Source organism: Peromyscus californicus, unplaced genomic scaffold (assembly GCF_007827085.1).
Source record: "Peromyscus californicus insignis strain IS unplaced genomic scaffold, ASM782708v3 Scaffold_18__1_contigs__length_77618521, whole genome shotgun sequence".
Taxonomy (NCBI): domain Eukaryota; kingdom Metazoa; phylum Chordata; class Mammalia; order Rodentia; family Cricetidae; genus Peromyscus; species Peromyscus californicus.
In genome coordinates, this window is record NW_026294480.1 from 57,459,090 (window position 1) to 57,698,857 (window position 239,768).

The window sequence follows — 239,768 nt, forward strand, 5'->3', positions numbered from 1 at the left end:
GCAATAGAGGGTAGGGGATGGAGGGTGAGAACATAAGGGGACGGGATGTTAAAGCTGGGGGAGGGACAGAGTGGGAGAGCAATGAAAGAGATACCATGATAGAGGGAGACATCATGGGGATAGGGAGAAACCTGGTGCTAGGGAAGTTCTCAGGAATCCACAAGGATGACCCCAGCCTACACTACTAGCAATAGTGGTGAGGGTGCCTGAACTGGCCTACCTTGGTAATCAGATTGGTGAATATCCTGTCATCACAGAGCCTTCATCCAGTAACTGATGGAAGCAGATGCAGAGATCCACAACCAGGCTAAACTCCAGGAGTCCAGTTAAAGGGAAGGAAGAGGGATTATATGAGCAGGGGTGTAGGGATCAAGATCATGATGAGGAAATCTACAGAGACAACTGAACCAGGCTCATGGGAACTCATGAACTTTAGACAGATAGCTGTGGAGCCTGCATGGGACTGGACCAGACCTTATACACATGGGAGACAGTTGTGTAGCTGGGTCTGTCTGAGGGGCCCCTGACAGTGTGATCAGGATCTATCCCTGGTGCATGAGCTGGCTTTCTGGATCCCATTATCTATGGCTGGACATTTTGCCCACCCTTGATGCAAGGGTGGTGGTGGCTTGGTCCTGCCTCAACTGAATGTACCAGGCTTTGCTGTCCCTCTATGGGAGGACTTACCCTTTTGGAGGAGTGGATGGGGGTGGGGGGGAGGATGAGAGTGGGGGAAATGGGAGGAGGGATGAGAGGGGGATCTGTGGTTGGTATGTAAAATGAATAAAAAATTTTGAATAAAGAACTATATGAATAAATTTTTATTTAATTATTTTTAAAAAAGAATGGGTGTCAAACACACGGGAGAAAGCAGCGCTTAGTGTTCCAGGCAGTGTACATCATATAAGTGTAGATAAGGAAGGCAGATAAACTTAGTGTGTCTTTGGGTTATGAAAACAGTCCAGAATGTCTAAGGCAGAAAATTCAGACTGGAAATGCTGGGGTGAAGAACTGGAGAGGCTGTCTGGAGCCAGATAACAGATGGCTTTGCTTGGCTGGTGGGTTAGTGTCAGTTTAGGATTTGGGTACACAGTTCACTGGAGAACTACAGACAACAGGAGAGATGTGGGGAAAGAGAAGAAAATCACACGATGGATTTGTAACAGTGACTGCTGTAGGCAATTGAGTCCTAGCCCACTGGCAACTCTCTGAGAACAGTCTTCAAAACTATTTCTCCACAGATGAGAACACCAAAGTCCTTATTCCCATTGTTTGAAGGTTAATGAGCTTTTGAGCATCCCCGGGTGACTGAGGTCATAGATAGATCAACCTGCCGTGAGCTACTCGTTCGGTACTTTGGCTGTGGCAATGGCTGTTTGGCTTGAAGGAATCTGCTCTTTCCTCAGAGCTGGTTCCCGTTCAGTCACTGAGAAGTTTGGGGCAGTCAATTCACCCACTCACACTGGTGCTTCTGGTTGTCTCCAACCAATTCTAAGTCGTTGCAATGCTTTGTGGGGAGGCTCTGGCTTTGTCTGCCCAATCAGATGTCAGGATCCTCTTCCTCCATCTTCCCCCTCAGCTTAGGAGTTCCCGCATGCTGAACATGTTTCCAATGACAAATTTGACCTTATTCTAGACATGCAGATAAATGGGGACAATCTACATGAAGAACAACTGTGTCCCCACAAACACACAGCCAGGGTACAGCCCTGAACAGCTGTGAGTGCTCCAAAATTCACCTTTCCTCTTCTCTGTAAGAGTTTTCCACATATCAAATTCTTCTCCTTTGTACTGAAGAACATCTCTTGGGAGCTGTTTCGCTACCTCATTTCCACTCCAGCAAGAGTACTAAGTGACATGCGGCGTTCCCCTCTGAGCTACCCAATTGGCTAGAGGCCTCTTAGATTTCCCTGAATCTATCTAGGGAAGCTTTTCTTCTTGTCCATTTGAGCAGAAAGATTCTCCTAGAACTTGAATGTTCACTGAGCCAATTTTTCTCATTTCCAGCCTTCCATCTGGGCTTCTAAAATTTCCCTTATGCTTGCTAAGATCCTGAGGCCATGTTGGCTTTAAGCTGTTATTTCCAAATGCTTTCTATAATCCAGGAACTGTGCTAGATGCTTGGGATATGACAGATGGACATGTCTTTCTTGTTTTCTCAACAGAAATGAACTCTGCATACAGTTAGTAGACACTTGCAGTCTGTACTATGTACTAGGTACTTTTATTTGGGATATATGGGGAGTATAAGCATAAGAGCGCTTTCAGTTAGGAACAAACAACTCTAACTTAAGATAGATTCTTTGAAAATAAAACAATGCATGGCCCCACAATGGAAGGAAGGCTGTTCTGGCTGCAAGACAGCAGGTTATAACTGTATTCTTTGAAATTCACTTGGCTTTTGCTTCTTTTGTGTGTTTTATAATTAGACTGATTCTCTTCTATGATTACTGAGCATTTGCGAAGGGTCTCCAGGCCATGTCCTATATGTAGATGCTCTGTGTCTAGAAATGTAGACACCTTAGTGTCACCTATAAGGCACAATATCTAAAAGTATAAAGGGGACTTTTTTCTCCATTTAAATTTTTAAAGCTGAAGAAACATTCCTTCCAAGCTCTCTAGAAGTTCTCCATTGATATGCCATTGGCCAGACTCATGTAACCAGCTCACACCCAAATCAGCCACCGGGAAAGAGAAAGAATTGCATGACTGAGTTGGACCAGGCAAGAAATAATGCCATGGGGCACAAGACACATACCTGCAATCCAGAACATGAAAGCCTTAGGACTGAAAGTTCTAGGTCATCGTGGACTATGTAGGAAATATCAAGCTAGCTTGGGCTACATAGGTAAGATCCAGTGTCAGAGAGAGAGAGAGAGAGAGAGAGAGAGAGAGAGAGAGAGAGACAGAGAGACAGAGAGACAGAGAGACAGAGACAGAGAGAAAGAGAGAATCAGAGAGACAGAAAGAGACAGAGAGCGAGATACACATATAAGGAGTCCATTCCCTAAAGCACATAGCCAGAGTAGATCTTAGTTTGCTGTGGGAATCCCAGTCTGGGCCAGTATTTCTAGAATCATATACTAGGAGGAATATGGCAGCAGAGTCTGGTGTTACACTGGGGGGAGTCAAGAAAGAACAAGAGAAGCCATCTGCCAAGTACACAGCAGATTTGTGGTCTGGTGCTACGAGGGCACCATCACAGGACTTTTCCCCTGGTCTAGCGAGCAGCCTATCTGTACCTGAATCTGTGAAACTCTGAAAGAAAAGATCAGTTTAGCCAGGAAGTCTATGTAGAAGCTTGTGTATTGTATGACTATTTCTGCCTAATTGAAACACTCTCTCCTAGGGGAAGGTGAGAGGCTTGTAAGGCTCAGGAAGCTACTGGAATTTAAGAGTCACAGGAAGCGCATATGGTTCTAAGTTTCACAAGACTCCACCCTGAAATTACATAAACTGTAATGATGTCTGGAGCCAAAGGAGTTTTTGCTTATAGAGCTGCCCGAGAGGTGTGCAGGGAACTCTAGGAATGCAGCTTTCTTTAGTCATACACATGCTGAGGTGGGCTTTTCATGATACAGCTGCCTCGAATCATCCTTACTCCTCTAAGGGAAACCCAGAAACTCACTGGCTCACTAAACCAGACCAGTGAAACCATTTCTTGGTTGTATCATTGGTGCTCTGTCTGGGGTGGATAGATATTCACATCTCCCCTGGAAAGTCACAGAACAATATGTTTTAGTTTTGTAGGGTTTTGGTGTTGTTTTATTTTGTTATAAACTTTAAAGAAGCTTGCTATTGAGCAAAAATGATGAGTAGACCCATGTCTGGCAGAAAAGGATGGTTGCTGACCTACAGTCACAGAAGTTCCAAATCCTGTGGACATATTAATCACCCTTCCAAGTCAAGACGTTGTCTCTTTTGGGTACACACATTAAATTGTATTTATTAGTCTTCACTTATTTTTAATCAGTTATATAAAATAATGTACACATTCTTTCCCCCTTTATTTCCACCATTGAACCACTAAATTCTAAAATGAACAGTTCTGTCTATTTGGAAGTCATGCTCAGTAGTGCCGTGTTTCTGAATGCTCATATATCCATGATGTTTCAAGCTCTTTGGGGAAATAGAAAGAAAAATGACTTTAGCATTCTGCATAAAGCTATTTTGTCAAATAAAGGAGACCACATTTTTAAAGGATGGAGAATCCCTCAACACAACCAGGAAAGTGGAGGGTGTGTTTATATGTGTGGAAACTCGGATGGGTGTTGGGAGGACAAACGGTAGAGGCTGACAGAGGTCGCATGTCTCTTCAAATGCGATTGATCATTCCTAACAGTTTCCTATTCCCTGTAAGTGCTTTTAACCATTTTTTTTTCTTCAGGTAATGGAAGATGTGTGACCAGTGTCCTCAATGTCTTCTAGATTATAGATTCTTCTTTTCTGTAACTAGTGCTAGTAGCTAGTAACTAGTCTGGTATCGTGTGTTCATTGTTATCTTTTATTAAAAACTTACTTGTGGGTAATTTTTGGTTTCTAGAACATAAGAGGATGCCTCCAGAAAGGATTTCTATCCGTTACTACCAAAGAATGCAATGTACATGCCTACTAGCCATATATTAAACTGGTGTCATAGTTTTGCATTTATTTTAATCAGTTACGCAAAATAACAGAGTTTGGGGATACACATATCTACATCGTGTATTCACCTAAGATTTCTTAAATAAGTGTGTTTTATCCCCACTCTGTGTCTACATTCTCTTGACTTACTCAACTTAAAGCAACATGTTCAGCAGTCCTCTGCAATGGATGGTAGTGAGAGTTATCTCTGCTTTCCCTTGTACTCATAGCATAAGCCTTTGGCGAGTCCCATTGTTTGGAATTTGCATGTCTCTCAAAGGCCCACATGTTAAAGGATTGTTCTAGAGGGCAGTACTATTGGAAGGTGATGGCATCTGTAAAAGATGGACCGAGTGAGAAGTCACCGGGTGGCGGAGAATGGACGGAAGGGCCCTGGACTCTGCCTTGTTCACTCTGCTCCCTGGGTCAAGTGAGGTAAGTGCCTTTACTCCACCTCCCGCTTCCACTGTGGTGTGTTGCCTTGCTACGGGCCCAAAGCCAGGGCAGCTGGAACCTCCAAAGCTGTGAGGCAAATCAATGTTTTCTCTTCAGCAGGTGATGGTCCTGAGCATTTTGTTATAGTGACCGAAAGCTGAGTTGTTTATGGTGAGAGGTGGGCAGTGCTTCCTCTGTCAGATTCGATTGTTTGTTCAAGTCCTGGATTTTGCCTTCTATCCCTCTAACTCTCGAAAATGTGACCAACCATATTGCTTTCCCGGTTTTTGTTTATTTTTGACACAGAGTCTCACTATGTAGACCTAGTAGGGCTTGAACTTGCTCTGTAGACCAGGCTGGCCTCTAAATCACAGACAGCCACCTGCCTCTGCCTCCCAAGTGCTGAGATTAAAGGTGTGCACCACCATATCCAACACTCAAGCATATCTTAAAAGAAGAGGAGGATAGGTGTTTGAGAAATGATCATTAGAATATTATTATTTAACAAAACTCAAAGAAATAGTGTAATGACAGCAGTAATTACCAATAACCATTTTTTTAAAAACATGCAATAAGATACATAGAAATAGTACATGCCTCTATGTATTAGTTTTGTCAAAAAAAAATGTAAGTGCTGTGAAATAATCCTCCTGTACACTGTAAATATTTGTCATTCAAATTGGCTTAGTAAAATGCTGATTGGCCAGTAGCCAGCAGGAAGTATAGGCGGGGCCACCAAACTAAGGATGATGAGAAGGAGAAGGGTGGAGTCAGGAGATGCTAGCCAGACACAGAGGGAGCAGGAGATGAGTGTGCCATGCCAACAAAGGTACTGCCACGTGGCAGAGCATAAATAAGGAATATGGGTTAACTTAAAATGTAAGAGCTAGTTAATAACAAGCCTGAACTATTGGCTGAGCATTTATAATTCATATAAGCCTCTGTGCATTTATTTGGGACTGGGTGGTGGGGTCAGGAAACATCTGATTACAAATAAGCTTTTAGATCTATGTTGTGGAGAATAGGAAATCCCAGAGCAGATGTAATAAGCACACGATCGGGCTACCAAAACAAAAACAAAACAAAAACACAGGACAGATGCTTTCTCCAACACAAGTAAATCGCAAGTGAAAAAATGAAATAAAAGAAAACCGAGATTTGGAGACTTTCAATCAGATGCAGTGTATGGGGTCTTGTTTGAGTCTTGGTTCAAACAGAGTTTTTGAAACATTATAATCTAATAAGAGGAGAGTGGGAAATATCATTAGAATGATAAGGGAAGAGTAGATTGTTTCAGCCATTTATAGTTAGAAGGCACAGCCAAAGGGCTTCAGGGGCTGGATAGGGAGGAAGGGACAGAGGGTGGGGGTCAGAATGTAGATGCTAATTGCACTTGTGATTCTGGGGCTGTTTGTGGTAATGGATATGAATGGCCATTAAGGGTTTGATGACACAGGCATTGGTAAGCAACTTGGGAAAGAGTGCTGAGCAGGAAGAGGATTTGTCTGTAGCTAGATATATGAGGCTATATATCTGATGGCAGAGAAAAAGAACTGGAGAGGTGTGGAACTTGTGGTTCAAAAGTAAGAGGTTCTCTCTAGATCCCTGTCATGGAAGCTGGATGCTATTCTGAGCTTTCAGGAAGCATCATATAGGAGCCTTTGGGAAATTTTCCCCTATTTAAAAAAATATGAATAATCCTTGTTCTGTGGCCATTGTATGCTAGGCACTGTGGTTCTTGTGTGTACTTAAAACAAAACAAAACTACAGCACCTGTATTTTCTTTTTCTTTCTTTTTTTCTTTTTCTTTTTTTTTTCTTTTTTTTTTTTTTGAAGTGAAACAGTTTGCAGATGCAAGGACTGATCCTTCATGCTCCTTGGGAAGGCGTGCTTTTTAACATCACAAAAAGACACTATGTTGAAGAATGAGATTTCCCATTTGGCAGGAAGGTAGTGACTTCGAGAAGCACTGAGGTTTTGTGGATACAGGGAAGATAAAGATATACATCCTTACCTGCATCCGCTCCTACGAGACAAATGTTTTTAGAAGAAAGAAAATGTGGATGATACTAACATGTGAGAGCGTTGGCCCCAAGTGGTGTGCCAGGCAGGACCAATCAGAGCTGCTTTCCCAGGGGAGGTTCATCATCACATAGAAAATCCTTCCCTGCGTTTCAAAGACACAACCTTTAAATGCCATTTATAGCTCAGCTCTGTGTAGGGTAGGGACTGCAGGAGCTGTTATCTTCGAGTGCAGCAAGACATGAAAATCTAGAGCTGGAAAGCCTATTCACCCTGACAGATCCATGGACCACACAGGCATTGATTTAAGTAAGAGAGAGCACAACAGGAAGCATGTTGACCATTTTTCTAAGGGTCACTTCACAGTTTTCTATTCTTCTTTCACTTGGAGAAATAATGAATTACTCTGCAACAAGAACTAGGGGCAAGTCCTCAAAGAGGTATCCATTAGGGCACCGAATGAATGAATGAACAGTTCATTTTGCAGTGACACATACAGGCTCCAGATAAGATTAACATTTTTAAAATTTCACATTCCTTTCCACACTGATGCTGGGGCACTCCTGTAGGGGCATATATATCCTTACACAAACATTTTAGCTCAAACCGTTATTTAATTTATTAAGTAAGAATGCACAGGAAAGGATGTCCAAGTGAGTACGTGAATGTTTATGCGATCCATTCATCTCCACGGTAAGCGGTGGCAAACAGCAAAGCATTTAACCAAAACAAGAGCCAGACACGTTTTTCAAAGACCACCCAAAAAAGTGTAGGCTAGACGGGGACTGCGCACCCCAAGTCTCAGAATGCCAGAGCTGTAAGGAGAGTCAGCCAGAAGGTGAGGGCTGGCTACATTGTCCCCTCTTCATTGCATCCTGAATAGTGGCACACATGTAGCTCAGCAAACTGGAGTTACTTCACTGTCACTGGCGGGCCACGTGGTCGCCGCCAGCTTTCCATGGCTCTCCGCAAAGCTTGACTGCTCTTCGTCTCCAGCACATTTACGTGCAATGTTTACATATGTATCTGCACGGCCAAGCCTTTACCCACCCATTGAAACGCGCAGGCTATTTACTCGCATGGAGCACATTGCGGGAGAGAGCGTGCATGTGAGTTCCACCCATTGCAGCCTCCACTGGCGCTTTGTCTCGCTCCATTACAAGTCACCATTACAAGAGTAATGATTTCGCGGTGAGCACCAGCCTGTGGGGCCCTTCCAAACCACAGGAGTTCCATGTGAGCGCAGAGACGACAGGGTTTACTACATGCGGATGCCCCCCGCCCCCCCCCCCCCCCGCTTCCCACTGCGTCCCATCCGGTGGTCGGTTGGGTGACAGGAGGGCGACACCCTGCCCTGCCAAGTGCTTGGGTGTGGCCTCTCAGGGTGAATTTCAGTTGGTAGTCCAGCCCAAGAGCTTAGGTGAGGCTGAGGTTGAGGTTTCTCATCCTCTACAGGAAAAGGCGTTCCTGGGAACACAGCAATATTCTCACGGCTTTCTTTTTCTTTCTTTTTAAAATGTTAAGCAGTGCCCCTAGTCCCGCCTGCCGCCTGGCCCTCTCTGATTTGGGGACACACACACACACACACACACACACACACACGTACGCACACGCACACCACCACACACACACACACACACACACACACACACACACACACACACACACACACCGCGCGTGAAGTTGCTTCCACTGTGCCCCAAGTTTTCTCTAGACTTGTGTGCCAGCATGGGGATTGAGATATGGAAATGATCAGCTACTCCTGCCTACTGACTTACCCAAAGCCAAGTCAAAATTAACCAGTTCCAGGCCCGGAAACCGACCAAAAGCCTCCATCCCTGGGCATTGGCCTCCAGCAATCAACAATTTCTTTGTGCCTTGCGGACCCGGCCCAAAGGGCGGCCAAGTGCGCAAGGCACAGTCACACCCGGTGACTAATTCAGCACTGGCGCTTTTCTCTTTTCCTGGGCTACAAACTGAGACCTGACTTCTCCAAAAGTACCTGCCCCTTGGAGCCAGCCCTACCAACGCACCCCCTTCCCGGGACCCGCACCTCAGCGGCGCTTTTGCATCACCCCGGGAGCTCGCCCAGCCTTGCACAGCGCCCTCCTCCCCCGCGCGCAGTAACTCCCTCCCTGCTCATCGCTTGTACTCTCGCCACGCCGCCGCCCGCCACTGCAGCACCAAGGGGAGGAGGAGGCGGAGGAGGACCGCAGCGTGGCAGCCCGGAGCCACTTTCCCGCCCCTCCTCTCGCCGCCGACTCACTCAAAGGAGTCACCACTGCGCGCGCTGCAGGAGAGAGTGGCAGACCGAGGCGGCCCCGGGCAGCAAGAGGAGGGGTGCCCGCGCGGCGACGGCTGCAGTGCAGACACCGCTCAGGGCAGGGGGTCCCCGACGGCTGGAACGGTGAGTAAGGAGTCCCCCGCAACACTGGCGAGAGATCTCTCTCCGCTAGAATCCCCTTCTGGACCGGGAGAGCGAGCGTTGCAGCCAGGGAACTTTTTGCAGCCTCGCAGAAGAGCAACTAGCGCAACTTTGCCCGCTCTGGCCCGGGGAAAGCGGCTGCGGGTGTGGAGGGCTGCCTACTGAGCCCCTGTGTTGGAATGGTAAGGGGGAAATCTCACGGAGGCAATGGAATGACCCCAGTTTACTGGGCTGGGGCAAGTCAAAGGTGCGGCGGCGCGCTATGTTCGGGATTCCGGGGCAGGTGGGTGGGCAGCCTCAGGCGTTCAGGGTTGCTCCTGCAGGCGTCTCCAGGCTTCTTTACTTGGGGGCAGGGGGCGGGGGCTTCAGGATGGCCAGGGGAGACTATTCAAAACAGGCAGCCAGGAGCACCCGCCATCACTATGCCATCCCTGCAACCTCTGGTTCAACTTTTCTGCGGGGATCCCTCTGCAGATGTGCGGGTGGTGGGAAAGCATGAGCAGCCGCAGTCGACTCTACGGGAGGCTAATAGAAACCCCGTGAATTTTCAAACTCTTCCGCAAAACCCTCCCCAGACCTGCGAGTAGCTAGCGTCTGTGCGCCCGCATCAAAAGGCTGAGAGCAGGGGAGCGTGCGGGCTGTAGCTCTTTGTAAGAATCCACACTTTTCTTACACGGCACCTCCATTCAGCAAAACCCTATAGAGCTTTCCCTCTGCGCCTGGAGCAGCGAAGCGCATCTGAGAGTGTGGGGTTCTTGGGAGAGGGGCCTTCCCCAGCAAAAATGATGATGATGATGATGATGATGATGATGACGACGACGACAGCAACAACTACTTCTACCGAGGTCTATAATTTAAGGCCAAGAGGAAATGGGACGACAGCCCACCATCTTCTTCTCTTTTCCCCCTCTGAACCGGCTCTAGAATTGGGAATACTTTCTCCCCCATGGCTGGGACTCCTCTGACCAGCCCGGGAAGATTATAGAATACCGGGATGAACTTGGCTGGGGCAGCTAGCACCCCACCGCAGATGCAAGGAACATCTCTGTGGGCGTGCGGGAACCTCAGGCGCCACGCGCGGGGGCGGAGAGGGAGGAGCTGAGTCACCAGCTCTGGAGGTACCGCCTGGACCACGAGAGCGGGGGTTGGGGGGCGGTCGCGTCACCCTCTACGTGTGGGCGTGATGTAAATGCTGCCCCGCGATGGGGCGGGCATGGCGGGAGGGAGGGCTAGGAGACCCAGCCTGTCTGGGAGCGCGCGCGTGTGCGTCAAAGGCTCCCGGGTGATGGATGCCCCGCGGCGCGCCCTGTGCAGACAGCAGCAGCAGACTGGAGGGACTGGGGTGGGCGGATAGACTGCGGCAGGGGCGGCAGGGAAAGCCAGGCAGGACAGAGGCTGCTGGCAGGCGATGGGCTCCGCAGTGCGCCGCAGTGGCAGCTCTGGGAAGGCGTCGCAGAGACCAGGGCTCCCCTGGGTACCCAGAGATGAGGCATCTTTTAAGTCTCCGAGGGAATCCCTTATATTCCTTTCTCCTGCCGGACTCCCTTCCTTCCTGCTTAGCTGACTGACTACGGAAAAAAAAAAAATTAAAACGTCTTTTCAGCTTAGTTCTTGTTCTTAGCTTTGGTGAGAGACGATAGTACTCTCAGAGCCTACTCATTTTGTCTTAGCAAGCTTCAAAAGGCCTAGTGCTCACCACAAGTTTTCAAGCGAAAGCTTTCATGGTTGAGTTCATCAGGTTCTCCAATGCCAATCCATCCCTTGGGGCTTTACGCAGAGGCCTGGTGTCTAAGTGGGATTTGAGAATGGCTTAGAAAACAACGTGGCGCTTTTTTTTTTTAAGCCATGAAAATGCGTGTTAAAAGCACTGCTGATTTTGCGCTCTCTAATAGAAAATTAAAAATCTAATCCATCTCTTTTTTTAAGACCACATTCTGGGAAGCCACTAGCAAAGTCTTAACTGAATGAGCCCAAATCTGTATAGTGTGTGCGACAAAAGAAATAAAGGGAATGTCAGACTAGCAAGGAAGAAAGGAGAGAGGGAGAAAAGTAGTTAGCAAGAAACCTAGACAAAGATCTGGCTTCCCTTGTCTCCAGAGAAGGTACTTGACCGCCTGGTACCTGGATGCGGCCATCCTTCCTCCACAGCAAAGAACGGTGAAAACCAGCTCCTGGCAGACCTCGGTTCCTCACAGAGTTGTGTTCAGACAGCCTTGGAAGCACAAACTATATATGAACAGAAAATAGAAAATAAACCCCCTCCGGAAAAAAGAAAACAGTTTCCTTAAAAAAAAATAAATCATGGAGACTTTCCCAGCATTGTTCGTTAATGAAATTTGGTGTTTGGTGTCAACACACGCAGACAACCGTCTTTTTCCCGACACTCAACTAAAAGCAAATGTCATTAGCCGCTGCCTGGAGAAGGCAGGAGCAGAAGGAAGGGTCGGAGGCCATCTGGCTTCTTTGAGTGATGTAGTGGGAAATAAATTTACTTGTCATGGGTCCATGGCAGGGAAAGTCACTTCTCTGGCCTGACCAATAGATTAACCTAAGATCTTTTAGGTAAAAATTGTGTTTATTCTGTCAAGTTCCTTAAATGTGAATGATGCCTCCTAGAGCAAGATGCAGGTCCCAGCCTCAGGGAGATTACCGGAAAGATGTCATAATGTGCCGCCTGTCACGTGGTCATCGGAAAACCCATTTTCTTATGATTAGGAATGTGAGCTCTTAGTCTGAAATTAATTTGTTGATGACATGTTTTATGAATAAAAGTATATGATTTGTCAGTGTCACCTTGGCCAGCTCACTCTTGCTGTTCGTCTTACCCCGCCTAAGGGTAGATTTCTCGGGATGGTGAAGGTGAAAATGCTCTTTAGAGTCTGTGCAGTTGTGTTAGGGGAGAAGCCACAATGCACCAATGTGCAGTTGTGTTAGGGGAGAAGCCACAATGCACCAATGTGTTGTACTGGTTCCTGATTGCTGGGGTTTCTATCTGACACCGATTCACAGAGCACATGTCTGTTTAAACTCATCCTTTAGTTCAAGTCTGTTTGCTAGCATATGAGAGGCAGGTCTCTACTGCCGTCACTCCCCAACTACATACAGTTTCCATACATCACTACATTGTTTTTGTATTTCCTTTGCTTTTTAAAAATCCCTTTACAATTGAGAATCCAATGTAAAATTTTGCAGCCGACTGAGGGTCTTTCTTGAGACAGCTAAGGATAACAGCAGGATGAGGCTACCATTTTAACTCTTGATAGAATATCTTAATGGTATAAGAAGATGCCATTTGTTGCTTTTTTTTAATCACAAACACTCCCTCCACCGTGAGGGCCAGTTATTAATCATTGCATATCATGGCTGCTTGCCCTCTTGAGCAAGTAGAACAATAGGAAGTAAATAAATAGATTGGGTGAACTGGGTAGTTTGGTCTTTTTTAGTCCTAAAATCTTTCATACTAGGAAATAGAAAAATATATGATGAGTTCTATTTTAAATTTAATCTTGTTAACAAGTAGACTATATAACATTTTTATTAGCTCATAGAATTTTCCGTGGAGCTCTGTTTTTCTAGAGAAAATGGTCCATTCAATTCTGTGTTGTGCCCTTCAGAGTATGTGTAGCCTAATTTCTAATGAAGCAATTTTTAAAGCTTAAATTTTTTGCATCATTTTGTTATATTTCCTTTATTTATTCTGTTATTTTGACAATTAAGATGGGATAAATATTTCACTTTTTAGCTTTTAGTTTTACAGATTTCTTATGAAGTACTACTTACATGATATCATGTGGGGTTTTCCCCAGTTTTAAAGGCTGTGGTGATACATACATACATATATATATATATATATATATATATATATATATATATGTACATATACATCATAATGTAGTATTACTACCATCTTAGAGTTAAAGTTTAGTGACATTAAGTGTATTGATACTCTTGTGCTACCATAAGCACCAGCATTCAGAAGTTCTCTTTCATCTCCCAAAACTCAAACCCTCCACGCCTTGAATGATAACTCTCCATTCTCTCCCCTAGCTGCTAACACCCACCATACCACCTTGTGTCTCTATGATTGTGACTACTCTAAGTATTTCAAATAAATGGAATTGTGTATTATTTGCCTTTTTGTGATTGCCTTATTTCTCTTGGCATAATTTCCAGAAGTTTCCTCCATGTTTTAATATGTCTTAGAATTTCCTCCCATTGTGTGCATAGATCACATTCTGTTGATCTATTCAGCTATGGACACTTAGGGTACTTCTATATTTTAACTATTATGAATTCTGATTTCCCAACTTGGTATATAAATGTCCTTTTGAGACCCATGCTTCCCATTCTTTGGAGCATATATCCATAAATATAACTGCTGTATCATGTGTTCATTACATTTTTATTTTTTGAGGAACTGGTTATACTATCTTCCACGGTGATTATAACATTTACATTTCCCTCTGAAACAGTGGTTCTCAACCATAAAATTATTTCTCTTGCTACTTTATAACTGTAATTTTTCTACTGTTATGAATCGTAATGCAAATATCTGTGTTTTCTGATGCTCTTAGGCAACTCCTTTAAATGGGTCATTTGACACCCCCCCAAAGGAGTCACGAACCCCAGGTTGAGAACAGCTGCTCTACAATGAACAAGGGTAGCAATTTTTTTTCCTCTATAACCAGTATTATTTATTTTCTTGTTTTATTTTTTTGTGCATACTTATAGGTGTACGTATATGTATGCATGCACATTCACATAGAGGCCAAAGGTCAGTGTTAGGTGTCTTTTCGATTATGCCTACCTACCTACATCTTACTTTGGGGACAGGGTCACTCACTAACCCTGGAGCTCCCTGTCTCCATGGATCTTGCTGTCTCCACCTACCCAGTTCTGGAATTATATGTCCATGCCACTGCACCCAGACTTTTATATGGGTTTAAGGCCCAGGATCAAGGAGCCACCACACCCTGAGCATACGGAGTCATATTTGTCACAGAAGTGCTCACGTGAAAGACGGGACAAGACAGCTCCTCCCACCTCTTTCTATAAAACACTAAATCCCACTCACTATGGCAGCACCCTCACGTGTTTGTCACTTCCCTGAAGACCCAAATTGTTAACACTATCATTCTGGAAATCAAGTTCCAGATATGCATTGGGAGACAACACCACCTGGCCACAGCAGGTGTGTTTATACTAAAATAGTGTTTGTTGTTTACATGAAATTTGAATTTATCTTGGCATCCTGTATTTTTATTTGCTAAATCGAGGCGTTCTTATGTTTAAAGTTCATTAATTTCACTATTAAAAAAATGAAGTGAGAGGGCGGAGTTGGGGGTTTAGTTAGCAACAGTGCTTGATGTGCACGCGTGGGAACCTGAGTCTGGATCCTTGTAAAAGGCATGGTGTGGTGGTTTGCATTGGTAAACCCAGCACCAGGAAGCTGAGGCAGGGGGATCCCTAGAGTTCACTGAAGTCGTGAGATTCAGGTTCAGTAAGAGACTGTGTCAAAAAGTAAGGTGCAAAGTGATTGAGGAAGATACATAATGTTGACCACTAACACCCTCTCTGTCTCTCTCTCTGTCTCTGTATCTCTCTGTGTGTCTCTCTCTTTCTTTCTCTGTCTCTGTATCTCTCGGTCTCTCTCTCTGTCTCCCTGTCTCTGTCTCTCTCTGTCTCTCTCTCTCTCTCTCTCACACACACACACACACACACTCACACACACACACACACACACACACACACACACACACACACACACGCACACACTCCACACAAAATGCACACACACAAAAGAGAGAGAGAGAGAGAGAGAGAGAGAGAGAGAGAGAGAGAGAGAGAGAGAGAGAAAGGAAAGCATTAAATTTAATTATTTGAATACTAGTTTCTCTTAACTAAACTTTAGGAGGTTGAAGACAAGATTAGGGAGAGGCCATTGCTTTATTTTGTAACCTGAGTTCAAGAAACACTGTCAAATGATTAAATTATGAAACAAGAGAAAAATAGTGTAATCATGACCAGTTTCTTAACTTTGCTGATCTTTCTTGTTTCCTGCTGTGAAAAATGATTTTTAGCTTTTAGAGTTGTGTGTGATGATATATGAAATGCTACTAGCGTGCTATTCATAGGCAGGCTCTGTAATTTTAAAGATATCTTTTCTACTTTGCATTCTGACTTTTTTTTAAAAAAAGCTCCCTTTTCTTATGTAATATTTGTAGAAGGAAGGAAGAACTTTTAATGAATGAATCTCCTTCTCTCTTCATTAAAATTGCACTTCCAGAAACAACCAATATTTTCTGAGAGTCTAAAGGCTTTAGCTGTGTAGTTACAACCACTTATTCTCAGAGTCCATTCCTGGAATAGTCACACCTTGGGCCTGCGTCATGAACTATCCACATAGGCATACACAGCACCTCACATTAGAAGGGGTCCTGTCCTGTTGCCTCTTGAAATTCTGTGAGCACGGGGCTCCATGCTTTTTTGGTTCTGTGCCTTTCTAATTATTCTGTGCATATATCTATACAGAGCATGACCACAGACCAGAATGCACAGGCATATTTAGTTTTTATTATGAGCCAGGCCTCTTATTGCTCAGAGACCTTGTGATTTTCCCCAGACTGAAGCAGCTCAGCAGACACCTAATTCCAGTGTTCATCCTCTGCACTGTGCCTGCCTTCACCTGGCTCTTAAGCACCCAGTGTGCCAGAGCTGGATGAGCACTGGGAGCTTGTAGAGTGCTGTCCCAAAATCTCCTTAGGAGACACCAGTGGATCTCACTTCCTGTCATTGTTCCTGTGACTGGGGAGGAAGTGGGGGTTCGGGTGCTGGGGATACCTTTACAGGGACGCAGTAGCATGTTTCTAAGATTCCGTCTTCTCTGCTACTCAGGTTTGAACATCTACAAACAAGTGGTCTTGGAGGGTTGACCTCTTCCTAAGAAAGGCATCCGAGATATCTTGTACTTCGTTTTAAATTGGTCAGCAGGCTCATGTGCCATGAGAGCCTCTGCAGCAGGGAACAGTTCATAGACAGGGTGACCTAGTTTGTGACTTCAAGCTCTCTGTCTAGCCTCCTTAAATGCATTCTTTTTTCCCCCCTCCGCACTGAGAATTGAACTTACGGCCTCATGCATGGGAGGCAAGCACTCTGTCACTGAGCTGACTCCCAATCCCCAAGTTATTCTTTTTAATCATTCTAAGCATGCCGTTATGCTAGTTATATTTTTCTTTACCTCTGAATGTGTGCCCTTAAGAGATGTTCTGGTGACTCTGGTATTCTTCTCTTGAGTTTTCAGCACATGACTACATGCTCTAGTTAGTGCACATTAAACACATTACTGGCTGCACTGAATACTGAGATAATTTAAGCATAAAGATGACTAACTTTCAAATAGTCAGTTTTAATGTGCAACTTGGGTTCCCTGTTGGCCGCAGCAGGGGGAGGAAAAGTGGAGACCTACAATAGTATCCAGAGTCATTTCTCGGCTTCTGTTCCAACTTCACTTGCAGAGTATCCGCCTCTGCAAAGACTCCTCACACTTCTTGGAATCCTCAGCCTTGGCTCCCTGTACTTGTTCCCTGCTCAGTTCCCTGTAGTCACAATGATGTATTACCTCCCAGCCTGCCTTCCCTGCCTAGAATGTCTTGGCCTCTGTGTGGTATTAATAGAACCTGCTGATGTTACCGTGAGCTGTTACTGTCCTTGGGGAGACTGGAGAAGGAGTGAGAGCTTGGGGGCTGGTAAGAGGACACTTGAAGGGACACAGTGTTCTGGACTTGCCATCAATTGTCTCCTCTGATGCAGCCCTGTTATCTTAGGATCGTAGAGAGTGTGACACAAGTTTCCTTTCCATTGGAAGAGCTGCTTTCTGGGAGACCTCTTCATCTCCCCCTTCTAGACATGCTCAGAGTTATCAGAGAACCAAGATGAATCATTAGCAGTCAATTATTTGTGGTAGTGAAAAATTATAAATGGCATAAATGTCCATCAGAGGCTGATCAGGTCAATTGGGTCATCTAAATCATGAAGTGCTGTACAGCCATTGAAATGAATGAAGAGCAGTACTTAACAGGAAGCACTTTGGATACATGTTAACATTAAAAATTTACCAAGTTTTGACCGGAAGATATGGTATGCTTTTATTTAAGAGAGACTAAGATACATTTACAAGTATGGAAGAATAAAGTCCAAACTGGCATCTTTGAGGAGTAAGTTGGAAAACAGCATGTGCTGGGGGGATTTATTTTTACCCTGCTTTGAGCTGACCTGAAAATCAGGGTTGTCCAAGAGACTCCCAAAGCATTATAGGCTACTGCCTTTATTTTCCACCTGAGAGGTAGGAGGATAAGTTTCTAAGACACCATGCAGGTCAGACACAGGACTTAGGGGACCTGAGCTGGACCCAAATGACCCCTCCCTGAAGACTCATGGTGCCAGAAGGCTCCATTCAAGCTTCCAAAGGAGGGAAGCCACTGATAGTCTAACCCAGCGATGAGCCTATGAACCACAACAATGACCCTAAGGGTGCAGTAGTGGCACTCATACCTTGGCAGTAACCAACAGCTCTCCAAATAGGCTTAAGACGTGCTCAACAAGAGGGAAATCGTGCCTAGTACTGGAAACCTAGCCAACCGCTCAAAACTAGTGAGGTCACGGGTCTTGGAGGAGAACCTGCGGCTGCCACTTTACTAAACCATCGTAATCCCCAATAACTACATTCCAAATATTTATCCTTAGACCCACATAAAAGTGTAGTCCTCACCCCTCATCAAGGAAACGTCTCTACAACGGATCGAGACCATTACAGAAAACCACAACTTATCAAAATGTAGAGTCGTAGACTGCACCAGCTGCCGCCCAGAGCCTCAGCCTGCTTATCCCGTATGTCAGGATATGGAAGCTGGCTTATTGTGGGTTTATTTATGGTATGCAAGGTGAACAAGGAGCAGGTTTGGCCAGTCTCAGGAGGAGGTCTCTGTAGGGGGCAGTCTGGGGTGCAGTTTTAGTTGACAGTTTCTGCAAACACTGTCAACACTCATACTCTGGCCAGAAGAAGGCTTTTCTGTGCCTCTGAATCACCTGGGGGAGGTTTGTTGTTGGTTTTTTTTTTCTGTTTTGTTTGGTTTTTGGCGCTCTCATGGGTCTGAGGAATTGGGGTTCCTCACACACTACACCGTCACTCAGGCTTCCTCCACTCTCACAGTGGTGTCTCGCTGCTCTGTTAATTTACCGATTTCCTGATGGCACAGGAGACCGAGCAGATTTTCATACTCTTATTTGTTGTCTGTAGATCTTCTGGTTTGGTGTCTGTTCAGAGCTTCTGACAATTTATCAATTGAATTTTTTCCTCACTGTTTTTCCTCACTTTCGGGGCTTTTGGTTATTTTTGGATAGCAGTCCTTTATCAGTTGTTATAGTAACTTTTTGTTCTCTCAGCTGCCTGTTGCAAAGCACAAAGCATTTTCTTTAGAATAACAAACAAGCTCTTGCTAAAACCTTGGGCTTCATAAAAGTTCCCAGATAAGTTGTGTGAAATGGTCACAAGCTGTTTTGAAGCAGACGAACCTACACTTGATGGTAAAGGCACAAACGCTGTTTGTGAGGGCTGTGATGTTTGTTTAATGCTCCATTTTCAAATAGCGGAGCTTGTCTGTCTAAGCTCTTCTAAGCCTCTAAGTTGGAGCCTTTTCTAAAGAACCAGCCAACTGCTTTAATAAATGCAGTTAGAACACCAGAAAAACGGGAAAGGGGCCCTTAAAATTTAAGATAAAACTACTTCCTCTCGAAAAATAAAATGAAATTGGCAACTGTCTTCATTCACAGAGCTTTTTACTTAAGCCATGCTGGGTGGGGGAAATGAATAAAAGCAAAGAGATTTTTCAATATTTTTCAAGAGCCTTTAAACCTTTCTCTCCAATTCAAATCCTTCTAGCCTCTCCCTGCTCTTTGTCCATGCGCCAGGAGAAGGCTTACATTTCTAATGTGCGCTTAATCACCAAAGATCTGCCAATGCCTGGGATTTTCTTCTGCATTCAATACAAAAATAAATAAATAAAAAGGAAGAAGTCTTGAAAGACCAGGACAGATCACATGATCATCAGAGTAGCTGTTGTTCATGGTACCTAGCATAGCTCAGGCTCCAGCTGTGTCCAGGGCTTGGGATTTGTTGGTCTCAGCTACTGTGTTACATCAGTTGCAAATGCATCATCTGGGTTAGAAGCCCTTAAAGGTCCCACCAACAAAGCAGATCTGCAGTGCTGTGTGACCTCTGATATTCGGACATTTCCCAGCATCCTCTTCCAAGCTCCATTGCATTAGGGCGATAAATCCTGGTAATTAAATGTACTTTAGGTGATGCTACTGGGTTATCTTCTGGAAGAAATCTTTGAAGCATAAAAGTTCCTCCTTCAAAGAGGAAATCCTATCCTGGGGAGAGTAATAGCCACATGAGGTTAGCAGGTGTTTTATATGGTTCTGCTTTGATGCTGGAGACTGTTTCAGCTGGGGAGTACTGGGTTTCCTTGAGGATCCTGTGGGCAGGCAGCCTTGTCAGATCCCATGCCCAGCCTCCCTTCTCCACTCAGCCTCTGTTCACCTCACATGACTAAGTCACAAACAAGAGCATTTTCAATCATTTATTTTCTTTTTTTAGACTTAGTCATTTAATTGTATGTATATGAGTGTTTTGCCTGCATATACGTGTACCACGTGTGTACCTGGTCCCTCTTGAGGTCAGAATAGGGTGTCAGGTCCCCTGGAACTGGAGTTGCAGATGATTGCGACCTACCATGTGAGCAATGGGAACCAAACCTGGGTCGTCTACAAGAGCAACAAGTGCTCTTAATCCCTGAGCCATCTCTCCAGCTCCAAGCATTTTCAATTTTAATGAAGTCCAACCTGTCACTTTGCTTTTGTGGATCATGCTTCTACTGTTGTGTCTAAAAAGTTATTGCCAAACTCAAGGCCAACTAGGTTTCATCCTGTGCTGCTCTGAGAACTTTTGTAGCTTTGTGTTTATGTTTATGTCTGTGATCCATTTTGGTCAATTTTTGTTTAAAAAAAAGTCTGTATCTAGGTTTCTTTCTTTCTTTCTTTTGCAAGATGTTGTCTAATTGTCTAGTATCACTGACTAAAAGGACTATCTTGGGGACTCTCCTGCTCATTCTCTCAATCTAAGTATTCAGATCTTTTTCTGACACTCTACTGTCCTGATTATCGTAGGTTTTTATAGTAAGTCTTGAAGTCAAGTAGAAGGTACTCTCTGACTTTGCCCTTTTTACAAATTCTTTCTTTTATTTTTTGAGATTATACTATAGCTATATTAATTCTCCCTTTGCTTTATACCCTCCAACCTTCTCATACACTCCCCTGTGTTCCCGTTCAAATGCATGGCCTCTGGGCTCAGGGATCATTGCTGAAGATGGAGCAGAAAGACTGTGAGAGCTGGGGGCTCAGGGAGTTTGCTGTGAGATTGTGTCTCCTAAAAATATCAGCAGCTACATCTGTGAAGTCTCACCAACATGGCTGCCCAGACCTGAGCTGAACAAGAACAACAATAGACATGAGTTTGTTCTTTGATGCTGGATGGTGACGTTTGGCTTCCTATACGACTTTAGAACCAGTTTGTTGATGTCTACAGAATAGTTGGTGTTGTAGTGACTGGGTCACATTGACCATATGAGGTTAGAAAGAACTGATACCTGAGACTACTGAATCTTCTCATTTATGAAAAAGACTAGTAATATTTTAAACTCTATTTTCTACTTTTTGTTATTGGTATAAAAAACAGCGAAATCTCCTATTGGCCTTGTGTTCTGCAGTACTTATAAATTCATTTATTAGTTCTGATAGGTCCTCCCTCATAGATTCCTCAGTGTTTGTGTACAGTAATAATTACTTGCAGTTAGAGTTAATTGGTTTCTTTTTCAATCTGCATGATTTTCATTTCCTTTTCTCATCTTATTTTATAGTCTAGGGTCTTCAGTATAATGTTGACTAGAAATGAGAAGAGAAAATATTCTTTTGTTGCTTTTGATCTTAGGGGAGTACATTCACTATTCATATTGAATATGATATGAACCACGGGGATGTATGTGGCTTTAGTGTTATCAGAGTTGATAAGCCTCCTTTGTTTTCTAAGTTGTGGAAAATTTTTTTATTATTAATTTTTAAAATTTATTTTACATACCCACCAGTTTCCCCTCCCTCCTCTCCTCCTGTTCGCTCCCACCACCTCCTTTCTATACCCCCATTCACTCCTCAGAAAGGGTAAGACTTCCCATGGGAGTCAACAATGCATGATACATCAAGTTGAGGCAGGACTAAGAGCCTCTCCCCTGCTTCAAGGTTGAGGGAGGCATCATTTAGGGAACAGGTTCCAAAAAGCCAGCTCATGCGCCAGGGACAGATCCTGGTCCCACTGCTAGGGGCCCTACAAACAAACCAAGCTACACAGAAAATTTTTAATGAATGTGTGTATAATTTATCACTTTCAGCCTCTTTTATTGGCATACCAATATCCTTAGAGATACAAACATTTCAGTTTTTAGTTTCTTCTCACTTAGCTTTGGTGTGTGACATTTTAAAAAAGAAATCTGTCAGTGTTATCCAGATGTTTGCTTGACTTCCTGAGCAGTCATTTGCCATTACAGTTCTTTATTTGTTTGTTTTAAGACTTCCTGGTTCTTATGTTTAATTGTATCTCCTTTATTGCACTTATATTCAGGTAGATTTTTATAGAGATTCTGGAAACTTTGTTAAGTCAAGTGAAATTATCCTGAGACCTTAAAAAAATGCAAAACTTATCTAGCAACTATTCTTGTTTCGTTAGACTATGAGCCAGGTGCCCGTCGTCACACACAAGTCTTTCAAAACTGGTCCTTGCTTCTCATTGTCAACTGAATAAAATCCCGACAAATAATCAGAACATTTGTGACCAGGCAGGATGACAGATATGTCTAATTAATTTTTAAACCTGCTGAGTTTATAGAAATTAATTGCATTGCAAACAAAAATGCTGATGAAAACAAATTACTCATAGGTTAGTTTATCTTCCCATATTATTAAACACTGTATGTCTTTATAATCAAAAGATAAACACATTGTTATTTGCCGTTTGAGGGCAACTGTCTTATTTTTTCAAACTCATGGGCTTTGTTCAGTCTTTGTTACATATTTGTTTCTCTTACATTAATTTTCCAGAATATGGGAAACTTAGCCTACTTGAGTTCTCAGCATGATTTTGGTTAGGGAAGTAGTTTCATGACACAAACATTGGTAGAGTTTGCTGAAGGGCTTTTCTAATACCCAGAACTTCATAGACCTGGAATTAAGCACTGTGTGTTTATAGAGAACTGGGCAACTTCTGTTCCCTGGATTATACCTAGTGTTTCCTTTTCCTAATTACCAATCTCTCCCTTTCTAGCATGATGCATTTCAGCTTGACTTTTAATATTCTTCTTTGAACTGTGTCTGCCTTTCTTACTCTGGAAAAAGAAAGCAATCCCTTTGGATAGGACAGACACTGGTGTCCATCATACCTTCTACACAACCATTCTGCAACTCGGTCATGGAAAGCTTCAGTGATTTGCTTTCACCCATACTAATCTGTGGATTGGCAGGGGCTAGCTGTTCTGTTCTAGAATAAGCTTGTCTGGATTTTCCCCCAAGGTGAAGGCTGGGGTCTTTCATCCTTCTCATAATAATAGACACCCAGACACCCAGGTAATGATTTGGTCCCTCCCATGTGCACATAGGTCATAACCATGTGAAAGTAGGCAGAATCACATAATGCTTTGTGATGTTAACTTTGTGTGAAAACTTAACAAGGTCTTGGGATGCTAAGATATTTGGTTAAACATTATTTGGGGGTGTGTCTTTAAGATATTTCTATATTCAGTCACCATTTGAACCCACAGATTAAAAAAAGCAGACTGTACTCCCTAATGAGGAGAGCCCGTATTTAACAAATTGGGTAAAATGCTGAAGAAGAAACATTTTTATGTGTGACATAGTGTGTTCACTATGGTGAAGCCACTGATCTTCTGCCTTTGGATTGGACTTGGATTAGAATTAGAACATTCTATATCATGAGTGGTCTTGATTTCTCAGCCTCCATAGTTGTGTGAACCAGTTAATTACACTAAATCACCTTCATATTCATATCCATATCTGCTTATCTCCTATTAGTTCTGTTTCTCTGGCCAATACTTAGTTCTTGAGCATAGGATCAGAACTGGCACCTGCCACTCAGCCAGCAGTCCTATAAGACCTATAATGCACATGACAATTCTGCATAAATTATTGTGCAGCTTTTCAGTTTTCTGTCACACATCTATTCATTCAAAAAATTAGTTTCTAGTGGTTTGAGCTTAGAACTGAGACATATTTCATATATGAATGTCTTCTTGATATATAGTGTTTTCTAGAAGTGAAATTACTTTTAAACAAAAAGAAGACTACATTAGTTTTGAAAGTCCACATCGCCAATGGAGGCAGTCTTTATATATGTTAACCTGGGATGTTAAAATGCTAAGAAGAAATCCATCTTTGTTTAGTTGGCATTTGTTGAATTTGTGATCTTCTACAGTTACATACAGACGTCTCAGAACTCAATTTGTCTTAAAGGACTTTTACAGTGCAGTATTTACATATTTGAAAACAAAGTTTGGAGCCAGGCTTGGTGGCACGTCACTGCAACTCCAGTATTTTAGAGGCTGAGGCAGGATCATCTGTTTGAGGCCAGCCTGGGCTAATACATGGATGACAATACCCTGTCCCAGTGAGTCAAGGGAGGTGGGGAGGGTGGAGCAGAAGGAGAAAGGAGAAAGGAAAGGAGATTAAAAGATGTAGTTCAGTGGTAAAGCACGTTCTCAACCATGTGCAAAGCTCTGGTCTCCATTCCCCCTTCATCCAAAAAGTTATTATTATTAAAATAGTATCTCACTATTTAAACTTACATGTGTAGGTAGATTATTTTATCTATGAATATTATTCAGTAAGGCAGCATAAAACGTATTCTATTCCTATGGAATTTTGGACAGTTTTTAACTTTGTGTTTTGGTGTCATGTAGTAAGATGATGCATACAGTTGGGAATGGGGAAGGAATGGCTTTTTCCTCAGGGAGCTTTTCCACATCAGCACTGAGTCTAAATGGAGCAGATTCCCCCATGAAGAGTGTCTCCTTAGCCTCTCTCCACAGTGCTTGTGACACTGTGGTGTGGGATCTGGGCCTGCCTGGGGAAAGTGTTTGCAGAGAATGGGCAAGCCTTTGCCACGACTCTAGCTTGAGCCCCACCCTGAAATTGAAGGTGGAGGCATTAGCTTTCCAGCATGTCTCTGATTATTTCTAAGCACTTAAGGAAGAGTGGCTAAGTTTGAAGGAGAGAAAAAAAATGAAATGTTTAAGATAATAATCTATTCTGGACTCACACTTCTTACATACCCAAAGCCAGCCTTGAATTCCTGGTCCTCCTGCCTCTCCCTCCCAAGTGCTGGGATTACAGACACACACTATGACACTCAACTTTTACTTTTATGCCTATTTTAAATATAATCAAATTAGAGTCCCAGCCTATGGATACCTCCATGTTTATCCTAGATCTACCAATAACTACTAGCTACAAGAACTCGAGCACATTTTCCTCCAAACCTCAAATTTGTCATCTGTGAATTGGGGGTGGATGGGGAGGTAGAAACTTACAAACTTTCCACTGGGGAAAGGCATTGATGACTGTACTCAAGGGCTCTCTGGTAGGACCAAACATTGCCAACAGGTTTTGTCCTTTGCCCTTCCTTCTCTCTGCCTTGCTAAAAACCATTAGATTAATTTCCTACAGCTAGCCCCAAGGTCCATTCCCTTAGTTGACCACCAACTCATTCCTGAGACAAAACACCAAAGTCCAACAATCAAAGTTCATTATTTGACTAACATGTCCAATCAGGACTTACCAACTCACCCTAGCACAGACTCCCCCTTTTTCTCCTTAAAAACTCACTCCTGGAAAAAAAAAAATCCCTGCTTGCTCACTGCTCACTGTCTGCCTTTGTCCAATCCAGAGGCAGCGAGGTAGCACCTAAACCCCTGACCCCGCCCCTTAAAGCAAGAAATCCACAGAGTCTGCTTAGTGGGTAAAAGGAATTTACTAAGGAAAAAAAATCATGAAACAGAATAGGAGAATCGTTGCAGGGTTCTGGAAGGCTGAGGTACAGTCCCATGCTGGTCTGCCTCCTCAGTCAATCAGCACCTTCCAGGCTCATGAGAGAAGAGCCTGGCATACATGAGTCTCAGATTTCAAGGGTAGCCCCAAGGTCACACCCCAGGGGTAGGTACTTCAGGATTATAGATAGAACAATGTTGTCTAAATAAGAAAGTTCTAACCTAATACAAGACTATCTACAATAGGAACAATTATTACGTACTGTTGTCCAGGAGAGGGGAAAGATAGTAACATAAACAAAACAGAAATACAACCAACAAGAACGACATCAAGCAAGAAACACACACTAAGTGTTCAGAAATGTCCAGACCATAGGTAAATGGCATGTTACAGAGATTACTCCAATAGCTGTCCTATCCTAAAGATTCTAACTTTAGTATCTAAAAGGTTCTTAGCTAAGATATGAGAGGATTATAACTGTAACTATCTAGTCTTCAACCCCGTCAAAGACCAGAGAAGGAAAATAATATTACCTGAGAAAACAGGAAGTGAGAGCAAGCAATTTCTGAAAAATTGTGAAAATAGACAGAGACAGCTGGCAGCCTGGACAGTCACCTCAAGTTTCTCAGCACTGTTGGGGCATCCATTTCTTGATACAGGCCTAGAAAAACTGACAGACCATTTTCAGAAGCAGGAATTTTGAAAGACCATCTTACCCTGTCTTGGCAAGGTTCAGTAGTCACTTTTCCTTGTGTCCTGCTTGTCCGGAAAGGACAGCATGCATACTGTCAGCAGCCAAGGCAAGGGCAGCTCTTTGCCCTGCAGGCCATTTTGTGCCAAGAAGAAAACAAACTTCCAGAGGAAAACAAACTTCCATACGGAGTGCCTTAGAAGTCCAACATTCTCTTGGGAGTAGATCGGTACTGCCAGGAGCAATCATGTCTCACGTCAACATAATTCTAAGTTATCAAAACACTTAAATGCCATATTCTCTAGGTCTTTGAAGTGTTTGAAGATTATCTATCCATCTGACATATGTTTCTGTAAATCTGGAAAACCTAGCTAACATAACTGTAGATATGACAAGCATGGGTGACTATTAATCTATAAGTCTTATCTACCTAAATAACCTAAAGACTAAGGCTTCATATGTCAAGTCTATAAACAGATGTACAGTAGAAGGACAATGACCTCAAAATTATGACAATATATAAAATATCCTAAACAAAGGTAGAACATAGAGACAGTATGACAAACATAATTTTACATTTGTATCAATATACAAAATATTTCAAATAGGAGTAGGAACATATGTACAATATAACAATTACAGTTTTGAATTTGTATCAATATACAAATTATTGCCCCTTCCAGGTAATAAATCTCCTTTGTGTTGAGAATTTTGTGTCTGGGTGTGTTCTATATAATTCCGAGGAGCTGCCAACCCCTTACATGCACTTTACTTTGAAATGCATAAAAAATAAGATAGACTAATAAATGAAAAAAAGAGATTTATTATACATAATAAAATTTTTATTATACATAAAAAAAGATGGCTGCTGAGACACTTGATGGAGTCCGGTGGCTTCTTCCTAACATGGTCTTTTATATTCTCCTGTTCTTAGAGATAATTGTCCATCAGTGTTTCCCATGGGATTCCCTGCCTAGGTTTTCTGGGAATGGTGGGGGGTGGGGAGGAAGGATTCTGAATTGATTCCAGAAGAGACTCTTGTGCAGTGGTTCTCAACCTTTCTAACACTGCGACCCCTTAATATAGTTAGTTCCTCATGTTGTGGTGATCCCCAACCATAAAATTACTTTTCTTGCTACTTCATAACTGTAGTTTTGCTACTGTTATGAATAGTAATGTAAATACCTGAGATGACCCCTGTGAAAGGGTCAGTAGACCCTTAAAGTGGCCATAACTCGCAGGTTGAGAACCGTTGCTCTAAGGATGAAAGCTTAGTTAACTACCGTGATCCAGGACTTTGAGGATATGATTGTTTTTCTATCAACTGAAACTGATTTATGGATAATTCAGAAGCCTTTGAGAGAATAGTGTGGGACTGAGCAGCTGATGCCTTCCCGTGGGCCTTTTTATCTACATGTGGAGGGTTGATAAGAACTGTCCAGTCTTTATCTATGAACGCAGGCAGTGTTACTGCTGGGGCAGAGTCCTCCTATTTTATTGATAAATTCATTACAGCTAATTGTGTTCCTAAACATTCATTATTGTGAATCATAAGACATAATGATGGTGCAGCCTTTGGGGTATGGATGTCTGTGCAGAAGAAGCTTAGCTTGTATTCAGAGACCATAACTGAAAAAACTAAATCAAACAAACAAACGAAGCCATATAAAGGTTAGTATCAGCTTCCCAGCAGGCCCAGGGAGGAAAGCTTATGATTCATATAATTAAATGTGAGACTCGGCTATCTAAGCCAAGATTAAAGGAATGGTTTACAATGGGTAAGTAATTTATTTGATCCTAATTTTTGGTTGGGGAGACATTCTGTACCTTCCTGTTATTACCATATACATTATACATTATTATCTTATTATTACTTCATTGATTGGTTGATCATTGTGTCCGACATTTGGTGTAACATAAAATCTGTTTAATGCAACTCCCAAATAAGATGGAAAATCACAGTTCATATCATACCTCATCTGATGCATTAGAAAAAAATAAGTTACTACATGATTTTGAAATTAGATATCATGAAGTTTATCAATCTAAGCATAAAATTATCTATGTCTAAAATTAAAGTTTGTTGGCATGCCTGAGTTACTGAGAATCTTGGAGATGTTTTTGAGTTATTTCCACTGTGTTTGTAGCTTACTGTAAAAGTGTGTGTGTGTGTGTGTGTGTGTGTGTGTGTGTGTGTGTGTGTGTGTGTGTGTGGTCTTTATTTTTTCTTGCCATTTGTTGATGAGTTATAACATCCTCACTCAGAAAGCCATAACATAGCTAACTGCCTTTTCCAGGGTCTCATGGTCACACTGCTTGCCTGCTTGGAAGGCTGGCTTCCTGCATTCACAGGAGAACTAACCACTGATTTTCAAATCTGGCTGACATATGACAACACAAAAGTCTCTTTATAACATTTTTCCCTGTCTCTTTGACTGACAGCATTGGGAATCGAGATGTCTGCCTCTTGAAGTGTCAGTGTCTCAGGCCAACCATTATGCTGATGTTTGACCCACAGGCCATTGGGGCTCATCATCCTGGCAGCTCAGCTTCCCCTCCAGTGATGTGAGAGGGATTTGTATCAGTTTCTAGCTGTTTGTGTTTGCCTTTTTTTATCCCAAACAAAACTTCTCATAGTGCCCCACAACATATGTGTACTCCTTAGGCAGACCGATTTCTTATGCCTGAGAAGCAATGAAATTGGGAGTTAGTGATCCATGTAGATTCCAGTGCTTATTTGAATTTTTAAATGTGCCCAAAGTCTCTAATGCACAACCTTGCCAGAAAATTGTCTAGGATATTTCATTTGGGAAATGCCCGGTGAACATTTATAATGTCACTTAACTGTAAAATTAGCAAATGTTTACCATCTCTTTCAAATATTGGGATAGCTATGAAAAGAGGAGCTTTAGATAGCTCTTGGCATTTAATTTTTAATCCTGGTTCATGTAAAGCTTCCTTGAGTCCACTGGAGATCAAGATTAGCTATTTATTCACTTATTAGCTCATATGCCACAGCTCTGCTAAGTGAAATAAATGTAGCTTCCCAGTATATAATGAACACTAGCATCAAACCTACAGTTAGTTCACTAGTTGTTGCCTTGGGAGGGCATTTGTTCTGGTGGGGTAATGAGAGGTCTGGAATTTAAGTGGAGATGGGAAGACAGTTACATGATTCAACAACTGTCTTGAAGTATTTGAAGAGTAAATACATAAAAAATCATGGCCATCTTTTTTTCTCTTCTTAACAAAATAGGATGAAATAGGTTTGAGTAGATAATTGAAATATTCTTTTAAAAATGTAAGAGACAGCCGGGCGGTGGTGGTGGTGCACGCCTTTAATCCCAGCACTCGGGAGGCAGAGGCAGGCAGATCTCTGTGAGTTCGAGGCCAGCCTGGGCTACCAAGTGAGTTCCAGGAGAGGCGCAAAGCTACACAGAGAAACCCTGTCTCGAAAAACCAAAAAAAAAAAAAAAATGTAAGAGACATTTCAACAAATTTTAAGCTGGGTGCAATGGCACATGCCTGTAATCTTAGCGCTTGGGAAGCAGAAGCAGGAGGATTAGGAGGTTGGTATCAGCCTGGTCACCATGGAAAATCTAGCCCTGCCTGAGGCACTTCTGTTTTAAAGAAGGAGGAAGGTAGGGAAGCCAGTCAACAGCCTCAGTCAACAAGCTAGCTATCTCCTTTATGCAAGGCTAGCCCATCGTTAGGAAAGTGAGATGGGTATAGTGCAGCCTGTGGTCACAAGAAGCATATGGGCCATGATGAGGTGCTCAAATTGGGCATTCATCCACAGTATAATTCAGAGTGAGTCAGTACAAGTCATCCACAATTCCTTGGTGATTTGAAGGCTGCCATCGAACACTTACATAAGGCAACATTTCTCAGCCTCAATTCTGCTGACATTTGGGACCAGGTAATTCTTTGAAAGGACTGTTCTGTGCATTGTTGGATGGGTAAGAATGTCTGTAGCATGAATCTTAAAAGTTCTTATTAATAAAACAAACTCAGAGCCAAGTATTGGGGTGAACACTTGAAGATCAGAGAACCAGAACAAGCCACAGCTAACCTCACCCAGCCAATTTCTCAGTGGTCTTGTTTCCTCAGACTGGAAGCTTCTGTGTCCTCATCCCAATGGCTCTCAGCTGAACTACTGCTCGAAAGCCTGAAGCTTAACTAGTCACATGCTTAACCAGCCAAATGCTTCTAGTTTCTGGTCTCCATGCCTTATATATCTTTCTGCTTTCTGCTACCACTCCCTGGAATTAAAGGCTCGCTTTCTGGGATTAAAGGAGTGAGTCACCATGCTTGGCTGTATCCTTGAACACATGGATTTCTGCCTCTGGAATGCTAGGATTAAAGGCATGTGCTACCACTGACTGTCCTCTATGTTTAATATTGTGGCTTTTCTGTTCTCTGACCCCAGATAAGTTTATTAGGATACACAGTATTTTGGGGAACACAATACCACCACAAATGTCCCTAACTCCTACCCACGAGATGTATATCCCTCTTCCACTCGTTACAACAAAAATGTGAACAAACACTGCCACCTTTGAATTTGTGAACTCCCCTTTTGCTTAGGCTAGTGTTGATGGGTACCTGATGTCTGCCAAGCTATATTCCCCTTATTAGCTTCCCTTCTTTGCTTACCAGGGACCATCACTGGACATACTTGGCATCACAGTCTGTAGGTGGGCAGGTTCTCTCCCCCTTCTGAGATTCCTCAGATCATACATCCTCGGGTGGCTGGTGCTCAGGCTCATTAGTGTCTCCCAATGTTTTGGTCATGTATGAAGCAGCCATAGCACTGAGATCTGAAAGATGGAGGGCCCATCTTCATACTTTGAAGATCTAAGTATTAATTGGAGGAATTCACCTCACAGTGTGTGAAAGGCAGATATGTGGCTCAAGAGGTTGACCTACCCATATGTGGTCTTATCCCAAGGGCCCTTGTTCACCAGGGCCACCGGGCTCACCTTTGGAGGAGGTTTTGCTTCCTTCTACCTGCTGGAGCACAAGTCTCAGGCTCGAGACTATCAAACTCCCATGTTATTCTCAGTTGACACCAGCTCTCAGCCTCCAGGTGCAAGGCAGCCTGCACTTTCCAACTTGGCCCTGTCACTCTCTACAAGTGCCAGGGTCTTCTCTCATCCTGGGACTTTTGCATGTGAAAATTAAGCTCCCTGAACTGTGGTTGTTCTCAGCCTCCTAAGGTAGCTCAGTTTTAAACAGTTAGAAAGGTCTCCTGTCGAGATGGCGCCCGGCCACAGCCCAGGGTCACATGAACTGGTATATTCCTCTTGGTTGCTGACCTGATCTTCAGAGAAATCACTATCTCAGGCAAACCTGAGACTGTATTCAAGGCCCGTGAGGGCTGTGGTCTTATCCCAAGGGCCCTTGTTCACCAGGGCCACCGGGCTCACCTTTGGAGGAGGTTTTGCTTCCTTCTACCTGCCGGAGCACAATCCCAGGAGCTATATCCATCTTGGCTGTTCTGTTGATATTTCACTCATCTTTTCCTCAGCACTTTTTTTTTGTATTGAAACAAAATTTTAATAAATTTTTTTTTAATTCCTCACCAGTACATATGAGCTTATCTCATTCTTTTGTTTCAGAGATAGGTTTTATTATTTCTTTTATTTTTGAGTCATAATGTAATTATATATAATATATATTAAAATATAGTGTGTATCATGTATGTATATACTAACTACAACCTGCTCAGCCTGTCTAATGTTGCTTGTACATATGTTTCCAGGGCTGACCAAAGAAAGTCATTCTAGCAGGGCCTCCACGGAGTTCTGAAGCTTTTTCTCTGTCTTGAGTGGAGTCTGTTTGTCCTTGGACACACTCTTCTCCTCGGCCCAATCACATGTCTGTAGATTCTGTCCCACCATTTTACTTGGAGCCTCTGCTAAGATTAGTTATAAAACTCATTATAGTTAACGTAAACATGTTAAATCAAAATGCATTTATTTTTATTAGAAATAACATCCTTAGGTGATAAAAAAAAAAGAGGTATAATAGATTGCCTATCCCCTGTGGACATGTGAAATAATCCTTCTTTGTAATTTGCGTATTGTAGAGAGATTTTTCCGTAGAGCCACTAGGGCATTTGGAGAGTTTCTTTGTCAATACTGTAGGGCTTAAAAGAAAGGAAAGGAAAGGGATGTGACATGCTGGCTGTGCTGCTGGGCACTTGCTATTCCATTTTCTCAGAGCCTCAGGCAGGCCTCCATCCCCTCTCACTTGAATTAATACAAGTTTCTAGGCTAATACATCTGGTTAGTGTCTTTAATCCATTTCCTCACCTGAGTTATCTTGTGAAATATAAAATGCCACGTCTCTTTTGCTAAAGATCATTAATGGCCCCCATCTTCATGAGAAACTATGCTGGACTTCCCAGGTTCTGCTGGTACCATGCCCTTCTTGGGTCTTTCTTGCATTCCTGAATAAGGTCCCTTATAGCAGCTTGTGCCATGCTCTTCTTGGGTCCTTCTTGCCTTCCTGAATAAGGTCCTGCTTGCCCTTATAGCAGTTCACTTAGCTAATCCCCATTATCTTTCCTGACCAACTAAAAGGAAATTTCCCTTTCTTCCCGGGTCTGACTCAAATGCCTTCCAATGCATAACTGAGGCACTGTGTCCTCAACCTATTTACGAACGTCAATTTTTTTGCGGGGGTTCTTGAAGGTCCCCCTGTAGACACAGGAGACTATGCTGAGCCTGGCACAAGGGGTGCATATCACAGAAGTGAAGAGACGGAATCCACTGCTGACATGAGACCACAGTGCTTCAACTAGCTGGTGTGTGTCTGCTTGTTTGAAATCAGGCTCTGTCTGTAAGCCAAAGGGCTCTCTGTGTTCTGTGCTGCTCTGTCAGCACTGTAGACAGTAATTTGGCTTAGAGAGTTTGCTTGTAAGCTTACTGAGAGATGTTCAATAAATATTCTTTATTAACCAAACAGGAGACATGACCTTGACTTTATTTATGAGGTCTTCACTGGTGTGTGTCTGTGATCCTCATTGGCTTAGGGTTGTGAAGGCTTCAGTTATCCTCTGCTCATAGCCAGCAGAAGCCTTAACATTTGGAAGAGCTAGAATTCTTCCCATTAGTTTGGTTCATTAATATTCTATTAGACATTTACACGAATGCTTTTTGTTATAGCACCTGGTTTGCCTCACTGCTCCATTACCCGTTCTGTTATAATGTTGAAATCTGCAAAACCATACAGGGATGTCTGAAAAGGTAATGGCGTGTGTAATGATGCATAATTAATACTGCTAAAATATTCAGCATGTAGTGTAATAGATTTCCAAAATGACAGTGCCTTTGATCCATTATTTAATGTTCTTCATTTAGTCCTTGTGCCTTTTTCTAGCCACTGACTTGAAAGATGGACAAAGGAAAAAGGAATCTTGTTTTATTATTCATCTGCATCTGAGTTTATTCCCAGCTTCACAACTCTAGGACATGGCATTTTTCCTGAGCATACAGAAATTTAAAGAATAACTTTGAAATAATGTTTTGAGTAGTGGACTGGTGATATTCTCTAAAATATCAGTGATTCTTAACTATGTCTTAATTGGGTGAATAAATATTGTTGCAAAGAAATCTAAATTCTTTTTGTTCTGGTCTTGTTTAATCTCTGGATGCTGGCAGCATCATTACGTCAGGACAACATACATGGGTTTGCATTTCAGCCTATGGCATATAAGGCGACCCGTGGCTGCTATTAATATGCTAACTACTTATACAGGATTAGAGTAATAGGTTAGCTATAATAATGAATATATGTTGAGTGCTCACTTAATCCTCGTGATTCTTTGTGAAATGTGCGACTAAAATTTTAATGTATATTCTACTAAACACTTGGGAATAAAGTAATATCTATTTTGTGGAAGCTTTTCTAGGAATAACAGAGGAGGACTGTTCCCTGCTCATTCATGAGACCAATATTATTCTGACTTAGCACAAAACAAACACATTACAAGAAAGCAGTGCTCCAGACCCAAATCCCTTTTTGCATAGACACACATTTCCTCAAACTTGTTTTGCCATTTGAGGCAGGATCTCACTGTATGTCTTGAATTTGCTATGTAAACTAAACCTGGCCTTGAACTCTCAATGTCTCTTGCCTCTGCCTTCTGGGAACTTGGATTACAGGCATGGGGCATCACACCTAGCCAGTATTAGCAAATTGCATATTGAAATTTATGAGAAAGATTGGAGAGATAAACCAGTAAGTAAAGTCCCCACTACACGGCATAAGAACCTGAGTTTGGCAACCTAGAACCCATGAAAAAGCAGAATGTGATGGCATGAATTTGTTATCTCAGTACTAGTGAGGCAGATGCAGGTGGATCACTGGAGTTAATTGGCTAACTAGTCTTGCCCATCAGTGGTCTTTAGTTTCAGAGTGAGATCCTGTCTGAAAAATTAGAGTAGAGAGGAACTGAGAAAGACATTCAACACTGACCTTTGGCCTCTGCATACACATGCATGAACATTTGTGTATGTACACTACACACATATATACACAAAATAATAACAACAAAATAAATTAAGAAAGATAACCCATCATGTCCATATTTATTTGGTTGATTGGGCTGGAGAGATGACTCAGTGGTTAAGAACACTCACTGTTTTTGCAGAAGACCTGAGTTCCACTCCCAGCACCAATATGGTGGCTCACAACTGTCTGTAACTCCAGTTCCAAGAGACACAACGCCTTCTTCTGACTTTCGTAGACATCAGGCACACACATAGTATGCATATGTGCATGCGGGCAAAACACTCAAGTGAATTAAAAAAAGAATCTTGCCAGGTGTTGAGATGCACTCCTTTAATCTCAGCACTTGGGAGGCAGAAGCAGATTGATCTCTGTGAGTTCAAGGCCAGCCTGGTCTACAGAGTGAGTTCCAGGACAGCTAGGGCTACATAGAGAGACCCTGACTAAAAAAGAAAATCTTTAAAAATATTTTTAATTGCAATTACTTACTTAAATAAGTAAAGAACTTACTTGTATATGTGTGTGTTTGCCACAGCACACATGTGAAAGTCAGAGGACAATTTGTAGCAGTTTGTTCTCTTCTCTGCCATGTGGATCTCAGAGATCAAACTCAGGATGACGGGCTTTACCTGCTAGGCTGTTGTCAGTAATTTTAAAGAATTTTAAAATTATTTTTCTTTTTTGAATTTCAAATTAGATCCTATGTTATAACACTGCAATGACTGTTTAGAAGTATCACCAAACTGCAATGATTATTTTATACACACACACACACCACCACCACCACCACCACCACCAATGGACCAGAAATCCTTTAACTGTTTGTTTTTAGATATTTCAAGTTTTTATCAAAGTTTTGGCTTTCTATTTTGATATTTACCGGCAACTAACATTATTCAAAATAAGATAAATAATGCACATAGTTGATGCTTCCCTTGGTTTTGCTTGAGCAGATACACATCCAGTGGAATGCCCATTAGATTAATTTTCTGCTGCAAATGTGTTCAGCAAAATATAGAAGCTCCTCTGGGGGTGTTTCAGGCTCTGGGGGATGAAGCATAAATGTAAAAATGAAATTTCTGGTCTCACTGAAACTCAGCCCAGAGCAGTCAAGACTCATGGCAGAGCTTGCTTAGACTGATCAGCTCTTCTGCGTTGATTCATTGAGTGTCGTTCTCCATGTTGCTTCCTCTTTTAGGAGTTTTACAATTCTGCCTTACTGTTTATTTTGGATGCACATAACTAATTCTAAGAAGTAAGAGAAAGTCACAAATTTCAAATAATAACTAACAGTGAGGGACAATTTAGGCATTTTTCTTTTCAGTTTGACTTTCGGGATTTTAGCTTCCCATTAGCTTAGGAATGTGTTGTTGCTTTCCCATGAAAAATGAAGATGCTTTTAAAGATCACAACATAGCAATTTAGGTATTATCCTCAGCTAATTTACATAATTAAGATTCACAGGCGTACCTAATAACAAATGCCGTTATTGCAGTCTTTCTGTTTAGACTCTGTGTTCTGTGATTTTTAATATTCAAAGCATCAGCTTGCTTTATAAATTTCAATTTAAAAGCAAACAGAAAACTCAGTGAGGTCTCACACGTGTGTCTACATCTCTAAAATATGCATTGACTTTATTCCAGATTTATTGATTTTCTTTTTACTGTTTTCATTTCTTCTTCTTTTATCTCCAGAGAACCCAGTCTAAAGATTAACCACCCGTTTTTACTAATTCGTGGGCATCTTACTGGAATACAGTTATATTCATTTCCAAGGCTGCTTTAACTCACTTGCAGCTATCATATTAAAAGTCTGCAGAGGGGCAATAGGGTAAATACTATCTGCAGACAGCAGTGTGGGCATCGTAGATGGTTGCAAATTTGTGATGACCATCTACTATTTTGAGGTCTGTCAGTACGGGCTAAGGAGCTGGCCAGAGTGCTGAAATGTGCGGCCAGCTTGACTTACGAACAAACAGGACAGCATTTCCTCAGGGTGTTTATTTGGTTGTGGAACTGAAGCTAAATCCAGGGGATACTTCTCAGTACCCATCTTTCTTCTCCAGGCAGCAACTGGGCTAATTATTAAGAAATTGTCTCTAGGCTCCAAATCTACCTTTGTGTATTCTGTTTGTCACGCTGGAAATGGTGGTCACAGCCTGGATTCCTGAGATAGCTCTATGTCATGCTTGGCCAAGAGGAGATAGAGAGTCTGGATGAGGAAGAAGGGCTTCCCTTTATCATTTGCTCCCCATGGACTTCTGCTCTGTGGAGGTTCTTGGGAGTGGCATGCCTTAGAAAATCTCTAATCGCAATGGTGGCATACTTTTGCTTCAGCACAAAATTTCAGTTTCCACTTTCCAAGATGGTTGAGAAACTACTTGTGCGCATTGAACAGTGTCCCCCCATAAAATCCATGTCCTCTCAGGACCCCAGAATATGGCTTTATTTGGAAATTGGGTCTATGCAGAGAAAATAGTGAGGATGTGGCTATACTGGGGGCAGGGTAGGCCTTAAATGCAGTGACTCATGTCCTTACAAGAAGACTACGTAAAAGAGAGACAGAGATTGGAGAAAAAGATCATTATCCATGAAATGCCAAAGATCACAAGCAGCCACGAGTAATCAGGGAGGTATGGAAGAGATTTCTCCATCAGGGCTTCCAGGAGGGCATGGCCTGCTGACACCTTAACTTCTGATTCCAGCTATTCAAGGATAAGTTTGTGTTATTTTTAAGCCATGACATTTGTGGTAATTTGTACTTTGAAAATGAAAATGCAGCCTTGTATAGGCCCACCACAGTCTCAAGCAGATAGCTAGCATCCTCATGTTAGAGCAGGGATCTAAAATTCCTCTCAGTATCTCTTCTTGTTCCATCAGAGCAGTCATGAGCAACTGCTTTTTGAAAGTCTGATTTTCAGATCTGTGGGCCCTTCCTCTACACTTAGTTAAGAACTAAAATCCCTCACCTTTGTTCACCCACTTCCCCATCCTGAAATCAGGAGGTGATACAATTATTTTTCTGGCAGCTGCCACCTTCATGATACCTTAGATCTCGCTTTTCATCTTCTCTTTAGTGGTTAACTTGATCATTATTTATGTTAAATTTTCTCCTTTCCGTCTCTTGTTTAGAACCTGACAATTGGATAGCTCTTTGTTAGGTCTTCATATCAACTCCTAATGATGTCACACTCTTTGTCTTACCCCTTCTCATTTGACATTGGTGGCATATCCTCTTCCCCCTGGCTTCATAGCCTTCACAAGCAGGCTGCAATCCTCTTTTCTCCTCTAGTCTCCTTACTCCCATGGTGTTCTCTTTTCTTCTGGTGATTTCATTCCTTGTTTTGTCTTTAAAATCCAGTCATATGCATAAGCTCCCAAGTACTTACCTATGGCCCAGACTCCTGTCTGCTGGTTTTCATCTTGGTACCCATTTCTCTCTTGGCTATCTGATAGATATAAAAGCCAAACTCCCTTCTCTATACCTCACACCAGTTCCTGTTGCTTCTTTACCCTTCCTCAACTCTGTGGATGGAAAATACACACTCCACTTTCTCACTTTCTTCTCAGCCTACCTCAGGAAGTCCTTGTGCCTTTAGCTTCAAATTAGAACTGAAATCTGACCACTTCTCACCGTGTCTACTGCTGTCCCCCACCCCAACAATTGTCTAAAAGCTTGACGTACCAAAGCCACTCATCTTCGGCATCTCTGTTCCTGTCCTTGTCCTTCAAAGATCCAGTGATGTAGTTGGAGCAGTGCCTAGAATGAAGTCACATTACATCTCTCCTCTGCTCAGGACTCTGTAAAAGCCAAGTCCTTACCTGAATCACTGCCTTTGTGAGTTCACCCTCTGCTATCCCTTTTGTTACTCCATGCCAGCCTCACTATTGGAACCCTCCTGTTCCTCTGATGCCCCACGTGTACTCCTCACTTAGGGATTCTGCTCTCTCCTTTCTGCTTCAGACATTCTTGCTCCATATATCATTTCAAGTGACTCTCGTCTCCTATAATTTTCATCTCAACAAGCCCTAATTGAATTATCTGATTATAGCTACAGCCTGATCTCTCCCTCAGTCTCCTTGCTTTATTCTATTTTTTCATAGTATAGATATAAACTATATACTTTGTTTTCATGTACCTATTGTCTTTCCTTCTACTGTTAGCATGTAAACTCCATGAAGCAGGGATCTCGATCATTGTACCTGAAGTGTACATGACACAAAGCAGAAATCTATGAGAACACACCCAACACCGAAAGAATGAAGATGCTCAGAGATTAACAAGAGCTCAAGAGATACTCTGTGCCCTTGAACTAACGCAGGCTCCCCCAAATGAAGTCATAAGGGGGTTAAATGCTAACAGAAGAGACTAAATAGTTTAATGGAAAAATAAAAAACTCTAATACTTAACTTCTTTTTTAAAAAATTGGTGAGCATTTCAGAAATGAAATAACTAACAGGTTTGAAAGCTTCTTCAAGAATAAAATGGGGCTGCAAAATGTGAGAATTAGGCTTTTGCTTAATTCTGGCATTGGACAATGGTACAATCTTGTTTCCCTTGTAAATCTAAGTGTTTAATATAGTTACTTCTGTGAGTATAATGCTAACCTTTAGGCCACTAAATACAGTTTAGGAAACATCAGTGGGCTGACCCAGAGTCAGATTTTACAAAATCACAATCTAAATATAACAAGTAAATAATAGTTCTCAAATGACATGTTCATTCAGCAATGTGTTGAGTGGGGAAGAACTGATTCCATATGTGCTGTCTGGAAGCACATGTACTGTGCCTGGAATAACACAGAGAAGATTAACATGGTTCCCACTCAAGGGTGACATCAAAATTAGAGAAGCATCCCATATTTTAAAATAATTATAATTAAATAAGAAAAAAAGAATTGAGGACTGATTGGATAAGATGTATGAAGAGTACTTAAGGAGCCCTTTAACTTTTCTTGCAGAATTTATTTTCATAGTGCTCCGTTAAGATTGGTCACATTTAAATTCTTTATTCTTTTTTGTATAAAGTGTCTCATTGTGAATTCTGGCTGGCCTAGGACTCACCATGTAGAACAGACTGGCCTCAAACTTGCAGCAATCCTTCTGTCTCTGCCTCCTGAATGTTGGCATTATACCCATGTGAACTACCCATAGCTAAAATATTTTGTTTTTGAAGTCAGTAAAACATTTACAGATCCTTTTAAACTTTACAGAAAATCAAAGTATGTAAAAGTCACACCTGAAGAAAAGGTCATCCACACTTAGTTTATGCAACAAAGTAGGAAAATGTTAGAGCTATTTGTTTTTCATATGTTTTTACAAGTGTTTGGCTCTACAGAGCGCAGGAAACCTTTCTGGGGTGGGCTCTGGCCCTCTTGATTGACAGAGTCAGCAAATGATCATAAGATGAGAAAGCAACATTAGGATATTTTAAAGCAGGGTTTTTGAAATGCTTAGTTTTTTGAAATAATGACAAAGTCATATGATGAAAGTAATGCACTTTACAGTTACAGAAATGAAATGGGGATGGTGTCTTCCTCGTAAGAATAAAAGAAGAAGTGAGGCAGTGGCCAGAATATGGGAATAGAGAGATGGGGGATGGAGACAAGGCCAGATTAGACATGAGCGACATGTGCAAAAGTTGGTCTCAAGAAGTGCGTTTTAGTGTCTATGTTTATGAAACGTTTCTGGGCACAGGGGCTTTTCACATTCTGTTCCTCTCCATATTTGTGCTAGATGGTTTTACACCAACTTGACACAGGCTGGAGTCATCTGAGAAGGGGAACCTCCACTAAGGAAATGCCTCCATAAAATCGGGTTGTAAGCAAGTCTGTAAGGCATTTTCTTAATCAGTGACTGATGGGGGAAGGCCTAGCTCATGGTGGGTGATGTCATCCCTGGGCTGGTGATCCTGGGTGCTAAAATAAAGCAGGCTGAGCAAGCTATGGAGAACAAGCTAGTAAGCAGCTCCCCTCTATGGCCTCTGCATCAGCTCCTGCCTCGAGGTTCCTGCCTGCTTGAGTTCCTGTCCTGACTTTGATGATGAACAATGGTATGGAAGTATAGTCCAAATAAACCCTTTCCTCCCCAACTTACTTTTGGTCATGGTGTTACATCATAGCAAGAGAAGCCCTGAGTAGGACAATATCCTCTTCTGCAGAGTGAAATATTCATATTCTGTACAGACTAATTCAGTTTTCCTTGGGTTTCCTTGTTAGCATTTAACCCTTCATGGTAAGAAAGACTGTATTTTCTAGCTGAAGACTCACTATGCTTTGCTATTTGACCTAGGGGTCCTATGGATATACTGTCTGAGTCCAAAATTTCTCCCACAAAGAAAACGGAGATAAATTGTTAGTTTGGTTAATTGTGGTTTTTATTTTAAGTAGATTTAGTTGTTTAGCATAAAGAGGGATTGGCTGACTTTGGGCTCTCTGCTGGTGTTTTCCACTAGCTCAACATCATCCTGTTTGACCTGAGAATTAGCATGATTAGCTGAGGGTCCCTGCTAACTGGAAAGCAAGGGCTGTGAGTGAAGGCTGTCCTTCCCTTTATCCTTTTGATGGTCCTTGTGAATTTATGATTATGGTATTAACTAACATTTTGTTCTCATGAGAATATTCAAAATGACAATGTGTGTTGGAGAATTAGTTGCCAAGGTGTAACTGTTTATAGTGTTATAACAAATGACTGATACCTGAGCTTTCAGTGATTGGGCCAGTGTAAGAATGAAGTCAGGGAAAGTTCTGGGATTCTTTTCATTTGTGCTTGTAGTCGGTTCTTTCTTATTCATAAAAAAAAAGTGTGTGTGTGTGTGTGTGTGTGTGTGTGTGTGTGTGTGTGTGTGAGAGAGAGAGAGAGAGAGAGAGAGAGAGAGAGAGAGAGAGAGAGAGAGAGAGATCTGTGTTCATGTATACATAAGTCATGCATGCTCAGCTGCCTGCAGATGCCAGAAGAGAGTGACAGGATAGCTGGAGCTTGAATTACAGGTGGTTGTGAGCACTTGATGTGGGTGCTGGGAACTAAATTAATGTCCTCTGGAAGAGCAGCAAGTGTCTCTGAGGCTGGAAGGACCTGTAAGTCTCATTTTGGAGATGTGTGGGGAAGTGAGTACAGACTAAACACCAGCAACATGTATCACAAATCTGATCAAATATGAGCTTATTTCATGTACAGTCAGTTCTCTTTGAGATTGCTATGGGTTGAATTGGGTCTCCCTGACATGTGCATTGAGACCCAGATCCCAATATCTATGCAACCTTGTTTGGAAATAGGATCTTTGCGGCCATTAAGGCGGAGAACCAGCATGACTGGTAGACTTATGGGAAGAGGGGAACTTGGGCACAGGCACCCAGGGAGCAAGTCCTATGACAACTGAGGTGGAGAGTAGAACTACACAGAGACAAGAAGCACTGGGGACCTGTGAACACCCTAATACACTGGGAAACGGCAAGCTGAGGAGCTCCAAGGGTTTCGGAGGGAGCCAGGCCATACCAACACTGTGATTTCCAACCTCCCGAACTGTGAGATCATTGTCTTGTGGCTTGAACACACTTAGTGCTCTACCTGTATGAAGTAGTTATGAGGGCCAAAGGTGATGGTGTGGGTGGAGTATTTTATAAATGCTATATGTCACCCAGATGGCACCATATGTGCCTGTCCCCACACCTGCAATGGCTGACGGTTGAATTCTGGCCATAGTGCAGTATCAGTACCATGCTGCATGAGGAAACATTTTAGGAAAAGAGGTCTGCTTGGTACTACCTACCTTTAGAGAGCATTTGGGGAAATGTGGGGCGGGGGCTGTCTTTGAAGGAATCAGAAGTAAACGCATTTTCAGCAGATGAAGGCATTTCCATCCAGTAAGTGAATAGTCCACTCATTGTATCTTTGTTGTTTTGTTATGTTTTTCTAGCCAATAAGTAGGGCAACCCTCAAAACCTCCATGTCTTGAACATTCTGTTGAAGCCTAAGTCATCAATCATTTTTGTGACGTTAGATCGTCTCATGTCTGGTGACAACTATAATGTACTGTCCACTTTCTCTTCAGCATGCAGTTTCTTCTACGTGTAGCTGAAGAGGACAATGGATGGGCCTGTCCCTGCCTATGCCCCAGACCCCTGTGTGTATAGCCTACCAAGCAATGTGATGTGTATTCTGGTAAGGTGTGATGGGGGGGTTCCTACTTGAGATTAGCTGTTTAGGGCATGGGCTGTACCTTCTTCTCACTGGGCCCCTTGACCACCCTCCCCTGCCACCATTCAGCAGGGACTGCTGACCCCAGGCATCAGAGAATGTGTAACAGAGTGAATGTCACTGTGACCTGGACAGGGCAGGGCAGGGGCGGGGGAGAGCATCCATTTCTCTGACAGACTGAGTGATGAGTTCCTTCACTACTGTTGTATTAAAATCTAGACATGTCTTTCTCAGAGAGTCACACAATTTCGGTACGACTACAGCCAAGGAGGGCTCTTCAAGATGAGTGTGAAGTAGAAGCTCAGTGTGAACTGTGTGAGAGTCTGGTGGGAGATAAAGCAAGGTTCCCCTGCAGGGGGATGTGTTTTGTCCTTTCTCCTTCACACCGTACATTTCCCTGTAGGGTTGGGTGACTAGTTCCAGCTGCTGGATCTAGACACTAAAGATGGAAGCAAGTCCCTTCCTCCAGCAACACTGGCCATGAAGCTGCTTTTACCTTCCTACAGTGGGATCAAGAAAAATCCAAATCAATGTCTCCTCCTGGCATGTGTGCTGTTCTGTGGTGTGCAAATAACACTGATCACGAGAGGAAGCTTCAATCATTGTCCAGCGAGCTTTCTCCTCATTGGCAGGACCAGAATCATGTTCTATTCCTGATGTGTCTCGCCGGAGAGCTCCCCAGTGCTGATCCCAAGGATTCTTCTGGAGGATGCTTTGCTGGTGAAGAGCTCTGAGGTCTGAGTTTGGTGATGCTACATGACCTTTTTTTGGAGGCTCGTGATCCATGTTAGCATTTCGACAGTTCTGAGAAGGCTAACGAAGAGGATTTTGTTGTGCCTGAGCGTGTCCATCAGTCATCTGTTTAACCAATTGTTTTATATTCTTTTAGATGTTAGGATTTAGATGAAAATGACATGGGGTATGTCTCAGTTGTCATGGGGTGTGTCATGTGGAGTGTCAGACAATGAACAGTTAATTCATATGTACTATGTTGTCAGATGGAGATATGATCAAGGGTACTGCTCAGGGAGTGGTGATGTAGGGATGCTATGGTTCAGGGCTCTATGCAGTGCCATGTTTAGTTTGCTTATTTATTTTTGGAAAGGGAACTTAATATGTTGGTGAGGGTGACAACATTCCAGAAAGACAGGATAGAAGCACAAAGACTGAGGCAGAAAGAGGTTCTACATGTTAGAGGTCAGTATGGCTGGGTAGAGAGAAGCCGATGGTGGACAGTAAAACTAGGAGGCTTTCAGAGGGGAGCAATGTCTTTTGTCGTGTGATTAAAATGGATTTCTGTGACTGCCGTGTTGGGAAGAGACACCAAGGGGACACAGGTAGAGCCAGAGCCAGAAAGGCAGAGAGGAGGCCCTCAGAGTGTCTAGGCGGCATGTGATATCACTTGGAGCAGGCAGTCAGCATCAGATGGGTCGAAGGTAACAGAGGTGACATACTTGGCCACAACCCCTCCCTCTTCTTTATTTTTTAATTTAATTTAATTTTACAATACAATTCAGTTCTACATATCAGCCACGTATTCCCTTGTTCTCCCCCCTCCCGCCCCCCCTCCCCTTCCCCCCAGCCTACCCCCTATTCCCACCTCCTCTAGGGCAAAGCCTCCCCCCGAGGACTGAGATCAACCTGGTAGACTCAGTCCAGGCAGGTCCGAGACAAGCGACCCTGCATAGGCCCCAGGTTTCAAACAGCCAACTCACGCAATGAGCACAGGACCCGGTCCCACTGCCTGGATGCCTCCCAAACAGATCAAGCCAATCAACTATCTCAACCCATTCAGAGGGCCTGATCCAGTTGGGGGCCCCTCAGCCATTGATTCATAGTTCATGTGTTTCCATTTGTTTGGCTATTTGTCCCTGTGCTTTATCCAACCTTGGTCTCAACAATTCTCACTCATATAACCCTCCTCTTTCTCGCTAATTGGACTCCTGGAGCTCCATCCGGGTCCTAGCCGTGGATCTCTGCATCCAGTTCCCTCAATCATTGGATGGGGTTTCTAGCACGACAATTAGGGTGTTTGGCCATCCCATCACCAGAGTAGGTCAGTTCTGGCTGTCTCTCGACCATTGCCAGCAGTCTGTTGTGTGGGTATCTTTGTGGATTTCTGTGGGCCTCTCTAGCACTTTGCTTCTTCCTATTCTCATGTGGTCTTCATTTACCATAGTCTCCTAGTCCTTGTTCTCCCTCTCTGTTGTTGATCCAGCTGGGATCTCCCGCTCCCCCAAGCTCTCTTTCCCTCGACCCTCGCCCTTCATTACCCCCACTCATGTCCAGGCTGTTCATGTAGATCTCATCCATTTCTCCATCATTGGGTGATCCCGGTGTCTTTCTTGGGGTCCTGTTTTCTAGGTAGCCTCCCTGGAGTTGTGAGTAGCAGTCTAGTCATCTTTGTTTTACATCTAGTATCCTCCTATGAGTGAGTATATACCATGTTTGTCTTTCTGAGTCTGGGTTACCTCACTCAGGATGATTTTTTCTAGATCCATCCATTTGCCAGCAAACCTCATGATGTCATTGTTTTTCTCTGCTGAGTAGTATTCCATTGTGTATATGTACCACATTTTATTTATCCATTCTTCAGTTGAAGGGCATCTAGGTTGTTTCCAGGTTCTGGCTATTACAAACAATGCTGATATGAACGTAGCTGAGCAAGAGCTCTTGTGGTATGATTGAGCATTCCTTGGGTATATGCCCAAAAGTGGTATAGCTGGATCTTGGGGGAGATTGATTCCCAATTTTCTAAGAAAGCGCCATATTGATTTCCAAAGTGGTTCTTCTTTAAGGAAAACTTTTGAATTATTTCTTGTGAGGGATTTGGGGGAGCACTGTTGTATATGATCAGTTGTCTTTCTATTGGTCAGGAATGAGCTTTCCTACGGTGCCAATTTGTAGTGAGCCTGGAGCCCCCAAAGCCAACAGAACATTTTGCTTTTGGTGAACGTGGCCAAAGATGAATGACACCTGGCTCTAGAAATAGGGCCATTTGGGTAGTCCCAGAGAGCACTGGAGGTCTTTTTTATTTTACCTGCATCTAGCATGGGTGTGTGCAAAAGGCTCAGCCTATGTTTGGGTTGTGGGCTTTGTTGTTTATTTTCAACTATATTGAATTCTTATTATGTGCTTTCATTAGCCAGTGAACACCTCTACTTGTCCACCTTTGGGCTAATTAGCTCAACTTAGGACCTATCCTATTCCATAGTACCAACACAGAGATCGTATGATGTTGTAAGACAGTTGTCTTTGCATGTTCTCACGGGAATGAAAATCCCTAATTGGAGGGTACCTAGAAGCCTCTATTTGACTTCTTTGTACTTAGTTGGGTGTGGTCTACACCCACTGCACATCAGGTCACCTAGTTGCATGCAGTGAGCTTTGAGATTGCCTTGGGCTCCAAGAATCCAAGATAAGCCAAAACATGGTCCCTGGCCTTGTAGAACTTTGACTCTGTCTGTTTGGATGGATGGCTTCTGACTTTTCTTGTGACTATTGCTTTGGAGCAGATCTGTTCTTGTATTCAGTACCCAGGTAGACGGCCCTAAAACCAGAAGTCCCTCCTGTTCTCCAAAATATAACTTTCATAGCCAACCACAGAGCTTAAACATTTACAACTTAGACACTGCGTTGAATTGTACAGTTAAGAAAAAAAAAATAGCTCAGAGGGTGAAGCACTCCATCATTTATATGCTGTGAGTGAGTTGGTTTAGCAGCTCTTTTCTCCCAGGACAGTAATGACTGTACTGGAAAAACAGAAAGGAAAGCACTCTTTTCAATGGTTCCTTTAACATCTTACGTTGTGCGTGCTAGTATGCTTGTGCATGTGTGTGTATGCACACACACGCAGTTCCTTGAAGTAAAGACCTGCCTCCAAGCTTGTTTCTCAGGACACAGAGCTACTATGCACCAGCTGAACCCTGGCTGGAACACAGAGTACCCAGTACGGCGATGCTCCACTGTTCTTACTTTTTTCACGCTCTGTGGAGAACTTGTATATCAATAAACTCCCTGGTCTCAAAGCTGCTCCTCCCCAGGGCCATGGAGTACCTGTGGGGTTGTTCAAGGAGGCTCTGACACCTCCTTTCCAGAGGGAAACAACAACGTGGACATTCCGTAGGGACAGTGCCCTGGGGACTTTGTCTCCGTGCTCAGGTGGTGCCGAAGTAAACACAGGCGGCTGCTTTCATCGACACCTCCAGGAACCTGGCAAAATGAAATATTTACCAAGTAAAATTTAGACAAAGTGGAAAGGGAGCACATGTCATTTCCAGGCAGTATGGGCCGGGGGGGGGGGGGGGGGCACCCACTAGCTCTAGGTGGCTGTTTCCACATCTTGTTGGCATTCCGGGGATCATAGACTTAGCCGAGGTCTGGGGAAAAGTCTTTGCTCTAGTCAGAGTAATAGGAAGGAAGCCAATTTAATACGCTGGCTGTGCTTTAAATTGGACCAACAAATATGCTCACCACATTGCCCTGCTTCCTGCACCGGGATGGACAGACAAACAGGCATGCTTATTAGAGTTTTCCTTCGTAGGTTAAACCTTAGGGGACCTGGCCATGGTCGTCCCTGGGGAGAGTGAGTCTCATCTCCGTGGCTCCCAGCTGTGCTTTTAGGGTGGGGCGGGGCACAGCCACATTTTTCCATTCTAGAAAGGAAATTGCAGCATCACTCCCGTGAGGGATGAATTCTGGCTATAGGTTACATCCTTCCATCCTTTCATTTCAGGTAAACTAGCGGCATGCGCCGGGCAAATGTTTTAGGCTTTACAAACACACTTTACCAACAGCCCGTTCTGAGCTGTAAGGCTGGTAAGACAGTAGCAGTGCTGGGACCCACGTGTGTGTCTGGTTCATAAACTAAATCACCGTTCGTGTCTAAAACTTAAATCATTTCCATGTGTCTGAGCCACCTGCTTCCTCGAGGGACGCTGAATTCTTGCGAGGATTTGGGAGCAACTGAGCGCCGGTTGCGTTGAGGTAATAGATGGGAGGTGTGGCTAGTTTTAGTTTTCCATTTGGGTTAAAGTGATTCCTGAAATGAGTATTTGGCTGGCTCTGTAGCAGCCTTTAGACACACAGGGTAGACACGCCTAATTTATAGATGGTGCTCATTTCTTTTTCTTCTGTTTCCGCTGATAGGCAAACAAGAGGGAATAAATGACTCCAATTTTGTCGCGATACTTATGGAGCAGCTCTTAGGCACTGCCGGGGTTCTCTTCCATGGCTTTGACTTTTCATCTGACTGTTCTCCTTCCTCTAGTCTACCTCTAAGGACATTAGACACCCAGAAGTCACTGATGCATCATGAGATGGTTGTAGTCACAACAAACATGTCTACACCTGTCGAAGGGCAGAGCTAACGAGATCAAGGAACAAATATTCTGTCTCCAAAGATTGGGTGGATCAAGTCCTAAAGGAAATCCTGTATTTTTCTAGATCCTAGCACATCCCTGCTAAGGCTTAAATGTTGTGGCTTAAGAGCTTGACCCCAGAGTCAGGAAGTAGTGGAGTGTGGAAGGAATTGCGTCAATGTGGCATTACCCTCGGAGAATTGATGTCGGTCTCCTGAAGGGAGTTTGTGCTCACAAAAGCGGGTTCTCATATAAAGAGCAAGTCTGGCTCCTCCTTGGTCTCTGGCTTCCCGTCTCACCCTGGAATCTCTCCCTCCTGCGGCCATTTTCCTCCCTGCTTCTCTGCTATGCTGTGACACAGCTAAGGGGCCCTTGCCAGAGCTTGAGCAAATGGAGCCACATGATCTTGGGCTCTCAGCCTCTGCAACTCCAAGCTAAACACATTTCTTTGTTTTATTAAGTAGACAGATTATGCTATTTTGTTAGAGCAATGGAAAATGAACTAATGCATTTCCCGACCCTATGCTCAACTCGGCTCAAATACAAAGTTCTTTCCATAACCTTCAGAGCCCCTAGTGATCTGTCTCTAGTCACTTTTCTTGATTCTCTCCCCCTGACTCTGTTTAGCTACTCACCTTCTCTTCCTTTCTCCACCAAGGGCCCTTGCTCTTGCGTGCTGTTCCCTGTGCCTGATCCCCTGGGTAATAGCATGACTTATATCCTGGCCAGAGACAGCTCTTATCCAAGCTTCATCTTCCAATCAACACTCCCTGGACCACTTGTCCTAGAATACCTCCGCCACTAGGTAACGCTGCATCATCCCTCTGGACAGCCATTAGCTATGTGTGGTTGTTGTGATTCAAAGTGTTCCTTTCCTGTTTTGACAACACCAATATAAGACATCAGAATGAATTGCTCCGTGGAACTGCTCTGAGTCCCTATCCCGCCTTGTTTTTTATTTCTAGGACTCACTGCTGCGTGAAAGTATGTTCCTTTGTTTCATTGTGACGGCAGAGGAGCAAATTCTATTCAACCAGGGACTTAGTGTCTTATTCAGTCTCTGATTTTGAGCTCCTAACATAATGCCTGATATATCACAGTCTCTTAATACACATTGAGTGATTGATCTTTTAATCCCTGGGGAAATAAACAAGAGTCACGGCTACTAGTCTGCTGCTCTTCCCCACCCCATTAACATGTCTTCCAGGCCAGGCTTCCTGGAAGGAACTCAGCTCCTGGCTTTGCCCATTGAGTTTATCACATGATTCCCCAGTCCCAGTGGAAGAGGCGCATTCACAGATGGCCATTTCAAATCAGGCAGTCGCTCAATGCTGGGGAGCCATCTGTCAGAATGTCGTTGGTCAATTAATGGAAGTGAAGGAATGCCTCTCTGCTATTTAGGAGTAAGAATTTGGTTGTTTTTTGTTTTTGTTTTTGTTTTTCTTCCAGCTGAGTGTTCTTCATAATGGGGATTTTTTGGATTCTCTTGGGGCATCTAGTCTGCCAAAGGTTTATAGGAGACTAGTGATGACTTGGAGGCAAAATCTAGAAGTACTGAACTCTTTCCAGGATCAACTGAGGATGCCCTGGGTCCACTTACCACTTCCTCCCACAGAGCAGTGTCACAGAACATGGTGTCAGAGAAGGGCCCAGGAGGATCTAAGATGGGGAGCTCAGCAAAGACTCTGTTCTCAGACTCCCCTTCCTGAATTACCATCTAGTGAGTCTGACCCAGTCTTTGCAGCCCACCTCATCTGCTCCACAACGGAGTCTCTCACAGATGCCAATGAAAGGCAGGAGACACTTCTAGACCCACTGATGCCCTGACGGGAACAAGAGCCTGTGGCCAGATTATACGTCATGGTTCTGAGAAACCAATAAGCAAATAAACAAATCAATATAAATATGTTTTAAATACACATGTGTATGTATATATGTACATACTTTGTTCATTAAATAATTGGCACAATAAGGAACTATATAAAATTCTCTGAGTAGCATTAAGGAAGGCTTGGATAACATTTGCATGAGATGTCTATCATTAGACTTTTTTTAGTTCTGGAATTAATTTGTAAATTTAGTGCAATATTAATGGAAATTTCTTTGAAATAAATAGCCAAGCAACTCTAAAGTTTATTTGGAAGACATATTAAAATATTGAAAATGTATTTTTCAAGGATGAGTCATGAAGGGAACATGCATTGGTATAAAATATAATAAGGAGATAAAAATATCAAGCTAGTGAAGCTAAGAGTAGATGAGAATTTCCGAAGCAGAACAGGAGTCTGAAGAGGCGTTGACCCGTGTAAGAACCTTGTTTCTTGTCTGAGGGATGTTTTAATACTGTTTCTGAAATATTTGGTAGCTAGCCCTACCTCATACAATACACAAATAAGTCACAGAACTCAACATTAAACAATTAAACTAAAACTAATTCTACTAGAGATGCATACTTTAGAAGCTCCACGGGGCCTTAATAACAAGCAGAAAATATGAAAAAGAACCTAGTCAAGTGGATGATATAAAAATGATTTAATAGCTATTCATGGCAAAAAAAAATCACCATAGATAAGACCATCTTAGAAAACTATGTATGGCGCACACAGGAGCATCTGTTTCTCTTAAAATCCAGTAAGCAAAAGACTGCTAATGTCTTGTGTCTGCCTTCTAATTTCACAAAGTGAGTGACTTGACATTTGTCTTCTCCCTGTTAGAGAGGCCAGAATCCCAGCACGGAGGTGTGAGCAGAGCCATAGTTTCTCCGACAGTAACCCCTCCCTTGTCCTCTCAGGGTGGGTGGGTCTAGGACCCTTTGGCTTCCAGCTGTTGCTATAATCACTACGGCTTCCCTTCCGTGTCTTTTCTATCCTTTCACAAGGACAGTTGTCCCTGGATCTACAGCATAACCACATAGTCCAGGGAGGCTTCATCTCAATATTTTAACACAATTACCTATTTTTTTCCAACTAAGATACCATTTATAGATTCTGGTGGCTAAAACACGGACATGCCTTTCTGGAGGTGACCACTAAATCTACTGTCAACCCAAAACGAGAATGGCACAGGATGGACATTTTCATGAGAGATGTTCAATTTTACCAGCAGTCAGCTGCAACTTAAAATGATAAAAACATGTTTTTCATTCATCTCAACAGCCAATTCCTGGTATAGGAGAGAACACAGGACAATAGAGCCCCTTTTTAATCTTCCTGGATGACATACATTGGTTTTTAAATTGCCAAAATGAGGTTTTCCTTTTGACCTCAGGAATCCTCAGTACACATTGCTAAAATTAAAATAATAAAGACAGGGCTGGAGAGATGGCTCAGCAGTTAAAGGCTAGGCTCACAACTAAAAATATAAAATAATAAAAACAGCCTAATGGCAGGAGACAGGTCAGGTGAATTATAGCCCAGTGCAAATTAAAGTGGTAGAATAATATTTAAAAGCAAGAGAAAATTTCAATATCAAATCAGGTTATGAAAGCATCCACCCCTGGACCAGGATGATGGACTGAGTGCATTGCCAGTCCCCTCCCACCCCTATACCCTAGTCAGTGCCTTGGGTAATATTTCAAAATACCATTTAAATAATAATCCCCAAAGGGCAAAGAAATCCTCAGGGGATAGAAATGGGAAAAAAAAAGAAGAGAAGACAAAGAGCATGGGACTGAGACCGTGTTGCAAGTTATGACTCGTGTGTGGTTAGCAGGCAATCGGGGAACTGGAAATACACTATCCACCCCTACCTGGTAGAAAGGACAGCTTTAGGCATCTATAGGCAGAGGTTGGAAAATGCCACCCAGCCAAAATGGAAAGCCCAGGCCTTCCAGCATCTGTGCACAGTTGGGAATCCAGAGCTACTGAGAGCAAATGATGGGCAAACTAGTCCAGCAGTTTGTCACCCTTTCGGGGCTGTAGCAGAGCAATCACAAAGTCCTGTGAGAAAAGCAGAAAACCCATAGGAAGCTTCACAGAGCTGCGTCCTCACCTGAAAGGAATCTTAAGAGTGCTTCTGGATTATTTTTTAGACCTACTTTCACTTTTAAAACTTATTAATGATAAAGAAGATTTCATTTGTGTGATTGTATCTATTGATCAAGTATTAGGAAATAAACCTGAAAATGTTTCTCTTGAACACAAGAATCCACAAGGACACATCCCATCAGCCATCAGGGACAGCAATGTCACTACTTATCCACAAGGACACATCCCATCAGCCATCAGGGCAGCGATGTACTGCTGATCAGGCAATTCCTGCAGATGGCCACTATCCATTCATGAACTTTTGAGAATGAAGTCAAACAACAGTTTTCTGCTGTTATAGAACCTCACAGTGCCCTTGAATAATCTTAGGGATTTCCTGGAAAGCCAGCCCCAGGTGACATTCTGAGAACTACTACTGTAGAAGGTATGCTGACAGCCAAAACTTACACGTTAGGATGAACTCTTGTGTGGCTTGAGATAGTCACTGACCCATCAAGTAGGAAAATTCACAGTGGAAGAGTTGTAGATGCTAAGGAGATCTGGTCAGTGTTTCAAATACTCAAATACATGTGTTCAGTGTGATCTGACCAGCTCCATGCTCATGCCTCCGCACAGTCTGTTTAGACTGTTGGAAGTAGAATTGCTGATTGTTAAGAATGACTATCTCTGGGTTGTAGAAATACACATCTATCTATCTGTCTGTTTGTCTGTCTGTGGTTCTGAATTTCCAAATTATTTCCCCAGGACATCTGCTATGAGGTAATATCTTTTTTTTTTTCAAAAAAGGACACAAAGTGGAGGTAGATTTTGGAAGAGTTGGGGGAGGGGAGAGAATGGAGGGTGAATATGACCAAAATGCAAAGTATGAGATTCTCAAGGATTTGATAAAATATATTTAAAATCATTTTCTCTGGGGTTTTTATTGTGATAAAATAAATGTAACATAAAATTTTTCATTTAATCATCTTTAACTGTACACTCACAATATTCCCCAACCGTCATCATTGTCCTTCTTCATAGCCCTTCATTTTGTAAAAATTGAACCTTTTTATGCTTTTAATAACAGTTCTCCACTCCTCCATTCTCCCTGCCCCAGGAAACTGAGTTTTTTCATAATAAGTCCCTCTGCGCAATCCCTGCATACCAGGCATTTGCAAAAAGTCTAGATGATTCCCAGGCTACAGGGTGGTGCTGTCGTGTACCAAAGATTCATTTCCACCACAGGTTCACAGTTTCACTAAAAGGTGGTTGCTATGATGCTTCAAAGGGTAAGCTGTGGGGTAGGCCTGCGCAATTTGATATTTTTTCTCCCATGAGACAAAGGCTTTCTGTATAACCCAGTCTGGCCTGACATTCACTATGGAGAGAATAGATTGGCTGCTGTTATGGGTACCAGTATGCAGTGAGTGCATGGTGTTTTTAAGTCTATGGAAAGGCACATGTGAAAAAGATACACTGTAGAGCATCTGAAAAACATACATGTTTTAGGGAGGAAGAGCATCCCAAGAGCTGTTTATGGTCCTGATGATGAGGGAAAGTGTGAAGGGATGAGGGAAAGGGAAGGGGTTTTGTGGACAAACAGAAACTTGTATGCGTGTGAGAGTGTGTGTGTATGTGTGTGAGTCTGTGTATGTGTGTGTGCATTACATGAGTGTGTGTGTGTGTGAATGAGCTAGTATGTGTGGTAGTGGGGGGAACTTGTGTGAAGCAGCTTTAAAATACTCGGTGGCATTACTAGATATATGCTATTTTGTTAACCACCAAAAGAGAACACACACACACACACACACACACACACACACACACACACACATACCCTCACCATACACACACCACACTTCTTGTCAGAATAACTCTCATCGATATGTAGAGGTCACCCTTTCTATATTTGTGCAAAATGTGCAGGTCATTGGATATATCAGATGTCATTGATATAAAGTTATTTGTTTTAAATGTCACCTTTAAAAATATAGTATCGATCAGTTGTGGGTGCTATGGCTCAGCACGATGATTGGGGAGTTTACACAAGAATGTGAAGACTGGGGGCACTTACGCAGTGTCAGAGTGTTTGCCCAGCACATTCAGGGCCCCGAGTTTGATCTACAGTACTGGCAATAGAAGAAGGACAATGACATGCTTACTGCACTACCCACACACTCCTGAGGCTTTTTCATCGTGCTCCTTGGCTTTTTTGTGTGTCTTGTTTCTACCATCCAGCACCCTCCTCTTTTTCAGAGGACTGCCTCTGAGGTGCTGGATCTGCTTTCCCCTCTATGCAGAGAGCTGCAAGCCCTTGTGTTTCAAGGTCACCCTAGGTGCCCTTAGTTGACACTTGACGGGTGTGGAGGTGTGAACGGGTAGAACCTTGTGCTTGAGTGAAGAACAGTCCTGAGGCATTATTGCTGTGGGATGGTCTTTCTGTATGCTGTGAATATGTGTTGCTACCATTGGTTAATAAAGAAGCTGCTTTGGCCTATGGCAAGACGGGTTATAGCCAGGCAGGAAATCCAAGCAAAGATACAGGGAGAAGAAAGGTGGAGTCAGGGGAGACGCTGTGAGTTGCTGGGGGTGGGGGATGCAAGATGTAACAGAACACAGGTAAAGTCATGAGACACATGGCAATACATAGATTAATAGAAATGGATTCATTTAAGATGTAATAGCTAGCTAACAATAAGCCTGAGCCATAGACCAAACAGTTTGTAATTAATATTAAGCCTCTGAGTGATTATTTTATAAGCTGCTGTGGGGACAGGTGGGACACATTACTTCTGTCTGAAGTCCTTCTAAAAGACTGTGCTGAGGTCTTCGCTTACATTTTAGGTCTTCTGCTCAGGAGGGCCCTGTCTGACTTTTTCCACCCCCACCCCCCACTCTTTCCTAAAAGGTATGTGCCTGGCTCCCAGTGTGCGCTTCTGCTTCTGGGAATCCTGATTTCATAGATGTCAACTCTGTCCAAACACATTGTGAACTGAAAGTCACTTAACCCTCACAACAGCACGGGAGAACTGCCACCTTTATCTCACGGCAAAGGAGTCCTATTTGAGTAAGAACGAATATCATCATGTGTCTTTTGGAGACTGTGAAAGTTTTGAGGCTTTGCCTAATTTCCTGCCCTCTTGATCACTACACCTTGTTTAACATCATAATTTTATCTCTAGAAAGACAACCACCATGTTGTGATCATTTCCATGAACAAACAAGACCACACTTGGGAATCACAATCCATTTAAAGCTATCATTGATAAAAAGATATCATTAACAACTCCAACTCCTTTTATTTTAGAGCCCACAATATAATTTCGAGAAGAGGTGGTGAGACCGTTTTAGTACAGAGAGGAAAAGAATAGAAATCAGGCTGGAGCACTCACTCACACCCCAATGGGAGCACTGAATGAGGCGGATGAGGTGAGGGCACAAGCCTTAGGCTCAGATCCATCTGCTCTGACAAGCCCTGTGACCCTGGAATTGTTAACCCCTTTCTGCTTTACTGTTCTCAGCTGAAAGATGGAGAATGCAACGTTTATTTAATAGGATTGAAAGAATTTGGAAAAATATAAGGGTGTACATAAAATGCTTTATACATACCTGGTATAGTGTGCATTAAACCAAACTGAATTTGTTTTGGTTTTCTTTTTTCTTTTTCATTTCATTTGTATATTTGTAGTGTGTGTGTGTGTGTGTGTGTGTGTGTGTGTGTGTGTGTGTGTGTTCACAAGCATGTGTGCACCCATGCATGTAGGAGTTTGGGGCTAATGTTGGAAACCTTCCTTGATGAGTCTTCCACATTCATCTTTGAAGCAGGGTCTCTTAATCAAACCCAGAGCTGATCGATATGGCTCATCTGTCTAGCCAACATTATCTAGGGATTCTCTGTCCTCTACCATTGGAGAATAGAGTTACAGGAATGCTGCCACCCAGCATTTCCGTGGATTCAAGGGGTCTCACACCAGTCCTTTGCTCATGCAGAAAGTGCATTAACTGCTGAACCATCTCCCTAGCCCATTGGTTGTCAATGAATTTTGATTTTTATCAGGGCCTGGTGCACAGGATGTGTTGTACTGTCATTTGTATAGAAACAAAGGAGAACTCCCTGCAAAGCATGAATGATGTCTTAAGATGATTGTGAGCCCTGGCCATACCTGGTTAGGAAACTTCACTCTGAGAACTACTGCTTTCAATCCAAGCGTGGCTTTTGTATTAGTTAGCATTGTGTCACTACAACAAGTATCTAAGAGAATTTTAAAGGAAGGATTTCTTTTAGCTGCGTTCCCGATGTTGTAATCTGTGGTCAACTGACTCTGTTGTTTGTGAGTCTGTGATCAGGCAGAGAGAGCATCATGGCAGAAGTCTGTGGTAGAGCAGAACTGCTCACCTCATGGGGGCCGGAAGCAGATATCAAGTGGGAAAGAGAGGAACCTGGTACAAGAGTGCCCCCCAAGGAAGGAGTGACCTGCTTCCTCCAGATGGGACCTGCCTGGGAAAGAAACATCACTTCCAACGTGCCATCGAATTCTGCATCCACCAGTGTCTACACTCGAGGACAGTAGAGATAAAGCTTGGAGGGCTTTACACACAAAGCAGGTGGAGGTGTGAAGGCACATCACACCAGGCTTTTCTCTTCCTGTCCAAGTGCGGTGAGCTCTGAGAGGGAAGACCTCCACAAACAAAATATGTGTTCTAATTCCGTGGTTGTCACATAAACTTACTTGATTACCTGCCAATTTCCCACAGATGCAGGTGCTGTGGAAAGGGAGGTATTGTGCCCATTTGGAGTGCCTTGGGAGTCTTTTGTCAACAGCGTACATGGGGGGGGGGGGACACTGCAGTTTGACGGGTGGAATGGCGGCCTGAGCATTGAACAATGAGCTGTTCGGTGCAAGGAAAGAGAGACCAAGGGTTCTTCTAGTTCTCATCCTGCCGTGACGTCACTGTGTGTAGATATATGTCCGGTGAGTCTGTACCTGTCTGTGTGTCTTGCGAGTCAAGATACATCTTTACATCTTTTTTAAAAATATTTTTTTAATTCTTGAAGAATTTCCTACCATGTGTTTTGATCATAATCATTCCCCTTCTTTCAATTCTTCCCAGATCTACCCCTACCTCCATTCCCACCCAACTTGGTGCCCCCCTTTAAAAAAAAAAAAAGAAAAACTTATCCAGTCTGAGTGCAGTACTCATTGCCCAAATACTCAGGTGTAGGGGCTGTCGTCGAGCAGGGCGGTCCCACCGGAGGACATCGTCTTAAAGAAAACTGACTCTGCTTCTCCTGGCAGCTATTATTCACCAAGAGCTCCTCAGCTGGGAGTAGGACTTCCTGGCCATCTCTCCTCTCCCACCCCCATCTCATGCTGAGACTTTTTCTAGCTTGAGCTAGCCCAGGTATTATGCATGTCATCACAACTACTGTGGTTTCATGTGTATAGCTGTCCTGTTGTCGCCGGGAAAACAGTTTCCTTATAGTCCTCCAGCACCTCTGGTTCTTAAATCTTTCTACTCTCTCTTCTTTGATGATCTTTGAGTCTTGGGGGAGCCTTTTGAGACAGGATGTTTGTGTTTTAAAAGCTGTAAGGTAGTCAGCTTTGTTCTCAGTAGAATACCTCAGTAACGTTACCCTGACAACAAGAGTCTTTAAAACAAAAACTACAGTAACAACTTGGCTAGCCACTCCAGGGGTGGGATGCACTTGAACCAAGAAGTTTCACAGTGTGCTCACGTGTGTGTGCAATCGAAGCAGGAAAAGCGCATTCTGTGTCTTTCTATGACCATGTGGGGTAGTGAAAAGGACCCAAGAGCTGCGTGGTGGAAACCCTAGGGAAAGGACTAATGTGCCTCTCTCCTGCTTCTTCTTGTGCAGCTCTATTCTCAACCACAGGTGGAGGATGCTCTTCCAGCTGAGCTGCTGAACACTCCATCCGTGGACACTTCCCTACTGCGCCTTGGCCGTCAGCTGAGACAACATGGAAGACTCCTACAAGGATAGGACTTCACTGATGAAGGGTGCCAAGGACATTGCCAAAGAGGTGAAGAAGCAAACCGTGAAGAAGGTGAACCAGGCCGTGGACCGGGCCCAGGATGAATACACCCAGCGGTCCTACAGTCGGTTCCAGGATGAGGATGATGATGATGACTACTACCCACCTGGAGAAACCTACAGTGGAGAGGCCAACGATGATGAAGGCTCCAGTGAGGCCACGGAGGGTCATGATGAAGAGGATGAGATCTATGAAGGGGAGTACCAGGGCATCCCCAGCATGAACCAAGGGAAGGACAGCATAGTGTCTGTGGGACAGCCCAAAGGAGATGAGTACAAGGACCGCAGAGACCTGGAGTCAGAGAGGAGGGCTGATGAGGAGGAGCTGGCACAACAGTATGAGCTGATAATCCAGGAATGTGGCCATGGCCGTTTCCAGTGGGCCCTTTTCTTCGTCCTGGGCATGGCGCTCATGGCGGATGGTGTGGAGGTGTTTGTGGTCGGCTTCGTGTTGCCCAGTGCAGAGACTGACCTCTGCATACCGAATTCAGGATCTGGATGGCTAGGTGAGTGCTTTATGTCGGTGAGACAGTTCTGAAAAACGCTTTCTTTATGGAGCACAGAATAAACAACTCTCATCTAGAGCATTGCATTTTCCCAGCAATTTTTAATGAAAAATCTTATAAATGCAAAAAAAAATTAGAGAAATTGGGTAGTGAGCCCCTGTATAGAATCTTACCTGGGTTCTGTAGATTTTTTGCAATTCTGTAAATTTTGTGATAATTTCTTCATGTTTTCTATATTCATCAATACAACTTGTCTGTGTGTATATTAAAGTAAGTTAGAGAAATGTATTTCAACCTACTCTAGGAAAGTCATGTGCCATTTAATGAGAAGTGCATCACTAATTGATATGCAAATGTTATAAAATCTACACATACACATAGCTCTGACATCACTAGCAATACAATCTTGTAGGTTACTATTATGAATTTAGACTTCCATTAACCAACACACTAATATATTTCACATGGGTACTTGGCAGTATAGACTTGCATTGATGTTCCTCTCTCTCTCTCTCTCTCTCTCTCTCTCTCTCTCTCTCTCTCTCTCTCTCTTCTCTCTCTCTCTCTCTCTCCCTCCCTCCCTCTCTCTCTCTGAGACAGGGTTTCTCTGTGTAGTTTTGGTGCCTGTCCTGGATCTTGCTCTGTAGACCAAGTTGGCCTCGAACTCACAGAGATCCACCTGGCTCTGCTTCCTGAGTGCTGGGATTAAAGGTGTGCACCACTGCCACCCGGCAGGCAGTGTCTCCTTTTTTGAGTTCTAAGGTAGAGCTGGGGATGTAGATCAGCAGTAGAGCACTTGCCAAGCATGTGCAGAGCCCTGGTTTTGATCCCTAGTATCTTTATAGAAAACTCACTTAATGCTCTTCTAAATAGAGGTTAAATAAACTCATGAATGTTGATTCCAGATATTACATCTAATACTGTCACTTATTTTTAGAACATTGATGCTTTTCCCCCTATGATCTATGAGAATGTTTGCTCTTTTTTTCCAGTTAGCTTTATACATAGAATTTTCTGTAGGAGATTTTAAATTTGTTTTCAGGGTTTGTACCTTCATACCTAAGCTGGACAAACTTCATTCTCTAATATGATTTTAAAATCGACTTCAAATTTTATTAATAATTCAGTTCTGTGTGTTGAGATATGACTTGCGTAAGGTGTCTAGACAACAGATTCAATGTTTATATTCAGTTCACCATGCACCAAGGTTCTTATTCTTATGGAGGGGTCGTTAATATTCTTGAGGTAAGCTGGGGAAACAACACACATAGTTTAACTTGTGTGTTTGATACACTGCTTGATACTTAATACACTAAGTCAGAAGGATTTTCAAACTCCTCTTAGAAGTTCTGCCTCGGGGCTGGAGAGATGGCTCAGCAGTTAAGAGCACTGGCTGCTCTTCCAGAAGTCCTGAGTTCAATTCCCAGCAACCACATGGTGGCTCACAACTATCTCTAGTGGGATCTGGCCCTCTTCTGGCATAAAGCCATACATGCAGATTGAGCATTCATATATACATAAAATAAATAAATATTCTTAAAGAAAAGAAAGAAAAAAAGAAATGCCACCTCAAAGAACATGTTTGTGTGGCTGAAAATCTTTACACAATTCAGTCTATAAAAGAAATCAGAATACTACTGTCTATGTTTCCAGGAGACTTCTATAAACTAAGCTTGAGAAACCAAGAACATACAATTTTTTGTTTTGTAAAATAGTTTATTAAATAATGTCATAATCATTGATGCAAAGAAATTGTGCGTGGCTAGATGTTACTTCTCAGCTTTCTCTCTGGCACCACAAGAGAAAATCACGAAGGAGAGAAGGACTGACATTGTTTGATTCCTTTAAAGCGTTTTATTTTCTAAATTAGCTCCTCTCTCTCTCTCTCTGAGTATTTATTTCCTTCTGCGTAAATGAAAAAAAAAACTGGATCCATGAAAGCAGACTGTGAAGGGTCACAGGTGGGAGCTGGGAACAACTTGCATAATTTGCTGATAGACTCACGTGTATGTTCAACCATCAAAATGCAGACCTCACCAAACTTCAAGGGAGAAAGCCCAGCTAGTCATCAAATTGACTTTTTTTTAGCAGATCTCTCATATCTGACACTGTGTTTTGCTTTGCTGATTTTCTTTTCCTTTGGTAGGCAAGTGTATCAGTACAAGCCTGCTTGTCCAGGAATTTTCAAGGTTTTGCCAAGGGATGGATGTATCAGTAGAATGTTTCAAGTCCGATCCTAAGGATTGTATCCACATGGGGATGTATCATCATAGAATGTTTCAAGTCAGATCCTAAGGATTGTATCCATATGGGGATGAATCATCAGTAGAATGTTTCAAGTCAGATCCTAAGAACTGTATCCACATGGGTACTTCCTCATTGCAGGCTTAAATTTGGAAGGAAGCCCTCTTCAAGCAATGACATTAGCTTTTATATTGGAGACATTACAGGAAAGGCCAGGCCAGACTTGCCCTTTTTCCTTTATCTTCCTGGTGCAGAATGGAAGCCCAGCATTGCATAGGGTTCCCTTATCAGTCTATCACAGAAGCCTGCACCCATTGGTGAGATACATCTTCAGGTGGCATGGACAAGTATAGATAACACTACAGAAGAAGAGGCACCTGGACTGTTTCATCTGTCTATGAATGCTGCCTGCTGTAGTAAATCGAAACTGTGTCCTCAGGAGGACTCGGTTTCACTCAAGGGTGTGAGTCCCTAACAGAAGCGTTTTTATGGTTTCATGACTCTGCCTTCTAGACTTGCATTTCAATTATTTTGCCATTGTAATTTCACTCATAATTGCATTCTAACAGAGTCTCTTTAGACAAGCATTTAAATTGTTTTGCCATTTTCATTTCATCGGATAATGGCTTTGTAATATAATTACCACACTAAGTCATAGCAATGGGATCAAAATCAGAAAAGAAAGATGCATGACCCATGCTTGGTGGCATTTTGTGGATATGGATTTGCAAAATAAATTTTCATTTGCTGCTAAGCATCATGTCAATTTTCTCAAGGAAAACCAGGAACAAAATATGACCCAGTTTATGTTTTAATTATTTGTGGGGTTGATCCTCTTTTTGTGTTTGCCCAAAGATTGGCTCAGGGTAACTAGGGTGTACTGTGTGTACATTTGTCTGTGTGCACAGATAACATTGTTAATTAGACTGGAAGAAGTGAGTGTAAATATTTAATTATCTAATGAGCCATTTTTTGAAGGAGTAAATGTTGTCCTTTAAGGTAATTCGCCCCCTGTTGCTAAAGTCAATTTATTAAGCATTTATGGTATGCCAAGCATAGTGACACCATTGGGAATACAGGAGAAGAATGGAAAGACAGAGACAAGGGAGAGAGGGAGAAGGCTTGCCTACCCTCAGACACTAGAGTCTATAAAGGAGAAATGGACATGTCTGCAGATTCCCAGGACAAGGAAGCAAGTGTCAGTGGCCATAAGAGAAACAAGGCCAACTCCTTAAGGGGCAGGATCCTGAGTAAAGTAGTAAAGATAAGATGGGCGCCAGTCCAGAGGTGGTATGCAAGGATTAGCTCATTGATTCACTTGGAAGAGAGCAGTTTGTCAAACTAGGAAATGCATGCAGAGTGCAGCTTTTAGCAGGAAGGAAATTCCCACTTTACGGTCTCACTTTGGGGTCTTTAGGGAGGACTAAAGTGTCCTTGGGTTATTTCTCTGTTGTGAATGAAGTACCGAGAGCTAGGAGACGTTGTGTTTAAGGTGGCAGTGCCAGTGGCCTTCACCGGGCGACAGCGGTTCTCTAAAAACAATGCTTAGTCTTGCAGCAAAGACAGAAACCAGCCTTGGAGTCTGGAAATTAGTTTGTTGCCTGCTGCAAATGGCTTTGGACAATCACGGAGAACAAGGTTACAGATTTCTTAAGTTGACGTTTAGGGACCCGACTACAGATCTTAGATTTTCTGCCTTTGGTTACAGGGCAGGGACCTCTCAGACGTCAGTCATCCTTCTTTTCCTCTGCTGAGGCTCAGCACAAATGCTGCTGAAGGTGTCCTGTGGGACCACGACTGGCTGAGTTCCCATCCTAAGGCTAGTGAGTAAGCACATTGCATTCTAAGGCTGCAATGAGATGGGACCATTTCAGGTGCGGCCTTGCCCCAGCTCCAGCCCATGAAGACAGACTAGCACCCTGTCGGCTGCTCTCCCTTCTTCCTTCCTCACTCCATCAGTGGGGCTGGCCTCGAACTCAGACTTACTTCTTCTTACACCCTCCTAGTGGATCAGAGAACATCACATTGTTAGTTCAACTGCTCTCTTGTTTGGAGTTCCAAAAATAAGTATTTAGCAATCAAAACACCATCATGGTCAGCAGTGATTAATACAAAATTGTTGGGAAACTGAAATCAATACACTTGATAATAATATTGGATTATTTAATAATTAAGCATCCTGTGTATGCTCTTTGTCCTTTCCAAGGCAAACTGTAACTATAATTTCTGATTCTCACATGTATTCATCATTTTGAGGACATGAGTTTGAAAAAGTATAATTGGGAAAGAACCATGAAACTGGGTTAAAAAAAAAAGTAAATGGAGTTAAGGAAAATGGAAACGCCCTCTTCCCAAAGATCAGCCAACATCAGAAAAGAGGGAGAGGAAAGAATTTAAGAAATTGAAGATGGGGAAGAGTGCCATAGGATGCCACCATTCAGATGTGGCATGGCCACTGCAATCATGAACATAGAGCGGCAATGGATACCTGCACAAGGTCAGGCCTTTCATGCTTCCCTCACAGATAGAGGAGGTGCCCATGAGGCCACACCTCCTCTTGAGGCACTGTTGGCTGTTAATGGTTGCTAGAGGAGGGAGAAACCAGAAGGAAGCTGTAGCATGAATCTTAAAAGGACTTATTAATTAAAACAAATCTGGAGCCAGATATTGGGGTGAATGCTGGAAGATCAGAGAAGCAGAACAAGCCACAGCCTCCTCACCTCACCAATTCCTCAGGTGATCCTATTTCCTCAGACTGGATGCCTCTCAGCTGAACTGTGCTGCTCAAAAGCCTAAAAGCTTAACCAGCCTAGTTCCTGGTTTTCTCACCTTATATACCTTTCTGCTTTCTTCCCTCACTTCCTGGGATTAAAGGCTCACTTCCTGGGATTAAAGGTGTGAGTCACCATGCCTGGCTGTCTCCAGTGTGGCTTTAAACTCACAGAGATCCGGATGGATCTCTGCCTCCCAAGTGATAGGATTAAAGGCGTGTGTGCCACCATTTTCTGGCCTCTATATCTAGTGGCTGTTCTGTTCTCTGACCCCAGATAAGTTTATTAGGGTGCACAATATTTTGGGGAACACAATACCACCACAGGAAGCTAAAAGGAGGGTTCACAGGGAAAGAGACATAAAAGGAGACAGTGGGGGCTAATAGAACCATTGTATATTGTGTATACATATGAGACTGTCAAAAATAAAGAAAAAATTTAAGATTAAATGCATACTGTGTGTATATGGGTGGGGAGTGTGTGTGAGTGCAGTGTCCAAAGAGTCCAGAAGAGGGTCAGACTCCCTGGAGCTGGAGTTAGCAGGTGGCCGTGAGACCTCCTATGTGGGTGCTAGGAACCAAACTTGGGTCCTTTAGAAGAGCACACAGTGCTCTCAACCACTGACCCATCTCTCCAGACTAAAAACAAAAAAAGTAATTTTTAAAAACTGGGAGTAGCAAGGATTTAAATTCAACAAGCATTAATTGAGCACCAACTGTGAGCAAGGTGCGTGTCAAGTATTTGAGGAGCATTTTCTGGTCTTTGCCATTTGGGAAGTTTTTCCACGGTGTAACTTAGAATGAGATGGATTTTAGTGCAGTGCCGTCCTCTCTGACAGTGAGCACGGTGCTGTGGTCTCCCAGGGCACAGAATCCCTCGGTTTGAGGACTTGGGAAAACTCATCCAGGGTGTAACATTTAAGCAGGTATTTGGAGGATAATGAAGAGCTCACTGGACAGTTACGGAGAGTGGAACTCTGGGAGAATAGTGCAGTTGTCAAAGGGTGTGGAGTTGGTGAGGGGTTCGCCGGGAGCCGGGTTTGACTGCGATATGGTGGCAGTTTGGGAACTGACCGAGGTCAAGCTGTAGGCATATTGTGAAAGACTTTGATGTCAAGAAAGTGGGATTGATATTATCCTGAAGCAAGAACAACACTATTAGATCAGTGTTTTGGGAAGCCACTCTGGCAGCAGCGTGAGAAGTGACTTAGATAGGAGACATAAAAAGTCAGATGGACACCGGAAAATCCGCTTTATTGATGTATAATGATTCACAAGTAAGTTAAACAATTCCGTTCCTCGGTATCTATATCTTTATGTCAGAAGTAAGAATACTAGATTTGACTAGGAGTATTAAACGAGAAAAATCTATACATAATTGTTAACAAAGTACGAGATACATCATCACAAATGCTGATAAATGTTGACCATGACAGTCATTTCTGCAAGTGTGAAGGTCACTTGGGAAGTTAATGCAACAGCTTGTGCAAAACACATGACAATATGAAAAGCTGAGTTAATTAATTGTGTGAAAGACAGGTTGGACTTGGAAGAGAAATGCAAATATTTGAAGTGTGAGGTGGGAGATGGCGGGTAGAGGTGATGGAGACTGAAGACAGAGGAGGCTGAACAGCCCAGGAGGCTGTGAAGTCACTGTGAGGGTGTTGCTCTGTGACATAAGAGAGAGGCCAGGACCAGAAGGGTAGAGGGGGTTCTAAAAAGGCAGGCAGCACCAGACAGAGAGCAAAGCTAAACAGGAGGGTGAATACGACCAGTGAGGAGTGGACCACTTAACAAGAATTGGGGAGATGTATGCTCTGAAATAGACAAGAGCCAGAGGTACAGGATACTTTTGTACTTCACTGTGGTTCTTTTAAAATCATCCTCTTTCGTTCAAACCAGCAGACATTTCTAACATTTGATCTATACAATCAACTATGGTGATCTATTGTTTGTAAGAGTTAGGAACATGGAAGGTTCTGTTGACTTCTGTGTTTCTGTGGCCTGTGCTGAATACCAGCTTAGAATGTATAGAGAGCACACGTTCTCAATCCCACTGTCCCTTACAGTTCTCTAAAATTTTCACTTAAAAACCTCTTGGCTGTGTTAACCTTTGGAAGAATGAAAGACTCTCCATTCTTAACGAAGTGATCCCATCTTGGTATCTCAAGCAATAATCTATAAATTGATCTTTTGTTTGTGAACTACCACACTATCATCACACATTACATTTCAACATTTTCTCCATTTTCTAAATCTTATTTTGTATATTTATATGCATTATAGCAAAAGTTGCAAATGAGAAAGTTGGTTGTCTTGTAGAGTTAACCTGTAAAAATCAGCCCTTGGCACAAAGCCATGTTAAGGAGGCAGAGTGGCAACTATTGAAAAGAGGAGGAATGCAAGGCCTTGAACAAGACTAGGTTCGTGTATGCTGCTCCCTACAGAAGCCTCCTTGCCCTGATCAGCATTAGTTTATATGAGGATCTCAACAAATATTCATTGGGTGCATGAGTGGCCATCTCTGAGAGCTCTATCACTTTGAGACCTCTTTGGAGGCTTTGTGCATCTAAAGTAGGACTTTATTTTCTTTAACAGGAACTCTTTAGTAGAGGCAACATTCCAAAGACATAGTCACAAATGTAAATGATGGCTGTTCCCTTCCAAAGTCTGCTTCAGCAGAGGTAGCCTGATGTAAGGTTCACCATAGCTGATTTCAGGGCCATCTGTATCTCTGCTGGGGGAAACATGCAGAAGGCATTCTTACCCAAGTCTCTGATCCCTGTGGCTAGCATCTCTCATGCTAAGTCTGTGCACCAAACCAAACTGAGGATATCCAGAGCTCTAGAATTTGCCCATCAGAAATGTGTTTGTCATCAAACCATCACCGATGCTAGTTTTCTTAGCCATTTTGTTTTCCATTTTAACTGACTATTTAGCGTTGTGGATTTCTTTTCCATCTGTCTTGGTGAGGTTGGATATTGGGACCTGCTTCCTCAGCATGTTGATATGTGTAGTTTCTGAGCATTGTTGGATTGGATGAAGACTTCATTCAGAAATTAGGTCACATCCTGTGTCACAGTACGGTGTCCCCTGCATTTCCTGGATAAATATCCTACTTGAACTACATATTAATTTTTCTTTAAAACATCTATAATATTAACTAGAGTTGATTGATATATTGGCAAAAAATAGAAGTTGACCAAGAACACCAGACCAACAAAGAATCTATATTTATACGTATGAATAGAATTTTACCTGACTTCTTATTTTTATCTTTAGTTGCTTTTAAAAGTGTTTAATTCCTAACTAATTCTAGACTAAGTAAATATTTTTGCAAATTTAGTGTTTATTTAACATAGAAATGAGGCAGGGTTTTTCATTTTGCTCGACACTCTACTATCAACTATATGAAATCCAATATGCATTCCTGTATTTTTCCACTGGTGACTAGAATATTCATTCAATAGAAACATGTTGAGCATCTAGTATTCAGCAAGAATGATCAGACTCAGGAGACACAGTAGGAAATAAAACAGGAAGTGTGCCCAGGAGACCTTATGCATATCCTTCAACCACTCCAGTTTCTATAGCTTTCACTTGGATGGTGAAATGTCTCTTTCTCCCCTACTCGCCCTGCTTGCCACATGCAGGAAGGATAGTTTCCCTGGAGGCAGCTAAAGAGCTCGGGCCTGAACCCCCTACCTTAACTTCTCAGCATCCCTCCATGTGTTCCCTTATTCTATTAGTATTAATAAATATCACACGGGGGTTTAAACTGCTTTAGTGGAGATTGCCGTGTCTGATATTCTGAAAACAACCAGCTCTGAGTTTCTGAGGTTTCCTCCCATTTTTTCATTCCCCTAACTATTTTTTGCTGCTAGATTGTGAGCAGAGCACAGGAACTGTGCACTGTGCTTTGAGCCTTTGTTAGGACGTGTAACTGTTAGTACACTGTTGCTGTGTAGACTCGTGTGTGTAAGCCAAAAATAAAGAATGATGTGGGTTTTTTTTCCTCTTTTAAGTTTACTCCAATTTTTTTTTTATTATTTGGCATCTTGGGTGTGCTCTGGAATTTAAGATTGTTGATTTGTACCCTAACACTGTTCACTGTATTTGGGGATCCAGAGCTGTGTCCCCTAGGGGATGGTCTCTTTGTCCTGCATGTCTGCTTCCATGTCTTTGATGGAGTGTGGACCTGTGCTGTGAATGTGCCCTCTGGCTCTGTTTGGCCTCCTGGCTGTCACCTCAGTCTTAATTGAATTTTAAAATTATTAGCTCATGAAGTACAGCCTGTACACCTATACTAGCAAAATCGTATTTAGATTCATTATTGCCAAACAGGAAAATAAGATTAAACAATCTATCACCATTACAGTCCTGGGTCTTATGTCCTCCAGTCCTTTGCATTCTTCTAAGGAGAAATTTTAAATGTTCCTGACAAGAGAAGAGCTGGAACAAAGTAGCTTACAAAACACTCATCCATCCAGAAGGTCTAAGTAGCCATCAAAGCATCCATCCATCTGTCCAGAGGCCTGACTCATTGTCATAGCACAGGAAGGAGACAGAAGCTTCATGCCACGTTCTTGAGACATCTAGTGATGTACAGTTGATGCAAAAGTTCTAGAAAAGAGAGTGGTGATGGTCCAGCATCACTAGAGATGTCCTCCATCCCACAGTAGGTCAAGTGAGATGTCCTCCATCCCACAGTAGGTCCACTGGGATGTCCTCCATCCCACAGTAGGACAAGTGAGATGTCCTCCATCCCACAGTAGGTCCACTGGGATGTCCTCCATCCCACAGTAGGACAAGTGAGATGTCCTCCATCCCACAGTAGGTCCAGTGGAATGTCCTCCATCCCACAGTAGGTCAAGTGAGATGTCCTCTATCCCACAGTAGGTCCACTGGAATGTCTTCTGTTCCACTGTGCAACACTTGCAATATCGGCCATCTCATGGTAGGCCCACCTTCAGGTAGGTATGCTGGGCATAGTCTCTACACTTGGGAGACTGAAACAAGAGAATCTGAGTTGAAAGGCAGGCTGGGCTACATAGACTCTGTCTCAAAAACAAAAACCAAACCAACCAAACCAACAAACAAAACCCATAAACAAACAGGAGAACAGGGTAGGAATCTAGCTTACTGCAAGAGCCCACATTTAGCATTCCTGAGCAGCTGGGTTTGTGTCCCAGCACCATTCCACAAAAATTAATAAAATAAGACATTTTAGTTTCCTTAAATATTAACACATCACAAACAGAAAACGCACACACACACACACACACACACACACACACACACACACACACACACGGGGGGGGGGGGGTGGTCTTGCCTAGAGTCATCCCTTTCCTGCCTTCAAGGGGATGCTGGAATTGATGAGCAGCCCTGCACAGACAAGGATGGAGGGAGAGCCGCTTTCTCTGCCTGTTGCCAGAAGCTTCCTGGAATTCAGGGTCAGGATGAGCTCAGCTCTTAGTGACGGCTCCTCTTGCCGTGTCCCTACACAGTTTCGGGATAATTCGGGGCCCCAGTTTTGTCCTTCTGACCTCTCATAAGTACGCTGGACTGGTGGCTTCTGGTTCATCTCTCTGGGCAGCATTTGAGTATTGGGAAGGACTTGGGTGGGTGAAATATGCTTCTGAAGAGCCAGAGGGGACCAACATACGACCTCAAACATTCTGGGGTTAATTATTAGTTGACTTGGATTCAGCTAAGTAATCATAAAGTGTCATGTGCAGATGGAAGTTTTGCTAAATAAGGGTTTGTTTTTTTTTTAATAAATGAAGCTCACTTTTGTCAGTGCCAATGCTCTTTGTGCTAGAACTAAGGTTTTTTTTTTTTTTATGGAAATCAGTGGTGATTTATGAATTTCTAAATGTCTCAAAAAGCAAAAAAAAAAAAACAAATGAACAACCATAAACAAGCAGAAAACTTTTAGGGCACAGCAGAGCTTGGCAGGAGAGGTAGGAATTGCCTCCCAGCAATAATTAACATGGTCAGTTTTCGTGTCCAGAAATGTCAACACAATACCAAATCAAACCACAAATAAAGACCACGCCTGACTCATCGGCACAGCCTCTGTGATATGCTTTCCCTCCATGTCCCTTTCTCCACTGTCACCGCTACTGTTTGTCCCTAATCCGTCCCTTGATGCCCGGTGCTGGTGTCAGAAGCTCGTGCAGGCAGCTCGTGAGCACTGGCTCAGCTCTCCAACCAGGGCCCATGACATATGTCTGAGAGGCACAAAAATCAAGTCTAGACATGTAGCCAAGTGGACTAAGGACACTGGCAATTTGGCTTTTGGTCCATTACTGTAAATCCTTTTCTCTGATCTCAAATAAGACTGGTGGCTGTGTGTCAGTTAATAAGCCTCGAGTCATCAGCAGCTTCAATTTCTTGTCTATGGTCAGAACAAACGATTTAAGAGTTTGGAGTTGATACAAAGTAGATGTATGGCTTCGACATTTTAACTTCCCTGTTCACTGGGATATGGTTCCTGGCTACGGCTGTTCATTGTCCTCTGGGCTCCCCTCCTGAAGAGCCCTTGTGAGGGGAGACTCTTGCCCCTACAGCCTATTTGCCATTCCTGTTCTGATATTCCCAGGAGGCAGAGGGAAAACGCATCATATTTTGTTACATCCTGTCCGTGATTAGTCAGTATACAGGCTAGTGTGAGTTCTCAAGACTAGTCAGTACACAGGCGAGTGTGAGCTCTCAAGACTAGTCTGTATACAGGCTAGTGTGAGTTCTCAGGACTAGCCTTAAGCTGCATAAATCAGCCCACTGTCTTCCACTCTGTCTGCACTCACTACCCCTCTCCAGAAACTCCAGAATAGGGGGTAGTCAGAGTTCAAACACCCAGTTAAATTGGAAGGACAGAAATAATGGAATGATTTTTTTTTCATAAGAATGTCATGTGTGATATTTGGGACATAGTTATCCTAAAAATAATGTATCACTTATTGAACATTTGAAATTCTGATCTAACTGAGAGGCTCTACTACTAACTGTGTTGGCCACAGGAGAGTAGAGTTTGTTTTAGCCTCATTGATGTTCTTATCTCACTTTCAGGAGGTCACGGCCATTGCTTGAGCTTCAGAATTGGTTCTAGGCTAGAGCTGGGAAGCTGCATGCGTGTCTTGCTGCATCTCATTGTGTTATCCTTATTCAAAGGTGAATCTCAAGACTCCATCTCCTGCACTAGTGTTTATAAAGCATACGAGCATGCACAAGGCCTGGTGGATATTGTGGAGGTGCAGGATTGGGCACTGCAGATCTAGAGACAGCTTGTGAGCTGAGGGTACAGGCTGTGACTCCCTTTGAGTGGGACTTTGACATTCACATTAAACCCTGTTAGTCCTATCATGTGTACGTTTCCCAGACAACATCCTCAGTAGCTATGGTAAGGATATAAATGCTGTTTTGATGTTAACAGTTGCCAGGGTAAGGGCTTGGGAAGCTAGCAGTGCTGGGTGGAAAAGCTTTCCTTATTTACCAGCATACAGTAGCACCATGGACAAAGGGGACCGCAACCCAATTCAGGAAAAGTGTTGTGGTTTATTTTTCTAACAGCCAGTATCAACAGCTTTTCTGCACTAGTGAATAGTGGCTATATATTCTATGCCTTTTCCTTCACGGTGGGGGAATCTCACATCTCTAACCATATTTACGGCCACAGATCCTGGTGTGGGCTCCTTGTGTGCAGGGCGCAGTGGGACCTTGCTTTGTGGAAATAACTTCTCGGTGTCAGTGATACGATCATAACATGATTCCTTCAGATGTTGCCCTCCCTATCCAGCCACATGAAATTAAATGAATTTTCTGTGAGTAACTTCGTTTTCTTGGAAGAACATAGTTAGGCCAGAAATATGGAAGGTACAATTGTGTCAGACGAGCTGTTTGAAAGCTGAGTGAATCGAGCTTCTACAAGAACAAAGCAGTCCTGCTGTGGGTGCCAACCTGACCTACACACTCATGCCCACTGGGAGGTAGATCACACAGGTGAGAGGCCACCTCACCCGGTGCCCTCTGTCCATTTTATTATGGTCATTTTCTACTTAATAGTTGTGATATGAGAGGAGGCGGCCATGAAGTCCCACCCCCTCGCTGGGGAGCTATTGGTGATTGACAGCTTCTGGGAGACAGAGCATCCTTTTGCTTTAAGAGTGTTGGCACTCTTGGTCTACCACGCTCCAGTTGAAGGCCTCACACCCATGAATACATGGAAAGGGTATACGGTGCTGATGGCTGGCACTGGATACCACGGCGGCACTGGTTTGGTCAGCAGCGGAAGAGTCATGAGCAGAAGAGTCACGAGCCATGGTTACCAGAGTTAGAATGGGCTTCATTAGAGAGAAGAGGGGATAGGACAGAGAGAGATGCAGAGAAAGAGAGAGACAGAGAGAGACCGAGAGCAGAGAGAGAGCACATGGTGGGGGGTGCACGTCCAGCTTTTAGGCTGGGACACAGTTGCCCGCCGATGACATCATAAGGAGCCAAACAAGACCCCCAGCTACGCATATACAGAATCCTTACATACATGGTCAACACAATCTGAACTTAATGGGTAAAATAAAAAGGAGATGAGTTGGGTGGACAGGAAAGGGGCTTGTGGGTCTGGGAAGAGTTGGAGGAGGGATGGATATGGTCAAACCTCAACTCATTGTGCAAAATTCCTTAAAGAACTAATACTAAAATCTTAAAAAAGGTTGTAATATGGGTAGAAATTCGACGAGCCACGTCTGTATGGAATCTACCTTTTGACACAGTATTTCTCACACAGAAAGGACACCAGCAGGGGGCCAGTCCATCTATTCGCTACATCCTTAGGAAACCTGTGCAAGACATTACAGTCTATCACGTGACATACAAAGATCAACCGGATACGGACTCTGCACACAGGGTACTTGTTTTCCAAACAGCGCAGGAACCAGGACAGAGATCTATTCAATCTGAGGCCAGGTGTGGGTTAAAGAAGGGCCTCAGGAAAGCGTAGTGTTTGAACTTGGCTTGGCATTGTGGGTAGACTTTGGAAGACAGAAACGGGGTGAGAGACAGCAGACTAAGCAAGGGTACAAGCACATGGGTGATCCTGGGTCCCAGTTCCGCTTAGCTGAGGTGACGCATGCGCAAAGGAGAGCTATTGGAAAGGCCCGCTGTACCTGGAGAGCCTGAAATGAATCTGTTCTGATGCTAGTGGGGAGTGGTTGGTGTGTTGGCAGGGGACCAGGGTGCTGAGAATTCTTGATTGGGAGACTGCTACTTGTGAAATGGCTTGAGGAGGAGTGAACTCGGGACAGGGAATCGGCCAAAGCACCTCTGAAATGGCCCTGACAAGAGGTGACAGGGCCTGACAGTGGAACCAGAAAAAAGACGTGTTCGTCCATAGGCCTCGTCAACAGGTGCTCCAAGGCCAAGTGGAGACCTCAAGCCCGCGTGATGTGACCTCAGTAAAGATGGGTGTATTAGGACTAGCGGGAGAAGGGGGGACTCATGTGCATGAAGATATGTTCTGTTACCCTTGCTGGAAAGGCAGCAACTAAGAATATCTCCTATAGGTAACCCTTAATATATAATAGAGCCTGACTGACAAGTGTTGACCAGTAAATTTCCATTGAATTTGAGATGCCAACCAAGTTGTTCAAGAGAAACCATCCAGAAAGGCGCTGGGCCTGCTGGGGAAACTAACTCCAAAGATGGACATCGGGAAGACCTCAGGACAGAGGTAAAACTGAACCCCAAAGATGGGCATTGGGGAGACCTCAGGACAGAGGTAAAACTGAACCCACAGAAATGGATGGCATGTTGAGAGCAAGAGAGTAGAGGACGCTGTGGGCTAGGGCTGGATCTTCAGTTGGGGCTTTCAGGGAAAGAGAGAAAAGTCAACAGTAATTAATTGGATTGAAGGTAGGAAAAGTCTCAGCTGCCTGGAGATAAAGAGAGGAAGAGTAAAGGAAGAAGGATGTGGTTACAACTGCTGGGGACTTCTGGAGCAGAACTGAGAGCAGGGCCCTGGCGATGGTGACTGAGAATGCTATTCCAGAACACAGATGTCAGATTAAATGCTAAATTCCATTAGAGTGCATACCTTTTTGTTTTGAAGTTATGATATAATTACATCATTTCTCCCTTCCCTTTCCAACCTCCAAGCCCTTTCATATATCTCTCCTTGCTCTCTTTCAAATTCATGCCCTCTTTTTTTCATTAATTGTTACAAATTTTGTTACAAAAAACTTTGGTATATATTTCTTTTGGTTATCACTTCTAATACTGTAATTACACCATGGACTGGAATAGCTAAAAAAATAAATCAGTCATCTTCCTCAAAGGAAAATTCTTGTGTTTGTATTCATAATCTAGTACTTCTGTGTCATTATGTGTCAATAATCATATCTAGAATGTAAAAAGGAGATAAAGTGGCAGAACACAAGTGGCCTTGGTCATGTGCTACTCTCTTGCTTTAGTGGTTTTTCCAGGCTGGAAAAACCATGTCTGTTATAGGTAACACAGTATTTCATAAAACTGACCGCTTTGTTGAAATGTCACCATTTATGTAATCAAGTAGCAATTCTACAGTGGGACAGGATTGCCTAAGACAGGCATGTGGAGGAGGAAGTGTGATATGATTTCGTTTATAGAAAATCTTCAGGATTCCACTATGAAACTATTAAAACCAATGGACAAGTTTAGCAGCATCTTGGTTTCCTGATGTTGCTATAACAAAGTCTTACCCATTGGGCAATAAAAAGCAATGAAAATTGTTTTCTCCTAAGTGTGTGTGTGTGTGTGTGTGTGTGTGTGTGTGTGTGTGTGTGTAAATCCAACATTAAGGGATTGGCCTCTACTAGCATCTAACATCTACTGACATTTCTCGGTTTCTTGGTCTGTCCAGTCTCTGCCTCTACCCTCATGTGACCATCCTCACAGTTCATGTCCCTCTTCCTGTGACAGCAGTAAGATTCTAATAGGACCTGAGCTCATTACATCTACGATGAGACCTTCAGTATATCTTTGGAGAGATATAACCCAATCAATACAGAATCAAAATTAATTACTAAAACTAATTGCATGACCGTTACTTTAACCACCTAAAATGAATTAAATTTAAGAAAAATTAAGAAATGATTTTTATTCATAATAGCATCAAAAAGAATAAAATTTTTAGGAAAAAAGACAAATTAAAAACCAGGCACTGAAGATGGTTACTGAAATTGAAGTCATAGATGAATAGAAAAAGCATTTTATGTTCACAGACTGGAAGACAATGTTGTGACGATGACAGTCAGTAGTCCACAATTTCATCTACAGATTATAATTCAGTCTAATCATTCTGACAACTCCAGCAGGATTGCTTATAGAAAGTAATGTGCTAACTCTAAAATTCATGCAGAATTCCTATTGTTTGGAATTCTAAAATTGATATTTTGTCCTTGTTCAAGATTTCAACAAACTAATCTAACATTATTAGTCTTAAAACTATAAAAAAACCCAAGTAAAATGATCAGCAGCATTTTAAGATTTACTTTTATTTGTGTGTATGTGTGCCACATGTGTGCAGGTACCCACTGAGGCCAGAAGAGGGCTTCGGTTCCCCTGAACTGGACTTACAAGTGATTGTGAGCCCCCCAGTGTGGGTGTTGGGAGCTGAAGAGTCCTCTAGACGTGCATCAAGTGCTCTTAACTGCTGAGCCATTGCTTCTGCTCAGTTTAGTGACATTTTAATGATGGCAGAAAATCCAGAGCAGAAACAAAGTATTGGGCTCTTATCACAAGTTCTCCAACTTGAAATTCAACCTGTTTCTCTGTTCAGTTAGATACAGACTACGTTTCTTGTCTTCAGAGTTAGTGTGTTCTCTGAGTCAGTGTGTTAATATGATTATTGTAATATCAAAGATACAAAAAAAATGTTATTGCCATGGTGACAGGAGAGGACACTTTTGGAGAATGTCGTTAGAGTTGAGGTAATGTTCATACTTTAACCCTGGTATAAATTTTCCCTTCAAGTGCTTAGTAACTGCTTCCACTGCTGTGTTCTTAAATTATTATTCTAATTGTTATGTGGTGATGTCACAAGTAATTGACTTTAGTGGCTGGTAGTTGTCATTTAGCATCCCTACCAACTACTATGCAGTGTAGAATAGACAGACACTCACTTCTCTAAGTGTTTGGGCAGGAACCAGGGCCTCCACAAGGAGTGCAAGGCTGCGTGTTCACATCTGCCACATCTGCGCAGATGAGGAAGCCGAGCAAAGGAGTGCTGGTGTTCATCTGGTGTCTCTTTTTCCCCCTTTTATTCAGTCTTGGCCATCATCCTGTGGGCTAGTGCTCGCCATGTTTAGGGTGTGTCTTCCCTCTCCTACCTACCTACCTCAGGAAACGCAAGCCCGGAAGTGTGTCTCACGGATGCTTCCTGGTCCAGCTGACAAGGAAGATCCCTGTCACACTGTGCATCTCCTGTATGTGCTCTCCTTTCATCAAAGATGGGGAGAATCTGTGCCCGTTTCAGTCACCAAGTCAAAGTGAAAACCGTTTTCTTCCTTAAAGCCCTTATAAGCATTCAAGTCACAGGAGAATGACTTTTTAAAGTGTCACGTTTCCTTTAAGTAATAGTATCTAGAGGTATTAAGGGTCATTTGACTCGGATCCCTTGATTTTTTTATATAAACTCATTAAGGAATTGCCTTGTTCCTTTTCAAATCATGCTCAAGATCATGCTCCATCCAAGAGTGATGCATGGGAAAGGGGGGCTGCTGTTCAAGTGGGAAGAAGTTACCTGAATGATATGTCAAAGGGAAGCCAGACAGATCTGAGTGATGTGACATTTTAGGGTGTCATCTCTATTTTATGTTCTTTATGTTTTATGTTCCATAGTTTGTGTTCTTCCAAATATTGATATAGCAGTTTCTTTTTTTAATACCATGTCTTTTCTTTTTTGACTTCATATTCATTTCATATGGCATTCTCATTACAATGGCCATGCAAATGAGTTATCATTTTGACACGTTGTCATTTGTTGACCTTTGTGCTAAGAAAAGGACCCCAGAATTTACTATTGAGGTCACATATGGCCTAAGACTCAAAAGTATTTAGACTATTAGCACAGAGAGCCCCTGTTTCCCTGTCCAGCCACCCCAGTGCTAACACAGCACCTCATAAAATCATGGTGCGTTGCCAAAACCAGGAAATGGACATTGTTGAATTATTATTAATTCAAATATAGACCTAAATTGGATTTTGCCACCTTTGTTTTTATACCCATTGTTGCTGGAGAAGCTAGCAGCATGGAATAGTTTGCATAGACTCTGATAACTCAGATAATCGGGGTCCAGACTCTTCTAGCACACAGAGAAACATGTTCGTGTTGAAATCCTGTCCTAGCTTTCTTTAACTCTTAGTGATCATTGAACTGTTTTCACTCCGAGATGTTATAAACTGTAATCTAACGATACATGAATTAAGATTGACTCCCCACCCCTCAGTAGAATGCCCTTGAGACCCATAAGTTATGTGTATTAACTGTTTGTTCTCATTCCTCAGTAGTTGTATGGGTAATATCCACTGAATTGGGTGAAAGGATATACGCACTGGTTGTTTGGCGGAAGAGTCAAGAGCCATGGTTACCAGAGTTAGAATGGGCTGTATTAGAGAGAAGAGGGAATAGGACAGTTGAAGCCAGGCCTGGCAGAGAGGAGACAGAAAGAGAAGCGCAGTGAAAGAGGTGGGGGGGGAGGGGGAGAGGGAGAGGGAGAGGGAGAGGGAGAGGGAGAGAGAGGGAGAGAGGGAGGGAGAGAGAGAGAGAGAGAGAGAGAGAGAGAGAGAGAGAGAGAGAGAGAGAGAGAGAGAGAGAGATGGGGGAACATGGCGCCACCTTATAAAGGCCAGGTCACACCTGTGCACACAGGCCCATGTGCAGAGATCACGTGACTATGTGACCATGGGGCATGGGTCACGCAGGACTATGACCTGGAAATGACTAGGCAGAGATGGCTAAGTGTCCCCGCCAGGCATGAAGGACCATAGGGCATGGTTGGAATTCCTGTCATTGGGCCTTTTTGTCATTACTGGGTTAATACTAAAGTAAGACAGATCAATTTAGGAACTGAGTAGTTTTGGGGACTCAGACTCAGGGTAAATGTGATCATGTGGAGAAGCGACAGGCAGAGGAATACAGAGTGTGTGCCCAGATCTCGGGGACCCCCAAAAGACCACCCAGAGACCAAATCCCATATGTAAAAGCAAAGAGCCTTTATTTTCAAGCTCTGAACTTGGTCTCTCTGTCTGTCTCAGAGCAATGAAAGCAGAGAGCCCTGAGCCCAGGCAGGTTAGAGTTTTTATCATAGCAGAGATTGGGGTGAGGGGATTTCTAGGGATCAGGACCCTGATTGGCTGACATTTGTCTAGGGGTATCTGTAAAACAGAAATAGGTGTGTGCTAGACTCAGGGACATCTGGCCATCTTATCTAACCTTATCTAATAGTTGGAATGTTTGGGATGTCAGGTACTTCCCCTTAGATCTAGGCCCTCCCTGGGTTGAGTCAGCTCATGACTTTTCCTGAATCTGGGTATTGCCTGCAAGTTAGCCTGTCACAGAAGCTGTATCTGGGCCTCTAAGCCTGTCATGGCAGCTGTGTGGTCAAGCTGTTTTGGGCCCCTACACAGAGAAAGATTATGGGGTGGTGTAGAATAAACACCTTTCCACCTGTGGGGAGGGGGGAGGGGCAAAACAGCTGGACCACACAGTGGCAGCTGTAGAAAGGTGAAGTAATTGACCTTCCTACCTGAAGTGTGGCGTTGAACCTCATCCCCCGTGTGAGCAGCTAAGTATTTCTGTTTTGCTCATATGTGATTATAAAGTGGCCGAAGGAACAAGACTCACAACAAATGACAATAAAAGCCATCTTTTGTGGAGGTTCCAGAAGTTGCCTTTCTTGTTGTTGTGAACAAATAACCTGAAAAGAAGCTGCTTGCAGAAGGGAGGGTTTTTCTTGGCTCACAGTTGGAAGGGTCGGTTCATTATGGCAGGGAAGGCATGGTGGCATGTGGCTTTGTGACAGCAGGAGTCTATGACAACTGCTTGCTCACATCTCCATAGGCCAGGAAACAGATGGAACAGGAAGTAAGGCTAGACTCAGGTCTCCCTCCCTTAGGCACTCCTACTTCCTCCGACTAAGCCCCACCTCCTGAAGGTTCCACAGCTTTCCAAAACAGTGCCACCAACTACAAACCAAGTATTCAAGTTAATGAACCTATTCAGAACCATAGCAAGCTGTCCCTGGCCTCCATGAGTTTAGAGCCATCATGTAATGAAAAATAGATTCCGTCTAATTTCAAAAGCACCTGCCTGACAGCTTCAACACAGTTGAAAACCGAAGTCCACAGTCTGCTTTGAGACTGCCAGTGACTCTTAGGCTGTGAGCTCTTGTAAAATCGGAAAACTGATTGTGTACCCTTGGTGGAGAGTGGTGCAGAGTAAGCATTCCCATCCCAAAAGGAACAGGAAGAGGGCACCGGGCTCCGTGACAAACACTGGAGGTCCCCTCTACACTTGGCATGTGTAGAGCAGAATTGGAGCTCTGAAAGGATGGCGAACCAGGCCAATTTTCTCTGGGTGACATTTATGTCATGGCCGTGTCCTGCTTGCAGCCAAGCCCAGTATCATGGTAGAGTGGCCTTCTTGTGCATCACCCAGGAGGTTTCACATCGGAGCCTGCTACTGAAAAGAAGAACACTGATGATCAGCAGAAGTGATCCTGACATCACAGTCCTGTTAGCATGTGAACCCTATCTTCAGACACTGGGAAATTCACTTTTCGTGAATTGAGTTCTTGGCTCCATAATATGCTTATTTCAGAACTCTGTGGCTGTAGCAAGTTTTTCTCTTGCTACAGTGAAACACCGTAGCTGAAGGCAGACTGGGAAGGAAAGAGTTTATTTGACTTACACTTCTATATCACTGTTCATCAATGAAGGAAGTCAGGACAGGAGCTCAAGCAGAGCTGGAACCTGGAGGCAGGAGCTGATGCAGAGGCCATGGAGGGGTACTGCTTACTGGCTTGCTCAGCCTGCTTTCTGATAGAACCCAGGATCACCAGCCCAGGGACAGTGCCACCCACAGTAGGCTGGGCCCTCCCACATCATTCACTGAGAAAATGCCCTATTGGCTTGCCTACAGCCTGATCTTATGGAGGCATTTTCTCCCTCTTTTATGTCAAGTTGGCATAAAGCTATCAGCACAGCAAGTTTTAGCTTTAATTTCTTCATCTACAAAATGAGTATTTTGCCTGTCCCTTCCATCTCTGCATTTTCCTTGGCTCCGAGTCTTGATGGCCTTGGGTGTGACTGATCTGTATGTAGGTGGGGTGAGCCACCTAGCTGCCATGATTCTCTGAGTTATGTGGGTGTATTCAAAGATTTTGTGAGAGTTGAAGGTGGGCAGCACTGGCTTATCTTAACAATTGGGGAGACCTAGGCTGATAATAGCAACAAATGTTTGTCTAAGTTTTACTGTGTTCTAGATAAAGGTCAACACATATTATAGCTCATTGTTATAGCTCATTTTTCTTCTGAATAACCCTGTATTAGTTACTTTCTATTCCTGTGATAGGACACCATGACCACCGTAACTCAAAGAAGGAAGAACTTATTTGAGGCTTATGGTTGCATAGGGTTAGAGTCCGTGATCGCAAAGCAGAGGTAGTGGGCAGCAGGTGACTGGAGCAGCAGCTGAGAGCTCATATCCCAGCTAACAAGCAGGAAACGGTGCAATGGGCATGGTGTATGCTTTCTACACCTCAAAGCCTACCCCCAGTTCACACCTTCTCCAATAAGGCCATATCTCTAGTCCTTCCCACACAGTTCTACCAACTGGGGACCAAGTAAGTATTCAAATGCCTGAGACTTATGGGAGACCACATTCAAATGACCACAAACCCTAAGAAAAAGATGCTATTATAATCCTTGTTTTAAAAATCATGAGACCAGAGAAGACAGTTTGCCTGAAGTCTCATGGCTACTAAGTCCAAAGCTGGATAAAGAGCTGAGCCACGTGGGTGACAGTGAAGAACTTTCAGACCCAGGGACCAACTTGTTTTGTTTGCTTGGTTTTATGGTTCTGAGGATTGAATCCAGAGCCTTGCATGTACTAGCAAGTATTCTACCACTTAACCATACCCTGCCTTTCTCCTGTCCATTGCCTCCGTCAGACTTTGTTCTAAACTGCTTGGCTGTTTTCAAACATTCTCTGTAGCCCAAGATGGCCTTTAACTTGCAATGCCCTGCCTCAGCCTCCAGAGTAGCTCGGATTAGAAGCCTGTGCACCAAAGCTTTCTTTTTATGATGCTAACCTGGAGGAAACACATGATCCCACAGAGAAAACAAGGACTCAGTATGTGGGGCATAGAAATGGCTTCTGCCTGAGCCTGAGCTCGTGGTGGGGTCGCGTTCAGGGCACCCAAACTCTCACAGGCTGGACATATTAGGTAGTCTCTCGCTGCTTTCTCCTTGCAAAGAATACCCTTCATCTATACAGCTTGGTTAGGATATGGCAGCAGTTCCTGAGTCTCCTAAATATACAAGTGTCCTACTACTGCTGGGCTTTTTGACTCTTCTAGATAGAAGCAGAATTCAAGAGCTACTGACTCCCATCCCTGGCTGGGAAGTCATCATTGTCTTCTGTCTGATGGCTCCTCCTTCCAGTGACCCTTCTGCCCCTCTCTGGTCTTCAGGACACTAACTGTTGTGATGTAATTTGATACTCTTGAGCTTGAATTGACTCAGCCCCCGCCAGCACAATTCCAGTAACTGCCCAACCTCTCCCTACCCTATCACCCTCCTCCCAACTTGGGTATAAGTCAGACAAGGATGTGCAGAGCTTCTCTACCATACTGGCCACAAACAAAAGCAGGCTGAAGAAAGAATGTTTCCACGAAATTCTAGAAACATTCATACTGGATTCATTTAAGCGTAATTAAATGGATAATTGAATGGGAGCGGTTGTGATGAAGAGCAGTGGTCATCTTGGACCGGATGCTCGGGAGTCTCATCGGGAGGGCTGTTGAAAGAGGCAGTGAATTCAACCCCTGTGCTTTCCTCTGGCTTCCTCACCCCACTTGTTCTACTTTCATGATGATGGGAGGCCAAGGGATCTTCCTTTCTTTGTCAGTTTTTCCCTCTAGTTCCTAAATTACATTCCTATGTGATGTACTAGACAGTTCAGGGACCAAGGTTCTCCTTCAAGGTTCTCATATGCTGTAAAATAAACTCCCTGCTCTGTGAATGTGCAGGCCACAGGGAGGTCAGTAGTTCTAAAACAATGGTCCAGCAAAGCTCCTGTAACAGACTTGACCTTGATGAGAAATCCTCCCGCCCCACCCCGCCCTATCCAGCCCTGCCCTGCTCTATAAGCCTGCTTTATGAGCATCATTGATTGATTCTTCTTTTTGGCAAAGCATTGATCTTGATGTGTTCACTTGGTGCTAATGTGCGTATTGTAAGAACCTGCAGACCTCCCCCTGCTCATCACTCCTTTCTAATGAACTCCTTATAAAGTATTGCTGACCTAACTTGGTTCCTGTGTCAGGCATTTCCACTAAGAATGGAAGAAAACATAACAAAATAAAGGAGGCCTAAGTGTAATGGAAGAAATCTCTGAATGTGTACTGTAAATGAATTAGTCTAAGAGCATTAGATGGTTAGCAGTTGGGGAACACTGGCTAGTGAGCCACTTAGAAGCATCCCAATTCCCAGAATCACCATGGTGAAATGGCTGTCTTCCAGTTTTCTGATGGGACAGGATTGGCTCAGATCTGTGTGACTCGTGCACTGAGTTAGCATCTGAACATGATGTCATATGCACAAGAACCCTTTAATTGTAGGAGGGTATGGTGGTGGTGAAACCCAGGAACCAAGGGTGTTAGTAAGGTTTATAAAAGCATATTTTATCTTAGGCTTGTCAGTTAGGATTTTGTTTCTGAAGCTGAGAGAACCTCTGGATCAGAGAAGATAGAATAAAACTGATATATTCCCCCTTAGTACCATAGGATTCCACCCCCTGCACCACGCCGTTGTCAGATTAGCAAAGGCTTGGGTAAATCCCGTGTCAACCAAACATGGGTGACAATAAGCTTCTTAACTGGCTCCTGGTAGCAATTAAGGAAGCTACCAGACAAGGCTGGTGCTGCTTGGAAACTAGTCCTAGCGACAACAGCATGTAGAATTGGAAGGGTTTGAGAAAGATAAATCAGCATGCTAGGTAGTGAGATAATTTGACTTCCTATGAAAGCCATGCTGGTGATCAAAGCACGTTATATGCACACATGAAATTCTCAAACAATAAAATGAAAGAAGAGCTTCTGGTGGAATAGTAGTATTGATTATTGGAGAAACCGCAGGGTTAGTTTGAAGAGAGTAATTTTCCAAAAGAGGGCCATGGGATGTAGTCTTTGGAGCTAGGTGACACCTATAAAAAAAAATATACTGAATAAAAAGGGTATTGGGGAAAAAATATCAATAACACCGTCAAACAAACCTTTGTCTATAGAAATGCTGCTGTCACACTTAGCTGTCACCTTGACCCCGTTATGAAACCTCTTGCTTCTGGCATTGATGCTGGGAGAACAGGGGTAAAAACGGAAGAACATGATGGTTCTGCCATGCATGTGCTCTCCTCAAATCTGAAATGTGTGATGCTGATGCAGTGAACGCAAGAGGGGTGCCCCGAGTCCTCCTTGCTGTGGCCCCCGACATAGAGGTTGCTCCAGACTAGGGAATTAGGGAACTTTGCATGAAGGGCCACATAATTCAATACATATTTTAAGTTTAAAGCCACCTACAGTTCCTGACACATATTTTTATTGAGTATAGTCCTTTCTTAGAATGTAAAATGCTCCAGGGCATAACGGTTAGTGATACATGCCCTTATTTCCAGAACTTGAGAGACAGAAGTGGGCAGATCTCTGTGAGTTTAAGGCCAGCCTGGTCTACATTGGAGAGTTCTAGACTAACCAGGGTTACATAGTGAGACCCCATCTAAAAACAAAACCCCCTGAGATTTGCCCTCTGACTTTGTATCACTATACGAATAATGGTCCAGCAGGGTTCCAGTAATGGACCACAAATTATTACACTTCTCAGAGCTCATCAGAGAAATCCAGAGAATTAGCATCAGTGTTCAGCTACACATGGGACATTTATAGCATATCCCCACAAAGGCTGAGGGAAGGATTGTAAAAGCTAGACACCAGGGAGGACATGAGGAAAACGGTGTCTTCTAGACAAGACAGGACCACTGTGTTCATGAGCTTATGGCACCTGTGGCGGCCTGCATAAGACCTGCAAGATCAAGCCAGTCAGCACCTTGGTATGATTTAGGAAGATTTTATCAGCCCTCACCCCTAACTGAGACGCTATGGACAGTTGATGGCTTTGAGGAAGGTGAGAGTCTCTTTTCTTTAAGGGTTTGATCCTTGGTAGGTTGGCCATGTTCCAGTAGTTATCTACACATACAGGAGTATTATGGCAGGACCAATTAGACTTGATAGGTTATTTTTTTAAAAAGGATACGAATATGGGAGTTAAGGAGGTGGGGTGTCAATCTGGCAGAAGTTAAGGAGAGGAGTTGGAATGAATATTATCAAAATACATTGTATGAAATTCTCAAATAATAATAGTATATAATAATATTAATGTTAAAATGTAAAGCATTGCTTTTTTTTTAGCTCATGAGCTATACCTACACATAGTTTGAAGACCCCTCTACAGACTAGGTCACTCCTCTTTACTAGCTAGAATAGTTCTTCAAATTTTGACATGGTCTTCTGTCTTAATGAGCTAGAGTCCTCTTGCGCAGCTGATGTAACCCAAAGGCTGGAGGTAGACATAAATTGCCTGCTTTATTCCTTCTTGGTCAGCCCACAAAATGCTGGTATCCTGGTTACTGCTATTGCAATGTGCATGGAAGACTTTTGTCTCCGTGTCAAGAGTTGTATGCTTTCTGCCACCATCCACAAAACAGGCAGGCTAACTTAACTGTCAAGAAAGCTGTCTCAGACTCTTTGTAGTTCTTAGTGTGGGGAAAGAAGGCCAGGAGCTGCGGTTGGAAATGGTAGGAGAAAAAAATTCCTTGGCAGGTGATTGATCCAAAAGAAGATAATTCCCAACCACATGATACTGGTCTCATTTCTAAGTCTCCAGGTTTTGATTTTGCCCCTGTAGGTGCAAAGGGGCAGGGGAGGGGGCTTTGGTGCCTTCTGAAAGCTAGAATTTACCAACCATAGTAGGAAAGAATCTGAAGTATAAGATAAAAGTTTCATATTGTCCAAGGCCCAGATTAAGTCTGATTCAACTCAAAAGAAACTTAGAGCCAGATGTGATTGCTCACACATCTAATCCCAGCACTGGGAGGCAGAGGCAGGAAGATAGGGAATTGGAGGCTGTCTGGGCTTGCCTAGTCAAACTCTATGTTGAAATTTTAATAAGTAAGTAGGGAGTGTATCCTTTAAAGTCAGACTATAATATAGTTTTAATTAAGGTAAATTTGATACTGCATGCAATAGTGAATGTTTAGACACTAGTGACCATCACCATTTAATGGCTCCAACACGGTAGGATGACAGCAAGCTCAAAAGTTTCCCACATCACAGACAACTTGTTTTCTGATGGGATGCTGTCAACACCAGTCTGAGGGTGTAGAACTGTAGAAAAATTATTTAAGATGTCTTTCAGATAGTTAAAGAAATAAAATATAAGAGACAGAAAAATCTTGAGCTTCACTGTTTCCAGCAGCTGAAACTAAGTTCTGAAATGAGGCAGCCCTGGCAGCTGAAGCTGCCAGCCCCATGGCACTCTGTGAGGCATTGCCCACTGTGGACACACCAGGTTGTGGATGGGGCTTTCCAGGAGAGCATCTACTGGTAACATTTACACGGCAGTCTCAGGCTACTCAGACTCACAGACAGGTGTAAACCTCCGAGAGCATGTGTCCAACTCAAGAAGGTGGAGGTTGCATGACCTTTTATGACCTTGCTCAGGAAACTCCAGGGCACCACACTTCATTGGCTCAAGGACTTGCCAGACGGGATCAAAGAGAAGAGAAGCATCATAGACTGTACCGCTAGACAGAGATGTCACAAAATTCCGAATTGTGTAGTCACTGACATGCATGCAGAAGGCATTTTTAGTCTGTTCCATGCTACAGCAAATAATTTTTTTCTTTAACCCCTTTTTTTCAAGTGCAATGTTTCCAAAATATTATTCCTACCATTGGAAATTTTATATTAGTGGTTCCAAGTCTTTGGGGTTTTATAGTCTATTTTGTAAATGAGGACTTGACATATGGAAGACATCTAGTTGGCTAAAGAAAGAATTGAAAACTAACAATGGTTACTCCAGCACACACTACTCTTTCTGTCTCTGTCAATGCATCACGTAAGACAGAAGCCAGGTTTACATAAAGCAAGAGGGAGAAGAGGCCCTTGGAATGGAAGACTGTCTTTCAAACAGAGCGCCTTCCTTTCAGGATGAACCACATCACTGTTCTTGTCTTCCTCATTTCCCTGTGGACTGCTTGGAACTTTCTCACAGTGTCTGTTGTATAGGTATACACTTGTGAATCACACCTCTAGGCAAAAAAAAGGCTTAAGTATGTAATGTGTAACAGTTTCTTGGGACACCCACGGTTTTATAGTCAGAATTTGACTTTTCACATTATCCCTGCTAATTGCATAGCTGCGTGTATGAAGGCTTTTATTTGAGCCAAACCTTCAGTGATGCTGTTGCCCTTGCTTGCCTCCCAGAGGTGGGAGCTAAGTTCCTGTTGATGAAGACACTATGTACCTCAGACACAGGCCCTAGAGGATCCAAGCTGCCTCTGATATGAAAGCCTCCTTCCGGAGGACTAGCTTTCATGGTACCAGAAAGCATCATGCAAGCTTCCAAAGGAGAGAAGTAATCAATAGTCCTACCCAGCTGTGGCATGGATGAACCACAAAATGTGTGTGCCACCATAACCCTAAGGGTGTAATAGTGGTACACTTACCTTGGCATCAACCAACAGCTCTGATAGTTTGAGATGGAGGAGTTCTTGTTTGATGTTTCAGCACTGACAAAATAAATCTCAGATGTCAAGAAATGCTGTTCTGATGAAAGAGATACCATGACAGAGGGAGACATTATGGGGATAGGGAGAAACTGGGTGCTAGGGAAGTTCCCAGGAATCCACAGGATGACCCCAGTGTAGACTACTAGCAATAGTGGAGAGGGTGCCTGAACTGGCTCACCCCAGTAATCAGATTGATGAATACCCTAACTGTCATCATAGAGCCTTTATCCAGTAACTGATGGAAGAAGATGCAGAGATCCACAGCCAAACACCAGGCCAAGCTCCAGGAGTCCAGTCAAAGAGAGAAAGGGGGATTCTATGAGCAAGGGACATCAAGATCATGATGGGGAAACCTACAGAGACAACCAAACCAAACTAGTGGGAACTCAAGAAATTTAGACCAACAGCTGTGAAGCCTCTACAGGACTGGACTAGGCCCTCTGCATAAGCAAGACAGTTGTGTAGCTTCATCTGCTTAAGGGAGCCCCTGGCAGTAGGATCAGGATCCATCCCTGGTACATGAGCTGGCTTCTTGGAGCTCACTACCTATGGTGGGACACCTTGCACAGTCTTGAGGCAGGGGGAAGGGCTTGGACCTGTCTCTACTGACTCTCCCCATGGGAGGCCTTACCTTGTCAGAGGAGGGATGGGGAGATGTCAGGGGAGGCTGGAGGGGTGGGAGGAGGGAAGAGGGGGATCTGTGATTGGTATGTAAAATGAAAAAAAAATCTTAATAAAAAAGAGAAAGAAGTGCGGCCCTGAATTCATCTCATCTTCACCTGCCAGAAGTGGACTAGGTACTGGGCATCTACGCATTCACTGTCCTGGACTACCAACTTTAGCTATGTTCCTGTTTGGGAGAAGTTAGGGGAGGGTTGTTGATAAATATGGCCCAAACACATTGTGTAAAGAACTAACTTTTTCAGAGCATCACTGTGGCAAGTACCTTAACAAGTCTTATTAATAAAAACAAACCTGGAGCCAGGTATTGCGGTGAATGCTGGAAGATCAGAGAAGCAGAACAAGCCACAGCCACCTCACCTTGCCAATTCCTCAGCTGATCCTGTTTCCTCAGACTGGAAGCTTCTGAGTACTCATCCAAATGGATCTCAGCTGAACTATGCTGCTCAAAGCCTAAAAGCTTAACCAGGCTCTAGTTCCTGGTTTTCACACCTTATATACCTTTCTGCTTTCTGCAATTACTTCCTGGGATTAAAGGCGTGAGTCACCATGCCTGGCTGTTTCCAGTGTGGTCTTGAACTCACAGAGATCCATACGGATTTCTGCCTCTGGAATGCTAGGATTAAAGGCATGGTGCCACCATTTTCTGGCCTCTGTATCTAGTGGCTGTTCTGTCCTCTGACCCCAGAAAAGTTTATTAGGGTGCACAATATTTTGGGGAACACAATATCACCACACATCACAGTGGTGATATATTTTTCCTAACACATAAAAACTACTGTGAACTCTTCTGGTTACTTTGATGCCTGCCACATAAACTTCAAAACAATGGCAAAATGACCAAAAGGCTTTGTAGATCATTTCTCAGGAATGGGTCTTGGATGACGTGTGTGATTTATTTCCAAACAATTTTGTTGATCTAGCAGTGTGCCAACCTTTGGGTTCACTCTGGGACCTATTTCCCTGGCTAAGCATAGCCATGTTCCCAGGACCTGAAATGCTCAGATGTAAGGGATGAGAGCCCTGGCCCCTACAGGCCTTCTGTTGCTGTAGAATACCAAGAGATTTGGTACACATATAGACAAAAACTTGTTTTCTTGTTGTGATCCTCTAAAATACCGGTTCCTTTGAAAATGTAAGTCTTTGCTCACTGTGGAGACATAACGGAGACCTCTGTTGGAGAAATCCTTTCATTGCCTCCATTATTCTTAGGCCTGAGGAGATTATTACCTTATCATAAACTTGTTTATCGTGTGTTCTAGAAACAAGGCATATAAGGGCATCGTTCTTTCAAAGCATCCCGCTCTTCCCATGAAGCGGCGTGGCCTGTGTTTGCTGTAAGGGGGCTCCATTAGACTCGGGCTGTGGTTTCTGGTGCTCACATGCTTCTTCACACCTGGGGTGCTTCGGCCCCATTGCGCCTGCTCCGCTTCCCTCCCTCCAGCTGTGAGCTGAGGCGTTTCCTGTTTCCCTCTCTTCCCTGCTCATTCACCTTCATCTTTGCTCTCTCTGAGTGTTACTGTCATTAACAAGGGCTTGGGATTTCCTTTTCAGACCTCACCAGTGACGTCTGGGACAAACTCCTCAGTCTTCCTGAGTCCTCATTCTCTGAGCACCTTCATGAGGCCTTGCCTCTTCTCCACTCTCCTCCACCTGGGTCCTCTTCTCTTCTTTTTTTTTTTTTTTTTTTGGTTTTTCGAGACAGGGTTTCTCTGTGTAGCTTTGCGCCTTTCCTGGAACTCACTTGGTAGCCCAGGCTGGCCTTGAACTCACAGAGATCCGCCAGCCTCTGCCTCCCGAGTGCTGGGATTAAAGGCGTGCGCCACCACCGCCCGGCCCTCTTCTCTTCTTGCCAGCCTTTTTAAATTCATAGTTTCCCCTCTTGCCCTCCAAATATGGCCACCTTTCCCTTGAGGTTCAGTTCTCTTTCATTCATTCTTGCAGAGAAATCACTTGTTTTACAGTTTACAAACTTCCCTATTGTGCTGTGTCTCTCCAACAAATTTCATCCTCCCCCTCACTCCTGATTTGGCATTAGGATGGCCACGGCCTCTCAGGAACTCCACCCTACCTCTCAGTCACTATACAGCTGCTACAGGCAAGTATTTGCTGGACAAGAGTGGTCTGCACACTACAGCCTGGAGGTCAAACTCAGCCCACAGCTATATCTATATAAAGCTTTATTGGAACACAGTAATGTCCATTTGTTTATGTGTTATCGGTCGCTGTTTTCATAATGCAACAGCAGAGTTGAACAATTTCCATAGAGTCTGTGTGATTCACAAGGGGTAGAATATTGACCCCCAACTCTTTATAGAAAGTTTGTGATTCTCACACAAAGGCATCAGTTCTCTGCTCAGGAAACCATAAAAGATTCCTAGTGTCTTTGTTAGTAATTGTGGTGGTTTGAATAGGAGTGGCCCCCATAGACTCATGTGTTTGAATGCCTGGCCCATAGGGAGTGACACTATTAGGAGGTGTGGCCTTGTTGGAGAAAGTATGTCACTGTGAAGGTGGACTTTGAGATCTTATATGCTCAAGTTAGGCCCAGTGTAGTACACAGTTCACTTCCTGTTGCCTGCAGATCCAGATGGAGAACTCTCAGCTTCTTTCCCAGCGTGTCTGCCTACATGCCGCCATGCTTCCTGCCATGATGATAATGAACTAGACTTCTGAAACCTAAGCTAGCCCTGAATAAATATTTTTCTTTGTAAGATTTGCCATGGTCATGGTATCTCTTCATAGCAATAAAACCCTAAGACAATAATTAACTTTATTGTTTGCTATTTAAAGATTTTTCTTATAGCATAATATTAGGTTTGTCCATGCTGTGGCAACATTTTTAAGTCTAAATAATATATTTTATGTGAATTTTTCATACATACACTCATGTGCACCTTGAACAACATGGAGTTCTTGTTTACTCTGTTCTGTGCACCTCCAGCTCTGCCTCCCTTAATTCAGAACTTCGCTGGGAGGGAGCTTTTTAGTGGGAGACCTCTGATTTATGACTCCAAACCGAGTACCACCTTCCATGTGGAGTGTCAGAAGTCCCTAAAACTAATTAAGCTGATTTTCCTTTATTCCCCCTTAAGCAGAATGTCCTCACTTTAATTACAACATGCGTTTGATTTTGTAGTAATTACTTTTAGCATGTTTTCAATCTCCCAAGGAAAGAAAGGTTCAAAGACACATCTTCACATTAGAATTGCATGGAAAAGTTTTAAAGATATCCTTTGTCTAGGCCTAGTGTAGGCACAGAATCCCTGGGTGAAGCTCTTCAGATCCTTTGCTTGCTTCTGAGACAAGGTCTGCTCTGCCGTCCAGGCTTTCTTTAAAGTCAGGACCCTCCTGCTTTAGTCTCCAGGGACTGGAAGTACAAGTGTGTGACACTATGTTTGACCTCCTCAGAAGGTATTGTGCAACAGTTTCCTCAGAGACTGAAACCTTTCCTCCTACAGGTAAGCTCCTTAAGCAGGAAGGTAAACAACTCAAAATAGCTTCAGGAAGTCCCTGAAACCAACCAGATTCACTAGGACCCTCCCTGCCAGAGTAAACAATAAAAACTGAGAATACCTCTCAGAGGAGCAAAGCTAAGATGCAAAGAAGATTCTGAGACCAGATCAGCTGCCTAGAAGAAGCAGAAACCAGCTGAGCTGCCTAGAAGAGACTTAGACCAGTCACTTAGGAAGATCCCTCCAGCCTGTTGAGCAGCCTGCAGGCTGTGGGTATGCTCCGGATTTCCCAATTTTCTCGAGCTGTCACCCAAGCTGGTGTGGGCCTTGGTGACAAAGCTGTTCTGAGTCATTTCTGCTCCTGTAAGTAACCCCTCACCCATACTCCTGTAAGTGACTCCAATAAAACTCACTGGTTCACCAAGTTGGACTTTGGAGGTATTTGTACTTTGGTAAGTCATGGGATCCCTGTCTAGGATGAGTAGACCTGTGTGTTCCATCCCCCCAGGAAGAGTTTTGTCACACGACAGACTGTTCTAATGTACAGCTCGATACAAAGCTGTCTTGAACTTCACAGTGAACTGATGAGGAGGAAAGGCCTTGTCCTGTCCACATTTGGCAGCCTCTCTTCCCTCTCTGTCCCTCATACTTAGCAGAAATTCAAACCAACCGTGGTAATCAGCTATCACTGGCCCCCTTTGTTGGATCAAGGATTGGCAATAGCGAATTCAGTGACCACTTTCCTCCCTCAGCTCACAGCGTGGAGTAGGGGAAGCTTGAAGAGCAGGAATCCTATTGGTGTGGGACCAATGTGTGGTGTCCATCATGTACCATGAACCAGCTTGCATTAATCTTCTTTCTTAATACCTGTTGTTGCTATTGTTATTATAATTATTACTATTATTATTATGGCTTCAAACACCAAGTGAATTGCAATCGCCTGTTTCGAGGGTGGGACTGACACCATGCCTGTCTTTTATTGCCTCTCCTATCCAACAGGCATGCTATATCCTAGCCATTTGACCAGAGACGTTAGGAAATAGACTGGGCTTCCTTATTAGGACTCCCATCTGGTCTCCCTGCTCACTGGATGTGGCAAAATGTCTCTGACTTTCATGTGCTGTTAGTGCCCAGGTGAACCTGGGTAAACTGGCACTGTTGCCCACATAAGCAGCCAGCTTCTGCCTCTGCCTGGATGACACACTTAAATGTCAGGCTTTCCAAATACGAGTCAGAAATATGCAGTGGATGGCATCTGATATTTACAGTTCTTTCCGGCTAAGGTGAGCTGACTTTTGTTGTAAATACTCGCCAGTGCAAATTCGAAAGGGTTTTTCTCCCCTCTGCCTCATTCATATGTCTTTGCCTTATTTTCCTTGGTTTTATTTGATTTTATGAATGTCTGTAGATGTATTTGAGCACATAATGGCCCCTCTCAGTGGCTTCTGAAATAGTAATTGGAAACTAGGGATAGAGGGACAGCTCAGCAGTAGGGAACTTAGGAAGCATGTATGAGGCCCTGAGTTCAATCCCCGGCACTACAATAAGTACATGAAAATAAGTGAATAAATGAATAATAAAAGAAAAAAAGGAAGGAAGGAAGGAAGGAAGGAAGGAAGGAAGGAAGGAAGGAAGGAAAGAAAGAAGGAAGTGAGAGGCTAGAGTTAGGCAAAGTTTATTAATTAATGATGAATTCTTTAAAGTTTCTGTCTGCAAAAATAATACGTGTGTGCCGGCATGGGTGTGTGCACTTATGTGTGTTTATGTACACCTGCACATGCATCTCTGTATGTGCATATCTGGGATTTGAAAATTTAGACTACTTCTCCGGAGCTGTTTCAAGTGGCTCCTTTTCAGTCCTTGAGCTGAGGAAGGCTAAATACTGTCATTTCATGACCCTCTCCTCTTCCCGGCAGCTCATACCATTCCCGACTTTGTCTTTCCCTGTTCTGTCTGCCTCTCGCCAACAGAAATATTAGAAACTGCTGCTTACTGAGCAACTGTGTGTCACCCAGTTAAGAAACTGATTTATCCCGTTTAGTCCCTCAGAAACCCTGTGAGATAGGAACTATTATTAGCCCCATTATACTGAGGAGAAAACTGGAGCACAAAGAAATTAAGTAACTTACCCAGGCCCAGGAATGGGAGAGACAGATCTAGGCTACCTGTTTCAAGGCCTGAGCATTTAACTCATTATTGCCCAGTGCAATGTTCAGAGTGGTAAATGATGGGGAGGGACAATATTGTGTTCAATTCAAAAATACAGTTTTTTAAGTTTTAAGTTTCCCTTCTTCCTCCTTCTCAACGCCCATTGCCTTGGTAATGTTATCACTTCTAGGTATCTTTTTTTGAGACAAGATCTTGCTACTTAGCTAGGTTGGCCTTGAACATGTGATCCTGTTGTCCTCACCTACCCAGTGTTGAAATTATAGATGACAGGTATGTACCACCTGTCATGCTTGGTTCTTATCAGCATTGTCGAGGAGTCTAATAAAGTAAGTGCTGACTTGACTGACATGTTTGTGTTCATTCTACTTCAAGCACAGAATTCGAACAGCAAAGTGGGAAGAAATTGAAAGTTGTAGATAAGGAGGAAACCTGTACCCTTTTAAGCATTGAGTTGGGGTAGAGACTGTGGCAGCTGGGGAGTGACCACTAAGATCAGACCTTTATGGACTACGGTGGTGTCTGGCCAAGGGAAGGCTGTATTAATTCAGACAACATGTTGGAGGTCTGGGGACTCTGTCCACAAGGCAGCAGATATGGATTCTTCCATGGTAGTGGATAGAAGTGGAAGATGTGGAAGAAACCAGCAAGGGGAAGCTCCCTCCCAAAACCAAAGCAGAAGGCTAAGCCATCTTTGCAGGGTCATCCAACCATACCCCCGGCCCAGCCCAAGCATTTGGCCCAGGAAGACTTTGAGAGACTAGCCTAAGACCTTACAACCAGTTATTTAAAAACAGCTTCAAACTAGGCTCAAGGACTTTGACTTCATTTTGAGGCTTCTTCCAGTATGGGCTGAAAAATCCATAGCAGAATCTCTGCTAAAAGCAACTGGGGGGAGGGCTATCAACTGTGGCGTTGACCTTAACCAGCTTCTGATAGCCTTCAATAAATAGGCAAAACTATTAGTAAGTGATCGGTGGCTGTTCCAGTGACTTGTGTATGCCTGGTTTCTTTTAGCACAAAGCATGTCTTCACAAAGCATTGCCTTCTCTAAGCAAAACATGGCTGATCTTTGGTAATGGAAAAGCTGGCACACAGCATGATATGCACAGGTCCTTAAATGAAGCATTTAGCATGTCGGCTTACATTCATTTGAGCATCTCGAGTGCAGAGCAGTCTTTCCTCTAGAAGAGCTCTTCGCACTGGAGCTCACCATTGTCTTTCTTGTGTCCTCTCAGCCGTCAGTCGCTTTGATTTTTCAGATTCACAATTCTTTAATGTACAGTGTGAGCTTTAAGGCATGGCCCCCGATCTGAGCACGGACTCTTCCATTAGGTCTTGGTCTCTTCCAGTGATGTGGCTCACATTTGTTCAGTAGCACTGATTCTTCTTTATCTTCTTTCCAAGGTCCTACGTTCATTTTCATAGTAATAGTTTCCTTTCCTTTCACACCCATTTCACTATTTATGTGACTGATGTGTAAGCAAATGGATAATTAACAACAAGCAGAACCGGAACAAACAGGTCGGGTGCATGTGCAGCCAGCCTTGGGTAATCACGAACTGTCATTAGTGGAAGCAGAAGAAAGAAGAGTGAGTCACAGTTAAAGGCGTCCAGTGATGGTCTCAATGTGCCTGCTGGGGGTCAGGGTGAGGCTGTTTAATTTGGTGAGTTAGATAAGTACACCATCTACGAAGTATGAAATGGAAGGTCCCACTTATTTATTACTGTTTAAAGACAGACACAGGCTCTATTCAAGACCATCACCGTAGAGGTCACTGCGGTGGGGAAGCTGGACTTAATAACTACTAAAAGGAAAAATAAGAATTTACAGCCAAAGAGAAAAGTTCCAAGGACCCAGGAGATGGGTGGAAAATTACTAAGAGAACACATCACAAGGCAATAGGAATTCTCGCCATATTAGGCCAGCTGGACTCTTGCTGATGGCAAACTAGAATACTTAGACATCTACTGAGGGATGGTAGAGGGTGAGGAACCTGATTAGGTATCAAAGGATGTCACTTGTGGGTATGTGGAGGGGGTCTCTTGTGGGTGTGGGTCACTGTGGGGGAGGGGCGGTCCTGGCTTATCAGGAGCCTTGCTAAAATTGAACAATGCAGAGGAACACAGGCAGCCAAAAGTCAGGACCTGGGATGAGAAGAGTCCCCCGGATAGGTTTAGTCAAGGAGAGAATCTCTGTTGGTGAGCGTCTACTATAGACACACCCTGGGTTTGTGGGAGAAAACTTTAGCTTTGGGGAAATAAGTGTATCTGCTACTTATAAAAGGAGTAATATCTAGAAATACTGAGCACAATCAGGGCAATAATGGTATTTTCTTTATTTTATGAATACAACAGACTACGTTATAGTAATCTTTCCAAACAGTCCCAGAAATGTCATTTTTATTCAAAATGATTCATTGCACTTTGACTTAGAAGTTTTAACATAAGAAACAACCCTCTCCCCATGTAACAGGTGAATAGGATCATTATTGCCTCATGGAGGTGTTTTTCCCCCTGTAAATTTAGCATGTTACCATAGAAGACTTTTCCTTAAAAATCAGTTTCTAAATTCATGGTGCAATGAATTCTAAAGTCATCCATTAGTCACAGATAACCAAAATGTTTAAAACCTTTTTTAAAAAACCAATTGGCAGTTACTATGAGGGAAAAAAACCTGTAGCCAGTTTCCTAAATTGGTCTGTTTTGTTTAAATGTGGTTTAAAATGATGTTAGGAGAAAAGATGTGACCCCCCTTCAGGGAATGTCAGGAGGAATCAAAAGTGGCTTAGCAGAGACAGAAATGGAAATGTGATATTTATCAGGGGAAGCAGGGTATGTTAAATCAAATTGAACCAGCCTCCACGTTAGAAAATGCCTCGATGAGAAAGTCATACTCAAGGCCTTGGGGTTCTTCTCTGAAGACTAAGACACTGGTCTGGTTAAAAAAAAAGGCCTTTACCAGAGCTGTGGAAAGGGTATCATGAGCTTGTGTCCCAGGTTCAACGTCCCGATAGCGTCACTGGGTTAGATAAATTGATGAGAGAACCCAGGAGTCATAGTCCAGGGTGTCTTTATGTTGCTCTCCCAGATCTGGACTGGAGGCTCACCTGGTCCCAGGGAAGGAGCCTTTCCTTTTTCAGGAAAGAAGGGGTTTTAAGACAGGATTTCTTTGTGCAGCCCTGCCTGTGCTGATTCTTGCTCTGTAGACCAGGCTGGCCTCAAACTCCAAAAGTGCTGGGATTAAAGTGTTGTGGCCTCATTGTGAGACACACACACACACCCCCCCCCCCCCCCGCAGCAAGACCGCCACAGAGCCTATATCCGATGCAAAACACACAGGGGTTTATTGATAACAAGCAAGCCCGGGCTTGGTCAGCATCCAAACACACTGGCTAGCCAGGTGAAGGAGGATGGCCCTGAGCTCTTAGGGTGAAGAGTTTTTAAAGGGAAAAACCACAAGCAGGGTGGTACAAGCCTTTACATCGTATGATTGGGTGAGGATATGTAACCTTTGAATTTACTGGTTGGGTGTTAGAGTTATCATTTGGGGGCAGGCCTGGACAAGTCCCAGACTTTGTCCTTGAGCTGCCATGGGGGCTGGCTGGCCTCGCACCTTCGCATTGACCCATACACGTAGCTCTAAGTTGGTGAGGGGTCCCAGACAGTAAACAACTGGTTGAACCTTGAACAGTCAGAGTACGTGCAGAAAGGAAGCTACTGCAAGGACTATGTCTTTTGTTCATGGCCCTTCCAGAAAGTGCTTGCTCAAGTCTCAGGAAACTGAAATTGAGGCCTGATCTCTGAGAGAAGACTGAGCAGCCTGTTATGGCATCTACCTGGTCCTTGGTCCTTTCAAAAGGAGTGGGAAACCATGCCCACATAGGAGCCCTTTCTAAGCCCCCTGTTTGCCCTTTTGTGATCCCCAGCTCCTCCAGGTAGCTCTGACTGCTGTGTCTTCAGAGTTAGCATATCCTGTAACCTATGCCCCCTGCACAAACACATATGAGACCCTAAGTAAGACATGTATTTCTGAGGATGTTTAGGTGGAAAGCATGCCAACCTAAGAGGACTTTCAGACTCACATGAGCATACAGATCATCTAGGGATCAGGCCCAAGTGAACAAGTCTGCCCCAGAAAGTCCAAGAGCCTGGGTTCCTATCAAGTCCTTGGTCCAAAGGTCATAGTTGGAAGAGCAAAGGTCTAAAAGGTGCAATTTCAAAATCTGCCTTTTCGTCTAGTCTTCCCACTTCTAAGCTGAGGGGCTCTGGCTGAAGGTCCAGATAACCCTGACCAGCAGAGAATCGTGAAGAAGGGAGAGCAGAGAGGGCAGAGGGCACACCCAGACTGAACAGCTACTCCAGGCTCTCAAGGACTCCCTGCACAACACTGTGAACACAAAATGGCGAGTGGAACACAAGCAGGAAGCTCCGTGTGTATCCTTCTGGTCTGAGCGGTCACAGTTTTCTTCACACCGAGCCTTTGTGAACACTCCAGTGTTTGGCTTTAATTAGCTTACATGATCGACAAATGAAGATTCTCATTTCTACGTTCTTCTCTCAAATCAGCTGTTTGGTAGGTTTAATCTTTTCCATAGCTTGCCCAAGGGAAGAGTCTAATTACCAAAATCAAACAAACATAGAGCACGAAAGATACTACCTTCAGAGCTTAAGCATTTTTAACCAGAGTGAAAGCGGAAGGAATACGCAGCTTGAGGTTGCACTCTGACTCAATAAGCCCGCCACTTGTGGAGGACTTCAGTACCATCCTGAGTTTTTCCCCTCCCGTGTTCCATTCGTAATGGAGTCTCTCCAGAGTTTGCATGAGGATTAACAGCCTCTCCACCATTGACTCGTCTACTGAAGGACACACCTCCTGCATTGGGCTCGGGCCAAATGACTCCTTAATCATGCACCTTAAAATATCCTGATAGAGTATAATGGGCACAGAGGGGACCCAGCAGCTCCCAAGATGGCTGCCTGCTTCAGCATTGTTCTGGTCTGGCCATTTATCCCCAGGCCATGGAAGGTCCAGCCCAGATGTTGCCCTCTGACTTACTTTTTGATAAGCCGTTCAGATTACAAACTATGTTCTCTCAAGAGGCTGAATATCCGAATGTCTTCATGGCCAGGGGGTTGGAGGAAGTGGGGAGTCGTGGGTGATTAGAGTCTAGGGGATAAGGAGGACCTAGATTAACTACTTGCCTCTGGCACTCACATTCACTTTCCTTAAATGGGACATGGTTGAGGTCAACCAGAAACTCAATAGCTAGTGAGCCTACTTTGTACCGTCTGGTTCTTGATTTGAGCATTATAAGTATTTCCAAGGTGAGCTTGGCAGAAATAACAGTGGTGGTGTTTTACATGGTAACAGGAGTATCCTGGGAATCAGAATAGTTCTTTCACAGCACTAGGCATTGTCCTATAGCACCGGGTTTTAACCCTTCAGTGCCCAGATCAAGGGGAAGTCTGAAGGGTCCCAATGGAGGGTCCAGAGCCACAACCTGGTGTTTTCAACACACTGTGAATTCTGAGAATAGTTCCAGGCTTTAACCTGAGAAACATGAACTCACGACCCTGATGTGCCATTTTCCTATCTGTTAGATCATGCTACATAATCTACCAGTTCCATCATCTATGACACAGGTTAATAATACCCACTTTTCAAGATGGTAGTGAAGCTTAATGAACCAAAGTATGGCTTGTTCTTCAAAACCCCAAAAGATGCAGAGTCGGCATGAGTAACAGCAGGGGCTGTTACTGTCATTGAAAGAGTAATTGGAGTCCAGGTGCAGTGGCACCTGCTTGTAAACCTAGGGCTTCGGAGGCTAAGGCATGAGTTCAAGACCTGCCTGGGCTACATGGGGAGACCTTTTCAAAAGAAAGGAGACTGGAGGAAGAGAAAGAGGATGGGAGGAAGGGAGTGAATGAAAACCCTAGTAAGTGGCTATGGGTTGAATGCAGACAACTCACCTCTGCTGTGGCCTTACTTCCTGCAGCAGAATGAAGGAGGGAGCCACAGCGAGGTTGTATTAGTATTGCTGTCATGGCGGCTTTCTCTTGGTGTAGAAGGAAACTGAAGGACCTATGGGGGTGAGGGACTTTGTTTCTGGACCTATAACTATAAGCAAGACCTCCAAGTGTTTGGGTCCCAGGAACTACAGGCCACTTACTCCTGACCATTAAACACCTGCTTTCTGATGTGTAGGCGTTCTTAAAGACACAGACACCATCACAAAGTAGCTTAGCCTCCATGTCCTGAGAGGTGCAGATGGCAAGCATGTGCCTCTTATGTTGTCAATGAGGGCTCGGCTACATATGCATTTCCTCGAGACTGAGTGCTTTGTGCGGACGCATTCTTTAAACCATCTTCTGGGCATGCTTTGGATCTCATGATAGGAGTAATCCCTATTGAGAAGAAGGAAATGTGCAGCCAGTCCTGTGGTAAAGAGAAAATGATGTCTGCCACACACAAAGGCTCAGTCCACTTCTTTGCAGTATCCCAGTCTAATTGGAAGATGGTTTTGGTAAGGAAAGAGTCTGGTTTACAGTTGTTCAGACACTTTCCATTCACCATGAATGGACATAAAGCTGTCTTTATGTGATGTTTAGGAGGCCTTGCCAAGTGTTTTCCTCCTGAGCCTCATATGGACTCACTAATAATTAGGGGGATGTGACTGTTTAAACAGGCTATTTCTTAAACTAACCCCCATCAACAAATTAGCCCTTTTTTGCATTCTTAGGTCAATGTCAGGCTATCTGGAATGTACATTTAAAAATAGTGCTTGGACAAGTGATGCATGCCTGTAAATCCTAGCACCCAGGAAGCTAAAGCAGGAGGGTTATAGCAAACCTGGTCTATATAGTGAGTTTTAGGCCAGCCAGGAATGTACAGTAGCATCTAGGGGAGGGAGAGGGAGAGAGGCAGAAAGAGAGAGGCAGAAAGAGAGAGGAGGGGGAAGAGAGAGAGGAAAGGGAAAAGAAATGGGTGAAAGCCTGAAGTGACAGCCTGTTTAGTGCCCCTTCTAGACATAGGAACTTCACTTGTGTCTCTCCTCCTGGACAGGTCACTGTTTCAGAAAGGCTTCTGGACTAACATCTCCCACACCTACGTTCCTCACCAAGTTTTGCACAATGTTTGTCGGAGGTTTGTTTTTCTTAGAGGAAAGTGAATTAGAAAATTCAAGTGAGGGTCTGGAGAGATGACTCATTAGTTAAGAGCATGGGCTGCATTTCCTGAGGGACTGGGTTCAATTCCCAGCACCCACATGGCAGCTCACAACTGTCTATAACTCCTGTTCAGGGCATCCAACACTTCATACAGACACACACGCAGGCAAAACACCAATGTACATAAAATAAAAATAAATAAATAAATTTGTTTAAAAAGGCTGGAGAGATGGGTCAATGGTTAAGAGCACTGGCTGCTTTTCCAGTGGACCCGGGTTCAATTCCCAGCACCCACATGGCTGCTCACAACTGTCTATAACTCCAGTTTCAGAGGATCCAACACCCTCACACAGACATACATGCAGGCAAAACACAATGCACAGAAATGTAAAAATAAATAAACCATAAGAAAAAAATTCAGGTGTCCACTCCAGTGACAGCGAGGGGAACATCTAACTCCTAGTTGTCCATCTGTTTTCCTTAGGGGCCAAAGCCAACGTTAACATTTCTTGACATACTAAAACTCTCGGCTCTAAGAGCCTTCTCTGATGAGAAGAGCCAAACCTCTAGAAACCGTTCATATTTCATCCTCATAACTGCTAAGTCCTCTTTTCTCAACTCCACAGCAAGGGTCAGAGTCTTCAAGTGGGACTGGACTGGAAGGGTTAAGGTCTGGCCTTAGCACAGATTGTTGGTGCAAGCAGAGTGTTAAAACAGTTTGGAGGTCCACTTTGACCTTGGGGGAAGGGGCTTGACTTGATTTCCCACCGTGTCCTCGTCATGGTGACACACAAGACTTTCAGACCAAAAGTGGAAACCTGGAATCAGCCCCTAGAATTGCTCTGTGAGATTTCTCGTGCCTTCCCACCGCATACCCAAACCTCACAAGACTGGGGTGCAGTGTGACCAGTTTGTCTTCTACGTGTGATGGCAAAGGAAATAACTTCCCATCAGTGCTCCTGAGGGGTCAGGCTGCTCAAAGACTTGGCAGAGCTGACTTCCAACCTGTCAGCCAATCGCTGTATCTCCCTGACGGTGCACTTTTAGAGGTCTTCCCCTACCCCCACCCCCACCACCCCACCCCACCCCCGTGCAAAGTGCTGGAGTGTGATTTGTGCCTCGTCGGCTGTTCCGTGTGCTGTTGGTTCCCAGCCTCTGACGTGCTCTTTTGTCTTCTGTGTGTTGCAGGCAGCATAGTGTACCTCGGGATGATGGTGGGGGCCTTCTTCTGGGGAGGACTGGCAGACAAGGTGGGCAGGAAGCAGTCTCTCCTGATTTGCATGTCTGTCAACGGATTCTTTGCCTTCCTGTCTTCGTTTGTGCAAGGCTACGGCTTCTTTCTCCTCTGTCGTTTGCTTTCTGGATTCGGGTAAGGTTTTTCTCCTTCCTATTTTATAGTAACGTGTTTACTCGCAATTGTACAGTTCCACGCTAAAAGATCTCAGCACCAAGAAAGAAACGGGTAACACGTTTCTTCTATTTTTTTGTGTCAGCCTAAGAAGCCACGAGGTTGATTCTTAGAAGTGTGATTATAGACACTTAAATCCAAGAAGGCACTAAGCACCCATGCTCCTGTGGTGGGTGGTGGTGTGAATTACCTCTAGGGGACTGGTTTTGCTTAAGTTGGGATTCTGCTTGCACAGAAACACATATTCAGAAACACATTTCTTTTGAAGATTTAAGTAAGAAAGAGCTGTACCTACTACAATTGTTCACATTATTTAGGGACTGCTCTTAAATCCAGGATTAGGCTGTCTCAAGCACTGTGGCTTTATTGGTCTAGGTTGCCTCTGTGTGTTTAACTAGGGGGGAAGCCTGCTTTGGGAAACATAATAAGTTTTGTCTGTAAGTTCCTGATTTGGGCAGAGTTAACTAGAATCATGCTACTAGCCACGTGCAGAGGTGTCAACGATGTAGCCGTTTTCTTGAAAGAGACCAAAGCATGCACTTACTCTGGGTCCATAAGTCTAAAAAACACAGCGGCCTGATTATGAGACTATGAGAAATGTGTAGAAATATAAGGAAAAATTTGTAGAAATATAAATTTTGGCCTCCCGATTGACGACTTAGTGATAGTCTTTTCAAGATGTTGTTAGGAACTATAGTTCCTTTTTTTATAAAATAAGGGAGACAGGATTGTGGTGGTATTGTGTTTCCCAAAATATTGTGTACCCTAATAAACTTATCTGGGGTCAGAGAACAGAAAAGCCACTAGATACTTAGGATAGGCAGTGGTAGCACACACCTTTAATCCTAGCATTCCAGAGGCAGAAATCCATCTGTTCAAGGCCACATTGGAAACAGCGAGGCATGGTGACATATGCCTTTAATCCCAAGAAATGAACCTTTCATCCCAGGGAGTGATGGCAAAAACAGAAAGATATATAAGGCGTGAAGACCAGAAACTAGAAGCATTTGGCTGGTTAAGCATTTGGCTGGTTAAGCTTTTAGGTTTTGAGCAGCACAGTTCAGCTGAGAGCCATTCAGATATGAGGACACAGAGGCTTCCAGCCTGAGGAAACAAGATCAGCTGAGAAGTTGGCCAGGTAAGGTTAGCTGTGGCTTGTTCTGTCTCTCTGATCTTCCAGTGTTCACCCCAATACTTGGCTCAGGTATGATTTTATTAATAAGAACTTTTAAGATTCATGCTACACAGGATAGTTTATGAGTTTGAGAACTCATACCACCAGCAGCTATTGATCACAGCCTACAGGGCAGGACACAATTCTGTGTTACAAAGACAGAGAACCTCAGCATGTATTTCTCTTACACACATATTCTCAACTAAAACCAATATTTTTCAGAATATTGTCGGTACATGCTGAGCAGACTCCAAAGGGCTGGAGTCTGCAGATATAGGATGACTGCTCAACATGTTAACTGCCTGAGGGAAGACAGCCATAGGCACTGTAAATGACAGTAGAGCAAGGTGTGGTCACGATGGCCCGAACCTGTAGACATCTAAGTCATGTGGTTCCCAGAAGTGAAATGGAGAACTGTTAAATTCTTATTTATTCTGTATAAGCAAAGATGTTCCATATTGAATGAACAAAACTCTAACTCAAATCATTAAAAACAGGCATGGCTCCTCAGTCAACTTCCAAGGAGGCACTGCTTTACAGACCCAGAACTCCTTGCATAAGGGAGAAGCCAAGTCTCTGTGAGGAAGGACACCACTACATCAGTGAAAGTTAATTGTGAATATTTCTCACAATCTTCCCCAAAGGGGATGACTATGCCTCAAGAAAAACAAAATAAATAAAACACAGGCTTCTCAGAGCTTACTGGACGCTGACTGGATTCCAGTAGACCAAAGTGACATTGCAATCTACCAGTCAGCAGAGGGGCTTTGAGAAGGGAGGTGATCAGTGACGTTTTAGCTTAAGTCTGGCTCACAGTGGGTCAGGAAGTCGCCAGCTCCATCTTGTGCTTGCTAGATTCTAAGGTTCCAGAATATTCCACTGGAAGAGCTATTCCTGGCAGTGGCAGAGTCTCATTGGGCAGCGCATCTGCCCACCTGGTCCATTCATTGCAAACATCACAACATAAAGAGAAGTCCTAGGTCACCGAGAGCCCACACCCTGCATGTTGCAGATTTATAACTGGGAATGGCTATACTCCGTCCCACTAACTTGCAAACATCATAATTAAGTCACCCGCACATTCTAAATCCAAGGCTTGGATGTCTTCCAGTTGTCTTTGCTGTGAATGTCGAAGGGACTGGAGAGAGGTTTGATTTTAGACTGAGATTCGCTGCTGTCTCTAAATAGCCAAATATGCTCCTGGCATGTTCTCATCTCCCTCTCCGGCCCTTCCCCCCAATAGGATCACACTATGAGGATCAGAATGAATAGCCTCCAGGCCCTGATCCTCCTGCCTCAGCATCTCAAGTGCTGGCATAACAGGTGTGTGCTACCATGTTCAGATTTCTGCTTTGTGTTTTCTTTTCACCAAGCCAAGTCTTTGGTGTTTACTCTTAGAAAATAAATGTGTCCAACAGACATAATCTTTGTGACTTCAAATGTTTATTCTGTACAAAGAGAGATTTTCCTACTGAGTACATCAGTGTTTGTTTGGGTGAGGAATAGAATCTCACTAATTGTCCATCTGTCATTTATTTCCTCAAATGAATCTCACACCAAGGCAACACACGTCCCTCTTATCCTTTGTTACAGACAATTAGAAAGCTGGGAAATGGAGTTGGCACCATTAATTCATTTTCATTTGCCCCAGAATTAAATTATTTGTTTCCAGTCACTGTTAATTAAGGGAATGATAATGTGTAGGATGCCAGGCAATGTCAGAATCAGGAGCTGCTCACTGAGGACCTGGCACCGTTGAGCATTATGGTCGGGGGGAGGAGAAGAGCAGCAATCGTGAAAGTCAGAGTTCTTTGTTTCTGTACACTGGAAATGAAAGAAGAATCGTGTCCCCCAGTGTGAGCGGAGCCCAGCCACGCGCACCTCATAGCTGTGAGGTGCTCATTAACTGCCTGGATGACAGGAACACTGTGGTGCAATTCCTTGCCACTAACCAGGATTCTCCCAGGAGCTTTATTTTCACAACAGATTTAAAGAAGTAGACATTCAAAAATATTTTCCCTTAATTAGAAAATCAAAGCCCAGATAGGCTGTTTTTTTCCAAATGGTCTATAGCCCCTGGGTTTTCTGATTTTTCAGTCGGATTCAGAACTATACAGTTTTCTATTCGAAAGTGTTTTCTCCTAAGAAATAATTTACTGACCACATTGAGAGAGTGAAAATTAATTTTAAAAATTTTTTAAAGATTTTTAAAATATGTCTTATTAAATACCTGAATAGTGCTTGCTTTGTGAGAAGCGATGGGTTCCACAATGCAAATTGACTCAGCTGAACCTCACTGGTCCCCATTAGGAAATACTATCATGCTTTATGGTTGTCTATATATCGTAGGTGAGGAGGGGAAGGCACATCAGAGTGTGGTAACTACCCAAGGGCACACCGTGACTGATCTATCCAGGTTTCAAACCAAGGGTGTCCAGCTCCAAAGCTTGTGGTCATAACCGAGCTTGCTGTGTCTCAGACTCAACCAGAAATGACTCTGACTGTGTGTGCCACTGAACCCCAAACATGATGGGTGCTTCTAAATGTTTTAACAGACCAGTTTCAGGAAGATCTCTCACCTCAGAAAACTGAATGGGAAGACATTTCCTGGCATGTGCTTGGATCTTTAATTGAAAAATAATATCAAACCAGACTATACACAGGGGATTAATGTTTTCTTAGAAGATTTGTGTTCAATATGGCAACCAACTGGCCGCAGGTAGCTACCAAATGCCTTACATGTGGCTTACCCAGCTGCAATGCATTTATTATAAGTGCAAAGAGCTAATACTCCCAAATATGAAGACTTGGGGCATGTAAAAAAATACTATCACATGGATAATTTTACAGTTAATATATGTTAAGTAATAATACTTGATAAATGAACATATTAAGATTAACCTTGTTTTTTCCCCTTGTTTTAGTATCTCTTCTAGAAAGTACATAATTATGCACGTGGTTCTGCTCACTCTATTATTTCTTTTGAAAGGCAGTATCTTAGACAGTGCCTTTTACAAGGCTGTCTGATGCAAAGGTTGACCTTTTTAGCAAACCTTATCTCGACGTCTACCCTGTGGTAAAGGTAATGTTGTTCCCAGTGGGAAAGAAATGAAGCAAAATACCTTCCACACTCAGAACATCCCGTGATCACACATTAGCCTCATGCACCCTTTAGAATTCATCCTTAGAGCCTCTGGAGGGTGGAAACATGATTCTGTCTACAGCTCTAGCAAGTGGTGGTCTGCTTCGTGCAGAGCTTGAAGGGGCAAAGGGGGAGATGGAGGCATGGTAGGTGGGTGGGTAAGTAGAGATCTAGAGGGAGCATGAGCAGAAGATGTGACTGATTGTATCTGTGTGCTTTTATAATTTCTCACAGACAATTGTAATAATCACCTCTGTCTTATTCATGGAGCCAGTTAGGTGTTGGGGGGATGCATTCTTCCAACTCTCTCAAGAGCTCTAAGAGCTTCTGTATACAAGACAGTTTCAGCATCCTGATCTGTGGCTGTGCCTTTTCTCCCTGAGGCACCAGGCTGCTTCTGCAAGTGTATATGTATCCACAGATTTAAAGTCTTAGGAGAACCAATCTGACTGTAAACAAGTTAGAAGAGTTGCACTAAAAATTTTTTGTTATCATCTTTTGTTAGCAATGCACAGATCTGCCTAAATCATGTTTACAAATCAATGTTTTCAAATGACCAAGTTTCCTACAAAATACTGTCTTTATAGTTTCCATAGTATTGAGAAAATAACTTCCTGTGTCAAAAACATTCTTTTTTATATTATGGTTTTGGTGATTGGAGAACTAAAGCTCTCCACTGGCTGAGGAGATCCTTTCCCAGTAAGTGTGCCTGTCCCAATTATTTCTATCTTGATTTTTTATAACAAACACGTGCCTTCTAATCAACATAGTACCCTTGTCTTCTGTGTCAACCGAGCCTACTCGGAGAGTTTCCAGTTTGTGCTCTTTTATCTAGGCTAGAGCAGCCTTAAACATGGATGTGCAGGTGTCTCTCTAGTGGGATATGGGATCCTTTGGGTATATGCCCAAGAGCAGCATAGTTGCTTCATGTGGACGTGCAAAATCCTACAGCCATTATGGAAATCAGTGTGGAGGTTCCTCAAGAAAATAAAAGTTTAAAATAGATGCTGACATCTTTTGAGCTGTTACTTGGAGATTTTTTATTTCTGGGTGCAATTTAAAGTCTAACCAGTTGCTTCTGGATTGCTTTGTAATTTGCCTGGCACACAACGTCTTCCCTCCTTTTTGTTGATTCTGAGCGATGATTAAAAGGTTATTTCCCAAGTGCGTTATTTGTGGCTCTGATGCCTGGCACAAGCTAGACCATCCACTGTTCTTTGTATGTGCCCATAATGCTTGTCTTAATAAAAGCTGCCAGGTCCGCCCACTCCTGGTAGGTTTTGAGCCCTGCTTATCGTCGGTGTAGAACATGTGGCTTTACAGTGATACCTCAACCTCCTTAATTATGTTCTCACATAATTTCCCACTTCCTAACAAAAATGGAAGGTAGAGAGATTATTTGAAGGATTATTTAAAAATAACATTGTAAATAAGCAATAACTAAAGTCATTAAAGTATTCTTTATATGTTTTGTGTTTTATACACATATGTTTGTGGGTATGCTCACTTATTGGGTGCCTATGTGGAGGCCAGAGATTGAAGTCTGAAGAAAAATTTTCCTCTGTTGTTTCTCTGCCTCTTTTTTTTTTTAAAGCAGGACCTCTCACTGAACCTGGAGCATACAGTTTCAGCTAAATCGTCTGTCCAACTCTTTGCCCACAATCCACCTGTCCCTGTCCATCAGTGTTGGAATTATAGGCTTATGTTGCCAAACCTGACTTATTACATGGGTGCTGAGGATGTGAACTCAGGTCTTCCTGGGTTCACTTTCCCCACTGAACCATTGCCTGAGCCCCTAGAGTGAAATTATTCTTTGTCACTTGTTTACTGAAGAATTGAAAGAGAAAGTAGAATCCTGTGGTGGTTTGAATGAGAACGGCTCCCATGAGCCTCATATATTTGAATGTTTGGTCCCTTGGTGGTGGAACTATTTGGGAAGGATTAGGAGATGTGCTCTTGTCGGAGGTGGTGTGCCACTGGGGGCTTGCTGTTTTGGAGATTTGGGTCAATAACTGATGGATTCTGTCACTTTTGTGCCTGTGGCAAGGCAGTACACCAACAAGCAGGTAGTTTGTGAGAGTGAACTGCTCGCCTTGTGGAAGCTAGGAAGTGAAAAAGATAGATCTTGGAGGAACCTACAGCCACCACTTTACTAAACCAGCATAATCCCTAACTACATTCTAAATATTTGTCCCTATGTCCACAGATAAGTGTAGTCCTCACCCCTCATCAAGGAAACTTCTCTCTGCCACAGACAGAGACCATTACAGAAAACCAAAACCAATCAAAATGCAGCATTGTGGAGCCCAGTCCCAACAGATGCACCTAAGGATCAGGGAACATTGTAGAAGAAGGAGCAGAAAGATTGTAAGAGCCGGAAGATCAGGGAGTTTGCTGTGAGATTATTTCTTCTACAAATGTCAGAAGCTACACCCATAACATCTCACCAATGGGACTGCCTAAACATGAGCTGAATAAGGACAACTACAATAGACATCCCAAAGTGTGTGTGTGGGGGGGAATATGAGGCCTCCACCCTACTCAGAGATCTACGGGTAACTAAGGAAAGCTGAGAGTGGGAGTCTTTACCAGGGGAGAACACACCAATTGGCCACCCAATACCAAATAGTCAACCCTAAAAGCATACATACAAGTAACAGTGTACAGACTGAGCTGGTTATAATTAGGAATATACATATGTATAGCCATATACATATATGCATGTAAGAACAATTTGTGAAAAAAGAGGCCACAAATTTAAAAGAGGGCAAGGAGAAATTTATGAGAGAGTTTGGAGGGAGAAAAGGGAAGGAGAAAATGATGTAATTATATTGTAATATCAAAAACAGAAGAAATATTTTAAAAAGACTGGAAGATGTTGGTTCAAATACTCCCTTCCAGAACACATCCTCCAATGACATGACACCTTCAACTAGATCCCACCTCAAAAGTTCTATCCCCTGTCAAAACTGGGTAGGCTGGAGACAAAGCCTGGAGTGCATGGGCCTTTGAACAAAACTCATCAAGTCATAGCAGCCAGCATAATTCAGTATGAACACCCCCCCCAACCGCACCACCCCCAATCTGGACTGGAGCACTGAGGGATCAGGATGGTCAAGCTTGTGCAGAGAGTATTCTTTGACATCTTCTATCACCTACTACACTGTCCTGATTCAACTTACGTAACTTCTTCCTGTTTCCCAAAAGAGGAGGAGTATCGCCTGCAAGGCTGGTGTGTTCTTTGTCTTACATAATGTCCCACTAGTGACTTCATTTTAGGTTACTGAGAAAAATAGGTAAATATGTTCTATGATATTTAACCAAATTGAATCATAAACATACCGAGATCTGAGTACTGGAGGAAAGTCCCAACTTATTCTTGGAATATGTTTCAATCTATAACTTCTTATTTTTATAGTTTTATAAATATTGTTGTAAATAACCTTAAGTTAATGTTACCTACTAAAATTAATATTGTTAAATTATTTGAAATTTTATTTTCTCAACTCTAAACTGCCAATTATTGATATTCAGTTCATTTGTGCATATTTATATACATTTGTTGCTGGATAATTTTCTCCCTGTATAATGTGGATTTCGATGGTTATTCCTTCTGTGCCTCCTGTTACCAAGGATAATTAAGATTTGACATTTTTGGAAGCTCATAGGAGAGATTTAATGTCTGATATTGAGGAAGTTCCTTATAAACCACTCTGCTCTGATTGCTTCATTTATGTAAACATCCATCACAGATTAGCTTCAAAGAAAGGAGCTTGAGCAGCTTTTCATAGCTAGCTATCATGATATAATGAACAATAAGGTTTTTGTGGTAAGGGAATTTAGGGATGTCTCACCCATCAAATAGTATAAGATAATTACTTAATCCTTGAGTTATGGATTTTTAAAATATGAAACCAATTATATTTTTCACATTAAATCTCCCTTCATTGTAATTGTTTCTCATCATTAGCACTGTTAATACTTTGGGCTGCATAATTTGTTCTTCCTGGGGACCTGTCCTATTCATTGAAAGATGTCTAGCATCCTGAGTCGCAACAATTCACATTGCCTCTGAATAGCTCTAGACATCTGTAGACATCCACAGCCATGGGTCAAAGGAAAAAAAAAATTTTTAAGAGCTACTGATACATAGACTGTGAGCACTCCCACTAAAATATTTATTGTGGTGATATTGTGTTCCCCAAAATATTGTGCACCCTAATAAACTTATCTGGGGTCAGAGAACAGAACAGCCATCAGATAGACATAGAGGCCAGAAAATGGTGGCATATACACCTTTAATCCTAGCACTCCAAAGGCAGAGATCTGTCTGGATCTCTGTGAATTCAAAGCCACACTGGAAACAGCCAGGCATAGTGACACACGCCTTTAATCCCAGGAAGTGATGGCAGGAAGCAGAAAGGTATTTAAGGTGTGAGGACAAAGAACTAGGGCTGGTTAAGCTTTTAGGCTTTTGAGAAGAAGCAGTTCAGCTGAAACCCATTTTGGATGAGGACACAGACGCTTCCAGTCTGAGGAAACAGGATCAGCTGACGAATTGGCGAGGTGAGGAAGCTGTGGCTTGTTCTGCTTCTCTGATCATTCAGCATTGACCCCAATACCTGGCTCTGGGTTTGTTTTTGTTAATAAGACACTTTAAGATTCATGCTACAACTTATCTCTGTTGTGTTCTCAGAAACTTTATCCTAACGTGGTAAACACCATCATCAAAAACAAATAGTTAATGTCCCCTCGTAGTTTACCTTTCTAGTTAGTGTATGGATTTCATTACGTTCTCACACACAGGCATCACTGTGCTTTGCTCACGTCTGCCTTTCTACTGTTCTCATCTGCCCCACCCCCTGCGATCCTCTTTCCTCCCCAAAGTGTCTTCCTTCTGCTTGTGTGTTAAATCTACTGCTCTGTCCTTTTATTTCTGTATTTGAGAGAAAACATACCATATTTGTCTTTCTGAATCTTATTTATTTGGCCAACGGGATGATCTTGTCATCCACAAATTCCATAACCTCATTCTTCTTCATGGCTGAATACAGCTCCGTTGTAAGTTCGTGCCATACTTTATCCACTCACAAATAGAACAGCTCCCCAAGAAAAGAGGATCACCCAGCCCAATGTATTAATAGTTGACAGACGGTTGTTCCATATCTTGGCTGTTGTGAACAGTGTCACTTTAGACACAGAAATGCAGGTGTCTCTTGGCATGCCAGCCTGGGTTCCTTTGTTGTGACACCAAGAAATAATATAGTTGGATTGTATATGGTAGTTTAATTTTCAGATTTTTGAGGAACCCAAGAATACTGATCCCTATAATGACTGACTAACTTGCATTATCACCAGCAATGTCTAAGGATTCCACTTCTGCCCTCTCATGGTCCATATTTATTGTTGTTTTTTTCTTTATGGTAAATGCTGATTAGACCCTCACCGAAAATGTTGCAGTAAAACCGCAACAGTAAACCTTTTTTTTTTTTTTAATTTGCAAACATTGAAGGCTGGGCGGGCTGTGGGCAGCTTTATCTTGCCATCACCAGTCTTTGTATACATTAAATTATATTTACAAAACATAAGTGCACCTGCTTTGCCTCTTGCCAATCAATTTTTATTGATGGCAATTATTGCAGCTACAACATTTTTAAGAAAGACATCCAGGTGTTTTAGAAGCTCCTAGAATGTCCATCAGGATTTCCCAACATCTTCTGATCAGTCCCATGTGAACTCTTTCTGTGATAAGGACCACCAGGGCATTTGAGGAAAGGCTGGTCATGGTGACTGAGGCACACGGTAGGTACCTCAGGAACACTGGGAGGTATGCTGGCTCACTGCTTGCAACTCAGCATCCTCAGCTTCTTCAGTGGTCAGATTGACTTGGAAAGGGGCGTGTGCCCTTGTTTTTCAGGATGTTTAAGTCCTCAGAATAGCACCGGCCAGGAGAGCTGGTGCACCTATTTCAACATGGAAAAGTCTGAAAATCTTAGGAGTAAATATGTGGTGTAAGCCCACCGGTCCAGGTGAGGGGACACAAAGGTACACACCAGGCAGTTTCCCCCTTCACTTCTGAATGGAGTGTGAAATACCAGAGACAGGGAACATGGTCGCACAAAGGGATGGTTTTCCTCTGAATAGAGTAGGCTACAGAAGATGGCAATATTTTCCCTAAAATAGATGACCAGCCCACAATAAGAAAGTGAGTAGATTGTTTTATAGATCTTGGAGAATAGAGAATTTTGCAAAGGATTTACTGGCATCCCACACTAACTCCTCAGGTTCATTTACCCTTAATTAGAGTTCTTTGCACCCTTGTGTACAAACAGATTGAGAATCATCCATGCAAAAAGGACCATCTTAGAAAAAGGCAATGCATCAAAATGAGCTTGATTACTGAATACATCATTTTTCTCTTTTTAACTCTGACTTATTGAAAACTAGCAGGCAGTCTTAAAATTTTAGCCATGTTGGAGTACATTTATCTCAGTTTCAGGGTGCTTGGCATATCTTGGCATGTAATTTTGCTTTCACGAAGTATGAGTTATAGCTGTTCCATTCAGAGTGTCCAGAATCCTGAGGAACTATTAATTAGGATGTGAAGAGTCAGTCAAAACTAGAGCTTCTTTTATGTCCTGAAAACTGGTGCCAGGGCTAGAGACATGGCCCAGTGGGTAAAGGCTTTTACCATATGTGCGTGAGGATCTGGGTTTGAATCCCCCAAAGCCATGTGAAAGCTGGATGTGTATTGTAATGAAGCCATTTAAAATCTGTCCAGACAGTGATGAATTTTAAAAGTGACCTAGCATGAGCTTCTCAAAAAGCCAAGCAGAATGATGAGTCCACTGAGGTATGGAACCAGCCAGTTCTCACTGCCTACCACATGCGTGTTTCTTGTCTGGGGATTTGGTTGGTGGACTGGGACCTGCTTGCTGCCCATGTGTGTGCTGATGTTAACCACCATGTGTTTCATTAGAATACTTTTTTTTTTCTTTTTTCGAGACAGGGTTTCTCTGTGTAGCTTTGCGCCTTTCCTGGAACTCACTTGGTAGCCCAGGCTGGCCTCAACTCACAAAGATCCGCCTGCCTCTGCCTCCTGAGTGCTGGGATTAAAGGTATGCACCACCACCGCCTGGTTCATCAGAATACTTTTGCAGTTATTCCTCTAGGAATTTTAGGTAGTCACAGTATTCACAGCCTAGAGAAAAAGAAAAAAAGGCTTTATGCAAGGGACTTACTGCTAACTCTTTTTGTTGTTGTTGTTGTTTGTTTGTTTTGTTTTGTTTTTGAGACAGGGTTTCTCTGTGTAGCTTTGTGCCTTTCCTAGATCTCACTCTGTATACCAGGCTGGTCTCGAACTCACAAAGATCCGCCGGCCTCTGCCTCCCGAGTGCTGGGATTAAAGGTGTGCGCTACCACCGCTAACTTACTGCTAACTCTTACCAAGAAATGCACTGTGGGTCTGGGGAATACTGTTCAGTGGTGTAGTGCTTGCAAAGCATGCACAAGGCCCTGGGATTGATCTGTAGCACTAGAAAAGCAAGCAAGGAAGGAAGGGAAAGAGGGGGTAGAGGGAAAGAAGGAAATAAAAGAAAGATACTATGGCCCTTCACAATACACGTGAATATATGTATATAATACATATAACTATATATGTTAATGCACACCACAAATGTTTATAGAAATAAAGGTTTCATAAAATGGACTTACGTTTGTTTTTCCTTATTCCTTGAATTACAATCAAATATCATTTCTATCAAATTTTCTAAGATGCTATGGAGATTACTAAATTGATTTCATGGCTCATAGACTGAATACACTGACCTGAGCCGTCTGCCCGTGTCCACAGTGGATGACTACAGCGTCATTGTAAGCAGGGACAGATACTTAAAATGGTGCCATATTTTGACCTCCCAGTTAACGCAGAGAGTTATATGTCCTATGGTTCATTTGGTCAGGCCAATTTGCTACAGAATGACCTTTCCTGAAATTGCATTTGCTGAAGGCATGACTAATAGTCCTTTATTGTATTAAAGGCTCAACAAAAATCAGTTGTTAAATGGATGGACATGTTTTACTCTTTGACATTACATTATTTGAAATGTCAATAGCAATTTATCTTATGGTACCATAAATGAATGGATGCATTCTTTTAGGCTCTATCTGTAGGTGCTGGCTCTACACCCTGGTTTTATTGTTTGACATCTTTATATGTGTGTGTGTACACATACAAATATGTGTGTATACATACATACATATATATGTGTATGTAGTGATATGTAAGTAAAGCCTTTATGTCTTACTTTAAGTGGAATATATAGTAAGGCCCTTGTGTCTGGCCTTGAGAAAAATGTTTCAGCAAAGCCTTTGCTATGTTTGGGTTGATCAGTAAAGACTGAGTCATTGTTTTGAGCTGTTTGAACCTTGAAGAAATGTCGTCTCTCTGGAGAATCTGCACTTGGTGCTGGGTGAGAGCTTGCAGCTGCACCGACCTTGGTTCTAAGACACTCCTGGCAAACCTGGCTAAACACTCCTGACTAGCCATCATCAAAAGGGACTGAGATTTGTGTGGGTTGTCTACTCTCATGGGCAGCAAGAGCAGGAGAACTTCGCTAGTTGGAACCTTTCCCAACCTCTTTTAACCTTTTATGGATTTGAATAAAGTAACTGGAGTGAACTAGCTGGGTGTCAGTCTTTCCCAAGAAAGCTGAATCCTCTGCTCCTTTGGAAAATAAAGACTTAGCATCTTGATGTTCTTCTCTCTCTACTGCAGCACCTACAACTCAACATCAAACAATATGTATGTATATATACATATATATGTACACACACACATATATATGTATATGTATGTATGTGTGTATGTATGTATGTATGTATGTATTTGGTTTTTCAAGGCAGGGTTTCTCTGTGTAGCTTTGCAGCCTATCCTGGAACTCACTCTGTAGCCCAGGCTGGCCTCGAACTCACAGAGATCCGCCTGCCTCTGCCTCCCGAGTGTTGGGATTAAAGTCGTGCACCACCATCACCCAGCCTAAAACAATATATTTAAGATAACAATTTGAAGCAAATAAAAGTAATATTTTCTGAGGCAGTTTTTCCAAAATTTAAGCTCAAGATTTTTTTGAAATTACGATGAAATCTATGATTCACCTACCTACCAGACTAGACAAAATTTTAATTGTGCGACCTTTTACTTGAGAGTCTTTCACCTGAATAGTTTGGCCACTAGTCTTACCATATCTTCAAGTCAGCCAGCCCTTCTTATCAGGACCCTTTCCCGGGGGTTGGGGGTGGGGGTGGGTGGAGAAATGCCTTAGTGGTGAAGAATGCTTGCTACTCTTCTAGAGGATCCGAGTTCACTTGGACGCACCTACGTAGGTGGTTCACAACCACCTGATATATGTAACTCCAGTCCCAGGAGATCTGACACGTTTCTGGTCTCCAAGGGTACCCACACATATGTACAAACACACAAACACACACAAATAAATAAATATAGTAAAATCTTCCTTTTTAAGTCAGAGGAATGAACAAAAGATGATATTTGGTACATACGTGGTACAAACCCTTATGTTTATACTGATTCAGCTGTCCTATCTCCTGGACAATGGTGAGAACCAATCTGTCAGCAGCATGTCTGCCATCATATCACCCCATCGGGTTACAAGACCCCCTGCTGTGGGGTAGCAACAAGGGACTAAAGATGGAGGACAGCCCCCTAGAGATATTTACAACTGTGCCCAAAATTCCCAACAGTCGTATGGATGAGACATATCAGTGTTTCTCTTTGTTTAATGAGTCAAGGTACTTATTTAAAAAACACCAGAATGTTGTAACGTTTAATGAATATCATGTAGACGATCCAACACTGAGCATAATCCCCGTCTGAACTGCAAGTGAAGCTGTAAGCCTCATGAGTAGGGTGCCACTGCCACCTGCTGCCCACATAGCTTAATTGCAGTTTCAAGTTTGGGTGAGGCAGTCATGGATTGGCCATGAACGCATATTATAAAATGATAGAAAGTGCACATTGTTTGCTATGTCAGGGGTGGGAGAGAATACATATTGTTAGAGTCTGCTTTGGATTGGCCCTTCCTACCTCATGGTAGCTGTCCCAGCCTCACGTGTTCTCTGCACTTCTTGGCAGGATTGGAGGCGCCATCCCTACCGTGTTCTCCTACTTTGCTGAAGTCCTAGCCCGGGAGAAGCGGGGTGAGCACCTCAGTTGGCTCTGCATGTTCTGGATGATTGGTGGAATCTACGCTTCGGCCATGGCCTGGGCCATCATCCCGCACTACGGTAAGGGGCTGGCCATGTCTCAACTTCCCTCTCCGTCTGCTTCCTCTCTGTCCCGAGCTCTGGCTTGGGGACAGTACTGTCCGCGTCAGGTGTCTGCCATTCATACTGCTCAGGAGGTGTTTCTTTCCATGGAAAGGTCTACACAAAGTAAGACTGTGTCAAACGGTCCTTTGGGCGTATGGATAAAACAGGCCAGAGTCCTGTTCTACTCTTGCACAGCGCTTCTGGTCACCTCGGCCACCATTTTCCCCATAGCTGCAGCTCCTTCAGTCTAACACATCTCTGACATTGACCTGGGTTCAGAGTCAAGTCCCATAGGTTGAGGACTCAATCCTGCATGACTGACACATTTCTGATGCTTCAGATGCCAGCTGCAAGTCCAGGCCTCCTCTGACTGGCCAGCTAGAAATTCGACCTTTCCCCAACCCGCCTCCTCATGATCAGTTGGTTTCTGTGATGGTTCACAGATCTCAGGGAAATGCCTACCTTGAATTTCCCAGTTTATTATCAAGGATGTTACAGAGGACACAGGTGAGCTGCCAGATGAAGACGTGGAGAGGGTGAAGGGCCTCCATGCCTTCTCCAAGTTCACCTTTCTCCCTGCACTTCATGAGCTCAGCAGCGTGAAGCTTCCAAATCTCATAATTCATGGGCATGGTCAGTTACTAACCCAGTCTTTAGCCAAAGGACACATAATTGTGGTATGTCTTTCTGGTGACCCGCTCCACCACCCAGGAACCCATCAAAACTAGCCTCATCTAAACAAAGACATCCCCATCACCTAGACAGTTCCAGAGAATGAGGAGCTCTGTGCCGTGAGCCGAGAATGAAGTCCCACCCGCTAGTTCTCCTTCCTCTTCCTTGTACATTGAGTTGGCTTCTGTTGACCCCTGTACTTCACTCTTTGTAGATGAAGCAACTTGAAACTTGCGTTTTCTGAGACTGACAGAGTTGCTCAGAATGCGGCTCTTGACTGCTCAGCGAAGCAGGAAGGGCGGTTGCTGAGGAGAAACTGATGAGAGGATCTGGGGAGTGCGGACAGGCAGTGTCACCACTCCCGTGTTGCACACCTTGGTCTCTGAGGCAGCACTCTTGCTCCGTCCTGGCGGAGCTGTCTGAAGACACACAGGGGCTGACACAGAACCGGCACCTGTGTGTGTCTGAAATGTACGGCAGCCTCAAGAGAGATGGGAAGTCACATCTCTATCAACGCCGCTGGTGGTTGGTGTGGTCACTCCGGATAATGCCCTGTGGAGGGTCTGTGTCCCTCCTGGATACTGTGGGAGTCTGATTCCAACCCTATACCAGGCTTGATAGCTGTAGCAAATAAATGAAAGCAACAACTTCACATGAGCAAAATGTTGAAGTTGACTCTAATATTGTGATTCCTGGTAGCAAATACGGGTGGGACCTTAAAAAGTAAGGTATCCTCTGGGTGGGCAAAATTATACCCCATTCATCATTTTTACACGGCTTTCAGGGAGATAGCTCTTTCTCTGTCTTTCTGTCTCTAGCTCTCTATCTCTGTCCCTCACTCGCTCTCCTCTTTCTCTCTTTCCTTCCCTCCCTCCCCTCTGCCCCCACTTAGCCCTCTCTAAACCATCTTTATCCTTTGTCCCATCCTCTCGTGGCATCTCCACATCTTGGCTGTAGCCAAACCTCTCTGGAGCTCCTTGACTCCTAGGACTGAGTACAGGTCCCATCCTGGCCTCCCCTCCCATCGTGTCACTCAGAGTCCCTTCTGCTGGCCTCGCAGTATATATATAGTAGCTTCTGCATACTGCTCATGTGATCACTTTTATTTTGCTTTCCCTGCTAGGGATTCAGCTCTTCTGACACCCGCCCCCCAACACACACCTACACACACACTTCCCTGTCTTGCAACTGGGCGTGGCCTGAGAACTCTTTTGTTTGCCAGCCACAAGTGGCTAATATGCAGGAATTGTTGTATGTAAGCGCTTTCATTTTAATATCAAAAAGAGTGAACTGATTCATCTATGATTAACCCATCTATCAAAACCAATCCATCTCTAACTAATCCATCCCTAACTGGAGTGGTAGGTGGTCACAAACCACAAAGCTACATGTGAAAAGTGAGAATTTGACAAAATGAAATGTCTGGGGCTGACTTTAGTTTTGATATGGGTGGAACCTTCAGAAATAATGACCTGGATAGTGAACCAGTCCCAGAATATTAAAATCTTAGGGTCATATTTTCATGGTCTTTCCATAAGTGTAGAACCAAAAACAAATTCTCTTAATCAGTCCTGTGTGTGGATTAGAACCAGCGGGGAGTTCTTTGTGGAACACCCTTGTGCTCTTGAAGTTGAAGAGTCTTGTTTGCCTTTTAAAATTCAAAAGCTCCTATGTTGACATATCTCTACAAGTGAGGTGGCTGTCCTATGGGTAGGTTTTTTCAGGTACATTCACTCACAGAATCCCTCAGCCAGATGTTTAAGAATTGTGTACATCATTCTGTGGAAATTGCACTTTCTTGTTAATGTTTTCAGTAAGTTTTCTACTTCCTACAATCAAATCAGATCCTCTAGGCTAAGGACTCCGTGCTGTTTTTATTCTTATTCTTTTTAGCATAAAGTAAGTATGGCTGACAAATACAAGTCATATGCAGTTAATGTTCACAACCTAACTTTGCACACATGCAAGATGGCCCAGCCAGTAAAAAGCTCTTGTCATGACCTGAGTTAGACCCCTGGAACCCACATGGTGGAAGGACAGAACTGACTCCACAAAGCTGTTCTCTGAACTCAACATGAACACCAAGGTGCACACACATGTACACACACACACACACACACACACACACACACACACACACACCATAAAATAAATTAATAAATGCACAAGTACTCTTAAAGAAAATAGAACATTAAATATTTAGGGAGAAGCTTTATATTTCACTGGAAATTCTGTTTGGTATGAATGGTCAGAAGCCCGTAGAAATAGGAACAGGTCATTTGCCCCTCCTCGCTACTCCATGCTCTCTCACCGATGAGGTATTTGAGGACCGCTATCCTTGCAGGGCTGTGTATGGAGGCATTTGAGAGCGCAGTGCAGTGGCTTGATGTTAGGTGTTGATTTTCTCAAACGAACAACAAGGTTTGGTCTGGAGGGGAAGTGTGGATAATCGACATCCACATTGCAAATGCATTTCAGGTGATGAGTGCACACATTTGGGTGGCTCCTGTGCACAAGGCTCTCTTGACTGCCCTGAATCCAGGTGCTTCTTTCCTGCCCACAGGCACCCATCAATAGGGAGCCTGAGCCTGATGTCACTGAGATGCAGTGGCTCCACACAAGCCTCCGAGGCAAAGCAGATCTTAAGTTTGGCCCAAGGATTCTGAAAGGATTCTTGAGCAGTTAGATACACCACCAGGGGGTTTTGATGGCTTCATGGCCTGCTGAGTTAAGACATGCCCTGCTAATGCTAGGAGCTGATGCTAGATAATGGGATCGGCCTAGTTTTTGTACCAGCATCAGATGATGATGGCACTTTCCCTCACATCATCAGTATTTGGTAAAGTTGAAGTTTTTGTACCAGCATCAGATGATGATGGCACTTTCCCTCACATCATCAGTATTTGGTAAAGTTGAAGCTTTACTCAGAGGCAGGTCATTACTAATACCTGAAGGTTTCCAGCATAAAATCACTCACCTATAATCCTAACACTAAGCAGGGCTGAGACAGAAGGATTGTCATAAGTTCAAAGCCCTCTGGGCTATATAGTACATTTCAGCACAGGTTGGGCTACACAATGAAGCCCTGCCTAGATCTCCATCTCCCCCCCCCCCTTCCCCTGACCCTGCCCCACCAGCTAACTGGGTCTTAAGAAGCATCAGGCTTTGCTGTCATGTTTCAGACATCCCCCTTACTCACCACCTGCACTCAGGAGCTTCTGGGCTGTCCTCTTCACTCCCAGTGACTGAAACATTTCCAGTAGAATGAGGGATGGGAGGAGACAGTAAAGCCAGGGAAAATGTCCTGGCCTCAAACACTAGGTCCCCATAACAGCTGCGACTAGGTGTGGGGGTGTGTGGCTATCCTAGGCACCCATTCTCAAACCCAGGTTTCTGATCCCAGTGGAAACTCGGCTACCAGCACATAAAGGAACAGGCCAGGTTTTCCTGTTTCAGAAGTGGTTATTACCATAATTGCATATATCCATGGACTATAATATTTATGTTGATATTATTCATAATGATTATATCACTGCTTTCTTCCTATCATAAGAATTCTGAGACTCAAACTCCAGGGTCCACAGCAAGCACCTTTACCCACTAAACCATCCCACCAGCCCCAGGTTGATTCTTTATTAGCACCTATGAACTACACAGAGACAAACAGAAATTTGCAAGTGGTTCTCTGTTATGCTGATATCATTTCCTTGAATGTAAACCCAGAAGATTCTGGATCCTGTGTGCACCTAGTTTTACATTCTCGAGGCACATTTTTTTTTAATATTTTTGAGATTTATTTATTTATTTATTCATTCATTCATTCATTCATTCATTTATTGTTGCATATGTGTGCATGTGCACACATACAGTACAGCACACATGTGAAGGATAGATGATAACTGACAGGAGTCCTTTGTCTATGTCCACCATGTGGGTCATGGAGATGGAAATCAGGTCAACACGCTTGGTGGAAGGCATCTTTACCAACCGAGCCAACACGAAAGCTCTTGAGGCATCTCTCCACTGTTGTCTGCCCGAGTCTAACAACAGTGTTCAAGAGCTTCCTTTTTCTCTCCATCCTCAGTGGCATTTATGGTTTGTTCCAGGACAGCTGTTCTGACTGAGGCGATGGTCTCCCTCTGAGTGTGGGTGGAAACAAGCAGTGTTTTCAGAAGCAGACACGGCTCAGATGGAAAAGTCCTCCCCACCCTCCCCTTCCTCCCCCTCGGCACACTCTCCGGTAATGAGAACACATCAGCATTTAATGGAAGCACAATTACCTTCAGCAGAAAATGGGAACGGGGGCTGACTCATCACCCTGGTCCTCCCTTCTGAAGCTTTCAGTGAGGCCTGGACACGGGGACGGCTGCTTCACAGCAGCGCTGCCCGCTTCATTACACTCCCCGTCACTGGGCTTGGATGTGCATCAGATGAGGTGTTCTCCTCTGCCGTGTACATCCCGCTGAGGAACAGGGATGCTCAGTCAACTAAGAGAGGGGATTTTCAGCATGAGGAGCCTCGGCCCTAAAAGCTCACTCACACTGTGCTCAGCACCCAATAGGCCCGCAGGCTGTCTGGCTCACCCTTCCCTCCGAGCCTCACAGAACCAAACAGCACATCTGTACAGCCCAAGTCCATCCTGCACACACCCCTCTCCCCCTTTCAGCCACAGAGAGATGGTGGCCTGGAAAATATATATCTTCCCAATGTTGTCCAAATTACACTGTGCTTGAATGAGACCAATGCATCTCTCTCTTGCTGAGGAGGAAGGGAGGGAAGACCACACTGTTTAGGGGAAGAATAAGGAGGTATCCCTTTGATTGTAGAAGAAAGGAATTGTGACAAGTAAGATCAGTCTCTATACTACTGCCCCATTGAGCTCTGGGACGCCTGGCCACTGCCAGTCAGCATTCCAGTGAGGAGCCAGCCTGGTAACCATGGCAACCCCCAGCAGCTATCCAGTCCTCAAAAGTGGCAACCACTTCCAGATTTGTTGGTGGAAGTCTGTCATCCTGGCTATTAGGATGCTGAGGTAGGAAGGCTGCAAGTTCAAGACTTCCCTGGGCTACAGAGTGACTTCAAGGCCAGCCTGGGCAACTTAAATGAGACCTTGTCTCAAAAATATTTAGATAAAAAGGGACTCTGGATGTAGCTCAGAGATAGAGCTCCTACCCACTATGAGCAAAGCCCTGGGGCCCAATCTCAGCACCACAGGAAAACAAGCAAAGAGGCAGCAACGTTGGCTGTGGGATTCTCTTCCTACCTTAGATACCCAGAATGTCTATGCTTAGTGTGAGCACAGAAACTACAGGGGAAGGTCAAGAATGAGCCAATGCACATGATACTGCCCAGAGGATGGGGTGTCAGGTGGTGAGCGGGGAGCCAACAGTTAAGACAAAGTAGAATCCCAGTGACCTGGGACCCAAGGAAGCTTCATCCTATGCTCATCGGTTAAGTTCATTTTCAGTAGACACAGGAAATACGAGGGTGTAAATAATGGTGATTTGGAAGTTATGTTTGTATCTGTGCAGGATGTTTTCCAGGATCCTGTGGACCCCAAAATCTATGGATGCTCAAACTCTTTGTATAAAGATCGCATAGTTTTGCACCTGACCCACACACATCCCCCTGAGTACTTTAATCTCTATAGATTATTTTAAACATGCACTATATCACAAGTGCAGAACTGCTTTGATGTCCACATGCAGAACTGTGTGCTCCTGTGCTACCATCACTGGTTGGTGGCTTTGTGACCAGGGTGTCATCATTCCCTCAGACAGTTAATTGAAGTCTACACAGACCTCTTTCCAGAATAATGCTGTTGCATGCAAAAGTAGAATTATACATGAAACAATTATTTTCAAGTACAGTTAGTAAAATGTATCAATATCTGGCAATAGGTGACAGTGATGATCACCACCATAAAGTTAAAATAGAGGTGAGGACATAAGCTAGAAATCATCTGGCATTTCCTTTAGAACCCTAAGAAGCCACTGGACCCTGGGTCCAAATTCCTACATTTTATTTATTCACATTAGTTAAAATTAGAATTGACTAGATAGATGTAGAGAAAAACCAACTAACAGGAGGCATAAACAAACTTGTTTCCTATTCCATAAGATTGTCGGGAGGAAATCTGGAGTCAATCTCATAGCTCAATAGTCATCAACAAAGACTCCGGTTTCCTCTAAGTGGCCTACCATTTCTAGCATAGTTTTGCTAATCAGTGAATATTATGGACAACACAAAATATAAAATACATAGAAGGATATGATATGCTTGTGCTCCTATCAAAAATGACCACACCTAGCTGCAAGAGAGTCTTGGAAATATAGTCTCGAAGCAGCAAGGATAGTACAGTGAATGTGAGGAGACAGTGAACCATCTCTGCTGTCCTGTTTCATTCTTCTGTGAAATCTTGGATGTTCCTGCATTTTATAATCTATTACTAAAATATGGTCCTTCTGGATTGACCAGTGGGGAGTTACAACTAACCAGAAGAGAACTGGAATATATGGGAAGGCTATTGGGTACCTAGTAAATGGTCAATAAGGCTGGAGAACCAGGCTCAGAAAACAGCAGGAGCCAAGAGAATTTTCTCTTAAATAGTCATCATGGTCTATCAGAAAACTCAAAATTTCTAACGGAGGCCAAAAAAGAAGGCAGTTTAAGAAAAAGTCACAGATTTGGCAACCTCAGCACCCAGTGTCACAAGCAGCCTTTTTATTGGCTTAATTTTTCTTCATAAGTCACAGAGAGTTATTTTCTTTGCAAAATACAAGCCTCCTAAACACCACTTGCTTTAGTACATCATTATTACCAGAGGATTTTATTATAGATAAATTACCCTGCATCTTCCTTCAGATAAGATGCTTCATACATCCTAATGTATGTCAGGAAGGAACCAGGTACTATTTGAAGAGTGAGTACCATCTGAGTAAACAAGGACTTCGTGTGTTGGTTTTAGATTAGATCCTAGGCTCTCAAGATCCCCGACCAGTGATCCCTCCGCAACATTTCAGAGTGTATCAGACTTACCTGGTCCTCAGATCATAGGTGATTAGACAGCTAAGTCTTCTTCAAAGTAAATGTGAACCTGAACCCAACCAGTAGACTAGATCCCCCAGAATCCTGGAGAACTTGATCTACAGTAGGAGAAAATAGGCACTTGCTTCTATTGTGAATATTCAGAGTTCTCCATGTTGGGTTTTGCCTGAAGAACAAGTATGTCATTTTGTAGCATAGAAACTTGTTTTGAAAAATGAACAGCCATATCAAGTGCTGGGGTCACATGGGGGAGAGCTTCACATTGATAAGATATTCTAGTGTCTTGGTTTATGAAGTGGTTATATAAATCTACACTTGATATAAAGATATAGGCCCGTGTATACTCAGCCCTTTACATGTGTAGGTTCCAGTTCTGTGTAATCAACCAACCCTGAACCAAAAATATTCAGGAAGGAGTGAATCTGTAGGGATTGTCTACAGATTTTTTTTCTTGATGTTATTCCCAAGCAATACCGCATAATAAATAGTTACATGGCATTTGTGATATAGTGCATTTTTAAAATAATCTATAGAGATTAAAGTACTCAGGGGGATGTGTGTGGGTCAGGTGCAAAACTATGCGATCTTTATACAAGGAGTTTGAGCATCCATAGATTTTGGGGTCCATAGGATCCTGAAAAACATCCTGCACAGATACAAAGGGATGGTTGAACATGCATTGGACTGCTGGATTCCTGTCTGAGGTATCTTACACAAGTCATGGAAGTTTAGCCACTGTGGGAATTTGGATTAAGGTTATGCGTGATTTCTCTGTGCTACTTTCATAACTTTATGTGAATCTGCAATTGTTTTAAATAAAAGAAAAAATGGGTACTATCCTTTTTACATGTATTATTAAATATATCTAGATTATACCAAATTTTAAATATATTATCTTATTCTAATGATCTTAGGAAGAAAGGTAATCATGTCTTTACCTTTTTGTTTAATAGACAACCTATGTTTCCCAAAGTGACACAGACAATGGACGATTAGAAACAATATTTTGATCCTCATTTCTTCAAAATGATACCCCAGATGGAACACAGTTAAGAGGCTTTCCCAAAAGATGATACAGAGGGTGTGTGGAATCATTGTACCTGCAATATATATATGGCTGATGGTGTCTGTCCCCTTGTTCAAGTGATGCTGCCATAGCCCCGTGCCAAGGCTTCTAAGGTCTAAGCTTCATTTTGTTTAAGAAAATCTATATGCCTGCAGGATCCTTTACTTTAAAAAAATCGTACTGAAGAGTTCCTAAGAAACACAGAGGCTTTTGTACCACACACTTCACAGCCTACAGTGTGGGAAGTCCTCACCTGACCTTGTGTTTCCTTCAAAAGCATCATGAGGACTTTCTGGTCCCCTTCATGCACAGCATGAGAAAGGAGAATTGCTTTCTCCTTCCTTTAGGACTCTGACCCCACTCTCACGTTATTCTCCTTATTATGCAAAGCAATCCAGCTTGAACCAGCTTCTGACTGTGGGTTACATGTCCATTCTTTATTAGTCTGCTCAGCCTCACGTTTTTTTTTTTTTTAGTGGGGTGGGGGCTACTGACTGGGAGGCTTATTATAACAAATTTTCTCTCAAGTTATGAAAGCTAGAAGTCCAAGGAAGGGTGCCAGGAAGGCTGGTTCTAATGAAGGCTATCTTCCTGGCTGGCAGACAGACACCTTCCTGCTGCACCCTCACATGGCAAGAGTAGGCAAGATCTAGCCCTTTCTTCCTCTTCTTATAAAACTACAATCCTGCTGGGTTAGGGCCCCACCCTTATGACCTCAGTAAGCCTTAAGGGCCTTATCTTCAGATATAGTCATATTACAACACAGCATTCAAGCTATGAATTTTGGAAAACACAGTTCGATCTATAACATCATTGACTGTATCTTAGAAGAAGAAGAAGAGAGAGAGAGAGAGAGAGAGAGAGAGAGAGAGAGAGAGAGAGAGAGAGAGAGAAGAGAGAGAAGAAAAGGAAAAAACAGAGTTCAGGAAAAGCCCCTCAGTCATTAGAGAGTAGCTTTACCCTTTGCAGTGGGCAATAGTCATTTTTTTTTCTAATTTTTTTATTGTTCCATACAAACTGCTAAGCCTAACTTGATAATTTTCTCTCTAAGGTCTTGCCATAGTTGTATGGTCTGTAAGAACTCTCTGCCCCCTTCCTGTGCATATTTCCATATTTTGAAGTAGACAAAACATATGTGAGGTTGGAACAGTGTTCTCTGAGAAGAACTGGTCTAAAAATACCCTTGCCAGGTTGAGCTCATCGTTAGCCTAATTAGATCCCTCACCAAAGGCTTACAATTAGCTTCATTATCAAGTCCTGGTGACCAACTGCTCTGTTTCCAAGTGTACTTCCACGTGCAGGAACATAAAGAGCCCACTCACCCCAAAATGCCCTTTTTTGTGTGTTGTGATCATGCCTCAGACTCTCATGCATGTTAGAAAGCAAGAAATGGAGTTTTACAGAAGAGCAGAGAATTCTTCCTTTGTATCTTAGGGTACAAGTTGCTGAACTTGGATATCATTTTTTTTTCCATCTATATGGTGAGGTCCTCAAAAATTCTAATTATCTTTTAACTATTCCAGATTGTTAAGGTAAAAAGTTGTAGAGTTACCCATCTCTGGCAGTTGGGGGCATTATAATATTCTTTCAATTATATAACTTAAGCCAAACTTAAATCTTTCACATAACCTACCAGCAGGAAGCATTGGTGTTAAGTGAGTTACTCTCTTACTGTCAGAATTGGTGATTACGTTGTGTGAACCTGATTTGGTGATTACGTTGTGTGAAGCTGTCTCTCAAAACCAAGGTACCTTAGTTATTTCCTGAGTTGCTTTTAGAAAGTGTCAAGACAATCCCAAGATATCTTGGCAAATGTGCTATTTGACACACATGCAATCTTGAGGATCCTTGTGTGGCTGATTGCCCGAGACACACAGCCACACAGACTAGAGCTTTATTAGAAGAGGTCTTTACAGGGACAACATTGAAGCTCAAAAGCGTGGCGGGGGTTCTAATCGTTTGGAAGGTACTTCTTCCTTAGGAGTTGTCTGGTCTTTTCTGAAACACCTCCAGTTCCCTTGAGGACAGATTGAAGTGCATTTCCCATTTACCCTTCATTCTTCTGCCCAGCCTTCAAGGGCCTTTCCAGATGTGCAACTCATCTTGCTGTAGAACGTGTAAGAAACACAGGAATTGGTTGAGGTTCTGACAGTACACCTGCCCCCCCCCCAAAAAAAGTGGCAGTAAGCCTGAGCCGTAGAGAACTGGCAGAAGTCAGGCTCAAAATCTGGCCAAAATCGAAGGAGAGAGAAGTTACAAGAGGAAAATATGGTCGAAGCAGAGTAGAGTGGCTGTGTCCGATCTTAAACAATGCTCTTGGGCAACCTTGTGGCAGTAAAAGGGATGGAATAATTAAACCACGGGTGTATTCATCCCTTACCTAGGCTTCGCTGTGACTAATAGGATAGATAACCCCATAATTAGCATGAGTTTGGAATTTGGTTGAGGGCCACGGAATGTATACACACATACACGCATATACCCATACATACATACATACATACATACATATATACATACATACATACGTATATGATCTATTCCTTTTTAAGTTATTTTATTATCCAATGGGGGCTGAACTGATGGATCAGCATTAAGAGTACACACAGTTCTTGCTGAGGAATAAGTTCGATCCTCTAATGGTAGTGGCTCACAGCTGCCTGTAACTCTACTTCCGGGGCATCTGATGCCTTCTTCCGACCTCCATAAACATTTGCACTCATGTGCACACACAGCCACATTTGTACACAAAATGTAAAAAAATAAATCTTCAAATTATCCAATAAAAGAAGTGGGTTCTAGAACTGTCTCCTTTGCCAATACTGGGGCGAGGTCTTCACTTAAGTTACTTGATAAAGGTGTAACACTGTGCTTTCGGTCTGAAAAACACTTACTAAGCATCCCCTTTGTGGCTGGCCAGAGGTTAGAAGCCAGCAGAGATTCTAGGCTAAGAGAAACATCTCATCTGGGGGAGCAGCAATGAGCCAAGACCTGGATGCTCATCATCCCCAATGTACCCGATAGCTACAAAGCACTCTTACATCAAGTACTTGGATGAATCAGGAAGTAAGCCTTGCTGGAGCCACCTCGGACTCCTCTGTTCTTTGCCATAGAAATGATGTTACTAAGTGGAGGCAGGTTTGCATCACCTGTAGGTCACATAAGAATTGGAGAACAGGGAAGGAAAAGGGGCTGAAGTATGAGGGGTCGGAGGCATCCTGGCTTCACTCTGCTCAACAGTTTAACCAGAGATGGCCAACTCAGAGATGTTCGAAAGTGTAACAGGTGATGACACCTTACAAGATAATGACCCTGGTGGCATGTGCAGGTTTTCAGAAGGTGCGGTGGTAGAGCCAGCTCCTCCCAGGACTGTGTTCCCTCTGCCTCTGCTCTGTATGGTCTGTGCTCAAGGCTGCCCCTGACTAGGACAGCTTCTGTCTCCACAAGGGTGGAGAAAACAAAGAAGGACTGTGGAAGGAGCATGCCCCGCTTCTAACTCCAAGGTGGTGTCAATGGAACCAAGTAGAAGGAACTATTTACCCAAAGCCTTGCTGGGATTTCCTTCCACCCTTTCCTGTGCCAAATGCACACATCCCTCTGCCTTGGAGTTTTCTTTGTAACCTCAAAAAAAGATAAATATGTGTCTTTATGTATCTCTAGTTCTCCAAGCAACTGCTGAGCTTTGACGCCAGAAGTCCAGTGTCATTGTGACCTCCATGGCATAGAATACAGAGTCTGATCTAGTCGGGCCTCAGTATTGTGTTGAATTGAGTCATGAAGCCCTACCGTTGAAGCCTTTTGTACCTATAGTCAAAGGCAGTTGCTCCGGGTTAGTTCATTTAATTAAGTGAGCTGGTGCTGCTGTGAGCTGAGTTTTTCCCTGTGACTCACAGTGTTTAGGAGTGGGTTCCCACCCCGGGAGTTGTTGTGGTAAATGAGGCTTGTTGAAGTAAAAGAACTCCATTCCAGCAGAGCGTGGGTCTTGCAGAAGCAATTCCCTGGCTTAGCGGAATCAAAAGGAGACCTGCTGCTACCCATCATGCACCTGGGGGTCTTGTCATGGCTAAGCGGCTACTGCAGTTTTGTCGTTCAGCATGGTCTCCAGCTTCAGGTGGGTTTCTCTTGCTCCTGCTTCATCTTCTAGTTGTGCCTCACGTTTGACTTTTAAAACATCGTATCTATGGCCTTTGCTCCATGTAGTGTGTAGGGCATCCTTGGGTACTCTGTTGTATCAGAGGGCATGTTCCTTCTCCTGCCAGGTCACATGCACTTGGGCATTTTTAGAAGAAAAGTCTCTGGACATGGCTGTAGTTTGAATGGCACTGAGATGTTCTGAATAAGGCTGTGGTGACCTGACAGGTGTCTGTGGATCACAGCAAAAGAACTGCACAGCAGGGAGGTACTGTGAAACCTAAGGGTACCTGTCACCCACGGTGGGAACGCCAAAATTGAAGGAAAGCATAAAGTTGTTTTTAGGGATCTTATATATTTTAAGATTTACTTATTATGTATACAGACTTATGTATACAGTGTTCTGCCTACATGTGTCCCTGCAGGCCAGAAGAGGGCACCAGACCTCACTACAGATGGTTGTGAACCACCATGTGGTTGCTGGGAATTGAACTCAGGACCTCTGGAAGAATAGCCAGTGCTCTTAACCTCTGAGCCATCTCGCTAGCTCCACCACCACCCCCAACACACACACACACAAGACTTTTCTTTTTCAAAACAACAACAAAAAGTGAGAGGAAGCATAAAGGGATTTGAGAGAGGAGGGGTTGAATTAAGATTTGTTTTTTCCCTAAAGTATGTGGAGGACCATTCTGTCTCATTCAAGAGAAAAATCTGATGATACTTATAAAAATATATCATGCTGAGCAAGTACACTCCACTCCTCAAATATGCCCAGATAAATGCATATATAGACCTATAGAGGCCATGCATAAGGATATATTCATAGTAATATTGTTTGTGGGGAAAAAAGATCATGGCCAATCCAGTTGCCCATCACTAGGGTAATGGAAATGTAAAAGGTTTGGAAGCAAGTGTGGCAGAAGGGTCTACAAGCAGAAAAGCAGAGTGGAGAGAAAGGAATAAGAAAAAAAAGCAAGGACTAGCCATGATGCTATTATGTTAAGAAAAGGCACACAGCCTGCTTTACAAGGAGTTATTCAAATTCTGATCTATGAATAAAAACACACTGGCTGTAGGGAGGGTGGTGGGAAGGGAAGGGGTGGATATTAATACAAAAGATAAATGATGAGCCTTATTTACACAGTGCTCTGCAAAAGAATGTGTTAGAAGATACAGCTTCCTGTACCTAAGGTTTAAAGAAAAGGAAAGCAGTGTGAAGGGTACCATTAGGGCTTGTGGTAAGTGTTCATTTGGATTACCCAAGCAAAAGATGTATAAAAGACAGAAATACTAAGAATCCACAGCCTGTCCTCACTTACATTCCTGCAACCTTGGGGTCTTATTCAAACAAGACTGGCACTTGTTTATTGGAAAATATCTACCATCCCCTCAACATAGCATCCCCTCAGCATAGCATTCTGAGGCCCGATATTAAGTCCTTTATAAAAGTCAGGGAATGGGTTAGGCGACCTCTGAATTTCTTTGACAGGTGCAGGAACCTGTAGTCAACTAGCAGCTGTGATCACAGGGTAGTCATTTCCAAGGTCACCAAAGGCCTGTATCAGATCAGCTGTGCAATGGGCCCCTGAAGCTTATCCCTCCCATCTAAGTGAAACTTTGTACCACTTGACAAGTGTGTGGGATAAGTGGTTTGTTAATGAGCTTGATTTTCCACAATGTGAACATCCTGTGTATCAAAATACCATGTTACATCCAGGCACTGCAGCTCAGTGGGAGAACCCATGTATCAGGAACTAGGTTTCAGCTGCAGCATGAAAAGGACATAGGCATACCCTCCACCACCACCACCACCACAGAGAGAGAGAGAGAGAGAGAGAGAGAGAGAGATCCTAAGATCATCGTGCCCCCTTAAGTGTAATACATAACATTGTCAGTTTTCAAAAGATGCCAGTATTAATATAGCAGTAGTACTGCAGCCATAGTTGAGGTTGTTTCCTCTGACCTTGGGAAATTTGTTTTTTAAATCTCTTATTTCACAACAGAGAAGCTGTGTTAATTCATGGCAAGAACCAAGCTCTGCTAGAGAGGTGGCAGCATATGTAATTCTTTTAAATAATGCTTATTTCTTTAGCGTACCACACATTGTTATATTCCAGGGTGCATAGGGGCATATTGGTTGGATTTTTATGACGGTGATGTATTATTCAATAGGTATTTAAATGTAATGGAACCTATAATTTAAAAGTATCCCTGGTATGTTTCTAAAACCACCCAGCCACAGCAATTTAATATTTGCCCTTTCTACTGCAATGAAATTAAGCGTATGTATCAAACATGCACACTGAGTAATGCAGCCATTATTACACCAGTCTCTGTGTGTGTCTAAGGAAAATCATGACTCAGATGCTAAAGAACACCTCCACATAACCTGCCCTTTATCAAAGGCAGCACAGCACACTCAAGGTTTGCCTGCAATGGTTTTACACAAAAGATCTGGAAAATGCTCAGAGGAAAGGCGTTTGTTAGAGCCTTTAGCTTTCGGAGAGACAGATGTTTTAAGCCTTTGCTGCTGTGACTTCCAAATGGAGGACTTCACAGAGGGGAGGCTCCTTCCCATTTGCTGTGCGACCCTGCGGTAGAGCAGAGATTGGAACAGCAGATCCCAGCCAGACTCAGGCTTTGTTCTGTTCAACGCCGTCTGCATCACCGCCGTGGTCCTGAGAAACAAGCTTCCTTGCCTCCTAAGAGCATCATAAATCACAGGTTCCCTTTTAGGGGAAAGCTATTGATTTGCTCATTTGTGTTCCCTTTTCTCCCTGGTGCATACTTTAGCGGGAAATTGCAGCTTCCTTTATGCAGTTTATTATGGCCAATCAGAAGGGTGGCCTGTGCTTACCTGACGTACAGTGAGAGGCAGCACGGGTGAGGGATTTCACACTGCTCATCCTCTGGCGAGTGTAATCAACAGATAAAAGCTGGAGCACCCGGCTGCACGTGCTGGCCAGACTTCATCAGAATTATTTACTGCCTTTCCTGAGGCAAGGACAACCAATCAGTTTAGATGGAAAAACCAACACAGTCGAAGGCAGTGTATTTGTGTTCCACTGTGTACTTAAAACCAGTGAACATTCAGATTTTGCTATACTTTCTGCTTTGGCCTTTGAGGTCAACATTAAGCTATCAGGCACATACCCAAAAAATGTTGTTTTAAACCTTTCCTGTGCTAATTAATCCTCTAACTGTCCTTATTCTCTAGTTCGCCATTTTTTCAGGTCCCATTGTCATAATACTTAGCTCCAGTCTCCTTCTGATATGAATGGGATTGGAAGTAGGCTTACTCACCATTACCTCTCTACTTATTGATAAATCAAACCCATAATACACAAGCAGCAACAAAATGCTTTGTAACACAAGCAGTGGTCTCAATGATTTTTCTTCTATCATATTAAATTATGCACAAGGTAACTATTAAACTTAGGTGTAATTTGACTTAATGCTATTCCACAAAGGATCTAAAGACAGACAAGACAGAGGAGACATACACAGAGAAATGGACAGAACAAGAAAGTAGAGATAAAACATTTAATGATAACTTAAAAGACACAAAGCCAAGAGATAAATGAGTATCCTTAGGGAATGTGGAGATACCATGACATGTCCTGGCAGCAAGATGAACAAGGTTGCATAGGGTGTCTTTGCTCTTATCATAGAGATTTTTCTAAGGCATAGTATAGCTCAACTGGCAAAGCCTTCTGAATAACAGTGATAAGAGAAAACATCCTAGAGCGGAGACATTTGTGATATGATGGTGAGTATATTTATGGGGAGATGTTGAGCTCATAAAGAAAACTAACAAAATTAAATCAATACGAACAATGAAATGCAAGCAATACTGTAATATGGATAGTATTTACAGTGTTCTTGACACTCAGGAAGAATTCTGTCCTTGAAGTGCACTATGTGGTTTATGTTCAAAACCTCAGACTGCCAGTTTTACTAGACATTTGCTTAGTGCAAATAATTATTAAGGTAAAAATATACAAGCAGAATAAAGTAATAATGAGTCTGATGATGTATTTTCAGACCCAGAGGAAAACACCATCTCTTTACAAATCTACATTTGTTTCTTTTTCGTTTCAATTCAGACACATTTCACTGTGTCTTCTACATCTGAGGACAATTCCTTTTGCACTTCAGATAATGATTAAAGTGGAGAAGAGACAGTGGGGCTGCCTCCATTCCCCATCAATCCCGTCAGAAACTGAAGAATGTATCATAGAAGACAGAATGTTCCTAACCTAGAAACAAGAGCTTGTTTCTGCATTTCAGCAGAGACTGCATTTTCTTAGAGGGACAAAGCCCTTGCCTCTACCAGCTAGGTCCAGCTCTCCAGGATAAAATGAGATGAACCATGTCAACAGCAGTCTCATGAACCTCCATCCTCCTGCCTCGGCCTCACAAGTTATAATTACATGTCTATACCACCACACCCTGCTCCAAGATTCTTAATATGGCTTCTCAGTTATTGAACAGAGCTGAGTTGTGGCCCAAGGGAAAATGAAAACTATTTTACATCTTCAGGTACAATTTATCTTTTTTTAGTTAACTTTTAAAAATCTAAGTAAATACATTCATAGTCCTAAAAATCCAATACCTCGTTGAGATCATAAGGAGAAGGAGCAGGTCTCTGTCCTTTCCTCCCCATCCTCAAGAAGGTGACAACTTTCATCTCAGTCTTGTTTCCTCTGTGTTTGCCTCATTGTTTAAATAAATTATATAGGGCCAGCAAGATGGCGCAGTGGGAAAAGGCACAAACTTGGCAACCTGACCTCAATCCCCATGTAAACGAAGATGGGAGGAGAGAACTGACTGCAAGCTTGTCCTTTGACCTTCATACATGTGCTATAGCACACCTGCACGTGCACACACACACACACACACACACACACACACACACACACACATTCAACTAATAATAATACAGTAAATCAGTAATTTCTGTAAACACACCATCTTATTCTAGGCACTAAAACTAGAAGTTGAGAATTCGTGCTCCGATACCATAGCACTCCAAGATTCTCTTTGTTCTCCCCTCTCAGTAGCTACATCGTTAGGGAGAGGAGTGGGAAATATAATCAGAATTTGCATTATTCTCACTGAGGTTGAGCTAAGTAGTATTTTTATATATTTACTTTTGATGTTCCTGAAGTTAGTAACTGTGTTTTCAGTCGCCCATGTTCCTCTGTGCATGCCACGGATTCTTTCCGTAGTCCCAGCCCATCAGTGTCATTGACAACACAATGAAGTCTATAAGGTGACCTGTCTTCCCACCACATTTTCCAAGGCCGTTTCTCCTGGAGTTCTTGGTCCTCTTTAATGGTTCTGCTGCATATCTGTCACCCTGAGTTGACTCCTTCTTCATGGGCTAGTCAGAGCTCTGATTTCTGCCTCCTTTAGATGGTAGGCAATCCCTGACAATTTCCTTTGAAAGGATACACTGCCTGTGCCTTTACCAGACCATGTGGTAGGTATGGAATTATAAGCCAAAGTCATCTTGCTTCAGAATAGTAGGAGATAATCCTCCACTATCATCTAGATAACTTACCCTGTTTCATTTTCTCCAGAGTACATCCTTAGATGCTCAGTGAAAAACCACTGACCCATGCCAAAGCTCCTAACGGGTCTCTACAGTCCACTTTCATTCCTTATCGTCCTTCTCATCAAGGAAACCAGAGTGGTCCTTCAAAAATGTAGGTCTGTCCTGCTGTTTCAGGCTCTCCATCTCCAGTGTTTCCTAATTACACTTAGCAGTGAACATCAAGTCATGATATTGGGCTCCTTAGCCCTACTTGATCTGGTCCATGTGTGACCTCTCATCTATCACTCTCACATACATGTGGTAATGCAGCCTTGCTGGCCTTATTCTGCAGTGGGCATGCCAAGCACATTCCCCTCTGGAATGTTCTTCTCTCAGACATCCCCAGGGACTGCCTTCTGTGCTCCATGAAGAAAGCATTCCTAACCACCCGATCTAAAGCAGTAAACCTACACCCAGCCCATCCCCTGTTCCCTTACATGGATTTATAATATGCATTCAAGGTATATCCAATTAGAATAAAATCCCATGAAGTCAGGATCTTAGTTTCATTTAGTTATATGACCCTTGAATATAAAATGGGTCCTGGAGTGATGGACTCCTGAAAACTATTTGTGGAATTAACATCAAACAAAAACTTTGTCCACACACAGTCTCAATCATTTGAGGCACATCAAACAAAATGTCAAACAGAACTTACATAAGGCCCCAGGTCCTGCTGTCAAAGAGCCGGAGTCCAGACCAGCATCATGCAATGGGAATGTGTGTGAGCCACAAATATGGTTTACAATTTCCTAACTACCATGGTAAAAATAAAAAGACCGCCGGGCGGTGGTGGCGCACGCCTTTAATCCCAGCACTTGGGAGGCAGAGGCAGGCGGATCTCTGTGAGTTCGAGGCCAGCCTGGTCTACAGAGCGAGATCCAGGAAAGGCGCAAAGCTACACAGAGAAACCCTGTCTCGAAAAACCTAAAAAAAAAAAAAAAAGACCACGAGCCAGAAAAACGACTCAGCTGGTAAGGGCACTTGCTGAGCCTGATGATCTGAGTTTGACCCCAGAAACCCACATCACAGAAGGAGCAAATCAGCTTCTGCAAGTTGTTCTCTGACTTCTACACACACATGTGCACACACACACGTGCACACACACACTAACATATTTTTAAAAGTAAAAAGGATATACAATTAATTTTGATAATATTTTATAACTATTTTAAAACCCATTAGTTATCTAAAATATAACCACTTTAACATACATTTAATATACAAAATTAGACATTTACATATTTTTATGCCACCAAGTCTTCAAATCTGGCAAGTTTACTGAACTTGTCTCAGTTTGGAATCGAACTTTCATTTGCATTTAGATTTCACAGTTCCCAGCTGAAAATGGAGAGTCAAACCTCCACTGTTATCCCTGGCATCCCGGGATAGCCCCCCACTGCTCTCTGGATTGATTACTTGTTTTGGGGACCCCAGGCCTTGGACTTACACACTCTTTTTGGTGGAAGACAATCTCTGGCAAGTGTTCCAACCATTCTCAATAATTTTGGAACAACTGAATCATGTCATCTTCTAAATATAGATTTATTCACATTAACCAAAATTTCTCTTTCAGTTCTTTAGTCATAGTGGCCATATTTCAGGGGCTTGGTAGCCATGGACAGCTAGTGGGTGACATATTGGACAGCATCGGTCTATTGGACAGACGAGGTACTTAAACACTTGGTAGTGAACACTCATGAAAAGATGATACAAGGAGGAGAGCCAAGTTCTGAATGTTGCTTCGGCCCTCGGCCTCTTCATCTCATTCTTGAGGGCTCAGCTCATGTGTTGGCTTTTCCCGTAGATTTCTCACTGGACTAGCTCCCCTTGACTGTAAGCTGGTAGGACACTCTCCAGCTCCCATCTCCAGCTTCTTATGTTATGCTCTAATTATTCTCTCTCTGTCTCTATTTGCATTTCTCATTAGTTTATAAACACTGTATGGCTAGGAAACTGCCATTGGTGAGTCCCCAGTGCTGACCTCCATAAGTCTTTGTGAATGAAATGAATGAATGAAATAAACAGCCAACCTCAGATGAAGAAGGACTGACCTTGTTAGAACAGAGAAGCAAGGTATGAAGGGAAACCAGGACACAGTGACAGAGCAAAAGACCCAAGCTCCATTTGTGATAGTTATCATGTCAGATGCCCCTGAAGGTCCCCGGGGGTAAAAGCTAAGAAAAACCTATCATGTTTAACCAGGGGCTGCTCTGACGGCAGTCATCAGAAACAGTCAGGCATACCTCAGAAGCTCACCAGCGTTCTCACAGGCACATAAGTTCTTTAAAAGGCTGGTTTCCAGGTTTTAGGCACTGTAAATGTGAGTAGACTGAGTTTGAAGGCCTGGCTTGGTTTGACTGTCTGGTCAGCTATGATCCCTGTTACTGTGGTCCCCTAAGGGACAGGGTCTGTGTCTGCATACTAATTGAAATGGTGAGGGAGTTGGAGCTGACTTGGGGCTGTGTGTGATTTACGGGCATTTGTTCTAAAGATACTTAAAGGATGGAGTTATTGGAGCCAGGAGGAGGGAAAGATGTGATTAATCCCATAGGACAGTTTACTAAATGGCTCACTAAAATACTGCAATAGAGGCTAAAACCAGGACTCTTGTTTCAGCCATGTAGGCAGGCAAGGGTGTGTGCATGTGTGTGAACGGGGTAGAACAAGAGACGACATGTACACAGGGGGCATAAAAGGATGCTTTTCCAGCATGTGGAGATGATTGTGACTGTGGCATTCTCGGGGGATATATTTATCTTTTAAACTTTCTTACATTCTACCTAAAGCTATCTGCCATGTGGCATGGCCAAGGTCCTAACTCTGTTTTCATCATGAGGCTTCCTGGGTGTTTGTGAAATGACCAGGGAGAAAAAAAATACAATTTTACAAATTCATATTTTACAACTCTATGTGAGCTTTAATTTTCCATTTCTCTGAATATTCCTTCACTCCCTTCATGTTATACAACTACAGATGTAGAATTCCCTTTGTAAAAATTACTGGCACTAAACAACCTGGATACATGTTAGAATTTCCTAGTATCTCTCTAAGTAGAAAAACAACTATCAGTAATGTGTAAGTAGTTTTCTTGAATAACTTGTATTAGCCATGTGCTCCTTCTGCCCATGGAACTGTTGTCATTGTTCAGTAACTCACTCTGCCTAGCACCCAACCCTATTTCTCTAACTCCAGAATGTCCAAATGACTGGCTAGCAATATCTTTAACTATAGGCTTCTATAGGAATGGTCTTTCTGACTCACTGTTATCCTGGAATCATGTGAGGATGAACACTGGGACTCTCAACAGCAGTGTGCTGGAAATCAGGAAAAGAGAAGCACAAGAGAGGTGTGGGGACCTTGTATAGGTTCAGCTTGTGCTCAGCAAAGCAAAGATATCACAGTGTTGTGGTGATTCCCCTACTTGGGGACACCAAGACTCATCCCTTGTGACTCTTCCCTCCATGACACACAAATGCTTGGACTAGGGGTGTGTCTCAGTGGTAGAGCACTTGTCTGGCATGTGCAAGGCCCTACGTCCAGTCCCCAGCATTACCAAAAAAAAAGATAAGAACCTACTTGTATTTCACCCACCCAATGACAATTTCTACTTGTGCCAACTTTATGGTTAAAAAAGAAAGAAAGAAATCAAGCTTCGGTTAGTAAAACACTCTCTAAATAGCCATGGGGAAATGAAATGGATAGAGTTACAAAGAGACTGAAGTTGGCATCCTTAGTTTTCTTTGGAGACCACCTACTGGGGAAACAATTACTAATGATTTATTTACCTAACTGTGCACCGGCGACCACTGCAGAATGGAAATAAAGAAACGAAGACTTAAAAAATCAGAAATACCAGGCGGTGGTGGCACACGCCTTTCATTCCAGCACTCGGGAGGCAGAGGCAGGTGGATCTCTGAGTTGGGGGCCAGCCCGGGCTACAGAGAGAGTTCCAGGACAGCCAGGGCTACACAGAGAAACCTTATTTCGAAAAACCAAAATTAATTAATTTTAAAACTTAGAATCTTTTTGCCCCAGGATGTCCCAGTTTCCCCATGTGTAAGAACCAGGCCAGTGGAGTTAATGCGCCTTGCAGGATCTGGCTGCACCGGCAGCCAGAGTCGTGAGGTGACAAGACCCAGTCCTAGGGAGAAAAGGAAGTGACAGCCACACAGTGACTGTCTCGTGACATGGTGTGTGTGACGGATGTGATCCTAAAATGTCACAGGTAAATGTTTTAACTAAATTGTATTTTCTATGGAGTATAATTATTGGTGTGATTCCTGGAGACTCCTTAATCTGAAATCATTGCTCGCTTACTGCTCACTTTCCCAGGTGGACTTTGGGGACCGGGAAAGAGAACTAGAGAAGCAGCATACTCCTCCCCGTGAGGGGTTCTTTCTTGTCTGTGCTCACCGTATGCTGTGAGTTACCCCGCTGGTGATGCCTTCTCCTTCCTACAGCTCTAATTCCCGAGCACAGAGACTGAGGAGAGACACCAAGAGGAGGAACGGTAATATCCAGAAAGCGGGCCAATTCTAGGTCTGCTAGAAGTCAATCCGTACTGTCGAATTTCAAATTTAAGTCAATGTTTTAAAAACTGTAAACCAAAAGTAGCTTTATATTAAAACTCAAGACCTGGACTGGAGAGGTGGCTCAGCAGTTGAGGGCACTGGCTGCTCTTCCAGAGGTCCTGAGTTCAATTCCCAGCACCCACATGAGGGCTCACAACCGTCTATAATAGGATATGATGCCCTCTTCTCTATGCAGGTATACATGCAAAGCACTCATCCATAAAATATAAATAAATTAAAACAAAAAACCCTCAAGACCATTAGACCACCCCAAACCTTAGCTTCTAACCACCCCCACAATGCCATTACCATTAGCTTCTAAGATTAAATATGCAAATAAGAGACCACATGAATGCTGATGTTCTATAAATGAACAAATCAGGTGTGAAATTCAAGATGGGTCTCAGTGACCCTCCCCCTTGCCTGTTGCAGTATTTTTACATTTTTTCACATGTGTGTGTATGTGTGGTGTTATGTGTGCTCAGATGTCTGTGGGCCTCTGTATTGTAGGTGCACTTGTATGCACCTGTGGATACAAGTTCAAGGTTAACATTGGGAGTCTTCCTTGATCACTCTTTACCTTGGTTACTGAGGCAGGATCTCTGTTGAACATGGGGCTCATCAATACTGGCTAGTCTAGCTGACCACCTTGCTCCAAGGATCCCCTATCTCAGACTTCTGAGTGTTGGAATTGAAAGCAGGCCACCATACCCACCCAGCATTTATGTGGGTGCTGGAGAGGAGATGTGAACTCTGGTCCTTACTCGTGGCGAGTGCCTTGTCCACTGAGCCAGCTCCCAACTGTTTGATGACAGTTACTATTAGATGCCTGAAAAGAAGGAAGGCTATATGGAAGGAAAAAGTAATTTTCCAAAATCTGCAGTGGGGATGGATACTGGAGTCAGTTTGTCTGCCTGTCAATGGAGATGGATATTGGAGTCAGTTTGTCTGCCTCTCAAATGGAGATAGATACTGGAGTCAGTTTGCCTGCCTATCCATTTGCCTTCAGATGCTACAGAACTGAGGATAATACAAGTCTCTCATCTGTTTGTTACCTTCAGTTTACAAACAGATGCCAAATAGCTCGAAAATGATGAATAGACTCAGGGTTTGATTGGTTGGAGGACTCTGCTATGGTCAATGTGTGTTTTCCCATCTGAGTATGAAATTCCTGTTTGTGGTCTTTTGTTTTGTTGTTTCTATAAATAGGGTCTCATGTGACTAGGCTAAGTAGCCAAGAATGGCCTTGAACTCCTGATTCTTCCTGCTACCACATACCACCAAGAGATGGGATTACAGGCGTTTACCACCACACCCAGCTATGTCAGGGTTAGAGAGGTGGCTCAATTGGAAAATGGTTTGCCTCGCAAGCCTGATGACCTGAGCTTGGAAACCCTAAAACATATATGAAAGTCTGACCCAGGGGTGCACATCTGTAACCCCAGCGAGAACGAGACAGAAAGCAGAGACAAGGGAATTCTTGGAAGCTGTGGAAGGGGAGACTAGTATTGCCTACATAGCCAAAATGTTCCAGACCAATGAGAGACCCTGGCTCAAACAAAAAAGTGTCAGGCACCTGAGACCTGGCACTAAGGTTGCCCTATGACCTTTACATGCATGCTGCGTGTTCACGCACCCCCATCTACATGTACACTCCCCACACACAAACATGCACACAAATAAATAGTTAAGTCATTATTAAACATAATAAGTTATGTAACAAAGGCGCAAGAAGGAGCTTAGGTTTCTCTGAAATACGCCCATGAGAGTACACGTCATAGTTCTCCAAGATGGCTTCCGTCAGACGTGCTGATTCAAGGCTAACGGCATGCAGTTGACACCTGCTCCGTATTTGTGACAGTGTTAGGTCAGCTGCTCCCACAGATTTTGTTGTACATTGTTGAGTCCGGTGTTGTTTCTGAAGTATTCACACACATGAGAAATGCCTCGCACCAGATGCAAAATATTTGTCATTTTACATCCTCCCCCCAGTGTGAGAAAGTTAGTTCAAAGGGAGAGGGAGGAGGGCACGGGAAATAAACAACTTGGGGGGAAGAAGGGTGAGGCCACATTAGCCGTTAAATACTCAAGACTGGGTTTGAAAAATGCTGTGACATTGTGATCCAGAGCCAGTTTGAGAGGCATCTAAGACTTGAGGCCGGGATAATCACACTGATCCCAGCAGCTGCTTTTAATGGGTTAGTAAGATGACTAATTTTATAACTAATGTTCACAGCAAGAATGAGCTGGATGTGGATTCCTCTTGCTATGAAGACATTCATGTGTTAGCTTTCTCTGCCATGGGGTAAGGAGGTAACAGCCTTCCGCTGCCTTGCTGTGTTGTGATCTGAACGCTGGTGGCATGCATGTGAGAGGCTGTGCCCAGGGCTGTGTCTTTATGCAGCCTCTATACAGCAGTGAGCTGGGTTTAGTCAAAGCCTCTGCAGAGCCATGGGGTACATAAATCTTCAGAGTCTCAGCCGACTCAGTCAGCCATTCAGCAGCTCAATTTTGTGCCACTCTCCTGGTAATGAGATTTTTCTGTGGTGGTGGTTTAATGTTAACACTCGGTGGCTTACGGTGGCATTTGCTGCACAATTGGGAGGTTTGATTCTAAACACTGGATTTGGGGAATGTTCTTCCAGGTCTCTTTCGAAGTCACTTCCTCCAAAATAGAGAAGTTGGGCATGAAAATCCAATAGGGCTGCCTCTTTCATAGAGAAAAGGCGACACGTGGCCAGCCTTTTCCCTCCCTCGTCCAGGTTGTTTTATTGTTCTTTTGTTTCACATCCTTTCTTTAAATATGGTGAGGAAGAGCCCAAACCTAATAAAAACCTACCGTGTATTATGTACGTGATTTTCGTTTCTTACCTGTGCTTATACCAAAAGTGCAATGACTGAAAGCATGCTTCTTTCCTTTGAGGAGACTGTGACATATTGTTGCGGCTGTCATCATTTCACGTTTACTAACTTCCACATGCTGTGGAAACAGCGACCAAACCCCCTGAGAATGCAGTGTTTCTGAACCAGCTCCTCCCTCCCAGTTTCTAGATGACTTGAACAGGTGGTCCTGGAAGAAAAAGGCACTGAATGAGAACTTGGAAAAACAACTACGGACATCGTTCCTGTGTGAGCCACATGAACTGGCGTTCGCCCCACCCCTCTGTATTTAATCAATATCGTTAGCGTTGACTTCTGGGCCAGTGTGAGGAGCCTGGAAGAAAGGAGGGAGAGATGCGATTGGCTATGCTGGCATAGCATAAACCAGAAAACAGGATGATCAAGGGTAGAACCTGGACCTTTGTAGCCAAGCTGGCGCACACCTTCATCTCCTTCGGCATCTCAGTGGGTGGGGTTTCCTCCTTATTGTTTCCTTTTTGTAAAAGAGGAGACACAGAGGACTTCTTGCTCTTGCCCACAGAAGGGCAGCCGCTAGCTTATAGGTTACCCTCTGGCAGCTCCTTCATAGGCCTTGTGCCTTCGTCCCTGAAGGCTTCCCCATCTGATCCACTTCAGTTCCTGCTAGCAGATGTATCACTTGAGAACTGAGAGGGACATCTGGCAGCACGCTGAGGCCTATTCACCCGCAATTCCTCGCCCTAACTCCCCCCACTCCACTCCCACATCCCTGCCCCTCCCCGACTTCCTGTCCTCTTCATTTTTAGAAAAGATGTATTTGTTTTATTTTATGTGTATTGGTGTTCTGCCTGCGTGTATGTTGTGTTCACTGTATGCATGTCTGGTTCCCTCGGAAGTCAGAGGAGGGTGTCAGGTCCCCTGGGACTAGAAGTTCAGATGGTTGGGAGCCATCATGTGGGTGCTGGGAATTGAACCTAGGTCCTCTGTAACACCAACAAGTGCTCTTAACCATTGAGCCATCTCTCTAGTCCCCTTTTATTTTTTTTAATAACCCATTGAGTCCAGTGTATTTTTTTAGTTCTTTGTATATCCTATACACTGATCCTCTGTCGGGTTTATAACCAGCAAAGTTTTTTTCTCTAGAATTTAATTTCTTATTGAACTGGTCTGAGTAGTGCCAGAAATGTTCCCAGCCAATGTTTTTGCTGCTGGTATTAGAGCCTGACACACAGCTAGTCAGTATTTTACCATTGGACATTCAGATCTCTTGATCTTATTAGCAAGGATTTTTCTGTCCCAGTGACAGCCATCACTTACGGACCTGACTCTTGACCTTAAAGTCTGTAATATTTATTTATGTTACTTTCTGTGCATAAGTGTTTTGCCTGCATGGATGTCTATGAACTATGTGTATACAGTGCCCCAGGAAGCAAAAAGGCAGAAAAGTAGGCAGATCCCCTGAACCTGGAGGTTCTGAGACACCACATGGGAGCTGGGAAGCAAACAGCTTCTCTGGAAGAGCAGCCTGTGTTCTTAACCACTGAATCATCTCTCCAGCCCCCAAAGCATTTTGTTTTAAAGATGGGATGTCACTAAGTAGCCCAGACTGGCCCCAAACTCATAATTCCCCTGTCTCACTATCCTAAGTGCTGGGATTACAGACATGAACCACCACGTGCAGCTTCTAAGCATTTTTACTCCTGTTTCCTTATTGAGGCCTCCAGACAACAAGGTCATTATTACCACTTCCACATTACAGATGAGAAAACAGCTTTAAAAGAATGAGCATCTTGCTTAAGGGCATGAGGTACCAGAATTTAGGACTATTAAACAGGTTAACTCCAGATGTTTTAAGTTCTTAAAATAGTGTTCAGACTCACTGGCCAAGAAATATACAATAACCAAAAGTCAAGTTTAGCTCAGTGCATGGGAAGCTGAGGCAGGAGGATTGTGACTTTGAGGACAACTCGACTACATATAGAACTCTTGACCAGCATAAGCTATACAATAAGACCCCCATCTCAAAAAAAAATAAAAAGGTTTTTAATACTGGCACTCAAGGGAGGGGGACTGTGTGTTGAAATCAAGCTTGAGCTACAAAGTCAGATTGTCTCAAGCAAACAAACAAACAAAAAAATAAGAACCAGAAGGAAAGGAAAGTGTATGTTACGAAGCTCTGCTGCCGTATGCATTTTCCTTAAGTGGCTCCACCTGAAGCACAGATGCACATCATTGGGCTGATACCCTCTGGGCTCTGAACCGGGGAGGCAGCAGGGAGGTATACGTAAGGTTGGAACAAGTAGTGAGAAATTATCACCTCCAGGAAGCAGTAAATAAATTCTTTTCACCACACAGTTTCTGCATTTTGCTTTTAAGAAAGAGAGCCACAGCCGGGCGGTGGTGGCGCACGCCTTTAATCCCAGCACTCGGGAGGCAGAGGCAGGTGGATCTCTGTGAGTTCAAGGCTGGCCTGGACTACCAAGTGAGTTCCAGGAAAGGCGCAAAGCTATACATACAGAGAAACCCTGTCTCGAAAAACCAAAAAAAAAAAAAAAAAAAAAAAAAGAAAGAAAGAAAGAAAGAGAGCCACAGTGAAGTCATCATGTCATTAAAGACCTTCACAACAGAACAAACGAAGTAGCTGTAAGTCGAGACCCTTCCACTGTGCTTACTTATTTCAGTAAGAGTTCAAGCTAAGTGCTCATTCTAACAGTAATTAGTATTTACCCCTAGATACATAGACCAATTGCAAAAAGAAAACCCCATCTCATGGTATAAAAAGATATAATTCCATATAACTTAATTTCAAAAATTATCACAAATTATATAATGTATTTTATATATTGATTAATTGGGGAATGGTAATTATAATAATATATAAATTGATATAACTTATCATTAGAAAGCCTGTGGTCACAAGACACAGTTCTACATCTCAAATTTAGATAAATGTGTCAGTTGCAGAGAAATACAGAAAGTTGTGTGATAAAGTCATTAAAGCATGATTTTTTAGCCTCCCAGCACTTGGGTGGCAGAGGCAGGCAGATCTCTGTGAGTTCGAGGCCAGCCTGGTCTACATAGTGATTTCCAGAACAGCCAGAGCTACATAGTGAAACTCTGTCAAAAAAATAATAAATAATAAATATAAAGTTCCAGGTACATTAAAGTTTCTTTCAGCCAGGGATTAGCAAACCCCAAAATGCTTTCCCTGAGATGTGATGCTGGCTTATCCTCTCATGTTTAGGCAATTTTCCCAGATAAGGAATCTTGAAGTATTCTCTGGACTGTGGTTAGAATCTTTCCAGTCACTAGAAAGCAAGACTGATAGCGCTGAGACCATCTTTTCATGTCATTTATTTCTCATGGTTTGGAATCCTCCCCCTCTACCCTAGCAGGTGGATGGGTGTCCCCTTTACATCAACCCTAGTACCGGAAACATTTTATAGTCCTATCACATATCAAATTGAGTTCCAGATAGATAGATAAATAGATAAACAGATAGATAGATAATATATAAATATACATATGTTTGAGTTTTGATCTAAAACCAGATAAGGGAGAGGAACACAGACCTGTTATGGTTGTTTTATGACATGGTGCTTGAAAAACTTTGTATCTGCATCCATTGCTCCTTGACCTTTAGATTCTTAGAAGCAAGGTGGACCCCAGGCCTCAGAGCTGAAAGGCAGGATGTGGGGTCCCCAGGAGAAGGAATGTAAGATGGGAGCAACTGGCTTAGCACACAGACAGGGGAAATGATGGAGAACCAAAGGTGTGGGGGGGGGGGGGACCACGGCAGCGTTCTCTACCTTCGATTGTTCACACTTGGGTCCACAAAGCCTGACCTACTTTGAAGGACCCCTCAGGCTTACACGGAAAAGCTATCAGGAGGAGCCTTTTAAGGAACCTAGACTGGTTGGAGGGTGGGGGGACAAGTGTCTTGTGAGCCCAGGGTGCCCTCCAGCGTCGGTTAACGCTCATCACCATCCACTGTTCCTTAAAACGCCCTACAGGGACGCAGATACCTTGTAGCCTTGTGGTTCTTAGACTTCTTAGACTTCACTTTGTGAGGAGCTTTCTCTGTTTGTTACTTCTGAATATTCTGGCCATTGAGGGCGCCTGGATATTTTTAAAACACATCTGGATTTGCTTCTGTGTAGACTTGAGCTCTTAGGGAGAGGAAAACAGCGTCCATAAAATTCACTTCCCAGCATGAATCCTTTGATTTGGTTAGTTGTTTTTTCTTTCTTTTTCTATTTCTATTTTCCTTTGCCCCCATTTGGGACACGGTCTCACTACCTAACTCAAGCTGCTCAGGAATTCACTGTGACACCCAAGCTGACCTCAGTCACCATGCCTAGCTTGCCAGCATGAGTCCTACCCATTCCCAAAGCTTCCCAGATCTGCACCCGCTCCCACCCAGTGTCAACATGCTTAGTTTTTCAGACCTTCCTAGAAACAGCAAACATTGCTACCTCACTGTGGGACTTAACTGGTCTCGAAAATTACATTTGACCTTCTACCTACTCTTCCAGCCACAGAACGGCACCCAAAACCTTTCATTTTCTTTTTTTTTTTTTTTTTTTTTTTTTTTTTTTTTTTTTTTTTTTGGTTTTTCGAGACAAGGTCTCTCTGTGTAGCTTTGTGCCTTTCCTGGATCTCGCTCTATAGACCAGGCTGGCCTCGAACTCACAGAGATCCGCCTGCCTCTGTCTCCCGAGTGCTGGGATTAAAGGCATGCACCACAACCGTCCAGCCTTTCTTTCTTTCTTTTCTTTTCCAGTCTTATTCCATCTATGTCTCTATCAAAGCATGCATGCCTCATATTTGTTTAATTAGGCGAGTTGTCGAAGTAGGCATTTGAAATACTCAGAAACCTGCGCAAGTTCTTATGTGCCCTAAACTTCAAGAGTCATAAGATTAAGCAAAGAAATTCCTCGATGTTCTTGTTTATTGGTTAATCTTGTCAAATAATACATGATCTTGTTAATTAATCTTCACACTCACAGCTGCTGCTGGAGTGAAATATTCTTTGTGGCTCATGGGCTCATCTGTGGTGTGTGTGAGTGTACAATGTGTGATATATTGTGCATTGGTACCTGGTGTGTGCATGCATTGTATGTCAAATATATTGTTTTCAGTGTGCATGTGGTATGTGTGGCATGTGCATGTATTTGTGTGTTGAGTATGGATAATATACATGTGGTGTGTATTAGGTGTCAAGTATGGAGTATGTGAAGTGTGCATTTAACATGAATGTGGTATGAATGTTGGTATAAATGGGCCCTGTTTTTATAATGTGTGTACATAGCCTATGCAGAATGTTGTATACTATGTGTAATGTATGTGGTTATATATTGTATATGTAATAATATATATATATATATATATATATATATATATATATATATATATATATATATATATATATATATATTTGTGTTGTTGTGTATAGTGTGCCCTGTATGGCAACCCTTGCAGATAAAGTTTATAGCATGGGGGAAGGAATCAAAGGAACATGTAACAACCAACACCTGACATACAAACATGTTCTTATAGGAATGAGATGCAGCGTCTCCTGAGAGTCTTTCCCCTTTACCTCTGAAAGCAAAGCCTCCTCAAGCCTTTATCTCTGCTAACTTAGCATGGAGTACCCCACCTGTGTAGTGGGTAGGCCTGGGATTGTTTACAGTGAGTTTTCTCAGCCTGCGACCTTTGATGTCTTGGGCTGGACGTTTCTGCTGCAGGGATGACGGTAGATATATCATACATTGACTCTTTTCGTAGCATCCCTGGCCCTACCCACTAGATGCCAAAAGTCACCCTTCTTCCCCAAGGCAGTGGCTATCAAATAATGTCTCCAGACATCGCCAGATGTCTCTTGGGGTATAGTCAGCAGATTGAGCAAATGTAGGATGCTTGGGTAAACTTGAATTTCAGATAAGTAACTTGCTTTAGTATAAGCATATCCCAACTATTACATGACAAATACTCATGCCTCCTTTCTCCACTTTAAAAAAAAATAGGGGCTGGAGAGTTGTCTCTGAAGCTAGAAGCACATACTGTCCTTGCTCTTGCAGTGGGACTTAGTTTGGTTTCAAGCACCCATGTCGGGAAGCTCCAGAGGATCTGATGCCTCTGTGGGTACTTGCACTCAGGTACACAGGCATAAAGAAAAGTGGGGGGGATGGAGCCGGGCGGTGGTGGCACATGCCTTTAATCCCAGCACTCGGGAGGCAGAGCCAGGCGGATCTCTGTGAGTTCGAGGCCAGCCTGGGCTACCAGGTGAGTTCCAGGAAAGGCGCAAAGCTACACAGAGAGACCCTGTCTCGAAAAACCAAAAAAAAAAAGAAAAGAAAAGAAAAGAAAAGGGGGGGAGCTTTAATGTATTTTGTTTGTTTGCCTTTTCAAGACAGGGTTTCTCTGTGTAACAATCCTGGCTATCCTGGAACTCACTCTGTAAACCAAGCTGGCCTTGAACTCACAGAGATCCACCTGCCTCTGCCTCCTGAGTGCTGGGATTAAAGGTGTGTGCCACCACCACCCAGCATATATAGTTGTTTTTTTTTTATTAAACAGTGTCCTGAATTCTATCTGCCCACCCTATAAGGATTACTGGAATATGAAACAAAATGACATAAGGGTATTTAGCACATGCTGGGTGTACTATTAGTACTCTAAGAGCCTAAGGCTGCTCCACCCATGTTTTTGTTCAGGTTTCTGGTCTTTTCTCAGCACCATAATCCGCCTGGTGGCCTGGCCTGAAACGAAAGGGGCATACATGTACTGGGAACTAGCATTCCAGCCAACACTAGCTTCAGTCACCCCTGCCAGAGCATCAGTCTGCACCGCTGGGGTCCTTTGTCACTGTAGGCTCCCTGAGTTATTAGATCATTCCTCATAAACAGCAGCCAGAGATGCTGAATGAAGAATGGCTGCATTAATCCCAGACTAAGTCACTCTGGGTTTGATTTTTTCTGGCGCCATAGCCCTAGAAAACCATTCCTCAGCACGCACCAGGACCAATGCTTTCCACAGTCGGTCGCAGCCAGGAACGTATTTGAGGACCAAGATTAATGGCTCACAGAGTCAGCCTTTCCAGAGAGCAGAGGTGAAATTCTACTCTGGGTAGATGCCGACACGCTGAGACAAAAGGAAGAGGGTGGAAAGTGTAGGAAGAGCACTTGAACGTCTATTGCGAGGTCATAAATCGAAGATGGGCAAAATAAACCTGTCTCTGCCAGCCGTTTAATTGATTTAGGCTACTAAGGTTTTACTTCAGACAATCTGAAAAAAGCATGTATTATAGATGTGTTGGGAGGCACGCCCCTGAGCGTTCAGTATTGGCTTGCTGACTTGTGAATTCTGCTAAAAGGAAGACTAATATGTGTTTGAGGAAGTATTAACTATGTCCATGAGAAAATAAATTCATTAATCCGTAGGGAAAACCACTTTCCACATGGATTGCTCACAGAGATCGGACAAGCTTTGATACGGTTCAGGTGAGGACGTGAGATGGATGGGGGAGCAGCCTCCAGTCACCAGCAGCTGAGAAACCTTCCCTCCTCTGTCCAGTCCTATTAGTAAGTTTTCATTGGCCACATTGAATTTATCCAACTTCTAAAATGTTGCAAGTTTGTAGAAAGGTTTGTTGTTGGGTTTTTTGTTTGTTTGTTTGTTTTGGTTTTTTTTACTCTTTTGGGGGGCCTGCCGCCCAGCTCCCAAATAAATCACACGGAGACTTATTCTTACTTATGATTGCCCTGCCTTAGCTTGGCTTATTTCTTGACAGCTTCTCTTAACTTAACTTATCCTGTCTACCTTTTGCCTCTGGGCTTTTCCCGTTCTCTTACTTCTGTAAATCTTACTCTTACTCCACGGCTGGCTGTGTAGCTGGGTGGCTGGTTCCTGGCGTCCTCCTCCTTCTCTGGTTGCCATTTTCTTTTTCACTCATCCATCTCTTTTCCTCTCCCTCGTCCCAGATTTCTTCTTCTATTTATTCTCTCTGCCTGCCAGCCCTGCCTATCCTTTCTCCGACCTCGCTATTGGCTGTTCAGCTCTTTATTAGACCATCAGGTGTTTTAGACAGGCACAGTAACACAGCTTCACAGGGTTAAACAAATGCAACATGAACAAAAGTAACACACCTCAAAATAATAACAAAGTTACAACAAATGCAAGTTCTACAGTTGCTTTTGGGGGCCTGCCTCGCTGGGTTGTGCTTTCATGTGTAAATGGGTATAGTGAGACATTTTTGTGGTGTGTTGTAGCACTCCACAGAAAGGTTCTCATATTTTTTAAATCACTATTAGTTTAAAAAGTTACACTATCCACGTTGTGTCTTCAAAAGCAACTCAAGTAAGCATAGTTTTCTAGGTTGCTTCCCTCTCCCCACTTCTATGGGCTGCTCTGCCAACCATCAGGGCATGTGGAAATATGCTAGTGGAGGCACGAAATGGGTCTTGATTTTATCACAGGTATGTTATTCCATTTCCAGTGATTGGTTGTGTGTGCTGTTGAACCAGACGTCCCACAGAAAACAAATAGAATTTAACACAACAAATGGGGGACATCCAGTAAAGATGTAGAAGATATAAACAGCATGATCAACAGACTTGACCTTGGATAGCCACAGTCTGAACCCAGAAGCTGCAGAGCAGACATTCTTTTTGATCACTCACAGAACAATTATTAAGTTGGACGACATGTTAAGCTATAAAACAGGCTCCAAATACTTAAAAACCTATCAAGCATTTTTCTTATCATATTGAAATTAAACTAGAAATAAAAAAATTTTAAGAAAAATTTATGTGTTTGAAAATGAGGACACATAATAGACATGTTGACAAATAAATTGCTTTCGGGGCTGGGGAGAGAGCTCAGTTGGTACAGGGCTTACCTTATTAGCATAAGAAGCTGACCAGTGAAAACTCACAGGTAAGATGCCCAGCTGTGTTAGTATATGCTTGTATCCCAGCACTGTGGCGGTAGAGACAGGCAGACCCCTGGGACTCAATGGCCAGCCCATCTTACTATCCTGCTTAGCAAGTTCCAAGCCAACCAGTGAGAAGACCCCCCTCCGTGTGTGTCTCTGTCACTCTCTCCATACATATAATACATTATATATTATATGTATATATTACACATACACACACACATACAGTGGATGGCTTCTGAGGAACCACACCTGAGGTTGACCTCTATTCTACAAACACACACACACACACACACACACACACACACACACACACACACGTAAATCACGTGGAGTGTTCTAGACAGACTCTGATTTTAAAAGAGCCCAAAAAGAATTCTTCATTATTTAAAGAAGCATTGGTTGAGTTACTAATACCACACTAAAGAAAAATAAGGCATGGGTCTTCCCCACAGGAACAGACAACAGATCGCTTCTTGGTGACTTTCAGTGTGCCTTTCTTCTATGTCAGGTATCTGCTAAGGGCTGTGGGAATAAGCAGACCACCCAAGTAACTGAGTAGGAGAAGGAGACTCCTCACAGCACATCAGGAAGAATTTACAGGGGCAATGTCTACTTGGTTAACAGAAGACTGAAGTTTGGGAGTATTCTAGGTCAGCCAGAGGGAGGATCACCCTAGATATCACTTGAGAGGTACATGTCGGCTCTCCCAGCCACTAGATCACAGAACAGAACGTGTGTTGGCAGGCTGGATATGACAGTACACACCTGTTATCCCAGCCCTCAGGAGGCTGAGGCGGGGTGGTGAGTCTGAAAGCCAGTGTGGATTACTCAGCCAGATCTTGTTAAGCCAAACCACAACAAACACGGAAGACACAGTGCGCTGGCACAAAAAAAGCGAGCAGAAGTTTTGGGAGGAGCTTGTTAGAGAAGACTGGAGGGATGGACAAGGCTCTTTGAGACTGTGTGGACTCACCCTCGAAGATTTTCAGCCAGTGATGTAAATAATCTGGTTTTCAAAAGAAATGTATTTGTATTTTACATGTATGAGGGTTTTGCCTGCGTGTATGTGTACTATATGTGTGTCTGGTGCCTGAAGAGGCCAGAAGAGGATATCAGATCCCCTAGAACTGGAGTTAAAGATGGTTGTGAGCTGCCATGCTAGGAACTGAATCCAGGTCCTGTGCAAAAGTATCCAGGGCACTTTACCACTGAGCCATCCCTCCAACCCCTGCGATTTGATTTTTATTACCCAAAATGCTCTTGATTATATATTAAAGCTAGGACAAGCCAACTGGAAGTTGGGAACTCCATTAGAGAGAAGCAGCATTCAAATTACTTAGTGACAGGACCTTGGTCAGTCATAAAGGGGGAAGGCAAATCACTGGAACCCAGAGGCCCCTTTCCAGGTCGGGTGTTACCTCAGCCGAGGACCGTGGGCTGATCCAAGGCTCAAGGTCTCAGAGCAACAACCATAATATGCATAAGTAAATGTGCCGTCAGCAGACACAGCCATGCAGCTCTGAGACAACTGTGTCTTCGTCTATTAAGGTGGCCCAGGCAAGATAGAGCAGGAGGGAGATAAAGAACAAGTTTCTGGAGTAAACGCAGAAAATAGAATTGCATTGCTCATTAACTGACACCACCAGGTTGGGGAGGGGGAATGGAGGCTACCACCCCATTTCTGGCTAGCAAGGCAAGGCACATATTCTCAGCACTTCGACCAATCATGAGTCTCAGCATTAACGTCTTCCCACAGCAAAAAGCAACATCTCTGGCTGAGATTGACAGCAGCGGTAGTACAGCTTTGACTTCTCTTTAAAATTTTTTTTCATTTTATTTAAAATTTTTTAATGTGTTGTAGACGAATTGCTGAAAGGTCTTATTAAATTAAAAACCCGGAGCCAGATAATACAGGTGAAAACCTGAGAGATCAGAGGAATAGGGAAAGCCACAAGCTAACCTCACCTCACCAACTCCGCAGCTTCCCAAGAGAGCTACTTCCTGTATACCTACGCCTATATGCCTTTCTGTTCTGCTATCTCATTTGCTCTCTGTCCAGCTACATCACTTCCTCTTCCTGCCCAGCTCTGTCACTTCCTGTCTGTCTGAACAGACCTCCAGACTTCCATGATTAACTAGTGTTGGAATTTAAGGCACCACACTTAGCTCTGTTCCCAGTGTGGCCTTGAACTCACCGAGATCCAGGCAGATCCCTGACTCCCGAATGATAGGATTAAAGGTGTGTGCTACCATTGTCTGACTTCTATGTTTACTATAGTAGCTGTTTTTTTCCTCTGATCCTCAGGTAAATTTTATTGGGTTGCACAAATAAAATATCACCACAATGTGTATGTATATTTTGTCTTACATGTATATTACCTGTGCACCACATAATTGCAGTGCCTGAGGAGGCCAGAAGAGGGCATCAGAGTGCCCAGGACTGGAGTTACAGATGATTGTTAGCCTCCATTTGGGGGCTGAGAATTGAACCCTCGTCCTGTGTAACGGTACCTAGTGCTCCTGTTAAGTCATTTCTCCAGCCCTCCTCCCCCACAGGTTGATCTCTTTATGTCCTAAAACCAGAGTCTGCTGTGCTGGGGATTTCTGAGGCCTCCCTGACCAGTAGCTCTTTGGAAATTGTCCCATGCCCCATCTGAGATTTTATTTAATTTGGGTCAGGTGTGGTGCCACATGCCTTTCAGCCCAGTATGAGTGAGGCTGAAGTGTGTGGATCTTTGTGAGTTCAAGACCAGACCGAGATACATAATGAGAGCCTGTCTCAGAAAACCAATAATAACTCATGTCTTCTGGGCATCCATCCATGCAGGGTACCTATGTTCAAACTCCTTTTTTCAATTTATTTATTGTATTTTTAAAATACCTTACAGGGGCCGGGCGGTGGTGGCGCACGCCTTTAATCCCAGCACTCGGGAGGCAGAGCCAGGCGGATCTCTGTGAGTTCGAGGCCAGCCTGGTCTCCAAAGCGAGTACCAGGAAAGGCGCAAAGCTACACAGAGAAACCCTGTCTCGAAAAACCAAAAAAAAAAAAAAAAAAAAAAAAAAAAATACCTTACAGGGTGCATTTCCATACACATTTTTCACACATCCTTAGCTTTGGTTAAATCACCCCCACTTCTCGCCTGTGTCCCCTACCCTCAACTCCCCAAGAATAAAAGGTCAGTGAAAACAGTTCCCTTTCATACACAGACACAGGGTGTCTCTGGTGCTTTCTCCTGAGTACCTTAGGTCCACACTGTATTCTCAGTGTTCACGTTGAACACAGTCAGAATCCGTGCCATTTCCTGAGAAAATGCCCATGTTTAATATGGCAAGGCTGTACTTTCTTTCCTCTCCTCCCAGCGCCTGAGTCCCTCAAATGTCAAAGGCTTGCGGCTGCGGTTCGTTTTTCCCATTTAAGGGAGAAGTGACGTAGGTTATGTAAAGTTTACAAATTAAAGAAATAATGTCAGAAGGGAAAGTGCCCATGAGCAACCTCCTGCTTTGAGTAACTACCCCGAACAGCCGAGTACATTTCCAGCCCACGGCTTTTCTAGATCAGATGATAGGTTTTATGTGCATATAAAAATGGAATCATTGCTATTCACACTGTTGGGGGGAAGTTTCTCTCTTTCCACCTGGACATTTTCCATGTATCACAGAAAGATCTGCCTTGTTCTTGTCCAGCGATTTTTATCAGATGGCTACATCATAGCATCTCTCCCTGTTTGCCCGATAGCATCATTACTTACTTATCTATCCATCTTTATTTATTTTTGCTACAAATGAGAGATGGATGTCTTTGCAGGACAGTCCAGCTGCAAGTGATCGAACCTTAGCATCCCGGATGGTACTGGCTGCCTGACAACCCGAGTTGCTAGCCAGACACTCATATTTCATGCTGATTATATAGTTTTTTCTATTTTAAGCCAGTGACATGTTAAGGGTATAAATCTTTATTTCTGTAGCAATAATATCAGAAACTCACTTGACTATTGTTACATACACACACACACACACACACACATTTCACACACATTTTTCTCACTGGAGAAAATGAACTTGGAGCCGCTTTAATAGAGAATTTTAGCTGGTCTGTGCCTTGAGAGAATACCAAAATGAAAATATGCAGATGATTTACTTCTCAGCTATTCAGACTTGACATCCTGTACAATACTGAAGGTTTTCTTTAGTGCACTGGATCTGAGTCTTGAACCTGAAATCTCCCTTCTTGACAAAGACAGTTTTGTTGATAATTTCGCATAACGGGTGACCAGAAAGCAGGTCAGTGAAGTGGGTACCAATATACCAGGGCTCCCAGGATAAAGCCTAGAAGAGGATGTAGGAGCCAGGGTCCCGTGTGTGTGTCACATGCTTTCCCTGTATTCCTTGAACGACAAGCACCTGAGTAGGCAGTCACAGGGTCCTGTAGTAGCAGCTGGATGAAGCTGGCAAGGGCCTGGATTATTATGCAAGCTGCACCCCACTTTGATTAGTGCCACACTGATTAAAGCCAGGCTATAACAGCCTTCTGTGACGCCTTAATTGAGGTCCTCCCTTGCATAGAATTAACATTATCTGTAGATAAATCCCACAGTGTGACATTTTAATGAGTATTTTAGCAAAATCCAAAGGACAATTAGAAACATCAACTTTGCACTAATCATTTTTAAGGCACACACAAAAATAAAGGGCACGGTGCCAACAGTAAGGATTCATTTGGAAGAGTCAATTTTACTGAGCACAGACATGTTTGAACACACAACTCCAGTGCCCTCTTCTCCCTCCTTCAAGGTCATTGTGTAGGAATTCAGATTGAAGCTTCCTTGAAAAGGCTCTCAGGAGAGCTGAGGACTCAAGGCTGAGAGGTGATGGTTCTCAGGGACCCAGTCGATCCTTCTCTTTTCGTCTTTGATGCACAGAATGGTGCTCCAGTTTGCAAGGCATCCACGTGGTCGTTTCTCAAGTCCCCTGTGGTGCCTGTCCTTCCTCTCAGGCCCCAGGGTATTTCTGTGAATCCCTGACTCTAGTAGGCATGTCATGGGAGGACGGGTGTCCATTTCCCTTGCCGGGACTCCTCCCACTGTTCCAGGACATTCCCCCCTCTCCAAGTCAGTCAGTTATAAGATAATAGGTAAAGGGCAATCAGTCTTGGGTGACCTTGCCTACTTCATAAGCACAGGCTTTAGCTCTCTCTACCTTTGACATTAGAAGTTCCCAAATTTGCTTTGTGCTGAGGTCAAAATGAGGAAAGGAATTTGGCCAGAGCTCTTGAGAAAAGGTTCCTCATGAGAACAGATGGTTCTCCATCCAGTTTGCACTCTAGACTTTCTTCCCAACCTGGTCCAGCATGAGTCATATGTCGTTGTCGTCGTCGTGTTTCCTATCAAATCTGCCTCTTCCTGTGGACTCACCTCCCCTGGAGCAAGAACTCACACTCATAATCTCTATGCCACATGTGGTGTCCGGCTCCCCATGCCATGTGTGGTAACTGGCACACATAGGCACCATGTATAAGTATGTAAAGGAAAGGAAGAGATGACTAGATTTTAGGAAAAATCAATTAAAATCATGACAACACTTTATTAGGTGTCTATCAGGAAAAATGAATGCATTTTCAACAGGCAAACCATGGTGGGAAGGCTATGCATCAGCCAGAGCTGTAGCACTCTATGCATGGCAATGCAGACATGCAGCCGCTGTGGAGAGCAAGCCAGTGTCTGCCTGTAAAATTAACCGGATATTTGGGCGTAATGAGGTGACTCAGCCGATAAAGATGCTTGCCACTGAGCCTAAGGACCTGAGCTCAATTCCTAGAGCCCACAAGGTAGAGGGAGAGTCCAAGTGAGTGCTCACAGGCACACAAACAATAAATAAACAGATACATAATGTAATCTAGTAAAAAGGTCCCCCAGGCAGTAGGACCAGGACCTGTCCTTAGTGCATGAGCTGGCTTTTTAGAACCTGGGGCCTATGCAGGGACACTTTGCTCAGCCTAGGTAAAGGGAGGAGGGGACTGGACCTTGCTGTGTGATGGTCTGTATGTCAAATGCTCTGATTGGTCAATAAATAAAACACTCATTGGCCAGTGGCCAGGCAGGAAGTATAGGCAGGACTAACAGAGAGGAGAATTGAGAGAACAGGAAGGTGGAGAGAGACACTGCCAGCCGCTGCCATGACAAGCAGCATGTGAAGACGCTGGTAAGCCATGAGCCACATGGCAAGGTATAGATTTATAGAAATGGATTAATTTAAGATATAAGAACAGTTAGCAAGAAACCTGCCACGGCCATGCAGTTTATAAGCAATATAAGTCTCTGTGTTTACTTGGTTGGGTCTGAGCGGCTGTGGGACTGGCAGGTGACAGAGATTTGTCCTGACTGTGGGCCAGGCAGGAAAACTCTAGCTACAGGACCTGCCTCAACTGAATCTACCAGGCTGAGCTGAATCCCCAGGGGAGTCCTTGCCTTGGAGGAGGTGGGAATGGGGAGTGGATTGGGGGGAGGGGGGAGAGCAGAGGGAGGAGGGAGGATCGGGGAATCTGTGGCTGATATGTAAAATTAAATTATTTATAAAATTAAAAAAAAAAAGAAAAAAAGCTACAAATAAATCCAAACAGAAACTTAACATATGATTCAAGTGTCTAACCTTATATCCTCAAAAAGAAAACTTTAATGTACACACAAAAATATTTATAGCAGCTTTATTAATAAATACCCTAATTTGGGAATAATCCAACAGTCTATAACCCACTAACATATATGACAATTTGTATGAATCTCCAGTGAATCATGCTAAGTATAAGAACCACATTCACAAAGTTGCATACCAGCCAAGCGTGGTGATGTGTGCCTGTAATCACAGCACGTGGGAGGCTTAGGTATGAATTCAAGGCCAGCCTGGGCTGCACAGCAAGACCCTGCCTCAAAAAACAGACAGCTACCCTGTAGTCTGCCTCCATCAGCACAGCATTCTGAAGAGACAAAACCATCAGGACAGAAGAGAGAGAGATCAGTGGTCACCAGGATCCTAGATGGAAGACGAGCTGACTCCCAAAGGACAGGCCACACGAGGGAGTGTTTGGGGGTGAAAGGACATGCTTGTCAAGTTCATAGACATATATAAGTACCTTTTGCTCTATCGACATTGACAAAATAAATCAAAGTTGTCTTGCTGTTTAGTGTGAATTTGGAGGAAAGAAAGAGAAAGGGGGGAGGAAGCATGGGAAAAAGGAACAAGAGAGACCGAGAAGGAAATAGAGAGAGAGCCTGAGTACCTGTAGTCTTGGTACCTGCAATGATTTTGCATGTGTTCATGTACACACACACACACACACACACACACATTAAGAGAGCACCCCAACACTAGAGGAACTGAGGAGACATTGGTGAGTCAGAAAAGCAGGTTCCTAATTTTTTGGTAGGAAAAGGGCTAGATAATAAACATGGAAATGGATACAGGGATGTGACTGGTAACAGCCAGTGCCCATCCAGACAATAAAGCGGCCTTTACAGTAGAGAGTAGGTTTAGTGTTTTGGCTCCTCTGAGGAGCTGATCCTGACCTGAGCTCTAGAAGGGATGGAGGAGACAGTCCATGCAGAACATCCAGGTGGAGCCTTCCAGAGAGGGAAAACATCAAATGCATGTAGGAGTCTCCAATGAGAATGAGATTACTAAGGAGACAAAAAAAAAAAAAAAAAAAAAAAAACCTCACCTCACACATAGAAGCATCTTTCAAGTACATGGTGGGATTCTGGAGACAAGTCCATGGGACTAGTCTAAGTGAGCAAGTGAAACAGCTGAGGAAGGTGGGCGTGGCTAGGAGTAGGGATCAGTTCACCCAGGACACGGAGCCATGGTGACATGGGCATTGCATGCCACACGTGCGTCAAGCTGTGGGAGACTTCCCCAAAATACAGCAAAGTTGTCTGACTTGTAGTTTAACATATAACAGGTGTGGCAGCTGAATACTTGGTCCCGACCAGGTGGTGCTGTTTTGGGAGATTACGGGACCTTTAAGAGGTGGGGCCTCACTGATGGTTGTGTCTTGCTGGGGCCAGGCCTCATGGGTTATAGTCTGGACTGGTTCCCACCTAAGTTCCCTATCTACTTCCAGACTGTAGCAACAATGGAACCAGTGGTCATGTGGAGCCAAAGCCCAAGATGTTCTCTCAGCTACACCTTCCCTATTTGAACGGACTACACTCCCTTCTTCCCTGAAGCTGATCTATCAGGTGCTTTCTTACAGCTATGAGACAAATAGCTAAGACAATGACTCATGGGAGCTTAGTAGAGCAGACCTATAGTTTTCCAACTTAACGTAGTAGGCCAGGTCCCCCTTGCCACTATGACAAACATATTGGCCATGGACAACATCAATCTATTTTCTTACATTTCTGGCAGTCAGACCTTTGAATATGCTCATGAGGCCTCTGCAGCCTCCTTCTGGCAGTTCTAGAAGACAATTGTAGTCCTTGTGATCCCCACCTTCTACTGGTCTCCAATAAGCCTCGGCTAGTGGCCCCTTCCTACATGTTCAAAGCCAGCAATGCAGCACCTTCAAATCTCTCTCCCCTCTGGTCTCTGCTTCTCCCATATCTTATCCTCTCTTGTCTCACTCTGCGTACTGGTTAATTGCTTTTTTTTTCAACTTGACACACATTAGAGTCATCCAAGAAGAGGAAGCCTCAACTAAGAAAATGCCTTCCTCAGATTGGAGTGCAAGGGAGACTGTAGGGCAATTCCATTATTAATGATTGATTTTGGGGGGCACAGCTCACTATGGGCAGTGCCACTCCTGGGCAGGTAGTCCTAGCTTGTATAAGAAGACAGGCTAAGCAAGCCACGGAGAGCAAGCCAGTAAGCAGTGTTCCTCCATGGCCTCTGCTTCAGTTCCTGCCTCCAGGTTCCTGCCCTGACTTTCCTTCCTGATGGACTGTAAGTTCTAAGATGAAATAATCCCTTTCTTTCCCAAGTTGCTGTTGGTCATGATGTTTATCACGGTATAGAAAGCAAACGTGAACACTCTGTCTTCCTGCCTGACTGTGTGCTTACATTTACATTTGGTCCCACTCTGTAATATTGGACAACCTGTTTCTCTCAGAATCCTTGACTTAATAACACTCATGATGCCCTTTGCTTGTAACATCTGCATTCTTGGGATCCAGGGGTTGATGTGAGAACCTCTGATGGGGTGGGGTCGCTTTTCCGGCTATCACAGAAGCACTCTACTCCACCCATTGTAGTGACATGGTTAAATCACTTTGGCCTATTTCCCATTGAAAGAGGCACCTTGTGAACTCTCGTTTGGAGCTGTGACACCAGAGCCCTCCACCTCTTCTCTTTGTTCTTCCTCCCTCTATTCTGTGGAAAGTGTTATGCCTGAAATTTAACTCGGTCACTGAAGAGGTTTTTCCCAGTGTTGAGAATAATAAGGTTTAGAGTTCTTTAAAGAGAGTTTTTGTATGAAGCTCTGAGATCACATGAAATGTGCACATTATGGTCCCTTTGTTCTACCATAGAGTTTCTTCTGCATTTTGGATATGTGAGACTTTTGAATCTAGGCTATAGGAGACATGGAAAGTAATCATGCTTCCTGAAAGCTAATCACATAATTAACCTAGCAACCCACATATTCTCCCCGTATTACATTCTTGGAACAAAACTAATGCAAGATTAATATTGCATGCCACTGGTGTGGACAGCACTTGTCAACAGCACAGTGGACGAGTTGTCAAGGGCATAAGTCTGGGTGCTGGTGTGCAACTGCATCTTGAATCCTGGCAGTAAGGATTGTGTGACTTCAGCTTGTAGCTTTCGGGATTATGTCACTTCCGGTGTCTCCCAGGATTCCCACAAAAGACAACCAGGCATCTCTCTTGGGAGGGAGACATAGACTACCTCACCGTTGTACCTCACCTTATGCTCCTCAAGCTTGACTGAATACTAATGTTCGCCTTCACACAGTTCGTCTGCCTCTCTGTAAATCCCTCCCTGGCTTCAACTAGATGTGATGCGCCTCATTCCTTCTGCTTTCCTGCTTTTGGTATATATTCATGCAAATACCAGTTCCTGAAGGGATTTCTATTTACCCTATCTATCCCGTTGTGACTATTCTTGTCATATTGTAATAAAACTCCCATTGTTAAAAATGTCTGCTTAGAAGTCGGCATTCACCTTGCTATTCCCTGTGATGTCTATGAGCAGAGATCCAAGTCCTTGTTTCTGTTAAGGGCACCATGCAGCCAGCCTTCCCCCGAAATGGCCTTTGAAGGTGTTGTAATGAAAGGACTGTTTACAGAGCTGTAGGGACTGTAAAGAGAAATTAGTAGGACATGCCAGAGTACCTTGGTGTCCCCAAACCTCAAAGGCCAACAGAGGGAGGCCTGGCTGTGAAGAGCTGAGGAGACCAAAGCAGGCCACTCCTCTGTCTGGCCAGAGAAGGGAGAAGGACGGCAAGGAAACTATGTCCTATGTGAACCTAGTTGGGAATTAGGTGTGGTAACAGATGCATATAATCACACCGGTCAGGAGGCAGAGGCAGAAAGATTATGAGTTCAAAGCCAGCCTGGGCTACATAGAGAAGCCTATGTGAAGTCCCACCCAAACCTGGTTGGGAACTGGATAATGAAGTCCAGAGAGGGCCATTTCCTGACAGACAGATGGGAAAGAGTGGAACAGGGTCTGGGAGAGTAAAGAGAAGACACCCAGCATGGTGGCCTGTTGAAAAACATGTTCTTCCACATTGGCTTTTAGAGTTTGGTTTTAGGGAATCCCACATGTATCCCCAGCTTAGATCCTGATCCTTTTGATTTCGGCAACTTTGTCCTCATCCCTGCCTGTGGGGGGGTCTTAAATGGAGCCGGCCGCTGTAACTGATTCACAGATCAGCTCACCCCTCTATGGACAGTAAGGCTTGACTAACGAACCCCTGAGGGGCCCCACACGGTGACCGGCCCAGCTGCAGTGTACAGGAGCTCTCCCTGACTCTTCTGTCCTTTTCCAGGGTGGAGCTTCAGCATGGGCTCAGCCTACCAGTTCCACAGCTGGCGCGTCTTCGTCATCGTCTGTGCGCTCCCGTGCGTCTCGTCTGTGGTTGCCCTGACCTTCATGCCGGAAAGCCCTCGGTTCCTGCTGGAGGTAATGCCTCTTGTTACAAAAGTGCAAGTGGTCCATGCATACTGGAAAGGCTTCTTTGCTGTTTCCAGGAAACACGTCTGCCTCTTAAGAGCTCCCTTCTCCAATCCTACCAAGAGATTTTGTAGGGTTTGATTTCACGGAGACATGCTTTAAGCAGAGAGTGTGTATAAAGCTGTCTTATAGCCAAAACCACACATGCTCTTCCCTAAGCAAATAGCTTTCACTTGATGAGGGGGCTATTGCTCATTGTTTAATAAATGAAGCATTATTGTGCATAGGTCATATTTCCAGTTGAAGGTACATTCTTTGAACTGCTGCTTTATAGTGGTATATATACCTGTGCTTCCATGGAGAAGAGCTAAACACCTTTGCACGACTACCTTCCATGTGCTCTGAAAACTCACCGTGGTCGGTTACTGAAAGGCAAGGGGTAGTCCTGTCTGGCTGCTAGCTCTGACTGCCTGTGTGTTTCGTAGGTGGGAAAACATGATGAAGCCTGGATGATTCTGAAGCTAATTCACGACACCAACATGAGAGCTCGGGGCCAGCCAGAGAAGGTCTTCACGGTGAGTCCGCTCCTCAGAGACTCCTTGAGTTGTCTGTAAGGGGCCGGACCTTTACGACCTCGCCAGTTGTGGAGTCTCTGTCACAACTACTTAGCTCTGTCTTTGCAGTGCAAAAGCAAGCAGCCATAGAGAATGTCTAAGCCATGGGCCTTAGCCGTGTTCCAATAAAACTTTATTTAAACAAATAGGCAGAGGGACCAACCTACCCACACCTATCTAAAACTCCAAGCCGCTGTGGTTGGTTAAGTAATAATACTAACCTGAGAGACAGAGTGTAAGCAGAAAGATTACAATTTAGGCTCAGATTTATTCTGACCCCCTGGCTCAGTACCAGAGGCATTGGTTGTAGGGATCACCATTAGATTCTCTTCGTCTTGCTATCACCGAAGACTGGCCTCTCTGCTAGGTCACCATCTCTGCTGTCAGGTCGCTGCTCCTGCCTCATCTGAAACTTGCTTGTACATGCTGCTTAGTCAGGAAATTCAGACTACCCTGGGGTCTTCTAGGTAAAGCAAATGTATCTGAGTTTAAAAATCCAGCTCTACCACTCACTTGCTTCATAGCCTGAGCAATAAGACCAAGGTTCTGCACTTCAGGTTCTTATCTACAAAGTAATTATAATAGCACTGTACTGACAGAGTCCTGCGAGGGTCTCGGGAGACACTGTGGGTAAGGTTTGTAGCATCCTGTCTGGCACATTCCAAGTTCCCCATAAGAAACAGCTAGTAATACAATACTTGTATATGTAATATATACAAGAAAGCTGTACAAATGTGTGTACATGTGTATGAGTGTGTGTACATGTGTGTAGGAGCAGTAAGAAGACAAAGACAACATTGTAAAGGTGCTCCCTGGTCCCACCCTAGGAGCCCAGGACTCAACCGCCATCCTGCCTTTCTCCTGACACACACAGGTTTCTCATCTCAGGAGTAATTTTACAAATGCTCATGTGTACACACACACTAAAATGTGTACATATATAAATATACACACCAATATTTATACATATATAAATACACACAATATATACATACATAAATACATACACCAATATATATACATGTATAAATACACTAAATGTATACATATGTAAATACACACAATATATATACATACATAAATACATACACACATATATATACATGTATAAATATGCACACATAATATATACATATATAAATACACCATATATACTTATATAAGTACACACACAAATATATATACTATATATACATATATAAATGCATACACCAATATATATACATCTGTACATACACACAACAATATACATATATAAATACACACACTAAGTGTATGCATATATAAGGACACACACCAATATAAAAATAATAATTCAGAAACAGCCTAAGCATAAGACTATCCCCCAGGTTTCCTAACAAGCAAGAAAAATTCAGTGGATCACATGTTTTCAGGAAAAGTCAACTTCAGTTCTAGTTTGTGAAGGATTTATATAGACCTGACTGTAAGGGACTTAGCAATATTGCATGTTATCCTCAATAGCACTTTTATGTAACAGCAAATACCTTTTCTAAGATTCATTTTTCTCTTATTTGTGTAAGTGTGTTTTGTCTGCATGTGTATGTGTGCACCATGTATGTGCAGTGTCCGCAGAGGCCAGGAGAAGGCATACATAAGTTCCACCAGAACCAGAATTACAGATGGGTGTGAGCCACCATGTGGGTCTTGGGATCTGAACCTTGAGCCTGTACAACAGCAGCAGGTGCTTCTAGCTCTGAGCATCTCTCCAGCCCCTCCTTATTATTGTGTGTATGTATGATGTGTGAGTGTGTTCTCACGTGTGATGGGGTGCATGTTCACATGTGTGGAGACCAGGGACACCTCAAATGTCCGCTTCAGGAATTCCATCCTCATCCTTTGACACGGTCATTCATTGGAGAACACCAGTTAAGCTAGATTTCCTGCCCCAGATCCCTGAATCTGATCCCCACCTCCCCGGCAATGAGATTACACATGTGTATCAGCATGTCCAGCACATTCATGTGGGTTCTGGGGTTTGAACTCAGGTCCTCATGCTTGAAAGGAGAGCTTTCTACTAACTGAGCTATCTCCCTTCCACCCCAAAGTGGGATTGTTCTTAAAGAACCACAAGGGGTTAGAGAGATGGCTTCATGGCTAAGAGCACTTACTGCTTTTCTAGAGGAATCTTGCTTGTTAGGAAACCTGTGCTTAGGCTGTATTTGAATTATTATTTATGTATTGGTGTGTGTACTTATATATGTATACATTTAGTGTGTGTATTTATATATGTATATACTGTGTGTATTTATATATGTATATACATTGGTGTGCGCATTTATATATGTATATATATTGTGCATGTATTGTGTGTGCTTATATGTGTATGTATATGCTGTGTGTATTTATATATATAGTGTGTATTTATATATGTATATATAGTGTGTGTATTTTTATATGTGTATATATTGATGTGTGTATTTATGTATGTATATACATATATATTGTGTGTGTATTTATATATGTATACATTTTCGTGTGTGTGTACACACTAGCATTTGTAAAATCACTCCTGAAATGAGATACCTGTGTGTGTCAGGAGAAAAGCGGGTGAGTCCTGGGCTCCTAGGGTGGGACCAGAGAGCACCTTTACAATGTTGTCTTTGTCTTCTTACTGCTCCTACACACATGTACACACACTCATACACATGTACACACCTTTGTACAGCTTTCTTGTATATATTACATATACAAGTATTGTATTACTGGCTGTTTCTTATGGGGAACTTGGAATGTGCCAGACAGGCTGCTACATACCTTACCCACAGTGTCTCCTGAGACCCTCGCACGACTCTGTCAGTACAGTGCTATTATAATTACTTTGTAGATAAGAACCTGAAGTGCAGAACCTTGGTCTTATTGGTCATGATGAAAAGGGAGGCATTTTGTCTCCTGTCATCCCGTCCCCACTTGCTCCCTCTCCGCATTTCTCTATGGCATTCCTCATCACTAGGTCATATTCATTTCCTTTGTATGTCCTTTGGATCTGTAGATCTCCGCCAGGGTTCTCATGCGTATGCAGAGTTCTTACCGAATACCGCTTTCTGTTCAGAGTTGTGTTTTGCTCATTTACAATAAAGAGCCTAAATTCAGCAACTTCGGGGAAGAGAACTCAGCCCTCTGAACTCGGTTGCTCTCCACAGGTAAATAAAATCAAAACTCCCAAACAAATAGACGAGCTGATTGAGATTGAGAGCGACACGGGAACGTGGTACAGGAGGTGCTTTGTTCGGATCCGCACAGAACTGTATGGAGTAAGTATGACTTTCATGACAATCTACATGTCAATTTCTGACTGTGCCTGTCCCACGAGGAGGGCTTGTCCCCTCTGTCTAGCACACCTGTCTCTTGCACTAGGACCAGGCAACTGGACCCCTTTCAGCTCAGTGACTAGCTAGCCAGTGTACTCCATCTTGAGGAAGGAAAGTGTCAGGCCAGGAGCTGGGGCGAGGAAAGTTTATCTTGGTATCTATTGACCTCCAGGAAGCTGAAAACTGAGCGTTGCTAGGTAGGCTGGTTAAGGCCTGTAATTCCAGGTACCCAAGGGGCTGAGGCAGGAGGATTGAAAGTTCAAGGCCAGCCTGGAAAGCTTAATGAGAACCTGTCTCAAAATAAAAAATTTTAAAAAAAAAAAAGTAAAAAGGAGGCTTAGGGATGTAGCTCAATGGTAGAGCACTTGTCTAGCATTCATGAGGCCCCGGGTCCAGTCACTAGTACTGCAAGAAAACAAGAAAGGAAGGAAGGAAATCCCAGCCTTCGCATCTGGATTGATGTTAAGACTTTATATTGTAGCTGAAATTAATTCAGCTCTGTAAAAACTTGGCTCTTTTCTAATTTGAGGGGAAGGAATGGGGAGTGGGGTTCGCTATGTAACTGTGAAAGACGACTAACCATCTTGTATTTCACAGATTTGGTTGACTTTTATGAGATGTTTCAACTACCCAGTCAGAGAAAACACCATAAAGCTTACGATTGTTTGGTTCACCCTGTCCTTTGGGTAAGTGACATTTAAATTCTCAGTGGACAAAATCAGCATGGTGACTCCCAGTTGTTTCTTTGTCTTTTTTTTTTCCTTTCTGCATTCTGTCTCTCTCTCTCTCTCTCTCTCTCTCTCTCTCTCTCTCTCTCTCTCTCGCTCTCGCTCTCGCTCTCGCTCTCGCTCTCGCTCTCGCTCTCGCTCTCGCTCTCGCTCTCTCGCTCTCTCGCTCTCTCGCTCTCTCTCTCTCCCTCTCTCTCATATTCATATGGCCCAATTCTGCTAACTTGCCCAAAAAGGATTTTTTTTTTTTTGCAGTTTACATTTGCTGACAGTCACAGTTTTTATAGCTAATAAACTAATCCTTCTGTTGATCCTGCTGGGAAACCGGTCTGACAAATCGAGTGGCATTTGGGAAGTCACATGGTGCCCTGGGTGACTCACCTGTGTGCTGGCCATCAGTCCCTCCCTCCTCAGCTCGGCCCCAGCCACACTGGCCGCTCTGCTTCTCCCTGAACTTGAGGATCTGTTTCTGCCTCCAGCTCGGCCTTGGCTGCACCAGCCCCACCGAGAGCACTGTCCCCGACAGGCAGCTGCCCTCAGTCCCTCAACCCTTCACCTCTTCCCGCATCTCCTCCTCAGTGACTGCATCCCTGAGTTAGTGCCTTCATCCTCTCTTATCCCCTCTCTCCTCCCCTCTTTTTTCCCTCCCTCCATTTCCTCCTTCCTTCTTTCCTTCCTTTCTAAAACCACCATTTCCCCATCCACACTCCCTGTTCCCTTCCCAGCTTCATTATTCCTTGTGGCACTTACTATTTTCTACTATACAAAATGTTTTTTAAGATTTGTTTTACTTATTCACGTGTGTGTGCATATGCGCATGCGTTACAGACACCAGAAAAGAGCACTGGATTCCTTGGAGCTGGAGTTACAGGTGTTGGCAGAATGCCAGCTTGGTGCATGGGTGCTGGGGTGCGGCAAGGATTAGTAACTGCTGAGTCATCTCTTCAGCTCCCCCAAAGTCTTCTTTTAAATTCTGTATAAAGACTAAAAGAGGGCTGGAGAGCTCACATGGTCATTAAAGACTAAAGCTCCCAACCACAATTTCAAGATTAAAAGTTAGGCCTCCTTTTAGTTATTATGCGGCACAATGTTATCATTAAGCAGCACTGTTTACCATGCAAGAAAAGCCACGAGGTACGAGAAAACCCACTAGAAGAGTTTATTAGGGGAAGGGGAGGAGGTTAGGCCTATGGGAAATGATTGTGCAGGAAGAGAGAGAAGGGATAAGATGGAACCTGCTTTTTATAGGTTCCCACCGCACATGTGCATATGGGTTTATGTAGCTATGACAGGCATGCACATAGATTACGTGATCACGCAGTGCATGGATTACGTAGGACGTAAGGCCCTGGAATGACTAAGCTTTTTGCTTGGCTACTGGACAGCGAATGTGCAGTCATGTAGCTGGAGGAGTGGCCAGGAATTCTATCACCTCCCGTTTTGGAAGCACCACGAAGGAATGGGTTTTATGCTACCTTTATCTCTTGTTTTATACACACACACACACACACACACACACACACACACACACACACACTAAGGCTCAGTAAATAGTTGTTGCCATATGAATAAAACTGCCATATACATGTTCTAAGAATGGGTGAGGGTAAAATCCTGGTTTTATTTACTGATACTCGATATCTCTGCTTCAGAATGTGTATGTGAAACCCTGTCACCTCATCTCTATAGAAAAAGCAATGAGATAATAACCCTGCATTTGTCAGGCACAAAGGATCTGGATGCCCCGTAGAGTCCAGTATTAACCATACAAGTTCCATCTCTCAGCATCTGTAAACTAGAGCAAGCAGAGAGGTCCCTTTCCTACTGTTGGCAAAGTGTGATGAAGGCAAAGGGGAATGAATGCTTTGGGCTGGGATCCTGGCAGCTCATTCTGCTAGGCAGCTTGGTCAGCCAGGTGATTTCATTCCCCATTTCCAAGTTTGGAGGCTTAGAGTTGGAGGTACAACTCAGTGGTATAACACTTGCCAGGCAGGTGCGAGGTCGTGGCTTCCATCCCTAGTTATGGGGATGGGGATGGGGGAGAGAGGTATGTTAAGTAAACTCTCCCAACTTCTAAAACATATAATTTCAGAAGAAAGAGATGGAAATGAATAGTATTCGGTTCCTGCCATTAGCTTCAGTATGAAAAGGGCAAAGACAAAGAAAAACAAAGTCCTCAATGTAGCCAGTACCCAGTGGATTATCTGGGTAACTTACTCATTGCTGACTAGAGTTTACGTTTTATCACTTCCTTCCTGGAATCTCAGCACTGCCCACTATTGAAAGGACATTCAGCAAATGTTTGCTGAGTAAATAAAACGTCAGCTAAAACTCCACATCACTGATGGTGGACTTCCCAAGATAATGTGTTTTCCTTGTCATCTTCAAGCTTTTGCCTCTTGACTCTGACTAGAGAGTGACCCCCTGGTGTTATAGCCTTGAGTCATTGCTTGCTCACTGGCCACCCTCACACTCGCACTGCCCTGGTGCATAGTCTGTGAGGAGCATGGGGGTGGAAATCTATGGGACTCTGAGAAGTAACTGTTTGAGGAGTCCCAGTGACGATGAGGAGGAGGAGGATTACAATGACTCATTTGGTCTTTTGGGTACCCATGATGTGGTAGGCACTTTGCATCCCATTCTATCTGAGCAGCAGCCTGTGGAAGGTGGTTAGTCCTCTACCCTGTATAGTCATCCTAAGTGTGGTAAGCCAAGACTGAGCCGAGGGGCCCAAGTTCACTCTGAAGGCAAATGACAAGACCAGGACTTGAAATCAGTCTACTTACAAGCCACTTTCTCCCCTGAGTGTCACTGGAGTAAACTAGAAGAAAACTGGAGCATATAACAGAATAATCAATCCCCTGGTGTACTCCACCCCAGATTCATAATGTCCTGGATCAGGCCAGGTTCGTGGACATGGATCCAGGGATCACAATTTGGAAACTACTACATTAGAGTGACACTGTCTGTTGCAAATACAATTTGATCCACTTATTCCTTTTAATATTTTCTGGTAGTGACACCCACAGAAGAGAAAGAATGGGTAAATTTAATTTTAATACTGTTTTGTTCAACTCACTATGTCCAAAGTAGTATCTATGATCAATATAACATTATTAATAAATGATTTTATGTTCTTCTTTTTTTTCATAACTCTTGAAAACTCGAACACATCACCAGTTGGACTGGCCACCTTTTAGGGGCTTAGTAACTGCATGTGATTGGTGGCTCCTGGACTGAACAGCCTGGCAGCATGCCACAGCTTTTAGAGTCGTACATTAGAGATCATGAGACAGGGAGTGAGAATAACCTGGATATTTGGGCTATTCAACTAGCAGAGTGTTTGCCTGGTATGCATGAAGCCCTTGGTTTGATCCCCCAGCACCTATAAAGCATGTGTGGTGGCATGTGCCTGTAATCCCACCAGCGATGAAGTGGAGGCAGGAAGATTGAAAGTTCAAGGCCTTCCTCAGCTATATAGTGAAGTGTTAATCTAATTAATCTTTATCAATAAAAAAAATCAGGAGTCAGATATCGGGATAAGAACCTGAAAGATCACAGAAGCAGGGAGGAGCCACCAGTCACTTCCCACCTCCACCATTCCTCTGTCCTTGATCCTCTCTCCGCCCCGCCTCACTACTTCCTGTCTCCTCTCTGTCTACAGTCCTCCAAACCTCTATGGTTAATTTTGGTCAGCTAGTGGCTGGCTCCGCCCTCTGACTCCAAGCAAGCTCCATTTGTCAGAACACAATCAAAATATCACACAACAACATGGAACATCTGAGGCCATCTGGGCTACATGAGTCCTGGTCTCAGAATGAAAGTCAGGTGTGAGGGAGAGAAGGCTGGGGGAGGGGAAAAAGAGGGGAGAAGGAGAAGAATGGAGCAGAGGAGGAAAGAGGGAGAAAAGAAACTCCAAATGTCCCTTTCTGCTGCCTTGATTCCCTTTGGGAAACATGGCTCCTGCTCCAGACTAACAGTGCCGCAGTCATATAGGAAACAAGAATGATGCTCCATTAGTAAAAGAGGCTACCTGTGAGCTCTTCCTTCCTAGATCCCAGAACTCTGTTCTGCCAGGCTAGGAGACAGGGTTTCGAGGTAGAGCCCAGGTTGGTATGAATGACATCAGGGCCAGCATGCCATGTGTTTCGATCTATTTATGTTGCCATGACAACATCCCACAGCCTAAAGTCCTCACCTCTTAATACTGTGGCGTGGGATTTAGGATTCGGTTTTGAAGGGGACACACTCAGACGGTAGCACTATGTGTGGTGACGGGTTGAGATTCCTATCTCTTCCCAAAGGGCTTCAGGAATTACAGACCTTGAGGCTCCAGCTGTCTCTCCCCCTGGGTTTTGCAAGGGGGGAGGGCAGTGTACCAATTACTGTGTGATGATTTGTTCAAATGTTTCAAGGGGCCAGTAATACCTGGGAGTGCTCCTAAGAACCACTGCCACTCTGAACATGTCAGGAGGCCTTGTGTACGTGTTACAAACACATGTTTCTTTGCCTTTGCAGGTACTATGGATTGTCTGTCTGGTTCCCTGATGTCATTAAACATCTGCAGTCTGACGAGTATGCCCTGCTAACCAGAAATGTGCAAAAAGATAAATACGCAAACTTCAGCATTAACTTTACCATGGAAAACCAGATCCACACGGGAATGGAGTACGACAATGGCAGGTTGGGAAACTTTGATGTAACTTGCTAGCTAGTCACAAACACCGGCTTCGTGGTGGTGTACAATTAATAATAACCAAAGCCTGAGGGGTTTTCAATTGTATTATTAGTTATTTGGGGGTGGATTTTAATCATTTAAAATCCACTTCAGAGATATGCACATGTCAGTTACTTCAACCTAGTACAGTACTGGCAGAGAATCAATCATATGCCTCTTGGACAACAACAAAAATCACTTCTGAGACCGACTTTGCCTCTTGCTCACTGAGCAGCAGAGCTAACAGCCCAGGGTGAGAAGCGAGCTTGGAGGCTCTTGAAGACCCATGAACAAGTTAGGGAAGAGAGGAGGGGACTGCGTGAGGAAACAGGAAGGGCCAGAGAGTGGAGAAATGGGGATGTAAGTGGGAGTCTCCCATCTCTGAAAGTGACCACATTTCAGGTCTCCACTGTGCAGATCAAGAGCTGGAGTTCAGCGTGTCAGTTGGCGAGCGGAAATGGTCTCCCCAAGTGAAGGGCTGTGAATACAGTAGAGGGTTAGCAAGGATAAGCACAGGACCAGGCTGCCTCTTAATGTTAGGTGAGCCAGAGGTTCAGGGAGGTGGTTCTGTCTCATCTTTTCAGAGAGAAAGATGGATAGACAAGGGAATCGTGTTCATTTACATATCATCTGAGCAGAAATCGCTGATATGAACTCACAGTAGCTCATTATTTCTAGGAAATTGTCTTAATTTTTAAAATGATGAAATTTTTTAAAATTCCAAGATAATCAAAATTGCCAAAGGCAAAAACCAGTTCATTAAGATGAAAAAGACTTGTGGAATTCTTGTGGCCTGGATAATGGATACTTGCCAGCATCGGGGTGGGGGGGGGGGGGGGGGGGGGGGGGGGGGGGGGGGGGGGGGGGGGGGGGGGGGGGTCATTATTCTAATTAGCCATCTAATAAGAGGTCTAATCATCTTTTGGGGGGTGTGTATGATGGTTTTGTTTATCAGCAAGTTTTTCAATAATAAAATTTATGAAATTAAAAGAAGAAAGCATACCACTCAGTGGAAAATGGATGAACGGAGGCCGTCATGGCAGGAGAAATAAACCACCATCCGGAGAGACCTAAACATAACCCATGCGGCCTGCATCTGACTCACTCACCCACCTGAACCACTGATGACCTGCACGTGTATTTCAAGGGAACTTGAGCATCAAATCCTGTGACTGTGGGATAAATATTTGTTGCGAAAAGTACTGTTCTTCCATTAGAAATTTCTAAAATACAGTGGGTGTGGTGGTACATACTTATAATACTGTATAACTATATATAATAACACAGGGGATGGAGAGCCAAGAGGTGGCGAGTTCGAGTCCAGCACCGTACATAGTATGTACTACATAGTAGGAACGTGTTCAAAATAACAACAACAAAAGAACATTTTTAAACATTGTTTGTGTCTGAGACAGTCATAATTTTAGTAAGAAAGACTGAGGTTGAGACCAGCCTGGGCTCTGTTGCCAAAATCTGTCTAAAAAGACGAAACACCGGGCTGAGGAAATGACTCAGTGTGTAAAGTACTTTCCATGGAAACCTGATGAAGCCACACAAAAGCCAGACCTGATTACATGCACATTTATAATCCCAACACTCCTTTGGAGAGGCCTGGGCTATGTGCAGTGAACAACAAGGAGACCTTATTCCAACAAGGACTATTATTAGAACAGCACTAGAGAGTCTTCTCTATCCTCCACACGTGTGCCATGGCACCAATATGCCTATACTCCTTCATGCACACAAAAGTGCATGTGCACACATAGGGGGAATTTTTTTAGGACCCCAAAGAAAAACCTTGCAAATATATATTTTACATTTGAAACATTTATTTTAGATGACAGAGGAAAGGTTTTGTCTTTCAAAAGAAATTTGTAATAATACTGCTGACTCACTTTTGAATGGTGGCTTCCCTGTGTGGGATTCCCCAGTGGAGACCCCTTTTACCCTCACCTGGAATACCCTCCAGGTTGACTGCACAGATAGCATATGGAGTCCTTCCTTGTCTGTGTGCAGAATGTTCGGGAAGAGTCCAGAGGCTTCTTTCCCAAGGCCCTAGACAGCATGAGGTGGTAGGGAGAGGCTTACCATTTCCTTCTTCAACCATTTGAATTTTACATCAGGAACACCCTGGGTGTATCACACAGTAAGATTGCTTCCCCTTTCCAAATTCAGGCTCATTTTAAAATTTCCAATCTATCACACATTACGATTGCATCCCCTTCCCAAATTCAGGCTCGTTTTAAAATTTCCAATCTTCACAACCTTTCCAGCCTCCTTCAGCACGTTCACCTGCTCTTCCTGTGGGCTCCTGGAGTGGAGAAGTGGACGGTGGTTGGTCTGTGAGGCCACAGTACATTTGCAATTGATAAATGCAATTGGGCATTAGGATGTGAATAATCTTCGGGAGTACTCAGCAGAGAGGGAATGCCTTCAATCAACTCACATGCCTGTACCGATTAGTCTCTTTCTCTACTAGGTTGGGGTAACAAGCATTCTCTCTTTGGCTTGCTAAGGATACACGGAGTCTCTAATAAGGAAACAAGACTCACTGGTGCACACTTATCCACAGCTTCAGCAAGTCCATATCAATGACTCGCAGGCTCTTCTTTTAAGACATTAGTCTTCCTAAGCCCATTATCATCTCCACTACCAATAATTCCCCGTTGCAGTACCTTAAAAGTGTATCTGACCCCATCTCATCATTCTGCATGTTTCCAAAGGTCAACGGGACTCTTGTGTTTTGATTTGGCTCAAGGAATATCTTTGGACTGTTAGAGGGCAAAGACCCAGGAAATCAGTATGCATTTTCTCACCCTTGTCAGGCACCCCTCCATGACGAAGTGGAACTCCCATGCTCTGTCATCAAAGGTTCTTAGGAAACAGACTTTATAAAAAACTCGAAGGACTCAGTGGTACAGCACTTGCCTGGCTTGTGCAAGTCCCTGTGCTCAATCTCCATCACTGTAAAATATAAATGTAGGTAAAAATATAAAGTTCAGATACTAATACATCTGCACGTGAGATTTGCAAGTCCTCAATGGAGACTTTTCCAAAAAAGGAATCTGGGGAGAGGCTAGAGGACAGTGATGAAAACCGAACAATTCAAAGCCACGGCTCTAACTCTCAAGACCTTTTGCCATCATTGTGAAAAACCGACCAGACTTGAGTGCCATTGCTTCTCCTGACAGGAAATAATGTTGAACAGCTGTACAGCCAAAAAACAGTATACCCAAAACCAAAAGGGAAAAAGCAAGGTACCTAAAAAAAAAGTGCCCTTTATAACTTAAGAATGGGGCCTGGAGAGATGGCTCAGAGGTTAAGAGCACTGACTGCTCTTCCAGAGGTCCTGAGTTCAATTCCCAGCACCCACATGGTGGCTCACAACCTTCTATAATGAGATCCGGCGCCCTCTTCTGTGTACATAATAAATAAATAAACCTTTAAAAAAAAGATGGTTATAGCAGTGTGTCATAACTTAAGGATGACTATAGCAAGGTGCCATAGCTCTTATCCATTTGACTTATCTTTGAACTTGAGGAGATAACAGTCAATTCATTTGTATGTGTATGTGTTGTACAGATTCCTCGGAGTCAAGTTCAAGTCTGTAACTTTCAAAGATTCAGTGTTTAAGTCCTGCACCTTTGACGACGTGACCTCAGTCAACACCTACTTCAAGAACTGCACATTTATTGATACCCTGTTTGAGAACACAGGTAAAGTATGGCTCATACTACCTACAGTGGCAGCAGGGAGCCTTCGAAGGGCCTCTGTCTTGGCAGAAATGTCATAATCATGTGACAGTGGGGCCAGAGGCTCATAGGGCAAGTGGAGATTAAAGTGTGAATGGACAATTTCCCCATATCAGGTTGAATCAAAAGCAAGCTGGCATTGTTTTGCTTTCTTGGATTTAATATGGAGGCTTACCCAAGTTCGAAATGGGCAAAATTAATAAATAGCCTTTGGAGAAATACTTCTTAAAGCAAAGAATTGCCCTGAGGGTTTATTTGTTTTGATAACGTTAATTTCACAATTTGGTTCTTGTTTAAGTAAGCCCGTCTTAACTCTCCACTTCACGGAGGGAGCAGTATGTGGCTGTGCTCAGTAACTTAGGATGATTTAGCCCTGAGTGTGCAACGGAGTTTCAGAAACCTCCCAGAGAAACAAAGGAAGCCGACAACCCAGTCTGGGTCATCAGACACTCACAGTCTCAGACAGTTTTCACAGTACCTGAGGCTTAGAAAAGTTACGTGACTTGGTCACAATAAATGACCTAGTAACCCTACTAACAAGTAACCTTGGAGCCCTGGTCTGTGTGACTGTACTGTCCACGATTTCCCATTCCCATATATTTGTCTAGAATAACATCCCGACCCCTCAGGAAGATGAGTGTCTGCCCTATTAGCCATCTGACCTTTCTGGCACTCAGTCAGGAGCCAGTTCTGCCCCCACTCCAATGAGAAAGAGGCCAAGTGTTGTCTTCTAACCCATTTGACCCCAGAAGAAGAGCTGTTCTGAAGGAGCGGAGGGTAAACGTCTGGAAGATGATAGGTTGTACCTGAGCTCCTCTAGCAGAACCTAGCACCATGTAAAATTCTTCTTGGTGAGATAAGTTCAACAATAACAACAACAAGATGCATAGCATAGATGCTGATGATCTTCATGGGAGACTGGCCTTCATTCTCCTGTGACTTCATCTACATAGACCTTAAATTATAAATACAGCTTCATGGACTCAAGGGGAGTCCTGTTCCTTCTGTGTGCCTCAGAGGCCCTAAAAATGACAATGACGAGGTCAATCTAGGTATAATTTAAAATGAATTGTTTTTATAATTGTATTATATAGAACCTGTTGCAATAATATAAGTAGCAAAGGCCAGTCATCATAGGGAATCAAGATAACGGGAAACGTTAGTTAACTTAGTACCTTGTCCAACAAAGGAAGCCCTCCATGCGGCTACTTTGCAATGTGAGGTTCCAGACTAGCTCTCATGCTCCAGCAAGGAAACACAAAAAGTCAAGTCAGCCCCAGCCATGGGATCCCCAAAGAACTGGCAGTCCTGTGATTCTCTTTTGAAGTCTCAGTGGGATTTCTGTTACTGACCATATCCGTCACTTGCACCTGACAAGAGCCTGATGGATTTTATTCGTTCTTGTTTCCACAGATTTTGAGCCATATAAGTTCATCGACAGTGAATTTCAAAACTGCACGTTTCTTCACAACAAGACAGGATGCCAGATTACTTTTGACGATGACTATAGTGCCTACTGGATTTATTTTGTCAACTTTCTTGGGACATTGGCAGTGTTACCAGGAAATATTGTGTCTGCTCTCCTGATGGACAGAATCGGGCGCTTAACAATGCTAGGTGTGTGCTTACCTTCATCGAAAGAAAAACAGCTGTCCCTGTGATCTAGAGAGAACCTGTTTCCTACCTTGTTTCCTGTCCCTTAGAAATGCACACTGATAAGAAATCCCATAGAAAATCTCTTAATAATAAAAAAAGAAAGAAAAAGAAATCCCTTAGGTCTTGCATTAGGACTGAACTGTAGTGAAAATTGTGTCTAATTACATTTCATATGAGCAATCCCCATGAGTTACAGACTGAAAAACTTATTATATGTAGCTAATGTATATTTTTTCACTTAAGTAGATGAGTAAGGGATGATGTGCGTTTGCACATGACACATTCAAAATGCATTTAGACCGCCTTCCAGACAGGTGGGTACACTTGAACTTAAGTTCCATAGAGCCCAGTCTGCAGCTTCTCCATGGAACTGTCTTCTTGGGAGAGCTCTAAGACCCAAGGTCCCTCACTCTACCAAGATGACAGGAAACAATCTTTCGTCCTCTGTTGGCAGGTGGCTCCATGGTACTCTCAGGGATCAGCTGTTTCTTCCTGTGGTTTGGCACCAGTGAATCCATGATGATAGGCATGCTGTGTCTGTACAATGGACTGACCATCTCAGCGTGGAATTCCCTTGATGTGGTCACGGTGGAACTGTACCCCACAGACCGGAGGTAGGCTGACATGGATCCCCTGAAAGGTCATTACAGGGATAAGCAAACCATCATTCCCAAGGCAGTGAAAATCCACAAAATACCTAGCTTATGAATTTGTAGGTTTTGCTTGTATCTTTTAGAAGGATTCCGAGCAGGAGTTAATAGGACAGTGAAGAAATGTAATTACGTCCATGATTTAACATGTTGGCTAACAATAACAGGGAGCTGCAATATCACAGTGAACGTTAGGATTTAATAGCCTGTCTTGGCCTCCATTTTGGGTACTTATCAGTCCTGTGAGGGTCATTACCTTGCATTTGCAGGTACCTGTACTAACAACTATAAAGAGGTAGAAAGTGTCTCTTGATCTTTCTAAGTCTGTTGGAAGAAAGCCTAATATATTGATAATTATAAAAAGGAGGCTGGAGAGATGTCTTAATGGGTAAAGCACTTGCCATGCCAAGTATGAAGACCTAGACTCCACATAAATCTGAGCACAGTAGCACCCATCTGAAGTCCCAGTGCTTGTAGTGGGAGGTAGGAACAGGAGAACCCCAGAAACTCAAAGATCAGCCAGCCTGGGGCATGCTACATTGGACAACCGAAATACTTTCTCAAAGTGGAAAGAAGAAACACCACCTGAGGTTGTCTTCTGACCTCCACAATATACTGTGGCTTACACATATTTGTGTACACACACACACACACACACACACACACACACACACACACACACACTTTGGAAATATTTATTTATATGTTATATGTGCATTGATATTTTACCTGCATGTATGTCTGTGAGCATGCCAGAACTCCTGGGAGTTACAGATGGTTGTGACACGACAATGTGTGTGCTGGGAATTGAACCCCAGGTCCCCTGAAAGGTCAGCCAGTGCTCTTAACCGCTTAGCTATCTATCCAGCACCACCCCACTCCCCCATTTCTTTAAGAAGAAGAAAAAGGTTGCAAGCCAGGCGGTGGTGGCACATGCCTTTAATCCCAGCACTTGGAAGGCAGAGGCAGGAGGTTCTCTGTGAGTTTGAGGCCAGCCTGGTCTACAAAGCAAGTTCCAGGACAGCCAGGGCTGTTAACACAGAGAAACCCTGTCTCAAAAAAAAAAAAAAAAAAAAAAAAAGTTGCTACTGGAATATTTACTCACACAATCCCCAAGAGACATGGATACTTAAGGCATCATATCAGAAGAGGCTGGGTAGAACTTCAGCAGTTGAATAATTACATTAAAAGCATAGAAGTCCTTAATGCAAGAAATCCACGGAGTCTGCTTAAAGGACAAAGGGATTTATTAAGAAAGGAAAACTCACAAAACAGAACGGAGGAATTGTCGCAGGGTCCTGGAAAAGGTGAGGCACAGTCAATGCTGTTCTTCTCCAAGTCCTACTAGGGAGCAAAGAGAGAGTGCATCCATGCATCTCAGGCCTTAAGGGTAGCCAAGAGGCCACGCCCCAGGGACATGTACTTCAAGGTCATAGGCAGGTAGAGCAGTTATCTGCTGCATCTCTAGGGCTGCACTTCGGGGTCATAGAGCAGATATCCACTACAAGTCCTGTTTTGCCATCTGGCATGAGCAGAAACATATGCCCTGTGCCATCTTTTATTTCATGCAAAATTCCCGTGTCTTATCGCCATGGAAGTCCTCTGCACTGGAATATTATGTAGCCTTTGAGAAGAAAGGGAGCCCTCCTCCAAAAGGGCTACACTGAGGCATTTGAGCTCTTGATTTATTACTGATCCTGTCATCCCTCTGACTTCATTTTCTCAATTTATTGACCATCCCTAGCTATATCCTGTACCAGGTAGACTCATATTTACTCCTCAGGAACATCTTTACGTCTTTTCCTGACTTAAAAGACCTGTATTGGTACCTGTATGCCTAACTTCCTATAGAACATTCAAAACACACAAGATACCTGCTTATCAAACACTCTCAGTCACATCACATTCTTAGTAAACTCTCTATCATGTTCTTAGGCTTTTAGAGGAACCATATAATCTGCATACAGCATCCCCTTGACCCAGCCGACCTATGGTCACTCTCTATGTGTAGTGAATACACTGAGTTTTCCTTCATCAGCATCTCATTTTGAGAACTGGACCCTCAAGACTGGGCATTGACTGATACATTCTAAAGCATGCCCTCTGTGTTAAAGCCAGGCTGTGAGAGCCTCCTTCCCATTTGTTTTACATTGTGAGTTTGGTGGAATTTTAGATTAAATCAGCTGGTCACATAACTCATAGGAGGATGAGTATTCTCTTGGGGAGGGGCCCTGGCTTTGAAAAGGAAAAAAAGAAAAACTCAAGAATTGGATAGGCCTTACCTCTGAGTAACATCAGGATGCCCCGATTCTGTGGCTGGAAAGGTGAAGCATCAAGTAAAGAGAAGGTAAGCTTGCTGTGTGTGTCCACTTGGGTCCTCCAGGAAGGGATTGCAAGAACTAGGTAAGCCCTACATGATGTTTCCTCTCAGCAGAGGACAGGCACATGTCAGTTACATGGACAGTTACAGGGACATACAGTTAGAGCGTGGTCTGGTTGGGTCACTGGGAGGAAGGGACAATGGTGGTTGCTGTGTCAGGTTAGGTTTCTTTGAAGAAGAGTGTCTGAACTTGGACTTGAAGAATAGTAGGTTACAGGCACACAAAGAAGTGGGAAGAGCAGGGTAGTCTGAGAAATGCCACCTGAAAAGCCCTGGAAGGAAGAGAACCAGCAAAGTTCAGCAGAAACTCAATCATAGGGGCCAATCCATTGATTGTTGGGTGCTTAGAGACAGAGAGAGAGAGAGAGAGAGAGAGAGAGACAAAATCAGACATGGGTTGAGAGTTCACGCTAATGTCCAGAGAGGAGGCACGAATCTTACTTGCATTGTGCCCCAAGGAAGAAGATGCAATCTAGAGAAAATGTAGATGGGAAAAAGGAGAAGTAAGAATCCCACATGTTTATGGATACTCGGGGCTGGTTATATATTGGAATGAGGCAAAGGGGTTGTTATTTCTGTTTGCACAGTTGACTGGATGGTTGTGCCACACTGAGGCAGGGACATTCTGGAGGAGCAGAACATTCCAGCTGGAGTCAGGGAGATAATGAGTTCCATTTAGAGGAGGTTGAATTTTCATGTCTTCACGGAGCTGTCCAATGGGCCTTTGAATATTTATGTCAGAAGCAAAAAGATGCCTCAGCTGGGGATAGATCCCACCGACTAATTGATCCACCAGATACTTAGGGAATGCATTTCATGTGCCAGAGTGGTGTCAGTCCCTGAGATGCAGTTTCGGTCAGACAGTAAGCCTGGGCTTAATGGAGCCTACACTCTGGTTTGGAAAAGACAATCAATAAACTGCTAGATAAGTAAAGGAGACGTAGCATATCATCAGTTGGTGCTGAGCGATATAGAGAAAGACAAAACTACCCAGGGGCATTGAGACCGCTGGCATGAAGGAGGGGTGTGGTTTCGATAGCGGGGGTCCAGGGAGATGTAGATCCTATAAGGTGACATTTGAGTAGGTACTTTGGAAGAGAGCTTTCACAGCATGGGTGACATTAAGTCACAAGGCCCTAAGAGCGTGAGGGGAGGGATCAGTCAGTGGAGGGACTGAACTGGGCATATCCACATCTCGACGTCCCTATCCTCACCTTTCTTCTTAATCCCTCTTCTTGTCAAAACTGTAAGCTTCTCTCAAATCCTAAGTGTAGCCATGTGGCCTTGTGTGCTCTGGCACATTGTGCTTCTCTTGGCCAGCATGTCTTCCATCTCGCCGGTGGCTTTCTGCTGCCACCATGTGGCCATGGCAGAGTTCTTCTATTCGCACTGCCTATGTTCTCCAGCCCTTCCCTCCCTGGAGCTCCAGCTGGGGACCACACCTGGGAGGTGATGTAATCGGAGCTCACACGGCATTGCTCAGGCCTCCAGTCCCTGAGCAGGCCCTTCTTCGGAGTCTGTATCTATATCCTGCAGTGAGTTCCTGCCTTTCCCTGGCCCCTGACCTCCTCTTTCCTGGGCTCTCATGGGCAGACAGTTCAGCTAGGACCCCAGAAGAGGTTCGAAAATAAAACCCTGGCAGCTCACACCTGCTACCCTCTACTAGTCTTGATGGTCGCTGCTGTCAGCCAGGTATGTGGGATTTTTCTAATTCTCGGTGAGCTGACATCAAACCACTGACCAGCGTTAACCTCTTCACTCCCTCCTCTCAGAACTCCCAGTTCAGATAGATATTTTCATTTCTTTCCACAGCCGACCTGTAATCCTGATGCTTACTGACCATGGGTGTCTGTAGGGAGACCACTCAGCCAGCCTGTGCCTCGATGGGCCCTTCTATTGCCCACATTCCCGTTGTTACCGCCATCATCTGCTGTTTTAGAGTAGCTTTTTTTTAGATTTTGATATGAAGGACTCTTTGAATTACCTAACCAACCCAGGTATTCCTGGTTGACTTTGCTCTATGTACCATATCATCACATTATATCTGTTTGTATTTTTCCATACATTTACATTTAGCCATTGAACAAACAGCTGGATTCTTTTTGTCTCTGGCAGTTAAAAGTGGAGAGTGAGAGCTGAGCATGGTGGCCTGTATCTATAATCCCAGCACTGGGGAAACTGAGGCAGGAGGATTGGGATTGCAGATTTTAGGCCAGCCTGAGCTACATAGAAAATTCTAGGCCAGTCTGAGCTATGCAACACAACCCTGTCTCTGAAAAAAGAAAGGGAGGATGAGGGAATGGGGAGTTACCACAGTCCCACTACTACAATGTAGTGCGAGCAGATCCTGCTGTTTGTGAAAACAGGATGGATGAGAAACAGATGTGGGAAAACACTCATCCAGCTCATTCTGGAGCTCTGGGGAAGTCACCTCTCCCTACTCTGGGTACTGAACAAGTCCTTGCATGAAAGGGCCACAGGCATCATGATATAGTAACAACACAACCACCAGTTTGTTAGCTCATCAGGCGTCTGAGTCCTTATTAAAATATAGGATGCAGAGCATTTGTGCTATGGACCTGGAGTCCCACCAAGACTACCATACCACTAGTTTGAGTCTGCTGGTCTCAGGGGATGCCTGATTGCCCACTGTGCTAAGGACAGGGCATTCTTTCCAGTCAACTGCATGCCCTAAACTCTACTTATATCACCAGTGAAAACCCATCCTCCCCTATGCCAGCTTCTAAAATGATACATCTACTGCAATCATTGCCTGCCTGCTGACTCCTGATGAACTGCCTTTAAAGTCTGTGCTATATGTCAGTGAACCACACCGTTGAGTTCATGACAATGGGACATTAGTTGACTGTTTACTATCTGACACTAACTAAAGAATTGGTTTCTTAAGAATGGGACTTTGTCTTCCTTATTTGCTGAATGAATGAGATGCACATCTTCAGTTGAACGTGGAGGCCCATATATCAGAGCTTAGAAGTCAAAGTGGGGGATGAGGAGCACAAGTTCATGGCCAGTCTAGGTTACATAGACTCTGTCTCAGAAAAAAACTCATACAAAAAGAGGAGGAAATGAGCTCTGTAAAAATTTACCTGGGAATGTACTATTTCGTTCCTCTAAGCCTGAGGCCAAGCTTCCTCACCTCTGAAGTAAGCCACTCAAACCAGTTGTGTGGGCTTCTCCACTGACCCATAGTGTCCCCCTTCCACTTGTGCCACCGTAGTCCTTGATCTCTGGATCTGAGGTTGTCAACTTCCTCCCTCACGCAGCATTGCCTGCTGGAGACCTGTTCCTGCTCCCTCTGCTGCACCAGTCATGTGGTCTTCATTGGGGTTTCTATTGCCATGAAGAGACACCATGACAACGGCAACTCTTATAAAGGAAAACATTTAATTGGGAGGCTTGCTTACAGTTCACAGGTTTAGCCATTATCCTCATGATGGGAAGCAAGGCAGCATGCCAGCAGCCATGGTGCTGGAGAGGTGGCTGAGAGGTCTAATCTTACACAGGCAACAGGAAGTGGTCTGAGTCACTAGACAGTATCTTGAGCATATATGAGACCTCAAAGCTCGCCTCCACAGTGACACACTTCCTCCAATAAAACCACGCCTACTCCAACAAGACCACACCTCCTAGTAGTGCCACTCCCTTTGGGGGCCATTTTCTTCCAAACCACCACATTCCACTCCCTGGCCCCCAAAGGTTTGTAGCTATATCATAATGCAAAAATGTGTTCAATCCAACTTTAAAAGTCCCTGTTGTCTATAACAGTCTCAAACTTATTTAAAAGTCTAAAGTTCAAAGTCTCTTCTGAGATTCATGCAATCTCTTGACTGTAATCCCTTATAAAATAAAAATTTAAAAAAGCAGATCACATACCTTCAACATATAATAGGATAGGATATACATTACTGTTCCAAAGCATAGGGAAGGGAGCATATTAAGGAAATATTGGATGAAAGCAAGACCAAAATCCAGCTGGGCAAACGCCAAACTCTTCTTCTCCATGTCTGATGTCAAAACGCTCTTCAGATCTCCACCTTCTTTCATCTTTGTTGACTGCAGCACACTTCTTTCTCTTGGGCTGTTTCTACTTCCTGTTAGCAGCTCTCCTCAGCACGTATCTCCCCCGACTCTAGCATCTCCAACATCTTGGGGTTTCCAAGGCAATCCAGGCTTCAACTTCACAGCTTCACATAGTGGCCTCTCCAGGCCTCCATACAGGGACACCCCTGACACGTGCCTAGCCTTAGCAGCTTTCCTTAGTCACAGAGGCAAATTCCATAATCTTCCTTTCTTCTATCTTTAACTCTAAAGTCAGAACCATGTGGCCAAAGGTGCCAAGTTTTCCTGCTTGCTGGGGTTGGAACATGATTCTCTTGCCCAATTGCTTCTTCACCAGCTTTCTGTTTTTAAAAGTTTCCTTCAATGCTTAAGCTTGGCTGTCCCGAAACTTGCTCTGTAGACCAGGCTGGCCTCAAACTCAGAGATCCACCAGCTTGTGCCTTCTGAGTGCTGGGATTAAAGGCATGTACCACCACACCTAGCTCTAAGCTTTTCTTTAATTCCTGTTCACAAGTTGGAAATTTAGCTGGGTAAGATCTTGCCCTGGGGTCACCCCTCCCTTTATTCCATTTCTTAATCTGTTTATCTCCTTGAACACAGGACTTCACTCCATTCCACTTTCTGGTGCTCCTTTTCTCCTCAAATTTTACATTTTTTTTTTTTGCTCATTTTTCTTATAAATCCTCATTAAAGTTACCACTAATAACCACCTAACAGAGTCCATAGATTTCCTCTGCCAGCTGAATTAATCCAAATCTCTTCACTTTAGCCTCAGGCAGACTCTTCAGACAGGGGCCACATTCTTCACCAAAATATCACAAGAATGATCTCTAGGCCACGTATTTAATATTCTTCTTCTCTGAAGCTCTTGAGCCAGCTGTCCACAGTTCAAATCACCCTCAGCACCACTGTCTTCCAGGCTCCTGCTAGGATGGCCCATTAAACAGCATTCAAAGCATTCAACTGCTTTTCTCATCCACAGTCCCAAGGTCCATATTCCCTCAAACAAAAGCATGGTCAGGCCTATCACAGCAATACCCCACTGCTGGCACCAGCTTCTGTCTTAGGGTTTCTGTTGCTGTAATGAGAAACCATGAGCACCGCAACTCTTATAGAGGGAAATGTTCAATTGGGAAGGCTCAGAGTTCAGAGTTAGTCCATTATCCTCATGATGGGCAGCAAGGCAGCATGCAGGCAGACATGGTGCTGGAGAAGTAGCTGAGAGGTCTACATCTGGCACAGGCAACAGGAAGTGGTCTGAGTCACCAGGCAGTATCTTGAGCATATATGAGACCTCAAAGCCCGCCTCCACAGTGACACCCTTCCTCCAACAAGACCACACCCACTCCAACAAGGCCTCTCCTCCTAATAGTGCCACTCCCTTTGGGGGGCATTTTCTTCCAAACCACCACATATATGGCAGAAAGAAAGCCTGTTCAAAATCCAGGTGCAAGTCCTGTTAGAAATCAGCTGGACAACTGGGATAAGTCATTTTGCCTTCCTGGGCCTTGCTTTTTCTCATCTGTGAATTGGACGGCAAATGAGATGCTGTGCTGAGTATTTCAGATGTTAACTTTACCCAATGCTCTACAAGAGCAGTTATTCCTACCTCATTTGCAGAGGAGGGAACAAGACCTGGACATGAAAATAACTTGTCTAGCGTAACTTAGTCTCAGCCCCAAATGTAGGTCCCTGCTTTTTCAGGAGGCTTGAGGCACAGGTCCTAGGATCTGTGTTTAGGAAACTTTCCTGGAGCCAGCCAGGGATGGTAGCACATGCCTGTAATCCTGCTTGGAAGGCTGAGATTGGAGGGCCACAAGTTGGAGAACTGCCTGGGCTATAGAAGGAGTTCAGGGCCAGTCTGGACAATTTAGTGATCAAAAAACATCAGCAGTAACAACAACAAAACCCTCAAATAAAAAAACAACAACAACAAACCAGAAATTCAAGGGTTGTTGGGCTACACAGCAGCATCAATGGTTCTTGACCTCAGATGAACTCCCATTTGCTGCCCAGCATTCTTGGTCATTCTATTCTTCCTCAGCCTGGCCCAAGCCAACACTTTCTAACCAGGTTTATCAGATTCAGCGATAAGACACAAAGGCTCTCATTATTACCTAGGTTTCATGGTAATATTTTATTTCAGCAGGTGCAAGCAACAGGAAGCCCCTTGAGTGTAGAGGGACTTTGGGGAGGAGATGGACAGCCACCTTGAGCCTAGGGAGTCTGCTCAGACCACAGCTTATGGGGAACATTTTTTTCCACCTGAGGGAGTGAGGAAAGCAGGTTGGTGGGGGTTCAGGCTGACATGAAGCCTCATTCAGGAAGATGCTGCCCTTTTCAGTAAGACAAATATTCTCTATTTAATATCAGAAATCAGTGGAGAGACAAGTATGTAGTTCAGCAGCAGAGCCCATAAACTAGAGTTCAGTCCCCACCACTCACACAAAAATGAACAAGCAACTGAACCCAGCCTTCTGACTTGAGAATACAGACTGATTATTTTCTCTGAAAGAAACAAGATGGTATTTTGGCATCAACAAACAAACAGCATCCAATTAATACCCATGGAAATGTCCAAAATTGCCCATCTGAATGCTTCAAAAATCTACTTCTAACACACTTGGAAGCATTCTGGAAATTGCTCATTCACCAAGTATCACAGGCATCCTCATGCCTTTGTGAAGGGTTCATGGGGAACAGCTGCAAGGACTGTGCAGCCCCCCCCCTCCAGATGGAGCTGGACTCTACGTCAGGAAATGCCCAGGGTGGCAGCAGGCAAGTGTGTGAGAGCAGTGGTGTGGGCAGAAGCCTCAATGAAGGAAGCCTGAGGCGCTAGGGGCGAGGAGACGCTGAGTTAGGGAGAAGCCGGGCAGCGCGTGATAAAATTAACTAGATACGTTATGTGGGAAACAGACCAAACAGGGACAGGAGTCAGTGTGGTGGCTCGTGGCTTGGAATCCTCGAACTCTGAAGCTGTGGCAGGGTTGTTGCAGGGTAGCCTGGGCTACAGAGAGAGACCCTGTCTCCAAACAGACAGAGTGGGCAGGTTGGAAAGATCTGGTGGGGGTGTGATCAGAATACATTGTAGCACAGGCTACCCAGGCCAAGAGGAACCCTTTCCTCTTAGTTCTCTTCCATCTCTCTCCTCTCACCTGTCTCATAGACACAAGCTCCCCGTCTCCACTAAGCAGCATCCTCAACACTTTTCCTGGCTGCTCTACACCGCCTGACGCTTCCTAACGAACACAAAGCCGCTGTGTATTTGACAGGGCCAGTTGCAGGATCATTGAGGTTACCCCCCCCCCATTTGGAAACCTCACCAGCCAAAGGTGCGGTGAGAGAAATGATGGTTACATGCTACACGAAGCATGCAAACACACACACCATGAGACAAAACCTCATACGAGTGATTTTCAAAAGGAAAGCAAACTTGTATACAAGCTCTGCTTGTGATCATTTGTGTGACTGGAAACAGGGCAGAAAGGGATTCGGAGAGGAAAACGATTTGTTGGCGGAGGGGAAATGCATGTTTTCTTTTGCAGTTTTCTTTATTGTTTAACAGCAGAGCCAAGTCAATTTCAAAATGCAAACACCCCTGGGAAAGTAACAATGTTCTCAGTCCTGGGCACATCTTGTGGTCATAGAGTTTCTGAAAAAATACCAGTGCCTAAACCTCAAGAGAGCAGTAAAATCGGAACCCCTGTGGGTGTGTCCCCTTACCACTGTTGTGGAGCATTGCTGTTTGTGTTTTGTTTTATGTTTTTGCTTTGAGACAGGATATCACTTATGTAGCCCAGGCTGTTCCTACATTTGCTATGTAGCCCAGACTACCCTAATCTTGCAGTTCTCCTGCCTCTGCTTCCCACGTGCTGGACTTATAGGCATATGCCACCATATCCAGGTGGCATTGCTGTTTGAAAAGCTCCCAAGCGTGCACAGGTTGAATGGCATCAGGCAGTGGAGTGTTCGTACCTGCCCACATACCTTGGATCACTTGGATCAGTCAGCTGGCCATCCTAACCCTAGGTTGGCGACCACTGTGTACAAAGGCAGGAAACATGAGCTTCGGGCTGGAGAGAGATAGCCTATTTGGCATTACAGAAGTCTTTGGGGTGTAGTAAGGTGGACTGAGTAAGTACTGTGAGATAAGATAAATAAGTTGTGTGTGTGTGTGTGTGTGTGTGTGTGAGAGAGAGAGAGAGAGAGAGAGAGAGAGAGAGAGAGAGAGAGAGAGAGAGAGAGAGAACCCTGTCTGTATGTTATCCTTCACCAGAAGATCTCCAACTGTCCCAGTGAGGCTGGTCTTGTTCCCATGCATCCCTCCTGGGACATCTCCCCCATTTGCGCCCACCCCAAGTCAGACATCCCTCACCATCTGCCTGGGCCCTCATGCTCACAGCATTCCTCATCCTTCGCAACTGGTGTGTAAATTGTCACCATCTGTCCTCACCTGTTTCTGCGAAAAGAGAACTTCCAGTTCTGTACTGAGTGCCCATTGGGCAGCGCTTGGCATGTAAGAGATCCTCGATTGCTTGAAGCCGGGCATGATGCTGCACATCTGTAATCTCAGCACTCAACAGTGGGAGCAGGAAGATGGAGAGTTCAAGGCTAGCCTGGTACATAAACAAATAAAATTTAAAAAGCACTTAGAGTGACTATTAAATTAATATAAATAAATGCATAGGAGAATATGTATATAGGTGCACGTGTGCACTTAAGATAAATTTGCTTAACAAACACTCAAGGGTGTTTAGGCCAGTTAGCATTATAGTTTGTGAAATCAAACAGGTTCTGTGTCAAAAGAACTCTTGCATTGACCTGGGAAACTAGCCTTTGTTCACAGTATTGTTTCTGAGACAAATGAAATCCGTGTGTGTTTTAAATAACCCGTTTCCAGATGAATGTTTACATTGAAATTCAGGCTTGATTTAAGCACAGCCTGTACTTTTTCAGATGCCCCATGCTAAGTCTTGAGTATTCTTTTTATAACTTCTATGGATCACTTGACTAGGCCCACTGGAAAAATCTCTTTCCAGAGGCTCAGCCTAGAAGGCTTCCCTTTTCCCTTTTGGCAGGTGACATCTATGAACAGAGCCTGGACTCCACTATCCCAAGCCTTTGCAAAGTGCATCAGTTACTTTTTCCCTAATAATTTCATGAGCAGGTGGGGCAGGTATTCAGCACGTTAAAGCAAGGGCTAATCATAGTGCCTGACACATGCTAGGCATGGCTCCAAGTCCTGCAGATCTTCACTTTCTCCCTTTCATCCAAAACATAAGCAGCCCTCTGCACTAAAGTATGGAGAAAGGAGCTGACTGTTACAGTGCCAGTCTGCCTGGCTACACCGTGTAGTGCGGGTCCGTTGAAGAAAGAAGGCACTCCCAAGATGAAATTTTAAGGTGTATGTGGCAGCAGGAAGGTCCAACCTCTTCTGATGGACTGAACGCCAAACAGCCATACCAAAGCGTATTTATTGAAAGTTATACAAAGTATTTCCTCATACCGAGGTCTCTAATCTTAATTCACATGTCTTACTGAAGAAGAGCATCACATGCCTCCATGGCTCTAGTCCTTTATTATGTATCGTATTATTTTCTCTTCTCCATCCTCTTCCCTGGAAGTCCCGGTATATAAAGGGAGGGTCCGAGCTAAATTGTGTAAAGCTATTACTTAATGTCCACCTCCCCTAGGCGGTGTCCCCTTGTGGAATATAAGTCAGGAGACTTGCAGGTAGGCTGTTATAATTGTTAGTCCTCGGAAGTTGGGCGCCCACCTGGGCGGTGTTTCCTGTAGTCCTTGAAAGTAGCTAAGGGAGATATCTGATTCCAGAGAAAGCCTTTCCCGAGGCTGTTCTCCAAATACCTGGAATGTGTATGTCCAGAGAGTGATCAGTCCACACTGTTAGCCCTTCTTAGGGAAAAGTCAGTTGGGAAAACTATGAAGGCACACATGATTTTCATAACAGAATACAGCTGATATATAATAAGCCAACACCAAAAACTCCTTGGGATTTGGCTTCCTCTGGAGGAATTCCCTGATTCCTCCAGGTAGTGACTTTGCCATAACCAGCTGAGTTCTTATGATATATTCCTGCAGCCTACAGCACCCCTTCAGCAAAACAATTCTACAGATCACAGGAAACAATCACTGTTTTCCACAAGGATTCTTCAAGGTCAAAGTACTTCTAAAAAAACAGTTGTTTGTTCTAATGTCTACTCCATACTGTGATTTTGCCAAATTCTTACAATAGCAGTCTCGCTCCATCCACAATGGAGGCAGCGGTATCTTTTCCCAACCTCCATTAAAACATAGAATGGGGCTGGGGAGATGGCTCATCAGTAAGAGCACCAACTGCTCCTCCAGGGGACCTGGGCGTGATTCCTAGTGCCCAACACCTGGCTTACAATGGTCTGTAACTTTAGTTCCAAAGGACTAGACGCCCTCTTCTGGCTTCCTTGGACACTGTATCCAAGAGTCCATACATATAAACATCCATACATATAAAATCATACAATAAAAATTTAACTAAATGAATCATCAAACAACGCAAATCAACTAGAACCCACTAAATTGTGGAATCCTCCAAAGAACCAGCCACATTTCGCCTTGGGGGAAGAGTACCTGGATAGAATGGGGAATGTGGTTAGTGTAGGGAAGGGATTTATGTGTTAAAGATGTGTGTAAGCAATAATAGAGAACGAAGTCTGGCGGGAGAGAAGTACAGGGGGCAGGGCTTAGAGAGAGATTTCTCTCTCCCTGATTGCTGGGTAAGAGGAAGCAGGAAAGTATCTTGGTCTGAAAAAGAATACGGGGCCCAGCCTTCTGCTGAGAAGTCAGGTGGAGCTCCATGTCCCTTGCCCTCAAGGGACTTTGTGAGCATGAAATGATAGGCAGAAGCCAGGGCCTCACTTTAAGGAAAAGCAGAGACAAAATGAATGAAAGCCTAACTGTAGAGAAAGCAGATCGCCCCTGGGAAGACTTGCTTTTAGTTTTTCTAACACAGCTGGGCCTCGGCTGCGTCGAGCATCACGCTCTCCAGCTGCAGATATTTGAAGGAATAATTTACGTACTCAGAGAAGGGCAGGCATGAGTTCTTGAATGCTGACACTGAATTTTCATCTGAAGCACTGTCTCAGCTCGGGAAAGAAGATGGAGATGGTCAGGAAATAAGGATTTGATCATCTTCCTCAGAATCCTTGTGTACCAGATGCTCCCAATGCCAAAGTCATCCATGCCACCCAGACATTTCCAGAAGTCATCCAGTCCCCAGCTCCAGTTCCAGCAATGTGAGGAGAGAGACAGCCCTCCACATTTTATACCCTGTTCTGGGTCATAGCAGAGGCTCATGGCTTGGCAACATATGGTTACTCTAGCCTAGATGTAAATCCTGCATGAGTCATTCTGAAGCTTGGGTGTCCTAGACTTCATCATGTGAGGAGAATGTTTTCCTTTTCCTTATCAGTGACACACACACTCTAGCTGTTTTCCCCAGCAGGATGTACTTTATCTTACCACTAGACGATGAAAGTGACAGTTCATGACAGTTTGTCAGGCAAAGGACCACGGAGTCCCAGGGCTTGGGAGGGGACAGGATGGACAGGTGGCGTTCAGCAGATTTTTTAGGGCAATAGAGCTATTATTCTGAGTGCTGCCATATTGTGTGGCAAATGTCATTATCTGCTTGTCGATCCCTCCAGGAGGACCAACACCTAGAGTGAGTCTAGTGTTGACGGTGAGCCTTCACTAATGATGGTGTTAACGTTAGTCCATCAAGGCGCCTGGATAGAATGGGGACCCAGCTTCTGAAGGGACCCAGTTTGTATAGGATAAGGACTGACGTATTAAAGATGTGTCTAAGCAATCATTGAGAACAAGGTCTGGCTGGAGAGACGTGGGAGTTAGCAGAGAGGCAGCACACCATATCGCTCTTTCCTTTTGGAGAAACCCTTGCCCTCTCCACACCAGTGCTTTAGTTCAGGGGGGAAATTGAGCATGCAGGGGTTCTCTTTACTTATTTTGGGTTTGTTTGTGTTCCTTGCTGCTCAGTTTTAGATAGATGTGTGCGAGCCAACAAACTCATTGGTAGAGTGCGTTAGCACCCAGCCCGGGCTCCTGAGCTCAGGGGTGAAGGGATGAGGGACACAGGTTCCTTTTCAGTGGAGTAGCAAGTGGCTGACTGCTTAGGAACCACAATACATTTTTCGGGTTCTGAAAACACACAGTGCAGAAAATATCGCTACTGTATGAGCTGTGATGAGCAGTTGTCAAAGGGAAGTCCACACCTACAGACTGAGAAATCAGTCAGACACAAAATGTGTCCTCACGGCTTCATTCCGCAGCATGTAAGGTTCAGTGTCCTTTGTGAGTTAAAAGAAAAAGTGTCCTAAAATTGCTGTACATTTAGTCTGCCTTTAATCCCTACCAACACTCAGTGAGAGGCCAAAACACAGCGAACTGATAGACTGTCAGAGGGAAACGCACATGTTCTCATCACGTCAGTGGGAGACGTAAAATCATGAGCAAAATTCAAGTTTCCTGCCCAGGACACAGAAAAACACCCAATACATGAATACTAAATAAATGAAGTTTTTTTTTTCCCCAAAGAACATACATGCCGGGGTTGAAGGTAGAGCTCAGTGATTGATAGGACAAAACTTAGTGGGTCTGAGGCACTGGGTTCGATTCCCAGAGGGAGAAAAAGGGGAAAGAAGTGAGACAAGGTGGGGGAGGGGAGGAACAGGATGAGAAGAGAGGGGGAAGAGGGAAAACCTCACATGCCTGCGTATCTTAGATGCTAACAGAAAACGGACAAGATCTTTAGGCCCACAATCTGATTCTCTGAAGCATTTCCTTAGATCTGTCTCCGCAGAGAATTCTGATGAGGATATGCTAGTGTGTGTGTGTGTGTGTGTGTGTGTGTGTGACATGTAGAATATGTGCACATGTTATATTCGAGTGGAGGACATTGGGTGTTGTCTTCTCTTATTACTCCCCTACTTTCTGTCTTTCCTTTTTTTTTTTTTTTTTTTTTTTTTAACTTTTGGACACAGGGTCTATCATTGAACCAGAAGCTCACCAGCTCACCATTTGGGCCAGTCTGTCTGGCCAGAGAGTTCCCAGCATCTGCCTTCCTCTCTCTGCCCCCCACCCCCTCCCCAACACTGGAGTTACAGGCATGCAAAGCCACGCTATTGTTACATGAACTCTGGGGCTTTGAATTCAGGCCATCTTGCTAACACAGTAGGCATGTACGGAGCCATCACCCAGCTGGTGGTGGTACCATATTAGCTTACCGTGGACCACCTTGCTCATTCCTAATGCTGGACACTACTAATCTGAAAGCCAGGTGCCTGTAGGTTTCAGATTGTAAAGCACTTTGGACTTCAGACTTCTGGATAAAAAAGTATTCAACTAGGAATGTCTACACACATATTCCAGACTCTAACCTGAAACAATTAAGGTCCCAAACATTCCAGATTAGGGATGCTCAAGATGTATTTGTTTTCTTCCTGCTATCAAAAACATTAGGGATGAAAGTCTGGCAGTTCACCTTCTTGGTACCTCAAAGAGGAGGACATGCCTCCATTATCCCTGAAAATTCAATTGACTTTGTTTAAAAATCAAGCACATTATACTGACCTGGCAGCAAATACCTATAATCCCAGTTCTCAAGATGCTGAGACAGGAGAATTACAATTTCAGTGTTAACTGGTTTCCATAAGGTCTCTGATCTCAACATATATTTCATGGTAAGCCTGCCCACCTTAACACACATGAACATACACAGCAGATGAATAAATGAAAAATAAATGAGTATAAAAAGTAAAATCTAGACTATTTATTTAGATAACTAATAAGAAGAAATTGGAAATAAAGGTAAGTCTAAAGAAAGACATTGTCATATCATTGTATTTCATTCTGGAACAAAATTTGAATTTCCTTCTAAATACAGGTATCACTGAAACTATGGACACTTAATAGAACAAAATAACAAGTCACTTTTGTAGAGATGAGACCTTGCTAGATCACACAGTCCCACTCCCTGGGGCCTTTGCCCAGGATAAAGAAGGTGGCCCCAGCTGGCCAGAGGTGAGCCGGCTTCTCTATCCTGAGAGGATTTATATAGAGTGGTGTTGACTTTTACTTAGTAGAACCTTCCTTCCAACACCCAATGGGCCAAGACAGACCTTTTTAATTCCATTCCGGAGTAAGAGTCAGTAGAACAGTGAGAAAGTCCACAGGAGACCGGACACACTACCCACAGCTGGCTTCTCTGCCTCCACATTTGCTAACAAGCATCTAATTATCTGCTCCGCTGACACACTGCACAATCTCCTTAAAGACATTGGAAATGGCTGCGTGGGACGCGCGGGTCTAACGCTGGACTGTCGCGTGTCGTTTTCTGAACCTTGCCCACGTTTCTTTCTCTTGCAGAGCCACGGGCTTCGGCTTCTTGAATGCGCTCTGTAAAGCTGCGGCGGTCCTGGGAAACCTGATATTTGGCTCCCTGGTCAGCATTACCAAAGCAATCCCCATCCTGCTGGCTTCCACCGTGCTCGTGTGTGGAGGACTCGTGGGGCTGCGCCTGCCCGACACACGAACCCAGGTTCTGATGTGACGGAACAAAAGCCGCCATCTCTTCCCACCGTGGGTCGGTCCGGCTGCCTGACTCGAGGCTGCAGAGATTTTGTGTATAGAAAGGCGGCCGGGTATCAGAACAAACTTTTGCTGTGACATAAAGTGTAGCTGCGTATCGTCTTGCCCCTCCAATGTGACTTTGCACTGTTTTGTTTTGGTTTTTTTTCCCCCAGGCGTTGTTATCTCTATCTATCCGTGATCCTCCTGCCTCTCCGTGCCCCGTGGAAGTGTTCCTAAAATGTCCCAGTCAGCCAGGCTTTCCTGGCGATTCTGTTCGCTAAAAAGTCTGTGCTGGTGTAAGAAATAGACCCTGCCCCGAGGCATCATTAACAGGAAGTTTAAGTTGGCATAATTAAGTTGGTGCTGAGGAAAGGGATTTCTTTCTTTCTTTCTTTCTTTTTTTTTTTTTTTCATACAGAGTGAGATTTCCTGTTTACTTAGAACACCCAGCCACTCTATTACAACAGGGTGTTTCCAGAGAATTGTGTGATACCAAGCATGCCTGGGGCGGGGCATTTTCAGGCAGGACGGGTTAAGGTGATTCTGCTAGCAAGAAAAATTTAAAGTCTGCCCCCAGTCGTCAGCAAAAACCTGCCTGAGCTGCAGAAGCCAGATTTTAGAGCCTGATCCATGTGAGGGCTGCAGCCATCACAGTGTCTGTCTGGGACTGTGGCGGGGGACAGAGTTTGAAGACCAGACAGAGATCCTCTGCCTCTCTTTGCATTCCCTAAGCAAGCTGTCCCGGAATTGGCCAGATAGCAGATTCAGGGAAAGAAAGCCACTTCTTAAAAAGTTCGAATCTGCCTCTTCAATTCTGCTACTCCTTTCCAATGTCTCTGGTCCAGCGATTGGCCGTGGAAATTAGAAATGGGTAAGGCATTCACAACCAAAGCCATTTGGAAATGCAAAAGGGCACCTCTCTCAATACTGTTTCTTGAGGGTCAAAGCCATTCACCCTCCTTTGTTCCTCTGTCCACTGTCACTTTTTAACCCCCATCTCCACAGCAGGTCCTGTCCCTCCAGCTTCCCGGGGCTATGGGCACCCAGCCTTGTCTCTGAGTTGCCTCTGAGCCCGCCTCCTCTCCCAAGCAACCCTCTGGCAGGCTGGGCAGCATCTCCTGGTGGATGTCTGTCTGTTTTACCTCTGGAATCTTCATGAGCGTAGAAGGAGAGGTCAGCAGGACATTCCCACGGGCCAGCTGTCAGCTAAATGACCTTCTGGTCTCTCGCTGACTGCCCCTCCCCCAAGCCCATCCTTTTACACGTCTTTGAAATCTGAAGCCACCTTGTAGATTTGCAGCCCGCGATAAAAGCCAGCATAAGCTCCATATTTGAACAACATTCTCTTTTTTAACTCCCTCTCTCTGGGTGGAGGGTGATCCTTGTTGCTTATTTTCTGCTATTCCTGCATGACCACAGCCCTGGGGCTTCCACGAAAAGGAAACTTTTGTTTCCACTAATCAGTGTGTTCAGAGATGGCCCTGCTCCCTGGAACCACCCCCCCCCCCACCTCCCCTCCCCTACCACATTCCCTGATCCCTCCTGGAGCACAAATTCTGTGAAAAGCTCTTTGATTAACATAAGCCATTAATCCACTGTCCCCAACAAGTAATTCAGGCTTGGTGGTGGGGACAGCCTCGCGTTAAGATGGGAAGCCTCAGAGAGTAGTAGTTCCCTGGAGATAAGATAGATACTCAGAGCCAGAACATCAAGGCTATCAGGGCAAAATCTGTAGAGGTGGCCAGAAAAAGGAAAATCTTCAAGACCGGGCATGATTGATTTGAAAGACACCAACAAAGCAGGGACCAGAACAGAACTCAGTTCTGCTTCCTTTTGCATCCCTGGGAAACAAACCCATAGTTTAAAAACATAAGAAAGTATCTTTTGCATTATTCATTTTTCCACGTGGGTTCGTTTCCCCCTCCTATTTACCCGTGATTTGTCTTTTTTTTTTTTTTAAAGGCATGTTTGGGGCCCAGAGCAGATCTTTTGGTTGAAGGTGGCATGTAAAGAAAATGCTGCAAAAGTAAGATATGACTCTTATCTTGGCACAGGAAGGAAAAGCGGACATATGCAAGGGCATTGCTTTCTCTACTCTTGCGTGGTAGTGAACTCACGGGATACTATTTAGTCTCAAATTGCCTGTGTTCTCTGTCTTACAGTCTAACTCCATCAAGTCCATTCCAAACTGCAAGACATAGTTTTTATCTGGATGCTGGGTTGGGTCAGCAGCATGGGATAGATAACCCAGCAGAGCCCTGTTTTGTAAGACCGTCTGCCGTCTGTCCTCTTCAGAACTATTCTGATCATCTACCCCAAGCTTCCCAGGTGGCCCAAGAGGGATCTCTTCTAATCTTCTGGACAGTCAGTGGTCACAAACCTTCTTGGTCACCACCTTTCCCACCTCCCATGGTTTTTCCTCGGCCTCTTCAATTATGCATCACATTCGTTGTCCATGATAGTGTCTTCACTGCTTCCCAAGTATGTGGTGTGGCTTGTTTGGGTTTAATTAGAGATGAAGAGTTAACCGTAAGATTCACCAGAAGTTTTATGAGTGTTATAGGCCTTGGCACCAGGGCAGACATCTGCTGTCCCATTTCATACCCAGCAAAAGGAAATTGAAAGCTGATTGAAAAAGGAAAGGAAACTGCCCCGTTTGTACCTGAATTTGGAACTCCGTTTCTGACTAAGATTTCCCCCATTGCTCTTCGGAATCAGTCCAGGACACTCCCAAGTTTTACTATCACTGAACCCTCTCAATAGGAAAGAAAACAAAACAAACTATAGCAAAACAAACTATAGCTGCTCTGCACTGTGACTTCTGTCAGATGCCCCGTTCTGCCTGTTGGGTCTTAAGGCTCCATTCATTCCTGTTTCCTGATCTGTCTCACACCTGAGTACTGACCCAAGACACAATATCCGTGGGGTCTCAGAGGCACAGGCTCCACAACCAGGCTGAAATCTTTCTGGGGTGAATGCATTTGATCTTAGCCAAAAGGCCGAGAATTAAGTCACTGGACATATTGGTCCTCAGTTTCCCCGTCTGTAGAGAAAAAGGACGACACTATTTTATTCTCTAAGATACTATGGGACTAAAATGAGAGTAACCTCATCTTATCTGACTTCTGCTGATGGGAAGCCCACCTTCATATCATACTGAAAATTAGACAGTACCCAACCAACTATAAGGAGGTGGCTTGGGAAGACCTCATACCATAGGCTAGAACAGCTTCCATGTTGTCTATGCTGCCCATGCCTAGGGATTAAGTGTATCTCGTGTCAGTGCCACTGGAACGGCCATTGTTATCCACCCAGGGAATGGACAACCCTGAAAGACACAATGCAGTTAGAAGCCAGTCTGATGGAGGTAGACCCACAAAGGCTGGATCCTGTAGCCCTCTCTCCATCTACTTCACTGTTTTTTTGAAATTATCTTAAATGGATCTAGGCCATGAGGAACAATGTTTCTTGATGACTTGACATAAGCTGGTAGATGGATCCTCATTTACAGATTCCACCCATCAGAGCTCAAGTTTGCACCAAAAACTTATTTGCTTTCAGAGTATCTCTGGACATCAAGGGAGAGCCAGCAAAAGAGATGTGGTCCTGGAGGGTGAGTCCAGTGTTCTGTTGATAACGTTCCAGCGATGAGATTACTGCACCTGGGAGACATTCTAAACTCTAGGATCGATTCCAGAGCATTCCGTGGGAATACTTTCTGATGTCTTCTGCCAACCAAAATAGAATATTATATTCTCCAGTTTGTTTCTACCTTATATCAAAAAGGCTTTTTACCTATTTCTTCATCAAGAGGCCTTATTTGTTCATATACAAAAGGCTCCGAAGCCAGGAATGCCTGGATTTGACCTCCACCTGGAATTGTAGACAACCAACGTATTGTTTGGGACCTAGTGGCTGTGTATCAGGTTTCTTTTAAATGCCATACTGTGCCAAACTTAGACTAGTTACCAACCACCCTCACCGCCCCCCCAAAAAAAGTCATGCTGAGACAACAAAAACACATCTGCACAGTAGAGTGCTCAGAAGTGACCTATGTGTTTCTTCAAGTTTTTCTTCTGCTGAGCAAAGTGTCTATTTTCGGTAACACGTCCCTTGAATCTGACAAAAGGAACTTGTCAGGCGCTTAGATGCATTGCGTGTCCTTTCCCTGTTTCAGGAAACTGGCAATTCTCCATGTACTGTTCTGTCGCTTTCACTATTGACGGTTCCCCTGTCAACAATCTCTCAGCAGCCACATGCAAGCCATCAGGGCTTCCTTCCACCTTTCTCAGCTCCCAAATGCAGCTGAGTCATCCCAGCATTCTGAGCCCCAGGGTACACAGTCTTCTGGTCTGTTTAGGTCATTGATGAAAGCCGGTGGAGCTGGGTCAAGGAGAGAGTCGGGTAGAGTAGGTATATCTCCTTTCATGAGTTTGTTGGGTAAGTATTGGCTGACCATCATGCTAGGTGTTCAGGCACTAGGCTGTGTGTGGATATGTGTGGCATCTCTTTGAGAACAGGGAGAGCCAGGGGAATGAACAAGACACTCTCGTCTCATCTCATCTCACGGTGTGTGTAAGGCCTCTCTGTCAATGTCACATGTCTCCAAGTTCTAAACAAGTTATAACCTACAACAGGTAGTACCAGAACTATGCAGTGACCAGGGCGACCTGTGACAGAAGAAAGAGCTTCTTAGTTGGACGGTCTTTGTGGGAGGGAGTCCTAAACAGTCCTTGAAAAGTAAGACACATTCAATCACATGTTTTTTCATATGGTCTCAACAGGAAATTGCACCAAGATATTGTACAAAGAGGAGTCAGCAGCAAAGATAGCCCTTGCCTTTCTAGAGATGTCCATTCTCCAGAGCTGTTCTTTACAGGGAGCTAGGAAGTAAATGTGTTCCGCTCTGGACAAGCTAGAGCTCTTTCTCCAGGGCCTCAGCGAGCCCTGGCAACTGACTGCTGATCTCTGGCCTCTCCTCCACCCCTCCCAGGAGGTGTTTCCTTTCTGATGTTAGAGATTTGTGACTCAGTCATGCTGTCTTGCAGACATCCAAAAGCGACTTTCCCCTTCTGTAGCCTCAGCAGACAAGTCACCCAGAAAACGGGTTCTGACAACAGGAGGCTTACAATGGAGATTACAGGTGACAGTTTGAAATGGGGTGTGGGGTTGTTGCCAAGTGTTCTGAAGCTGCAGAGGAACTTTGGGGCTCTAGAGCCTCCAATGAGGCAGGGCAAAGAGAGCGTGGAGTCACTGGCCCTCTGAGAGCCCTGGGTGCCTTTTCTTCTCCCCAACTCTGTCCCTGTCCTCTGGTGGCTCATATTCACTCTCTTCCTTTCATGAATCGCCCTCCTTCCTTCTTGTCACCTCTTGACTCCAGCAGGGTCCAAAGGTGAGGGTAAGCACTAGGACTCAGGAGTGTATGTGTTCTTGACCAAGGAATGTACATGTCCTTACCTGTATGGAACACAGAGGATGGAGACCCTGGGGGAATAGGAGTGAAGTGATATGGTGTTCCATGGGTCCCTGTAAAGGTTTGCATGTCTGATGTCCTCCTCCTAGCCCTGCACCCTGATAAGACTAGCATAGAACCAGAGGGGCCCATCTCTGAGCAGAAGACATCCTTTGGCTTCCCAAAGGAGCATTCCTCTCCAAGAGCATGGCATTCTGTGAGAAACAGATGGATGGCACATAGCTTTTTCTTGTCTGCATAAATCCCTACTCAGTACTGAAGGTCAGATGCTTAAACTGCAAAGGTTGGCCATCCTCTGCCTGCCCTACCATATTTGTGTGGCCCCTAGAGCCAAGAGCATCGAGAACCAAAAAGAGGCAACAGCTTTCAGCCTTTGGTTCAAACTCAGATAAGTTTTAATGTCAAGCTAAAAACCTTCCATGTCAGCAAGGATAGGGGGCCCTAAGCAGCTTCCAGGTGCTGTGAGAAGGACTGGCCAACCAGAACATAAGGGGTGGTGTCGTCTAAGTCCCACCATGGCTGGGAACAGGCTCAACCCATTTCTTCAGACCCAGTTGTTAAAGCTTCAGGAATTTTAAGAAAGCCAGTCAAGAAATATAGCCATCATTAAAAGTTAAATACAATTGAATCAGTTATATTTTAAAGCAATATCTATTCAAAACTCATCACTTTCTACTTATTTTGCTACGTTTTTCTATTAGCCATGCCCTTGAGGAAATAGATGCCTAGTATATCTCTATTATGGAAGTACTATGTAATGGTGTCCTATTGGACGTATATTCTCAATGACAGGGTCAATGACATTATACTGAGCTCACCCACAGTGATAATATTTATAGCAAGAAAAGCAACCCATGCTATAGGTCAGACTCCTCCTGCCCCTATATAACCCCAGGCACTGGTAAACATTTACCAACATCTCACTATCTGAAGCCCTGAAGAATATTTAGCTTCCTATAACTCAGCAGTCACATGCTTTGCTAGCAGGCCAAGGGCCCTGGGTTCACAGGGAAAGAGGTTGGGCCTCCCCACATACAGACCCCAGCCCGGTGGAATTGAATGTCCCCTCGGGCTTGTGAGTCAGCATTCCATTACCCAAAAGTACAGGGGAAGGAAAGATTTAGCAAGAACTCATGTCTGTACCCCAAGGCTTCCTTCCACACTCACATTGGCTCAGAATAGGGCCAGCCATGCAGAGAAACCACCGGCCTCTGGGTGTTGTACCTTCAGGGAAAATTGCAGAAAGTTAGGTTGTATATCCTCTGCCTGACCCAGGCAAACACCGGACAGACCATGAGCTCTTTATCAGTGTCTGAAAAGGAAAGCCCGAGAAGAGGTTCTTCACGGTGTACTTCCGCCTTGGTTGCCTGCTCAGCCTACAGCTCCGCCCTGCTTTTGGCCATGGGATCCCGGCAGGGGTCCTGTCCTTGCTTTGGGTGTATGGGTGTTTTGGCTTTGTATTCTTTCTCGTCTCTATTTTCAGTGCTGTGTCTGCTGCCCCACTGTTTGGTCCAGCCCCTCGCCTGCACTGTACTGTATATATGTGCTGCATGTGTGAGACCTCAATAACTCCCATTTCAGGTTTCTGGAGTTCCCTTCTGGAGTTCCCTTCTCGAGTTCAGCTGATCCTGCTGTGAACTCATCTTTCCGGTATGGCTCCTCTGTGTCTCATTTCCGATTGCCAAAATGTTGGGCCAAGTGTGTTTTCACAAATGTCCCAAGACAGCCATGTGTGTGTATCCTTGTGAAAGGGCATGCTCTGTGTGGGATGGCTCGTGTACAGCGTAAATCTATCACATGTGGAAGTGTGTATACATTTATATGCCAGATAGCTACCATTCATGTAACAGCTACAAAGATATTTAATGTACATCAGATTAATAAAAGAGCATTTTTTGCTCCATTATATTCAAATAAAGATTACTGTGTGACTGCCCTTCCCTTCCAAACAAATGGCCCTCGAGTTTGCTGGGTGTGCTGGGGCAAGCTTGTAATCCCAGTGTTCAAGAGGCTGAAGGAAGAGGGTTGGAAGTTTGAGGTCAGCCTGGGCCACATAGGGAGACCTTGTCCTGTGGAGGGGGACGGAGCAAAACAAATGAACAAACATGAAGCCCATGTTTACGTTCTTGGTTCTAGAGAAAGCCAGTTCCTGGGGTGCGGGCCAGTTTTAGTTGCTTTTGTAGGCTGGTTCCATGGGTACTGGTGTGTTGTTGATTTTACAGGGATCCTTCCCAACGGTTACCTAGGGCCACTGGGGAGAAAACGCTGGGGGAGTGGGTGAAGCAGATGCTTGTGTTATTTGGTCCTAAAGCAAGAATAGTTAACAGATTTCTGTCCACACATCGCCGCTAATTAATTGATATTGACTGTTTAGAACATTCATTTGAGAACAATGAGGGGGGAGAGATGCTATATTTGATGATGTTCAAGTTATAAGTGGAAACAGAGGCTACAAAGCCTCATATTTGCTGTTCCCCAAAGAAGACTTTTGACTGGTTTTAACAGAAGACCTAAGTATCCCTTTGTTCTTCTTTAATATAGGGTCTTGCTGAGTTTGACAGGCTACACTCCAGGGACCCTCCTACCTCTGTTTCCAGGGTAGCCACGACTACCAGCTCATATCATGGCATCCTACCAAGAATTTGGGTTTCTAACTGTGTATGTGTCTGTGTGAATATACACCATTTGTGTGCAAGTACCTGAAAAGAACTACAGAAAGCATTGGATTCCCTGCAACTGGAATTGCAGGCCAGCATAAGCTGCCTGTGTGGGTGCTGGGAACAGAACTTGGGTCCTCAGGAAGAGCACAGCACTCTTAACCATCTTCCAAGCACCAAGAACTTTTACAAACAGCGAAGTTATCACAATGTGAGTTGACAATATGAATGATGACCCAGGTTCTTTCTCTCTTTCAGATCAGCTCTCCTTAGTGTACTGGTTTTCACCCCATAGGAGTTCAAACTAGTGGCAGGAACTCTAAATAGCACATCTTGACATAATAATCTAAGGTCCAGAAGTAACTGTTCCCTCTTCCTGAACCTTTTTTACATAGAGGAGAAAATTCTGAGTCCTTCAGTAGACTTCCCTGTCTCATTGGCTGGATTTGTATCATCTACACACTCCTAAACCAATCACAGGAAATGGGATCCTGAGTACCATAATGCTTAGAGCAGACAAGATTCATGTCTCCACAGGGCCAGAGAGGAGCTGGCCTCCCTTGAATCTAGTGGCTTCTGACTATCTGAACATGTGGGAGTCTGTTGGAGTCCAGGTTCTTGTGGGGAGGAGAGAGGAATAAGGAAGTATTAGATAGAAAGATAGAAGGAGACGATAAGAAAGACAGAGACACAGGATAACTTCGGGAGGGTCCTGGGTCAAAACCCAGTCATCTCGAGATTTATTCCAGAGGGCTTTTTATACAATGCCAAGGGGAGAGGCAAAAGACCTCCCCCTTTCAAGATCAAAGCACAGCGTACAGCCAAGTGTAGACCCTTCAAAATACCTGGTAACCATGCCCGTGGCCAAATCATCCTATTATGCAGCCCTACTGGGTAAAGCAAGCTCAGATTCTCTGACCTTGAGTAAGGCCTTACTAGGGAGCCTCTGTGGGCCTCCGCATGAACACCTTTGGGATTTCATGAGCAAGGAGTGAGGAAAGTAGAGAGGGGACTGTGAGTGCTGGAGCAGGCTGTCTAATAATAGTAGCCACATGCACCATTTATATTTAAATTTAACTAGAGTCTAGAATTCAGTTGTTCAGGTACCCTTAACTGTATTTGGGACACTCAACTGTCACCTGTGACTGGTGATTGTCATTTTCTACAGTACAAATATAGAGCATCCCACCATCATGAAGATTCTATTGGCACCTTTCTTTCTATAGGCTTCCTTCTCTTGGTACCTATCTTCACTTCTTATAAGTGTTCTCCCCCAAGGTTCTCTCTTGTTGCCACAGCAACCCTATTCTCAGCTCATCCACCACTCCATGGAGGTCTTAAACTTTCAGATCTGGACACTTTAAAAAAACAAAAGCAAAATAAAGGTCTTCTTATGTAGCCCAAGCTGACCTTGACTCACGTTTCTCTGACCTCTCACCTTCTTGAGTCCTGGGACTTCAGACCTGTGCCACCACAGCTGGCCTTAGTCCACCTTTTAAAAAAGCTATCCCCAAGGTCTTAGGTTTGATTAAGAATAAAACCTGCAGCCAGGTGGTGGTGGCACTTGCCTTTAATCCCAAGCACTCAGGAGGCAGAGGCAGACGGATCTCTGAATTCGAGGCCAGCCTGCTCTACAGAGCTAGTTCCAGGACAGTCAAAGCTATACAGAGAAACCTTGTCCCAAAATAAATAAATAAATAAATAAATAAATAAATAAATAAATAAATAAATACCACTATTCACTCATTTCCCTTTCTTTTTTGTTTCATGATGACACTTTGATGAGAGCGAACACAAGACGCTGTATGTCTCAGGGACGATGGAAACATAGGAGGCTAGGATGCGGATGAATTGAGCAGGGAATAGTATGAGTTCTTTTGTCTTCTTTCTTTGCAACTTTTTCTAAGTATATGTGATGTGAATATGTGTGTACGCTTATTTACTGGGTGTGAGCTTGAGTGAATGCAGGTGCATGTGCGTGAATAAATGTGTGTGCACATGCATGTGCACACATGGAAACTGAAGTTGACGCCAGGTGTCTTCCTCAATTGCCCTTTATTTATTGAGGCAGAGACTCTTGTTGAACCTAGAGCTCACCAATTCTGTCGAATCTATCTATCCAGCTTGTCCCCAGATCCCCTGTTTAGACTTCATACTGAAAGAATAGGCAACTGCCATCTCCTCCTGACTGAGCTTTTAAGTTTGCACAGTATTGTGGTTTGAAAGAAAATGGCCCCCACAGGAAGTGGCACTGTTAGGAGGTGTGGCTTTGTTGGAGTAGGTGTGGCCTTGTTGGAGGAAGTGTGTCACCGTGAGGGTGGGCTTTGAGGTCTCTTTTGCTCAAATTACTGCCAGTGTTTCAGACCATTTCCTGTTGCCTACAAGATGTAAGACTCTCAGCTATTTCTCCAGCAGCACGTCTGCCTGCATGCCACCATGTCCTACCATGATGATAATGGGCTGAACCTCTGCTTTCCTTATAAGAGTTGCCGTGGTCATGGTGCCTCTTCACAGCAATAGAAACCCTAACTAAGGCATACAGTGAGTGCTTTATCCACTGATCTCTCAATTCGTCATCCCTTTGTGAGTGAGACAAGGTCTCAGGTAGCCCAAATGAGCCTTGTGTTTCTGATCATCTTGCTTCTACCTCCCAAGTGCTGGGATTACAAGTATGCACCGTCATGGCCTGGCTTCTTTATTTTTCAACCATTCAGGTGAGTGAAGCCACAGCCTCGTGTGGACTAGGTAGGTGCTGTACCACTGAGGTAGATCCTTAGTCCTCCCTTGTTTAGAGTTCTAAGGACAGTATCTATAAACCTGGCTCAGTCCAGTGTCAGAACCATTCTCATTGTGTGCAGCTAAGCAATCTGTGGGTTATACCAAGGCAACATAGTCTTGGGAGTGGGCCTTTTCTTGATGATTGATATCCAACAAATGGAGTCACCATGGTTACTTGTATTCATACATTAGCTGGTTATGTCCACCATAAGAAACGACCACAGACTGAGAAGCTTAACCAAAATTTATTCTCTTGCAGTTCTGGAGAGTTGAAGTAGGAGATCAAGGTATGAGGCCATCAGTTTCTTCTAGGGCCTTCTCTTTTTAGTTGTCCGTGGCCAGCTTGTTCAGATGGTTTCACATAGTCTTCCCTCAGTGTATTTCTGGGTCTTAATATCTTATAGGGACACTGGTCTGTATCGGGCAAGGACCCCCCAAATGACCTCATTGCAGTTTTACTTGAAGACCCTATCTCCAAACATAATTACATTCTGAGGTCCTGAGGGTTTAGGGGATGAACCTATGGATTCAGAAAGAACATACTTTCAGCCCATCTCCCTATCCCAAGTGCTACTGATTTCACAGTCCTTGTGGATAGTCACATTATTTTCATATGTGTATAGAATGTGATTCACTATGCCTCTGGTCACATAAAGGATAACATGGGCTCTGTGCATATATATATATATACTTGTAATGAGCTACTCATATACAGAGGGAGGTCAAGAAAGAGCAATCCAGGACCAACCCTTGGACCCTGCACTCCTAAGCCCAGAGGCAGACAACACAAGGGCAGACCCCAGTCGGTGAAGTCTGTGTCAAGCTGTTCTTACAGCCATGGCTGTTTGTCTCCTTCTGCCTCTCTCCTCTTTAGAATTCCACAGGAAACCATGCTTTCATAATAGAACTCTTTTCTTTGCACCAAACATCAGGGATGCGTCCTACAGCCTCTGAGCAAAACAGCCCTGTAGACCTCCCACATCACCCTGGTCCTGAAAAGCTTCCTCCAAGACAGTGGCCTGGTTGAGCTCTGGTGGCTACAAGAAGAGCTAGGGAAAGGAGGAGTCCCAGAGCATGGGTAAGACCATGTTACCAGCCCCAAGTACAATTCCTTTGTTAGGTGATCACAACACAGGCAGCAGCATCTCCTCCTGTAATTTGCAGTCCAGACACCAGGTGGAGAAGTCAACCCCACAAAGGAGACAAGCTCCACAAGAAAGCCAGGCTCCTGCCACCACAGGGACTCCTGGGGCCAGAAAAGAGGAAGTAAAGGAGGTAGTGTAGCCTAGGGTCCAAGTCCAAGGCTCCAAGCATCCCTGCAACCCCCTGCCTCCAGTGTCTGTCTGCACCCACACTGCTCCAGAGCCAAGGCGAAGGCAGAAGAGGCAACTGTGTCTACACAGTCATCACTCATGTACACTCAGTTGCATCCTCTCCCCTCAGGTAGCACTTTGTTCAGAAGTGCCCTTTGGACGGAGGTTTCCAAGAAAAACCCTTCAGCAAATTCAGGCTTGGGTAGGGCTGTAGGGAAAGCTAGAGTGCTGACAGGGGAAGCTTGGAGATCAAAGCTGCCCTGGCTCCTCCTTTAGTTCTCCAAAACTGCGGCCATGCACAACCCGACTGCAGGCTGTCCGCTGTCCCCTCCCAGGAGCCTTGCGGTGCTGTCCACCCCTCTTGAAACCTGCCGCATTGTCCAACTTCTGAAAGCTTAGGCTTTTGTGAACCTCCATGCTCTGCCCACACCGATGGCTCTGAACCTCAGAGCGGGAGGCAGGGAGACTCCATTTGGGCTGGTTTTGTTTGAGTTTGGCCTTGGGAGGTAGAGAGTGGGGGGAGTGGGAGGACGGGGTGGGAGCTGGGGCGGGGAGCGGGGGAGTGGGGAGTGGGGGGGGAGCTCCCAGAGGAAAGAAAACTACAAAGACAAAATTAATTACAAAAGTAGCTGTGTAAAGTGTGAAAAGAAATTCCCATAATTTACAAATTCTAAAAAGCTGATAAATATAATAAGCCATAACAAAATCCAGAAAAATAATAATAGTTTTATTAACTTCCTGGCACGCCCCTATAATTACTTTCCATAGTTTTTGGTTGTATATTGCATGACTTCATGTAGCAATAACTTTGTTATCCGTGTTGGATAAAGAAAATAGAAAGATAAAAGTTCAATTTTGCTTTCTACTAGTCTTGTTTTGTTCTTTGACACCACATCTTGCCATGTAGCTCAGGCTGACTTTGAACTTGCAATCTTTCTGTCTCAGCCTCCTGTGTGGCACTATGCCTCGGCAGGTTCTGTGAGAGCCAAAGTTACATTTTAAGTTTTAATGACTATTTCTAAAAGATCCTTGAAACAAAAATGCCTCTGATCTGCAAGCCCCTGTCCCAAAGACAGATAGTTCCTGAAATGCTGGAGCCTGTTGTTTACGGGAGATGACAAGACACATGTGTTCACTCCCCTAAACAAGTTTTTTGACCCATCTGCACCAGATGTGCTTGATCACATGTGGGCGGGAAGTTCACAGACAGGAAATACGTCGGGATGTATGCTTGCCCTTGATTAGACCTGATGGGAAATAAATACTTGAAGCTGCTGCAAACTGTGAGTCCATTTCCTGGGAACCCGGGTGTGGACCAGGCCAGAGCCCATCCACCTGGTCAGTATTTAATTAAAACTTGCTTCAAATTTGGCTCTAAATTGTGGTAGTGGTCTTAACAATTTCTGCTAATCTTGAATGCTCTCCTGTTTGTCCTCCACTTCTCACACACTTTCCAGGGTCAACACACAGGCCACATTCATGTTTGCCATCCGGGCTCTAACACTGTACCTTTGAGTCAGGACACAGGTAAATGAGCAAGGACAGCCTTGTACTCCTGGAAGCCTCTCCTCCAGTGGGCCAGTGAGGAAAAACTTTCCAACCACCAAAGCAACTTTGAGCAACACCAACATATGCCCCTAAGCCCAAACTGAATATATCCCCAACTCATTCCTGAGGGCTTATCCCCAAACCGTCCAGGCCCTACCTAACAATGGGACAGGTTCGAAGGCACAAAGGCAGAGTCAGACCAAGCAGCAGTTTTAACCGATTAAGGAAACAATTTATTATTACTTGTGATTTTCCCAGTTGCGCAAAATAGTCAAAAGCCTATGACCGTGTGAACAGCTAGGCCCCTCGAAGCCCCTCAAAGGGGGCCTTTGAAAATGGGGGAGTGAAAGACTTCAGCTTCATTTGCTTCCGGGTAAACATTCCTTTGAAAGGCAGGCAGGCAGGCAGATAGGCAGATGTGGGTCTGAATCCTGACCTTGCTACTTAGCAGCTATGTGGGGAGGAAGTGAAAATTAGTGCTTTTGAACATTCATTTCTGCAACTCTGTGTTAGAAATGATGACAGTTTGTATTTTCTTTGGAGCCTGTGAGGATTGAGAAAATGTACAGAAAAAGCCTAGCAAAGTGCCTGGTACACACCCACCCAGCAAAGGGCAGCCTGTAATTGTCAGCACGGGTTCAAATCTGCTTTAAGACACAAGTTATTGTCTATACCCCCACCACACCCCCGCTTTGACTACAGGGAGCCAAGTCTCCTTAGAGCACTCAAATATGGTGGTAAGGTAGCAATGGAATCCTGGTATTGCCCAATGCTCCCAAAACTGTGGCAAGCCAGGTGTGGTGGCACATGTCCGTGGTCTCAGCACTTGGGAGTCTGAGACAGGAGGATAGGCATGCATGAGGGGCATGGCTCTGACAGTTGAGTAGAGGAAGAAAGGGATGTCTAACATATATGGGGGCCTTACCAACTGCAGCCATCCTGGAGTTCAGCACAAGGCATGGTGGGCCTGCCCCTCCTCCTGTCAATCAAGGCTGTGCCGTTCATTCTACGGGTTCAAAGGTGATTGAGATACAGCATTTGACCAATGCTCCAGGTCTTCGCCAGTCACCGTGGCATGAGTCTCACCTGAAGAAAATGTCCCAAGGAAAGGAACAAAGATCACTTGCTCACAATGGGCAAAGTGAACAAGGCCGTAGTGGAAGAAATGAATAATTTACAGAGAGGAACAGAATCCAAGGCAGTGTCACCCGATCTCGTCCGATGGGAAGGTAACATGGAGAGCCATTGGTGATATCCTTGGAGCCCACGTGATCAGAACCTACAGAGCACTTAGGACATGGTAAAAGAAGGACAGTGTCACCAAGAGATAGGATCTCGGTCTCCAGATTAAAACTGACTCGATCCAGTTCAAATCAAAGTTCAATTCAGTTCCCCGACGAACAGGAAGGTTTTGTGCCTGTCACCTCAGTACTTGAAAATGGCTAAAGCAGAAGGAATGACAAATTTGAGGCTAGCCTGAGCTAAACTGAGAGACCCATGTGAAGAAAATCATACCTCCCCACCCTAATCCAACCCCGCTCCAAGTAAGAATATGCATTTCCTTGTTTGAAAAGTTTGACTAATAAAATTCAAGTGCACAACACACACTCTTTTTATTGTACGTAGTTAAAAGTGTACAACACGCTTGTGTGCGTAGGTGTTATTATGTAACACATGTGGGGGTGTACCTGCATGTGTGTGAGTGTGGGTGGGTGGAAGCTAGGTGTCAATGTTGCACACTGATTGTCTTCCTTCATCTCTTCTCCACCTTATTATTTGAAACAGGGTCTCTCACTAAACCCGAAGCCTGTCAGCTGGATCCTCCTGTCTCGGCACCCCCACCCAGAACTGGGATTACTGCACCCAGCTTTTCAGGTGGATGTTGGGGATCCAAACACAGAGCCCCATGCTTGCATATCAAACCCTTTACCTACCAAATCATCTACTCAAGCTCCATAAAACATGACTCTTTATATAGATAGAACACATTCTCTTAATCATGTCTTCTAATGCTTAGAAATTCCTAATTTTAGGACAAGAGTATAGCTCAGAGGTGCACCTGCCCAGTACGTGCAAGGTCCTGGGTTCAATCCCCAGAAACATACACACATACACATCAACATTCTTACCAACCTTACCATTTAGATTAGTGCTGCAAAGATCATAAGTCTTTGTCTAATTCAAGGTCATGAAGACACCCTCTTCACCTAGCAATTTTGCTGTTTTTTTTTTTAATGTCAAATTTCCATCTGTATTCTGCTAGAATTCATTTTGTGCATCTTTGGTATTCATCAGCAAGTCAAAAGACCGCATTCCTGCAGTAAAAGGGTGATCCTCGGAGTTACAGAGACCTTGGCAATTCGAATCAACAACCAAGGATTTTTATCCAGAAAAGATAACTCCTACGAGTCAATAAAAGTAATCCAAGTTGAGCATATTGAACCAAAATTCTAAATGCACCAGTTTCGGATTGAATTAGGAATTGAAATCGAAATGTAACCCACAAGCTCATGTTTTGAATGTTTAGTCCCCAGCTGGTGCCTGCTATTTGGGGAGGTGGTGGGAGCTTTGGGAGAAGGGGTCTAGTTGGAGGAAGTGAGTCACTGAGAGGCATGCTTTGGAAAGTTGCAAGTGGTCCCCAGTCCTGTCCTCTTTTTCTGTTTCCTGTTGGCCGTGAGGTAAAGACCCTTCTCCATCATAGGCTCCATCATGTTCTTCCTTACCCCAAGCTCAGAATCAAGGACTATGGACTGAAATTTCTGAAAGTATGGGATAGAATAAGTCCTTTATCTAAATAAAATAAGTTATTTGGAGCCCAGCTACACTACACGGAAATAACCAGTACAATTCCAAAATTTCATTTTGGGGGTGTTGGCATGATGTCACAAGTGGAAAATTTCACGTTGTATAACTTCGTTTAGTGCACAAAATTATTTAAAATACTCTGTAAGTGTAGAAGTGAGGCACAATAGGACACAATTGTAATTCCAGCCAGTGCATTCAAGAGGCTGAAGCAGGAGGATCACAAGTTCAAGGTCAGCCTGAGCTACCAGGGAGAATTTTGTCAGCTCGGCTATATAATGAAACTTCATCTTGACTAAAGATGAAATGAGAGTGGAGGTGTAGCTCAGTGGGACAGCCTTGTTTAGATACATGAAGACCTTGGTTCAGTCCACAGCACCAAAAAGAGAAAAGAAGAAACAAAAAAAGGTTGTATATAAAATCATCTTCAGTCCATGCGGTGGTGACACATGCCTTTAATCCCAGCATTCGGGAGGCAGAGGCAGGCAGATCTCTGAGTCTCAAGTTCGAGGTTAGCTTCATCTACAGAGCAAGGTCCAGGATACAGAGAAATATTGTCTTGAAAAACAAAACAAAAGAAAAGTCATCTTCGGGTTGTGTGTATAAGAGATATGTGTACAGCCAAGCACTAGGCCAAGCTCTGGGAGTCCAGCTGATGAGAGGGAGGAGGAATTGTATGAGCAAGAGGAGTCAAGATCATGACAGGGAAACCCACAGAGCTAGGTGGGAGCTCGCGAATTCTGGACCGACAGCTAGGGAGCCTGCATGGGACTGACCTAGATCCTCTGCAGGTGGGTGACAGTTGTGTAGCTTGGTCTCTTTGTGGGGCTTCTAGCAATAGGATCAAGATGTGTCCCTGGTGCATGAGCTGGCTTTTTGGAACCTGTACCCTATGGTGGCATGCCTCGCCCAGCCTTGATGCAGGAGAAGGCACTTGGTCCTGCCTCAACGTGATCTGACATGCTATGTTGACTCCCATGGGAAGCCTGTCCCTTTCTGAATAGAGGAGGAGTGGAATGGGGGGGGGGGTAGACTAGAGGTGGAGGGGGACGGGAAGAGAGGAGGAAGGGGAAACTGTGGTTGGTATGTAAAATAAAAGAAAAAATTAATTTTAAGAAAGGAATACCCTAAAGAGAGAGGGGGGGGGAGGTGTAACTGAAATGAATTTTATAGCTACACTTAGACATTACTCCCAAGGAATCTCATTACATATATGCAGACATTCCAAAACTCAAAGGAAAATCCAGAACACTTCTGGCTCGAAGCATTTCAGATAAGGGTTATGGCACCTCTAGAACCAAATAGAAAAGGAACTTAGGTGAATAAAAACTCTACATAAAGTCCAAAGAAAACGGCTTTTTTTTTTTTTTTTTTTTTTTTTTTTTTTTTTTTTTTTTTTTTTAAGACAGGCCTCTAGCCTCTGCCTCCCAAGTGGTAGGCTTAGGATATGCATCCTCATGCCAAGCTTGGACTCGAAGCTCCGTATTTCTGAGCATGTTGGCTATATCTAATGGAATGATGGAGTATGCTGTTTCTGCTCACAAATGCCAGTTGTGCAGCTCAGAATCTGAGCTCTGGGGCAGCTGTCAGTCTGAGCAGTAATATCACTCGGTTCACAATTCATTCTACTTCCACAAAGGGGGCCGGAGCCAGACATGTATGGGTAGGTACTTAACAACCTAGTGTTTGGATTCCTTGGTGTAACTCCTGCCAGGTTTGACTTCAAACCAGCAGTGTGAAGCCTCTCCACATGGAGATGAGAAGCACCAAACCAGCAGTGTGAAGCCTCTCCACACGGAGATGAGAAGCACCAAACCAGCAGTGTGAAGCCTCTCCACATGGAGATGAGAAGCATGCTTACAGAGTATTTCTATGAGGGGCAGATAGATACAACAGAGAGATCCAACCGCAAGAGTATCCGTAACAGTAAATGTAGTGAAAATAACCCGGAAGTGATTACGTTCTCAGGGTTCACCACCTCCACTTTTGAACATTTAATTCACATAATTGTAACTCCCCGTAATTTAACTTTTGACAACTGGCGGTGATGAAACAGCATTGCAAAAAAATCTCGAAATTGTAGCAGTTTGCTCTAGAGCCAGTACTCCAGCAGCCCAGGGGCGGTAACCCCGGGGGTTCATTTGCAGCCTTCAGTTCCCTGCTATGCTGCCATCAGAGGGGAAGAGAGAAGATTAGGAAGTCCAGCATCCATGGTGTGACAGTCACCATGGCCCCCAGTTCAGCCGTGGTTATTGTTTCGCTTCCCCCTCACATTCATCTCAGAGGAAAGAGATTAATCCACATTCCACTGTGTCTGCACTCGTCACCACTGCATCATTGTGAGGCACCTTGGACCATGCCTTACACACACAGCAGACACAGATGTAGTGGGTAGCTGTTCCAGCTTTGACCTGCAAGTACTACCCCCAGTGAGGCTTCTGGTAACTGTCACGCCTACCCATGACCTGCCCCTGAGCCGGGGCCGAGATGGGAGCCTTTAAGACCGGAGATCCAGATGTGCCGGCTCTCTTGGTTCCTGTGATCCTGGGTGCTGGATGGTAGACAGAACAGAGTTCTCCAGAGAACACTTCACCTCTCCCAGATCCTGTAACCAATCCCTTTACTTGTTGTAAGATACCCCAAAATAAACCTCCCTTTTAACTACGTGGCGTTGCCTTAATAAATCCCCCAATACACAGGATTAGTATTTGTTGCTTGAATAGATGAATGAAACTTGGCTCCTCGGTACACATTCAAGGCCATCTAGGGTCTGACCCCTGCCACCTCCTTCTGCCTCCTTTCCCTCCACACCCAAGTCCACAGACACCAACTAGACACAGCATGCGTCCAGGCGACAATCCTGCTGTCCCTTGTACCTACAAGGCCCTTCCACCATGCTTCCTTCTCAGGTCAGGTTTCCTTAGAAACAGACTAAGAGTGAGATTTTAACACAGGCAGTTTGTTGATAAGTGCTCTTGGGACTAGCTGCCTAAGAAGAGAGGGAAATCTCTAGTGTGTTGCAATGGGAAGCTCTGTGGGGGTGAGAGAGTTTTGGAATTGTCCCAAGGGAGGCAAGAGGTGGAGCCTTCCTTTGCACCCCCGTTCGTACTTCATGTTTGGAAGAGAGTCTGAAAGTGGGGGATGACTTTGGGGGAAGCAGCTGCCGTCCTAGAGGGACTCAACTGTGAGACCTTAGATTTAACACTCCAGACTACTAGGGATCGAGTGCCTCTGGCTGCAGACTGCTCTGGACTGCCTACCTTGACGTCCCCTCTGTCTGCTCTGTGGCTGACTTACTATGGCATCCAAAACAGGGGTCACTGGATTAAAAATGCATGAGGACCATTTCCTCTGCCTGACACCACCTCACCTTTGTCTCCCTGACACACTTAATCCAGCACTTAGCTGCACCAGAAGAGGATGAACATGAAGAGTTTGACTCTATGTACCACTAAAATTTCAGAGCTAGACATGGCTGCTCACACATAATTCCAGCACTTGGGAGGCTGGGGCAGAAGGGCTACCTAAAATTGAAGGCTATCCTGAGCACACATAGTAAATACTAGGCCAGCCTGGATTAGAGAGTGAGAACCCTGTCTAAACAAAGAAACACACAAATCCTTCAAAGACTTCCAACGAGAACATACAGAAATAGATATATGTTTTTAGCCTTCACTTTGGTAGATTACTCTACCCCTTAATGCTGGGGATTGAATCTGGGGCAGCTAGGCAAGCACTCTTATATTATCACCAAGCAACATCCCCCGTCCTTAGTTTTTGAGACATGATCTAATGTAGCCAAAACTGGCCTTTAGAGTCCTCCTGCTCTAGATTCCTAAGTGTTGGGATTACAGACATGTGCTACCACTCGCATACCACAGTAACCTCATGTGTTCAGTTGGAGACTTACTTTAATAGGTACGAGCAAGAGAGTTTCCACACACCCCCAACAGAAACTAACTTCTCATTGACAGCCTTGTGAGAGCCTTGACTTCTGCTACTGTTCAGACACTGGGCTCTAGTATCGTGAAGCTCCTCCTCTTGTGAGCTGTCTGTTTAAAATGGTGCAAGGGCTGAACAACCACAAATCTACATGTTCTGAGGTACCATTTCCCCTATTCCATTCTCCATGTGTGTGATTTTCTGGGGCCCTGCAGCTGCTGGAGAAAAAAAAAATAAATACGTTCAACAAGAAAATGTCCTGCCTGTTGCATTGTTACTGAAATGATGAGCTTCCAATCAGCAGCCAGTGTTATGGAGATAGGCGAGCTGGCCTCAAGTCTGCAACAAGGCAAGAGATTCTTAGGGACAAAGAAGTAGGCTGACGTGACATACAGGGGAAGGTGACCAGAGGTAAAGTAAAGGACTAGTGGTCTACACATGTGTGCTGTGCAGCTCTCCACAGTGAACGGCATTACATGCTCTGAGCATGTAGTTTGGGCCCTCTAATATCAAAAGGTCACCCATCAGACACTCGTCAGGGAACGTGAAGGAGCTGTGGTTTCCATTTGGCCAAAGCTCCTTACTAGTTCCTGAAAAAATGACTTAAGCAACGTTTACCATGGTGACCCACAAGGCAGAGGTATTATCTGCGACAACACTGACAGGGGTACACGGCTCAGCTGTGAGACCTCCACACCTGCAACCAGAGCAAGCAAAGGGACAGGATGGGAGGGACTCCATGGTAGGGCACTTGCTCAGCATGAGCAAGGCCTTGGGTTCGATTCCCAGTGCTGCAAACACAGGTTCAAATTATAAAGCAGTGAAAGCAAGTGAAGTCAGGGAAGTCTCACTACAGCCTTACAAACTGCAGGCCTTTGGTCCCCAGAGGAAACAGAGAAGCAGCAGGAAGGTGGGCACATGAGAATTCCCAAATGAGAGATGAGAGACAAAATAATCTCCCTTTCGTCCCCTGGGCCACGTATAATGTGAAATCCCTGTTGAGCTTCTTTGTGTGTGTGTGTGTACGTGTGTGTATCTGTGTGTGTGCAAGTGTGCATGCGTGTGTGCCTGTGTATATACATCTCTGTGTGTACGTGCATGTGTGTGTGTGTATGTGCAAACATGCGAGCGTGTCTCTGTGTGTACACATCTCTGTGTGTATGCGCATGCATGCGCGCGTGTGTGTGTGTGTGTGTGTGTGTGTGTGTGTGTGTGTGTGTGTGTCAGTGGGAATTGCTGAGTCCCCAAGCATGCTGGGAAAGTGCTTTACCACTGAGCTCCATCCCCAGCCCTCCTGCTGAGACTCTAATTTGTATGGCAACCAGGTTTTGTCTTCTCATTTTCCAGTGTGAAATCTGTGTTCAGGGCAGCTGGGTAACGACATCCAGCTGAGCCGTAGCAGGGCTAGACACAGACTGCGGATGGCGGATGGCGGATGGCGATGCTCCAAGGTTGTTTATTCATTTACTGAAAATGTAAATATCAAGCCCTGCATGGTAGCAAATGCCTGCTGAGGCAGGAGGATTGACAGTTAGTTCCAGGCCAGCCTGGCCTGCCTAGCAAGCACCTGTCTCAAAAACAAAACAAACAGGAAAAGTCAGATATAGAGACCAATAGGAAATAAAACAGATTTGGACCCTCTCCTCAAGAAGTCTACATGATAATGGAGAAAAACACATGATAAACACCAAGTTAAAAATAAGATAATGTAAGATGGTACCCAAAGCACAAAACGCGGAGAGCTTGGCCGGTGACCACAGACATGAAAGGCTTGGAAGTGTCTCGATGTTCAGTCTGCACAGCGGTTTGCTTTGGGTTGTCCCTCTTCCCACAAAGAGACGACTAGGAAATTGAATGCTGGACTACATCCAAATGGTGTGACAACCGTCCCAAAGAAACACTTCACATCTTCAGTTGTGCCGCAGTGGGCCCCCAAAGGACACAATTACAACCAATTTATTTAAAGATCTTTGCTGGCTTTACTTTCATTATCTTTTTAAGATTGTGTTGCCCAGGCTAGTTTCAACCTCAAAGGGTCAAGTGACCCTGCTTTAGTCTCCCGAGTAGCTGGGGTTACAGCTGTGCAGCACATCCGTCTATTTGACTTTACATTTTCTTTTTTTTTTTTTTTTTTTTTTTTTTTTGGTTTTTCGAGACAGGGTTTCTCTGTGTAGCTTTGCGCCTTTCCTGGAACTCACTTGGTAGCCCAGGCTGGCCTCGAACTCACAGAGATCTGCCTGCCTCTGCCTCCCGAGTGCTGGGATTAAAGGCGTGCGCCACCACCGCCCGGCGACTTTACATTTTACTTGATGCGAGAATTGGGCAATATTTCATTCTCTTAAACAGAAGAAGGATCCCATTAGCCCAAGTAAAAAGAGGTTGGGTTTTTTTGGTGGCTGGAGTTTCTGTGTGCTTGCTTGCTTTTTCGGCTCTTTGAGATGGTGCCTCACCACGCAGCTCAGGCTCGTTAGCCTGGAACTGACTACACAGCACACGCCCGTGTTACCAACTCTTCAGTCTTCTTTCCAGGAGTTAGGGTTATGGGTGCACACGGTCACACCTAGCTAAGAGTTTAGTTTTATAGGTGAAAAAGCTTGAAGAAAACAGGAACAAACCCTCGAAAGAATAAGTCTGCTGTATGTGGTGCATGCCGGTTTTCTATAGAGACTAAAGCAGAGGGAACTCCACTCTGGTTGCTATAGAACGTGACCTGTTTAGAGACAGTTGACCCTTATACCTCTCACCCCTTACCTCTGAAAAAGGCAGATAAACTGCTGAGTTTCTTCTTGTTTGGTTGGTTGGGTACTTGGTTTTTTGTTTTGTTTTGTTTTTCTGAGACAGGGTTGCTTTCTGTCTGTAGCCCCGGCTGTCCTGGAACTCACTCTGTAGACCAGGCTGGCTTCAAAATCAGTGATCTGCCTGCCTCTGGGTCCTGAGTGCTGGGATTAAAGGCGTGCTCCACCACTGCCAGCATTGTTTCTGCTTGTTGAATAAGCAGAACTTCTGTGTGGTAAAAATAAGGAACTTCTGTCTGGGTACTTCCATTTGTACTTGTAACTTAGCCTATGGGGGGCCCATTGCTCTGCCTCCCCCCAAAAATGGCAGCCTGTAAGCTTCTGTTAGATGATGTCTAGTGGCCTCCACTGAAGTGTGTGGATCTGCACTACAGCTCCAATTCCAAAATCACAAGAAGCAACACCTTGCTGAGCCATAGCCCCAGCCACTGTGCAAGGCACACTCTGTCCCTCAAGAGTCTCTCTGCAAACTTCTCACCACTGCTGAGTGAGCTCGGTGCCTAGGGAACAGCAGGTCCCTTTAAACAGCATTTTCAAAAAACTGCAATGTGCAGATGCTAAAACCTCAGCTTAAAGAAAAAAAAAATCTGCCCAGGTGTGGTTGTTATGATATTGCATGTGTGGGACCCTGGCTGGCCAGGGTATCCCATGCATGAGGTGAAACATGCTGGGCAGATGTAGTAGTGGGTGGCGGCAAGTCATTCACAACCCGGGGCTGCCTCTGGCTGGAATGAGTTTATTATAATAGAGAGATGAAGAGAAAGATAAGGAAAGAGGGTAAGACAGAAAGAAGAGAGAGGAAGGGGGTGTTGAGGAGAGGGGTCAAGGGGTGCACACCTTGTAGGAATGGAGAGAGTGTATGGAAGAGAGAGAGGGAAGGGAGGGATTTTTTCTTTTTTTTTTCCTCTCCCCCCCACCCCCCGAGACAGGGTTTCTCTGTGTAGCTTTGCACCTTTCCTGGAACTCACTCTGTAGACCAGGCTGGCCTCGAACTCACAGAGATCCACCTGCCTCTGCCTCCCGAGTGCTGGGATGAAAGGTGTGTACCACCACTGCCTGGCTGGGATTTTTTCTTAAAATGAGGCTTTTACGTCAAGACACAGGGCGGCACCATGGGGTGGGATTTCAAGGGGTGGGTCAGAATATTAATGTCTGTAATCACAGAAGGCTGAGGCAGAAGAATTGTGAGTTGGAGGCAAACTTAGCCTATCTTACAAGATTGCCTCAGGGGGAAAAAAAAACGAGACTACAACGAATACTGAACTGGTCGGTGGTGGCACACACCTTTAATCCCAGCACTCAGGAGGCAGAGGCAGGAGGATCTCTGAGTTCAAGGCCAGCCTGGTCTACAGAGTGAGTTCCGGGACAGCCAGGGCTACAGAGAAAACCTGTCTCAAAAACAAAACAAAACAAATACTAACTGGTTGAGCTCACCAGAGGAAGACAGATCTAATATGAATTTACAGTCTACCCAAACAGAGAGCTAAGTGTATATTTAATGCTCTCTTAATTCTCTTTTGGCCATTTTAATATACATCAATATCTTTTTCATAATTTTAATCAGCATCAGTATGCAGGCTTGCTTCTTTTATTTCCCACTCCACACAGTAAATTTCTACTTATCATATACCGTTGTCTCCATGTGTCCTTCTCACAGCCTTATAGACTCTGAGCATGTTAATATTCATTATATATTTGATTATTCCTTTCCATTGTGGGGAATTAAAATTACTGTAAAATGTTCACATATGCTATATAAAGCCCTGTAAAGAGCTCTGGTAAAGCTTTTTGCTAACGTCTTCCCTCCTTCAGCCTTGTGGAAACATTCCATGAAGCAAAGTACCAAGTCAGTGGGTACAAACAGTTTCATAGCTTTCACTAAATACGTTAGACCAAGGCAGCTGTGATGAGGCGTGCGCGTGATCCCAGAATGTGGGAGGCTGACGCAGGAGGATTAAAGCAAGTTTGATGCCAGCCTGTGTAGCACAACAAGACTCTTATCCAAAAAAAAGTAATAATAATAACAACATCAACAGCAAAAGTAGGAAGAAGTCTATCAGTGGTTCTCAACCTTCCTAATGCTGCGACCTTTTAATACAGCTCTTCATGTTGTAGTTGAAAGGTTTACAAGAAGCCCCCACGGTCAGGCGTGTTTGCATATGCCTGGCGGACACTTCCGCCTAGCCAGGTCCAGGTCAGGATAGCCATTTCCGGGTCAGGGCATCTGGCGTGACCAAGATCCGTGACGTTCCACTAGCCACGTAGGCGCGCAACGTGGCCATGTGATCTATGCACTTGTGTGTAGTAGTGACGCTGATCTGTCCAGCCTTTAAAATCCGGTGCCATGTTCCCGGTTCCTTCTTCTTCTTCTTCTTCTTCTTCTTCTTCTTCTTCTTCTTCTTCTTCTTCTTCTTCTTCCTTCTTCCTTCTTCCTTCTTCTTCTCCACAAGCATGTTTCACGCAGGCCTGTTCACTCTCTGTCCCTTTACCTTTAATAAAACTCTTGTTAGTGGATTCTGTCGTGTTTCGTGGCATTTCCTTGCAGGGTAAGAACACAACGCAGCCGAAAAACTAACAGTAGTAACCCACAACCATGAAATTATTTTCATTGCTACTTCACAACTGCAATTTTGCTACTGTTATAAATGGTAATGTAAACATTTTCGGAGATAGAGGTTTGTCAGGGGGTCACAACCCACAGGTTGAGAACCATTGGTATAGATAAATAATTTTTTAGAAATCTTCCCAGGAAGATGGAGCCAGTTAACAACACTGACTATTCATCAATGGGTGTGGACTTCTTTTCTGTTTTTTCTTTTTTGTTTTTTTTTTTTCAAGACAGGGTTTCTCTGTGTAGTTTTGGAGCCTGTCCTGGATCTCACTCTGTAGCCCAGGCTGGCCTTGAACTCACAGAGATCCCCCTGGCTCTGCCTCCTGAGTGCAGGGATTAAAGGCGTGTGCCACCACTTCCTAGTATGGACTTCTTTTCTTAGATCTACTTCTGAACTTGACCTTACCAATGTGAAAGAGATAAAAATCATTGCAAACAAATTGGAGGACATTTCCTTTTAAGACCAGGTTTTTTGTTTGTTTGGTTGGTTGGCTTTTTTGTTTTGTTTTGTTTTTGTTTTTTTGGGACAGGGTTTCTCTGTGTGTAGCCCTTGCTGTCATGGAACTCACTATGTATATCAAGCTGGCCTCAAATTCACAGGGCTCCACCTGCCTCTGTCTCCTGAGTACTGGGATTAAAACCAATTCTTTTATCATCATCATCATTATTATTATTATTAAGACATTTTTTATTCATTTTACCTCCTCCTGCCCTCCCCCGGTTCCCCTCCAGCCCACCCCCCCATTCCCTCCTCCAAAAAGGTAAGGCCTCCCTCCTGTGGTGAGTCAGCAGAGCCTGGTACATTCAGCTGAGGCAGGTCTAAGTCCCTCCCACTGTATCAAGGCTGCACAAGGTGTTCCACCATATGTAATGGGCTCCAAAAAGTCAGCTCATGCACCGGGAATAGATTCCGATCCTACTGTTAGGGGCCCTTCAAACAGACCAAGCTAACAACTATCTCTCATATGCAGAGGGCCTAGTCCATTCCCATGGAGGCTCCACAGCTGTTGGTCTAAAGTTCATGAGTTTCCAGTAGCTTGATTTTGTTGTCTCTGTAGGTTTCTCCATCATGATCTTGATGCTCAGAGAATCCTTCTTTCCTCTCTTCGACTGAACTCCTGGAGCTTGGCCTGGCGCTTGGCTGTGGATCTCTGCATCTGCTTCCATCAGTTACTGGATGAAGGCTCTATGATGACAGTTAGGGTATTCACTGATCTAATTAGTAGGGTAAGTCAGTTCAGGCACCCTCTCCACTATTGCCAGTAGTCTAAGCTGGGGTTATCATTGTGGATTCCTGGGAACTTCCCTAGCACCAGGTTTCTCCCTATCCCCATGATGTCTCCCTCTATCATGGTATCTCTTTCATTGCTCTCCAAGACCAATTCTTAAAGCTGCTCTTTGGCACCACTGGTAGGTCCGGTATATTTAACCTCGCCCCTGGCAACCACATTATGGTCCTGCACGACCCTGGCTTCGCCTAAGCACCTCTGAAGTACTCTCTCCAAAGAATTGCCGAGACTTGCTCCATTCTTTCAACCAGATGTCTGCTCAGGTAAGATCATAACAGAGCTTTCTAGTTCAGTCTATTTAAAATGCCCTTCTGCTCTGCTCCACCCTGTCACCTCAACATGCTTTGGCAGCTCTTACCATCACCTGTTTGCACTCTGGGATTCTGTGTCCCTTCGGTAGAACGTTCACTTGTGAGACCCAAGAATTCTGTTCCTTTGATTTGCTTCTGTATTCCCAGAGCCTTGAAGACACCTGGCACGTTATCGATGTTCAGTGACATCGATAGAATGAATGAGTGAGGAGTGAGTGGAGTGTCAGACTTACATCATCAATCACTCCTCATCCTGAAAAGCTAGTGCTGCAAAGCTGTGTGGGGATCACTGGGGAACTCTAAGAATCTAGTGAACATGCTCCTGGCCTCTTTTTAGACTCTGGCCACACTAGAGTAGAGTTCAATGCTAAACCAGTTGCCTGGCATGCACGAAGCTCTGGATTTGGGCCTCAGCAGCACAAGAAAACAAGAGAGGTTTCAGTGGAACTAGTGCCTGCTTGCTCATTTGGTTTGAAAACATTGCAGCCTCTATTAAATTCCACACAGCTCAAATTTCAAGTCATCCAAACTCATGATTTGGCCTGACTCCAAGAGATAAACAGGTGACCTGAGCAGCTACTGCTGGGAATAGTCACTAAGGACATAGTGTTTCTTCTGTCTGAGCATTGACATCAGCCAGCCAGAGACGAGCCCCGAGCCTGCTCGGAAATCAATTATTTCTCAATGCCCAGTGTCACTACTGCTCCCCTGCTGTGACTTGCCGCTTTGGGAAAGTTATTCATCACTGTGACCAGTAACAATGCCACCTACCCCCCCACCCTGCCCCCACCGTCCTTCTTAAAAACCTGTGGGTCATGACCCTCTAAGGGGTTACATAACTGAAGGTGGTAGGTCATGAAAGTTGTAGCAAATAGTACAATGTTTCTGAATGCACAATGGCCCAATATTAACCCACAATCAGATATATAGAAACTGGAGGCGTTTCTGGCCTCACTCACCTGTGTGGCAGCCTGTGACTCCATTGCAGCCCAGGTTCTGAACACATGATGTGTGTACTCTGCACTACACCGATTATAGCCAATGTCCTCCCACATAAAGCCGAGGAACACTCCCTGAAAAGCCTGGGCTCAGATTCTAGGCTCCTGTATGCTATGAACTGCAGGGTGTTCACTGTTCATACAAGCCCTCTGCTCTTGTGGAAGCAATGGTTGGATTATAGAAAAAGGTCTTTGCCTTTTCTTATTATTCTCATCATGTAAATATTGGATTAGTTTACCTTTGGAGTAGATAGTGCTAGAATATTTGGTTTTAAAATTGATGACCTGAGTTTCAAAACCAGCCATTAAATGAATTTTGGTTTGGGATTAGGGTGAAAGTTCCAATCATTTCTGAAGTGGCCCTAAACACACTTCTGCCATTTTATACTACATTTGTATGTGAAGCAGCATCTTCAACATCAATAATTACAGAATCAAAATATGCATGGATCAACTGAAAGATGTAAAAGGTACTTTACATACAACATGTCAGATACTCACCCAAGATCTATTTGTTTGTGTATATGTGTGTGTATGTGTGTGTGTGTACATGTGTGTGTATGTGAGCGTGTGTGTGTGTGTGTGTGTGTGTGTGTGTGTGTGTGTGTGTGTGTACATGTATGTGTATGTGAGCGTGGAGACCAGAGGTTGAAGCTGGCTGTCTTCCTCAATGGCTCTCTACCTTATTTATTGAGACAAAGATCCTCACTAAACCTAGCACTTATCAATTTGGCTAGACTGGCTGGACGGCAAGCCCCAAGACGCTCCCATCTCTCTCTCCCAGTGCCTGAAAGTAACGTACATGCTACCACCCCCGATTTTTACACAGAAGCTAGGGACTGAACTCAAGTGCCCATGCTGAGTGCCAAGCATTTTACCAACTAAGCTGCCTTCCCAGCCCCAAAATTTGATTTTTGTATAAAAACATACAAGCACATCCACCTCATTCACATGCCAATTTGCTTTTGCCTTTAAAAAAGTGATAAAATTACATGCATCCTAAAGAGTAATTTTAAAGTAAATTCTTCATGATTTAATACCAGTAAATGTTTGATTTGTATGCCTAATATATATATTATGTATGCATATTATATATATATACATACATATATGCATCCCTAGAATCTTGTAAAAATTCCCCAGGCAAAAAGAGGTAATAAGTGGAGAAAGTTTAAGGCCTGCCCTAGAAGTAATAAACAATAGCCACACGGTCTCTATTTCTCCATTCTTCCTTTCATGTACATGTATGTGTGGTGTGCATGCATGCATGCCTGTCCACAAGTGTGTGGACGTGTGTGTGTGTGTGTGTGTGTGTGTGTGTGTGTGTGTGTGTGTGTACATGCGTGCGTGCGCATGTGGTGGTCTGAGGTTGAGATCAAATGTCTTCCTCAAATGTTCTCCACTTTCTGTATTGAACCTAGAGCTCATCAATACTGCTAATTTACCCAGCCAGCTTGCTCTTCTCAGTGCTGGAGTTTGCAATGCTGGTGATCCTCTTGTTTGAGTTGACCACTGAATCATCTCCAGCCCTTCACTTGATCTTTCTAGGAAAGCTATGATCATTATCTTAATTCCAAAAGCATTTCCTCCTGAATATTTTTATCCTTTGCCCCACCCCACCCCCAGGATGCTTTTTGCTACCCCAGTGGCCTTTGTTTTCTCTTCTGTCTCTCTCCCCTCCTCCCACCTCCTCCTCTCTCCTCCTGGTCAGGTACCATAGCCACAGAACAAACATACTTCTAGCCACTCTTGTAGACTCAGGTGGTCCAGCGTCTAAACTCTAGCAAAGGAGAAATGTCATATACAACTTCCAGAAAGGTCAGGCTGCCCAGAATGTAGAAACTGTAGCAGTTTCTTGAGTCATCGTCCCAGTGAAGAGAACAGAAAGCCATTGTGGTAGATCATCAATGAGATTATATTTAAGTACCAGAAGCTAGATGTGGAGGCTCATACCTGTAATCTCAACACTCGTAAGGCTGAGGCAGGAGGATGAGTTCTGGGACAGCTACATAGGAAGGCTTCAGTCTTATTTGTTTTGGTTAGTTTGGTTTTTCAAGACAGACTTTCTCTGTGTAGCCCTGACTGTCCTAGAACTCACTCTGTAGACTAGGCTGGACTTCAGTCTTTCAAAAATAAGAAAAGAAGGAAGGAAGGGAGGGAGGGAAGAAGGCGGTCCTGGGCTCTGTGAAGCACTCCTGTAGCCCTAAACACCCAGAAACCATTTATCGGTTTGAAGTCAGGCTTCACACTAAGATTGAAAACAGAACAGTACAATGGGTCCATAGCACCATTTCTTCAACGTTTGTGGTCCAAGCCACTCCTGAGGCTGGGTAGGAGGCTCATTTAAGCCTAGAAATTCAAGACCAGCCTAGTCAACGTAGCGGGACACTATCATGAAAATAAATTTGTTCACTATTTCCAAGGAAACAGTCTCATTTCTGTACTATGGAGACATAAAAATGATGTTTCTCTTTCCTTACATAGAAATAAACAAGTACTTAAAAATATCTCATGGTGATTTTCTTATTTGAGATAAGGCCTCAATGTTAACCCAGCTGTTGTGAAGATCCTGGGGTCTTGTAAACTGTGGCCTTGCAATATTTTTTTTACTTGAGTCTTTATAATCACCTTCTGTCAGAAAATGCAAATTACTGACCCTGAGAAACTCAAAACTGCAGATGCTGAAATAAAGCAGACTTCCCTTAAGGCAGTTTTAGCTTTAAACCATATAATCATACTCATAGGTAGAAGGCACTCTAAAAGTGTAAGTACACCTTTAGAAGCTGGGCATGGTGGCACACCTTTAAATCCCTGCATTCCAGAGGCAGAGGCAGGAGGATCGCTATGAGTTTGAGACCAGCCTGGTCTACATAATGAGTGCCAGGACATCTAGGACCACATAGTGAGACCCAGTCAAAAACAAAACAAATCTATGTATTTGTTAGATATGGTGGCTCATACCTATAATCCCAGCATTCATCAGGCTGAGGCAGGAGGAATTCAGCATATTTGATGTCAACCTTGTCTATACAGTGAGTTCTGGGACAGCTACATAGAAAGGCTTTAGTACATATATATTTTAAAATTATATATTCAATATTTTTAAGTGTGTGTGTGTGTGTGTGTGTGTGTGTGTGTGTGTGTGTATACATGAGGACAAGTGCCTCCAGAGACCAGAGGTGTTGGATGTCCTGGAGCTAGAGTGATAGGTGGTTGTGAATCACCTGACATGGGTGCTGGGGACTGAACTCTGGTCCTCTGGAAGAGCAGTAAGTGCCCTTAACTGCTGAGCCATCTCTCCGGCCCTGTAAATACCATTTTAAAATACGAGAGTAAGGCAGCAACATATAGCAAAACTGAACAGAATGATGGCAGAAGGGCGTGGGTTTCCATCTTGACTCTCTCTTCAACCAGCTGGTAAAGCTCAACCATACCACTGAAGATTGCTGTCTTGACTGCTGGTGATCTGCATGCATACAGTGGGCATGCAGCCGACTTCATGTCCTCCCTCCCTCCACCAGGGGGATATTACTAGAGGACATACAGTCAGCATCTGTAGGATACCTCAAGGCCGCATTTCCAGATATAACCACAGGCAACTTTCCCAGCTTAGGAGTGTGGAATGCTGTCAGGAGCCAAAACCAGGGTCAGGCAGGTAAGTGAGCTTCCTCACAGGAATGACTGGGACATCGGAAGACAGGATCCTCTGCCTCACAACCTTGTCTCAGGGGCCAGAACTGTGGGTGGGTAACCTGAAGGTACCCTGTAGCAGGCTTTGGGGACTTCCTGCTGTAAGGTTTCACCGAGTCAACAACCTCAGCCTGACTTGCCTGTGAGGACTGCTGACCGATGCCTGTAACTCACATGAGAAGTCACATGAGAAGACATTGCTGCCCTCTCATTAGAGAGCATGTTGGTATGGGCTGCTTCCATTTTCACAAAGCTTTTGCAGCAAGCCAGTTCAGAGGGTTTTTTTGCTGGGGTCCCATGCTTCACTTGGTTATCAGTTGTCTTGGCCCTGAAGACAAGCTGTAGCCAACGCTTCTCTAAAAGCACCACAAAGGTTGGAGTGTAGCCTGGTGGTAGAGACTTATTTAGCATGCATCAGGTTCCGGGCTCCATGTCCACCACAGGAAAGACATCAGCAGGAAAGACAGAACACAAGCAGAGATTTGTCTGTCTGTCTATCACCTGGGAAGACGGCTTGTCATGAGAAGTTGGGAGAGAAGCGGCCATTGGTCCATCAAATGCCGGACTTTGGAGGGTGTGCAGAATCAAGCCTGCTTCAGGTCCCCACAAAACATGTTTGACGTTGTCACTGGTCGTCCTTGCTTCCTACAGTCCCACCACATGAGACTTGTAGTTTTCTGGCATTTCTCTCGCTGTCTTTGCGTCTGTCTTTCCCCATTCACCCCCTCGTCTTGGACCTACACGTATGTAACTTCGTCTGTCTAACTATCCCAACCTAGCTAAAACACCTACTCATTCTCCAGGAGCTCCTTTGGATGCTAAGACTGAGTCTAGTGCCCCTATCAGAAGCTCCATGGGTGCCTTGGACTTCCTCCTTCTCTATGTCCCTCTTGTTCATAATTATTTACTTAATATCTATCTTGCCCGTTGAGTGAAGTTTAATGAGGGCAGAAACTTTTGTCTAGTCACTGCCGTTTCCTTCAGGATCTGGTCTAGATCCTGACACTTGGTGGAGCAGGATCAATATTCATGCAATGATGGCCAGGTATGGCGGCATATCTTTAATCCCAGCACTTAGGAGGCAGAGGCAGGCAGAGTTTGAGGCCAGCCTGGTCTACGTAATGAGATTCTGTCTTAAAAAAAAACAAAAACAAAAAACAAAAAAAAAAAACCCACAAAAATTATTGAATGAGTCAGCTTGGTTATCATGCTATCTAGACAATGTGTTTTTCATTTAAGCAGATTGCATGACCTCTAACGCCTTCAATGTCAGGCAGCAGTATCACAACGAAATGTTTTAGAGTGGGGCTAGCTACTCTAGAAACATCAGCCTTGCATCTAGATAGGTAGGAAACTTTCCAGGAATGTGCCCTGGAAAAGACTGAGGACAATAAATGGCTGGGGGACCAGCAGGACTCGGCCAAGGCCCTGTGGCTTGTGGGGTGACATAGAGGTTCCAGGTAGAGCATGGTGAGGAGCACAGTCCTCCTCCCCTACACACTGTAACTTCTGACTCTCCCACTTCACCCCAGCCTGCCTCAAAAGAGCCGCCCCAGGGCCGGGCTAGAACAGTAAATATGGGATTATGTTTGCTGACTTGGCTCAGCAACAAGGTCTCACTCTGACCTTTTACCGCACTGTAATAAAGAGGAAGGACGAATTCAGAATGAATCACACAGGTTCCCCACAAGGAAACCACACTTTAATGAGGAACAACGCAAACCAGCACCGCTGCCTAAGTGGGCAAGGACGTGTGCCCCACCAACCCTAAGAACTCCCTGGGCACAGAGCCTTCCTGATGGCAAAAGAGACTTCGGTATAGCCAGCTCCGCACCCAGGAGCTGCAGACGGGACAGTGGTTCCTTGGGCTTACATTGTCAGGTGACTCTGTTGGAGGAACTGGAGACCCCTTGAGTTATCTTGTTCATGGTGTTCTGCTTTTAGAACGTGCAGTCACTAGGGAAAAGGGTGCTGTCCCGATGGCCGGGCTTTGTGGACACCTGGGATATTATCTAGAAGAGAGGGACAGCAGAGTAGCCTGTGGCAGCTCTTTCACCCTGCCACAGTTTCTGAGTCACTTTCTGGAATTTTGAGGCTGGCGTTTCTCCATCATTAGGGCGACTCCCCTCTCTTCCGCCCCATTTCCACATCTGTCTCTTCTCCCCGGGTCCTCTGTAACCCTCCTCTCTGCCTCTTGATCCCTCGGGGTTCTCTAAGGGATGCCTTTCTCCAGTCCCGTCCAGTGTCAGCTTCCCTCTAGTGAACTCCCGATGGGTGGGACTTAATAGGTTCAGCTAGGCAGATAGATGGGGAACTACCTTTGGATTAGGGGCTAAATTCTGGCTCAGCCTAATTTAACTGAAGCCACATAAGAAGTTCAGTGGTATAATTCATTCTGTGCTAGCATGGAGAATCTACCAGTGAAATAAAAACACAAGACTTTGCCTCTGTAAACATCACCCGCTGCTGGGGTTGGAAGGACGGACAAGAGATAAAACAGAAAGTAAAACATGGGACTGAGGCTGAGCAATGCGATGGAAGAAAACAAGCCAACACAGGGGGGTGTAGGTTGTACCTGGAACACGCTGTATCTGTCAACCTCTCTCCTTCCCTCCCTCCAGTTCCCCACCGTCTCTCTCTCTCTCAACAGGATCTCACTACGTAGTTCTGGCTGGTTTAGGACTCATTATTTTGACCAGACGGGTTCAGAGTTAAGCAACCCTCTTGCCTCTGCTTCCCGAATGCTGGAGTTACAGGTGTGCTCTACCGCACCCTGCTTTAATTTCCAGTAAGAAACTGGGAAGGTGCATTTGAGAATGTGTTTATGACTCACAGAGGACACAGAGGAGGTGGAAGCTCTGGCAGGGCACTGAGAATGGCAAAAGTAACATCACAGTGGCACTTGCTGGCATGGTCAGCCCCGAGACTCATGGAAACATACTGCTCTCTAGGATCTCAAAGACAAGGAAAAAAAAAATGAGTGTCCACAGATATCAAAACATGACAGGTCCTCAAGACCATTCTATTGGATGATCTAACTCAGCAGGTCTTAAAGTATAAGACCCTTTGGAATCACTCGCAGGCCTTGTAAAAATATACAGTACCAGACCCATCTCCACTGGTGTAGCCTGAGAATTACCCCCTTTGCACCCGGCCCTCCTAGCCCCTCCAACTTCCTCCTGGCTCTTCCTTCCCCCTGGAATAGCTTATTTCCCATTCTCTGACTTTTCCTTCAAAAGCCAAGCCAGGGGTCCACTTCCTCTATGAAACCTTTCCACATTCTCCCAACCAAAATCTTTCAGGGCCTGCTGAGTATGCTCAGGGTTCATTTGCTTGCTTGAAACTGCATCTCACTCTGTCCCATGGGTTGGCCTTGAACGTATGATCCTTAAGACTCTGCGTTCTGAGTTCTAATATTGCATACATTGGTCACCACACCCAGACCCTTCTATGTTTTCATCCCACCTGGGGACAGCGTTCAAGGTCAAGGATTATAAATACCAGTTCCTGAGGTTCAGGATCAGACAAAACCTTCTTGATCCCTAATAGTCTACAGCTTTAGGCCTTAGGGAGGGGCTAGACTTTTTAGGCTAGGAAGTTTAGGGCAAGGAGCTCCTTTTCCGTGTCTATGAGAAAGTCATCATCCCTGCTGGGTAAATGCTTTCCAGCTCAGTCACTCAGATTTCTTGCAACAGAAGTAACCACATTCCAGTAACCCCTCACCTATGCTCTGTAAGGGAGCCCAATAAACTCATCAGTTCTCCATGGTGAATCATGCCTCCATTTGTCATTGGGGCCTGAGAAGAGGTATACGACATATACGGTGTTTATGTCTTCCCTAGGAAAGGAATTTTAGCAACATGGGCCTAACCATATAGGGGAAATTAGAAATGACCTCCTGAGCCAGAGGTCACCAAATTTGTTATATAAGAAGGAAAAGGACTGGTCTGGCAGAGTAGTAGCAGGGGAGGCTGGGAAATGATATTGGTAAGATGACTATCATATGAACGAAGTCCTTGTCTCTTCAGATAAAGAGTGTAGCCTTTAACTTCAGAGCAATGAAGACTCAATGCGAGCCTATGAGGAGAATGTCAGGTAAGCAGTAGAGAATGCCAACAGGACCAGGACAGAAGGCAGCACTTCACAGACTCAGGAGAGAAGGGTCGTGACCAGAAGTGGTGACAGTTCATGCTTGTTTGAATAAGAATGGCCCCCATAAGCTTGTATATTCTAATGTTTGTCTCCCAGCTGTTTAGGAAAGATTAGTGCCTTTCTTAGAGGAGTTGTGTCACTGAGGGTGGGCTTTGAGATTTCAAAAGCCCACACCAGGCCCAGTCTCACCCTCTCTCTGCCTTCTGCCTACAGGTCAGGATGTAGGCTCTCGGCTACTGCCCCTACTGCCATGATTGCATGCCTGATGCCGTGTTCCCGACATAATAGAAATGGACTAACCTGAAACTGTAATCAAGCTCTCAAGTTAACGCTCTCACTTATAAGTTGCTTTTGGTCACGGTGTTTTTGTCACAGCAACAGAACAGTAACTAAGACATAGTGAGAGAAGTAGGGACGCTAGAAAGGTATTTATGCATTAGCATCTTCAAGACCACCGAGTGATAAACCAACAAGAAAACAAGAGAGAAGACTCAAGAATGTTGAGCCACCCCAGAATGGATGCTCAGGTCATTATCTGCAATGTGGGGTGGAGGAGCAGTTGAGTCAGACTTAGGAGACAAAGGATAAAGGATGAGTCAAAGGTGTGAGATACCTGACCCTTTTCATAGATCCCTGGGGAAGAACAAGTGATGTTAAGGTCCGAGAGGATAGAGCATAAGTGACGCAAAGGCATGAAGCCAGTGTAGCGTACACAGGAAGCTCTAGGTCAGCCTAGTCTACACTGTGAGCTACCTTAAAACTAAAATGACAACAACAAAGGAGTCATCAAGAACAAAACAATGGTTCAGATAGAGTTAGACAAATCAGCACGGCAGAATGGAGAGCTTTGGACAGGAGGGAAGCCATCCCTCCACGTGGATAGTGGAAGGAAGGAGGCAACACGATCAGCACGGCAGAATGGAGAGCTTTGGACAGGAGGGAAGCCATCCCTCCACATGGATAGTGGAAGGAAGGAGGCAACATGGGTGTCGTGTTAGTCTTTTTCCTATTGCTGTGATGAAACACCATGACCAAGGCAACTTATAAAAGAAAGCCTGTAATTGGGTTTCCCATTCTAGGGGGTTAGAGTCCAAGATGGCGGAGGGGAAGCATGGCAGCAAGAACAGCTGAGAACTCACGTCTCAAACTCCATCAGGAGGCAGAGAACATACTGAAGGTGGAAGCCGCTTTTGAAGGCTCAAAGTGGGGGGCTCCCCATGATGCACCTTCTCCAATAAGGCCACCTCCGAAACTTTCCGAAACAGTCCCTCCAGCTGGAGACTGGGATTTAAACTCATGAGCCCATGGGGGCCATTCTCATTCAAGCCACCAGAGTGTCCCTGGCCATTGGAGGGGGGGGGGATCCTGCCTTTCCCTGCCCCTCCAGTCTCTGACTCATCCCATTTGTTGGCATTGCGTTCTCAGCCGGTTGACACATTAATTCTCCTATCTTGGACTTCACTGACCACTTTGATCCAATAGTTGGTCTGTGCTTCCTGTTCCTTGTGTGTTTGAGGGAGGACAGCCAGCCTCAGCGAGTCGTGAGGATAAAGGAAATTACATGTGCACATGCGCAGAGTAGTGCCTCGTGTCTAGAGAACGCTTTCAAGTGTTCACTGACGTTCCCATCAGACTGTGAATATCTGGCCAGAAATGCCATGTTTACCTGGAGTTTCCCAGTGTACTTTTAGCCAGAAACAGACTTCCTGTGTCTGTCTGCCTCTTTCAAAGCCATAAAGTGTCTTATTTTGACTGTTCATTGAATTCCTGTTTCTAATTTGCTCTTCATTTGTTAAATCAAAGATAATAAGTAAACTGTGCAATCTGTACAGGGGTTTCTCAAACTATCTGGCACCTGAAAAACAAATTCTGACCCTATGCTCACCAGAAGCTCTGGGTCATCTGGGGCTAAGGAGGACTCTGTACCGCTAACCCTGGCCTAAAGAAGAAAAGGCACTGAATTTGTAGAAAATCAAATGAGATTTTAGTCCCAGTGACGTTGGGCACCAATATGAGCTTTCTTTCATTCCTTCTCCCATAGAGGCCTGACCATAGGGTTACTATGAAAATCAAATAAGCCAGTGGGGTGATGGTGATGGCGCACACCTTTAATCCCAGCACTCAGGAAGCAGAGGCAGGCAGAGCTCTGTGAGTTCAAGGCCAGCCTGGTCTGTAGGGCTAATTCTAGGACAGCCAGGGTTACACAAAGAAACTCTGTCTTGAAAAATCGAAAAGAAAAAGGAAGACAAAATAAGCCAAAGCCTGGCGGTGTAGGCCTGTAGTCCCAGGTCCTCAGGAGGCTGAGGCAGGAGTGTTAGGATTCTGCCCCCATTCCAGCTGCATGACCACACATGCACAGTTCAAGAGCTAAGCAAGAGGTCTTGCGTCTTACATTATCATTGTGTGTGTGTGTGTGCGCGCGCGCGCGCGCGGCATGGTCATGCAATCACTGCATGCTTGGCGTAGCTCCGTAAGCCTGCCTGCGCATGTACACGGGAACCCTTAAAAAGCCGGACACAGACTCGTCCTCTTCCTCCCTTCTCTGCTCTCTCTTCTCCCATTATCTCTTCTCTGTTCTCTCTCTGTGTTCTCTGCACGTGGCTTCTCCCCAGGCCTGGTTCTTTTGCACTCCCCCCCACCCCAATAAAGCTCTGATACTGGGTTTTGTCGTGGCTTGTGCCTCGTGACCTTTCTGCATGGTAACCAGTGCTGCTTATCATTTTTAACAAGAAGGATTGTTAAATTCAAGACCTGCCTGGGCTACAGAAATAAAGGCCACTAGGACTACTTAGCGAGACCCTGTCTCAAAAGAAAAGGTAACTAGAGGGCTGAGGAGTTAGCCCAGGGGCAGGATGCTTGCTTAATATCCACGCTCTTAGGTTTAATTCCTAGCTCTGAAAAAATGAAATCAGTCACCACAGGACAAAGCTCTGTGAAAAGAGTACAATAGTACACCGGCAAAATATTTTTATGGGGTTTTGAATTGGCTACCCAGGTTTTATATGATGATTCTGCTCCAGAAGTTTTTCTAGAATCTTCTGCCATGACAATTACACATGACTAAGAACTTCCTTGTAATGGGTAGCTATTCCAGCTTTGACCTTGAAACACTGCCCCCAGAGTGACAGCAGGTAACTGCCACACCTACCTATGACCTGCCCCTGGGGTGTGGCTGAGAGGGAGCCCCTTAAGACTCGAGGTGCGTACATGTTGGGCCCCTTCTGGATACCTCATGGTCCTGGAATCTGGATGGGAGACCAAGCCAGAGTTCTCTGCTGGATGATACCTCATCTCTCCTGGATCCTGTAACCATTCCCTACTGGCTGTAAGTTATCTCAGAAATAAACCTCTCTTGATTACCAGATAAATTACGTGGAATTGCCTCGTTAAATTCAGTAATACTTCCTAGTGCACATTACTGTTTTATTATGTGTCTCCCCCAGAAAGGGAGTGCATGCCAATAAATGTGCATGTTCATCACTGATCTGCTAGGGATGGGGATTGGGGGGATGGGGAGGTGGGGGGTGAGGGAGTGGGGGAGACAGTGAGGGGTGGGGAGTACTGCCACTTCTATCTGCATAGGCCCTTCACTGACCTCCCCTCAGTTTCAAAGAAAAAAACCAAGGCAGCCAGCATCTGAGGAACTGGAATCCAGAATCTCACCAGCTCTTGGTGAGATTTCTTAGCTTCCTGTTCAGCTGTTGTACTGAGACATCCTCATAAAGCCTGCCCACAGGCCACCCCTGACCCAGGAGCCTGCCTGGTGTCCAGTGTCTTCCTCTGCATACCTCATCCCCTCCACAGGGGACTTTGGGAAGCAGGCTGGGCAGGCTGCTTCTCCTTACTCCTTCCTGCTGTGGGATGTTCTGTATGTCAAATGTGTTGCTGATTGATCAATAAATAAATCACTGATTGGCCATTGGCTAGGCAGGAAGTATAGGTGGGACAAGGAGGAGAATTCTGGGAAGTGGAAGGCTGAGAGAGAGACACTGCCAGCCGCCATGATGAGAAACAGCATGTGAAGATGCCGGTAAGCCACGAGCCATGTGGCAAGGTATAGATTAATGGAAATGGATTAATTTAAGCTGTAAGAACAGTTAGCAAGAAGCCTGCCACGGCCATACAGTTTGTAACCAATATAAGTCTCTGTGTTTACTTGGTCGGGTCTGAGTGGCTGTGGGACTGGCAGGTGAGAGAGATTTGTCCTGACTGTGGGCCAGGCAGGAAAACTCTAGCTACACCTTCCACACGTGAGCATTTTAAATCCAGGACACGGTAGCTAGACTGGCTCTCACAGGCTCTCCAAGCACCACAGGCCTGGGAGCCAGAGAGGAATTTGTAGTCAGCGACACAGAGCTTCTGCCCTTGGGTTTGGTTCACCAAAGATCACGGCAGGAGAAGCAGGCAGCTCAGATGCAGACCGTTGCCCTCACTGGGGCCCGTAGGCTTTCCACTGTGGAAGATCCTTCGTGGTGGCCTCTTTGAACTTGAATCCTTGCATTCCCACACATTTTCTCATCTTACTGTGAACTATTTTTATGTAGTTTGAAGAGCTAAATACGGTGTCTCCTCCAGATGTGCTCCCCCATGAGCCCTCCACAGCCTCCATTCGGTCCCATGCCTCCTTTCTCCCCCATATCTGCTCTCATATTTGCTTCCTAAAGCCTTTCGCAGGCATCTGAGGAGGAGTGGGATGATGATTGCCATTGAGACTTTTAGGATTCAACTCTGTAGGCATCTTTATTTATTTTATATTTGTATGTCCTTAAATTAACTGTCGTTTTATTATTTTTTTAATGGTAAGGTCTCACTAAATACCTAGCATGTATCTAAATGATCTCACCCCCTTTTATTTTTATATCTATCTATCTATCTATCTATCTATCTATCTATCTATCTAACAGGGTCTCTGTCTCTCTCTCTGTCTCTCTCTATGTGTGTGTGTGTGTGTGTGTGTGTGTGTGTGTGTGTGTGTGTGTGTGTGTGTGTGTCTGTGTAGAGAGAGAGAAGGAGAGGGAGCTGGCCATCCTGGAACTCACTATGTAGGCCAGGCTGGTCTTGAATTCACAGAGATCCACTTGCCTCTGCCTCCTGAGCCCTGGAATTAAAGGTGTGCCTCAACACACTTGGCTGGCCTCAAACTGTTGATGCTTCTGACTTCACCTCCTGAATCTGGGATTGCTGGGCATGCACCACCAAGCCCACTTTGAACCAATAGCATCCATCTTGACTCTGAGGTTCTCTTCCAGATGGGCCAGCCATCTCTCTTGCACATGTGCCATTTGCTCTAGACCAACAGAGTTCTTGGTCAACGCCATACCCAGGATCCAGTGACGGCCCCCAGGAGGTGTGGACACCGGAGGACTGAAGAGTTTCCTAGACTGCTGGCCACCGCTCTGGGCCCTCTGCCTTCAGACGTCAGTGAGAAGCAAACAGCAGAAGAAGAAAGACTGCTTCATGGGCAGAGCCTTCTTCATTTACTATTTAGATGTAAAGCTTAATAACTTTTAAAGTAGTCATCTGTGAAGTGCTTGCTTTCACATCCCAGGGAGATGCTACAAACCTGCATCTTTGACAAAGGAGGGTGCCTAAGGGTCTAGCTGCTCTTTATCGGGAATAGAAACCAGGGTCCAGGCATGCCAGCCAAGTTCTCTGTCACTGGGCTCTGCCCCAAGCTCACTCCTTAGCTCCTTAAGGAAATGCAAGCCCCGAATAAGCTGCCTCCAGTACCAGCCTCCTCAAGGCCTTCCCAGCCCTAGCTTTTATGTCTTCTGATATAATCACATGTAAAATGAGGGTAGTTGCTGGGGCGTGCAAACACATACCTGTCATCGTGGCATTTGGGAAGCGGAGGTGGGAGGACCCTGAAGCCAACTTGGACTTGATTTTGTGAGACCCTGTCTCAAAAACTCAAATGTAAACAAATTAAATAATCAATGAAAATAAAATAAAATAGGGCTAATCATTTCTAAAATGATGGTTAATTTCATGTGTTAACTTGGCTGTGCCACAGTGCCCAGAAATATGGTCAAACATTATTCTGGATGTTTCTGTGAGGTTTTTAGATGAGACTCACATGTAAATTGGTAGACTTTAAGCCAAGTGTTGTGGTGCATGCCTATCGCTCAGCTTCTAGGAAGGCTGAGGTGAGAGGATCACTTAAGACTAGAAATTGAAGCTTAACCCTCCCAATATGGAAACATTATCTCAAGAACAACAAATAAGATAAATAAACATTCTAAAACAACAACCACTACTACAGAAAAAAGTCGGTAAACTTTTAGGTAAATTCCTTTCTGTGATAGGCCTCATCAATCATTTGAAAGCTTAAATAGAACAGAAGTTTGATAACCCCCATCCTAGTTAGCTTTAACTGTCAACTTGACACAGACTAGAATCACCTGAGAAGGGAATTTCAATTGAAGGGTTTCCCAGATTAATACGTGGGAGGCTCAGGCCACTGTGGGTAGCACCACTCCCTGGGCAATTGGTCCTAAGCTGTATAAGAAAGCTAGCCAAGTAGTAATTTGTGAGTGAGCCAACAAACAGTGCCCCTTCATAGTTTCTGCCTCAAATTCTTGCTTCAGTTCCTGACCTGACTTCCTTGGACAATGGCCTGTAACCTACAACAAACTCAAATAAATCGATTCTGCCCCTGTATTGCTTTGCCATGGTATTTATCACAGCAACAGAATAAAACTAGAGTGTCCCTGCCGTCACCAGCAGCAAGTAGGAGTCTACAGCTGATTGTTTGGGGGCTTGAACTGCAACACTGGTTGCTCCCTGGGTCTCCACCCAGCAGGTTTTAAACTTGCTCATGGGAGTTTAAATTCTCCTCCCCCTCTGTGTCTACACGCGCGCACGCGCACACACACACACACACACACACACACACACACACACACACACACACACACTATTGGTTTTACTGCTCTGAGCAGCACATCTCCCTGTCCACCTTGCGGGAGTATGACTGACTACCAATAACTAAAGCTAGTTATTGAGTGCTTATACTGTGATTCCCATCTTGCTAAGGATTTACCATTAAATCTTCACCGCAACCCCAAGAGCTGGACACGCTGCTTGCCCCCTGTGCCCAGGGAGAAAGCCAGGGCTTGGAGGGATCTGAGTCACTGATGGGCATGGAAGGGTAGAGCTGTGATCTCAGTTCTAACCAGCACATGCCGTGCCTCTCACTGAGCGCCTGACGCCCAGATGCTCCTCTTGCCCACTGAATGTTCTATTCCACCCCCACTTGGAAAGTTGAAACATTTTATTCCTGTATTTGATTTCTAAAGAGATTTGTTTTTCATCCTCTGATTTCATGTTGCCCAGGATCTGTCAGGAAATAACCCGGACAGGAAGTTCTGACTACATTTCCCAACCACCCCACAAGACCCTCCCTGGACCCAGCAACATCCCCATGGCCCTCCTGTCTCCATCTGCAAGGCTGGAAGGTAGCCCTGCCACTCAAGCCAGAGCAGCTTCCTGGAAATCATGCTTCCTTTCTCCTTTCTAGTGAGCAATGTCATCTTGTTCTGACACTCCTGGCTTCAAGGAGGAGCAACCTGGCTTGATGGTGAAGTGTGTGGATAGATACGCAAGTGACCAGGGATTCACGTCAACACTGTTCATCTAAACCTCTTTGCGCTGATAAGCACATCCACAAAACCAAGATATTCGGATGGCTGATTTCCAGGGTGGCAGACGGTGGAGAGAATTGCAGCTTGCAGGGTGCTGTGACTTGTCGTACTGCTGCCAGAGAAGAGCTGCTTAAATCCACCAGGGCTTAACCCCATCCAGCCTGATAGCACAGTGTGGCCGGTAGAAACAGCACCTGCCCTGTTCTGGAGAGAAGAAAGTTTCTGCATCTTTCTGTGATGGTGCTCCTAGATTGCCTTGCTGGGAAGTGTTTCCTTGGAGCCAGAACAAGGACCTGAGTTTGATACCTGGGACCCATGTAAGAAGGCCCGTAGTGGTGGTGTGTATTTGTAATTCCAGTGCTAGGGAAATGGAGACAGTAGATTCTGGGGCTTGATGGCGAACCAGCGTAGTGAGCTCCCAGCCAATGAGAGACCCTGTCTCAAAAAAATAAGGGACATCTGGCTCTTGAGGAACAGTACTTGAGGTTGACCTTTGCTCTCTCTAAATATATGTACAATATATATGTATAAATATATATATGTATATATATAATATGTACAAATATACGTGCAAGAGCACTCAAACCCATATACATCCACACCCACAC

At 44.1% G+C, this 239,768-nt stretch overlaps 1 protein-coding gene and 1 non-coding gene across 3 annotated transcripts; both read left to right on the top strand.

Annotated features, from left to right (window-relative positions):
- The first annotated feature begins 9,171 nt into the window (after positions 1-9,171).
- On the top strand, positions 9,172-202,549 carry Sv2c (synaptic vesicle glycoprotein 2C). 2 transcript variants are annotated; one of them, XM_052743523.1, is made up of 13 exons: positions 9,172-9,487; positions 58,276-58,958; positions 101,731-101,911; positions 116,420-116,571; positions 162,487-162,620; positions 163,097-163,186; positions 166,387-166,497; positions 167,152-167,240; positions 171,801-171,965; positions 175,582-175,715; positions 177,165-177,368; positions 177,862-178,021; positions 194,955-202,549. In XM_052743523.1, exons 2-13 carry the CDS (start codon positions 58,379-58,381, stop codon positions 195,136-195,138), a joined length of 2,184 nt encoding a protein of 727 aa, XP_052599483.1. In that variant the 5' UTR covers positions 9,172-9,487; positions 58,276-58,378; the 3' UTR covers positions 195,139-202,549. The 2 variants fall into 2 exon arrangements, with proteins under 2 accessions (XP_052599483.1, XP_052599484.1); XM_052743524.1 differs by lacking the exon at positions 9,172-9,487 and adding an exon at positions 9,567-9,687.
- LOC128113876 (U6 spliceosomal RNA) lies at positions 39,639-39,743 on the top strand. The gene has a single exon (XR_008219684.1). It is a non-coding gene; the product is annotated as a U6 spliceosomal RNA (small nuclear RNA).
- Positions 202,550-239,768: the final 37,219 nt, after the last annotated feature.

Bases quoted from the DNA above. Each gene is read 5' to 3' on its own strand.
- Sv2c (XM_052743523.1), top strand. From the start codon at position 58,379: ATGGAAGACTCCTACAAGGATAGGACTTCACTGATGAAGGGTGCCAAG. The intron at 101,912-116,419 runs GTAAGGTTTTTC...ACTTCTTGGCAG, and splicing joins CGTTTGCTTTCTGGATTCGG to GATTGGAGGCGCCATCCCTA. The intron at 175,716-177,164 runs GTAAAGTATGGC...TTGTTTCCACAG, and splicing joins TACCCTGTTTGAGAACACAG to ATTTTGAGCCATATAAGTTC.